The following is a 243,793-nucleotide window of genomic DNA, read 5'->3' on the forward strand; positions in this document are numbered from 1 at the left end:
GTGGTGGTGTATTTGCCTGTAGTGCCTGGTATAGTAACAACAGTAGACACGTCGCTCACGATGTAAGTTGTTGCGAGTATTGTTTGCTTTGCAACTTCAGGAGTCATTACTGCATCGTCTCGTGGGAAATTGGGGTTGGCATTGTTGCGTTTCTTGTGGATGATCTTTGCTGTCCCATCTGAGTTTGGCATTTCTATCAGGGCCCAGATGACCAGTCCCATGACAGCCAAGAGAAAGGCGATCTGGCCGATGATAAAGTACCATCTTAAAGCTGTAGGGCGATAAAAGGTCCTTTTCTTACCAGAAGGGAACTTCTCTGAGCTGATGTCCCATGATACATCGTCTGTGGCTTGGGGCTCGTAGCGCGCGTTGACACCATCCTGGTGGGAGTACATGGCGATGGTGACTCTGGAACCCGCCTTTGGGACACGTAAGGAGTGAATAGACTATTGTCGAGACATGGAGGAAATAAGCCACTATTTACTGCAGAAATCAATCGAGAATGGATGGGAAGACCAGGCGATATAGACTCCCACTTATTAACAAGGGCAGCCCAGCCTCAAGATATTATATGCATATCTAAAAACAGACCAACAACACCTAGCACAGCCCGGTAGGACTCAGTGACCCCCCCAATGATAATCGTTTACCGCTGCGAATATAAAACAGAGTGGCGCCCACCCAGGTATAGGGCTGAATCCCGTAGCAGGGGTCGATCCTCTCTGACCTTTACTATTGGCCTAGCCTGAGACAAAGCTGCGAAGCTAAGGATCGAGAACAAGGATGCGGCTGAGGTGAGCAGAGGTGCCAAGCCTAGAATATCCACCAACTGCCGGACGGACGCTCCTCAATTGGGAGCCTCCTTTCATTGTTCCATCTGTCGTGCCCATTGACACCATCTTCAATGTCACGAGTAAGACCATCAAGGAACTTGTTGTCGTCAGTGAGGCTGGTAGGGTCAATATACTCTAAGAATCGCTGTCAGGGTTGCGTTCATCATTCCCACATCATCATGGCCGTACAAGATCACTACCATGAAAATGGTCATGTGGAAGCCTAGGACTATCAGCACTTGGCTTTCTTCTTGATATAGCCGTGTTTTCTTGGCTTCCTCCGCATAGGAGATGCCCGCCTCTCTAACTTGTGTCTTTCACAAAGGAACGGTCAACTGCATCTTGAGCCAGGTGTATTCGTCTCTAGACTGTGCATAGCAATTTTCTATACCCATCACTCCATCGTAACCCGCCCATGATAGCGATCATCAATACTAGAGCCGTCACAACACTGGCCGTGCCATAAATCCATGCACTTCGCCGTCTCAGAGTGCTAAGTTCAGCAACCCACGTTGAAATGGTTGTCAAACATCCACAGAAACCATCTTCCATGCCTTCCAGCACCTGACAACCGATGACTCCGCCAACCGGCACGTGTGCAAGATCCCACGACATGCCTAGGATCACAGTACCAAATACATTGGCAGTGAATGTTCCCAGAGGGAACGTTTTCATCTTTCCATTGAGGTAGAGAGACAGATAGAAGCGTAGTAGACAACCCAATGGTCCAAAGATCAGCGCGAAAAGGGCTTGACCACGCCAAGCATTATGCGGTGGGAATATGGCGAGAAGTACTGCCCCAAGCCAGCAGCCCCAGCCAAGAAGCACGCCCAAAGGATCAAGCACCCGTCGACTCAACGAGAAGGGAATCGATGGCGTAACGCGCTCGAGGCCAATAGCCAGATGGGCACCTAGGAACAAACCAGAAAGCGATAACGATACAGTGGTGATGATGACGGCCAGCATTGCCATGAAGGAATAACCCCCATTGCGACTCGTCGGCGACTCTGACCACCCAGGCGTCTTCAGCTCATTGGACAAGGCCAAGAATACGTCTTTGATAAAACTCGAAAACGTCGTGAAACTTCCGCAGAAGCCCGTTGCCATCCCAATGTACAGAGGAATCGTCTTCTTGGTCGCAAGATGCGCTCGCTTTGCTGCGTCTAAGTCCACATCAATCTGCTGACTTGAACCAGATCCATTGGCTTCATCTTTTTGCTTTTGCTGGGCTCGCTTGATAGCTTCGTCATAGGTCGGAGTTCCCCACTCGTTGCGGAAGAGCTTGCGATCCTCCGCGAGAAATCCCATAACAATACTTCCACTAAAATTGGCCCATATCGTGTTGAAGATAACGGGAGTAGCGCTATAGCGCGTCAACGCAGTCAAGCCCAGACGCGCTAATACTCCAAGGATCGCAAATAGCACGAGATACGAATGCGTGTAAAGGCTTGTGAGCAGTTCTGACGTCTTCTTCTGCCCTGCCTCTTGTGGTATAGGCTCTGGTTCGAAGGGGGTATCAGAACGGACAAAGTTGGCGTGTCCTCGCGGTTGGCCTTGGGTAGGACATGGGGAGAGCTCTTGTAGCGGAGGAACAGGCTCTGTCTCATCGAGGTTGCTGTAATCTTGTGGAACGTCGTATGTACCGGAATCGTATCGCTCTGCCCGCGTTGCCGATTGAGCTGTTGTTTTGGTGGTTTCGCCAGGGGTCTCTCTTTGAATCGGTTGCTGGGTTATATCACCGAGCTCAGCATAGTCATTTGGCGCATTGTATACTCCAGAACTCGATTGTCGCTTCTGAGCGGCCGAATCGCCAGCCATGGTTTGATCGTCGCGTTATCGTTGAGGTATTCGAACATTCAGTCACTTGAAGTCAGAGATCGCAACGTGCTATGGCGACGCAGTTTGTGGTAACAAGACATTTTATTTGGATGGAAGAAGTTTTTGCTATTGTTAAATTACGATGTCTAAGGTTTGATGATATAGTTTGTGGCTAGATTCGTCGGATATGACGGCATTAATTAAAAGGAAAGAAACATCCCGAGCTCTGCCACATGGAAAGGATGAGTACTTATTGTGGAGGTGGAGGCGTTTGCTGTGGAGTCTCTTTGAATTGGGAGGAGAGCAGAGAGCAAGGGTTATATAAGAAAGAGATAACAAGGACAAGACAAGACACGGGTGATAGAGAAAACAGGACGATGGAATTTCATCTTAACCAATGAGATCCAATTGATGCCCGAGCAAGTATTTACTAACAACAAACATGAATATCTAACTAAATGTTGAGTCCTCACCGCGTTTCAATGTAGCTCCTATCACTGATAGCGGTGAGCTCCGTCTTATCTTATCGCACCCCGCCCTCCTCCGAGCATTCCCCTGTAGCTTAAGCTCTAACCCCGCCGACATACGCTACCGCCCGCCTCGACTATCATTGATTGTCCTTGTGATCTCTCTTGGAACGACGATTGGATCAGGTATCCAATCTCACGTAGTACCAACAAACTGATAAACAGGTACTGTACTGTACAGCTACCTAAGCACAGTTACAGGTACAGACAGGTACAGTGCTCAACGTGTCCCCAAGCAAAATACCTTGCTTTACACTGCCTGCCTGCTTGCTTGCTTGCTTGCTTGCTCTCGCTCGCTCACATACAAAACCCTCCTCCTCTCCTTTCTCTTTCTCTTTCTTTCTCTCTTCTCCTTCTTCTCTCTCCTTGGCTTCGTCCCAGCATCTCATCTCGTCTTGTGATGCTTCATCGTCTCCTCGTAGATTCTTTCCTTTTGTGAAATAATCCGTGCATTCGTGCTTGACTCATAATGTCTTCATTGCCTTCAAACGTCCATGTCTCTCAGCACCCGTGTCTACGGGCAAAGCTGAGCCAGCTTCGCTCAAAGACCAACAGTCCTAGAGACGTTAAATCACTGATTCATGAGATTTCTCTGATTGTCTCTTGTGAAGCTCTTGCTTCGTCTCTGGAAGCTACGGAAGGAACTCAGGTATGAAGCATAATGCCATGGGCACTCTCGGAGCTTCACTAACCACGATCAGGATGAGACGCCTTTGGGCTTCCAGTTCACTTCCACAACAGTCCAACCAAGTACCATGTGTCTGGTTCCCATTCTGCGATCAGGCCTTGGAATGGTAGACGGTTAGTTCAGTCGCTGCTTCGCTCATACCGTCTAAACTGACCTCTCCAGCCGTGCAAACCATGCTCCCTATCCCAGTTCCAGTTCATCATCTGGGAATGTACCGTGAGCCTTCAACTCTCGACCCAGTCGAGTACTACAACAACCTTCCCCAGCAAATCCCGGGTGACTCCTCCAGTAGCAGTGCTAGTAGTCTTGCTATCTTGGTCGATCCTGTTATTGCAACCGGTGGAACCTGTGCCGCCGCTATCCAGACGCTTCGTGAATGGGGTGCAAAGAGAATCATCGTCCTCGCTGTTATTGGAGCTGACGAGGGTGTTCAGAGAGTCGCTGCCGAGTGGCCCGAGGGATGCGAGGTTTGGATTGCAGCAGTGGACAAGGAGTTGACCAAGGATGGTATGCTGAAGCCTGGTCTGGGAGACGTTGGTGATAGGCTGTTCTTGACTATCGGCAAATGAGTGCACTTTACGGGCTTTTGGGCGTTGTATTCTCATTGCATTAACATATAGTTTAGATAGTATACACCATAAGTACCCCATGTTCCTCAAGGAATCATAAACTGCTCCTCGTCAAGCAATGTGCTCTCGTTCCAGCACTCATCGATCCATTTCCCTGTCACTAATCTTGGTTGCACGCGCCTTGAGCTCAGTTCCTTTCGTACCATATCAGCGGCCTCTCCCACTTGCATCGGGTCGTCGCCCTCGATCACCACATGCGTCACAGACAGATCATTGGTGTCATCTGTAACATTACCCCCGCCGTACTTGACTAGGTGCTTTAGCCTCGAAATCTTGTTGTCGCCAGCTTCCACGGCATGAAACAGCACCACGCAACGTCGGAAGGTAAAGCTCCGCAGTCGTCCCAAGTCTTTCCCGTGTTCCTCAAGCTGTTGGAGAAATTCATCCTTGTCAAATTGCGTGCCGTCCTCAATCTTAGGCATGTCGTGCATTAGCTCTCTGAGTTCTTCGAGGGAAAGATCCCGCGCGTAGCTGTCCCCAAACTGATCTGTGTTGTCTTCTGCCGCTTGATGTAATGCATCAGTAGCGTGAAACAAATGCGAAGGTTCAAATGGCAAAAGAAACGCCCCCAATTCCTGTTCAAGGCAATCTCTTATCCATTTGGGGCGGATAATGTCAACAGCCCCTCCTTTAATGAGGCTCGCCACCTTTACCACCTTCTTGTCGGCTATCAGAACCATGTTGGTCCCTGGTACGGCTCGTTGCAAGACTTTGCCACCATTCTCCTTGATGATGGTCTCAAGCTGGGACTTGGTCTTTTTATAAGGCCGGAGTGCCTCTGAAAGCACGCAGAAGTCTAGTCCATTGAAAAGGTTTGTCGTCTCTCCCCTAAACTCAGGTACAATCGCGTCTTCTCCAGCAATGATCAGCTCTCTCTTCACTCGCTTGGGGTTGCGCCGCTTCCTGTCCTCAACCGTCATCGCCTTCTCCTTTGACTCTTCATCAACTCGCTCCTTCAACTCCTGGAACTCTTCAAGGGAGAGGGCTGTGTCCCAGGTTCGGTCCAGGCGAAGTCTTCTGAATCGTGGGAATCTTAGTGTGAAGCCTCGGGCAAATTGATCTGAAGGTCCAACACTGGCTGCTTTAACAGAAACAACCACAGAGTCTTTAGGACGGATCCAGACATCTGGTCTCTCATACTGTTTAAGCTCTCCTCCTCCAAGTTCGATGTACTTGGAGGGTGGATTCTTCTGATCCCACTCAATCCACTTGCCTTCTGTTCGATGCCGAATTTCTGCATAGTCTTCTGCACGGAAACCGCCCCCGACCTTGAAGAAGCTGAAGCATTTCTCGGGGTTGGCGCCAGCTTGGATATGATTCTGCGTAACACGCAGTCCACATAGAAAGCTTGATAGCATGCCACCCCGTTTCCCTGAACCATAGTAGCCACCAATAATGACACAGTCGAGGGACTCACCAAACTCGGACATGTATTCAGGTTTGACCTTGAGCCAGTCATCATTTCGACTGTTGAGACGGTACATAGATCGCGGGTTCTTCAAAACAAGGCCCTCAGAAGCATTAGCGACAACCTCACGGAGAAGAGGCTCTATTGCGTCGGCACGCGTTGCCTTTTCATAACTGTGAATTTCAAGTCGGCGATGGACAGGCTTGATAGCCTTTTCCAAAGCTCGGTGTCGATCCCGCAGGGTATATTGTGTTAGAGGTTTGTTGTTCAGGTAAAGGATATCAAAGACGCGGAACAATGGCCGGTGGCCAGCTGAGTCTGTATCAGACTTATTCTTCTGTTCCGAAAGCGCAGCTGTTTTGAGGGTGCCAAAAGGCACTATCTTGTCGACGCCCATATCCCAGGTGATCATTTCGCCGTCTAGGATCAAGTTTTTTACTCCAGATGCAAATGCGTTTTTCAAATGTCGGGTTAGACTTGAGTTTTCGTCTTGAAGACCATCGCCGTAGAGATAGGTGTAATCTTTGGCCTTCCGTGACCAAAAACAGAACCTTTTGCCGCCTGGGTGGCTCTTGTCTTGGACCATATGGACTTGCATACGCTCACCGTCCAACTTTTCCTCAATCCAGAATTCGGGGTCTTCCTCGGTTGGCCGCAGAAGAGCGATCATTTTGTCAAATGATGAAGGCATCTGAAATTGTGCGAGCTGTGGCTGGAAACATTGCATCAAGGCAACACCAGTTTCCTCCTGCTCAAGGCGGGTTTCTGGGTCATGCAGCTCCCAGCAAACACGTCTTAGACTTGAGGACACACTAAATAGAGCATCTCCGTCTGGATGCCACAAGTCAAGGAAAGTCTTCTCCGTGGCCCCGACTTTCATCTGCTTGAGGACGATCCGAATGAGCCACATGAGCTCTTCTGAATTCATGCGATTGTAGAAAGTCTCAAAGACTCGCAGATTCTCTGCCTCTCCTGTTGAAGCAGCGAGTTTGTCAAGCTGCTCATTGACTTCTGCAATGGTCATATTCCCAACATCGGTGCGCATCGGCCGCTTCGAGATGACTTCAAAACATCGTCCTGCGAAGTCACCCGCCAGGCGCGACGCAGTTGTCTGACCTGGTAGCTTCCAATGCAACAGGTTGTAGCCATCTTCGGAATTTTTGTCGATTTTCATAAGCTTGACGAGTAACTTTCCAATTGTGTTTTCTTTGAGCCCATAAACTCCACGGTCACGGTCTTTGTCTGGCAGGATCAGGCGCAAAGCGGGATAGAAATCAGGGCCAACTTCTTTGCGCCATCGAGTGATGAAGCGCTCAATGATGTGCCGACGCTGCTCATGAGGAGAAAGCTTATTCACACCACGGAAGCCCTTTCTAGGGCCTGCACCAGTGGCATTCTGCTTCTTGTTCTCATTGAGGGGGTTGAAGACTTCTCGAAACAGTTCCGAGAAGATGAGCGTCTTTGAGTGATTCTTTGGCCGATTCGGAAACCTTGCGCAAGGTCAGTATGAGGATAGAATTCTTGAAGGATTATGAATTGCTCACTTTTCCTCGATCTCTTCGCGGGTCATGCCCACGATGCCATATTGGATCTCGTCTTCATGCTGTGCCTCATCAGTATGCGACATGATGTTTTGTTTACTCTAGGTAGCTGTAAGTTGGGGCGGTTGCAAGGTAGCGATGTATGGAGAAGGCAGTCTCGAAACTGCGACGATGATTATGAAGAAGAAGTGTGCAATAAATCATCCAAATGGGATGCGTTATGTTTTCTTTCAAACAAAGAGATGTGCCATTTTCTTTGTTCAACTGCTCAAGTCAGATTAACCTGGGCGTGAATGAGTTATGGCCTGGGCAGAAGCTCCAACTGGGGCAGAAGGTGGTTGCTGCCTGTAACTTCACTAGGCTACAGAGGCAATTGAGAGGCCCAAGCTTACCTACCCTGTAATCCTCGTTATGTCAGCACTTGAATCTGAATCTTCTCTCAGCATGATCACACCAGGTGAGACGGAACATTGAACTATGATTTACTACGCTCTGGTAACTCCAAACGCCTTTATTAATTGAATTGGAAAGGAGAGAACCCTCTGAAAGCTACCTCATGATAGTCGAGGGGGATGATGCTAGAAGTGGCACGGGGGTTTTGTGGTTTTAGAATGCGGTGTTGGCCCTTGTGCTGTGCAGTGACAAAAGACAGGACGTTGACCACCTCACAGAATGGTATTTATTGTTTGATGATAATTTCGGGAGGGAGCTATTGAGGGAAGTCCAATAAGAAGATAAGGTAATTAGTGAGTTTCTGTAATACTAGAAAGGTTCAATAATAAGCGTGTAAATCTCTTGTTATATTTATAAGTTTGGAAGCGTCTGACTTGAGTTTCAGAAGTTTACCTAACTTTCGTTTAGTTGTCTTCGTAAAAAGTGCTCTGTTGTTGTCCTTTCCATCAGATTTTGTATTTTGAAGCCAACTTGGGATCGTGACCTATTGATGCAGTGCTACTGGCTACTTTTTCCCGAACCATGCGTTTGTACATAAATTGTGCTGAAATGATTCGGTGGTCCTTGGGATCTCTGAAACCGTTGTATCTGCAGATTATTGTTTCGGGTCTCTTGGAGACTCATGATGAATAATTTCCATGATACACAAATGGATAAGATGAGGGCGTGTTCGACTCTTGATTTATTCTGTATTGTTCTATGCCGAGACGGAAAAATGTGGATAAGAAGCTTGTTATAAAAGCTTGGCCTTGGAGTATGAGACTGCTCATCGGCGATTGGCGTGAAGATTCATCGTGAAAGATCTCGGGACGTCATGAAGGACGATGGCATTCTTTGATGGACCAGGGACGGATAATCGGCTTCAGCCCATCGAAGTCTGGACCATTGGAACACACTAATAAAAGGTCGGGGTATTCGACAGTGGCTACGACATACGACTTGAATGGTTGCCCGGATCCAATGCTCCAGGCCATTGAGAAACAACCCCCTACTCCCCCTAAACAGACCACTGACATTGGTGCTGACGGGCTGAACTTCCCCTGCATCACAACGCCGCGGCGCATCCATGAGGAATCGAGCACCCTTGAATTTATTTTTATGCGAGTCTTAGGTAACTCGAACTGGACCTGATCCTTTTCATTCCATCTCTCTCAGCTGAGCTGATAGTATTTCTACAGCTTCAAAGGTTGCTTTTATTCTACGCGCTCGTTCGACTGGCTGCAATACATACTCTGCCTATTTCTCGGCTCTGCCTTTCGCAGGGCATCTTCCCGTTCATCCAATGTCAACATCACGAGACTTCGCTGTCCCAGCGGAGCACGATAATGCAATGCAGCCTCAGGACGATATAGAGCAAAGGAGTCGCCAAAGCCATTCTTCCAACACCAACGTATCTGAAGAGAAAGATCAGCATGTCCGCTACCACCTCACCCTCAACACGCAGAACCTCTCCCCGCCCAAGGCCGAGCCTATGCGGCCAGTGCGTTCCGACACAGAGGTCCATCGCGAAATGACATTTTCGCCCTCGATATTGCGACGCCGGATGACTCGCGCCCCAACGTTCAAGACGGTGGAGGATTATGATGAGTTCGACACTGCCTTTGGCGATCGTCCTGGTTGGCAGCCTGGCTCCGAGCCTGGCTATGACCCAAAGCTTCCCGATGGAGGCCATGCTTCGATGCCTGCACTTCAAGCACCCTGTGAGATTTCTGTAATCGACTTTTCGCAAGATAAAATGGTGAAGCGCCACTTCGATAATGTAAATTTCATCGACTTCCTTGACCAGCCAAAAGAAGAATGGGCCAAATGCCGGTGGATCAACGTCAATGGACTCAGTTGGGATGTTATTCAGGCAATTGGCAACAAGAAGGGTCTTCACAAGCTTGCCTTGGAGGACATGATGCAGATCAGGAACCGGACGAAGGCTGATTGGTATCCCAACCATGCTTTCATCGTCATGACCCTGCAGAAGCTTGTCCACCTGGTTGACGATGAAGATGATACAACCAGCACGAGCAGCACATACTCTAGCAAGACGCTCGGCGCTTTGAGAGGCTCAGTGAGGCAGCTTTGGAAGACTCGCAGAGCGGCCGACCCCGAGAAGGACTTTGAGACCTCGCTACGGCCACAAGACCCTATTACGGCAGACCTGCAAGAGACGGGCATGATAAGGACATTGCAGCGTTATCACGCCTCAGGAAATGAAGCACGCACAGAATTCATGGAGAGTCATTCATCCCTGACGCCATATCAAATGGCAGTGTCGGCAGAGCAGGTCTCTATATTTCTAACATCAGATAACACGGTCATCTCTTTCTTTGAGGTCTCGGCAGGAGATATTGAGCGGCCCATCGTCACCCGTCTGAGTACCCCAGGCACTATTCTTCGCGAGTCCAATGACGCATCATTATTATGCCAGGGCATTATCGACGCCATCATCGACCTCGCCATACCCTTGACGTCTATTTACACAGACATTATTGCCGATATTGAGCTAGATGTGCTCACATCGCCGAGTATCAGTCAAAGCAAAAAGCTATATATATGCATTAGTGAGATCAACAAAATGCTGAGCTTCCTCAACCCTATTGATAACTTGGTCAATGTGCTGAGGGATCACAAGACACACATGACCCATGACCAAGCCATGCAGGCACTGGAGAACCCTTCAACTGGTGTTATTGTCACTCCCATGACCCACACATACCTAGGCGATGTGCTCGATCACTGTATTATGATAACTGAAGCTCTACAACAGCTCAAGCAATCATCAGACAACCTCATCAACCTTATCTTCAACACCATATCAGCCCACCAGAATGAATCGATGAAGCAGCTTACCACTGTGACCATCATTTTCCTTCCTTTGACGTTCATAACAGGATTTTTTGGACAGAACTTTGCGGAAGAGGGCTTCCCCGAAATCCACCATGGTATTTGGTATTTGTAAGTATTCATTTCATCAAATGTTCAGGGGATACGAGAAACTTGGAACGTCTATCCCAAACGACGAAAAGACTTGAGATAAATATGGGGTAATCTAGTCTGCCCTGAGACTAGTTATTCTGGCACGTTGGTCAAAAATCGAAAGTTTTCTTGGGCTGGGCTGATTACAGCGCAATACTTCCGGAGTCATGCACAATACTGACAAGATTATAGCTGGGCCTGCGCCGTTCCGACTGTTGTAGCAACCATCTTGATTCTAATGAGAGAGATGATTTACAACTGGCTGGTGCGAGTCGTACAAAGAAGACACATCCTTACGCTTAGGAAAAAGAAGAAGAGGTCCAAGCAGCAAAAGATTAAGCTCAAGGTGTGACGGATACGCTGCGGGCAGGTAAAAATACTCAAGGTCTCGATTTTAAACGATCAAAAGGCTCATGGAAATCTAGCATAAGCTCAGGAAGCTTTGACTAGCTTGTTTTTGCCGCCATGTTATCAGGCCTGAGATGCTTTTCCTCCCCAAGGGCTGCTTATGAGGTTGAATGGCGGGAGCATTTGCATTAATGATACCCAAGAATTGGTAAAGGAGTGGGCGTGATTTATTGGTAAGTGGCATTGAATTCGAGTATAGCATTTATCAACATCTTGGCCAAACACACCAGCCCTTTACAGGTCTCAAACGCCTGAGACCAAAGCAAACTATAATGAAATTACCTAGATAAGTTTGAAGCATTAAACAACCTTGTGTTCTTGACTGGATTCTTAATAGTATTATGGATATTTAAATATCAAATTGGCTTGGACTTGGCGGATCTAGAATATACACCATCCACGTCTCCATCTTTACACTACATACGAGGATGTCAACGTCGTATCTCACATCCACAATATCCCCCTTTTCTTTCCAAGTCTGGCATCATCCCCTCCTTTTTAAAACGGTAACCCAAGGTACTCGGAGTTACCAGAGCGCAGCGGGTCAGACTTGAGCATTCTTTGACAGAAGGGGCAGGGCCAATCCAGTCAACTGTCTAAGAGTCCTTGGGGTGCACCAATACCCCTCAGAAGATGTTGTACAAAAGGGGGGAGGTCTAGTACCGGCTTTGCATGCGTAAGCCATCAGCTTTGATTCAAGCGTCCATCAGCAAGCGATGGCAGTGCCTGCAAGGCACATTATAGAGTCGTCTGAAATAATCGATAGACTGAGGGTACAGATATCAAAATACAACCAACTCCTGACAGCTTTGGCGGTTGTCATCCATTCCGTGCGCCGCACTCATAGAAATACATCCTTCACTTTCACCTCCAGCTTGAGCTAAACCTTCTAATTTGGCTTCATTTTATCGTACAAGCGCTCTCTCTCAACCTTGTCTGTTGCCCAGGTGGTAGAAACAAGGGTATCCAGGAACCACAATAGAAGGGCATTCAAACCACCATCGAGGGCAACAAAAGCCATGTGTCAAAATTATCCGTGTGTTGTGCCAGCCAGCAACACAACGATCGGGGAGAGTAAAGGGGAGCTCGTTCAGACCCTCTGCTGTCCAGGCATTTGGATCGTTGATTCGGTGGATTTCTTGGTATACTTGGGGGCAGGATGTTTCGAAAAGGAGCTCGCCATAACATCCGCAAAGATTTAGAAATAAAACGTAACCACACATGTGGGCTATTGAGATTTCGTTCTGGGGGCTTTGGTATCTTGTGCGCGCCCGTTGAGTAGCATGGGTGAGCCCAGAGAACGAGAAGCATAACGATAGTCCTGGTGGCTAAGCGTGAGGCAAATCGCGTGAGTCTCAGGACATATCATGGTCAGCATCTTTGGATTGTCGGTAGAGATGAAGAGTGGTAGTTTGTCGTTCGTGGTTCGGGCGCCAGCTGCGAACCTACTGATTGTTTAAACGGTTTGCGCTTCTGCTCCGTTTGAGGATCATTGTTAGTACCAGGCTCGTGTGTAGCAACTTGCCCCTAACGAACTGTTTGACAGCCGTTCACTTATGCCGAAAGCAACGTGTAGTTGGTTGCTCCGCCGCATGAATAGCGAGTCACAAACCCTTCTGTGGCACCAATCTGTCATTCTTGATCCGGCGAGATTGGATCTGACATGTCGGTTTGAAGTTGACTTTGGACCAAGAGATTCTCAGTTCTGTTGGCTGTTTAGTATGGCCACTCGGCCATTGACGAACGGCGGGAGGAAACATTATAGCATGAGGACGTCGTTTTCGAAGGAGGAGATGGAATACGATAGCCCTTAGCCTAAACTTGCTATGAATCCACAGTACAATGAAGTCGGGTGAAGTACATGCTCGGTTCAGGCTTATACCAGTCCAATAAGCTTGAAATTTGAGTTATCGTGTTGGACGGGTCGTCGCGAGCCGTCACCGCCTGTTGAAACAACGGTACGGAAGTCGGGTCTACTTATTTATTTAAAGATGTATCTGTTGAATGCCCAGGCGAAAACGAGGGTCATGGAAATGCGAGTAAGTTGGAGGTTTTATAGAGTAGAGTTTCTTTGATATAGAGTTCAACTCCCTAACCAGTATGTAGGTAAGCACACGTGAAGATGCATATTTGGAGACCATCCAGAAAAGAGCAAAGCCCCATGATCTCGATTACCTTAAAATTATGCTCGCGTGGTCAAGATACCATCTCACCATTGGTTATCTTCCCCAAAAACTGATTATCAGTGAGCAATAGGCCTTCATCCCGCTCCACCCACGTGAACCACTGATGTCACCCGGTCCACCGCCAATGGAACTGTAAGCCCCTGTAACAAGCTCTGAAGCTACCCCCGCATAGCTCCAACTCGTAGTGTCGCATAAGTTAATGGATGTCATAATCGCCCATCCAGCCATTTTGTGTTGTCTTGTTGCACCTTGCACAACCCGACACTCTCCCTTCTTCTTACGCGGCCAGATACCGTACAATGGTTTGTCTCTCCCCTTCTTCCCTTCTGCCTCAGTCCGAGACTTATCTTGTCGTCCCACGTCTTCTTTCCAGCTAACAATGTCTTCTCCTCAGGCCAACGAAAGCGATCCTCTCTTGTCCGGTGACGGTGACGGCCGCTCCGATGCTCAGGCCGATAAGGGAGCCCGGAACTCGCGACTCCGTGAACTCGGCCTCTTTGCCTGGGCTCTGATTGCCACTGCTGCCGTCATTGTTTTAGCTATTTGGACTCAGCATGAGCAACAAACCAAACATGATCACAACACGCCCGCCTCTAAGCGAAACCTCGTCTTCATGGTGTCAGACGGCATGGGCCCTGCACCTTTGTCCTTGACGCGTAGCTTCCGACAACACGTGGAAGAGCTTCCCTACGGCGATACCCTCACTCTCGATAAGCATTTCTGGGGCACGAGCCGGACTCGCTCCAGCAGTTCCCTGGTCACAGACAGTGCTGCTGGTGCAACAGCCTTCTCCTGTGGCAAGAAGACCTACAATGGTGCTATCTCTACACTCCCTAACCACGATCCTTGTGGAACCGTCCTAGAAGCTGCCAAGCGTGCTGGATATCATACTGGACTTGTTGTCACAACGAAGATTGAGGTATGTATGATCAGAGCGGAACTAAGTCACTACGAAACTAATCAATACTGCCCAGGATGCGACTCCAGCCTGCTTCAACTCCCACGTGGTCCTCCGCGAGATGGAAGACGAGATTGCTCTCCAACAGATCGGAGAAGGTGTCCTGGGCCGGACTGTTGATCTGATGCTTGGTGGTGGCCGCTGTAACTTCTTGCCCAACAGCACCGAGGGCAGCTGCCGAGCCGACGACACGGACGTGATCAAGATTGCAAAGGAAAAGCACAACTGGACCTACACCGACAGTCGCGCTGGCTTTGATGCTCTCAAGGGCGGCAACAACGTCAAGCTGCCTTTGCTCGGACTCTTTGCCCCAACTGACATCCCCTTTGAGATTGACCGCCGAAATCACAACGACGTCTACCCCTCGCTGAGCGAAATGGCCAAGACCGCTCTTCGCGCTCTTGAGAAGGCTACTGAAAAGAGTGACAAGGGCTTTTTCATCATGATCGAGGGCAGCCGAATTGACCATGCCGGTCATATCAATGATCCTGCAGCTCAGGTCCACGAGGTTCTTGAGTATGACAAGACATTCCAAGCTGTACTCGACTTCATCAAGGAGAGCAAGACTGAGACTGTTCTTGTCGCAACCAGTGACCATGAAACTGGTGGTCTTGCCACTGCGATTCAGGAACCTGGTCACCTCCCAGTCTACAACTGGTACCCCAAGGTACTTGCAAATGCTACTGCTTCAGCTGAGTGGCTTCACGCCAAGCTCAACGCACACCTCGCCTCTGATTCCAACATCAAGAAGAATAAGGAGAAGCTAAAGACGTACATCAACGAGGAACTCATCGTCGGCGGTCTTGGTATCTCCAACGCCTCTGATAAGGAGATCACCACCATTGCTGATCATCCTGAGAGCGCCCTTGTCCTCTTTTCAGCTCTCATCTCCCTGCGCGCTCACGTCGGTTGGAGTACACACGGCCACACTGCTGTCGACGTCAATATCTACAGTTCTGGTGGTCCCCGAACAGAGAACATCCGTGGTAATGTTGAGAATACCGATGTTGGTAAATATCTACGGGAGTATCTTGAAGTTGACGTTGACGCGATCACCTCGGAACTCAAGGAAAAGATGAGCAAGGTTAATCTTCAAGATGTTGGTATGGAGGCACTCGACGAAGTTTGGTCTCTTGGTAACAAGTACCATGCTATTGAGGTTTAATGAGCATACTGCATTTCTTAGAATGATTATACGACTTATACGAGTCTAACAAGAGGTGGGTAGGAAGATCTTGATCAAGATATGTAGAATGGTATATCCAACTTATAGTAGATTTACTTATTAGCCTGCCTATGATGCATTTGAACTTTTTGAGTTTTCGTACCAACGCAAGTACAGCAACTTATTAGCTGCTGTCTATTGAGACATCGCTCGATATATACCCCTTCAATTCACATGAAATCAGATAACCAGATTCATCGTGGTCATCCCAGCATGACGCTAGTGGTACCCGAGTCTAGATGCGTTGACCAGTTTCGTCTCCATACAGACCGGGAAAATAGGGTAAAATATCATGCCTATTCACGGGCAGTGACCGCTACAATGCTTGACTTCGATCAAAAGTCGAGCAGTCCATTATCTATACGTTAGTTACCAACAAAGACCACCGGCCGGACTCCTGGTTGTTAACTAAGTCAATGCTTTAAGCCAATATACTCCTCGCTTGTGACCGTCAACCCCCTTAACCAAACGCCTTTCCCCCTTGATGATCATGACCGGCTTGCAGAAGCCGAGCCAACATTGTATCGTACATACAGACGATCTAGAAAGTGCGAGTGACGGATCCCATTAGGCCTCGCCTTGGCAAAGGTATCGATAGCCTCCTGAACACCGAAATCGCACCGCTCAACGAGATAGCATACGATAAAGTATCCCGTGCGGTTGAAGCCGTAATGGCAGTGCACTCCAACAACACACTGCTCGGGATTTGTCCAGCCCTCGGCGGTAGCGCGCGCAGGCTGCCGATTTCGAAGGTCGTCAACTAACTTGATAAAATCTTTAACCTCACGATCCTCTGGGGGTATCTTCGAAACTGTGGGGAACTTATGATAATGGATTCCAGCTCGTTCTAAGCCGCGTGGGTCATAGTGAGGCTGGTCTTTAGAGATATCAATGATATCTTTGACGATAGAACCCCAATTTGAAATAAAATTCTGTGGAGAATGGACATCATCCACTTCACGAAGTGTCTTGAGTGCCCGGAAGATGGGTTTTCCAGTACGTCCAATCGGCTCGGATACTGGAGTAACAGACTTCCATTTATTGAGATTTTTGACGTCCCATTTTCCCTCACGGTTGAGGTATTGCAGTTGCCAGGCCAGGGAGAGTCTTCCAGTAACGTGTGTGGCCAGGAAATCAGAAATTAACCCGGCAACGGCACGAACTGAGCAAGGGGCGTATAGGACAGCGTGTGTTGCAGGTAGTGGCATAACAGTGGTCTTTACTACCTTCCTGGGATGGCTCGGTTGCGCAGGTAGTTCAGTCATAGTCTCGTTGGGGGTTGAGGGATCATTGGGGCTATTCTCTTCTGAACTGGGAACCACCGTAGACTTGGCCTTTGTGAAGTCATCGTCATTGATATCTTCAATAGCTTGTGGAATATGATCCTGCGGTCTTATAGAAGAGTTGACGGGGGCAGCAGCTTCGGCGATAGCCTCGTGTGTCTCTCCTGATGCCCCTGATTCTGGCAGAGTCTTGTCAGGATCCAATGCGTTAGCAATCTTTGTGGCTTCCTCAGGTGAAACAACAGTGTCCCCTTCAGCACCTATCAAGAAGACGGGGATATTTAATCCTGCCCAGACTTCTAGGGTCGGAAGACCGCCTTTAGGTTTGCCGTTATGATAGAGTGGTAGGGCGCCGTTGGCAATGCGTCTAAAGACTGGGGTTCGACTCTGTCTGTTAAAGCGATATTGAAGTTTTCGGGTAGCCTCGTCGGCATCCTTTCCAACGAAACGCCTGACGCTGGCACTGTTGTGTCCTCCCCGACCGTTCCATGCTCGCCACAGATCAAACATCCATTCCGGAGCCCAAAGTCCCATCCGAGCCCACCATGTTATTGATTCACCAGGAGGGCTTGACACAGGGCAGATAGCCACCAACCCTACGACGTACTCGGCTAACGAGGTTGTATGGTCGACTTGGGTGTTGGCCAACTTAGCAGCGAGACTTGTCCCCATGCTATGGCCGATCAGGACCACTCGTTGGCCTGCGTCCTTGTCTCGATAGTCCTCAATGACTGTTTCCAAAAGCTCTACCAAAGCATCCGTCGTGTAGGCTTCCCAATCAAGGACCGAGAAATCAGATCGGCCACAACCGGGGTAGTCAATTGCCATGCAAGTGGCCACATCGACCAGACTACTTAACAGAGGATGAAACTGGGCAACAGAACCGCCCAAGCCATGCAGAAATACCAATAGTGGTAATGGGGCAGGTTTTTGGGGTAGTTCGTCTGCCTTGACATGTTGTCGGTGGAAAACCCGGATTCCAGAGTATGTGAAACGACTTGTTGTATAGGACTTGAACTCTGAATGATCCTTCAGTAAAGTCGGGTCCGTGAGGTGAGGGTCAGTGGAGTCGATATCGTCCTGTTGGACGCTTGCTGCAGGAGAGTCCATAAGTGCGCCTGGGGGTTTTATACTCCAGGATATTGGCGGAGGTGTTATAAGTTTGTTGCGGATTTTCTATAATTTATAAGAAAGAAGGACTGAGTCGCAATTGGATTTGAGTTTAGTCGATTGTTTTAGTTGCATCAGAGATTGAAGCTGCTGTTGAGTCACCAACAAGGTATTGATTGGGATTACACGAGTAACACCAAGTTCGCGTGTTTCTCCGACCACCGCAGCTGTCTCATACAATCGGTATGAAATAAGTCAAATAGTGCAACGCCGCAAAGACTTGCAGTTTCATAGAGAAGCCCAGTTGACAACGAGAACTTGAACGATCAACAACCCAGGGCCCAGCCAAGCTTTTGAAGTTCTTGGACCCTAGGTATGTGCCCCACGCGAACCGCGGTCAGGGCGCGCCAAACAACAAAAATTGCGTGAAGTGTGACCTAATAATGTCAAAATTCGATGCTGAATTCGATGATCTTGAGTGTGGATATTGTGTAGCGTTGCTGGATTGACATTGATGATGAGAATAAAGATTTGGCTTTGAGTAATTGTCAAAGTTCAGGGAAGCAACCAATTACACAATTGCATCATACCTTGTGGGCGAATTAGATCTCCATTGGGGGAACCAATTATTTGTGCAGGACTGAGGCATGTTGTGCATGAAGCCTACCCTGAAGATGATGGAATTTCTGAGTAGAGTCTCGAAGTTATGCTCTCTCCTTTAATCGTAACTCTTTTTGGTTTGGCAAATGATTTAATCATGTTGGCTTCGAGTATGACATTTTCGTAATTGCCAACAATTTATGAGTTTGGTTCACGAACTACGTTATGAACTAATGCAAGTACTCCATGTTTGCAATTCTTGGCCATAGATAGTATGTAGACTTTGGCAATACAAGTCCCTGGCCTCGACTGTCAGAAAGATATACCACGGCACATAAAGAATGAATATAGAATTTGAAGACAGGGAGCTTTCCAAGTCCCATGCCAATCGCTTGGTATGGGCAAAATAGTCAGTTCGAGGACTCGACATTTCCCTGTTTAAGATAGCGAATACCTACATGCAGCATCTTCCCCTCACATCCATACTCTTACAATAAAAATACACCTTCGAAGTGCGGTCCTCGGTTCAGCTGTTCTCATTCCGCTCCAACGCCGTCCTTCCATCCAATGGGTATTAGAGCAGCTGCTACGTTCGAAACGCCTCGTTCTGTGGCCAACAAATTGAACTGCGCAGCTGCATTTCTCGTGTCCAGGATTTCAATTCGCATACCAAGTTCCGATATAAGTCGTCTCGTTTCGGGTGCCAATGGCATAATAGATGGGCCGACCCCGATGATAAGAAGATCTGTAACTCAATTAGCAAAGAGCATTCCCCTCAATGATGCAAAATATCACATGACGCAAGTAACGAGGATGAAAACATACCAGGTCGGGGCCACAGTAGATCAAATAGCGCAAATGCCTTTGGTGGTAGCTCAAACTGGCCCTTCTTGTTGACAAGATTCATTGAGCCTTTGGCCTCCCACGGACGCCAGTTGAATACCTCGCCGTCAATCAACAAAACGCCATTACCGCCTGTCACAGTAATACCACTGTTCAGTCCAAATCCATCATACATGCACACGTCGACCGAAGTTGAAGGCGCTGGGGTGTTGCCGAGCACGTCGAGCTCGGCAAAGTCGGTTGGGGGAGGCTGCGCTGGTGGCTGTTGGTCCTTTCTCCGGCTTGGAAGGGCGTGGAACAGTCGGCGGCTTGACGTAGAGGCTTGGGAACGAGGTGAGACTGTCGAGGTGGCGGCTCTAAAAACTGTAGTCGCGGATCTAGGTCGCTGCGTCTGGACGAGAGCTTGGCACACTGCTCGTTGTGCGCTGCAAGGCCGGATGAGACTTCGTGATGCCATGACAGAATGCCAATCGTGCCAATATCGTGGGTTTCAAGGTAGTTGCACGGTTGTGTTAGAGGGAAGGATTTCTTGTTTCGATGTAGGAACTGGAAGAGCTTGTCCAAGTAAGTGGGGGATAGATAATTTTAGCACGTCATGATTTCACCTCGCCTTATTCAGTCTACGAATTTGAGATGGCACAAATGGAGAATCCGTTCTAAGGACAAGGATTCAATGAAACACATATTGTCAACCTGTGGATGTAATTTGAACCAGTTGGTGCCATTAACTTTTATCTCACTTTCACGGTCATAATTTTTTGACACCTTCGCCACACCAACAATACTTCGTCACTCATGCATAATCCACGCCAGCTTGATGTTCTTTCTCATTCAAGTCACCAAGAGGATAGTAGCAGTCCTAAGACGGCGGACGGCCAACCATTTGGCACCGGCCCGATGTATCATGCAGTCCCTTTTTGCCTAATGAACACCAAAGCAATGAACCGAGTCCTCAGAGTTCCTTGCCTTTCCCACGCAAAGCCTAACCTAGCAATGGAGATTGCATTTATTTCTTCTTCTGGCTCTGCTCCTGCTCCTTGAGCACCTTCTTGACGATCTTCTGCTCCTCAATAAGGAAAGCTCGGACGATACGGTCGCGGACACAGTTGCCACATCGGGAACCACCGTAGGCGCGCTGGACGGTCTTCTTGGGCTTGGAGATCTGAGAGTACTCGCGGGGTCGGAGAGCGGGAATCTATACAAGAATTGAGTCAGTTCCGATATTCCATGGTAGTGGATAATCCTTTGCGACAGAGGGTTAAGACAAAAATGAGAAGCCGACTGGTCGGTTGGTTCATGCCAAATCTCGTTCCTCTCGTGAGATGTAAAGCCCTTGGCCTTGACATTGCAGCCCCTCACTATCTCGCATGCCAGCCAGTGCCCGTTTGCCATCCTCGTGTTGTCTCATCCCTCATATCGCACAAGATTCGCTTGTATTGGTCAACTTACGCCGATGAGCTTGGAGCCGCAGTCACCACACTTGGGAACGGTGCCGCGCTTCTTGATGTGCAGCACACGGAGCTCACCACCTGGGGTACGCACGGTGCGTGTGGTATTAGAGCTGGTATTCCAACTGGGAGCATGGTTAGTTCTTGATCGTATGGCCGTGTCGGAAGTATGAGGCTGTATGGCGAGAGCTGGTATCTCGACATATTTCGAGAGCGAAAAGACTCGACAGCTTCGTAGGGAAAAACTCACCCGTTACGGCGGCGGTAGGTGACTCTGTGGTTAACCATTGTAGCGGCTTGGTGATTTGACTGAGCTGCTCGGGTTAGTTGGTGTTGGACGTTGGTCGCGAGAGTAGGAGAGGAGATTTCGCAAAACACTCGAGTTGTTAATTCTGTGTGGGTGTGTAAAATTCGTGGTGGGACTAGCGTGCTTAGCACGTGACACAGCCACACTGTGGCTCAGCACTTCCCCAAGCCACGGGCTCCACTTGGATGTCAAAGAGATCTTCAGGTAAGGACGTAGCTAGGGGAGGAAAGAAAACTCGGGACCTTGATCCTAAATGACAAAAAAGATTTACGTAAATTATTATAATCTTAGCCTAAATTTAGGATATTCTTTGCTGAGTTTATTTTGACGCCTTATAACAACGCCTGATGTTTTCTGGCTCTCCAAGGGGTAGTTTCAATTAGTTGGTGGTAATCTGGAGATAAAGAGAAGCAACAAGTTTCATTTGTATCAGTTTCGCAGAAACAGAGCATATCTCTGTGCTTGCCGAGCGCCACCGAACAGTCTGAGTTAGGTGAAAGAATTCACTGTTATTTAATGAATAGACGATATGCTACAACAGAGGGACGCATCGAAAGAGTGCACCAGGCTTTGCTTTTTAGACTACCTAAAGAGACCTAAAACTCAGGATAGGTCGCAGATTTGACTCTCTGAAACATTCACCCTGATATCTCTCTTAACTTACTCTGAACAATATATGGGGGTGCCGGTTCTTGGAATTCCTCCTTGCCCAGACACGGCTCTTACCCACGGCCGATCTCGCGTCTAACTCAACTACTTGTATTTGGATGCATACAAATATTCTTTTGAAGTTTTACCAAATACAGAAACAGTGTCAATACCGAGATGTTGAGTCTTGACTGAACCTGGTGCCATATTCTCCTGACTATAAGTCACGATAGGACTCGATAAGTTATCAGCATGAAAGAATATCTTTATTCTAGTGAATGTTTAGAAATAAGATCAGTCGGTAGAAGATAAGGAAATCGTTCATATTCATCACTATTGGTTCAGAGTTCCCTCCCCGAGAACTTTGAATCTTAGATACCTACTCAAGCTATACATTAGTACCCTATGATTTGGAGATACAGAAGATTATAAGTTTTCGCAGTCCACGTTCTAGACACATCACATAGAGGGGTTAGTAAATAACATATAGACTAGACTAAGCTAGGCATAAAGATTGCAAAAGGTTCAATGCCATTGTCCAATTATGATCGATCTGCCTCCTCTGGTAGCTCGGTGTCGGCCTTCCGATGTGTCCTCCGCCGTCAATCGTGATGCAGTTAGCGAACCGAAAGTTAATATAAAGCTACGGAGCAGTCAGGAAGCCAATTCATAGCAGGGGTTACGTACTTTTATGGACCTCGCGGCCTTGGTTCAGATCTTAGGGTGTGTTGTCGAAGACGATCAATCTGCCCCTGCCCTCGAAGGAAGAAACAGTCTTATAGAAACTCAGGGGTTATCTCTCTCGTCCCCAAATTGTGTATATCAGGACAATTTAACTGTGATTGATCACAAACTCTGTAGGAGTGCCCCAAAACCTTGTTTCCTTTCATTGAGCTTCTGGTACCGATCAAAGACGCAACATCAGAATTCATGGTGTCAGGTATCACTAATGAGCGAGGCGGCAATGTTTGTATCTATGATCCATGCAATCGAGAGCAACTTTCAAGCACTTTGTTTTAAAATATCATGATATTGATGTGCCGTCTTCTAGTAGTGGAAAAAGTTCAAAGGCGTTTCCTGCACCACTTTTGCTCCTATCATTCATGTCCCGATGTAGTCAAACCGTCCATAAACGCCTATGCTGTATGTTCCATGTATCTCGCTATTCTTCATCCATTCTGAACCAGTCTGGGTGATCATAATATTCCCAAGTCTTGATACCCGTGGGCTCCTCTTCTTTTCTCTTCTTGGCCTGCGCAAAGATTTCACGACTTTTCTTATCACGCATCAAGTCGGTCACCTCTTTGATGTTTGCTTGCGCTTCATTCACTGAGTTCATGAAAGCTGCAAACATGACATCGGCTATGCATAGGTGATGGGTCAGCTCAGGATGTTTCAGACAATGAGTAGACTAGGGAGCCTACGTGAAGGTTGCTTTTGTACAAGCGGCTTGATCATCTTGGGGATGGTGTCGTTTAATTGCCGGACCTGAAACAAGAGCCTGATGAGCAAGTTTGCATCCCGTTTTCTCACGTAGAAAACGACGTTACCTTGATGTGCAGAAGCTTGAGGCGTTTCATGGCTTCCTCAAGGCGCGCTTCGTCCCAGCCATCCTGGCCGGCTGCATTCGGCGCCTGAGCCTGAGCCTGGTTTTGAACGGCAGGCTGCTGGTTCATGTTTGCGAATGGGGCAGGAAGACCGGTAAAAGATAGGATATCCAGGAGTTGATGGCGCTGAGGAAGCAACACGAGATCGCAGGTGGCCGAGCGAATGAGAGGCTTGCGTGGACAATGGGGAAAGGATCAGACGGGACTGGCAAAAGTGGACAGGGCTCTATTTTTATTCCGAGATGGATACAAAGGCCTAACAGAAATGGTCAGTGCTTGCACTGTAAACTTTGCTGATGCAGGGAAATATTCTAGAAGTACGAAATGGATTGGATGGATGCATACAATGGAAAGATTAACTGTGTCTTCGTCTTTGCCTTGCGCGACGTGGGGCAAGCGTTGTCAGTTGGGGAAGGGAAGAAGCTTTGACGTCTGCCAGTAGATTCCCGTTGGTGCAACCAAGTTCAATGAGACCGTAGGCACATGCAGTTGAGGGAACGAGTCTCGATCGAGCAAGGGACCAGGAACCAGGAACCAGGAACCGGTGACCCGTATTATGGGACTGCAACTATAGTAGCTGCGACTGAACTGAACTGAACTGAACTGAACTGAACCCGTCAGAGTAAGCCCGCACCGTGTCGATCGACGGAGGTGACATACCTCGAGTTCTTTGTCTACCTAGATGCAGTAATTGTCAGTGTATCGCGGGCATCAGGCAAAAGGGCCTACGAGAGAGACAAACACCTCAATGTCATGAAACAAGTCGAAGCCCGCAACTGCTGCGCCTACCCGTATCAACCGCCAACTCTAACGCTCCATTCAGCCCGTCCGTCACGTGCTTGGCATCCAAACAGCCTTAGGTGATGATGAAGCCTCAACAAGCCTGAGCTTCTTCACACCCCCTTCGAACCGTTTCCCCGTTTCCGCTTGGAGAACCTGATTTATATCAAGGCCCAGTGCCTCCGACAAACACAGCTCTTTCATCACAAGCCTGCAATCATTCTTGCTACTGACTTCACATACAGTCTCTATCTTCCATCGTCGCACCCGCTCAAGCTACACAAAGTCACCTTCTCAATCTCTCAGCACGTTGCTTGACCCCTCCACACCCTTCCTTACTTATCCACTCCGTTCATACTGTCAGGTACCTTACCTCTCCTTGCTCTGCGCGAAGCTACCTCCCCTGGCTTGTGCTTGACGTAGGTACAAAACGACGCTTCGCAGCATCCATCAGGTACGTAGACTGCACGCTGTCACCTACGGCCCCGCCTTTCTGCAGGTCTGGCCTGTGAATGGTCCGCCTGGCCCGGACCGGATCAACACTAAACCTTGTTAGGTCCATACCTGTATCACAGTTAGAACAGTGCGGGAAAGTTGAACCCAGCCTTTTGCATACCTGCCCTGTAAACTACCATCGCGACCAAAACCAACAGCAATCTCTCGTCCATTCGCGATCTCATTCAACGCCTCGCACCCGGTCCTTTTAAAGCACTCCGAAACCGTTCATTCTTGGGCAAACTTATTTGCCCACTCCGCCTTATCTAAACCGTTCCGTTGCAACCGCCACCCTGGCTCAATCACTCGTCATGCCGAATACACCACCTCCAGCGCTATTACCCCCACCAGAAGGTATATTTAGGACCTTCGAAGATTTGATGGCTTCCGTCCAGCGCGTTGCAAAGGATCAGGGATACGGAATTGTCAAGCTGCGCGCCTCAAACTACCGCGACGGAAAACCCACCCGTTATGATCTCGTTTGCGACCGCGGTGGTGTCAAGTACAACAGCACTGCCAAGAAGCGCAACCCTTCGACGCGCAAAATTGATTGTCCCTTCCGTGCCAAGGCTGTTTGTGAAGTTCAGCTCGGAAACCAATGGCGTTTTGCTATCCAAGAGGGACGTCACAACCACGAGCCACGAGCTCCCTCTGGCACGCCTGGTCAGGAGAACGCGCCGCTGGCTACATCGATCCGATCCTTCACTAATAAACTCGACCGCCTGAACCACGACATGGCCCAGGGTCTAATGCGCATTGAGCAGCGTCTCGATAACATCGAGAAGCGCATGGACAGTCTTGAAGCCCGAGCTGGAGGCGGCTACGAACCACGCTTCCAGGCTATTGAACAAAGACTCCAGGGGATGGAAGGTCCTCGCATGGATGGGATGGGTATGGACGATGTCGAAACACGTCTTCTAGCCTCGACGGTAATGTAGGAAACTGGCCAGATAGGTGCGGACGCGCGGCATCTCGCCATGGACGATCACCAGTGAGTATCAAGATACCTGGTGGATCTGTCGGGAAACATCAACGCCTACAACGGCGACGGAGTTCATATCAACAAAAGTGGTTCACAGCGAAGTGACTTGTGAAAGTCATGCGGTCGTTGGTGGTTCTCAAGGATTTTTGCTAATGACAAAGTACGAACTGTTCAGGGCGTTTAGGGAAAGGAGCCTACAAAGTTGAGGGCTATGTGAGATTACTACTACCCTTCATGGGGTTGCGCGCATGGGAATGATTCGTTTGTTCTGTTCTTTTCGACTGACTACCCTTCTGTCTCTATTTCTTGGTACGAGAGGACGGCTTTCTTATTGTGGAGATATAAAGTCTAGTGTGTACATTAACAAGTCGGCAATTAGCCGAGTGATGTTTGACAGATTATTATTCACAATCGTATCAACCATTGTCGACATGTTATTCTTTCTTTGCCGATTTTGCCCTGTGCCCCGACTTGATCTACAATTGATGTTGCTACCCGTCTCAAGCTTGGCCATGCTGCCATGCCTGTCTCGAAATGCTCACTGACCAGGGCCGCCGAGCTTGGGCCCTCTTTAACGCACGTTTCCATGTGGTATTCCCCTTGTGGACATGGCCTGACGCCTCGCACACTGTACAATGGGTACATGTCCTTGTTCATCGAGGCAAACAACGTTTTCTGGTAAACTCTAGATCACACCGGCCCCACGCCTTGATCAGATCTGTTTGCGAGGAGGATGATGATGTTGTTGCTTTTTATGGCACTTCTCCAGCACGATCTCACCTGGGCGGAGCACATCTTGATGAGGGTTGATTGTGGTGTTGGCCAAGAGGTGTTGGTCTAGTGCTGAGGCTTGAACGTGGTGACACAGGCACGAGAAGTATCAGATGCAGAGTGGAAGAATCAAGATCCAAGCAAGATCTAGGGCGGTCACGATCGCCTTTGCTCTATGAGGCTGGACTACATATCCCTCGGTCTGAGGTTTATTTTTGTATTCAACGATGAACGGTTTACTGGTTGAGGTTGGTGATTTTGTCATTGACTATTAACCTCAAGAACATAGTTTTCTTACCAACAATTGCTTGCTATTTTTCAACAGGTCGCGACAACATTTCAACTAAAATCATGGCAATCGTGCAGGCATCTCCACCAACAACAGATCCGAAGGATTGACAATGCAGTTGCATCTTAATCGAGTTAGTAGCATGATGCATCGACAATACAATCACCCTAATGAGAACTTCAGTTGAGTTTGAAGCCTCATGTCAAATGAGACCTCTGTTTCCAAGAGGCGTCCTTATTCGTCATCATGAAGCATTGGATGACAAGTCGGAGATTTCAGAAATGGCGCTTAAACACGGTAACTGATGGAAACATACATATGGTGCCATGGCACAAACGGCTGACGCTTGGTCGACGAGTGCCGCCTCAAACGCTGACAGACAACGGTTGAGCAAACAACACTAGATTCCAGGCGGTTATACCAGGCAAAGTAAGGCGCCTGACCGTCGGTTGATACTAACGGCTGGGAAAATTCAGGTCTGTCGGAAAAACTGCAGAATCCAAGCTGAAAAACAACTGTGTGACGGTTCTAAGGCATACATGCACGCGTAAAGGCCATCGGCAGCCTCCAGATGCCCGCCAAGTTATCAGTTCGAGTTGGCCAAAGTTAATCAAGGCAGATATGAAGGTATTCCCCTATTGACTGCGCATTTTCACGCCCGGAGATGCTCGGAGTTGCTGGTAACCGTGCATCTGTTGACACCCGTGTTACATCTTCGAGGAGATTACCCGTCGCACATAACAAAGCATTGTTATGTATGCAGATTTGTGAGATGCAGCGGCTGCATGCATTCTGCCGCGTGCATGACCAGATCCGTGGCGCCTGAATTTACATGGGCCGGCAGGCTGTGAGAGTGACAGATCCTAGTTTTTTGTCCACACAAGAACACAGCCGACATATCTTGTGTCACCTGGTGGCGCCGGTCGAGTCCTCATAGGAGTAAAGCCCCGGCGTTGGCGATAGAGATAGATGTTGATAACATCTTGAGTTTTTGTTTGTGATGAGCTTGGTCAGTGAGAGCAGCAACAGCATTATTCTCACATATACTTGGTGAATCTTATCAAGAATTTCGAACATTATTACACAGGCTTAAAGAGATGACCAGACAGGGGCTGGTATATGGTTGCTTTTGTCAACACGGGTCGAGTGCTGCACTCGGCCGTGTTGGGGCAGTTGGACTCAAAATCGAGCCCTGTTGACTTGCAACTCAGCTGTGTACCGCATTGTTTGCTGAGAAGTCTAGGGCCTGGGAAGTCCTGCAATTTGGGTTGCAAAACTTTCTGATCGACTCTGTACGAGGCCAGAAGGTGCTGGCAAACACCACAAAGAGATACGAGGACTTGCTGGAAGAGCAAACCATAAGAGTCCAAGACTGATATGTCCCTGTACCAATATGATTTTAATCGACCAATGACTATTTACTTAAACTACGTAGGTCTACATCATGAAAATATATAAACAGAGCTGAGTTACCATATAGTGGCCTGCAGCACTACCCGAGGTTGCATCAAATTCCCACGCCTCACTTGGAGGAGGTGCAAGTTCCGAAGCCATTCTGGCACCCATTGCCACAGTATGCGCTCGTCTTACCACTATATACGTTATTAGATAACAGGTAGTAATGGGATGGGCGAGAACTTACCAGTTTCCACTCTTGGAGCAGCAGTCTCCGTATGTAGAGCCCTTGCAAGTCTGGTGATACTTGTCACCGCAAAGACCATTGGCCGAGACAATGAGAGCACTTCCGGTAGTCCACTTATTGCACTTTCCAAACTCAGATTGACAACCGCCGTCACAGTATCCGGATGTTGAGCCGCTGTAGAAGAAATAGTTGGTCAGTGGTTTGTCTGCTAGGGCCTGGGGCTGAAGACTCACCAGAAGTTGTTGTAGGAGCAACAGTCTCCCCACTTGGATCCGGTGCACTTTGTGCCGCCATTCGTAGCACCGCATTTGCCATCCCTGGTAGTAGCAGTGGCCGCGGTGGTCGGAGAGGTAGCTGTTGAGCATATCAGTACTTGCTTTCTTGGGGCTTTTTGGGTCGAGGATAAAGCTCCGAAACAACCGAGTGATACCGCATGCTCAAAGAAACTCTGTGATACATCGGGCCATATCTAGATGGAGTGTATCGTGCAGGTGAAAATACTTACAAGGAGTGGCACTGTCTACAGACGCTGAGGTCGTGAAGTTAGGATCAGTGACATACCAGTTCTCACGGGCATCTCCCAGACACTCTCCAACAGGAACAGCTTTGTATCCTCTGTCCTTGATTGTCTTGATCATGAAAGCAGTAAGATTGTAGGCAGTTTGCTCCTGGACATCATGGCTCAGCTCGATGTAAGCATTGGCCTTGGCATTAGTAGAAACGCCTTGAGAGAAAGTGTTCTTGCTAGTCTGTATCTTATCAGGAGTGTTATTCTCAAAATCCTTGGTGTCGAGGTTCCAGTTGATAACATGGTAACCAAGCTTGGTCGCATAGTCAAGGCAGCCAGAGACTCGGTTGCAGGTTCCGTAAGGGGGGCGGAGGTACTTGGGGAAGAACCCGAAGATGTTGCGGAAGGCCATCTCGTTGTAGATGATCTGCTGCTGGCGGACCTCATCACTTGAGGCAGTGAGATCCTGGTGTGACCAGGTGTGCGAGGCGAGCTGATGGCCTTCGGAGTACATCCTGCGGAGAATCTTGGGCCAACCGGCAGTTTCATCATCGATCTGGCCCTTACCAAGATTGGTACCAGTAATGAAGAATGTAGCTTTGATGTTGTTCTGCTTGAGAACGTCCAAGACTTGGTCAGTGTATTTGTAAGGGCCGTCATCAAAGGTCAGGGCGAAAGTCCCAGGAGTAGTGCAGTTAGTGATATACACATCTATGTGTGGTCAGGCTGGTGGCTCATGTAGTGATGTTTCGATACCTACTATAAGGGGCTTTGCCATTGGTTGATCTGGGAATGTTTGCTGTGGTATCACCCTTGGGCTTCTTGCTGAACATGAGTTAGGTCAGGCGTCAACATATAGATCGGAGACAGACATACCTTCCATCACAGTTGCTGTTGCTATAGGCCATTTGGCATTGGGGTGAAGAGCAATAAGGTGAAGTGGTGCCACAGTAGCCAGCGGCAGAGCAACATTGTCCTTTGGGACAAGAGCCACTATCCTTTCCACAAGAGGCTCGCTTCTCGAGTCCTTCAGACTGAACTGAAGCATGCTCATGACGAGCAGCGATGTTGAACTCGGCTCCTTTGCGTCTGGCCATAAAGTCATGTGCAAGGACCATGTTGGGCAGAGCAGCCAGCGACAGGAGAGTGACAGACTTCATTGCGATGTGAAACACTAACAAATATCCAACGAATCCTTTTGTGCAGAAGAGATAGAGACTGAGGATCGACGCACAAGTGTACCAGAGCTCTTAGATATAAGTAAGTTACATCCATGACCAATCCTTCATTTCAGACTATTGGGCATTTTAGATCCTTGATGCTCGCCAGACATCTTCAGGACTACTACTCTCGATCCGACACACGGGCCTTGATGGCGAGACCGGCATTACGGATGTTTTCTTTTGTGGATAACAAAGAGAACCCATTGACGTCAAGTTCTTTTTTAGTCTTGTTAACTCCTATTTTCAGCTCCAACGACAATGACGAGGCGTTGTTGGCTTTGACGCTTCCTCCGGTAAAGACTCTCGGTGGGTCATGCCACGGTCAAAGAAAGGATCGACTATACCATTGCAGGTCGGCTATTGGAGAAAGTAGATATAGTACAATAACAAGAGTGAGCGAATTGGGTCACTCTGCGTCATGTGAGGATCCCAAACTTGGAATACCATACACCATCAACAGTTGATTGTGCCAAACTGAATTACCACCCTTGGAAATGTTTAGCTCATGGCCCCTTACATCTTACACCACCCCTTGCAGTAGCCGCGCTTTACCAGGAGAGGTACGGGATCGACACGTTGTTAGAGGAGCTTCTGGGCCGCCGCTCCCGATTCTAGCGTCGTGGTTCTAGCCTTTGAACTATGTAAATCTAAACGCCAGCCCAGTCTTTCAGGTGGTGGGTGGGGAGATGACGATCGCGCTTTAATGTATACAAGTTAGTCGACGACGTTGAAAGAGGCGGCTGGGGAAATTTACAGGGATGTCTTTTTTGGACTCAAGGCTCAAGCAATCGGTCGATAAATCTGAGGATATACACGTTGGTGTGCATATTACGCCATGTTACATACATCTCAATGCTATCTAACTAGTCATGCACCCGTACTTTAGGCTTGGTCAATATTAGGATTAACTAACCTTTAGAAGTTTTAAGTCTATCGTATTGTGGCTTTGGCGTCCAACTACTGCAAACTGTAACCGAACTACCGGAGTTGAGTAACTGGCGGCACGTAGACTACAGTCGGCCTCCGGACTGTTACTCCCGCTGCAGTCTCATCGACCTGACTATTTCCACTATTCAGCTGTGGTGAGTTCGAGCCACTGCTAGAGCCCTCTAGTCTTTGCTTTTCCTGAACCTGGTCTTCAGCTGTTTCAGCGATGACCTTCCTAGTCTTGCCCCAGCCAAAGCTATCCATGTTAAAAACAGCAAATACCATGACTGCAATGTTCAAAAATGGCCCGAGAACAACGAATATGAAAAGACCCAAAAGATACTGAAATCTTTCCAGCATCGACTGAGGGAGCCAGACCGCCATGATAACGTAGTAGATGAGTGGCACAATCATGATGCCTGCAAAGGCCATGATAATCCACCATGGCTGATGCATAAAAGCAACGATCATGCATCCGATAGAAGCAATTACAAAGACATTAAGACACCAAGTGAGCACATTAGAAAAGGCCAGGATTCGTTCCCACCATTGGCAGTGTCTTGCTGTCGTCAACAGCAAATCGTTGCTTGTAGCTCCAAGTGTCCAACGGCGTCGTTGGGACAAGAAAACACTCCAAGAATGGGGCACATCCGTGTATGCTCGAGCTCTCAGGGCCTGTCGAGTTTGCGCCTCTGGGAAGGTTGTGAGAAGCTGACAGATATGATTTCTGTCTTCAGAAGCAGTGGCTCGGATGCGTGTAATCATGCCATCAAGGGGTCTAGGGTAATACCCAAACAGCTCAACCAGGACCTTGTCACCACAAGTCATGTCGCAGATCTTTAGCAGCTGACAACATCCTGGCAGGCATGAGACTTTTTTGGTGGCAATGGATTGGTGCAGTCGTCTCAAGCCTTGAGCAATTGTGTACTCGGCATTCTGATAGATTGACCACAGATTCCAATTGCCGTCCTTGAAATCGACTGCAACGTAGCCACAAACGCCCACGGTATTTGGGTATTTTGATTCTTTGAGCAGCTCTGAAATGCAGACCTTGTCAAAAACGGTGTCTGCATCCATGCCGATCAAATGGTCCACTTGATTGACCTTGACCTCTTGTGTAAGCCAGTCGGTCATTGAGAGCAGAAATTGCGAAGAAAATATCGTCGTGGGGTTGGTGTTTCTAATGTTGAACTTGTACAAAAACGAGCGGATAACAATGAGGCTATCGCGTTTCCCCTGATTTTGCTCTTTGACAATGCAGTAGAATGGGACGCCCTTGTAGTAGCCCCACGAGATCTCGACATCCATGGCTTGACCATCCCAGGCTCTATAAGCTCTGGTGACCTTCTCACGGTGGAGTTGCTCGACGAAAATGTCTTCATTGAGGTACTGGGCTGTCGTTTTCTCCATTCCTGGCCCGCGGACACGCCCGTCGCAAATGACCATGATACCCCTCTTGTGGTTGTCAATGCCAACTTGATCAACCAGAGAATCAAGAGACTTGGTACATTCTTCCAGGGTTTCATTATAACAAGGCATGATCATGATGAGGTCTTCAAGGTGACCGGGCTCAATGATCTTCTCAGCAGAGATGAGATTCTTGAGAGTGAAACAGATGATGGAGGCGATCATTATACAATTGAGAACAAGGGGGAATGAGATGAATGGGATGTAGACATAGTAATAGCGAGGCCACCACCAAGAGGCAAAGATGAACATAAAACTTGATGATGTTAGAGTTGTCTTAAACTTGTCGAGGAGTGTTGAGACTTACTTGACAGAAATCAGAAACGCAGTCATGATGTGCTTTTGCCGAGTGACTTTCCTCTGACCATACTTCCTCAGGTACTCATCCAAGTTCTGAGACTCGGAATCAATCTCAACCCTGGGAGCAGAAGCGGTACTCTCTTTCAGAATTGAGTTTCGGGGAGAGGTTTGAGTGGCAGTGGCAGTGTAGTCGACGGCCTGGACCGAGGCATCTTCAACACTAGACACAGACCCGCTGTCCCGTCGTCGAGCTACCGGGTCGGGTAGCCTTGGGCCAGGAATTATGAGGTCTCTTTGGCGAGAAGACTCTCCGAGAGAAGGGCTGTTTGGCTTGGTGGGAGGGTTGGACGAGAACTGGGAGACAGATGTCTGGGCAAATGAAGACTTGTATGAGAGGGAGGAAGTGAACAGTGAGGGGTCAATGCTGTCATCAGACGACCTTGCGTCGTCCTGACTAGTTCTCTCCAGGATGTCTCCCAGAGATACATCATGGAAGTGCCCCTCGTTGTCTTTGTGAACATATTTGTTGTTTGACCCCTTGGTAAAGAACGAGGGGAGAGGGGGGTAGCTCTTTTCCTGCTGGGTTGGGCTTCTCCAGGAGGGACTCTGTTACACGTTAGCAAGGCCCTGCTAATTAGAGAGTTGACTTACAGTCCTCTTAGTAGTATCAGCTTCTGAAACATGAAAAGTCGCCATGTTGTTGGTAGTACAAACAGACAATGGCTCTTGGAACGGATGAAGGAGAAGTCAGAGCAGATAGCAAGGAGCAGACAACTTCTACATCAAGACATGAGTTATACTGAGACTTAGGCTTAACATAACCATCATTACTCGATCTTTCACCCCTATCACAAAAACACTCCTTTCTCTTCCTCGATCGAGCTCCATGTTGCCCGGTCTGCCAACTTCTCACCGTCAACTCTGACGCGATCATGAGCTCGGACATCTTCCACTGACGTCGATAAATCCACACTTGAATCAAAATTTTCTCTTCATGATCGCTCAAAAGAGATTGTTCTGTGTCTTGACCCCTATCACCAAGCCCAAATGGGGCTTCATCTTACACTGAGAGGGTTGTCCGAAGTTGATCGCGATGATGATCATGACCAGATTAGTAAATCCGCTACCAAGTAATTCGAAACGCAAACTAAAGAAAAGTAGTTTGCTAATTAGGCAAACGTTCCTTTACCGTCGAAGCTGGTGTTGGCTCTGATGCCACCAACGTCACGCCGTCAAGTGGAGAGCCTTTTTAGTTTCTCGCGGGCCAAGACGCAAGACTTGCTGCTCCGCCGATCGAGGAACCAGCTCGATCGGGTTGGCAAGGTTTTACAACGTCCGGTAGTTGAGAGAAACTTTTTAACGGTGCTCTGAAACCAGGTATTTGGGTTACCTGGAATGCGGTAAGTCTTCTAGTGAGGTTCCATGTTGGAATTGGGAATTATGAGGCTTTGCAAGTAAAGTCTTCTATAAGCCGCCACTCTTTATTGTAAAAATATTTTTCATTCAGGCTTTATTTAGAATAGCTAAGATATGTTTGTGTCACTGTGACAGCTTGTGTAAACACATCACCATCTACCAAGTCTCGTAGTGCCCACCACTTCACTCATTATCCATGCGCCTGCGGGATCGTTGGAGACAAACAAACACTCCTGAGCCCATTATCCAGCTCTATACAGCCCCAAACTTGTTTAGGAACTCCTGTTCAGGTCGCCTACTCACCTGAACTAGCTAGAACTTATCTTTAGGCCTTACATGTTGTGAAAGAGGGTGTGTTCCTCACCAGATAGAGACTCTCCGGCCGTGATTAGCATGTTGAAGTCTTGCCTAATACGGATGTTAATCTAGCTGCATGATACTATATTCAAGTTCCTGTTTCTTTCTTGTACCATGTAGACGTGAGTGGAACTTGACGTGAGTCGTGAATATTGACAGTCATGAGCCAAACGCCATGAAAAACTCGGTAAGACCACTGGCAGCCCAATCAAACAGTGTTTCTACAGGTCCTAGACTGAATTTATCTGCAATACCTCGTCGACATGCTCTCATGAGGCGTCTTCATGCTTAAATTTGTTGTTTATGGGTGGAGTTTTGGTGTTAAAGGGCCGGGTCAATGGCAAACAAGTTTCCCATGTGTCGATCTAGAGAAAACTATTCATCTTGTATGGCTTGCCTTTCTAGGGCTACTTAGTCAGTTTTAGAAGCATAGCTTTGACCTTGTACAGAAACGCCATGGGATTGTGATTACAAAATTCGGGCTCACCATATCCACGCCTACCGCGGAGAAAAGCTCCGAAATACAGCAAACATTAATGACATAATGATGAACAACCCGATCGATTAGATATAATAGGAGCTGGATATTACAAATAGCGTGGATCTAAGATCACTGATGTTGTCGTCGTAGCGATGTTTTGGAGTGTCGTCCAATGCTAGTTTCTTGTTCCATAGATACCTACCATATTGGACTATTGCTGTCCGAAAATAGATAGCGAAGAACGTTTCCGGCCTTCGAATTGAGCGCAATAAAGTGATCTTCCCGATGTTGAATTAACAACACATGATTGTTAACACACATCCCCTCGATTCGAGGTGCCTCAACACCACAAGGAGTGAACGGTGATACTAACAAAGGTTAACTAACAAACAGCAAACAGAGTGGATGCGACTAACCTGGTCACGCTCTAAAACATGCAGCAGAGCTTACAGCCACTGATGCGTCAACATGAGGAAACCGTCTAAAACACCATCTTTCCAACGTTTCCCAGAACTTCCGCTCGGGAGGCGTCAGAGTTAATCCAACATAACCTCGTGTTGCCCTTGCAGAAGTCCTGCCAAGACCAGCAGTGCCTGTCTTAGCTTCCGTCGTTTATCTCCTTAGGTGAGACACTTTACTAGATCGAGATGATCGGCTTCTCATGGGCTTTTCATGGAAAAGATCAACATCGACTGGAATGCGGAGCCAGGAGATTGAATCTAAATCCCGGACGATTGTGGTTAATGCTCGCGATTGGGTACCTTTAGTTCCTATGGATCAGCTTTGTGATTAGAAAATTGGCAGAAACAGTAGAGGTAGTTTGTTTCATGAGAGTGATGATCTCATCGTGGAAACACCGTTGAGAGAGGCGGCTGGCTTCGGTGTTGCTGTGAGAAAGTTGAGTGATCTTCAGGATCCAAGGCACAGGCTAGGGATCTTGAGCAATAGAGCTTGGAATATGTGAAGTACAATGGTTGAGGGCATATAACCAGATGCCTCTTCACAGGCTGTCGGTCAGTTACATTCATGCTTTGACTCATATCTCGTTTACTGTATTCTTCTTGTCTGTTCAACAATAATGGCCCAAGTGATGCCTCCAAAGCCAATGGCTGGTCTCCCTGCCTTGGCTGAGAAAAAGATACTTCCATTGACGCCCCTCGGAGGTTCTTCTCCTTGGCAACGTCTCGATAATAGCTTTACGTTTTATCCTGACAGCCCTCCCCTGAGCTCTCCATCATCAGATACAGATGATCTTGATCAGTCGCTCTGTCAGTCCGTTGAGGTCAGCCAGAATGATGAGCCAGTCATTGCAGTCATCGGTGTTGGCTATGTCGGCACACATCTTGTCAGCTCATTCTCCTCGAAATATCAAGTCATTGGGTTTGACGTTTCTGCAAAGAGAATCGAGGACCTTGGTATTGAGTATCAGGGGCAACAGAACGTGCGGTTCTCTCGGGAGTTACAAGACTTAAGAAGAGCTACGCACTTCTTGATATCAGTACCAACACTTCTCAGGCCTGACAAAACCATAGACTCGTCCTATCTTCGTGATGCGTTAAGGACTGTAGGTGAAGTGGCTCGTTCTGGGTCAACGGTCGTGATTGAAAGCTCTGTGGCGGTCGGTATGACCCGTCAACTACTCGGCCCGTTGGCTGCCAACCGCCAGTTCTTTGCCGGCATGTCTCCTGAGGTAAGTCTTCCTTCGTCCTTACATTCTGGTTTATATCCTAATGATTCGTAGCGAGTTGATCCGGGCCGCGTCGAACCTCCTGTTCAGTTCATCCCAAAAATCATCTCAGGCTTGGACGATATCACCCCTGGCTCCCTTGACGCTATAAACAGAGTCTATTCCACTATCTTCGAGACAGTTATTCCTGTTTCGAAGCCAGAGGTAGCTGAGATGATGAAACTTTATGAAAACTGCCAGAGAATGATCTGCATTGCCTACGCCAACGAAATGGCAGATGCATGTATCCCACACGGCATCAATCCATATGAAGTCTGCGAGGCAGCCTCTACAAAGCCATTCGGATATATGCCGTACTCCCCTGGTGTTGGCGTGGGAGGACACTGCATCCCAGTTAATCCCTTCTACCTTCTGTCAAACAGTCACTTCCCTTTGCTTGAGTGCGCTACACTTGCGATGCATGCTCGACCATCAAGACTAGCTGAGAGAATGCTCAAGAGACTGAGACAAAGAGTTTCAGGAAGAACACCTCGGATTCTTGTAGCGGGCATAGGCTTCAAAGCTGGCCAGTCACAGATCGACAACTCCCCAGGAGCAGATCTTGTCAAGAGTCTTGCTGTTTCGCGTGAAGTGGATGTATGTTGGGCAGATTCTTTGGTCAAGCAATCTGCACTACCTCAAGTACGTCGTCTCTTAGATGAAGACTGGAGAAAGGATGTCCTGGGAAAGTTCGATATTATTGTTGTGGCTTCCAGGCAGACGGACATGAGCTTTGATATCCTGGATGAGCTGGATGGAGTTGATATTGAGAGGTGGTGTCAATGATTCACAGTATGGCAACGCAGATATCCATAGATTGTCAATATGACCGTATTACATAAAACACACTGCATTACATTGCGTTGATGCGAAGCTGTTCTTGCTGATGGCTTGTGTAAGTGGCAACTGAATTCGTACTGGTCGACTCGCTGGCCACTTCTTGCCAATTCCGCTTCTTCTTTGGTGCCCGATGATCTCATATTTCCTTTCGTGACGACTATAAATAAGACAGGTTTTCTTTTTCGAGCTGTTCAGCTAACGCCTCTTCCAATAGATTATTGACTACCTTCTCTTAGGCCAACAAAAACAGACCAGGCCCAATCATCAACCACAGCCACTTGTGGGTCAACTAATGCCCGGGCTGAGTCTCTGTACAACATGAAACTATTGCTTATTGATACCTAAAACATTCTCTTCTAGGGCCTCTTCCTTTTGTTATTTCTTGATTTCTTCATTGCTATTTGCGTCTGTCCAAAATGTCGACCCAATACATCAACGCCGTCTACTATCCCTCGTGGCGCTGCTACAAAGAGCGTCCTCCCTCATGCCTAGACACTGCTTCAGTCACTCACATATTCTACGCCTTTGTAGGGTATGTTTCCAAAGAAAATGATTCTCTCAAGCTAACGCAAGCAGTGTTAACGAGGATGGCACACTTCGAGTACGTAGTCTCCCTCGAAACCCTGTAGTTATACTGTTGACTGACTTCATCTGTAGTCCATCGATGATTGGGCCGACAACAATAAAGCAGTCGATGGCGAAAAGGGCTGCCTCGCGGCACTTCGCAAATTGAAAGGCCAGCACCCTCATATAAAGACACTCGTCTCGATCGGTGGTGGCTCGAGCAGCAAGGAATTTCCTGCACTTGCAGCAAGCAGAGCAGCGAGGCAAACTTTTGCTCGTCAGATCAAGGAATTTTGTGACACCCATCATTTCGATGGAGTTGACAGTATGTTAATACTCAGTCGAAAGCTGCTTCAAGTCTAACCTGCAACAGTTGACTGGGAGCACCCTCAGACTCCAGAAGCTGGAAATAATTATGTTCTGTACCTGCAGGCCATCCGAGAGACCATGCCGGCTCCCAAATACCTGCTGACAAGTGCTCTTCCCACTGGCGAGTACTGCCTCAAGCATCTCAACTTATTGGTCGTAGCGCAACTGCTCGACTTCCTCAACCTCATGGGCTACGATTTCACGGGCGGCTGGACCGACGTCTGTGGCCATCACGCACAGCTCCTGCCTCCAAGCAACAACCTAAACGAGGTGTATCCCACCCTTCGCAAGTCATGCCAGCGCGGTGTCGACTACCTGACCTCGCAAGGTTTCCCCAGCCGTAAAATAATCCTCGGCATTCCAGTATATGCCAGATATTTTGGACAGGCTCGTGGACCAGGACATCCTTTCAAGGGCTCGGGCGAGATTGACTACTGCGATTTATCGGATGAATGGGTAGCAGGCGCAAAAGTGGATGAATCCGTTGCAGCGGCATCCTTTGTCGATACTAAAGGAGACAAAGGCTTTGTCTCTTTCGATGTTCCTAGCACAGTTTGCGTTAAGGCGAGGTATGCCAAGGCAATGGGCCTGGGCGGTCTGTTCTACTGGACCGGTGCTGGCGATCGAGCAAGCCATGAGAGTTTGGTCGCTGCGGGATGGAAGACACTTCATTCCAAGTAGCCGCTGGACTACAGGGGGTTGATTAATGAGTCACACAAGATACTACACATGAGGCTGTTTTAGGAGATGAGCATGGTCCAAGACTTACTTGTTAGTTTTATTTGTTTTTCACCTACCGTTACCTACCGTACCAGAGGGCGTATAGCAAAGTCCCTACCTTTATCCACCAACGTTTTACACTACCTAACGTAGATCCCACACGAGCCAAGCCATCCTATCCTTAAGGGAGGACATACCTATGAAATAAACTACCAGTTTTGGTGATTAAATCTGCCGTTCGCATGAAAAGACTCTGAAAAAGCAACATCAGTAACATCATGTTAGTGGTGGACTTACCTTGTGAATGGTATCATTTGAAAGCATCAGGATCCATGAACTGATCCCACAATGCGTCCATCTCCTCCTGGCTTGGCTCTTCCGCCTCTGCCGCTTTCGCTTTGTCTTTTTCCTCTTGCGCCGCCAGACGGTCTCGTTCTTCCTGTGCTCGACGTTCCTCGTGAATCTTGTTATACGAGTCAACTAGTTCTGCAAATTGGGGAATTTCAGTTTTCGGGATACTGTTCGTCTGGGTTTTCACCAGATCCTGTCTGTCTAGCATCAAGTCTGCTGGTTTCACAAAGACTCCGGGGGCATCAGAGGCAGATTCTTGAGTTCGCTGCTCAAAGTGTTGAGCCGGAGCCATCTGACCAGGTTGCACAGGCATTGTGAAAAATGGGATCTGCTGCTGCCCCAGTGGCTGATACTGAGGAGGCAATTGAAATCCATACTGAAAGGCTGGGTCCCAAGGGAAAGCGGGCATTGTTCGCTGCTGAGGGGCCGGGTTTTGACAATCTCTCATGTTTGAAGAAGCCAACTGGGGCGGGGAGGCACTTCGGCGACGATCACCAATATATTGAATAGAGGTTGGAAGAGGAGAAGCTGCTGGGACACTGCTGCGCCGAGGGCTTAGCAAGGCTACCACCCCTTCAGAGCCGGCCGGTGTTTCCTCATGACTCCCGAGATTAGAAAGATCATTGCCCAGGCTTCGTCTTCTATGCCGACGTGAGTTGTGGGGATCTATGGGCGCTGATTGTGCCAGCGGACCCGACTCATCGTCATGATCAACCTTGGGCTTTGCGATGGCACGGCGACGTCCAGGTCCATAAGTCGGACGAGATGCCTCTTCTCCAATAACAAAGTGCTGTAGGAGAAATTGGTTCTGGCTGAGTTGGCCACGGGTTGAGCGGCTCGAGCGGCGAAGACCCTGCTGCTCGTTGGTGGGAGTTTCAGTAGGAGTTTTAGCGGAAGAATCGGCCATTTTGACAAGTTATTTTCAGGTGTTGATTTTACTTGTTTGTGTGGTGCTGAGTGAGCAGTTGGGGATGATAAATGCTTCAATTGCTTCCAGTGGCTATTTATGTATGCCATGATTTCGTCTGCCACTGGACTGGAGATACACTGTTCTTCATATCTTCGGCAACCCACTGTGATGGACTTCAGGAACTATTCAGCGCTGAGAAACTGTGTTCTCGCAAAGGATGCATCAGCACCTCATAAGGGCATTAAATGAACAGATACTCATGCCGTGGCATCCTGTCGCACCGAGTAACAAAGCGCCTGTACTGTAAGGCTGATTAAGAATGGGAAGTGAACAGCAACCTAACAAGCGCTATGTCATGATTATTGATTGGCGAACAAGAAGCAATGAGGGGAATCTGGTCGTTGAGGACTCCATTCGCCGTCATTTTCTGGGAAACGAACAAGGTCGGGCGCGAAACCCATTTCCTTGTTGTCACAAGCGCTAGAACCGCTTTAACGCTTCACTTGCGTGATAGAAATCGAAGAGTGTTGACGCGTAGATATCGAAGGCTTCAGGGTGGGATTATCGTGGCTTTTCGGTGATGGTGTTTCACCTGGATAGAAGGAGGCAAGATTTACATGCATCAAGCTTGATTTTGGAACAACCATGTTGGGCCGTCCCTTTGAGGGAGGCAAAACTTAGGACCTTCTTTATCCCAAGTGCCGGAATATCTGATCTAAAAGTATCCTAAATCTACCCTAAATTTAACTCGGTTTACCTAAAATCTCCTCATGTCTGAGGATGGAGATGGTAAGTTTTCTCGCTCCCTAAGGCCTCTCCAGGCATTTAAAGATACGCTACCAGGGGAGACAATATTTGAATCAACACCTTGAGGCAAATGATTGATAGAAGATAACTTGCAAAATTCTTTATTTAATTTATTCAGCGTGTTCACGTTCATAAGTTCTTTTAGCCAGAACTAGAGTGATAAAGAATAAGTGCAAGGAGGGCAGCCTTTACCACATACATCATGTGTGGCGTGACCTTAACACCGCCACTAAGCCTACGTCACTGAGCGCCAAAAGATGTCACTGGTGAGGTATCGACTGTATCGTAGATCGAATTACAGACAGGCCTCTTCCACGGTCCCTGCCAAGGCAGCGATTGGACTGGGCTGAGATGTCGTATAAAGTTGATCTGCAACCCCCCAACACCTTATTTTTCCTCGTAAACAAGCTTCTTTCAACGACATCTCTTCAACTTCAACACACAAAGGTGAATACAAGCCTTTTCCTTCCGTCAACCGTACCTGAGCTAACAACATTCATCTAGACAACCTGCACTTTCAAACTTGCACAACAAACAAAAAAACAAAATCATGGGTCTTTTCTGGTCAAAGGGAGTCGGCGGTCGCCATTTCGGCACCAGTGTTCATGTTGACAAGCACGGCGTCCGACGGGGTCCTTGGCGATTCTCTCTTGGAAAGTTCAGCTGCTTCCGTCGCTAAGTACCTAAACTAGTCACTTGGCTGCACCTCAACAGTCTTCTGATGGAACAACAAACGTCTTGACGACACTGGAACGATGACACGACAGGAATGGGTTCTTAGGAGTTCTGGGTCGGATGGGGGATAGATATTAGATTGTCCCTCCTAATAAAACTTGACTTTGCACAAAATTGAACTTGACTGTGATGATGATGTATTTTCTGGGTGTTTGATCATCAACTACAGGGTAAGCTTAGTGGGGTTCCGGATCCACACATTCAACGCTCTACCAGCGTGAACGCGTGCCTGTCATTTCAAGTTAAAGACATTGACTTCACAACTGTATTCAAACATGACGAAAATACATTCATGAGCCATTTGAACAACTCGAGGCGTCATGGCGCTACTCAATTTCACCCTCAGTGAGGAAGGTGTTTCCGCTTTTCGCGACGCCCTCATTTGCCTGAACAAGTTCAGTGACGACGTTTCACTCGAGGCCCGCAAGGATTCAGTATGTTCAACATGTGCCAGAAGGCCTCCCATCTAGCCCAATACTCATATATCACTCTAGTTTATTCTCACTACTCTCAACACCTCAAAATCTGCTTATGCAAGTGTCAGATTTGCGACGACCAAGTTTTTCTCACGGTACCAGTACCAAGGAAGTCGCCAATTTCGTGACCGTTTTCACTGTACACTCTATATCCGAGTAAGCCCAATCCTCTCCTTCATTGTATAAATCTTGCTAACCACCTGAAGGCTTTAATCTCTTTATTCCGAAGCCGTACGGCGCCTGACTCACAAAGGGATGCAGAGAAGCAAACGCTCATCGACAGATGTGATGTTGCAATTGAAGATGGAGAGGGAGTTCAAAGTCGATTCATCGCACGTCTCATCTTTCGAAATGGACTGACATCTACACACCGTCTCCCATTCGAGGCCTCCGTACCAATCCACGCCAAGTTCAACAAACAAGATGCCCCCCACCACTGGACAATCTCTTCACGCACATTGCGGCAGCTCATGGATCACTTTGGCCCCGGTATCGAGTTTCTCGATATCAACACTGATGGGGATCATGTCAATTTTACTTGTTTCAGTGAGAAGACTGTGAGCGAGGATGGTGCTTATCTCTTGACAAAATGCTTGCCTATAAGCTGACATTGAATAGCGGTCTTGAAAAAGCCACTCCAAACGTCAATCGCTGTCGAGGCGGATGAATTCGACGAGATTGATGTGGAAGACAAGCTCCATATTGTCATATCCGTCAAAGACTTCCGCGCTATTATTCAACATGCTGGCATTACAGGAAACGATGTGTCAGCCCGATACTCAATTCCTACACAACCCATCCAGCTTTCATATGCTGGCGATGCCATGTCATGCGAATTCCTTGTCATGACTGTTGGCGAGCGCGGGACCAACACTGGCCAGAGGACTAAGAAAGGGCGCAAGAACGCAACTCAGAATACTGGTCCGCGTCTGGAAGCCACATCACGGCGGACGAGCATAGCTCCTCCAGAGTCACAACCAGCACCCGCGCCTGCCCCTCCTCCCCCATCATTGCCTCAGCCTAATCCAACACCACAGATGAGCGCTGCTAGAGCCAGCGCTTCGCGCGTAGGGGCGTTTGACCTTCGACCCTCTCAGAGACCGGCACCACCTGCGACTAACAGATCTGAGAGTCTATTCGTTGAGGATGAAGGCTGGGAGCCTATCAACTACGAGGATGAAGAGCTTGCAGAGGACAATGCTAAGCTGGGATGGGATCATAGCATAGATCCTGTAAGTTGCAAAAGCCCTTCCTTTGACCATGTACTGATTATAGTAGAACGCTTCTGATATAGACACGAGCCGCTTCTTGGAGAACCTTGCTCCTGTTGAACCCCAAGCCGAAATTCCCCACCCACCACCAACAGATGCTGAATCAACATACATTGAGCCAACACAAAAGTTGACAGAGGTTGAAAGTCTGGCCCTGTTCCCCGACTAAGGACAAGGAAATGGTATGAAGGACGAAAGATGTGGCATCTAGACGAGTATATTCACTCAGCTGTGATGAAAACCCAACTGGTAGCACACCCTGCCCCGACTTCTCCTATTTTAGAGCCCAGGGGAATGAATTTAGATGAAGCAATGACATTCCACCGGCCTTTGACATCGTTGTTATCAACTTGAGGTCCACAGTTGCCATGTTCACCCCATCCCCATGATAAAACATCGCCTGCGGTAGAGAGAGCTACAACATGTTCGCTGCCGATTGCAATCCTGCTCAGCTCGGGTAGACTAGGTGGAGGCAGTTGTCCGTGATCATCTCGTCCCCAGGCTTGTAGAGAACCGTCATTCCCCAGTACATAGATATCTCCCCAACTTGAACCCACGTCCCTCCACTCAGGACATGTCTTTGGTGCACCTGATTGAATATTCCATTTGTCTGAACCCAGAACCTTGATGTGTCCGCTTTGTGGGTCGCCGAATAGACATGTGAATTCTCTGCCACAGACAGCTCTTGTGATCTTGAAGTCGATGCCCTCAATCTTTCTAGGAGCATAAAGGACTTGACCTGGCTCGCCAGCTTGGGATTTTCTCGCATTACCCCAACCGTAAGCATCACCATTGTCAAGAACTGCAACGACATGTCCCATACAAGCAGCGACGTCCACAACTTCTGTTCCCGGAGGTGGGAATTCTCGAATTTGGGTTGCTGATGGTGTTCGAACGATGAGTTCTCCCAGACCTAGTTCGCCTTTCAATCCCGCCCCGAGACTAAAAACTCGAGTCTTCTTTCCATCTGCATCTTTAGCCACAAGGATAGAAGCCTCCCACGTTGCTGTGATCAAGGCAATCTCACCAACTGGAGATTCTCCATTCTTGGTAAGCTGAATCTCTCGAAACACGGCTGCATCTGGACCAGTGTTCAATCCACATGCACCAGGCGTGGGATCACCGCTCCAGTAAAGTTGGCCAGTTTTTGTGAGAAGTAACGTATGGTTCCCACCCGCTGCGACTCTTGTAATGGAGGAGGTTGGAAGGTCAGGATGGAAGAGGACCTGCTTCGGCACTGAAACGTCTTCTTTGTGGCCAATGCCCAACTGACCAGAGCCGTTTGAGCCTAACGCAAACACGACCTCCATTTTTTGAAAAAGAAGCGAAATTATGAACCGAATCAGTGCAAGTCACCAAAAGCTCCTCCTCTCGATCTTCTGCGTACTTCTCTTGATGCTGGAGTGGATAGCTTCATAGATCCACCTATCGCTATAACGCGAAACAGCGGTGGCTTACGTAACGCGCCTGAAATCTCCACCATAAAGAAGGTCGCGAACTTTTTTTTCACTCTGACTTTTTCTTCACTCTCAAACACACTCTTTTGAGCTTTCCGCACAAAGCTCTTTTAAAGCACAGTCGCTTGAGAGGATGTGATTCGTGTTTCCTGCTCTTGCTATCATCGCGCAGCAGATAATATGGCTTCACAATCGCAGCCCGTCCCCGAGGGGATGGAGAACTTCGTCGTCGGACTGATTGGTATGGGCGACATGGGCAAGATGTATGCCGAAAGACTGTCTGCCGCTGGCTGGAGGTAAGTCCTGGATCCATTGTGATTAGCACTTCCAGCTCCAGCTCCTTTTCTTCAAACGGTAAGCCAACCCTCCCTCAACACCCCCTCCCCTCCTCCTTTTCATGATGACTAGAGCGCATTTGGCTCGAGCATTGTTCAGGGACGCCTGGTGTCCGTTATGGCCATCAGAATCGGACCTGTGCTCTCAATGATGTAAACGCTTGCTACCTTAATTATCAACTGTCTGAATTTTCACCCCTTCTACCTCATTTTGTTAGTATTTCTACTTGACACAAAAGCTAACGACTACAAGAACAGATGCTCTCTCCCCCTGTGAATGCAACCCCGAACCGGATGCCGAGTGGCTAACGGCGGATCTACTTTAGAATCATGGCCTGCGACAGAGAAGAGAATCAGGAAAAGCTTCAGAAAGAATATGCTGGAAATGTACGGCTTAGTGATTCCTGCCTGCTCTGCCTTGCTCCAAGTCGCTGAAGCTATCGAATAGAAAAATATAGAAATTTGTCGAAATGGCCACTATGTTTCCCGCGCAAGCGACTACATCATCTACAGCGTCGAGGCCGCCGTCATTGACCGTGTAATTGCTCAGTATGGACCATGTACGCGCCCTCTCTTCGTATCCCCTGTGAATATTTCCCTCGAGCGTCTCTTCTCGAGGTTAAACAGTAGCCATCTAGACTGACTGTTGTGGCCAGCTACCAAGCTTGGTGCCATTGTTGGAGGTCAAACCTCTTGCAAGTCCCCCGAGATCGCTGCCTTCGAAGCTCACCTCCCGGCCGACGTCGATATTATCTCGTGCCACTCACTTCATGGCCCCAATGTTGACCCGACTAACCAACCCCTTGTGCTCATCCAACACCGCGCCCCAGACTCAGCTCTTCGAAAGGTTGAGACTGTCCTCAGCTGTCTCCGCTCAAAGTTTGTCCATCTCTCAGCCCGCGAGCACGACCGTATCACCGCCGATACTCAAGCAGTCACCCATGCAGCCTTCTTATCTATGGGTAAGGCGTGGCATGCTAACAAGCAATTTCCTTGGGAGCTGAGTCGATATGTTGGCGGTATTGAGAATGTCAAGGTCAATTTGATGTTGCGCATCTACAGTCAAAAGTGGCATGTATACGCTGGCCTTGCTATTCTCAACCCTGAAGCGAGTGAGCAGATCTCACAGTATGCACGAAGCGTCACCGATTTGTACAAACTCATGCTCGAAGGAAACCGTGAGGGCTTCAGAGAACGAGTCTACCGGGCACGCGACAAGGTATTCGGTCCATCCACGACCTGGGACACACGCCCCTTGCTCGAGCCGTCGATCTTGTCGTCCTTCTCGCTCGGTACGCCCACTGATGAGCCTCGACCCAACAACCATCTCTCGATTCTTGCAATGGTCGACTGCTGGGCGGCGCTCAACATTGTGCCATATGATCACATGCTCTGCAGCACTCCTCTCTTCCGTTTGCGCCTTGGTGTCACTGAATACCTGTTCCGCAACGAAGATGTCCTTGAGGCAGCCATTGAGACTGCAATTGAGGATAAGACGTACCGGAGTGACGATCTGGAGTTCACTTTTGCAGCCCGGGCCTGGGCTGAGTGTGTGAACCTGGGACATTTCGAGACATGGGAGAAGCGGTTCGTGAGTACTCAACAGTTCTTTGAACCACGGTTTGAGGAGGCCAAGGTGGTGGGTAATCAAATGATGAAGAAGATATTGGAGAATTCCAAGGATAATTAGTAGAGATGGACCAACCATAGGTTAATAAAAGAATCATACTCGCACAGAAGAAAATGTTCCAAGACTCTAGACAAAGCCTGACTCGACCAAGTATCAACCAGTCCGACAACCTCTCAAACGCCGCAAAACCCCAAACAAGTTTTAAGTGCACCACCAAGTCTTGTACCCTCAATGGTTTCCCAAGCACACTCTTTTCCTAACCATCATCCTTACACCTGAGTCATCACATCGGGAACTCTAGCCTCGATGCTCTCCTCTGTCATCGCAACACCATGGTCAGTCCCGAGTGACATAGGCGATGTTTCTTCGCTATTGCCTCCATTCTCGGCCCCTGGCGACGTGATATTGGATGCATCGCTGAGGGACGAGGTGGTTGTCGGGACAGTATTTTCACCACCACCAAAAAGGCTCCATGAGTATCCGTCCAGAGGAAGGATATTAGATGTACTAGACAAGAGTTGATCAGTTAGACGGCGACGTGCGGATCTCGGGCCAGGAGTAGTGGGACTGCGCCGTCTTGGTTAATAAGGCCGGCTTAAAACATCACTCTAAACACTTACCGAGGAATCCGTGTGGCACGCCCTCTCTGTCGTGGGTGCCGACCGTGGGTTTGATCATCCTCATGCTCGTCGGGTGTCCGGAAAGTAGCCAGCCATGGCCAAGGGTTTCCCAGTAAGTCAGGCGTCGAGGCAACAGCCTCTGCATCACCCTGGGCGGCATCGGCCAAGACCTTCTCCTCTTCGCGCATACGTTGCCTTTTTGCAGCAACGTTCTTAACAGTGGGCAACTGCCGTGCTCCTCTGAGTCCAGAGATTGTACCCCTAAGCCCGTTCCGAAAAGGTTGGTTCTGATTATGACTTGCGAGCATACGGGCGATCTGGTCGTCAAGCAGTGCCATCATTCGACGATTGCCGATTTGAGGCTAGATGCATTCGTCAACAATCTGCCATTGATGATCAGGGATCGAAACTCACTCTCGGGCGGTGCTCGTCAATATGTTTAACAATATCTTTGTCAATGACTGGCCTTCCGCCTAGAGACTCGAAACCAAAACCGGCAGCAGCTGTTGGAGTGATCTCGCCATCGGCGACTGCATTGAGACTCAAAAATGCCCGATCAACGCACACAGGACGGCACCTTTGGCAGATCTTGTAATGACAAAGGGTATCTTCATCAAGGGTCCGTTGTCCCTTATCACTGAATGAAGACTCAGACCCCAGGGGTGGAAGGAGGTTGCTAAACAGGGCCGAGGTGCTTTTTTGTCGTTCCTCCTTTGCAATGACGTCCTTTAACTACCACAAATATTAGTATACTTCGAGAGCTGCAGGTAAATAATGTTGCCTCACCTCCTCTCGCTGTCTTAGGATGGTTGCAATTTGATCTGGTCGGTAGGATGCCATCTGCTCGGGAGTGAGTTCTTGAAGAAAGCTAAGTTTGTCGCGTCGAGCTTCTGCGCTGCCTTTTCGAATAGCCATGTTCTTGCGAAAGCTGAAATCCAAGTAGTCCATGCATGGCTGCTCTCCAGTTAGTTATCAACGTCTACCAGATGTTTCTCTTCCATGGAAGGCCTCTCACCAGTCTCTCTTCAATTATCTTCTCATGATCCTGTGTACACTGGTAGAGCCACCCAAACTGACCGGGCTCATGACAAGAGGAACACTTAGAGTCCGCGTCGTAAATCCGGGTCATGGTGAGATGGGTGCATGTTGGTTTATAGGGTTGCTGATGCATCAGCCGTGGTGGTAGAAAGGCCATTGTCATGCTGGAAAGGCCAGAATCGGCGAACGTGCTCCGAAGGTGCATTCAATCAAATGCTTGAGCATACAGAGAAGGCGACAAGGTTCTGGGTAAAGGAGCTCGAGTCAAGTCGTAAGAGGCTGGTTGACTATAAGCGATGCCGTGTATAAAGTTGCTTCATGATATTGAAGAGGTTACCAGGAAGGGGGACGAGACGGGAGGGGCCCAAGGGAAAATTGCAATTCATGGAAAGGGAAGTTTGTTTTTGCCTGCAAGCTGAAGACGAGGAGGGAGGTTTGGCTCGTCGTCATGGCCGGCTGATATGCCATGAGATTGGGCAAGTGCGAGGCAAGTGGCAGCTGCCTGCCAACCGCCAAGGTAGCACCATCAAAGCAAACTCTTTTTTATACGTTTTCCAGACGAAGACATCAGTCTTCACCTTTTATGAGGTAGATCGTTGCTGAAGCGTGCTCTGATGATGTAGGTAGTCAAAGTTGGTTTGTAGCTGGTTCTGCTAGGCTTTCATCATATCGTCCTAACGGACATCAGTTTGCTTCGCTTCAAGGCTGTGATCTTTATTACTAAGTCACAGCTTCCTTAACATACCTAAGGTAAGTAGTATTGTTTTTCTTAAAGACGCAGTGAATTGTATTAACGAATTCGTTTGGGAACTACAAAGCCCTCAGGCATTAATCATCCCTTAGTTCGTTTGTGTCCAATAGCCAGGGAAGACGCCCACAGGATTGTCTAGCCTTGCGGACTATTGCAATCAGATTCAGGCTTGTATAGGCACCAACGTCATAATCAGTATTCGCTGTAGAAGTGAAACGGTCAACATTTCGAGGACTTTGGGGGAGCAGATGGGGCCCTTATGGGGACTTCTTGTTTATTTTCATGGTCTCATCCACATTTCACAACATGTTCACCCACGCCTCCATCAAAGTCCTCATCAGCTTCGAGTGGATCAGACACATATTCCATGTCACGTCCGACTCAAAAGAGATTTTGCTGCTCAAGCGGCTGATGCTAGATATCATTGTCGTTCAACGGCGCGTTTTTTATTCTCTAGCATGCCATGGAGCTATGTGCCAGAACCGCAAGTAACGCAAACCCCTTTCCGATGCATAACCGTAAAGCAGCCCAATAACCGATCCATTTCCTTTTAAACCTCGGTGGTAACCTTCGCCTTGGGGTTGGTGACCTTGACACCCAGTTGCTTGGCGCGGGCAATGATGTCAACTCGCTTCCTCGACGAGACGTTGTGGGCAATCCTGAAAGCATGGTTAGCTACAATTGGTCGAGTGATATAGGAGGGAGAGCGTACTCGGCAGCGTGGGTTCGGTTGTGCATAAGGAGAAGCTCGACATCGTTGACGTTGCTGACGAGGAAAGCCTTGTGGCCGGAGGGGGTCATGTAGCGGGTCTTCTTGTTGGAGCCATAGCCGATCTGAAGTCATGCACATTAGCACTAAGTTCCACGTCCCGCCTGGTGAAAAGTCCATGATTCTCATCAGGCCTCGCAAAGGTTCGACATACAGAGGGCATGGCAATGGTGCCGCGGAATCGTCGTCGGACACGGCTGTCGATACCCTTAGGTTTGCGCCAGCTGGGGTCGACACACTTGAAGCGATCACTCTGGTGACGCTCGAAGCGCTTCGTGCCTGCACACACAAGTCAGCATTTTGACTACCACTCGTTTCTCCTTCGTTCGCTCGTGTTGTCGCAAAGGAATGTCGAATTCACGTACGCTTCTTGACGATCTTGACGTGCTTAGCGGCAACCATTCTGTAATATGTTAATAAAGCGTCTTGGTTGATGGTAGATGTGGTTTGCTGACCTGACGACTGCACAGGGGACGGTTAGTAGAACGTTGAACTTCGGCTGTGAGTTGTTAGACGCACGAAAATTTGTCAAGGTGGGCAGTCCGGCTCACAATGCTCGTAGTGTTCACGTGCAGTGCCCTAACGAGGGTCGATGGATTTGGAGAAATGTGAGTTTGCCGTGGAAAAAAGACCGTGCAAATCTTACTCTGAAAAGGGCCAAGTCCGTTGATGTAATTTTGTCTACGACGTCTCAATTTTTCGAAGCCCTGGCTTTGTGCGTGGGTCTCCCTCTTATTGGCTAAGAAAAAGGCACGGTCCCACTCGGCACTAGCGCCTTTCACGAAAGAGACAGAATCTAAACTCCCACCGAAAGATCACCACGCTTTCAACCTCCGCCCGCCGCCCAACGACAACACCAAGACCAGCAATCATGTCTACTCAGTCAGTGCAGTGTTTTGGTAAAAAGAAGACCGCCACCGCCGTTGCTCACTGCAAGGTACGCGAAATGCCCAGCATAGGATGAGAGAATGATCCAGAAAAGCTGACATGACTTGAAATTTCCAGGCTGGCCGCGGTCTCATCAAGGTCAACGGACGACCTCTCTCCCTCGTCCAGCCCGAGATCTTGCGCTTCAAGGTACGAATCACGAATCCCTCGACCGTATAAGAAAGCACGTCGCTCAATCATCGAATTCGACATGACGATGCTCCCGGATGATGTTGTGTCTCGTTGGGAACCAAAGATTAACACTCTTGTCCTAGGTCTACGAGCCTCTCCTCGTTGTTGGCCTCGACAAGTTTGCCAACGTAGACGTCCGTGTGAGGGTGTCTGGAGGTGGCCATACGAGTCAAGTTGGTTTTGCCCTTATTTCGTCGATATAGACAATTTGCTGACTCTGTATCAGATCTATGCCATCCGACAGGCCATTGCCAAGTCCCTGATCGCCTACTACCAGAAGTTTGTCGATGAACACTCTAAGAACCTCCTCAAGCAGGCTCTTGTCCAGTTCGACCGAACCCTCCTCGTTGCCGACAACCGCCGATGCGAGCCCAAGAAGTTCGGTGGTAAGGGTGCCCGCTCTCGCTTCCAGAAGTCTTACCGTTAAACGGTTCAAGATGTTTGTCGGAATGGGGCAAAAGAGCGTCGAGCCGGAGCGTTGGTGCAGTGGAGGATACTATGGGCAGTGCGAAAAAGGGACTGGAGTCACAATTTCCCTGGTTTGGGAATGGGTTTCCCATTAGCATTTGCATGGTCTTGCTTTTGGCGGATTGTAAAGGATCTGGCAGGCAAATGAAATCTTCAAAGTTAACGACGCGGCCCGTGCTGCTACGCACTGTGATGTTAATGAATTGCCTCTTTGCTGGACTCACTCCGATACTCAGTTTCCCACTTTCACATGTGACGACCCGTTTTCAAAATTTCTCGGAGCATGCAAACATTGTTGCCGGGCTTATCTTCGTCGGGTCAAGATAATCCAGTAGTGGAAGTGCAACTCGCAAGCTCCGGAGTCAGATGAGTGTCACTTAGGTCGCAGTTGGACTGCTGGCCGTGGTACAAAGCCAATACCCTTCTTTCGTGCTATCATATTCAACTTTGGCCTGTTCAATGGGTTCAACGTATTAATAGAAGCTAATTGTTTCGCACTCCGTTGCCGTTGCGGGAACAAATACCAACTCCTAACTCCAGCTTTGTAAACTCAATCGTTTGATCAATCCAATTGCACTTCGATGGTGAGCTACTCCTTACACACCAGGTAACACATTATGCTCTGTTTCTTCCTTCGCGTCTGGAACCCACTTACTGTTGTTGGCTTTGCTAGTCTCCCCCGATGTTTGGAAGCACGAAGCATTCTTGTGAAATAGCATATCTAGTCGTTCCACGAGACAAGGTCGCGTTGCCGCCCAGACTCATCCAGGTCAACAATCTCTGGTGCCCACTCTCCACGCTCATCTTCGGCTGCGAGGTCAGCAACCTCCAGCTCGACTTCCTCGCCATCTTCCATCATGACTTTTCCTCGGCGTAGATAGTCTCCGCGAAGGTCCCAATCCAGTGTACCAGTCACAACAGCCTCAAGTCCTGCGAAAGTTGTAGCAACAGCCAATTGCTCAGATGTGGCATTGTTCCCCAAGCCTTGCAGAAATTCATCCAAGCGTCTTTTGTAGACAGTGAGTGAAAGTCGAAGATCTTTGGTTTGTGACTCTGCAGTATCAAGAATTGAACCTTCAAGCCAGGAGGCGCTGTACGTGAGCTGGGCCGTCAAGGTGCGAATGAATGCGTCTGCAAGAGACGGTAGACGGAGGGGGAGGAGATGAGCACGGAGAAAGATCCTCAGCAACATATGCCACCATTGCTGGATGCATGAATCGTTACCAAGGTGGACACCTACTACAAAAGAGAACTGGAATTCACCGATAACGTCGTCAGGGCTCAGATCGTTATCAGAAGTATCAACCTGCGACAATATATAAGGAGTTGCATCCGTGGCTCTTAAGGTCCGGTCGGCTCCGGTATTGTCTGTCGAGTATGTTTTGGTTCGTTGGCTAAAGGCGAAGTTGAGCTCGCGGGCCTTGAGCAAAGGGTTTGAGATTGAGTTGTCAAGTTCCATCTCACCAGCCATGAGTATCGACCCTTTGACACGATCGCCGGTATGTACCGTCCAGTTATCGTGATTCTGCCCCGTCACCCGATTGAGAAGACTCTCTGTGATCTTGCTAGTCAACTGCTCCCACATTTTGAGATTTTTGTGTGAGGTAGCCTGAGTAAGTTCACCGTCGGCGGCGTTTACTGCACTTGGATCTTGATAAGGGACAAGTTTTGAGTGAATAGTGTCGAGATTATCGGCTTGGATGCGGGCTTCAGCACGGGCTGAGTCACCCAGAACCTCATTGTATCGATCCCACTGCATAACATGGACAGTGTCGGCACTATTCGTGACAATCCAGAAACCACACCGGGCAGAAAGGCCTCCTGGGTGAGCAACCCAGAAGAAGTGAGCACCTGGTGGTATATCCCTGACGCCACCAAAGTGCTTAGCTGTGAATGATATTGAGTCGTAGCCAACCGTGAAGACGTCAGGCAAGTCCAATATGAGTACCACATCTCCGCCTCCCATGCTGTGTGTTAAGGATTCCCAGCTTGGGCTGTGGAAGGGGTTGGAAGAGCCATGTTGAGAGGTCTTGATCACAGCATTCTCACTCTGTCCCGAGGGAGGATCCAAGGGCGGAGGGCCATCATCATCTTGTTGCTCATGAGGTGTCTCGCTGACTTGATGAACATGAAGAGTGCCCAGAGGATGCGTCCCTAGTACTGACACGGACTTTGCAGAGCCACCGCCGAAGGATGCGCTTGAGTTCGATTTTGTCAAACCCTTAGGTCGTGACGGAATGGACGGGAGATCTCCCTCCATTTTATTTTGATAAGGCGGCAATGGGTTCTTTCTGGAGCCGGCGACGGAAGCTAATAATTTTGAAGATTCGGATAGTGTTGGTCCAATATTGGTATTGAGTTTCTGGGTATCTGAGTATCGATACAGTACGAGATATGATGGGATGTAAGGGTACAGTGCTGTGACTGATATTGTTGCTATACGACACAAAACAATGGTGGATGGCGGGGTAGCAAAAAAAAGCAGGCAGCCCACGTCAGTCAATGAATGAATACCTAGCAGAAACCTTATCAGATGTGTGTGATACAATGCTAGATATGCGTGGGTACTTTACCTGAACTCAGTGATACTTTAGGATACTTGCTCTTCTAAATTCAACAAAGGTTTCGGGTTTCCTTTGGCAATTTCTCTGCGTGATTGACTTCGCAATTCTCTTCGTATTCCAGGGCTTTCTTTGACCGCGTGGCACGGCCTACCTATGCACGACAGCACGTCATCAGAAAAAGGCACGAAAAGCTGAATGACGTTCTGAGACAACGAGATCAAGGAAATTGATATTTCAATGGAGATGGCACATTTATCGAATAAGGTACTTGTGACCCAAATTTACCGCTGAGGTAATGCATGATTTGGGTGTGATTTGGTGACTGATTGCCTGCTATTGCATTATCCCACTTTTTTCGTCAATACCTACTATGAGCATCACTTCGGCAAGACGAAAAAGAAATCATTTGACGATAAATGCCACTTTTTGGTATTAGGTTCATGCAGTACTTGAATATCTTCACAGTCAAAAAATACTTTGAAGCCTTCTCAGCAGCACTTTATCATGTGAAACTGTGAGTGTCATGCCACTTCCTTGAGTCTTGAAGTCATTGATATCTCAAACTTCAGCACTTGCTTGTGAGCCAAGACGAAAACACCCGGCCAAGTAATCGGTCCTACAATGGGGGTAGGTTGACGCATACCCTGAGCAAAAGCACGTTTGGATTTCTGGCTGCCTTGTGCTCGTCCCGAACCGCATTCCCGCAAGCCTCCAAATCCGACGTTTCAACGGTTATTTGGCCCACTGGTGTACTCACCTGATTATCTGCTGTACTGTCGATAATAAAACTGATGTATGAGACGCTGCACGGTCACTCAATCGCCATCTCCATAGTCTTATCCTTGAGTTACTAACCCCAGCAGTCCAGAATAGTCGAGGCTTTGTATGTGAAACAACATATGCTATATTCCCGATCATATAGCCGCCAAGAACTATCTTTTCAGCTGTCATCCCAAAACCTGATGGGTTGTTCCTCCACCGCACGCCCTGTTTCGACATCGCATCGCATCCTTCCTGGCTCCCTGCAACGTCACCACACATTAACCGCAACGAGGTAGAGCCCTACTATGGATCAATGCTAGAGCAAACACTGCCACTATCATGGATCCCGTAAGTGCCGGTCAAGGATGCTTTGCGTGCGTCCGTGTGCGGCGTAAGTTTGCTACCATGCAGAGCTTGTGCATAAACCCTGCTTCAGACTCGGGATGACCGATAGTCGTATTACTAGGTTTTGTCTACTGGAAGAAAGACCATAATTATTGAATATAGATTCCTTTAATAGGTAAGTATTCTCCTGTGATAGAGCATCATTTGAGCATAGAGTATACTGGTGGAACAATCTCTGGGTGGCCAGTGATGGCGATGAGAGTGAAATCGTCCCACATATATATACGATGAAACAGGACAGCAATTTATTCCAAGGTCACAATAAAGAGTATAAATGTCCCGGAAAATTAGACACTGTACTTGTGGTTATTAGTTAGTGGTTGGGCTGGCATATGCAGCCAACTTCAATATATAACCATGTAGTTCAATTTAACCGTGTGCTCTGTAACCTCAGCCTTATCTGTGACACGACAGCCAAATCAGCGTGTCATACCGTTGAACTTCAAGACAAACCGTCAAATGGTCAGGTATCACGTACCTGAATCCACCAAACTTCACACCCGTCTCAGACTCTCAATCCCCGCACCGTTGAGAAAGTATACGATAGATACGTATTCAACGGCCCAGCCATTGCCGTTCAGGCGTGTAAAGGCAAAACCTTGGTTTGACGTCCCGAGACACAGGAACTAACAAGACGAGCCTAGACTGAGTTCTACACCATGCGAAAAATTAGTTTCATGGGGTATGCATATACAGACACAAAACAATTCCAGGCCCCCAACAGCCCCAGAGCCATGGCCCATGTCTTGTCTCTCCTCTCCTCTTGTCTTGTGTTACCTGACAGTTCACTTTGCTGGGCTTGCAACCTTAGTAGGTACTAAACGATGAGCGGCTAAATTCTCCTAGCGCCGCGTCGCCGGCCCCTTGTTCATTCACAACGGCGTCAGTCACACTCACACACACTTACTTTGGGGTCCTTTGGCTGCACGCTACGCACGCACTTTTCTCGCCTTGTTTCGCTTCGCTTTGGCCTTGGTATAAGTTAGTTGGCTCGCTTTTTTGTTCTAGTTGGAATTTCCCCTTGCTAGGCTTTTCTTTTCGCACGCGATCCTGTACACGCCCCCTTGTTTAGTACTTTAGTCCCGTTTCTCGATGAGACGTTACAGCACCCACGGGTAGCTTATCTGCATTCAACGGCGGTGGTTTATAAGGCTGTGCGCATCGTGTCCAGATGCATCGCAGAATAGTGCTTCGTGAAGAGGACTGACTCATTCGCTCTCGCTCAATGGCATTTATTGAGTAATTCTCTCCTGACTCGAGTTACATTATAACCCTTGTCTATATCATGAAACTCTATCCAGCATTTGTATCCATATTGAATATGCGCAGTAGATGCATGGACCTCGAGCAGCGCCGTAGAATACAACTTCACCCATAACTTCTCACATTTCGTTCCCTTTCCTCACAAGGATCCCAGCTGTAGATCCTCTCGTGTATCTATCTAGTCCACTGGGCTGTCGGGGCCATCAACACCAACCGCATACGTACATACCTACGCATGCCTACGCATACGCATACGCACACGCCACACACTGGCCTCTCGCCAATCTATAGATCTGCTGGATATATCGCTTTTGGCCCCTCCACTTGGCGTTGCTTAAAGCCGAGAGACATGATCAGACCACTTCCATCCATTCTCCCTCCTTGTTAATAAGCTAACGTGCACTACACATGTACGTCAGGCGCTTCCATGTCTTGTGTTACCCGACCTTTCCCTTCTCTACCCTCTGCCTTGCCCATCACCACCATCACCCAATCTACAATCCTTGCCTTTGGGCTCTTTTGTTATTCACACCCTTGACTTGGACTTGGGACTATCCGCGTAGATTAGCGTCTGTAACACAGCAACACAACTCGACTAACCCCCATCTGCAGTATGTATTATGTGCAACACAACCCTACCACGGCACGCCACCCACGCTTAACCAGGTTTGAGCATCATTCCCATGTGTCTTGATCGGTTTTGCCTCTTTTGAAAAGAGATAGGGCTGACTTGTGACCCGATAGACCGGTTCACTAAGTCTTTGTCACATTCTGAAGTCGTTTTGAGGACTGAAGTATAAATATTTCATCATCACAAGTTTACTCCTTGTTCCGCATTTTACTCTTCCCAGACTCAAAATGACAATATCATTGTTCATGAAGCAAATTCGAGTTGAAGATCTTTTCAAAACTTGTGGCTTAAAGGTTGTACTCATTTCACAGAATGAAAGTTGCGCGCCTGTGGTCATCATATACTGTCGATGCATCTATTCGTACCCCCCTGATTGGCCCGTATGACAAGTTTAATAAGTAAGCGTCGTATAAAAAACATGTCTTCAATCACACCATTGTCCACACATATGCGAAAGCAAATGGCGGCCATGCCCTCCGGTGCCGCCAACAAATTGCAGCAATTGGGTTGCACAGGCCCCCCAAACATAACAGATCGTCGTAAATGCAAATAAACGCGCCAAACCTCCAGGACCACCTACCCCTGACCAGAACCTGACGATGATGAAAAGAATTTGGCAACTCCTTGACTCAAGATCTTCTTGAGGGCATATACGTATAACTCCAAGAAATGAAACCAATAAGAAAGGGTCCAATAGCTGAAAGGATATGCAGGAAACCCAATGAAGGTCCGGGGACCAGCCAATGGGCTATGCGAGTCGAAGTAGAGGAGTAATTACCGGGCCGAGAAAACGTTGATTCCGTTTCTTCCCCTCCAAATCGGCCATACTCTCTGAAGGTGACATCAGATCAGCCTAATGACATCTCAGAAGCACAGCAATGGTTCCAATATAATACAGCGGGTATCAATCTTCTTTCTGACTTTTGGTGAGTTTCCTCCTCTAGTACCTTGATCCTTGCTTGACCATCCGCCTTAGTGGCTTGGGGGTTGACCACCGTTTGCTAAGCCTGGTTAGTTCGTCCACTAAGTCACCCTCTACCTATGCGACATACATTGGTAAGGAATGCCCTGACTGGGCTGCGCGTAAGGCGAGTGAGGTTGATAATTCGGATATATATGGTTGTTATAATCGGGGAGAGGCTGCTGAGGAACACCAGAAGGTGGTGGCGGGTACTGGGCAGGCTGGTATCCGATGGGAGGCAGCTGAACTGTTCGACCAGGGTAGGATGAGGTAGGAGTGCCATCGGGACCTTGAGGATCGCCACCTCCATTCTGAGCGGCAGCGGCAGCCTGAGCCTGGCGTGCTCGCTCCTCATCGGCCTTTCGGTTGGCTTCCTCTTCCTTCTTCCTCTGCTTCCACTCCTTGCGAATCTCTTTGAATTCTATGATCATTTGTTAGGCACATCTGCTCGTCAAGAAACAAATCTGCGCAATCGTGAGCAGCTTACCTTCGGGTGTTCGCTTCTGTCCGTGAGACTGCATGGTAACGTGAGCGTTCAAGTGGTTCAGTGTACCATAGGCTTTTTCACAGCCATTCCATCCACACTTGTACATGCGCTCAATCTCCTCGTATCGTCGCCGAGGTCGTTTGTGCTGTTGCGCACCTGGAATGGGAACGAAGGAGTAAACCTGAGAAAGTTAGTAATGCTCATATCTCAAGCAGCAGGCAATTCATAAAGCTGAACCAAAATTGGAACAATCGACGCGTTTCTCACATCTTCAACGTGCGCGGATTGCACTCTCCTCAGTCCAGTTCACTCTTGAACGTGTCTGCAAAAGTCCTAACATACCTGGTTTGGTCGTGCTTGAGGTGGCGCCGAGGCCGGGTTTTGCGCGTAAACTGGATGGCCGGGAGTCAAAGGCGCACCACCGTGCTGAGGGTAACCAGCCCAGTCTGGTCGAGGTTGCGCATACATGCCGCCACCTGGGTGAGAGTAACTGTGTGTCATGTCTGGGTTAGGCGCGTAGGGGGAATGCTGCCCATACGAAGCGTAAGTTGGGCTCGGCGCGGCGATGGATGGATCTATAGGAACATCGTTGTCAGATTTGACCGGATGGGTCTGATGGCTACGCCCATCCTGCTGGGGCATTGACGGACTGTTCTGTTGTTGCGCCATACCTCCAGTGCTGGTGCTGCTGGCAGGATGGTATGAACGCTGGACGTGCTCTGGGAAAGATCCTGATCGGGCTGACTGAGGATAGACACCGTACTCGGAGGTAGGAGTGGCTGAGGTCGAATAGTTGACTTCCTGCTTGACAGGATATTGCGCAGCAGATGCGTGATCTGCCCTCGAACCTTCAGAATTGGTGTCGCCGAAGTTGCTTGGATAGGGCGAAGGCAAACCTGACTGCGAGTACTCCGTAGCACTTCGTTCCATAGAGTTGGGAGAGCTGAGGAGCGTGTCAAGGGTCGCCTCGGAACCAAGTTTCGCGATATTGGAGGCAGAATGCAACGATGCGTGGTTGTCAACAAAAGTATGAGGTTGCTGTGTTGGCACCAGAGACATGCTACAGCTCCACGGGGCTGATGATAAAGAAATGGCCGGCGAGGTTTTTAGCTCAGACCCGCGTCAAGTTGGTGTTTGCCAGTAGCAGGGGAAGAAGTGCAATATGGCTGAAGCGCTTGCAACCACTTGCGGCGGCGCGGCAGTATATGTTGTTGGCGGCGGCAGTAGTAGCGCCGTTTGCAAGACCGAAGGTTGGTTTATGGTTAAGTGTGTGATGCGAGCTCCTAGGCCGAGTCCTTGAGCGCGGATCTTGCTAGGGGAGGGGAGATAGAGATGGGGGAATGGAGCCTAGGGCAAGGATAGTTCGCTTTTCCTCGATCACAGAGAGGTCGGGCTAAGTCGCCCGTAGTTCTTGGGGAGCGACGCACTAATATAGTGCGATGTTGGAATCGGCCTGGTGCGGTGGCCCTGCCGAGAGTCCAGAAGCAAAGAGGGCCTAGCGTCTAAGAGGGTGTGCCAAAGTGTATCTTCCCACGATACACTGACTCTCGTCTTTCTGAGCGACTCAAGGCCTTGCAGGGGTGGGGGGGTGCTTCTATGCTATTACACGTACATCTACGCAAGAAGCCTTCTGTAATGACGGCGGAGAACTCGAAGAGCTGCGGGACCGAATTAATTTTGTGAGGTCCCAAGGCCAGAAATGAATGATGGAGTGTGATTGACAACGTACCCTCCTCAGCCTGGGGGCAAAAAAAAAATGTTGCTATCGATGGGACCAGCCGTCAAGAAGCGTAACGAACGTATGTATGAGTTGTATGTAGGTATGCGCGTCGAGGTTTGGATGACAGTCGAACTGGACTGGTCTGACTTGTTTGCTAGGCTGGAAGATGCCGAAGTGCAACGGGTCGACGCGAAACAGTCGGTAACGTACCGCACAGGAGGGACAGCGAGCGAGCGAGCAGAATGGGATGGGATGGTCTAGCCAACACACTCGAGCACAGCTTAACCCAGGGCAGTGGCAGTGGGATCCTGCGCTTATCGACCTTGGTGGATAGCGTGTGTTTGTTCGAATGAAAGGGGCGTGCGAGTTTTGCGTGCAATTTTTGTCGATTACTGTACAGTAGCAAAAGCACAGCAAATGAATCCCAAGTTGGGGTATTTCCGTCGTAGTGCGATTGAGGGTGGATGGCCTAGACTGGGCCAGCTAGACCAGAAGGGCTAGACTTGGCTCACAGGCAAGAAATCTGCTAGCTCAAGGTCGATCGCTCTGCCGAAGAGTCCCCACGTCGCCGGTGCCGGGAGCCGCTGACTCGTTGGGTTTTGAGCGAAAGCGGCGAGTAATTACGAGAAAGACTAAGCGTCTTTTCAGGGGAGACTTTATGGAAGGTTGAGGTAGAGCTCGAATTCGTATGGCGTGCGGAGAGGAATTTGCTGTCGAGTTTGGGGCTTTGGGTAGGTTAGAGAAAGGGAAGGGGGGGAAACACTTCCTGGAATTGTATTTTTTTTTTTTTTTTTTTTGGCTCTTCTCTTGACGAATTTGTAATATTAACCTTACCAATAATAAAAATCCAATTGAGAAATGCACCCCCGTGCTGGTGGAAAGAAGCAACGCATCAAACAGCATAGCATGCTGAGCCAGAGGAACGGGACATCCCTGTCCCCTGTCATGGTAGCTAATGTACCTTAGCTACTGACCTTACTGTGTGTGTCCTGGAATCTGCGCCTGTCCTGCTGGCTGGGAATGGGAGGTGGTCTTTGCTCTGCTCATCAATATGCCCCCCCTGTTTGGGTTCAATCACACACGCAGGATGATGACTTGCAAATTTAGTGATGGAGTGTGTGTAGAAGAGAATCGGCGAATTTGGTCATGATTGTTCTTCTTGCCCGTCTTCCATTGAATGGGTCCATTACACGCTTTGGTATTGATCATGCCTTGTCAGATTATCCAGGCTGAACGCGCTGTCTGCGACCGGAAAGCCACGACGTCTGGGAGACACGATTGTAACGCGAGCTCTGCCCTGCTGTTGAAGGCCATCACGAAGCCAGCATGATGGTGAGGTTGACCAGGGGGAGAGAACATGAATGACATGGGTAGCCACCGCGTGCCCTGCGCTCTGGTAACCAAGGTCCACTCAGAGGACAACCCCGTACAGGATCCAAGGGCCCAAAGGAATGTCCACCCTTGCCTACCCCCTCCATCATCCTTGGACGGAACTTCCTCCACTCGAATACTGTACGTACTGTGCAAAGGTACGCCGTAGATCTGCGGCCTTTTCCACTGACCCAATCAAGGTCGACGTGGCTGTGATTGAACCACAGAAAGAGGCGTCCAGGATGCTGGTGTTGAATGCAGCTCGGGGCTTGGCTAATTAAGTCCAAAGAGGGGTTAGCAATAAGTTACCGATAGGACAAGTGCCAATGGGCGAAAGAGGTCATCGATCAAAGAGAATCAATGGGGTTACCGGGCACGCGGATTGCCACGGCCGATGGAGGGAGAGATTGCAGAATCCTCTTGTGACCTCAACTGACTCGAGGTCAACACCGAGACTTTTACAAGCAATCAAGACAGAGTATTCGTATCGTACGCGTACGGGGCATGTGCCGTTGAGTCGAGGCCGAAGAACGTGGCGGCGATACCCCAATGGGTGTGATTGAGCCCAGCGTCGTGGTTCCCAGCACACACTAGTTACAGTCGAGCCCAAGCCAAGCTCAGGGATGGATCAGAAATATTCTCCGCGACACGGTTGTGTAACGACAATTTCGCTGCGCAACACACGCGATGCGATGATAGCGAGCTTGTTTGTGACGTGCCAACGTGGGATAGTTGGTCGATGTGGAATCGACAAGTCCCTGACGTGCAGGCCATCATCCTCTAGCAAATGTTTGGATGCCGGCGCCGTTGATCGGGCTAAGGTTTCCGTATCCGCCATTTTCGAGTTGGGTTCAGCTTCAGGGGATAGCGATAGTTAAGTGTAAGGTAGTGGCTCTGGTCCATAATGTTTAGTTCAGCCCTAGAATGCGTTTACTTGGTTTCTGGGACCGGTGGGCGCTATGATTTGGCTGGCGCGTTGGGGAAGGGATGAAACGGTATCAGAACAGCGCCGTCATCGCACAGTGGCTATCATCCAGTTGGCTTTATTCCAAGGTCGCGTTGGTCATTATTCCACTCGCTCTGTACCTCAGGTATAGTATGTCATGGCATTGTGGCTGATACTGTAACAGGCAGGGACAGGGAAAAGATGCGTCCTCGGCACCTTGTACGTATCAGAAACAGGTAAGGCGCGTGATAGATTGTCGGATTGGCCTACGGAGAGTTGGTCCAATTTGACTTGTAAGTTGTCGCTCCTCAGGAAGGACGAAGGTTGTGCTGAAAGGCAACACAAGATGAAAGAGAGTAACCGAGAAATTTGGCATCAGTCAGGCGGACGGACACGTCGCTAGATCACCTCTCACTCTTTTTATTTTTGACTGCATATGTGTAACTCAAAGCAACCGATAAGAAACTCCAAGGGCTCGCTCAGAACGCACTGAGTTTCCTTGTGCCCATATACCTACAGAGTACTGTACGTAGTGAACACTATTGTAGAGGCGCCAATCAGAATTCATAGACTGGCGGAGGATCTTTCAAAGAGAGTAATCCTTACTGGAAGCTAAATAAAAGGTGTAATTCTGTATTGTCAGTCCTTTTTTATCACTATATGATTCCGTCCATGGATTAAAGCAGCAGCAACTTTGGATCGAGAGCTGATCGGATCTTCTCTCTATCTTATGTGCTTAAGGTACTCCGTCATATAGGTACCTTAGGTAGTAGGTTAGCTCGGAAAATTGGAATTTCTTCGATTGGCTGTTAGTCTGCTAGAAATTCGAGTATATGACCTTTCCACAAAAGTTTTATATGCTACTTAGGGGCTGCCTGTTTGACACTAATGGAATCAAAATCGGAAGGAGAAGGAAGGTAGGGTAGGTACCTCCAGACGGGATCTCCAAAATCTCAACTGGGTTTCCTCTCCACACTCTCTACGACCACGACATCTAAGTTCCTGTTTTATCTCTTTAACAAATACTGATCAGGTATCCAAGCAAAAAAGATGCCATATATCTGCCTGTTTCAGCCTTGTCAGTTTTCAGATTGTTTCTCTGCTCACAGCCTTGCACAGTATTGCAAACAGGAGCCGCTTCTTGGCTTCGTTATTTGTGGGCGATCTAACCACACATTCTTGACATCCTGGCAGCTTTGGCACATTTCTAGTCGAATGATCTGTCCGAGAAAATCCAGGGTCTAGTTAAATAAGATCCTAAGCGACCCGAGCATCTGGGAGGAACTAAAAGGGCCTAAATGCCCCAAAGAGGCACAGTAGGCCTAGCTGGCTGGTGCCTCTCTAAGCCAATAAGTGGATTACCTTACTTCATTAGCCAGGTACTTCAGCTAACCTGCTAACAATTCATCCAAACAAAACTCCAAGTCTTAGGGAGCCAATACGACTCAAGGCTCAATGCCTCCGCAACCAAGAACAGCAGCAGGATTGTCACTTCTGCCGCACCACACCGTGATGCATCAATACGGTGTCTGACAACACATATGTATGCAGACGCTTCGTTCATTGGGCCAATGGCAGTCGAATATCGCCCAACCAAGCGACTGGGTCTGAGCCCCAACTCTTGCCCCAATCAAGCAGGGGAAGTTTTTCATGAAAGCTGCCGTGGTATCGTTGTCTATGGCCCTCCGTTGATCCAAGTTCTCATATCGTCGATATTGATAGCTATGAGACGGCTCAAGTTCCAATTCGCACAAATTGGCCTGCCACTATTTTGGACCGAATGGCACCATCACTGTTGCACAACCCAAATGGAAACATTTAAGAACGCTCCACGTGTTGACTTGGTTCTGTGTTTCCACTGAACCTACGAGACAGTCTCAACTGATGCTCACGTGGAGTATCCACTGATGCGCAACCCATGCTGATTCTAGCACTTGTGCTTGGGTGGCTGGGCCCCTGTGCGACTCTCACGAATTATAGCTCTTTCGCGACAGGAGGTAGAGGAGTCGTCCCACCACCGTTGGTCGGCGTTTTTATTGGGGGCTAGGTTTTGTAACGTCGAGGGTCTCTGGTTTCCATCTGAAGCACTGTGCCAGGAGGGACACCCACACCTTCACCATCAGGGCCGACGTCAACCTCAGCAAATTTGTCCGTGCGCCTGATATGCAAGCGGAACAGCTTCTCATTTCCTTCTTGGCATAGATGCATAAACACCTGAGCACGCTGTTTAGGCTGCTTCCTGATCACACCTGTTATTAGTCATTCATCTCTCAGGGGCCTTCACCCAAGGACTTGGCTAGAAGCTGATTATTCTACTGAGGCTCAGGGTCTATTGACTGCCAATTCCCCCAACATATCAAATCATCGTATCCGAGATCGCCGTGTGGGGGGACTGGAATGCCAATGGTGTGGTCGGGTCACTTGGGCGCCAGTTCACGCGCCCGCACATGGAGGGCAACCTAAGTGTGTCCTAACTCCCCTGTCGTGTAGTGACAGAATTGCTTCCTCAGCCCTGACTCGCTTTCCAACCGCGTTTTTGTCCGCAGTCCAGGACACAAGTCTCGTACTTGGTTAGGGTGATTTTTGGAGCCTTTAGTGTTTTTTCCCAAGTTGCGGGGAACTGGAGTTACTGGTAAACTTGCTGGTCTACGTCTGACTACCGGCATGAAGCAACGAAGTTCGTCTGTTCGCACCAGCAAATCATGATTTCAGGTGGGGTTCAGAGGCACATTCGTCTCTCAGTTTTGATGCTTCGTGAATGCAACCCCTCCTGGGTTCCCTTCCTGACCGCCTTCGATTAGATGCATTCATCCGAACGTCTAATTGTTACGCAGGGCGAGCTTGCAGACAAATATGATAAAGCAAGCATGCTGGTTTTCTTTTGCGACATTACCCTTGAACATGGGTCCACGCAAATGGGACAGAGGACCCCATTGATGCACACTTTGCCAGTTTCTGCAGGGGAGCAGTTGCCTAGACCGACAGCATGCTAGGGTTGAGTACCGCTGTACGAAGGCTGGCCAAGAAAGATATTCAAAGCTCGTCGCTCTCGTCAACTATGGCCCACATACGCATGTATTTCTTGGAAACATGCACAGTATCAAGGCGGTGAGTAACCCCTGTCATTGGTCTGCCCCGTTTGCACTATCACAAGACGCAACAGAAACAATTCAAGATCGAGCTTGAAGATTTCCATTGACCGACGAGTTTGAAAGAAGATTCAAACAGTCCAACGACGATACCAGCCCACTGGAAATCTTGCTGACTTAGTGGCTTCATACTAACTTAGAATGGGATAAGCCGTCGCCGACATCTTTGGATCGCAGGTGTGTGGATATCAACGGACGGTTTGCCAGCTTTGGTGTCCCCGCCCAGCACTGAAGTCAATCTGAATGGAAAATGAGTTTGTGTCAATCGAAAGACAAACTCATTCATCCCCGTTGGCTGAGCAGGCCCATGAATGAATCGATCAGTGTCGATGATGAGTCGCAGTCTTCAGCGAAGAGATTGCCCAGAAGGGGAAGCTCACATGCAACAATATATCCAAATACAAGGTTTCTTTCTGTTCCAGCCATATCCTGTTCATGGCTTTATCTGATATCACTCACGACAATTGGTCCTCTGAGCCTGAGATGGCGTGCATCGCCAACTGTGCACAGGACATTCTCAGATGGTAATTCAATGCCTAATTGTCACCCTTCCAGCTGCAGATACATCTTATCAGATGGGGCAGATGTTGGACAAGGGGCACAGAACCAGTTGCTTGATACACTTGGACTGCTCGCTAACAATTTACTGTAATGATCTAGTCCAAGGCCACCTTGACAAACGCGATTACGCACAATCCCTCATTTTTATTTTATTTTTCATGATTATGGACAGTTGGCGAATCACTGATACCATAAGATTGATCGTATTGCGGCCACAGTGCCCAAGTATCGCACAGATACCGATATCTCGGAAACAGAGCCAGCCGGGCTCTATCCACTATTGAATCAAGGGTAGGAAACAAGCAGCGAGACCTTTTACAGCCAGTCAGTAGCGCTGTTTTGAGGCCCCTAAGTTCCAGTGACCAAGTAGATCATTGACCACCCGGTCCTCACGAGATGGCGGATGTCACTTGCATATCCAGGAACGTGTGAGGCTACGGCAAGCCATCCAGTGTGACGGTGGACGGCAGTCTGCCTAGTCTACGTTGACGGTGTCTTTGATTCTCAGCAAATCTGGGCTAGTTAGAAGCCGGTCAACCACGATCTCAGCTTCCCGTAGTCCTGGGAATCTCCCGCACGCCGGCGGCTTGTCATGTGCAACATCAAACAAATTCCGGCAGCGGAACAGACAGCACCGGTCAACTTTGTTTGAACTGGCACCTTCGGGCTTCACGACTGTTCGCCGATGGTACGTCTGTACGAGGAAGACATTCTCGAGATGACCAGTCATGTTACTGATCTGCGGGCCAATCTCACTTCTTCTGGATGATTGATGAAGGCCCACCACACCGCGAGGACACTCAGATCTCGGTGGGCTGAGCGGCGCTAGCGATCTACAGAGCGGTGGGCATTCATAGAGCCCTTCAATTCAGCTCATTAGCGCGTATCGAATTGGGCCTGGTGCACAAGTGGAATTGAGACTTCTTCTCCGTAAATTGCCCTAGTGTGTTAGCACAGACCTGGAGGCTGGCGATTCAATATCGTTGGCCCACTATCAAAGCCTGGAAGATGTTCTGAATCCAGCTATTCAGAGATTTGACAGTTCCTTGCAATCGGTAGGGGCAGGAATCAGCAGAAAGGTGATTATCAGGGTTCTCTCTGTCATCTCTTAGGCGCAAAGCTGACTCGATGCTCGGCATGTCAACAAGTTGTCCCTTCTCATACGCCACGAAAGTTATGTGACTTCACATCATGAAACATGGACGGATGCGTTGCTGAAAGAAACGGCACACAGTTGATACTGCTCTCTAGGCTGGCAGAGCTGGTCTGGAGAATTTGTCGTATGCAGTCTCCCTAAAAACAGAAAGGCACCTAGTTTGCTGGAAACAGGCTTGTTGGGGTCCTTCGCACGTTCCTGGATATTGTTTCGCCCCTAACTACGATAGGTTGGCATTGGATTAACTCACAGCCCCTGCTAAGATCTGGTGCTGAAGATGCCCAGCCACGCGGCTAACAGAACTGACAGGCTATCGTGGTCCAGCCGCCTCCGATTACTCAACTTCGTCTAAAGACTGGAGGCTGGTGGTTAAGATTTCTCGTGCGGCTATTTAGTGAAATAACACGGCACGGGTCAGGCTGAACATATCCCCAACCTCACTGGCGGAGCGCTATGAACAAACGGACTTCCGAACCATGCTACATTAACAAGAGCCCATCCTGACACGGTTCCTTGCGATATTTGACATTCAAGGTTGAGACAGGTTCCGTGACAGGAAATGAGATTCGCTGCAAGAAAACGTGTTGCCGACGGCAGCGTCCATCCGGCAAGAGAATCCGCCACCGACGTAATTATCGAGCTCGCGATTCATTGCACGTTTCCAGCAATTCTGCCAGTCAGCCATGCGTGGAATATCGCGCTCGGAAAGACACAATGTTGAGAGGATAATGATGGGGTATGCTGAGCAAATACCATACGGCACTGTACAGTACTGTGAGTGTGAGATTGGATAGAGAAAGAGTTCGGTCCCAACAGCATGGGGCCTCGCTTTCAAAGTGTGGATCCTACCTCATACCTTGCACCCATGCATCGCAGCAACAGGGATACCCAGGAGGTCCTCTCTAGCGTCCCCGTGATGGTTCTCATCGGCAGGGCCAGGCAAAGTTGCCCTGGCTATCGCGGCTCGCACATGGACTTGGCGGTTGCTTTCTTTTCCGCCTTGTCGTTGTGTGCTGTTGCATCATCAAACGCCCAATTTGCTAACATTCGAAGATAATATGTACACCTTTCTGGGTCTGCGGACAGTGACGTAGCAAACTGCATTACCGTCGAGTCAATAAACTCTGCTAGATATGGGCGTGCGTCAACTAAAAGAGATCCAGTCGGGAGAACGGATATTTGGTCATTGACGGTGACATGCATGATGTTTCCCATGACTGTATGCTGAAGCAGGGCTATCTGAGGATTGTCAAAAAGAGGGAGGGGGTTTCACTCCCATGGGTCGATGATTGCCAGCGGAACTCTGAGCGGAAAGGGGAAGTCGTATGCGTCTACTCCGTACCACACAATAACGACAAGCAAACACACCGATAGATGTGTTTCTGTCCGGGGGGTTCGCCGCGGCAAGCGACAAAGAGGAAGTGTCAGATGTCACAATCTTGGAGTATCAAATCAAGCAAAATGTGACAGAATGATACGAATACAAACAAACATTATGCTATGCCGTGCATACCTGGGCTGGAGCTGAGCATACATAGAGTTGAGCGAGCACGGCACGACGCGATATTGACACTGATTGCGCAGTGGTCTGGGCTGAATCTTTAGCTACATAGAATCATCAATCATCAGTCCCTGTCGTGTCTGGAGAAAGCTTGGACGGGACCAGGACCAAGGGATAGACACGAGGGGGGGCCCGAGGCGCATTGCTCAATCAATATCGAGCACCAAGCCTCTGGGAAATGCCACGCCATAGGCATAAGGCGTGCTGCGAATGAATGGTATTGGTCCCGGAGCCACGCCGGACTCCAGGCTCTTGCCTTCATTCCTGGTGTGCATCTACATACGGGACGGGTGAGGAGGCACTTGGAATCAGACTCTCGCTCACTCACTCTATCCTGGGAGTCTGTCTCTTGGCCGATCCGCACACTCTCGCTCACTATTCAGCCTTTGGTTTGTGGGCCCCCTGCGCCTTGTCGCCCAGCCGTGGCTGTTGTTTCTCGCTATCCCTGCAGGTAGTGGAAACTGAACAGCTATTGAGCCTCTCCAACGGACCTCTTATCGTTTTTGTCCGTGTAGATTCTAAGTTAGGTGCTGGTGTTGGCAAAAGCATGCCCATACGTTTATTTCTCTTTTGCTATTCTCCCATAAGGCGTTGGGCTCGCATCCGTACGCCTACACCCGTCGCCGAATATTCTCGGTGGGATTTTTGAGCTCAAGCTAATGTCCCCATCATGGCAAACACGGTCCACCTGAGTTGCCTCAATCACTGCCGGAGAGGCTGACATGCGTGCAAATGACTTCGGGCATCATGGACAAGTTGGGGGAATGGATCCGAAACTTGGTGTCGTGTCTGAGAGTCAGTAGAAGAGCAGAAGTCAAGTCGGGCTGTTCTGGAACTTTACAAAGGTTTGGGGCGTTTCCCATTAGAAGGCGGCGAAACCGTCTTGGTCAGCCATGACTGACTCGGTCTGGTACGCCGCGTCGTGTGTCGTGTCGTGTCGTGTCGTGTCGTGCCATGCCATGTCATAACTATCGCGCCGACAGACTATCCCAGATGCCGCTATTGTTTCCGTCTTGCCCATCGAGGCAGTGACATTCAATCTCGAGATTCCATGTGCGTCACTGGAGAATTTCAATCGAGATTACATAGCATGGTTCTCAGGATGGGCCCGCGTCTATCCGCACCACATCACCATCAGCCTTGATATTAAACCTGAGTAGTGCCCAACTCCTGGTCAGGGGCAAGGCGCGGGTCTATTGATGTTGATCTCCATGGTTACTACTCATTCGCTACCCTGTAGTGAGTTATGAGAGCGTATTTTTCTTATACTCCTCATCGATCGAGTGCTACGGTCGTCAGTTTGAAGGGCTGCCCTATTCACTTGATGGTGAGCGCAACCTGACAAATTGCTGCAGCATTCTCTCTCAATTTGGGCTACGTATATACATGAATGTGCTATATGGTTTTGCCATTCGTGAGAATTTGGTATGTGGTTGGCATGTCATAGTCGGCAACATAGCGATAAAGGGGAATCTTGAGATATTGGGTTGGGCACAAATGCTTTCTGCATATCAGTAAACACAGAGCAAATCTTAGCCCAAAGACAGATCATGTCTTGCATATTGTTGATAATGATCAACCAGACGCTATTCCTTGATGTGGCATACACATCCGGCGCTATGGGCGGATCACGACCGGCTGTTGGTGTTGAAAAGCTTGTCTCACCAAGCACTCCAAGCTACTGAAGCTATTCAATTTCAGGGCTTCCCCAAGTCTTGGCTAAGACAGAAGAGCCGGCTACCATCTCCTGATGATCGGTCGACTGCTCAACGAAACACGCACGCCGCTAGGTTTCCGTTCATGATGTTGTTGTGGCCGGTCAGATCTTACGTGGACGGACGCACCGGCGATAAGTCTTCGCCGGAAGCAACCAATCCGATGACTTACCCAGATCCAGGAGCAGATCTAGCCTGGCAGCAGCTTGAAATGGAAATCAATCAAATCCGGCTCACCAAGATATGATGTCAGGGCTTGAATGGCTTGACCGAAAGGAACTCGTCAAGAACCTATGAAAGACGGACAACCAGACGTCAGTTCAAATCTTGAGCCCATGGCCGACAGTCACGGAGAAGAGCGGAGAAGAGGAGGTAAATCAAAGACGAGCCAGAAGCTGATCAATTAGTAGGTATGCAACCAAGGCTCTCTTTGCTGTACCACCATCCGCAGAAGAGTCCTGCTTATCAAACACATGCTCAGCAATGACACTAGCAGACTAGATCGATACACCAATTAATGCTACGTCCATGTTCCTGCGGCAGGATCATTCAGCGCCATAACACGAAATGAGTTTTTCATGTCGCTATGCAATTTGTAACAAGGCACAGCCAGTGCCAGGTCCAGACAGAAGGCGGCTTGAAAACGGATGATCCTGACCGTCCAGAATGGCCGCTTAGAGAGTATCACATAGCAATAAATTAATGATATAGAACCTAGAAAGAACGCATTTAGAGACCTGGGTGCTGGGTTGACTGGGTCAACAGGGCATAACGGGGAGTGTTCACGAATCTTGCTCATGGCGCTTTTGCACAAGAAGAACTCAATAATTATTACGTGAGATTGACGACGACGGAATTGCTTTCATTCTTTAATGCCAATAATTAGGGTCTTATCATCAAGCGTACGTTGAGGAGTAGGTATATCTATCTGTAAAGGGGTGATGGATCAATGCCAGAGTAAAGTGGGATGATATGCCGCAATGTCGACGATTGAGTCAAAGCATCAGGGAAGAAGTTTGAATAGCCGTGCCGTATTGCTACAGAGTTCATGAGTTATCGCGAAGCTCTGGAAAGACAGTCGTACAGACACTTTGATGGCTCAAAGTGTTGAAGGGCTGACACCAACGCGTAAGCGAGTCCGCACAGATGGGCATGTGCACACAAGCCAAGGTGACAGTCAACTAACTCGACAAAGCATTCAATGTCCAGCTCTCTATCAATGCTGCCAGCTTCTCGAGGAACCAAGGAATCCTGCTGGCGTACAAATGTCCGCAAGAGGATAGTCACGGTCCCAAAGCACAAGGCAGTCATCCTCACTACCTTCAGACAACAAGACACAGACCTCAAAGAGCATTAAGAATGATCTTTGACACTGAAAATACAACCGATTTCGACTAGAACTTGTGTCTCGTTCTGGCCATCGCAATCATCGTACTTATGAGACCCCGAGTTTGGATAGACATAGAAACCAACTCCTACGTATGACTAGCGGGGGGACTGCAAGGACACACGGGCCGGGGAGCAACCGACATCGTCAGAAGACAAATCAAGAAGCAGATCATGATATACGTGGAAGATGTATGTGGCAGTAACCTTGGAATTTTCCTCTCTAATACTTCCATGTGGCCAATATTTTTATGTAGGCGCCTAGTCGCAAGACAACATAACATGCATTCAAATATACTATCAACATAAAGTGAGTCGTGTTAATTGAGTGAACTACAATTGTCTATTGGACATACAGCTCGACTCTTGACAACATTGCCATCGACCTCCAGAACGCGAGGCCTCCAATAAAGGCGGGATATTTCCCCTTATCTCCACCTGTGAGCGTTTTCCATACCGCTCGACACGATATCATCATCCCAATCTAAAGCCATTATTTCGAATAACATAAAACAGAAAGCGAGAAAATGCCACATAAAGTGCGTGACCAAATCGATCCGCAATCAAACCAGAAATCCAGACTCGCATGACGAGTCAAGTCTAATCGAATCACCTATCTCTAACAAACAAACGCCTTGGGTGTCATATACTTTTGGGAATCCGAGGAGCCGTGATGTGAGGCCACCTGATCCGTATCATGAGAGGGTAATAGCCCAATATGAATAAACCTCTTACCATCGACGGTTACGGTTGCCGATGGGCTGGTTGTTGGCGTTGGCTTGAGGTCCAGTCAGCTCGATAGGTATCTAGCTGCTTCAGCGTCGGCGATACCCACCTCTACCACCGCCGCGACCACGTCCCCATCCACCGTAGCCGCGACCACCACCGCCACCATATCGAGTCATCTCAGCGAGGCGAGGGTCAATCTGCTGCTTGGCCTCCTGGAGAACATTGACAAGATCACGGGCCTGCTTCTGGTCTGAGAAGATCGTTAGTATGTACGAAGACGATAAAGCTGAAGGATACTCACTATCAGTAGTGAAGAGCGTGATAGCGGTACCGTTGGCACCGGCACGGCCGGTACGACCAATTCTGTGAATGTAGTCCTCCGAGTTGTTGGGGTAGTCGTAGTTCAACACATGAGTGATGTTGCGCACATCTTTAGCAAGAATGGTTAGCAGGCGAAGCAGGGGTTTGTATAGCAACGTTCCAGCACGGAAGATGAAGGTGAATGGCTAAGCATATTGGCAGGCCATCTGTACTTCACTCCTAGCGGAGATGGGGCAATAGAAAGTGCGTCAAAATGCCATCCTGGAGTATGCGGGTCACTGGGTCCTGGGAACAAGAGAACCTTGGCCAGCAGCTTGATCAAAGGCAATAATATGCCAACTCCACACTCGTACCACGGGAGCGAGAACGGTACAAGAGTGAACACACGTGAGTATAGCAAAGTAAAGGCTACACAACGGATCAAGACCCCGTTGGTTGAGAACCAATTGGACACGATAATTATCAGGCAGATTCGCACAGTCAAGAGAGCCCCTAAACACGAGAGTAAAGTACAGCAAGTGCTGTCGCTGGAAGTTGCCATGAGGGAAGGGGGATGATGATACATACCGATACCACGCGAGGCCACGTCAGTAGCCACCATGATGGGCGACTTTCCGGTCTTGAACTGGTCAAGCACCCAATCACGCTCGTTCTGCTGCTTGTCACCGTGAATGGCTAGCATATATTAGTAGCTGTTCTGTAATAGTATTGTGCGAGGGTGGATTAGACTTACAGAGCGCGGGCCATCCATCCTGGCGGAGGAATCGAGTGATCTCGTCAGCAATTCGCTTTGTGCCGACAAAGATGAGGATCTTGTTCTCCTTGTTCTCCATAACCTTCTCAAGGTGCTTGATCATGCGGTCACGCTTCTCCATGTCTGTGACAACCTCGACGATCTGTGTGATGCGGTGGTTGGCAGCAAGTTCCATGGAACCAATGTTCACCTGGATGAAATCCTGAAGGAAGTCGGAAGCCAGCGCGCGGACTTCCTTGGGCCAAGTAGCGGACCACATCAGAGTCTGTCGGTCAGGTCGAATCTGGCCAATAATCTTGCGAATCTGGGGCTCGAAACCCATGTCAAGCATGCGATCAGCCTCGTCGAGAACGAGGTAAGTGACACGACGCAAGTTAGTCTTACCAGCCTCAAGCATGTCAATCAAGCGGCCAGGAGTGGCAATGCAGACCTCGACTCCTCGAGAGAGATCGCGAATCTGAGGACCCTTAGGGACACCACCGTAAACACAAGTGTTTCGGATGCGAGAAGATCGGCCGAACTTCTTCATCTCTTCTTGAATCTGAACAGCAAGCTCACGAGTAGGGGCAAGGACGAGGACGATAGGGCCGTCGCCGGGAGCAAGGAGAGGCTGGGCGTTGATGTGGACAATGGAGGGGAGACAATACGTAAGAGTCTTTCCGGAGCCTGTCTCGGCAATACCAACGACATCGCGACCGGAAAGGGCCATGGGCCAGCCCTGAGACTGAATGGCAGTAGGTGCAGGAAAGCCCTGGGCCTTGACCTCATCCATAACATATCTGGGGAAGCCAGCCTCATCGAAAGTCTCGACGGGTCTGGGAACATCCTTGCCAGCGATGGTCATCTGGTGCTTGCGGCGGAAGGCTTCCACATCAGCGTCAGATCGGCTTGAGACATCGGGGTGTTCCTTGTAGAAAGACTTCTCGAACTTGGGGAGGGTGTTGACATCTAGACGAACGTTAGTATGCGAAAACAACGACATGACGAGTGAAACACGTACCCCACTCCTGGTTCTTGAGGCCAGCGCCGAGGGCACCCATACGGTCACCGCCGGCACCTCCTCCATAGCCGCCTCCGAAACCTCCTCCGCCGAAACCACCGCCACCTCCGCCGCTGTAACCATTTCCGTTACCGTATCCGTTACCTCGTCTGTGTTTTGTGTTAGCAAAATACGATAGAATGTTAGGTTAGAAACGCATGTGTTGATGGTTGGGCGCGTTGTCGTTGGGGAAGCGACCGCGCCTCTAGGCTGAAACCACCAAATCTGCGCTCAAACCACAAAGAAAAGTCGACTCACCCTCCGTAGCCACCGCCGCCATAACCATTGCGGTCGCCACCTCGGTCACCACCACGGTCGCCGCGATCACGGCCATAACCACCACCGCCGTAGCCACCTCCTCCGCGGCCACCGCCGCCGCTGTATCCGCCGTCGTAGCCAGACATTATTTCAGGTGAAGAGAGATAAGACGGAGCCGTTTGGAATAGACCCGTCTAGGAAGGGGAAAGGGGAAGTATTAGAATAAAGAGAGACGTGGGATGCGCTATATAATATCTCGAAGTTACGAGATTAGCCTTCTGTTTGATGAAGAAGGAGTGCGCGCCCGAAGGATGAGATGATGAATGGGAAAGGGAGAGATGAATGGAGGATGTGTGAAGTTTTAAGAGAACCAGCTCGGACGCGCTGACCATGTAATTTTTTTTTTTTTTGCTTTCGCCGCTAGGCAAGTCCGCCTGGGAGACCCACATAATATCTTTAGGCGACAGTGTGATTGGACTCGGATGGTCCACTGAAAATGAACCCTTGAGATGCCGCCACCTTAGTCAGGAACCTTGTGGGCTCTTACCCTATACTTTAACTTTTTCTTCAATCTCTTATCGTAGGACTTCACATAACAGCAATCATTTTAGGCACCTGGTGTTAGATCTTCTTGCATTATTTATCTATCCGTAGCGCTTTACTGGTTTATAGGGCAAAATACAGAAATGAGTGTCGTGTCTATTAATTGCGTAACGCTGGCAAGTATTGTTAACCGTGCACTTCCTAAAAGCCCGTGTATAATTCTTCAAGTGCACGGATAGCAAAGCAGTTTCAAAGCCTAGTAAACATATCAGGAACAGCCAAAAACACCTACGTCGAAGAGATGGCTGTATGTATGTGGTGGTAGAGCTAACATGAAATAACTGCATCAACCATGATAGCGCGAAATAGCCAGTCGCATATTGAATAAATTGGTGGTAATTTATTCCTCTCAGTATCTACCTACTCATCCATTTGCTCCTTTTTCCACTTCGCATCCAGGGCCTCTTCTAAAGCACCCCTGAACGCACCGACAAAGCCCCAGCAATCTAAGAAAGTGTTATACAGCGGTGCGGGCGCTACTCTAATCACATTAGGTCTGCGCTCGTCAACCAGAACACTCCTCCTCTCAAGACCAGCCATAACCTCATCAAGCAATCCATCGGCCAGGAGAATGCTCACCTGCGCCCCACGACGCTCTTGCTCACTGGGCGTGATGATATTCCAGTACGCACCCATGTCCTGCGGCAGTTTCTGGAGCTCAGAGACGAGATAAGCCGTCAATCTAGTGCTCTTTTCCCGCAGAGGAGCTATACCACCGGCTAGCTCGAATACCTCGAGGGAAGCACAAAGGGATGTTATGTCGAGGACGGAAGGATTGCTGAGTTGAAACCCTGCTGCGCCAGGAACAGGAACGAAACCAGGTCTCATTGCGAATCGGTTCTTCTTGTCGTTTCCCCACCAGCCGGCGAGTCTCACGTTGTGCGATCCATCGTCACCAACCTGCGTGTGACGCTCGTGAACAAACAGACCTCCAATACAGCCTGGTCCGCCATTCAAGTACTTATATGTACACCAAGCAGCTGCGTCAACGTTCCAGTCGTGCAACGAGAGAGGCACGTTGCCCGCAGCATGAGCGAGATCCCAAATGACGAATATACCACGCTCGCGAGCAAAACTAGTTAGATGTGGAATATCGAGGAGCTGGCCCGAGTAGTATTGAATACCTGGAAGGAGAAGCACTGCAGTAGTGGAGGCGTGCTTCTCGATAATGGACTCCACATATTCGTTAGAGAGAATATCCTCGTTATTTGGAGGCTCAATGGTAATTATTGAGTCTTCAGGACGGAGTCCGTGATGCCGTATCTGTGTCTCAACAGCATACTAAGCATTTATGTTAGCGCCTCAGTTGCCAGGTGCTGGATTGAACCACTGACATGATCACTTGGAAACGCTTTGCTCTCTAGTATGATTTTATGCCGCCCCTTCACATCAGGCTTGTAGAATGCCGCCATCAATAAGTGAAGATTGGCCGTGAGAGTCTGCATGATAGCCACTTCGCTGACCTTGCCGCCCACAATTGGCGCAATCATCTCGGCCGCGCGAGCATCAACGTCTAGCCATGTTGGCAGAGGAGAGTCATCAAGGGGCTTGAAGTGACCCTGCACACCCTGTGTGCGCCATGTCGCGAGGTATTGCTGTATGCGATCTAAAGTGCGTTTGGGCTGAAGACCGAGAGAGTTGCCTACAAGGTAAATCGCTCTATCATTGGCATCTGCAAGAGTTAGACCAACACCAAGGATACGCTAGATATGAGAGAAATGCACTAACCCGTGCTGTCACTGGTTGGGAGAGTTTTGCGAGCCACATCAGCTTTGGAGGGGACGTTGAACTCGTCGCGAGTGTGTCTGAGAGCATCATTGGAGTCCAGCTCAATGGCGTGGTCCCTGCCAGAATGCTTGGAGGAGTCACCCATGGCCAAGAGCACAGACAGGCCAGGTTATATCGTGCAATGAGTTGCCCACCTTGGGTCTAGGGAATGAGCAATTCTCTTCCCCACGTTACGTTCCCTGAGTAAAGTAGGTAGCTTACAGATATGACAAGCTCCGCATATCGGCTTGACGAGGGGAGCTTCTGCCCCGCAGTCAAACTTGGGAGCTCCCGACTTATGGCCGGGACCATTTGGAGATTCAAGATTTGATATCCACATGAAGAGCATGAGGCCAGGCCAGACAGGGCATCTAAACTGCATATGATGCAGAATCTTCATGTGAAAGGTAGACCCACGAACCAAGACATCGATGCATCGATGTGCTCTACCACCTTGTCCGGTGTCACGAGAACCCCCTTTTTGATCATACTATGATATGTACACTACGAGATAGCAATTCGAAGAGAGCACCCACAGGCAAAGGCCAGACCCGCGTGTTTGTTCACGATATGAAGTTTAGTTGATTCTTTTTTCCCCATCCTCCACAAGTCTCCCTGCTTTTCGCTTTTCTGCGCACTCTAGCTATGTCATACAAGGGGCCTGCCTCTCCCATCTATATCCGTGAACAAAGAAAAAATTACAGAACCAAAAAAGAAGAAAAGAAAGACCAAAGCGAGGTTTACAAAATGAAGCATCCCATCCCAAGCCCGATTCTAATCAGACATCTATTAGTCCGGCCCAGTTAATGCACAATGCTCCAAGTACACCCTCCCAAGAACAGATCGTCGTACGATGCAGTCCGCGGACAACATAAAGTCCTCAGCTATCGCATCTCATATCAGGGTATCGAACCTTGTTGCATAAAAGGTTTTGTTGGATCGAGGGTTTACTCGCGAGAGACGTCACGGCCGAAGGCCTTGGACTTGAGCCAGTCAACAGCGACCAACACACGGTTTCGGGCTAGAGAAATCCAGTTAGCACGATTATTATGTCAATAATAGTTTGTGATGAACTTACTGCTGAAGCACATAGAGAGGTAGGCGCTTCGCCAGAACAGGTAGGTCAAGCCGCCACCACTGGCAATGTTACCGTTGAACCAAGGAACATCAGCAACAGCCTTCTCGCTACCAATGTAGGCCAAGCTACCCTGGTGGGAGTATCGGAAGGGCTTGACGTCCTTGATTCGGCGAAGCTGCTTCTCAAGGCTCTCAATCTCAGCGGCGACCTCAGCAGAGTTACCCTGCTTGAGGTTCAAGCTGCTGCTGAGCTCCTTGATGCGAGCCTCCTGAGAGTCAGTCTTGGCCATGTTGTTGAACAGGCGGGCCAGGAAAGAACCCTCCTGGGAAGCGACCTGAGCTGTAGGGGCGTAGCCAGCAACGGCGCAGTCACCGACGGCCCAGATATCGCGGGTGCCCTGGACAACAAGGTACTCGTTGACAGCAAGACCACGGCGAGAATCCTTTTGGGCGGGAACCTTGCCCATGAGGTCACGGACAATGGGGCGAACAGCGTTTCCGGTTGCCCAGACAAGCAGACCGTAAGGAATACGGAGAGTTTGCTTGCTGCCATCGGGACCAGCGCACTCAGCCTCAACAAAGTCCTCTGTCACCCTCTTGACCATGGTCTTGAGCTTGATGTCAATGTTCTCCTCGCGCAGGGTGTTCTCGGTGTACTCAATCAGCTGCTTGGAGAAAGAAGGGAGAACGTTGGGAAGGGCCTCAATAAGAGTGACCTTGAAACGCTGGCTGATTTCGGGGATCAGCTTCTTGATGTCGTCCTCGAAGAAATCACGGAGCTCTCCAGCAAACTCGACACCAGTAGGGCCACCACCAACGACGACCATGTGCATGAGACGGTCGATCTCTTCTTGGGACTGACCCTTGAAAGAAGCGCGCTCAACACAGTCCATAATCTTCTTGCGGATCAGCTGGGCATCACCAATCTCCTTGAGAAAGCAACTGTTCTCGCGGACACCGGGAATACCGAAAGTGGCATTCTCAGCACCGACACCAATGACGAGCATGTCGTAGGGGATCTCAGTCTGAGAGTGAGGGCCCTTGCCCTCGGTGTTGTCCTTGATCTTGACAACCTTGCGGTCAGGGTCAACAGAGGAAGCCTCAGCTTCGTAGTACTTGACGGCACCCTTCTTGTGGCGGAGGATAGTGCGGACAGGCTCCATAATGGAGCGGTGCTCAATGAGACCTGTTGTACATGAAGGCAGGAGGGGAGTGAAGAGGAAGTAGTTGCGAGGAGAGACGACGATGACATTGTAGTTCTCGGTGTCGAGGTTCTTCAGGAGACCAACAGAGCCCCAACCAGATCCTAAGGAAGAGTATTGCGTCAGTAACTTGGCATGGTATATAGGAGGAGCGCCTGCGCGCCGAATTACTCACCCAAAACGACAAGAGTCTTCTTGGAAGGGTCAGGCTGGTACTGCTCTTGAGGGTGACGGTCGTCATAGATAACGTAACATGTGTAACCAACGAGAGCACCAAGAGAGAGGTATGTGAATCTCCATGTCCATCGGAGGGTTCGTCGAATCTTGCCAGGCTTGGGCTTGGGCTTGGGGGCCTCGTCAGCATAGGCTCTTCGGAAGGCAATGCGGCCAGAGTTGTTGAGTTTCATGGCGATAGAAGGTCGAGCAGAGGTTCTGGAGGCAGTAGAAAGGGCGCGAGTCGCAATGCGACTGCTGGGGGCCAACTGGCCGACCCGGGAGAGGGCCGTCATGGCTCGCGCGGAGGAAGCCATTGGGAGGATCTGGTAGAGAGGAGCTCAATTGAGAGCGATTGGAGGGAGAAGGAGGGAAAAGAAGAGGAAAGAAAGAAAGAAAGAATAGAGGACACAGACTGAGAGTCTCTGGACCAGATGAGGGCGTCGCGAGCGGATGGGGCTGGTGACGGACGGAGGTGAGTCGAAGGAGAATCAGTCACAACCCACGAAAGAGGGCGAGAGAATTTAGGTAGTGTATGTACAAGAACTGGACCTTATTAGGTGCGGTACGTAACTTAGCGTCTAGACAGTGAGTGAGCGAGTGAAAAGAGAGACCCTCATCGGCTGGCCGGACACAAGGTAACTAGGGTGTAAGAAAAGATGATGGCATAGTTCTATTCGGTAGTGTTTGGTTTCTTTTTTGCTCCCATCGCGTCCTGTCCTGTCCTGTCCCCCTCGAGATAAGACATCCCGTCTTCCATTTTCTTGCTTGTGTTTAAGGCTCCACTAAAAAGTTCAGGTTCCCTGCCCGTGCCTTCAAGGCTTCAAGCTTAGCGGAGCGGGTCGGCGTGGGCTTCCGTCCTCAGCTAAAAGCTACGGGTGCTGCACGGCCCTGAATGACGCCCACTGAACGAATGAATAGAAGAGATCATCTTTGATTTGGGCTGCCAAATGATGGATTTTGGAGTTGACAACTCGTGGTTACAAGAAGAGTCACGGCTTTCCTTCTGACATCTTCTCGTATTACAACTTTTCTCCCGTTTTGGCTTGTGATTATCACTTATCACTTCTCGTCTCCAAATTCAGACTCCAATAACCCAATCCAATGGACCGGACCGGGTTCAACCCCGATCCGCAGCTTTGGTTCAGATAAAAGTTGCAGTGCAGTTAAAATTGGGGTTGATTGCTCATTCCAACACCTAAAACTTTTGTCAACCTTTGCCCTCTACCTCTAGCCTTTCGCCTTCTGGCCCTTGGCGTGTCCGGCCCAGCGAAACTCCACTAACTTACCGAGCAAACCCCCTGTATACAATCCTATTTTTTCCCTAATATCATGACGACTGCTGGCGACCACGTCAGGGTGAAGGAGGCGGGTTTCCTCCTCCACTGCTCGTGATAACTCGGTCTGATGCTATCAGAGTAACCTGCATAATTCTGTCACACCATCATTACCACTACATACCACTCCTCGAGGAGCAAGAAAACACCAGACCTTTAAATAAGGTATCAAAATAAACTCAGCAAAAGATATCCTAAATTTATATAAGGTTACCTAAGTCTTTTTGTCATCTAGGATCAAGGTCCCGAGTTTTCTTTCCTCCCCTAGCCACTGTCGTCTATCTTTGTTCTGCTGCGTGGTCAACTCGACATAAATCTCGGTGTCTCTCCGTTTCCGGCCGTCCGGGTTGCTTTCAGCAGAGAAATGTGACATTGGCATTCATTGTGGACTGCTCGATCCTTGAAGCCTTATGGTGAGTGATAGAGCGCATGAACAGCAAACAGCCTTGTCATGAAAGACTGATAGACATATTACGTATACTGTTACTTTATCTCGGCATCCGGAATACGGGAACACCAAGTATCCAATATCTTGCTTTTTATGTCCCCTGTTTTGATTCCCTGAGGCAGTCCACGCTGCAATGTCCATTCTTTGTGTGCCAATCAAATGCGGTTATTCCCTGGATCTCAAGCCTGCAGATGGAAAAACCCCGACCCTGAAGGATAGGTAGGAGCCTGTCATCCGTCGGTGAAAACCCGGTTTCTCGCGCTCTCATTTCTGATTCTGAGCTCAGTGTTAGGAGATACCGCGGTGTATCGGTGAGGCTTTTAACCGTTGGCGCGGATTAGTCCACCATTGGATACAGAGCGAACGATATTAACCGTAAGAACTCCAAAGTGCTCATGCAGTAGAGATACATAGGTAGTTGAGGGCGGTTAATTTTAGGTGCCTGTAGGAAAATAAGATGCGCGATTTGGTCTCGTTTGGGAAGCTCCTAGCGCATTCACATGTCGCTGACAGCCTCTCACTTACAAGATACGCGGTATTGCCCAAATAGGTGTTACTGGTAATTGTGAACGACGAGCGAATGGTAGATTTGCCGCTGTAATCGGGTCGCAATTCATGACAGACGGTATTGCCTTATATCTCTCATCCCGCCCTTCTGAGTAATTGCTCGATGTCTTGCTTACCATTTGCTGGTTGCTGATCAAATTTGGTGGCTTGGGTTTTCGATGTCTAACTCGTCTCGTTTTGCGTGGGGTGATGACTTGTATCAAAACACCATCGAAATATTTCTCACTCACCCAACCTTATCATGTGAAATCTAGATGAAATATGTAGTCCCCAGATCTTGACGTGATTCTCGTACTATACCCCGGAATCAGATAAACATTGGGGGGTCGTAGTGCATCCCTGACAGCCAGTCCATCTCGGAGCCGCAGTCACATCTTGTCAACCTTACATCCGTAGAAGCGCACACAACTCATATCTCACCATGAACCTCAATCCGAACCCTTAAACAGAGCTCACTCCCCTTTTCTGTCTAGTGGCCGCCGTGCTCGCTCCCTTGGACCGGGTGGATCTCATCGTGGAGCCTCAAGAAGAGAAAACGTTCATGTCCGCAAGCGCGCTAATGACGGATCCGCGCTTCTTCAGTGCGTTCTGTTCATGATGGTGAACATGGACATGGGCGAGGTATGTGATTGGAGCGCGTTTTCAAGGGGTCGTCGGTGAGCGAGCACGGTGAGGCAGCTGAAGACTGCGTCTATTTCAACTTCAAATGACATTTAGTTTGTGCGTATCTGGGATGTGGTGATGGGGGCAAGATCTTGCTAGCCCTCTATGGGGACGGCCACTCGGTGAATTCCCCGACACTGATGAATGCGATTGGATGTTTAGTATTATCAAGAGCGTCTTCGTTCATGACGGGGCATGTGACGGATTTCCTTTCTGGGTCATCCTGCCAGTTGCAAGTTTATTGTGTTGTTTGATGATAAAACACTTCTTCTTCACGAAACGCTTGTGACGACATGTCTAGTGGTCATGATGGCTGGAGCAGCAATGGATAATTGCCTGTATCCACTACAGATGGAATCTGGAACTGACGCAAAAGCTTTTTCAAGGGTCCATCAAATGATGACTTTATCCACAAATGATTTAACATCAAACATCCACTCTGAGTCTTTGATATCGGACCGTCTTGCATGCGCCATGAATCGCGGACTTTGGTGGCGGGAACCGGCATTCGATGTGCAAACCCCAGATGAGGCTGATGGAAACGATAGCCGGAAAGGCAAGCCGATATCATGAGACTCAATGTGTCGAAGGTTGAAGATTCCGAAGCAAAACGAGCTTCAGATTGTTGAGGGTGTCTCGAGTTCGGGCATCTGAAGCAGCATAGCCAACCACCTGTCGATCATTGGAACCATCAGACATGAACTTCATCTGATGATAGTATGAGCGTTAATTAGCATCATATCATTTATCCTCAACTGCATAACCCGTCAAAGAGGATTGAATCCTTTGTTAATAACCAATCTATCACAGAGAACCCAATTAATCAAGAACGAGCAGTGATAACCCTTGCATGACCAGTCTTCATCAATCTCTTGCGACAGGCTGAAACAGAAGCTTGACTTTGAGACGTGCAACCCCTGCCGCTAGAAACCTACAAGCTGAGGCCACCCATCACTAACACATATGCAGCCATTTCTGCACCGGCCCTGTTAGCGCATCAACGACGGGCTACCGTGCTTCCATCCTGAATCTTAAGTTCTTGGGTAAAGAAGCGACACCAAGCGTTTTCAAACGGCAGACAACGACTCTTGAACTGCCAGGTTCGGCTTAAATGTTTCGTGTTACTGCTCACATCGTGCCCCTGAACCCTGAGATCGCCTTGGCTGTGTAGATGGGGTTCACACTTTACCATCGTTTATGGCTGTCGGATCCTTGTCTTTATAATGTATCATATCGTATCGTATCGCATGGATAATGTAACTGTTGATCGTGTCTCATCCCACGGACCAGCTCCAGCTCTAACGTTAGAGGTTCCTCGCGCTTCACTTCCTCTCTCGTCCGTCCGTCCTCTCGTCTCTCTTCCTCCTCAATCAGCAGAAACTCCATTTCTCGCTTTTTGCATGTCATAAACCGCCAAGCCCTTATATTCTTTCCTTTGTCCTTCTCTTCCTTTGCTCTTGATCAAGGCTGGACCTTCGTTTGAATAACACCTTCTTTTATCTGATCAAGTCCGTGACTTGCATCATCAAAACACTCATTTCCTGATACCCAGACTATTCATCCAACGCCTTGGATATCCAAATCATATCATATCAAGGCGTACCAAGACATATCATGTTATAGAGACCCTTGGTTCATTAATACTTTTTGTTTATAATCAGCACAACTCAGAATACCTACTGCGACAATGGCGCCTTTTGATGAACCCCATCACATTCGGTGGCAGAGACAAGCAAAGAGGGCTTTTGGTGCGACTCTGCCGGATTGGACCATCGCCGATGACAGCGACGACTATGATGTTCACATTATGAAGAAGCGACCAACAAGGCCGAGAGTCAGACGAAGCAATGTTCCAACTTCACCCAGGGAGCCTGAGGTCATGATCAACATCCTAAGGGAGCCTTATGCCAAGCGAACTGATACTGTCGATCCTGCGACTGAGAAGCAGAAGCAGGACGCGAAGAAGGAAGAGAGTAGTGACAGTGAGAGTGAAGGTGACGACGCAGCCGACAGTGGAAGTGAGAGCGAGAGCGAAGATGAAGATGAAGAGCCCAAGAAGAGTAAAGAAGACCAAACCAGCAACGACGGCAACCTCAACATCAAATTGCCTGCATCATCAACAAACACGCCATCAGTCGACGCTCCATCAGCGGAGGGAAGTATGTCGGATTCTCCTTTGGTAAGTCAGATCCTTGACCCGCTCGCTCATCATGTACAAGTCGTTTCGGGTTGAGACATGTCAAATGCAATGCAATGTAAATTCGGTCTTGCTAACTCTTCTAAAGGTAGAAAGTGGTGATGGTGGCATTCACTCCAATGTTCACAAGATCCTGCTAGGCGTTGGATCTGTCGGTATGCTCTCCCTGTCCACCTCACCTATAACATTACAGACTGCTAACACGATATCAAGGCGGTTTTCTATTCCTACTTGGAATTGGGTTCCTCATCTGGAAGTTCTACTCAAGGAAGCAGACCCCAAAGAAGCCTGCTCCCATTGATGACATGAACTTCGATAAGCCCAGCCGCTTCGAGAACCTCGTTTCCAAGGTGCCTTTCCTCGGACCACGCTACGGTCACAAGGGCTGGTACACAATTGAAGATCCATCCTACTCCCCTCCGTCCTACTCTCCGCCTCTCGCTGAAAAGACACGGCCTCAGTCACCACTCTTCATGTCTAAGCAATCCGACAACTTCCTCACAGTGCCTAGCCTACCATTCGGCGTTTATCGTACGACTGGCGACAGAAGGACAGGGGTTACAAACTATGACATTGACGCTGTCAGCCCTACAAGCACAACCTTCGTCGAGAGCGCTGTTGAGGTCCAGGTCGTGGCTCGTCACGATCCCAAGGACTCTTTGAGCACACCTTACAAACCTCAGCAACACAAGCGAATCCCCTCTACCACACCATATGCCTACGATGTCGGACGACGTCAGACCGGTGTTAGCGAACTCTCCTCCATCTCCTCTGGCTTCGGTGACGGCGATATCGTCGTGACGCCTACCACTCAGACTGTCCAAAGTGTCCCATCGCGACCAGAGCCTTCACGACAACCCACATGGAAGTCTACCAACTCTGTTGGTCGCCGTGACACTGTATCTACAGTAGCTTCAGTCGATACACGGCCACGCTTCCGCTCAGTGAACTCATGGGTGAAGCAGCAGAATGGGCAATTGCGACGAGCTCAACGACAACAAGAGAACAGCCTTGATAGTGACGCCCCCCCGGTTCCTCCTCTGGCCCCCCCTCCTGAGCAGGACTTCAGATATATGTTGCAAGACGATGAGAGACCACGTCCAGTGGAGATGGTCTAGGATGGGTTCGGGAAACATGCATGATATATAGAGGCACCTTTGAAAGGAGTATGGCTGGACCAGGCGTCAGATACCTACATTGGATTTTGTGACATAAACAAAGAAACATATGGAGCCAAGTGTATACTCAATTCTATGTCTATTAATTGATTGATCTAGTCTGCTTCTCCGGTTTTTGTGTCTGTATGTTGACTTAGGTCTGCTGGGCAGGAAACATCTCCCAAAAGCCAATTTCCATCTAAATCGTGTTAGTCAAAGGTCACCACTACAGAGGACGATAATATACCTTGAGGGCATGGATAAATATCTGAACCAGCTCTTCAATTCGCGAAGGTGACTGCAGTTGAATATGCTTTTCGAGCAAGGCTGCATCTTGATTAATAGATAGATACTCGGCGAAACTGAGGGAGACTCACCAGAGCCCAACTTGACAGCATCAGTGTAATCCTCTTCATTGTAGTTCTTGATCCACGCCCAGTATGTGTTTCCCTCGCGGACGGTCTTCTCATGGTCATGAAGCATCTTAGCTGCGGCACCATAACCAAGAAGGCATGGAGCAAGAGCCATTTGAAGACCAAGCCAATCGCCGCTCTGACCAACATCAAGGACATAACGAGTGTATGCAGTGCAGGCTACAAAGAAAGTCAGGAAAAGATCACTGTACATGAACCTGCTTGAACTTGCCCTGTTTCTCGGGTGTGGCACGAATTTGCTCGATGGAGACGCCGAAGCTCTCACAGTATGAGGTATGAAGCTTCAGTTCATGCATGATATGCTGAACAATTTCTGTTGCCTATAGAGAAGTCACGAGATTGCGTATAGCATAGGGTCAAGTGAACATACTCGAGAAATATCTTCAATGTTTTGCGCCTTATAGGCAGCCAGGGCGTTGGCACGTGAAAAGTGAATCTGTAAATAATGATTAGCTTGGGATCATTGCATGTTTTGAAGGCGAACCAAGTATAGGTAATCCTGAATAATATAGCCCTTGAAGGTCTCGAGAGGTAGAGTTCCGTCACCCATAGCCATGACGAAGGGATGGTAAACAAACTCCTTCCAGACGTCGCGGACATCAGGGCGCTCGAGAAGCCACTCGATGAAGTAGCCGCTGTTCATCGAGTTAGTAAAACAAAAGATGGTAAAGCTTTCTGAACGTACGGAGAAAATGGGAGAGTATAGGTCGAGTGGAAGTGGTTAAGGGGACCATGCCCTTTACCAAGACCAGGCGCTGTTCGAATGGCAGCTTCAATGTATCGGCACGCTGATCGGACAGCCGTTGGTGTATCAAGACCCTTGGCCAAGTTTGATGCGATGGCCGCTAAGAAATCACTTAGTACCAGACCAGTTTTATTCAGCAAGTTTGTCACTTACACGCCAAGGAGCATCCCGTGCCATGGGTACTTGAGCTCGCCTGGTACGGGCTTTTGACTCTCACAACCTCACCATCACCACCAACAAGAACGTCCACAACAACACTCCTATCTTCCTCAGTCTCGGCCACAGTCAAGTCCTCCTTCAGGGGTCGGTGTCCGCCCTTGACGAGCACCCACTTAGGACCCAAGGCTTGGATTCGTTGAGCTACAGTCTCAAGGTCTTGCACACTGCGAACCTCGGGGGCTTCTTGACCATTTTGAGAAAGGATAAGAATAGCTTCAGGATATTTGGTGTGAGGACCGTAGTGTGCGGCAGAAGGTGTTTGCAGAGATGTTGGATGGCTTCATTGGGGAGGAGTGTTGCACCAGAAGTCGAAACCATGACCTCGAAGTTCATCGTTAGAAAGATTCAGAAAGAGATATAAAGTGAGAACATACTGGATCCACGACAAGCGAAGGGATGCTATGCTTAACCATGGTATTTGCAACCATCTCTATTGTCTCTGTAGAAGCAAGCATGCCTAACGAGGTGTTGGTCATTGTGCAACACGGCGAAATCGCTGACCAACTCACCAGTCTTGACGACATCGACACCGACATCTTCAACACAAGCATCGATCTGCTGAGATACAAAATCGGTGGGAATGACATGAATGCCCTTGACGCCTTGAGTGTTCTGCGCAGTCAGCGCCGTAGTGGCCGTCATAGCGTAGCAGCCATGAGCAGCAATGACTTTCTGATCCGCTTCGAGTCCACTAATGATTTTCTGTCAGCATATATTGCGATTGAACATTGAAGAAAAAAAGAAATCATGAAAACGCCTTCAAAAAGCTCCATCATGCCACTCTGAATATAAGGAAAACTATACTTACGCTCCGCCCGAACTGTCCGACCCCGCGATGACAAGCACTCGCCCTTGTACCATGATGAAGATTATCTTTAGGAGGGTTTGAAGAATGACCAATACGATGGATCTATCAGGAAAAGATGTATGATATAGGTGTCGTGAAGGAGCAACTTGGGCCTCGATCGGAACTGAGCTTGCTCTTAATCCCGCGTTCGGTTACTCATGGAAGCGGCGTTGGTTGGTATTGGCAGGCGATGTTAATGGCTCTGGTGGGGCCGAGTAATTCACCGTCATCATAATTACAAGTCGTACATAAGATACATACCTTACATTATCAGGTCATGATGTTACTTACCTACCTGACTTATCTGCTCCCTGAACCCTAAAAATTCACCGGCTAAAAGTAAATTCGGCATATTTACTGAACCGGTTCCTCGATATCATGAATCCTTGGCGTAGACTGATTTATAGTTTGGGTATATGATGATGCTACTCGTAGTCGAATCAACCGAGCAATCCTTTGATATCTTACTACAATATCCTCAACCTCACTTGGTCTCGTTCCAAGAAGCCCTCTCGGATAAAACCAGAAGCATCCCTTCTTCAATGTTTTGCCCAAAACTCCATGATCCAAAACCCAGACCAAACCAGACACCAATGCGCTCTACAGCAGCTACTCCTCACAAAGCTATATACAGCTCAAGACCCGCCTGCCACCCTTTGACGTGCCATCATGATTCTTGTGATTGGTATCGTGTAGTTGAAGCTTTCCAACGTCATGTTGCTTTTGGCTATGTAGTCATTTTATATCTTCGAAATATCATTGCCCATATCTCACCTCCTCAACCTGAGAGGAGCTGGCGTAAGATCTGGTGGCGGTGCCGGCGGCTCGCTGATGCTCCGTTGCCTCTCTGTCCTGTCATCCCCGGAGCTATTTTCGCCCTCGCCGCTTTCTTCTTCACTTTCCTCTTGGCTGTTATCGTCGCTACTGTCGTCATCTTCGTCATCCTCCTCCTCATCGAACACTATTTGCCGCATCACGTTCTTGTCAAACAAATCTATAACCATCCTTCTCACCCCTAACCGGTAGTGGTTCCATTCCATTGCGCTCATCACTTCCTTGAAGAACTGTGTACTTTTGAAGGCGCTTGGTTTGTGTGCCCGCAGCTTCTGGAGGTCAGTAAGCGCCTTCTTGTAGAGGACCATATTTCCTAGGTCCACGATGAGCTCCAGGACTCTTCTGTTAACATCCGCCTCGCTCAACATAGCAGGTATTTCTGCTGGCTCAAGAGGTGGTCGAGCGGCGCGAGGTGGTGGTGCCTCCTGGGCTGTCCGTTGACTTGACGGCAGGGTGATCGACGTTACCGTCTTTTGTTTCCACGCTGTCAGTGATAATAACCTTGATAGGTCATTGGGAATGCAGAATCCAAGCGAGGTACCCATTGGTGTTGTGTTGGCATCCCATCCATGCTCAGATAGGATCTCCAGGCCATGCGTAGAGCGAGAAATCAGACCAAGAACGAAGAATGCAGTGCCCCTTAGACTCATCACCTCATGCGTCTCGGCAATTCGAATGATATGCTCTACCACGTCGTTAGATTCCAAGAATGGTGCTCCGAGTTCCATGGACCCAACGTTGCCAACAGCCCAAAGGCAGCCCTTGACCTTCGTAAGTATTTCTGCATCTCCCTTATCCATGCCATGCTCACGAATCGTAGCTGCAAAATCCTCAAAGTGACCTTTATCACTTAGCAGCCTACATCCCTCTTGGGTACGGGTCAACTCCCGATAAAAGTGCGGTGGTACATGGTTATCATGGTAGTCCCCATCCATCTCACTGTCATCAAATAAACTCATGCGAGGATTGTGCTCGTCGGGATCAACGAGGAATGCTCTGGCCAAGCTTGCCTCTATGACCCTGACATATGTATCGTTCCGTCCCAAGAACCAGTCGTCCATTTCGTTACTGATGTAATCCAGTCCATCCAGATAATGGTATCCGATGGATGTTGATAAGAACCGTAAGAGCAGCGGTGCTCCGATTTCTCCTAGATGATCAAGGGCTGGCCGGCATTCAACAATATACTCCAGGTAGGTCTTGCGATTACAGGCTTTCTCCAAGATCTTTACAGCTGTAGCACAAACCTCAATCTCGGGATCGTAAAGCTGTGTTACCAGAAGCTGAATGGCCCATTTCGAGTCACTAACGCCACCCTGTCCGTTGGCTGATGGTACCGGCCGAATGGCGTATTTGCGAAGGGCATTCGTTGCATGAATTCGAATTTCCTTCGTACCGGCGGTTAAAGCTTTGGACAACAAGACTCGAGGATGGCCCTGGACGCTATAATCGAAGCTAGACAGAAGTAACTTGATGAGGTCGGGCCTCTGCTTCAAGTCCACGATGTGGTACATCATATTGAACATCCTCCAACGTTCCAGTAGTTGAAGACCTTTAGGATCGCCACTTAGAACACCAAGCATTGAGAAGTAGCCCGCGCAAAGTGTGTCAGTGACTCGATCTCTTGAGAACATTGGATACTGGGCTGTGAGGCCGCTAGTCTGGAGGAAGTGGTGTTAGTGATCGAGTTGAGGAAACTGTAATAGCATCAAGCCTTACCGGATCGCATTGTGCTAGACACTCAGCTATCTGTCTGAGCAACTTGCTGTCTGCCAAGAATTTGATTCCCTCGGGTGATTGAAGCAGAGAGTGCATCAGGGCACAACCAGCTCGGACATACTTCTGCGTGGCACGAGTGTTTTTGACATTGGCAAACCTGTATTTGAAAGGGCGATAGAAGCTGATGATTCTCTTCATGAACTTGGATGCTTTGATGGCCTCTTCAAGTCTCTTGCCGCTTTGTAGAGGACCGTCAATGATCTTGAGAATAGTCTCCCAGTTCCACTTAGCATAGTTCGAGCTGTTGAGGACATTACTATCAATCAACAGTTGCCGGAAAGTAGCATCGTCAAAAACCAGAGATTGGTGGGATTTGGGGGCCTCGTCAATCGCGGATATGTCATTCGAGTTGTGACCTGATGATAACGCCCCGGACAAGGCACCCGTAGGCGCACTTCTGTATAAAGTACGACTGACACTGCTGATCTGGTAAACGATCCCCGATGCGACCCAGTGATCATTGTTGCCAATGTTAGCAGCCGATGAGAAGAGTTCCGGCAGGAGGTGAAGCTCGGCGCTCCAGGATGGGGGTAGGAGGCGACTGGCAAGTTTCAGCACCTCGCTAATCAGCAGGGTCGTCTTGCGTTGGAGAGTTGGATTCTCGTCCCCTTGAGCAATCTTCAGGAGCACTGGGAGGAGACCTGCTCGAATGAGCACTGCCAGCAACAGAGCTGTATAGTGCTCGACGAAATTTTGCTCACCGCTGTCTTCTTCTGTGAACTGTAAGTGGCTCTTGTCCTTTTGGTTTGACTTCAGATTCGCAACTCGGCCGTACGTTGTCAATCTCCTTCCAGCAAGAAAAGAGGTTGCCCACGCTGGTGGTTTGATCCGTAGAAGTGAGAATATAAGATCAAGAATAGTCTCCCGAACCACATCACTTGGCAATAGCATGCTCGTGATCAAGGATCGAATTGTTCGAAGATCATACATGCAGAGAGTCATGAGCCCTGGCCATGACTTCAAAGCGGTCGCAATGGCTTTGGAGTTCTGTTTCATGATACTTTCGTTTGTCAGGAGGTGGTCGGTAAAGACAGTAAATAGCACCTCCAGGCCATATCCTGGCTGTATGTATTTCCGTTTTCGAGGCGAGTCGAGCAAGTATAAAAATGCAGAGGTCAAACTCTCGGGGGATTTGTAGACGCCTTCTGAAAGGGCCTCGGTCAATGGTCCCAAGCCACCAGATGCCACCAAAAGTGCTGGATCTTGCACTATGATTTCTGCTAATGTCTCGATGCAGATAGGTCTTAAACGGTCCAGATCTCCCTCGGCCGGCTGAGCATTTGCTCGTCGGTCTTCTCCATGCTCTGCAACTGCAACTATCGTGCGCACCACTGCTCGAGAAATCTCTTTCACTCCGCCTTTGACATCAAGAAATGCACGGACGAACTTGAGGGCCTGCTCGCGTTCAACATCCGCTTTGCGGTAGTTGTTGAGTGATCTGATCATGTCAGTAAAAAGAGCGCGGTCATAGTCGAGGCACATACCGTATCACCAGATAATCCGTGTTCAGACTTCGGATCTTCTTAAGTGATGCCACATCTGAAATAGCATATCTGGTCATTCGATAGCCAGCAGCCACGACTTCGCGACTCTCGCTTAGGAGCATTACCTGCATACGGAGCCCAAAGATTGACCAGACCAAGTCGTACTTAAGAGTTGGGTAACGTTTGAAGAGATCGACAAGCTGGTTCCCCCGTGAGACGTAGTACTCCGGCATCATGCCCTCAACCTCTAAGGCCTGGAGCAGTTCCGCAAGCGCAAACGTTGGGCTTTCTGTTGGTTCCTCATTGTCAGATTCTACGACAGATCGTGACACGCTCTGTGGCGAACGCAGTCCAATTGGTCTCCCGGATTCGATAACGTTGCTCTGGGTACGGTTTCGTTTTGGCGTCGCAGGTGGAATCTGTCGTGTATGCTGAGCATCTGAAATCTTTTGGCGCAAATCCTTGATACGCGAATTGCTGGCGTTAAGCTCCGCCTCAACCTTTTGTCGTTGCTCTTTGGTCTGCTTCGCTTTCTTAGAGTTCAGGGCCTCGAGCATATTCTCACTCCCCTCCTTGATCTTCATCTCACGGTTGAGTCTTTCTTTCAGATGTGCCAGAGCTTGCTCAGCTAGCGTGTCTGCGTCGTCCTCTTCCACCTTGTCCATGAAGCTGCTTGGGTATATTGACCCCGCTTCAGTCTTACTTCCAGCCCGACTACGCAACTCTGAACTGAAGCTGCCGGGAGCAACATTAAGACTGCTTCCCCTTGGCGCAAAAGATACGGCCGAAGCCGAGAGATTTCGGGCGTTGGCGCCATTGGGGGGTTGTAGACCCGAATCCCCTCGGTCGAAGCTCGTGCGACCGGATAACTGTTGAGGCAGGTTGTGTTGTGAAGGTTGGCTCGGAGGGGTCATGCCCTTCTGAGCTGCTGCAGAGGAGCTCAGCATATCAGCGGCGAACAGCCCACCGATTGGGACTGGGCCCAAAGGTGGTGGAAGAGCATTCGTCGATCAACGGGCGACTGAGGTGAAGAGTACGGAGGATGCGATCGCGGTCAAGGTTCGTATGCGTTACAGTGACTTCGATTGATAGGCGTGTATTCGTTCGCAGAATGGCGGTATAAAGTGATTGTCTAGATCTAATACTTAGAGCGATCGTGATGTTGTGTCGTATGTATAACTTGGCCCGCGTTTTCGGCGATCGCGCTGTCAGTGAAGCTGTAGTCTATCTGGACAGCGAAACTGAGTCAAGCTGGAGTTTCAAGAGAGCGGAGTTGTCGCCGTTGAAGGTACCTTAGCTTGCGTGGGTTCCAAGGCGACGGTGGGTGAGAAAGGAAGCAAATGATGTAGCCACAATATGGGGTTGAAGGACCAGTTTACCAACAGAAGCAATAACCAGATTGATGCCGTACAGAACCTGACCTTACGTAGATACCTAGGCCAATATCAGAACAAAACGATCGAGGTTCAAGGACCAGTTTGGCAGGGTTTCGAGAGACGAGAGGACAGGTGATTGGAGGATCGAGAACAGAGGTTGCTGGCTTGCGGGCAACCAGGGCCTAAAGTGGAGGCGGACAAGACCCAGCCAGATGGTGATGTATTCCATTTACAGACCTGCCCGGGGCACTCAAGTCAACCTTGTGCTCTGTAACCTGTACTGCAGCCTACAGTTGCGGGCGGCTTCACTACCGTTGGAAAGTTTTGGAATAGCTCCGTCTGGCACAGTAGCGTGCTGTAGATTAGATGCTCTGAGCTTAACGTGTTTTATTCCGGGGTTACGATGGAGTTACGAGAGCATCCCATGAAGCTGAGGAGCTGAACTGCTGCTGAGCAGCCGAGTAGCTGAGTTTGAGAATCAGTGCTAATAGCAATAGAGGATATATTGCAATCAACCTATTTGGCGCAAGGCAGCTGATTGTCGTTATATGCCTTCGTTCTCATAAGCGAGGAGTTTCCACCTCACCAAAGCATTTCAAGCTTGAGAAGTAATGGTTTCGCCATCTGCATTCTTGACCAGATTCACATGCCGGTACACACAAATTGGAAAACCCCATACTCCGAATATATTGGTGCTTCGTGAGGCCATCAACAAAAATGTGAAAGATGGGTATCCTACAGACTGCATGCCGGCGGCTTGCAACACTCCAAAACTCCAAAACTCAGCAGACCGGAAGACATGAGGATTGTCTCGATCACAAACACCAGAATCTGATAGGTACTCTTCCCGCATGATCTTGTACCTCATCTTTTCTGCAACCAGAACTCAAATTGTCTTCGTATCGCAGGAATCATGCGATATTGAGTCGCATTATAAGATAAGATAGACAAGTCGAGATAAGAGCTCCGATGGCCCCAGGCGGGCCCCGACATACGGGATCGAGGGCATCGGCGTCCTCCGGGGCCCGGCACCGACCCCCATCGCCCCATGGAAAAGCTTCAATTCGCTAACAATTGCAACATCGGATACTGAATTGTTCGGCCGTAGGCGCTTGATTTCTGATCGCCAACGTCCGTCTCCGTCCGTTGAGCCGCTTAGAGTAGCGTTGTTTGGTTGCTTTGTCTCTAATCACCTTAGCCGGAGCCGTCATTATCGCTGGGAAGGGGGGCTGACATCCCAACCATTCTGCATACTTGCTAATCTATATTTAAAAGCCTATTCCTCCCCTTTCCTCCTCTCAAATCATACCGTGCTTCATCTTGACTCTTGAAAACATTACCGTCGCTCATCTCTTGTCGCAATACACTGAACCTGAAGCCTCCTTATCTGGTCTTATCAGTTATCAATACACGTCTTCAGACTTATCACACAACAAGCATCTCACAATGCCTTACGTATCTGCTGCTCGCTATGGCAAGGACAATGTCCGTGTCTGCAAGGTTGATCGCGATGCCTCTACTGGCATCCAGACCGTCACTGAGATGACCGTCTGCTGTCTTCTCGAGGGAGAGATTGAGACCTCCTACACCAAGGCCGATAATAGTGTTGTCGTTGCCACCGACTCTATCAAGAACACCATCTACATCACCGCCAAGCAGAACCCTGTCAACCCTCCCGAGTTGTACGCCTCTATCCTCGGTAGCCACTTCATCGAGAAGTACAGCCACATCCATGTTGCCAATATCAACGTCAAGACTGTTCGCTGGCAGCGTCTGGAGGTTGACGGCAAGCCTCACCCCCACAGCTTTTTCAAGGATGGCGAGGAGACCCGAAATGTGGAGGTTCGCGTGAGCCGACAGGAGGGCATCCAGATCAAGAGCTCTCTTGTTGGCTTGACTGTACTCAAGAGCACCGGTTCTGCTTTCCACGGCTTTGTTCGCGATGAGTACACAACTCTTCCCGAGACTTGGGATCGCATCTTCTCAACCGATGTTGATGCTACGTGGAAGTGGAAGAAGTTTGACTCACTAAACGCTGTCAAGGCCTTTGCTCCCAAATTCGACAGTGCTCGAGAGGCGGCACGCAACACCACTCTCAAGATCTTCGCCGAGGACGACAGTGCGAGTGTGCAAGCCACTATGTACAAGATGTCTACCCAGATCCTCGGGCTTGTGCCTGAGATTGCGACAGTCACCTACGCACTGCCTAACAAGCATTACTTCGAGATTGGTAAGCCTAGACACGCTTCCCCAAGTACACTATTGATACTGACCTCTTGTCTAGACCTGAGCTGGCACAAGGGACTTAAGAACACAGGCAAGGATGCTGAGGTTTACGCACCCCAATCTGGACCCAATGGTCTTATCAAGTGCGAGGTATCCCGTGACAACTTGCAATCAAAGCTATGAGGGGCGTTGAGAGTGGTTGTATTCTGCGGCGATAGATGTCAAGATGGAACGTTATAATGAACCCAGGATAAAGATTGATACCAAGCGATGGACTTAGATTCTAGCACTAGATATGATTTGAGTAATTACCTTAATTTTGCTACCTTTCTGCTTTTTCTGATTGTAACGTGTTGCGACCTATACTGTGGTATCACTTCACTGATGCCTTTTTACGATTGGTATCCATGTGTGAGCTGTCGGGGCATAATCAAGGTAAATATCACTGGCAGAGCGTAAATCAGACCCAGCGTTTTTGCACAGCAGATGAAATGTACATCGGGCACATCATATCATGAAAAACGTTGATAATTGCTTGGTGCTAGTTCGTAATATGCCAAGATATTGGTACAAATAGTACAAGGACTCTCACAGCCCATCCGCATACTGCGTAGTTTCTACCGCACAGCTCCCTCGCCCCATATTCACTACCGTACTTCTTATAATCGTTTCTTATCGCCATTTCGGACTCTTTCAGTGGCCTTCTCCCAACCCTCAGCTCCCACTGGTATACCAGCAAAACGTATCAAGTTATCCTTGTACGGATGAGCGTCGCCCTCAAACGCCTTAAGTCTTGCCAATCGCTTGTCTCGTAGTCGGTTCTTGGGCAACATGCCACGCACAGCCTTGCGCAGAACCTCACTGCCTCCGTGCGCCTCCATGAGTGCGTCCATTGTGACGGTCTTAAGGCTACCAGGTCGTGTCGTGTGTCGGTAGTAAGGCTTTTGCCACTTCTTGCGGCCGGTTGTGTGAAGAGCGGCGCAGTTGGTCACGACAACGTAGTCACCGCAGTCGGTTGAGGGGTCGAAAATCGGCTTGTGCTTGCCCATGAGAAGAACAGCGATGCGAGATGCGAGACGGCCGAGTGAAGGTGGTGTAACTCCGGGCTGAGTAGAGAGTGTGGCATGAGGGGCGGAGGCAGATACACCGTGCCATACTCGAGAGTAGGCCAGTTTTGTCTATTTGATATTGGTTAGACAAGAGAAAGACTTGAAAATGTTCATCTTATCAGCTCACCAGGCCGACGACTTGCGACATGTTGGGGGCTTTGAGAGATCAATCTCTCACAAGGTACCTCCAATTGGTTTGATCAGCCGCAAAACTGGAATAGGAGGGGTCAAATCGTCGTGTATCTTGGTTTTGCTGTATCACGAGATCTACCAACACCGAATCGCTCAACCAGAAAGTTTGGATCCAGATGCCAAGGATTAATTGCTGACTCAGGGAGAAGAACAGTCACGTGCCAATAGCTTAAATCCCGAAGCCACTGCCTGACCCGCTTCCGGGGTGCGGAAGTGTGCGACAACGGCCGGACCCCGATGTTATCACTCGATTGTGGATTTCAAAGCAGCGAACAAAACCCGCCCACGTCGTGCTACAACCTTGTTTTCTAAGCAAATGCCTCTCAAGTTTACACCTGCAAGAGTATTTACAACTGCTTCTCTCTTTACAATAGCTGGTTATTCAGCATATCAATATCGAATCTCACGTATCAGCTCTAACACCACGCCCCCCACTTGTTAGTTCTCCAACTTCTATGCGATTCTCTTACACTGGAAGTATGAAACTAACCGATCAACGCAGCATCTAACAAGATGACGGCCGATAACTCGTTTGAGGTGCGCACAAAATTCTGAGCTATGAGTCATGGCTGAGAAAAGGGGACGAGGAGAGTTGTTGAGATCTTTTCCCAGTATTCATGAACTAATGAAACGTCTCGAAAACAGACCCTCTTTGCTGTTCCGCTGTCATGTGACGGTTGTGTCAAGGCGGTTTCAGACTCTCTGTACAAGCTCGGCGGTATCAGTAATGTGGAAGGCAACTTGAAGGACCAGTTGATTTCTGTCAAGGGCACCGGTAAGGCGAGCTAACTCACCGAGCCGTGTACAAGCTAACGGTGCCGAACTTCCAGCTCCCCCATCAGCTATCGTAGAAGCTATCCAAGCCACCGGAAGAGATGCCATATTGCGTGGAACGGGGGCCTCAAACAGTATGTGCAGAGCAGTTGCTCACCCTCCTGTGATACAATCACACTGCCATTGGAATGCCGGCTCCTCAAATCTTGGCTCTACAACTTGGTACGATGGATCACTAACCTCGAAATCTGACAGGTGCCGCTGTGAGTATTCTCGAAACATTTGAAGATCCTGTGGACGGTTTCTACGAAGAGCCCAGCAGAGATGTAAGGGGGCTAGCAAGAATGGTACAAGTTAGTTCAGGACGGACATTGGTTGACTTGACTATCCGCGGCGTTTCGCCCGGAACTTACAAAGCTTCAATTCGCGCATACGGTGACTTGAAGAACGGTGCAACCTCAACGGGTCCTGTCTGGACAGGAGAAGACAAGAAGCCTCGGGGTGACCTTGGTACTATTGAGGTCGGTGAGGACGGACGGGGCGCTGCCTTCATAGACCATGGTTTCCAAATCTGGGAGGTTATTGGGCACGCCATGGTCCTGACAAGGCAGGAAGAGAAGGACGAACCACTGAAGAACGATAAGGACACCGTCGTCGGCATTATCGCACGAAGCGCTGGCATGTGGGATAACGATAAGACGGTGTGCTCATGCACAGGCAAGACGCTTTGGGAGGAACGAAAGGACGAGGTCCAGAAGGGAATGCTATGATAACGAGGCATATACCAAATCCAAGTCGGCAAACAAGCCTTAACATTATCGCTGAACAGTGACAAGAAGAGTATTATTTCTGATTTATGGCATGATGCACACCCTTCGTTGGAGGCTTGTCGTCCCTTCGACTGTTTCTCCGCAAATTTGAACCAGAGCCCATGCAAACCGAGTTGGGTCGAAGGGTGACAAGTGGAAGATCTGTAACGCATCGACGATGCTGCGGCGAGATGTGGTGCGATATCTGACCTGGGGACAAGATCGAACATGGGTCTTTTCCATGATCATGGTTCGATATCATTCCAAAGAGGCAATATCTCTCGTATTTAGCTGTGCCTCACGGAAAAACTGATTCTCGTAATCGTTCTCTTTGAAGAAATTCGGAACTATATCCTGCGGTTACATATCCTCGTGATAAAAGCTGGTAAACGGCTGATGGAAGTTTGAGACTAAGGCATAGACGGCAAGTAGAATCTGAGATCCAGGGCTTCAATGCATTGGCAGTAAGACCTTGCTGGGATGAAGATGAAACCCCGGAGATCAGCCACATAATTATGCGAGACAATGGTGTAAGTGACAGCTGTAACATGTTCCATTGGCATCTCCTCCTTGACGTCAGTCACGATAGGCTAGCGCTGCCAAGGTGAGCTTCGGAGTAGATCGACTGTTTCGATGACTACAAAGAGAAAAGAATATTCAGGTGAGTGAAGGATGAGACGAAAGGACAGGGACGATACCTGCTCGTGTGTATGAGAGAGACGGGAGGAAATACAAGGCTGAGGGTTAGCTCAAACCTTCGCATCAGGATAGTAGATAAACTCAAGATCTGATGTACGATGAGAAACAGGGCGAAATGAAGGAACTAGAAACTGTTCAAAGTTGAATCTGGAACTTAGATACAATACTAACTAACCTTGATGGGTACATGATCGACTATTGCCGTTGAATCCGCTCGTACTGTGAGACAGACAGATACACAGGTCAGTGGTATACGATTATTCAACTTGAACCATTTTCATGATAACAAGGTATGTTGGAGTAATGCTGGCTCTCTTATCAAGATTGACCAATGGCTCTGGCTCGCTTGTTAAGCGATGTCAACAGATATTTAACTTTATTAGCTTTTTATATCAAGTAGATATCTCAATATACGTGAAAGTGTCTAATGTATACTATCGATTTTAAGCTCACCAAATAGTGTCCGGTGTGAGATTGTCTCAGATATCTCGTGCCTGAACTTCATGACGTCTAGAAACTTTCTGCTACGTCCCCGGGTCTCGGGCTGTAACCAACTGGCACCCCTGGCTTGGCTCCATGGGGCTCCGGATCACCATATGCCGAAAGGTTCAATGCAACATGCACTGCCGCAGTCGTCGTAAGGCCTCCCACATAAAGGGAGTACATCTATATAGTTGTTGGCCCGGTAAGGAGGTCAGACGGGGTCAGAACGTCAGGAGAAAAACTCCCAACACAATCAGGCTTGAGAGACTGGATGAAGAGCCCGGACTGGTGGTACGCTATGGATACTCGGTACTATATCGTACACAGCCAGATGCGTGTTGAGTGGGCGCATTAGCGTCGAGGGCTGGCGGCAATAGAAGCAAGGGATAGGCTGGGGATTCTCCAAGATGAAGATGTGGTAAAAAATCATGAGAGCAAGCATCATCATCTGTCGTTTTGTTCAAGTCATGAAAGTTGTTCCTGTACTCCGTAGGTTGGTGCCGGTTTCTTCCTAAACTCCGTTTGCCAAGATCGCTTGAGAGTCTCTCCCTGGTGGCCGCCCGGGTTGGATCTCGGCTCTTTGCTAACGAGAGTACAGTACAACGACTCTCGTTTTCACTCACCGTAGATCCCCACTGGTCCTCGCATCTTGGCAGCTTGGGCTGGACAGGAAGGCCAGTACCACTTGCAACGCTCATTTCGATCTCGTGCCTTCGGGACCGAAGCCTGAATAGAACAAAAACGTTACGATCGAGTCTAGTAACAGTAAGTTATGTTAGTCTGCTGTATGTTCCATTCCTTTTGGCCTATGCTGCAGGGTCCATCACTCTAAACTGCCCACATCAGGGCGCTTAAACCCAGATTAGGATTGATCGAGAGGATGGAACGCACGTCATTCGACACCAGCAGCTTGGACGCATAAACCCATCCCATCCCATCAGCCACGGCGGTCGACCAGGGTATGACTTGTTGGCGTTGTCCGCTATGTAAGTTCGACTGAAGATTTCCCATCATGGGAGAGAGGGGAGAATTGGAGTAGGCGCCGAGGGGTGGGTCCTTCAGGCAAGACCCTGGTGCAGTGGCCAATGAGAAGATGCGCCTGAGAGTGACCAGCACCTGTGACAGTCGCTGCAGCAGGTGCATAAAGTGACCCCTTTGTCTAAGCAAACCCTGGCAGAACCCCAAATCTTTCATCACAGTTCGCATAGAACCTTTCGATTACTTTGAGGCCATCTGACGACGCTGCTGAATGCAGTGGTTCGATCTAACATGAGAGCTAGTTTCATGAGTGTAGGATACACCAATTTAGCTCTCATCTATGTGAGGAAAAGAAAGACATCACATCTAGGTAGTTCATCACATCACAAGTGACGGTTATGCATTCAGTCTTAGTCTACACCGTCAAACAGCCAACTTTTCTTTTTCGAATTCCCCGATATGCATCCATTAGTTATGCCAGTGGAGAAGAGCAACAAGATGAGGATTTTAGGTTGCCAGCTCAAACCCGGCCCGGTAAGAGTGTTGGTAAACCTCTTACATGTGGCTAGCGGTCGATCAGACGTTGCCCATACACCGAGAGGAGTAATGCATTTCAGATCTCAGATGCAGTCGGAAACATTGCTGTAGCAGAGTGCAAGAGGAAAAGAAAAACGTGCGAACCCTTGTTGCACATCCCCCTGGCCCGCTGCTGAACAGACCTCGGGGGGGATAAAACCTCTTGATGTTGAATTCAGGGTGCCAGAATAAACTGGTCTAAAGCTCTACTAAGATATACTATACACTTACCTGAGTCTTTTTATCGCTTAGGATAAAGGCTCTAAGTTTTCTTGCCTCCCCTTGGCAGAGACTACAGAGTGTGGTTGTAGAGAGTCAGGTCCCGTGCAGGCCGTGTGACAACCATCATCGACCAATTCCCATCGTCTCTAGGCGCTGGGTCTAGTTGCACCAGCCACTCATCGGTTGTTGTGCCGTATGTCATCTCAAGCACTGCTGCAATCGATCACTTCCATCACCACGCCATTGACTCTTGGCTCGCAATAATCTCTTGTTCGATCTAGAAATAGGCCATGGAATTGGCAGTTTTGTTCCTCACAAAAGTTTTGATTCCATGCCATGTGTTTGCATTGCAGCTGAGCCGGAGGGAAACATCCCACTTACATGAACGATTTCTTGGCCTACCTATTCTCTCAAGCTGGATATAATAATGACTACTCGGCCTCTCGATTTGTCGTTCACCGATCAGTATCTCGATCGTCTTCTCTTTGTTGTATCGTGATAACTGTTGCATACAATACCCGTCCGTACAATAGCTTGTTGTTCTATACGCGTTTAGGTCTCGAGTCAATTCCAACACTCAACTCTGAGCCTTTCAACCACTTCTCAACCAACCTCAGCAACCAACAACGCTTGAGGCTATAAAAAGAATACTCCAAGAGCAGACAGAATCGGCATACGATCCAACCTAATCTCCCATCGATTATCTATATCACCAAACAAACCAATCCCCTCATCGTCTAGTCACCAAGCACATCTTGACTTTCCTCTTTCTCTCTCGAGGTAGCGCCACTGGCTTGGTCGCCAAGACATCGAGACTTGCAGTGCGCCAATTGCTTGCTTCAGGCTCCTTTCGCACTCCAGCACCGGACTATCCCTGCAAAGCCAACCCCCTGTCCCCTAGCTTCAGTGAGGTGTCCGCCAGGCCCGTACTTGGCATACCCCTGTACCCCCGTACCGTGCCTAGCGTACCTGCCCCCCCGCCGCCATTCGACCCGACCGCACCGCACCTTCCTTACCTCTGGTCACAGGTGCTGCCCGCCGAATAATAAGTTGGGACAGCCCTCATACATTAAGCGCCCATTCTGAGCCCCTCAACTCTCCCTTGACTCTTGAATTTCTGCTATTTACCACCAATATCCCCCTATACTGTTTTCTATTCCCGATCATACCGCTCTTACATATCTATCTACCTATCCTTCTAAATTCGAATCTGCCGTGGTACTTTGCCCTGCAACGACAATCATGTCGTTGAAACAGGTACACTCTACTGCCATGTCTTTCAAATCAGTCCACTAACCCAATTCCCCTCTACAGGAAATCGAGACTTGGGTGGCAGCCCTGGGTCGCTACGATAACAATGAATTCGAAGAGGCTCTCAACGAGTTTGGAAAAATTGGTGACACTAGCAAGATCCTCTTCAACATGGGCGTGATCCATGCCACACTCGGCGAGCACGAGAAAGCTGTATGCAAACATCTGCAGACTATACAATTTAACAATACTAATTGCTTGCCTACCAGGTTGAGAGCTACCAACGAGCCATTCGACTTGACCAATACCTCGCCGTGGCCTACTTTCAGCAAGGCGTCTCAAATTTCCTTCTCGGCGACTTCGAAGAAGCCCTTGCCAACTTCAACGACACACTTCTTTACCTCCGTGGCAATGCCATGATCGATTACGCTCAGCTCGGTCTTCTATTCAAACTCTACTCCTGCGAGGTGCTTTTCAACCGAGGTCTTTGCTACATCTACTTGCAGCAGATGGAGGCTGGTATGCAGGATTTCTCGTATGCTGTGAAGGAGAAGGTGGTCGAAGATCACAATGTCATTGATGACGCTATCAGAGAACAGGCCGAGGTTTGTAATCTCATAACATTTACCCTGACTGCTCATCTAACTTGATTAGGGTTATACTGTCTTCTCAATTCCTGTCGGAGTTGTCTACAGACCCAACGAAGCCAAAGTTCGAAACCTCAAGACAAAAGATTATCTTGGCAAGGCCAGACTTGTGGCAGCTTCAGATCGTGCCAATGCCTTTACTGGATTTGCAGGTTCTGAAATCAAGAACGTAAGCGGTTCTCAAAATTCTTATGCTGAAATTTCCCTGACTAATAGCATTTAGGCTGGTAAGCTAGAGGTCAAGGATGACCGGCCTGCCGACAACATTTCCTTCGCCGCTACAAATCTCGTCAAACCTGGTCTTTCGTCTCGGAGACAACAATCAGAGCCTCCGAACAACCGAAATGTATTTCCGCCAACACCCCCACCCGAGAACGAGCGCCCATCTCGTGCTGCTTCTGTTCGCGGTGGGAAGCCTCAGTTGGCTAAACTCAACATACAGCAGGCCGAGCCAAACCGCCGGTATGAGAAGGCAACTTCTCCACCAGATAGCCGTTCTCGGCCCATGCCCGCTAGATCAGCATCTGCTGCTAGTTCTAGAATGATGCAGAGGGAGCCTCAACCTCTCCAGCTAAGACCCCGGCAGATCCCAGAGGAGACAGGGTCACCGGAGGATGTCTATGCTATGTACCAGGGAGGCGATCCTTACCGAAACTCAAGAGGGTCTACCGGCAGTCGACGCCAGAGACAACCACAGTATTCTGAAGAGGAAGACGGATCCGATTATGAGGGCACCATCAACGAGAACGACTTCGAGATGATCGGTCAACGCCGAGGCCCAGGCTCTGTTTCAGGTCAACGTGGTAGCCGACGACCAGAGATCACAAAGATCCGTGTCAAGGTCCATGCCGATGAAGTCAAACTCATCATGATCGCTCCTGATATCAAATACGAAACGCTAGCCGACAAGGTTCGCGATAAGTTTAATATTAGGCGACGATTTAAGATTAAGGTTAAGGACGAAGACATGCCCAATGGGGACATGATTACAGTGGGCGACCAGGATGACCTGGAGATGGTGATTGATAGTGTCAAGGAGGAAGCAAAGAAACAACGAGCAGAAACTGGCAAGATGGAGGTATGTGGACTTTCCCCTCCTTATGGTGCTGAACCCATCACTAACATGATCGCAGATTTGGATCTTTCAACTTTAGACATATACCCTGACAGCGCGCATTTGCATTTTGGATATTTACGAACTTCTATCTATCACGAAGCAGTGGCTTGTGAGTTGACCAAGAAATCTCCAGAAAAGACCCTTTTCTGTTCTTGGATTTTTACCATTATCTTAATCTTGTACTTTTCAAACCATGTCAAAATAGTCAGCATATTAAGGGTTTTAAGTTAGATGGCAGGCAGGCAGGTAGCCGGAGTCAGGGGTATTTGATTTCTACCTATCTAATCACTCATACGGAGGGAATCAGAGAAAAGAACAGGGCGAGGCCCAAGGGTTCGCATTTAACCTCAATCATGACGTTATGACAACACCAAATTTGATAGTCCATCGTGAACATCGTTGGTCGTGAATACGGGTTGGTAGTAATTACCCCAGCCATGCTAGTCATTGAATTTGCGCATAATTTTACAGCTACTCATACAGCACATGTCTAATTTTTTCCAAAGCCCTGCCCTCAATAGGTATTCAATACCGTAGGCGACCAACCAACTGGGCAACTTTCCATATCTCTACCGAATGCTTTCGACTTCTGAAGCCAACAGACCTCTGTTTTCTATCCAGTACTGACGGAGAGTTGGCCACTAGATTCTAGTTCACGGAGCAAAGAAGCCACGAGATTGGCACGGTATCGCCACTCATCTTGACCCAACACATCAAACAGAATGCGGGACGACTTGCCAACGGCCTGTGAATCACCGATTGCAATTAGGCGAAGAATAGCATGTAGGTCGGGAGCCTGGTCTGAAGGGATGCTCTCAAATAAGCGGTCAACGGCCGTTTCCCAGTTTTCATTTCCTTGCACGGTCTTGTTGACCATTTCAAGCAAGTCGAGGCGCGGAGTCTCGCTGACGATGGCCGCTCGGTAAATATCAGTAGGAGGGCGCCAAAAGAAGTACGGTAGCAAACGGGCCAAGTTAGCCACAGAGGAATATCGTACTGTTTCTTGAAAGATGATCTTGGAAGTATATGACTGAGAAGATTCAGACGAAAGCATGGCTGGAACAGGAGATAACGGGGCGGGCCAGTCGAGAGCGGTGCCTGTGAGTTGGATGGGCTTGTAGTCATCAGAAATGGACTGGGAGGAGGCGGTTATGGCATGAACTTCGTTGACAAGGGGAGTCACTAGGTAATCTCTTATGAGCTCCTGTTCGCGAGATGTGTGGTAGGTAGAAGGTGTTTTCGTAAGGAGATTTCGATACTCGTGCTGGAAGAAGTCGAGCTTAGTTGGATTGAGTTTGATACCGCCTCGGGTGAACTTGTAAGTCAACTGATCCATAATTAGCACACTTGTCATGCAGTCCTGGCAGCCTACAGCAGCTTTCAGAAACAGCTTACATTCTCGGCGACATCACTGAGAGTTCTCGGTGTCTTCGCATCTCTCTTCGTAGATGCACCTAGGTTGGCAAGCCACGCCTGCAAAGCCATAGGAAAGACGTTCTGGTCCATATAAGTAGACAGGTCAACGCTACTATCGCGCTTGCTAAGCTTAGATCCGTTGTTACTAACGAGGAGGCCCAGGTGAGCAAAGGTCGGGGACTCCCAGCCGAAAGCTTCATAGAGGGCCAGATGCTTGGGTGTCGAGATGAGCCATTCCTATGCAGATGTAAGTGAATGTCGCAAAATCCCAAACCATGAGGGTACTTACTTCACCACGGATGACATGTGTAATTTTCATCAAATGGTCATCAACTACATTGGCAAGATGGTACGTAGGATACCCATCCCTTTTCATGAGAACAAAGTCTTCCTCGGGCTCCTTCTTCTGGAAAGGCCCGTAGATAGCATCCTTGAACTTTGGCGTACCGAAGCGGGTAGAGTCAAGCCGAACGATATGAGCTTCACCCCTGGCGGCTCGCTCATCGGACTCAGAGCGCGGCAGAGTACGACATGTGCCAGGGTAGGCTGTAGACTTGCCAGCTTCGTGAAGAGCTCGTTTCTGGGCTTCGAGGACTGTCTGATCACAAAAGCAACGATAGGCAGAACCATTTTCGAGCAAGGTTTGCGTGTGTTCTTTATATGTCTCTAGACGTTCCGACTAGTTATTGTATCAGCATAAGGTGAGGGTGACAAAGTCAAGAGGAGCTTACTTGTCGATAGGGGCCATATGGACCTCCTTTGTCAGGACCTTCACTCCATTCAAGCCCAGCCCATTCGAGATCTTTGAAGATTCTTTCTTCAGCATCAGGCACCAACCGATTCTTTTATAATCAGCATGAGTTTGCAAACCAAAGCCTTAGAAATTGGAAGACTTACTTGATCAGTATCTTCAATTCTAATAATGAAATCACCGCCTGCTGTGGCTTTGGCCACCAAATTGTTGAATAAGGCGGTCCTCAAAGAGCCGAGGTGCAGATATCCAGTAGGTGACGGCGCAAAACGTGTACGGATTGGCTTGTTGGCTGATTGTCCAAGGATATATCGCTGATTTGCTTCTCCCTCTTTGACCTTGGTATCCTTGTTCCCAACATTCTGATCACGCTTTTTTAGAGCCGCAAGTCTTGATGGCTTTTTAACGGATCGATCATGTCTTCCCCTTTGTTCATTGAGTTCTTCTGAAGGACTATGAGAAGCCTTCTTCGCTATATCAGAATTTTGATCATGTTGACGACCAACAGAGCTTGTGAAATTGCGACGAGCAAGGAGAGGTATTGGATGATATAGAACGAGGTATTGCATAAAGTTTCTTGAAAGCCTCGTTGGGTGGCTTAACAAGGGCCTCATGTTGAAAAGTGCTTCTCATGACAAGCTAACCAACAAGTGTGAGTGAGTAAACCAGTCTCATGAGATTATGAAATTGTGGCGGTGCATGGCGAAACAGAGCATTGCGCCACACTATGGCGGCTTGTGTCGTCTCATGGAAATCGTCGCCTGCGATAAGAGTCAAAATTTCTTATCAGTAGACATGAGACCCTGAAGTTTGAATGGCGTCGTTAACTTAGACGATGGAGGGGCAGATATCAAGAGACAGAGAAAACTGTTTGCTTGATGTATCGAGGATGCCATGAATTCAAAACTGGATATGATATAGACTACAGAGGCCATTTTACTTGTATCAAGCAAATAGAACAGGATTTGCTATCGGAATTGGGATGCTAGGCGTCAACGAACATGACGCAGTCAAAGTCAAGAGCAAATATTGAGACGACTTGTATGATAAGAACGGGTTCTGCATTTAATTTTCTTGTTATGCATTTAAGAGTCATGACATCAGAAAACGTCAAGTCGAGAGGGTATTGTCAGGACTCCCTTGACTAAGGTTACTTCTACTGTTTGACTGTTTGACTGACTGACTGACTGACTTGACTTGACTTATCTTTTCTCTTTTCTTCTTTCCCTTACGTACCCCGCGCTCCAAATCCGCGCCAAAAGATTTTCTACGGGCCCCTGCTCTTGCACTCAGCCAACAGAGTTGATCGACGGAGCGGACCAATTCTTCATCCTGCATTACATTACAGTACAGTACAGCATAAGTACTGTAGCCTATTTTGCTGTGCCAACCTTGCTTCATCTCCGATTTCCAAGATGGATGAGAACCCTTTCAACGCGGGCGCTCCTGGCGCCGAGGAGGTCGATCTCTATGGTACGTACAAAAACACAAGTTTATTATTCCGGCCACTCGTTATCGCCAAATTTGTGGTGGTTGATAAGCAAAGCCTGCCTGGCTAACTCGACTGCTAGAACTTCTCGAGATCGACAGAACTGCCACACCAGATCAGATCAAGAAGGCTTACCGCAAGGTATGTGATCGCGGTTACACGGATCGTGCAGCGCTTTCTTACAAATTCGAATTAGGCCGCCCTGAGGTACCACCCAGACAAGGTCGCCGAAGAGCATCGAGAAGAATCCGAAGCCAAGTTCAAGGAAGTCACGCAAGCCTACGAAATTCTCAGCGATGAGCAGAAGCGCGAGCTCTACGATGTTCACGGAATGGCCGCCTTCGACAAGTCCCGAGGCGGTCCTGGCGGTCCTGAGGTCGACCTCAACGATATCCTCTCCCAGATGTTTGGCTTTGGCATGGGCCCTGGAGGCCCTGGAGGTCCTGGAGGTCCCGGCGGCGCTCGCCGACCCAGACGTGGTCCTGATGAGGAGCAAGAGTACAAGGTGACGCTTGAGGAGCTTTACCGTGGCAAGACTGTCAAGTTTGCTGCCAACAAGCAGGTACTTTGCGGCCAGTGCAAGGGCTCTGGCGGCAAAGAGAAGGCCAAGTCTTCTTCCTGCGAGCGCTGCAAGGGTAATGGTATTGTTGAGGCCTTCCGCCAGATAGGGCCTGGTATGATGCGCCGTGAGACTGTTATTTGCGATCACTGCCAGGGTGCTGGTCAGGTCTTCAAAGAGAAGGACCGATGCAAGAAGTGCAAAGGCAAGCGAACAACACAGGAGAAGAAGGTTCTCGAGATTTACATCCCCAGAGGCTCCATGCAGGGCGAGCGTATTGTCCTGGAGGGTGAAGCCGACCAGTACCCCGACCAAACGCCTGGCGATATCGTCTTCACACTTGTGGAAGAACCCCATGATGTCTTTACTCGTATCGGACATGATCTGTCTGCTGAACTGACTGTATCACTTGGAGAGGCTCTATCAGGTTTCTCACGAACAGTATTCAAGCACCTCGATGGACGTGGCATTCACATCGAACGACCTCAAGGCAAGATCCTGCGACCAGGTGACTGCCTCAAGGTTCCCGGCGAGGGCATGCCTATGAAGCGTGGCGAGACGAAGGGTGACCTCTACCTGATTGTCAAGGTGGAGTTTCCTGAGGATGGTTGGCTGAAGAGCGAATCGGAGTATCACACATTGCAAAAGATGCTGCCTCCTCCCCCTGCTAACATTGAAGCCGAGGAAGTTGATGAGGTCGAGTATGAGGACGATGCTGACATCGAGAAGGTAAGCATATTTGGTCGTGACTGGACTTGAAGCCAGCAGCTAACTTGGTAATAGATGGGTGAGAACTCGGGCGATGGCCGATTCGGTGGTGACTGGGAGGATGACGAGGATGATATGGGTGACGGCCAAGCTCAGTGCCAGACCCAGTAATCGGTGATATTTCCGCATTGACGAAGATGGAATATTCTTAGAGACGTGAAGTTTCTGCTCTGGATTAATGAAGTGATGAATACCTCACGATCAGGGGCATTTTCGCTGCCATGGCGATGGCGATGGCGATGCGGGAGCTAGGGTAACAGGTTTATCAGTATCAGGGCCAAATTCAGAGGCCTCCAGGATGATATCAAAAGGAGAGACGACTGAAGACTTGTTCGTTTTGGAAAGGAAAATCCAAAATGGTATCATATCATGACAGACCATACACACCAAACCACACCACTCTTGGGTTCAAAGAAGGAACAGGTCTCGGTCTCGAAGGCCGGGAGATTCCGTTGCAGGAGATACATGATAGATAGACTCGTGCATAAACATATTGTAGAGGCTTGAACCATGAGGTTCTGTAATCAATTGCTGGGATGTTGTGCAAGTGAGCGAGAACAAAGGGGAGCGAGTTGAAGTGTGAGGTGGGAAATTGCATCGTAGAGGTACTTCACAGTGGACCCACCACCTCTTTGGGCTGCTTTAGTCGAATCAACTTACACCAAACAACTCCAAAGTTGATCACTTCCTTTACGTTGACAAGTAGATGAGCGCCAATTTGCAGAGGGGCTGATTCTGATGACACTCTTTGACCCTTGTGGGCATGCTCTGTCTGCAACTAAAGCATCCGATATGCTACTACACGCTCAATCAACAGCCAACTGATGGGTAAGAGCAACGAGTTCTCCCCTATCTTCCACTGCCCAACTGCTTGACGTGTCTCTAGAGAAGTATCTTACGTAGAGTCTTCGGACTTGAATACGGTTTATATATATATATATATAGGTACTTAAAACCATGCATATCAAGGGATCTGTCTCACAATCGCATCTTTCTAGACCCACCCCCGCCATTTGACGTAATCCCAAACCTCCAACACCAACACCAACACCAACCTTACCTTACCTTACTCCTCCGACAAATCTCATCCCCAACTTCCACAATGTCACGCAAAGGCGTTGGCCTTGCGGCCTTTGACCGCTCACGCCTCACATCAGCACAGTTCGCATCTCATGGCTCCTCCCTGCGCGCCAACAACGCCCAAGCTCTCGAAACACAGCTCGCCGTGTTTCGCTCCCTCCTCCAGCAGTTCGCAAACACACACGCTCGCGATATCCGCTCCGATCCCGCTTTTCGCGCCCAATTTGCTCGCATGTGCGCTGCCATCGGTGTAGATCCACTAGCGAGCAGCAATAGCAACGGTAGCTCGGATGGAAGCTCCATTTGGGCCCAGTTACTCGGAAAGACGGTCAACGATTTCTACTTTGAGCTCGCTGTAAGGATTGTCGAGGTTTGCGGCGCCACACGCGCGGAGAATGGAGGTCTTATCGGTCTGGCGGAGCTGAGAGAGCGGGTCGCCGCAGGACGTATGGATGGCGCTGATCCCATTGCCGATGATGATGTCCGGCGCGCTGTACAGACGCTTGCTCCGCTAGGCGGCGCGTATGCTGTGGTGCGTGTAGGTCGAAAGGAATATGTGCGGAGCGTACCCCGTGAACTCAACGATGATCAGGTCTCGGTCGTTGAGGCGGCGCAAGTCCTGGGTTATGTGAGTGTCAGCATGCTGAGGGATAACCTGGGCTGGGATAAGGCACGCGCCCGAACTGTGATAGACGATCTCGTTGCCGGCGGCATGCTATGGGTTGACAAGCAGACAAAGGGCGAGTGGGAGTATTGGAGTCCTGGGTTTATGGCTGAGGCTGCTACTCCGGATCAGGGCGACTGAAGCACCCCGAGGAATCGACTTCTCCCTTTTGGGGAGTATCTCGAAACGCAGCAGGCTATACGACTATGGTGGCAAGGTAGAAGTCCCGACCGCGGATCTCATAAGACAAAGCGAGAGTGCTTGAAACTCATGAGGCGCCTGCCTTGTTTTGGTCCCCCATGTAGCCAGGCTGCCAGACTTATACATCGAGCCTCCATCACTTACCTCGCATGCCATGGCGAGTTGACCAGTCAAGGGACACTTCGCATCCGCATATAGTCCCGGCACGAAAGTGAGAAGCTACCATCAAGAATTATCAGCCATGATGTCATACGGGAGTTGTGAAGAACTCTTCAGAAATGATAGGCCCCAAGGCCTTTCGCCCAAAAACTTAAGACACATGTCACTCACGCATCAGAGTTATTATTCACATATCCTCAAATTAGGCTCTAACAGGCCAACCAGGTAACTCTACTATAGAAGGTGTATAGAAAAGATAAAATACTAGTTCATTTCATTAACCAGCAACTCGCACATACAAACATACACATCTTAACACTTCCCCTCCACATTGCCCTTATCCTTAACCAGAAATTCTCTTGTAGATACATGTTCAACAGCCTGAGTTCAGGACGGGCACCAGTCCAACTCACCCCCTCATCTCGGGTATATACTTGTCAAGCGACACGACCCATCCGAGCATGGGTTTCAACATCATCCACCCATCGCCAAGAAGTCAATGTTGATCGACTCCTTCGTCACTAGGTTTCCCTCCTCTTAAGATGCTGTAGCCGTTCCTAATGCCATCTCCTACCTGTCCCCATTGGCGTGGCTGAGCTCGGATCGGCGCTTGAGATGGAGTCGCTTAGTAGGGAGGGTTGGGGCCACCCATGCCAGGAGGAGGGTAGTCGTCGGGGCGGCCTGGTCGCATATCACCAGCGTTGGATCGACGGTCGTCACCGAAGTGCTTCTTACGGAGAGCTGCGAGACGCTTCTTCTTGGTGATGGTGTTGATGTAGGTGCCGATGATGAAGGACACGATGTTGAAGAAGGGGACCCAGAGCTGGTCAGGGAGGAACTTCTGAGCAAAAGCCAGGCAGATAGGCGAGGTGATCCACGAGACCCGCATCACCTTCCAGAAGCCGACTTTGACGGTGGCACGAACCTGATGGTAGGTGCGAGCGCCGGCGATGAGAGCCATAGCAACGAGGTAGACGCTGTTCTGGATAGGAGCGATCTAGGGGTTGTGTGTTAGCGACTGATTATACAAAACTGGGTCCTTCAAATCTCGCTCAAGTTACGTTCCCAAGTTTTCTCCGAACATGAGCGTACTTCAATCGTCTCACTTGCAACTTGATCGTACAGGTTTGTTCTGTCAAACCATCGATCTCTGCCTCCACATGCGCACGAGTTGGAAAATCAAGGAATGTTGCTTATAACTTACAATGAGGTTGCTGACAAGAATCTGCAGAATCTTGGCGCGCAGGCTGGTACGGCCCTTGAAAGCCTTCTGGAGCGCCCAGATGAGGAAATGACCTAGAGGAGCGCTGATGAGAGCACCATATGCGGCCATCTTGGGAACACGAGCAGTGAAGTAGTTGCCATGCTTGTTGCGGTCCTTGGCGAGCCATGAAGCGACTAGCTCCTGTGTACCAGCAAGAGTACCAGCGGTAAGCATCTTGGTGCGTAGAGGATTGTCCTCAAGCTCTTTGATGTAAGCCTATCAGGTCGTCAGTCATGGTCAATGTTGTTACCCTCTAGGATCTTGCAGAGCCATAGCACCATAGCTTGGGAGAGTAGCTTATGCGCATTGTAGCTTCCGGCATCCTGAGCAGGTAGGATCGGGTCTCCAACATACCGCCAGATAACCCTTGGTACCAGCGTTCTTCATACCACCAGTCAAAGCTGTACCGATGACAGCAGAGACGGGGTGGTGGCCCTTTGTGCCGGGAATCTTGCCAGCCTCAGCCTGGTCAAGCATGTCGCCCATCTTTTCAGTGGCATCGTGGACCTTTTCCGACACCTTGGTGACGGTTTCACTCTTGAAGTCAACCATGCTTGCTATTATTCGGCTATATGGCGGTGATGGTGAAGGGTATGATTAAGTAAAAATCGCGTTCCAGTTGGAGGTCGAGATAAGAATGTTATTTTGATCCGACTCGGGGTAAATTGCTCCAGATTGAATGATGCCCTTGATCTATGCTCACGGCGCGCTATGTCCTTCGTCGTCGTCGTGATCGTCCTCGTCGGATGTTATCGTCAAAGTCAACACGGCCGCGACGGCGTCATCAACGGGTCGAGTCAAGGGTCAGACGCGCAAGAGAGACTTTGATGAAAGCGTCAGTGAGGATGTCCAAGATAAACAGGTGGGGTCTAACGATCGCGGATCGTTATTGACATGGGGATGAGGGAATGTGCGCGCTCAACTCAACAACAGTAGCTGGACATGACAATGGATGACAGGAGAGAGGACTTGACAAGATGATGAGAGAATATTGAAAGGCAAGGATTGAGGTGGGTCAGAGCCAATTGAGGTCCTCGTGAGGTATCTAGCCAATGGCTTTGTTTACTCAAGCAACAAGACCAAGACCAAGACCAAGACCAGAGAGGTTGATGGAAGGGCTGCAAGTCGATGATGACGGGTGATGGATGCTGTTGTTGTTGACGTGGAGATCTAGGCTATCCCGGTCCAGGGTAATCGGAACAGAGAGGAAAGAAAATAAACTTACAAGCGCCGGTGCCGAAGGATGATGATGGTGGTGATGATGATAAGTTGAAGATGGTGAGATGGGGGAGACAGACGTGGAAGTGAGTGGAGCGTAGCGGTTGGGTTGGTGTTGGTGTTGGTGTTGATTTGTTTGTCTCAGGCCTTGGGTGCTAAGGATGGATGGAGGTGACCGATCTGTGGGGGGGGGGGGGGGGGCTTGGGGGGAGGGAGACTGGGAGCTGGGTAGTGGGAGGAGTGCGTGCGTGCGTGCTGAACCGGGCTGGAGTGGACTTTGACTGGGAGATGAGGTTGATGGGCGAGAGAGAGAAGTCAAGTCAAGCTCAGCTCACTCCAGACGCTTGAGCTGCAGCAAGACAGGGGCAACGTCCAAAGACGGTGGCTGGGAGATGTAGAGTTCATGTACCGTTGCGGCATGGGGCAAAGCTAAAAAATACTCAATCGATACATTCAATCTGCCCAGTCCACAATGCCTCGGCCCGCTGTAAATAATAACAATCGGGCCAACCAAAGCTCTCAAAACAAAACAGTGTTTACCCCTGGTAAAATGGGTGCCTCCATTCGGCAGCTTCAGCTACCGCGGCTCCAGCTCCCAAATTGGCGAGCTTGCGTGCTGACATCCACTCAGAATCCACCAGCTTCCTCTTATGTACAGCAACCCACTCGATGGAGCTCCCCAGGCATGGATTGATGAATTGAATGGACATTCAGCCACAACCTAAGTATCCGCCCGTATTCTTTTCTTCCTCTCCCACTGCCACTCTTCGGCTGTTCGCCAGACCTCGGTCTCCTTCAATGTTCTCTGTTCACAAAACATGAGTGAACAGCGTCATGTACTATCAGCACCCCTATTCTCACTCGCTTGTTCTGCACGACACCACATGAAACTACCGACCTGGCCTAACCTCCTTAGCCTCTTCGGTAATCATGCCCGGGACGTGTTGAAAAAAGAGTGGCTGGGTCAATCACTTTGCATACAGAGAGGCATACAGGGATCCCTTCACGTGAAAATGGCTCCTCCGACATCCGGAATCTTCTCGCTATAAATGATGTATGTGTATATATGTATGCAAATACTTTTTATCGACAGAGGCGTCCTCTGTAAACTAGGTCCCAAGGATATGTCAAAATGCCCAAAGCACGGCCCGAGGATTCGATTCATGCCAATCCTCGCTCAATCAAAAGCCGTGCCCTTCAAACGCCTATACCTAACACAACGGACTGTCTTCATGGACGTGTCCAGAACTAGCGATCCATATTCCCCTAGATAGTCAAGTCGTTCAACGAACCAAGAAAGAGATCTCCTTTTCATACAGAGCTAAGCCTCTGGCCCAGCTGATAAAGCCAACGATGTACTCGAAACGCCCTCGTGCCTCGATATGCTACTTCATACTGAGCCGCGAAGCCGTTGCTTTCTAGCCAACCAGTCCCCGAGCATATTGTCAAGTTGCTATAGCTGCGTTAGTATTGTTGCGCGATAATATATGCCCAACGAGGCGATGATGAAAATACTCACAGTGGTAATCTCCGCTAGCTTCGCGTTCTGCTCTCTAAACATACCACTAACCACCGGGTGGTCTTTGCTAACAGGTTCCACGTCTGTCTTGTCGTACACGACCATGAGAAGGTCTCGAACGTGCTCACCATCGTCAAAGAAGGCACGAAGCTTCTCGTCATCCCAGCCAGGTTCTTTGGCACTTTTCGTTGAACTACTATCCTTAGGTGTCTCGTCACCAGGCATGAGCTCTGGCGACGGTACATCGGAGGACGAGCGACCTTCCTGGGAGGACGTGTCGATCTCCAGTGCTGGTGGTCGTGTTCCGTTGACAGGTGACACCTGCACCGGTGATTCTGACAGACGATCCTTCTGGCCTTGGCCTGCCGCTGTGGATGCGTTCGGCTTGGCGGTAGCATCGAAGCTATCAGGGAACGCTCCTGGCAGTTGTGGTCGTAGTCCGCCCTCGGGCTTCTTCTCGACGGGTTGCTCTGGTGTGGTTCGGTTCGTAGGCTGAGACACATCATCCTCATCGGAGCTTGACAGTTCATCCAGATCCATCAATGGACGAGGCTTGACTGTCTTGGTTGCCCTGGGCTCGCCTCCTGTGCTTGCGCTGCGGCCCAACGCCCTCGCCAATGCCTTCGTATCGTCGTGTTGTGCAGCGGCTGAGGAGGAACGTACCTTGGCCGGATCCCCACCACTTTGTGAATTTGATGGCACTTCATGTGTCTCCTGTGTCTCGGGATTGACGATCCGCATCGACGCTGGTGGCACGTTGGACACATCGTTGACCCGAGACTCAGCCAGATAAGCTGCGAGTTCCATTGTCGACGAGGTCTCCCCAGCCTTGCCAGGAGATGCTTCAGTTCGGGGAAGCTGCTTCTGAAGTTTGCTAGTACTCCGTTGTGGTTGTCTGTCAGGCGATGCGACCTCTTCAATTGACTCGCTGTCCCGAGGCTCCGATACGATATCCATAGAGCGCTTGCCAAAAGATTCGTCATCATCGTCAACCGACTTCTTTCTGTCCTTTCTGGAAAAGAAACTTCGGATGGCGCTCGGCTTCTTTTCCTTCTCTTTCCGAGACTTATCTTGGTGCTTCTTCTTCTCCTTGTCAGACATGAGCTCCTTGTCCAGCTTATCAAGACTTCCTCGGGACTTGATATCCTTGGTAGTTGAGTCCTGGGAAGGCCGAGGTTGATTGTCGTCTCGTAGTAAATTAGGCGTGAGGGTGATCTTCTTGGTCTCAACTGTCTCATCTCTGAAGAAAGAGTCGGTGTTTCTGACAGTACCATTGCGGGATCTGCTGGGGCCTTCCTGCTTGTTGTCGAATAGTATTTCCTCACTGCTTCTCGTCTCATCTTCCTCTTGCACAGTGTCGACCTTTGACGGCTCTATAGCCATTTTAACTTCTTTATTTGAACGGGGCTTAAGAGGCTCAACCCTGGCGCCCTCTTCTGATGAATCATCTTCTATGATCGATATTGTTGAAGCTGGATCTCGAGTATCTTTCTTTTGTTCTTGTTGCTGATCTTGCTTGGCTGTACTGGTCGAGCCGGCGAATAAGTCGTCCAAGTCCTCTTCGTCGGACGAATAATCGTCGATTTCAGTGTAGTCATGGTACGTTGGGGAAGTGAATGTGACCGTTTTGCGTCCAAATCTAATTGGCGATTTGAACGTCTGTTGCTTCTTCTCCGCCGTGTCCCCCAACATAGTTGCAGAGAGCTGCATTGGGTTTTTAGTAACAATTTTGAGGAAAGGGCTAAGTCAATTTACGTACATCGATATTCCTGTGTTTATTCAGACGTGCTAGACGTTCTGTTGGCGTCTCAATATGCTCTGCGGGTAGATATCCTGGTATTTCGTTAGTAACTAGGCTGTGCAAGTGGAAATCTTTGCACTTACCGATGCTGCTGTCTTTAACAACTCTGACTAGCCACCAGTAGCTATTGCTATCGTCTAGCAAAACCATAGTGTCACCTTTGGTTGCATTTGCTTGACCTTCAACGGTAGCTACGAAAGTATGAAGGGCGTAAACGAATTCGAAATCAATGTCCTCTATGTCTTGTAAGCACTCAACCGCCCAGCCGGAGTCAATGAAATTGTAGTCATCAGGAATGGATAGTGCAGAATCATCGTCTTCAAAAGATTCTTCGTAGGGAACAGTAAGCGCGGGATCGAAGTCGGGGGTTTCGTCGTCGTCCAAATCCGAATCGGATAGATCCATCATTGGATCACAGTCATAGAATATGTCCTGCTCTCTGTTATCGGCTACAGTTCCTTTTCCTCCAATACTCGATCCTTCAGCAGAAGGATGCTAGCCTTCATTACTGTTGGACATAACCTGTGGTTTCACTTCTTCAAACGTTTCGTGAAATTCGGCCGTCGAATTGGACGTTGTCCAGCTATCGTCGGCTTCTGGTTCGGTGTCGTTACTGTGCTCGTCGCGACCGTTATACTCACCATGAAGACGATGATTCCGGACTTTCGTGAGAAATGCTCGTGGAAGCTGCGCAATTGCGCATGGGCTGGGTACGCAGTAGGGGGGTTCGGGGATATGGCGAGCAAACCCTGGTGCCGCTTGAACCAGAGATACTGGGAGTACTACTCCTCTGCGAGGGTAGGGAAGAGACACGGCGTGGCCATGCCGCAGGGGCAGCGACGGGGTAGCACCCACCATCTTCAATCGAGGGCGAACTTGAGATCTTATCCATCATGTCGTCATCGAGGTCATCGTCGCCGTCGAGCTCGCCCTCATCCGAAGATGAGACGCCTCCATTCTGCGCAATTGCCAGTGCATCTTCTTGGTTCATATTGCTATTGTTGTCGTGTGCGCCCTGTGCGCGAGTATTGCCACTTGTAGAGTTTGCGACAAGTTCGTCTGCAAAGGAATCAATTTCGTCGAGGCTGTTGCGGTTATCGAGAGAAACCCTTGGAGAGCGTCGTTGTTCGTCTGCAATGTCGTGTGTGACCTCACGAATTGTCTCAGCTTGGTGGGGACCTAGGGAGTTGGCGTTGCCGCCCAAGCGTGGGCTTTTCGAGTGGTCCTGGGCCGATGGAGAGTGGTGATCTTGAAGATCGATAGTATCTGCGATCGGGGGAGAGGTTCGTTAACGTCAGTTTGTGGTGTCGTCAAAGGAAAGCTTGTGGACACAAGGAATGAGAAAGCAGAGGACTAAGTCGAATGGTTGGAATGTATCGTGACTTGCAGCGACCCCGGACAGCAACAGAAAGGTTCGAGCTTGGACAGTGACCGGGGGGCAAGGGTAGACGAAAGTACGATGAAACGTAAAGAAAAAGAAAGTAATAAAAAAAAAGAACGGGCAAGGGAGAAGTTGGCCGAAGGTCTACTTCAAGGGTTCCATGTGGTTGAATAGACGAAGTTTGCACATATGTATAAAGGGGCAGGGGAAAGAAAGTTGTACTGTCAGAGGGACCGACGAAACAACACGAGGATGAGGCTGCGCAAAAGGCGATGCACCCCAATCGCAAATCCCAAAGGCTGAGACTTAGGGTGACATTGCGTTGGCACCTCGTTCCAAGTGTAAAAGGCAGAACAGGACAGCTAAGGCAAAACACTAGGCACATACCAGCTCTGACGATCGATGGTCGTGTCATTTTGACGGGTAGAAACGACGAGCGAGGCCGTCAACAAGTCACTCTGGTCCAACTCTGTCCCCGAAGGCGCAAGGCACCAAAAGATGGGATATGCTTGACCCCTGGCGCCAGATATATTTCAAACTCGGGTGTTGGATGCTGACGGCTGGGGGCCGGGTTTTTTGTCGCCTGTCTACAGTACAGTATGTCGTTAGGTGAGAGGCTGGCGGTAGATCCTTGCGAGGATGTTCTCGTCCAACTCCCAGGTACCTGATTGCTTTGTTTGTTTGTTTGCGTGTTTGCTTGCTTGCTTCGGTCGCTGGGGGCGTTGTGATATCAGGATTTCGGTCGTGGTACTCGATTGGATTTGGTGTCGCTCAACGTGGTGAACAAGGTTGCGCCCGTAAAAGTCAATCGATCAACCAATATGCCCAGTGGCCAGCCACGGGCTTGTCCAACATGAAGCTGATTTTGCGCAAGTGAGCGGGAATGGATCTGGGTGTCGAAAAACTGGAGAGAACGAGCGACGATCTTTGTTCCGTGTCTGTGGGAAAAGGATGGCGTAGCAGCTGTAGGTAGGTCGTAATAATAATAATAAAGTGAACTGGCCTGGCCTGGCCCAAGTTTCGTTTCCTGGCGGGACCTTGGCCGGGCGCCAAAAAAGACTGACTCCACTGCCGCAGTGAAACTACCACTGATACTGTCACTGTCAGGCACCTCTATTGGTGTAGTTACTGACTGATTCAAGAGGAACAGATCTAACGTTTTCTGCCCTAACAATAGGTTGGATCCCTCCAGAACCTTTTAGCAGATTTTCATGTCTCCTATTTCTAACCACGTAGTCCAGATGCCAAAGCCCCTAATGCACTCTGCCTATCGCAAACGGGGTAATGTTAGTGCGGAGGAAGACGAGCCCTTTGAATGGAGCGTCACCCGTTTCAGATAACTCGCCCATCCAGGTTGAAAGCAGCTCGATAATCGAGTGCAAAAAGATCTACTGCACGGAAACAAAAGTGGAGGCTACGGTTCAAATGGCCGGTCTATTAGGCCATTTTTAGGGCCATCCTGCCATCCTAGGCGGGAGAGAACGATAAATGTAAGCAAAAGAAAAGAAGAGTGCGTGATGAGACGACGATACTGATAGCAGGGGTCTCTTTTTTTCCACTCCATGACTCTCCCTACTCCGTTTGAGGGCGGGCTGAACCAGTCAGAGTAAAGTACCATGATGCGAGCTGCAATATTGATTGAGGTGTGAGCTTAAAAGAGTCATGCAGCGCACTGTAGAAAAATGATTGCTTACCAATTGACAATGTTTTTGCTTTATTTATCAACTGCATACCTTAATCTACTGTTCGTAGCCTCTTCTTGTGGTGGCATCTTACCTCGCGCCGATTCCGCGACAAGACGGGATGGAGCGCGTTTCCCATTAAAACCCCTGAATGATTAGCGTTTCCAAGAAACCGTAAACTTTGGCTCTAACGCAACCGGGGAATCGTTCAGGGCCACCCGCGTCTCGGCGGGGCCTTTGAAACGCTGAAACGTCCACAGGCCAAATGGGTCTTGCTCAGGGGAAATTGTGTTCATTGGTTGTGAGTAAATAAATGTTCCTGTCTCTTATCCAGCTTCAATCCACTTTATGAAAATAAGACAGTCAGTCCTTCCTTCAATTGACTTTTCAACGTCACTGAAGTTATGTAAGTAAATGTCACGATGCACCCGAGTTCGCCAATTTGATGCTTATTCGATTGCCAAGCCACCACTCTCTGTGGCGATCACTGTTACCCTCAGTGGCCTCAAAGTCACCTCTGCAGTCTATTGTCTGTAACCTCACATGTCCAAGTCAACCACACCAAGAGGCATGCAGTGCAATTACCCAGCATGCCATTGGATTACACCAAAACACCGTCTTGCAGAAGAAATAACCATTCGTCTCTCGTCATGTGCTTCTCTACCAACTCAGCCATCTATACAAACGATCAGCCATACAGCCGTCGCCACGATAAACTCATTGTACATATGAGGAGGCCATGATACGACCTCATGCATATATGCATGCAAGTTGTTGTCCCGCCAATGAACTGCCAACATGAAATCAAGCTGTCTATACATGACACGTGACAATGCCATGCATCTCATGTACCAGGTACCTTGTCTAATGTGTTCTATTTCTATCACACCCAGCACGACTGATAGATCACTTCGAGCAATCAGATCTCCAAGTCGCTCTGTAATTATCCTGAGACAATCATGTCTCCCAAAGTCTTTCTCCAGAGTGTAACAGCAGAAGCAACGAGAAACAACACAAGTTTCACTTGATAAACTCACCAAGTGAAATCACTCATAGGGGAAACAAAATATGAAATTCAAAATCTTGATTAATATCGACTAAATAAACATAGTCTTTTCTGACTTTTCTTTAACCTTGACCCATTCATTAGGCCCATGCCAGGGCCGTCCCAAATATGGCAAAACACACCGTGACAATGCTCATCTCTCATCAGAGAAAACAAATAATGCTATGCTTGTAAACAAATCAAATCATACGCTTCAACACCGTTCCATGCAATCAACTTTTTAGTTGGCGATCTGAGCCATACGCTTAGACATACTGTTGCAATAGTTAGCATATGTTCTGGTATTGTGGTATACGGGTTAAACTTACAAGTCGTAGAAGGCAAACTGGCTGGGGCTGCTGCCGAACTCGTACACGAATCGACTGGCAAGGTAGGAACCGAAGATGCTTCGGAGGTAGGAGTCGGGGATGCGAGCGATCAAGGTGTCGAGACCAATCTTCTCGAGAAGAAGACGGGGCAGAGCATCTTGAAGGACAGATCGGCGGATCTTCTCGTTGTCCCAGAGGTCGGAGTGCTGGAGCTTCTCATCGAGATCGGTAATGGCAACGGACAGCTTGTCAGAGAGGATAGATCGGGGAGTTCCGGTCTGTTCGTGCTCGCGCCAGATAGCCTCAAACTCGAGGCGGGCGTTCTCCTGAATCTTGAGCTGAACCTGCTTAACGTAGTCCTGGTAGAACTGAGGAGCCTCGCCCTGGGCGTTGTGGCACATGTTCTCAACGAAGCCCTCGTCGTCGAAAGACAGAGAAGCAAGAACCTCAAGGGAGGACGATGTCACACCACCCTTGTTGGCAGAGGCATCCTTGTACAGAATGCAGCCAGCAGCCTCAAGGCGAAGCTTAGCCTCCTGGGTAATGAAAAGGTTGGCGCCCTCAACGAGGTAAGGGATGATGCACTTGCCATCCTTGATGAGACGGTTGACCGAGATGAGGTCAATGGAGGCGGGACGACCACCACAAGGAACGAAGCAGTCGACACTGCCAGTGTCACGGAGATGGAAGGTGTTACGGAACGATGTGCCGTTGTTGATAACCTCACCATTGGGGAGAGTGATGTTAACATCGTCGCACAGGACTCGGTAACCCTCGGGAGACAGCTTGGAAACATCGTACTCGATGATCATCTTGCGGCCGTTAGCAAGGCGCAGAAGCTCGTCACGGTCGAGACCGTTGGGGTCAGCAAGAACTCCAGAGCCATCGACGATGGCAGTATACTTCTCGTTGCCGAGCTTGATCTCGTTGCTGCCCAGGTCACCATCAGGGCCACCAGTCTGCATCTTGCGGATAGTAGAGGGGTCAAGCTCGAGCTTTCGGTAGATACCCTTGACATACTCACGAACAGACAGAGTGGTCATGCCGTAGGTGTCGTGAGGAATACCACCAAGCTTGGGAGACTTGCCAGTGAAGAAGGACTTCCACCAGGGGGCGCCACGGGATCGAGCGTGCTCAGTAGCCCAATCGACCAGCTCAGCGGTGTTCTCATCAGGGCCCATGAAGATGATCTCCTCCTTGCCGTAGAGGTCGACAATAGGGTTCTTGATACCAGGGGTCTCGGCGGGCAGAAGAAGATCAAGGATACTATCGATGTACTTCTCGAAAGCCTCACGGGCACGGTTCTGCTGCTTAGGGTCCAACAGAATAACACCCTTTGAGCCACCCTCGGGAATGTCCTTGTTCTTGCGCTGCTGTGTGCTGGCAAGGCCGTAGTTCTCATCAAAGATGCTGCGGGCGTTGATGCCATACGCCTCCTTGTTGCGAGACTTGACGATTCGGATACCACCACGAGAGATATCCTTAAATCGGAGGTGGAAACCTCGGGACTCAGAGCTGATGACGAGGAACATGCCGTAGAGGGGCTTGGGGTACTCGACCTCGGGGAGGAAGGATGGGTCAAGACGGAAGCTCAGGGCGACCTTGGTAGGAGTGAAGTAGTTGGTCTTGAGTATGGCGTTGTTGAACACACGGAATGCAGTGAGAACCATCTCATCGTGCTCGTTGTTGACGTTCTTGGAGATCTTGTCCTTGAGAGCGTCATCGGAGAGAACCTCAACGGACAAGCTGGAGGAGACAACCTTCACGGGGTCCTCCTGGTCCTTAACAAGGTGGATGTTGGCGAAAGAAGCGTAAAGAGCACGAACGAGACCGGGGTAGTTCTGAATAATCTCATAGATGTACTCAGGGGTAAAGGTCTCGGAACGGAGACGGCGCTTCAGGTTAGAAAGGAGTGCCTGCTGAGCGTTGTTCTTAACATCCAGAAGCTCAGCAAGCGTAGAGTACTCTGGTCCCAATCGGTTCAGGAAGTGCTGAACGAAGACCCAGGCGGAGTGGGCGTAGACGGATTCCTGAAGACTGAGCTGTCCATCGAGGAAAAGATTGTGGAACTTGTTGTGGGGGAGGCAGTAGAGGAGAGAGACCTCCTTGGAGATCTGGTCAATGGACTCCTCAAGAGAAGGGAACTGTCCACTGGTCTCGACGGTGTCAGAGGCAGGTCGGAGGTAGACACTCATGACGGTGATACCGTTAGAGAATTGCTCGAGGTACTTTCGAGATGAGGTGACGCCATAGTAGTGGTAAAGGTCACTGAGGGCAGAGAAGAGACCTTGGGCAGTGCGAGAGCGGAAGGCAACGACCATTCGCTTCTCATCAGTGTTCTCAATATCGAAAACCTCGATGACGGGACCAGCTCGGTTAACGGCGAGCTCAATGATGTCCTGGTAAATTTGCTTGGTGTTGTCAGTGGCCTTGCGGAGGAAACCGTTATCAGCAATGAGCTCGAGGTTTGTCTCCTTGGGGTTGGTCTCCTCAGGAGGAGTGGCAAACTGGCACTGATAGACGAAGTAACATCGGAGAGTGGCCTTGGAACTGGGGCTCACGACAGCGGGAGATCGGAATGTCTCAACGCGGTACTTGCTGGAGCCGGGGTGATCAATGTACTTGGCCTCAAGGCGTTCCTCATAGCGAGGACCGGCAGTGTTGGTCTTGCCAGCAACGCTGGTATCAATGTAGATGGCATGGTCGTTGGCCTCCATGTCCAGTCGGATCTCTTCCTGCTTGTCCTCGCGAGCGAAGGAAGCGACCTTAGCGGCATACAGAGAGGTGATGTGGCTGGAGATGACATCGGGGGTCTCAAGCTCGAAGTAGACATCATCGATGCCAAGCTTCTCGTAAAACCACTCGATCTGCTCATCAATTTGGGGCTCAGGGACGAAGCCTGCAGCTGAGATGATAGACTTGACAGTCTTCTTCTGCTCGGGCTTGCCAGTGAACTCGGGGGCAATGTAGCCAACGGTGGCAGATCGCAGAATGCGGTGGCCATTGCCGCCGTTGCCATTTTGCAGAGGAACGGAGAAGTGAGTAGGCTGGGGAGAAGGACCACGGCTGGCCTCGGTGGCCTTGACGTTAGCCACGGGGTTGGCGGATATGGCAGTCATGTTGGATTCCTGATATGGATCTGTGTAATCAGGGAAAGTCTGCGAGGGCAGCATGTTAGTGGGCGATTCTGTTATAGACGCCATCTTGGCGAAATGCCTAGATGTAGAGTGAAGTTTGGTGGTGTAAACGCAAGACGAGAAAACGAAAGAATAGAAAACAGTGAATGGATGAATGGGATGGAGACGAGATGAGCCAGCTGCGAGTATCTTATATAGTCAAGACAATTCGGCTCAAGCAAACAAGGAAGCCTGAAGATAACAGTTCTCCTGTCGTCACCGCTGTAGCCAGCTCAACCAGAGTTTCGGTCAGGGCTCGTGACTCAATGCGAACTAAGGATGGCTGCTGACCCAGAGGCTGCCCTGCGCCCGTGAAGGCCAAACTCAATGATCTAGTGATCATTGGTATTGAGCCCATCCCGGGAGGCTCATTCCAGGTCCTGTCCGGGGCGTCCATGCTCGCACTCAATGAACGCCACTAGATCGGGGACCTGAAAATGCACTGCAGATGCTGGGGCAGGGCCTGGGGCTGTTTGCAGCACCGCATGCGAACCGCTCAGCTCGCTGGGACGCTTATCTCTGATACGGAGCACCAGAATCCCGGTGTAAGCCGCCCGGGCCGGCTCTCGTATTCTCGCCATTGGGTAGTGGAAATCAGGGGGAAGCCAATCAACGGGGCCATGGGTTCGCGATAAGGGCAAAATGACGAAGGGGTAGTGGGCAGTGCTGTAGTCAGATAAGACTTATCCGCTACTTACCGGCTAGAGTTTGTGACGATCAATTCGTTTCGTCACTGAAAATAGATAATTTCTAGGTCGGTAATGCCGAGCTTATAGCGGGGCCTTCTAAAAGAAGATGACGAGAGGAAGTTATTCAGAAGAATAACAACAAGATTGCCGTAAAAGGGTCGGGTTCTCAGATGAGAGGAGGGTTGGTTAGAGTTCTGACAGCAGGTTAGTACGGATATCTGTCATACACTGCCAACCTGAGCAGGCGCTTGTTTAACTCGGGGTGCACGAACTCAGCGCAGCCATCCGTCAGCCCTGTCGTAAATAGAAACTGAAGACGGTATGTCTAGAACAAGAGATAACAAAAGCTCTCTTGATACGTCGAGGTTGGTTTGAGATGACGAGGTTCAAAGCTCAAGCCAGGACAGGGGAATATGGTCTCTAAATAAAGACAAGGAGGAGTGATAAGGGGTTCAAGGTAGAACAGAAGAAGGCTTCTTTTTGTGAGGAGAAGCAAATGCAAAATGCAATAGGTAAACAAAAAGTTTGAGGTCAAGTGACTTATCTCTCCAACTTTCGAAGCCAGAAGATTTGGGACTGGCGATGGAAGCTTTATATACTGTCCGTGTCTAAGTGTCTCTCAACGACGACCCAGAGGTCTACGATGGTACAAAGTACCTCCCAGTCTTTGCAATGGGGTACGTACCAGCATGAATGTCTCCATTGACTCCAAACATGTCGACATACTGCCTTCTCTTACACCGTCTCGCCTGTAGGTACCGAGTAAAAGTTGTCACGCTGCCATAAAAAAACCACATCCCTTGCCAGGTCCTGGTCTTCCGCTCACCTTGACCACACACCCCCTTCCAGCTTGTGGGGCAGACCCTGCTGGGAGTTTGCTGGGCATGAGGCCCGGCGGGTGTTTATTTTGGGGTACGTGTTTGTTTTTTTGCCTTTCATTTGCACCGGGCAGACCGGAGAAAAAGTGCAGTGGACAGCAATAGGCACAGCGAATGACCCCCGCCACAACTCTCCTAAGGTACTGTACAGCGGCTTACTCACAGCACAGGACATGCAGCACATTCACAGAGCCTATGATTTGCCTGGGCAGTCACTTGGTTCGATTTCCTCATATTTCACTTGGCAACCAACAAAATAGAAACTTGGCATACACAAGAAGAGATAGAACCTAGCATTCAGACAATAAATATCACCGGCCCGGTCGTCCTGAGGCCTCTCCTCTCCTCTCCAATTGGTACCTGCTCGCTACTGTACTGTACCACTACCACCCCTCCTGAAGCGGAGCCCAGCCCAGCCCAGCTAAGCCCGCCAGAAGAGTCGAGAAGAAAGAATTTTGGCTGCAGCAACGCCCCCGATCGTGATCATGACCTCACGGAGTACAGTGCAGTACCTATGAGAAAAAGTCCCATTCAATTACCCAATAGTGCCTCTGGTCTAAACCTCAAGGGGAAGCCTTGTTTGGAACCTGACTTTCTCTCGCCTGGACCAGCGCCTGGTTCCTGAAGAGTCTGTACTTGTAGCGTGTAGGTGAGGGAGCCGTGGGGAAGAGGCCCGGTTATTCGAGGCTCTGCAGTTTTTGCATAGAATCCCGCCTTCTCCAGATTTTCGTTGTTTGACATCACTAGTGCAAATTTGTTGCCAATGGGAGAGTTGTTTGCTAGACTTCAACTCTTCTGCCAGTTTACGTCGACATCTTGTAACAACTTCACATACCACACATTCTCGCATAATGGATACCAGCATTTATTCTGAAATCCAATGGCTTGAAGAGTTTTCAGAGACTAGCTGGGTCAGGACAAACGCTCTATTTGACAGGTTGGTCACTGTAAGTCGACATAAAGAGCCTCCAGCTCCATTTACAGACTTTGATAACGTAAGTCTACATAACTATCCATGCGCTATGCATGAAAACGGCACCATGCACTTAGCTTCTTTCGCTCACCAAAACGGTGTGGAGGATGGTGCGATTCAACTCAATTCACTCACCACTCACCTTGGCTTGCCCTGCGGGTTCATCTCTGCGAGTCATCGTCAATGGCAACTTCGTGACATGCAGATCCGACCTTGAATTCCGGTTTTTCAATGTTTGCTCTCTCTGTTTTGGGTTTCAGAGGATTATTACAACGTTGAACTACGGCATCTCACAAGATGCCGGTCAACATGCACGTTGCCCTGACTGGTCGTAATAACTGCTTGAAATGATGTTGCCATGATGTACTTCAAGCTGTGCCGGGCCGTATTAACATAAACCTTACAGTTCTGGCATGCGAAACAGCCAGGCCAACAATAATGATGATTCGTACGAAAACTGGATCGCCTGCATCTGACTAGTTCCACGTCTTTGACATGGACTTCCAGTGATATCTATTTGGAGCATGTTTGATAAATGTCATGTAGTTTCGAGCAACGTCGTCTTCAATGGGCCCATGTATCAACAATTGTGTCAGCCCATGGTTTACGTGGTGTAAGGTAATGCTGGGATTTCGCATCAGCCAAGAAACTATATGCTTTGGTTGGTCCTGAGCCTGCCAACGAGCGACGAATAGTTCACATCCATGACACCTTGCTCAATTGATATCGTTCTAAGCCATCCAAATCTTGACAAGCCAAGAATCCGCCTCAAAGGGTACGGTACCTGAACCGAATTCCTACACGACTCACTACCCCAGACGGGAAGCTGGCGCTGAACGCTGACCGCAGCAGCAAATACCAGGCGAGCTAGCTGAAATGCTCTCGTACCCCAGACAATAGAACCCAAATCTGGCTCACCTGACTTAAAGAAAGCAAAGCCAGTGCTCACCGAACTTTCCAGACCTTGGCCATTCTAAGGGGGGCGATCACGGGGCCGGGACTAGTCTCGATTTCCACATAGTAGGGGAGGTAATTTCATCTCGGGGGATATCCATTCCCCAGATCCAGTGACAGTCAGGATCATGAAGTATAAAAAAAATGTGTTGGCAAGGTGATACTTCCCACCCTTCTTCTTCTCCAAGACACAAGCAAGGAGACAAGGGAGCAAGGGAGAGCACAGCACACCGGTAGGCTCTGACCTGTCGCTATTGAAGGAGCCGGACCACGACAAGGTTCCTCCGGCCGTCGCGGGGCCGTTGGATCGGTACTTACGTACAGGTACCTTCTCCGGGGTACCATCAATGACACAATGGTTGAGGTCGAGGGGTCGTTGAGGAGCACTTGACTGCAGCACGAGGGGCTTCTATTGCGAAACGAAGGGCAAGTCTGGCATAAGACGGGAGCTGCACAACATATCATGGCTTTCTTGAATGATAGTGTTTAGACAAGATTGGTCTTGAGCTGCCTTGTTGTCATCAACAACACTACTCTTCAATGATTCATCTGACCTGGAACTGGAGCTCTAATTCTCCAATACCCCAGACTCCAGACTCTGGACAATCCCCCTCAATGTTTTGAGTTTTTCCCCCTCTTCTTCTCTCCATATGTTACGCAAAAAGAACACGAAAATACGTCCCTGTCCCACAAGCAACGGAGTCCGGCACCCACTCTCACACTCAAAGCTCCGGGGCAAGCAAAGGCCCCCGGACTCGCCCGGAGAGCCCCACACGGCCGAGGTCCGGCAGCACCGAGAAGGCCTTTTAAACTTGGATCTGGATTTCTATTACCCCCAGGTTTTGCCCATGGCTCCAGTCTTCCCCAGTCTGAGCCTGATCTGGATCTGGGCACAAGGACAAGAAAGAAAGAAAAAACTTCATAGCTTTCCCCACGACCCGCTTCCATCTCATCTCCCGTCATTTCCATTACCCCCGTTTTACTTGATCTTGCAGCTTTCGTGACAGCCACCGTTTCCCTTTGTTGCACTGCACGGCGCAGCCAGTCAATTTTACACCAACCAGCCAACCCCTAGGGGAAATGGTATCCATTGCATTACCTATTAATTTTTCTTGTACGGAACCGTAGCGAGTTGCGTGCTTGCCCTGTGGCCCCGAGAGCCGTTCCCGCCTAAGCTTTTTGCTTTTACTTCGCCGCTGTCTCGTGGCCTCTTTGGTTTGTCATGGGCGTCTTTGGTTAGCAAACCTTCCCTGTATTCTTACTGCACCCCGCATCCGGCGCTTGGAGGCGGACGCTGTTAACGCGTCACGAGGTGGGCAGAAAAACTTCCATAGATCGAACTTCTTTTTAGGGGGTGTGGCTAGGGCTGCCTGTTGGACCTGGCTGGCTGAGTGAAGCGCGCTCCCTTGACGACGATGTTGTTTTGGCCACGATACTCGGAGCTGAGTGCTTCCTGGCTTCTATTTCCAGAATGTCAGCCTGGGCGGTTGAGAGTTGTCACGCCCACATTGCGCGTGACCTTCAAGCTTCCAATTGCTGTTTCATTGGTCAATTGCACTGTCAGTTGATTGTGCCTGTGCTTTATTGTGGCTTGTAATAAAACGATACGTAGTTTATATACCCTGAGCTCTCAAAATCTGGGGAAGGTCGAGAAAAGGATCTTGGATCAAGAACTTCGCTGGATTTTCGGATCATGCCTTTACCAGGTTGAAATACGGTATGTGTAGTCTTTTGCTGTCCATGTATCTGAAAGTTGAGCCATTGGCTTACAACACCCAAGTCGCCTATCATCACATCCTGGTTACCTTCTCGTAATGATGAATACTCGAATCTCTGACGTGCTGTTCCACCATCGAAACCGTTCTCTCATCATCTCTAACGGGGGTCTCTGTCTCCAATCTGGACAAGACGGTGCACTCCAATGCCCCGTCCATGAATATCACGCCTCCACCATGAACCGCTTGTTGAGACGACGGTGACGGTGCGTCACGAAGTTGTCCTTCGTTACGAATGCATCTTGAATATGTCTCCACCCAGCTGCCCTTTCAAGGCACCGTATGAGCGTCACGCTGGATGTGTGAATATGTAGAACCGTACGTACCGTACCGTAGTGTTACCCACTTATTTGTCTCGAGCTTCGATTTGGCTTGGGCTTGTCGTAGAAGTTTCTATTTTTGTTCTTGCTACAGGTACCTGGGTTCATCACATCATCGACTGAATAGAAGCCGTCTTTTCCGGTCTTGTTTCAGAGAGACTACTCTGTATGCTCCTCGTGTTCATGATCATCTGCATATTTGTTTATTCGAATGACGGCAATGAAAAGTTCTTTTGAGCCAGATGATGAATTGTATAGAAAGTTAAATACGCACTGTTGTCATAATAAGCTGGCACATGGTTGGTTTACTTGAGTGACGGACCAATCAGCTCAACTCTCAACTAGCCAAACCTGGGGACAAACTGGCAAGCTTCGGCATAATATCAAAGAGGAATGTCACGATGCCAGTTCTGTTTCCTCATTGAGGACATTTGCTTGTCTACAAAGGACGTCAATTATCACTTCGTTCGGCGGTAGGTATTCTGCAAGTACCTTCGATACCTTGCTGGTGTCTGAATGGCCATTTTTAAGGTGCCACCAAGTGGAATGTTGGGGAAGAGTTTTCCTCGACCACGGCAGCTAGTGGCTGAGCGAGGGGCCCCCAGAACGCCTAGACACTGAGATTCCTTGAGGTGTCACAGGTGGTGAGCAATCAACTCCACCATCGAGGCCATGCGCTGCCCTGTTTGTGGGTATTGTTCTATCCATACCCGGCCGAACGTGCTGCCGGCCCCCGGAGATCCTCAGGTACCATCCTCGTACCTTAGTCTAGGTACTTGAGCCGCTTGCAGTGCCCGCTATCTAGTAGGTACATAGGTATCTGATCGGCTACCGACGCTATAACCAGATGGATTCGACCCAATGTAACCCATGCTTCTTTGGTACACCGTCCGGGGATCAGGGTCGCCCGTGCATGATCACGATAGCTTCATTGACCCTTCCTTTGACGAGTGACGGCCCGCCATGGAGATTAGAGCCCATACCTGGCGTCTTGCGGTGAGGGGGAAACAGTTAGCTTAAACGAACCGGAGCTCCAAATCACTACCCGGACGACGCAGTCACAAAGAACGGAGCTCTCTCACCAACAAACAGGGCCGGGGGAGCTTTCCCTGACAGTGTTGACGAATGTATTTTGTGGTACCTTGCCAATAGCCATGGCAAGGAGCTGTCACCGTATCCCGGCATCATATCACATCCATTCTTTCTACATACTCTTTAAATTCGCATCGCGGGGCAGCCCCTCCTAGCAGGTACACGCAAACCAACGGCACAGACACGTGTTGATTGCAAATGTGACCTTGTGCCTTTTTTATATTCGAGGTTTATGACGAGTCTTTACGTTCAAAGCTGGGAAGAATTGTCAGAAATTAGTTGCTCGTCAACCTAGTCCTGCCGTGTATGGTTGAGTTATGTAGGTATTCTGGTATTGTAGCCAAGTACATGGTGTAAATAAAGGCCAGTTTAGGGTGTCTCTCACACGCTATCAAGACCTCCCGTCAAGTTCCCCAGACAGCCCAGGCTAGGGGAGAGAAAAAAACACAGGACCTCGATCCTAAATGATAAAAAGACTTAGGGTAATATAGCCTAAGTTTAGGATGACCTTTGCTAAGTTTATTTTGACACCCTACAGTAAGGTTTGCTGTTTTCTTGCCCCCCCGAGGGCCAGGGTCCCGATTACTTACCCAAATGGCTCACCTTGACACCGTGCCGGCGGCCCAAGCGTCTCCTATACCTTACCTCGTGCATCGTATGCTAGGTTGTACGTACCATTGCTACCATGTTGCTTCTTCCATTTTGAGTCCAGAAAGAACTGTTCCTGAGCTTCTGAAGCTTAGCGAATGTCTGAGTAGAGATTGCCCAATCGGTGGTTTCGTCCCCTGTCTATCCACTCCTTCGCAAGGCATCATGTCCTCGACAAGTCCACAAGTTACACCAACAGCATCATACGGCATATTTCGGTATCGTAGACGAGATTTTCTATGAATCACGAGGCTCGTGCCTGTATAACTATTCTCCCATTCAATGCTTCGTAATCTAAAACCCTTGTGCGAATTGCATCGGATATGTTTACCGCTCATCACGGCAATTGGGTCTATATTTGTCGAATATACGTAATCTCCTTGCATCTCGATACAGTGAAACGGGCTGAAAAGGTCACGATGCCAGATGTTTAATTGCCAATGGCTTCTCGTCAAATATTGACGAGCTCCATTAAAGGTCATGTGTTGTACCCCTTGGAGCAGGGGAATAAACAAATTACGTACTAGTCTCGTTGCTTACAGGATACCAAAATCAACGTCTCAAAGCGATCAAGAAGCTAGGTCAAACTTGAACACTCCGACAACTCAACAAGACAGATTCCAAACATCCACTCCCGACTTTTCCGGTCGTTCCTCTTCCTTCCTGCGTCTCGCAATACGTCTATGACTCTCCTTCTTACTTTCTCTGCTTTTCCTAATTACTTTTATCTACGAGACGAGAAACAACAAGTATAGACTCAAGCTCTATACCTAACGAGTAAAATCGAGGCACTGTGTATGGCCTTCTAGCCAAAGCTACGTTCGGTCTTAAAGAAGCTGTTCGTAAGTTTCCCTCGGTTTCTTTTCGAGACTCTTCCCAAATGAGCAAACACATCGGTTCATGATGATGCTTGTTCTGCAAATCATGGCCGCGAAGTCGCAGGTGTATGGTTAATCAGCTTTGCATATTACGTGCCAACCTGTATCTCTTGGGCATGTCATCTTTTCTGAGGAGGTAAGGCAATATGAGCTTCTCGAGTTGTCTCTTTATTACACAACGTGGTATTGCTTGCACGCGTTCTATGCCAGGCACAGGCTGGTTCCATCAGAGGCGGGCATGTTCTTGCCGCAGTAAGGCAGCATGTATGTGTCAAGATCCTTTTGGAAGACCAAAACGCCAGCTCTGCATATATGAATCTTGACCAAGAAGGCACATTACATCGTGGAAGGCTCACACGGCTTCGGCAGAATATTGCCGTAATCATAGTGGACACCATGAAATTTTTGAGTGTGACATTCATACCGCCAATATAGTCATCAACATTGAATCGTCGGAATAGGTTGCGGCAGGATCATTACCGTGTTCGAGACGACGATGGGTGTCGACGGGTAAGCCAAGACTGGAGTTATTCGAGCACGCTGAGGGAGTAAATGACCGCCCACCACTCGATTTGCAGCACTCTGTTCTGAAGCGCACCTCTATGTAGAATGGACGTGACATGATGAGATACGGGGAATGAGACCAATACTCCTTATTATCTTAGAACTCTCCTGCATAACACTCACAATATGTTCCTGACCATGGCCTAGAATGTTTTCAACCATATGTCATGGGAATAACTTCATACAATGTGTCTGCATTAGAAATGATGATGGTTCCATTTTGCATTCTCAAAGCTCCTCCTGTACTTGCAGTAAGAGGCTCGATGGCGGTTGTCTATGGAGGGTGCACGTGACGATAGTCGCTGGTGACGGAACTCATCGGCTAAACCAGGGTGTCGTAAGTGGAGCACTCAAGCAGCTTCCAAAGAAAAATTACTCCCATGACATCGTGACGCCCAACGTCAACGCCAACTCATCAACCAGTCACCGAGAGAACATATTTTCTTATCGGGCGGAGATTTGTCGACATTGCTTATCTCACCAGATTCTGCCACCAATTCCGATACATTCATAAGCCTTGTGATTTGGGCTGCGACTATTCGGCAATTCCCCTTCCACCAAAAGCTCTTCAACAGCTCTTAATACCTTGAACAATCGACTACTCGATACACAACACCTTCAGCTACTCAAGATGGTTACTCTTACCGAGGTTGAGGACGAGCACTTCCAGCACCCTCAGGCTGGTCCCGATGTTGAGGAGGACGATGACGACTACTCCGATACTGGTAATTAACAACCCCGCGCCTTTAATCGCGATATTGTGCATGCTAACAACGCCCGCAGACTCCGAGATTTCCAACGAGTCCGACTACGATCCTTCAGAAGAGACTCTCGCTGAGCGACTATACGCCCTGCGCGACATCGTTCCCCCAACTACTCGCTCATGGATCTCCGGCAAGGCCAACACCATCGGTAACGCTGCCTGGAGCGTTCTCTCTTTCAGTGGCAAGGGCGCTTGGGTACTCACCACCTCTGCCCTGTTCTTTGGTGTTCCTTTCGCCTTGTCTTTCGCCGAGGATCAACAGCTCACTGCTATGGAGCAAGAGTACAACATGCGACAAAGCGGCAGTGAACTTTTGACCGCTGGCTCCGAACAGAGTACCGCTGACCAGGTTGGCGCCGCCCTCGATGGCAAGCCTGCCCAACCCTCTCTGTAAACAAATAAGTTGGAGTCACGCAATCAAAAAAAACCTTGACCTTACGTTTCTGGGTATGAGGATATCTTAGACAGTGCCTTTTGTTGCTAAGGCGTAGTCATTATTGGGCCGGAAAATGCGGCTTTCCATGTGTACAATAATTGTTTACGGCGTATATGGCCGATGAAGACCTATGATGGATACAACTGGGTTTGACCGGGAGGAACGAGAAGCGCAACGCATCCACGGCGCATGGTTACCGGTGTAAAGTATAAGATGGGGTTGTTAATGGCTGCGATCTCATCTCCAGGAAAGGCAGTTTCACATGTATTTTGTCACATTAGAGCTGTATCATTGACGACTTATGTGTGAGCGTTGTGTAAACCACAGCTTGTTCTGCCATGGTATCGTGCATTGCTTCAGACAATAACAATGAATGGGGAAGTCATGGAATGTGATGAAATTGAAAAGAAGCTTCGAGTCGCATCAGCTCGTTTGACCAAGCGTAAAGCGTAATACTCTTGATGATTGTGATGACATATATAATCTCCATCAAGTTCAGGGTAGGTATTCTTGGCACTAACTTGCATGGAATGGATATATCAGTATCAACTCTCTCAATTGCACCCTGGCAGACTAATTAGAGACTCTGCATATTCTCAGCCAACGCTGAATACCTAAGTAGCTGATACGTAAAACAAACAAACGAAGCCATGGACTTCGTTCGATTGCCGAAGATAGAGGTTGTTTAAGCCCCATGTTCCACGCTTTTGATATTGACGACTGACGATGTGCAAGCTTCACGCCCATCTGACTGGGAGCATCTCACGCCGCGCTCTCCATGAGGTATGGTTACGTAAAAAGGAGACAGGCGACACTGATTTAGAAGATCCCCTGATCGTCATGCCTGAGGGGAAACATGATTACAACCTGCAAACGTTAGTCTTGCCTCCAACGATTGGCAGTAACAGGACTAGACACAAGCTGACTACCATTGGCAGGTTCTTCCCTCTTTTCAGCAGTTACATATATAACCTTATCACGGATGAGGAATCTGTTCGATATACTACAAATTCTGTGTTAACCGACTTTCTCGATGATGGCGTCTGCTATCTCGAGCTTCGAACAACACCACGCGCCACGACTCAACTCTCAGCAGAGCAGTACATCTCAACTCTTCTTGATACGATCTCGTCTTTTGAGTCTCAGAATTCCCAGCTGCACACTCGCTTGATCCTCGCTGTTGATCGACGACACACCCCCGAGCAGGCTGCTTCCACCCTTGAGCTTGCTCTGAGATACCGTGAGCAGGGAGTCGTTGGCTTAGATCTCTGCGGTGATCCAACGGCGAGGCCAACAGGCGAGATAAGTGCCTTCACACCTGTGTTCTTAGAGGCAAGAAGGAAGGGCCTGGGGATCACGGTTCACTTTGCCGAAGCTGAGGCGAGTGGGTCAAAAGAGGAGTTAAACACGCTGCTCTCTTGGGAACCGGGCAGGCTTGGACATGTGATCTGGGAGGACGAAGAGACCAAGAAGGAGATCGCAAAGAGAGGGCTGTGTCTTGAATTATGCCTGAGCTGCAATGTTAGAGCCGGCATGGTGTTAGGCGGCTTCGAAGGCCACCACTTTGGGCACTGGAGAGGTGTCAACGGCCCCAAGATCTCACTCAGCGTAAGTTACTGCACTTGTGTTCGTCAAGGAGAGAAAAAAAAAGCTGAAAATGATCACAGACTGATGATGTGGGCGTGTTCGGAAGCCTTTTATCTAACGAATATAGACTCGTCGCGGAACATTTTGGCCTTGACCGCCAGGCTATATGTGAGCTTGCGAGACAGCCGATTGACGGGATATTTGGAGGCGAACGGGAGAAAGAACGGTTGAGAGATATCATGTGGACACAGTGAGCTTGACAGCTGATATCGCTATTGAATGAAGGTATCGTCTTGTAGTACCTGAAGCTTGCATACTATCGTTGCCATAGGTTGTCAGAAGACTTTGAGACCCTGGCAGAGAAAATAAAGGTGGTCGCATGGTCTGCTATGTCTATCTCAAAGGATAGACATAAGTTATCCAAGCTTATCCTCAACTTGTTCAAGAATTTTCATCACTTTGGACAGTTATTATGACAACGCTAGGAGGCCAATGGACGTGGTATCAATATCGACGTTATCATTTAGGCATAAGCTATTAGAAAAGTGTCTCTCTAGTGAAGTTGTGTTTACTAGCAAGGCGTATTGCATCGCCCAAGAACAGCTATCGAGCGGTTGAAGCATCAATAGTCAATTCATACTGCTATGACTCGCTAACAAGGTATGAGGAGAGAAGTTGATATCAAAGCCAAATCAGGAGCATCTCGTGTTCTTCCATCGCATTACATATGGAACGACCCTGCCCAAACGCCGTACTTTTCTGGTTGTCGTCTCAAGTTAAAACGTTAACGTTAACCTCCCCGGTAAACATACAAATTTCCGCAGCCTCATCATCAATGCATGCCAACTGGCGGAGTCTCGAGGTCAACACCTTCGACCCTAGCGCGCTCATCATCGCTCTGGCGGATGAGGTCGAGGAAATAACGAGAGGCGCGCTCACTCTCGCCCTTAACCTTGATAGTCTCCTCTCGCTTTGCGCTCAAGTCCTTAAGACTTTGGTCAAGGCCGACCCGGAGGTTGTCAGCGGGAATGCGGAGGACCTTGCGAACGGAAGAGGAGATTCGAGAGGAGTTGGAGTGAACATAATCCAACTCCGCAAGCTGAGTCGAGATCTTTGTAGCAAGGCGAGGAGGCAGGGAGTTGGGAATCTGCTGCAGAACATAGGCAGAGGCAGCAACAGCTATTGACAATTAGTGACTTGGCATTCTTGGAATTCCCATGGTTTACTTACCAGCCACGAGAATGCCAGGAATGATGAGCTGGCGTAAGTTCTCATTGCTCAAGATGCGAGTTGCTGTGATAGCCTGGTCCATCCACGTGTTCATACCAATCATCCGGGGTACAACGGCGCCGGCAACTGTAAGGGCCATACCAGTGCCAGCAAACTTTTCCTGTCGCTGTAACAAGGTAGTCCAGTCGACAAAGTCAATCAGTTCTGTGGGAATTTCGACCTGACGAGCAAGAGCATCTCGCTTGCGTCGGAACATAACATCGGGTCGGAATTGGAGGTTCTGGAACTCATCACCAACGTGCAGGATACCCAGCTGCTTGATAGCATTGACGCCATACACTGTCTTTCTGCGAGCATACTCTTCACAGTTCGAAACAGAATCTGCGATGCGAGACAGCATAGCTTCCTTGAGGTCCTCTGCATATTGGAAGGCGTTCCAGATACCGGGGTAAGGTACATCGTAGTGGCTGCTTCCAGAATGGAGAATGGCCGAGTTAAGGGTATTTCGAGTGTAGTCGTAGACGTCCTTGCATGTTTCCTCAACGTTGGCATCAACTGACTCGCTTACTTCGGTCTTTGCCCTTCGACTGGATTCCAACTGAGGTTCAAGCTGCTTCAACTCCTGGGTCACTCGCTCCAGTTCCGATTGAGCAACTTCCTGATTGACATTTGCAAGAGTGTTGACATCATTCAAGATGTTGAGCAGATATGTTCGAGCAGGTGCCAGCTTCGATCGTGCACGCTTCTCAAGCACGAATCTTCGCAGCGATTGCTCCAGAGCCTCGAAGTCTCGCACCTTATCAAGATCCTTACCCTTACCCTTGTCATCACCATCACCAGGATCACCACTACCTCCACTTGAACTGCCGCTGCCGCCAGGGCCGCCAGGAGGCGAGGGGCCGACAGGGATGGCGTTGCTAGACACGAAATGCACAAGCTCGGAGGACTCCTTGTGGGTTCGGGGACTGAGACCGGCAACCTGGTCAAGAACCATCTTCTCACATCGCTTTTTGTCTCGGATCACATCGAATCCGTTAACAACGATAAAGATGTAGGCCTTCTCAGCAGCAGCAGCCCAAATGAACTCCTTGGCAGACTGTGTAAAGTGATTGGCAGCGGAAACTACAAACACAACCACATCGATCTCTTCCTGTCGGGCAAAGATGGCAGTCGTTTTGGTTGTATCGGAGTTAAGACCAGGAGCGTCGATCAAGGCAATATCCACCACGCCATTGTTCAGTAGAGATTCGTCAATGCTTCGGCTATCCTTGACGTAAATCTTGCACTGAGTGTAGGTCTCGTTGTCGATGACAATGTTTTCGAGTTCCTTTAGTGAGAAAACATCGTAGGTCGACTCATCGTTTCGGTCGTAGGGCACGTTCTTATGCACTGCATGCACCTCTTCCACACCAGAGTTCTCTCTAGCATCAAGCACCTCACAAAAGATAGCAGTACAAGGCTGCTGATCCTCAGGAAGAACCTTTCGACGGAGGAGAGCATTGCAGAAAGTTGACTTGCCAGCATTGAGGTCGCCTGTGATAAGAACCTTACTTGCAGTATCCTCAATTCGTTCGCGGAGAGCTAGTAGATGTTTGATGCTGGAACTAATTTTGCCGTCGAGAAGTGATGCGATGGAGCTCTTTTCCAATGAATGCACGAGCTCAGTCTGGTGGAGAGCACCGAGCTTAAGGTCGAGCTTCAAGATAGAGAACTCTTGAGCAATTTGTGGTGAAACGAGTCGGGGCTCGGGCGTGGATCGAACTTCAGCGGCTCGACTCGATTCGGCGGTTCCGTCTTCGACCGTCGTCATGGCACGTCTTAAACCAGGGTTTCGGAAAGAGGACGAGCCTTTGCCTTCCGTACCCGTGTGGGCATGGGCAAAGGCGGGCCGTGAGGAGTGTTCGGAGGAGTCGCGGCGAGCTCGTTGAACGGAAGGATAATGTGCGGGCCAGGAAGCATTCATTTCTTGTAAATTTTGAAGCAGTTCGAGCACCTTGTTGATGGAACGGCCGAGGGTAGCACGATGAGCATTATACCACATCTGATGCACAGCACCCGACGCAGGCCGGTCGTGATGCATTGCCATATCCCATGCTGCGGCGGAACTCATGGAACGGTCATCGCCAGCTATACTTCCACCATAGCCTGAGTCCACGTCAAGCATGCTCTGGAGACGGGCAGCATGTTCAGATGTCATACCATTTCCGACAGTCATGTATTGGACCCGAGAAGAGGACGAGTTTGTGGGTGGCGGAGAAGAGTGATTGCTGGTGGGCGCGTCCGAAGGTCCATGATCGTTATCACCATCAGAATCGGGTTCCTGGTGCAGTCGGGCCTTGCCCTTTCCGTTACTGCTGAAATAATCTTGGCTCATGTTGAATCGGTTCGTAGCAGTTCGAGCGGCATATTTTGGATGAGAAGCGAGGGGAAGAAAATATCCTTGGAACCGTGACGCCGATGTAATTATAGCGGTCGGTTGGAGAGGCGAATAAGAATCATTGACAAGTCAGTCGAACGACCCATTTCTGCATGATTTTTGCTACGTACCGATTCCCGATTTGATTGGCGAAATCTGGAGACTTTGGGCGCTTGGACCAAGCGGGCTCTTATCGTGCCGTATCGTCTCGTGCAAGCAATGGAAGCGGTCTTTCAAGGTTGGCCCAGTCCGATTACGTAGTGTCGGGACATCCGTAGCGCGACAAGGCCAGCGACTCTTACCACGCATCTGGATCAAGGCTTGATCTTTTTCTCGCTGCCTTGCGCATTTCTGCCGCCTACTTATTTACTATTCGCAAGGACTTCTCCCCCTAGAACAACTCTGCGACCTCGCTTTACCAAGACCTACCCTCTTTCATCCGTCAACCACCACTACCCCCGCACATCATGAATGTAAGAACAGCGGTGTCGTGCGACAATGCGGCGAGCCCATGATGGCTAATTCACTCACGATATAGATCCTCGAATGGGCGTTCGGAAAGCGCATGACGCCCGCGGAGCGTCTACGTAAGAACCAGCGCATGCTAGATAAGGCCATCCGCGAACTTGATCAGATGCGCGTCAAGCTGGAGAAGCAAGAAAAGACCCTTATTCAACAAATCAAAACGAGCGCCAAGAATGGACAGATGGGAGCTTGCAAGATTCAGGCCAAGGATCTGGTCCGCACGAGGCGATACGTCGAGAAGTTTTACAGCATGCGCAGTCAATTACAAAAGATTTCGCTTCGCCTTCAGGTAACTGCATACATTGGATACTAGCGTAGACCAGAGGCTGACCAGATGCGACACAGACATACAGAACGAACGAACAAATGATGCAGGCTATGAAGGGCGCTACCATGGCACTGGGAAGCATGAATAAATCGATGAATCTTCCCCAGCTTCAACGAATCGCCATGGAGTTTGAACGCGAAAATGATATCATGGACCAACGACAAGAGATGATGGACGATGCCATTGATGATGCCATGGATGTGGGAATCGAAGAAGAAGGTGACGAGGTGGTAGAGCAAGTCTTGGAAGAGATTGGTGTGGACTTTAACCAGGCGGTAAGTCATAAAGGTGATGGTATGCAAGCCTCGTCACTAATACAACCACAGCTCGGTGAAACACCTACTGCTCTGGGAACTGCAGCGGTACCTGAGGGTAAGATCGCTCAGGCGGTTGGTGGCGGAGGCGGCGGCGGCGGTGGTGGTGATCCTGTCGACGACGACCTTCAGGCAAGACTGGATAGCTTGCGAAAATAGACAAGCTGGCAGGGGTTCCTTGAAGCCTGAGGAGCTTTGTTTCAATGATCACCGCCATCTCAGTTTAAAGGAGGGTACGCTACCATTGTTTGGACCCTTAGGCTACAGAAGATGGTCATATGTCCGATGTCATGATCTATCTTTGGCCATAGGAAGAAGGAAGGGAGCTTCATGGTACTATGTTTGTTCCGGTGCATTGGTGTCTGGAGAATTGTCTTACATACCATCAGCTTTGCAGGTGTTTCTGTGCTTTATAGAAAACAGTACTCGCTGCTTGTCAGGTCTGTTGAAAACGTGGGCGACACTTGACCAACTTGTCAGTCGATTTCCGTCTACTTCAGTTTATGTTGATATACTCGCACATATAAACATCCTCAATCTGGATGATGGGTAAAGTAGAAGCTATTAGGTTACACAAAGCGGTGCCTTTTGCAAAAACGGCAACCTATCTGGGCATGGCTTTGACGGCAGCCCCAGAGCTCCACGTGTACAGCCGGCAACGGCTATGGGAAAAGAATCTGGTCGCATGAGAACGGATTTGATCGTAGGGTAAATTAACTCCGAGCCTGTTAGCTTCATCTGACTGACGAGAGAGCAATTATGGGATTGTTTAGATGCTAGTTCCGGATGTCTCGGGTCGAGGATGGCTTCCTTCGCACCGACTTACTGTTGGAAACACATATCAAACGTGTCAATAACTAACACGCAAAATCAGGGTCCAGTTAATATGCGCTTCCCAGAGCTGATTCATTGCTAAGATCGACACCTCCATTTCTATTGAAACCCAAAGCCGAGAATCGCAAATTTGCCCAAGATCCATTTGTCTGCACAGCGCTAAACAGTGCGGCCGTGAACCAGTAAACGTCACTAGCCCGTGGATACGTCAGTGGCCAACAGCCAGACATAGCGCACAATCAGATCTTGAGGCACCTCCAGCTTAAGCGCAGCTCCCCGGCCCCACTGACCCTCACCAATCCGTCCCCGTTACACCAGCTGCAGTGCGTCAGGTAGCTGCGCCCTCCACTCCATCCATTCACCTCTGGTTCTTGGTAGTACTTTATTAGCCCAGCTAATTCATCCAACGAAACGTCCTAAAGCAACCTTGTCAACTCTTCATCAACTACGACACGACTTTCTGTAGACTCGCTGGCTTGTATTAAGCCTTTACTTGATCCGCTTACTTCGCAGCTGCAGAGCGTCCCTCTCTGTCTTCTGAGCATTTTCAAGTTCAACTCTCCAGTGTTGAAATAGTCTTTACACATTCAGCGCCAGGTACGTTCGTTTACTGCTCCCCTCAACGTACTGAACTGCACTGCACTGCTTTATTGGAAGAACTATCAGGTTACTTCGATACATGTGCTCCCTCTTTTCTTAGCCCCAGCCGCATTATGGTCCTGTTTATTGGGCTCGTGGATTATCAGATCTATATGATTACCTATTCCCCGCCAGCGCAGCCGCTTCCCTTGTGGCGTCTACGTCACGGTTCTTGATTTACGATGCGCTCAGCATCATGCCTCTGCCTCATCATACCCAAGTGTCGACACGGCTCAATGGTGTTGCATCGAGTTTAAGTACGGCTCTGTCCCCGCCGTCTGATAGTTCCAATGGTGTGCACTGTGGCGATCTCCAACAACTATCACTGGGGGGACAACAGAAGTCATACTTATCAGTCAGCGCGCTTAGCTACATCATCAACGTTTTCCTTACTACCTGCACGCACTCATTTCTCTATTCCTATCCTCCTTTATTTATCATCCTTGGCGACATAGAATGATGTTCTCGATTCATCCTCTCTAACTCTTACAGGTCCGTCTTGCGCCGACGAATTAAACACGCCAAGCTGGTCTCGACCAGCACCCCGCCCCCTACCCTTACCACGACGGTATACTTCCACAGCTACCCGCAACGTTCGCGTGTAGCGATTCCGCAAAGTCTTACTCCGACGACGATAGAACCGATACCAAGCTCCAGCCTTCCACAGCATCAACAGTGCTGACATTCCCTCTCTGCGCAACGCCACCTAGTATTCTTGTCCCTAACACAAGCTGGCGAGCAACAAGCGTCGCAGTCTCTCCTCGACTGGAGGAAGTCTGCTGAATAGAATGTTTGGCGGCAGTTCCAACAACTCAGCGGGCAACAAATCCGAGAGCGATTCAAAATCCGATAAATCCCCTTCTCCTGAACCTGGCCCAGGCCCCAGCGCTCCGGCTCCAATTAAGACGACCGATCAGGCTGCAAGCGGTGAGAAGCGTAGTGGAAATGGCAGTCCTCCTACTCGACAAGATACCGGTGGATCGACCGACAAGAAACGCAGAAGCAGCAGCGTCAGTAGTCGGGCTAGCAGTCTTCTGGCTTCCGCCAAAAACTCGCTCAACTTCTCCCAGAGCAGTCGCAGCGGGGGCTCTGAAGTGAGCTCCCAGACACCTCTCCAGAAGCTTGGCAAACAGGATCCCGCTCTTGCAGTCCCCCAGGGTCAACATAATAACTCTGCTGGAGAATCCATGCCGGGTCCCAAGTCTACGTTCCGCGTTGGTGTTTGGGAAGATAGGAACAAGAAATGCCGTCGCACTATGGAAGACACCCATGCCTTTCTTTATAATTTTGTGCAGACTCCAGCCTTAAATGATGTGTCTTTAAAGGACAAGCCTGAAGGTGAGGATCGGGAATCTGTTTCCTCCGACATGGTTGAGTCAGACAATGGTTATTTTGCTATTTTTGACGGACATGCTGGTACATTTGCAGCCGACTGGTGTGGCAAAAAGCTGCACCTTATTCTGGAAGATATCATACGCAAAAACCCCAATGCTCTGATTCCTGAAGTCCTAGACCAGGCCTTCACGGCCGCTGATGCACAGTTGGAAAAGCTACCCCTAAAGAACAGTGGTTGCACTGCAGCTGTTGCAGTCTTACGCTGGGAGGATCGAGCGTCGAATGACCGATCAGCCATCAAGTCCGCTAGGCCGGAAGAGCCTGTTGAAATGGACAAGGCAAAAGATGGAGCTTCCAATGACGAGGCAACCAAAGCTACAAATTCAAAAGGAAAGGGTAGCGGACGACAAAGGGTACTGTACACAGCAAATGTTGGTGATGCCCGTATCATTCTTTGCCGAGGTGGAAAGGCTCTGAGACTTTCTTACGACCACAAGGGCAGTGACGAAGTCGAGGGTAAAAGGATCGCCGCTGCTGGAGGCCTGATTCTCAATAACCGCGTCAACGGTGTTCTGGCTGTAACCCGGGCTCTTGGTGATGCCTACATGAAGAAGCTTGTCACGGGCCACCCCTATACCACGGAGACGGTCATTCAGGCCGAGAGCGACGAGTTTATTATCATTGCTTGCGATGGAGTAAGTCAAGCCTCAGATGCAACTGGAAACCATGAGATGCTAACAACCACAGATTTGGGACGTATGTAGTGACCAGGAAGCTGTTGATCTCGTGCGCAATGTTGAGGATCCCATATCGGCCTCAAAGCAGCTTGTTGACTATGCACTAAACCGCTTCAGCACTGACAACCTGTCTTGCATGGTCGTCCGACTGGATCAGAACAAGGAGGCTGCAGTGGAGGTGGAAGGTGCAGCGTCCCAGGTCAGTGAGGCAGACAAGATCGTCAGCGAGACTAGACAAAAGATTGCAGACGGTAGCACGCCCGCCGTCGGTGTATCAGCGACTAGCAACGCGCCCCAATCCGAACCCCCTATAGCTGTTCAGGGAGGGAGTTTTGTGCCAACTTCACTGGATGAAGTGGTTACAGAGGAGCCTCCTCATGTTGCAGATCCAAAATCGGATGAGGTTCCTATATTGAATAAGGCCGCTGTTGAAGAGGCCCGCAAGGATAAGCCAGCCGCAAACAAGCCGGCTGAAGAGAAGCCCGCTGGGCAGGCATAATTCAAACACACTGGGTAGATATGAGGCACTATGGGCATACCTCAAACTACTTACTTGGTCTCAGAGCAAGAACTTCACCATTCAGTGAGAACGGGTTAAGGAGCTAGCGGGTTGTTCGTCTCTCCACCTGGACCATTCCCCATCTCCTTGGACCAGGGCTTGCAAAGTGCGGTGATATGATGTGTATGCAAGGTGCTGTGATGGGATTCATGTCTTGAGTGGGTTTACACAGAGCTGAAAGGAGCTTGATCAGCCTCGAGTTGTTTCTATAGGTTAGCTGAGGAGCGCCCTTGTACATGCGAAAGGAGGGGTGACACTGCCGATGCAGCACAATGGTGTATTGATAATAACATGATTACGACTTGGAACAAGAGTCGATCTTTCGAGTTCATTCTTTGTATCTGATACTTGTTGCTAGGTCGTATATGCAATGGCATCTACTGTTTTAAGCCAACTATGCCTCTCTATATCCGTATTGTAACGTTGATGTACAATCTTGTCAGGCCTGTACAGCCGAAGCGGCTCATGTTGAATGCTTTGATTAGAGTAAGTAGGTATGGATCCCAGTAACTCATTTGTTCTAGGATGCTTCGACTGAGCTTCCATCCTTCTAGTCAAGGGATAGGGATAGACTGGTACGGATACTGAATCGCTAGTTTCGCGTCAAGCTCCATTCTATTGACAACAAGTGATTGGCAATTACAGCGTCACCCACTAGACTATGTTGCAGACAGTCGTAATTGGGACTGACCAAACAATCTCCTGCAGACTCATAATATCGTTCAGCGTAGACGACCCCGTCGCAGGATGTCGCGTGCCAACGGTTGTATTCTGACTCTGACGTATGTTGACAAGGCGACGGGTTCTGCTTCCAAACGTTCCGGAGTCGGTAAACCCGACGCCAAAAATGTGTTAACCTTGTGAACTTTAGATTGGGGGTGGAGAAGCCGGGGCTGGATGGGAGGTTGCTTTGTTGCTGGAGTGGCTTTGGAGGCTTTTTGATGGTGGCTTTGATCTACCAGAATTGGAACTTAGGATCAAACTTAGATTGATTTTGATAGAGAACGAGTATTGAACTCTGCGAGTCATGATGATCTCTTTTCGTGTCTGGCTGGTTTGCATCATAACTACCTTATGTCTTTATTTTTTGGTAAGGTACTATGTGCACTTCCTACGAGGCGACAAGAGAGATGAGGCTTAGTCGTCATCTCGTCTAGTTGTCGTCGTTTCGTTTCATGACACACACCTCTTTTCGTCTATGTACAAGTTACTTTGCGGTGCTGTTTATTGTCTCGTCAAAATTTCTTGGTTCTGTCCTGCAGCCAACCCTAAGTTGTCGTTCAGTAGCACTGTATCGCCTTGTGCTCGCAACTTTGTGTGATGGCCTCCACTGCTACGTTGGGCATAGTAGTTCTGGATTGGGTTGGCTGTCTTGGTATACCCGATCCCTGACGGGAACCCAAGACGCTACCTATTCATCATTCATTCCAGTGCGAGACTCCCTTTTTGGCTGGCGCGCAATTTGCACTCTAATGATGGCCAACGTTGGAGTAATCGATTGACATTTTATTTATGCCATGATTGGGACGACCCATCAAGCGTTGGCGTGCCAGAATCTTTCCCTTTTCCTTTCTTTTGGAGTGGTGCCATGCTTTTCTTCTTCTTCTGTTTGAGTATATGTCTCGGCCCATGGCATGAAAAAGCACCTGTTGTGCGTTACCCGATCTTATTTGCTGCTGATGAGTTTAATAACTTTACCTACTCGATTGATCGACGCCTCAACCTGGGGGGACTTGCAACGGTCCTGTTCAGAAAACGTATTTTTGGAAGAAACAAAGCCAAAGTTGAAGAAGGAAACTTTCGTTCTCTCTAATGAATATCAGATAAACCTGGCTGGCATACACACAAAAGACCAACAAGTAAACAACGCAAAGACGCAGCAGACCAACCCAACACAATTCTACTCATTGGGTTCATGGTTATTTATCATCTTATTAGATATACCGAGATCCATGTCAACTGGACAGCCTTGCCCCTGAAATCTGGTGCTGCCCGCCCCTTGACCCGCAGGTGCTAAGGTAGAGGAACCCACCCGCCAAACCTCATCCAGTCGCCAGGCATCTCGACTCGAAACGACCCCGAATTATACTGGAGTGGACTAGCTCTACTACCCTCTCGACTGATTTGGTAGACTCCCCCGTCTTTCCGGAGAGCTTCATTTCTAGTTGTTCTCTTTCTTTCCCTTTCGCCTTTGCCTTTTCGACCTCGTCCTCGAATCTCGTCCTTTCGAATCTCGACCGACCTGGAGCATCTTTGCTCGACCCATTTGCAGCTGCTTTTGTGCTTCTGCTTGCCTTTCCTTTCGCTCCTTTCTATTAATTAATTTTTCGACCTTGCGAGTCGGCGGCGTCAATTTAGCCTTTCCAGCTCCCGCTCTTTTTTTCCCGCTTTGTCTCTCTTTGATCTACTTGTAACGGAGACACCATGTCGTTGAATGGCTTGGACGATCCAAAGGTTCAGGAAGCCCACGAGGCCGCTGTCGCTGAACCGGGAGGATGGTAGGTCTAACAATCATTCTATATGCTGGAAATGAACCGTAGCTAAATATTCAGGTTCCTCCTCAAGTATGCGAGTCGCGATGAAGTCGAATTGTTAGGTCGCGGCTGCGGCGGCGTTGTCGAAGTGCGCAACAATGTCGCTGGATACGACGAGACGAGTCCTCTCTACGGTTTCTTGAGATATCGAAGAAGGAACGTGGTAATTAAGTATCTGCCTGAAGATTGCTCTCGTCTTATCCAAGGTCCGTACTCATTTTCCTCCCCCCCCCCCCCAGCCTAGATCCGTTCGCGGCTTGATACACTGACACGTTTTCGATATATAGCGAGAGTAGCTGTTCACTTCAACGCCGTCTGCGACCGATTCTCACCCTACGATACCATTTTCGAAATCACCGAAGCCAAGGAACTTAAGGATACAAAACTATCGGCCGCATGCTCCCTGCATGCCGCTTCAGGGTCAAATTCATCATCTTCAAGCTCGTTACGCCGAAGACGATTAATGGAGATTGCAGAGGAGGAGGAAGAGGAGCAGCAACAACGCGCCACAAAACGCCAATCAGTTGCCGAGGACGACGAAGACGGAGACATTCGACCTAAGACAGCCAAGACAAGTCATGACACTGTCTTGCCTACGGAGACTGTCACGCTAAACTCAGAACTTGCCGCATCTCCAGAGCATAGCAAATTCACTGACGCTTCAACATCTGAGGTACCCAACTTCGTTGGCGCTGATGACAGGCCCATTTCTCCTCCTCAATCAGAAGCACAGCCGCGAATGTCATCGCAATCAGGCCGACCCGATTTGTATTCCTATTCATCATACAACTACGGAAAGCCTAAAGTGAAACTTGGACCGCGCCCCTCGCTTGATACAAACGGAAGACCACGCACTGCTGGCGCATATCGCCCAGTTTCTCAGATGCCTTCCGGCTTTAAGTTGTTTGGTAAGGGCTCTAAAAAAGAGAAGAATAGGGACGGACCCGCCACGGCTGAGGATACTTCTGTCGAGGACAAAGACATAGCGACTGAACAGGACGGACTACAGATTGTGCATACAGAACTCACGCGCCCCGCAACAAGCTCTGGAGTATCTATCCCTGGCTCTCCTGTTTTGCCTATGCCCCCACCCGCCAAACCGACCATTTCACCGGAAAAGGCGAGGTTAATGAAGGCTATGAAGCTCCGAGAGAAGAAGAAGGCAAATATGGCAGCTGAGGCGGCAGATGCTCCGCCACCTCCTCTTGAACCCCCCGGATCTAGCGATGGCGATTCATCTACAGACCGAGTAGATGATCATGAAACTCAACTCGAAACGGAATCCGACCACCCATCCATCTCAAATGCCGACTCAGGCATTGGATTGGATGCGTCTTCAGCGTCCATGAATAATGATCAAGCTTCCGATCTTGCTCAGACCGATTCTCATCCTGATAGCCCAGTCATTGCATCTTCCGAACCGGAGATATCTACCAAGGCATCTTCACTTTCCGAATCAACTGACGAAACCCTGCACCCAAAGAACGAAGATGAACATGACCTGGACAAAAACGAGGAAGTTGACAATGTCGAAGCCTCTAGTACACGAAGAAGTGAAGAAATTGCTACTGCTGAAGAGTTGACGCCGGTGATTGACTCCCTTCCAAGTAAAGATGAGGAGAAGATTGAGGATACAACGCCAGAGCCTTTACCAGAGACTGATACCAATATTTCAGCTCTTGAAACAGCAGTCTCTACTGCTAACAGCCAGCCCACAACGGACCATGCTCCTGACGCATTGGAGACAACTGAGGTTTCGGCCAACATCAGCAAAGTGGACGAGCCGCTATCCCCTACCATTGACACATCCAAGATCCTCAAGTCGAAGTTCTCGACTCAGGACCTGAAGACGGAACCAAGTCCAGCATCTAATTCCCCTAACCGAAGTGCCCGCGAGAATAGCCCTATCATCGTAACAGAAAAGGATGGGGAGGAAAATAACGAAGAGCTGCCTGAAACAAAGCAGCAAAAGCGCAAGACCAATATCGAGCCTATCAAAACGGACTTTGCCGAAGACAAGGAACGTCTGTCTGACGATGAGGACTTGATGGAAGAGCTGCATAGCGCGACACTTCATGAGGCGAAACCGATGACTGTTGCTAAGAGCCCTGTCACTCCAGTTTTTCCCAGCCCAACGAAGGGCGAACGATCTCCGACCATCGTCCGCACCGTCTCGAATCCTGTCCACGGCAAGCTTCTTGCCCCTGGCGACGTGACCACAAGCTCAGCGCGATCTGTGAGCTCAGGAGCTGCTTACTTGCACAAGGTCGCCCAGCAGCCTAATGGACCCAGCCTGACTAGGAAATCTACTGTGGGATCAAGCATCTCGCAACGAATCAAGGCTCTTGAAAAACTCTCAGCACACACTGGTGAGAGCACTCTCAGTCCCACACCTACTGCCTCAAGCCGAGAGAGACCATCTTCGGCATTCTTCTCTGTGCGAAGGAGTCGTGAACCCACTCGATCCCCATCCATTGCGGATCGAGCTAGCTCTTTTAACCGCCAAAACCTGCGAACACCACCTTCACGATCTGGTTCTCGAGACGAGTCACCTGATAGAGCTAGAAAATCTCACAGGGAGCGCTCGAACTCGGTGGCCAGTCGTTTGTCCAGGTTTGAAGCACATGCGCAAGAGAATGGCGGCTCGCCTGAGTCGATCTCGGTCACTGCTAGAATAGTGCGAGATCCGAGCCAGAACGCAGCCAAATCACTTGAACCGCCAAAGGATCCATCGGAGTTCAACCCAGTAGAACTTAAGGAGTCTCCTCTCTTGGTGGACCACCAGAAGGCCTCACCAGTATGGACCCCTGCAGCGCTTGAACTTTCTAAGGAGACCATTCTTGAGCGTCGTATGTCTAAGGAAGGCCGTCGATCGGAGTCGAAGAATCGGGATAAAGAAGACCACTCTCGACGGTCTTCTCTAAGTGTCGTGAAGGACTTCATTAACGATCGCCGCAAGTCTCTTACCTCGCCATCGTCTGATGCAGGTGGTGCCAAGGGCTCACAGTCTCCTACCCGCCCTCCATCAACTCACCAGGGCAAGCGGCTTTCAATCAGCAGCCGACGGTCATCCATCAGCCGCGACAGGGACAACGTGCTTTCCCCCACTGCTACTACTGAGAGCTCAGCCTCTGGTGATGAAAAGTCAAGCAGTGAGAAGAAGAAGTCAAGGGCTGGTCGATTCATGCGTCGTCTATCATCCCTTTCCAGTTCACGTGGTAAGACCACGCCCCCTACTATCCTTTCGCCAACTGTGCACGAGGAGATGGCGGAGCCTGTTCGACCTGCGACTACTGCCGGGCCCCCCTCCATCGTGTCCTACATGGGTGATGTCAATGTGCAGTTCCCTGACAACCTTCTCTGGAAGCGCCGTAACATGTGTCTGGACTCTCAGGGTTTCCTCATTTTGAGCGCTCTCCCGGCTCAGAGCAGCCGCACCGCTCAAGGCACGAAGCGCTACCACATGAGTGACTTCCGATCTCCCTACATCCCTGATGTCGAGGTCCAGGAGTTGCCCAACAGCGTTGTCCTAGACTTGGTTGACGGCAGTAGCGTGCAACTGGCGTGCATGGACCGTTCCGGACAAATGGGTATTCTTGACAGTAAGTGTCGCCGATTTGCGAGGGTTATAACATATGCTAACGACTGAAACAGTCCTTCAAGAGGCCCACGCCAGACACGCTACCTCATTCAGTCTGTGATTTGATGTCCAGATCCCTGCCGCAGCGTCTGAGACGAGTCTACGGTACCATCAAACGCGAGCCACTTACTGGCCCCCATTCGTCCATTTTCTCTGTTACATATAGATGGTTATCATCTTGCCGCCCACCACAAACTGTCTTCCACGTCTCGCGATACGTTAACGGCCTTACGACACCCCACCCATCTACCTACCTACATCTTGGCTTCAGAGTGTATACTACCGGCTTGAGTGTCTGATTAACCGCCAGATGTTTCTTTCTACACTTTATGTTGAGGACTCTCACATTCCTCGGCGTTCCTACCAGACTTTGTATATTCCCTTTTAAACACGCTCAACTCTAGAGCTTTTCACATAATTTTCTATTTGTGTTCTCTTCACATGTTCAACTATGTAACTACGCATGATACCACACACTTTCCCCTTTCATCGAGTAGCCCCAACGGCTTTCTTTCTCTTTTTTTTTGTACCCATTTCTATTCCACACATACGAGCCTTGTTTGTCTTCTTCTTCTTCTTCTTCTTGGCACCTGTTCGCTATTTACACCCGCACAGTCTGTCGGTTCTCCTCGTCACGCGAGGATATTCATCAATGCAAAAGGGAGGGGAAGTGGGAGGTTTGGATAGGCGGTGGAGGCTATTCTGATTTTATTAGGGACGGGGAGGAAGTGGTTAGTTCAAAATGGATCAGACCAGTGTAGAAAGAAACATGAGCTATTTCAAGTCCCATCATTGCCCGGCCATGCAAAGCAGCGGCTTGCTTCATTCAAGACGTATCTCAATCACAGGCTAAATCATCACAATGAGAGTTGTCTGGTCTTTCGAAAGAAGTCTATTGGATCTTTTTAACTTTTTGTGCTCCTTTTCTGTTTCGTAAGACTGTCAAAAATGCAATAACCCCGATCATTGCAATCCTCAACTTCAATCACAAGCCCATCGCATGTATCTTTTGGTCTGTCGCCCAACATGCAAAATTCCTCGTTAAATTTTCGTCATTTGTTTCCTGATTTCCGCCGCTCTGCATGGAAATTTCGTACTCTTACTATTGTGAAGTATGTTGCCACAAAGCCACAACAACCCTTGCCTTTGGCTGATACTGTGGATTTCCTAATCTCTGCTACGTCGTTGAAGACTTCAATCTTCCATAGATATACTCCCGACATCAAAAAAGTGTACTAGAAGTTGGTTTAGTGAGAGAAGGGCCTCTGGCCAGTCAACTTGCAACTAGTAATACGAGAAGGTATAAGCATAGAGAACCTCTTAGCACACGAGGGTGAGGTAAGGCTTGGCCTAACTAGGCGTGGCTTGTTGGTGGACCAGAAGACGGATCCAGTCCGGGGAATTGAGAGGGATCCATGGCCATGTACTCAAGAAGATCGAGACCACCAACGTTGACACCCTCAGGCCCCATGGCAACGGAGGGATTCTCCACGTTTTGGAAGAAAGCTGGGCCAGGAGGCAGATACCACATCTCGTTGCCTTGGTGGTTCCAGTCTTCAAAGAGGCTGACATCCATATTGGCAACCGCATTGTCCACCACTGTAGGTGTGGATGGACCCATCGAGCCCTGCCCAGGATAGGGGAAGTTCTGGGCCGATAGATCAAATGGAGTCGCTGAAATATTGTTGGCCTCGTGAGTAGGAGCCTGAGCTGGCGCTGAATTGGGGTCGTCAGTATTGATATCAACACCCCTTTGCATAGGATGCTTACCGTTTCCGCTGAGCCCATCTCGGAGTCTCTGAGCATGACCACCGACCCAGTTGGCATTACCGTCGCCATTCGCAGCAACACTATCACCATTTTGGGTCTGGCCATCTGGAACGGGACTTTGTCCCCTGCCAGAAGCCTGCTGCATGGTGGGAGCCTGGATGAATCGGTTGCGGAGGCGGCTCGTCAGAGACTCAAGAAGGTCTGCAAAACGGATTCCCAGATGGACGTCGTCCACGACGCAGTTTCTCAGCGCCTCAACAGTTGCGTCCATCAATTCGATGCTCATTCTGACGTCTGATCTTGGGGCACCGAGAGCAAAGGTCTTGAGCAGGAACATGGCACCACTAATGATACGGAAATATGTTCGTACGGGAGCATGCTTGAGATAGTCGCCAGGCAGAAGACCCTCGACAACTGTGCGAAGAAGGTTTCGACTTCCCTCAACCACTTCACGGATATACTCCTGGTCATGGGCAGTGAAACCACCAAGCTGACCCAGTGGAAGCTTCCCATAATTGATCATAGTCTGAGGCGACAACTGTGGGTGACCATTCACAGCTGATGCTCCATGGTGTCCAGAGTTGGCTGTCGCCCCAGCTTGGTTGGTGCAGCGTTCGACAACGGCTTGAAGCGAAAGAGAGTTGATATAGATGCGCACATATTGATACTCGATCGTCAGAATGTGTCTGATAAACTCGGGCAGACGGAACAGCTCGAATTCTCTCCACCAATCGCGGAGAAGAGGCTCAAACTCCTTGAGGATGCTTATGTACTTTCCATTCTGGATGATTTGTGTGGTATACTTCCGTGAACGGAAAATCTTTTCGTTGCCCATCTCCATAGCATTGCTGATGCCGGCCCAGCAATGAATGATTTGGTCATCCAGTTCTAGATCAGGGACATAGTTGAAGTGGTTAGACAACGAAGAAGGGTTCGTCCCAGGAGTTGTTCCATCCACTGACGTAGGTCGGAATCGAGCCAGAGCAGGATCGCTTCTCCTGAGATGAGCTGGAGCCATGTTGGTCCAGCCGAGCCTACCTGCCAGTTGCGTGGTATAGATAAGCAAGAGACGTTTAATTCGGAAAGCTCTCTGCCGGTACGATTCTTCTTGATACTCGGGACGAGTAATAGCGTCGTCTCTCAGTAGCTCATCGATATCATCAAAGACACCCAGCTCATATGCCAGTCCATTTGCAGTGCTGAGCAACATCCAGCACATTCGGTCACTTCTCCACGCGGGCTCGAGCCAGCTCTCAATCCTCTTGCCGCCAAAACCAGTGCCCAAAGTCTTACTTGGGTCCTCATCGGCAGCTGTGATAGCTTGGAAGCTGGCTTCCATAGGAAGAACTAGTTCATCGGTGGCCTCGGTGGGCGGGAAGTGCAGGGCGCGAGGGTGCCACTCGGTCAGAATCATTAACGACTCAATCGTTCCCAGGGTTCGCAAACTGCCCTTGCGGAGTCCGCGCCAAGGTGCCGTACTGCTCGTCTGAGACTCGTCAAAAATGGCACTGGTGCTTGGTGGCACGCAAAAGCCACCGCCAAAGGCTTCCTGTCCCCACAAGCATCGCTCGATCATCCCCCGTAAATACATCCATAGTTGCTCATGGATTGCGTGCGATCGGCAATGACCACCGGTACCGGGCATTTGACGGTATCGCGAGGCAATCGTCAGCAGCGTAACGGTCAAAATAGGCTCTTCGTAAAGTAAAGTGACATGAGATGCAGGGTTGCTGAACGTGGGCGGCGATATAGGTGTCAGGGGAGACAAATATTTGTAATAACTATTAGAAGAATTAGCATATTAATTCTGACAGACGTTGAAAGTAGTCTTACTAGTCAATGTATTCGATCGCTTCCAGGGCTGTGAACCAACCAGCACGAACAAAACGGAAGCGTTGCCATGCCTTGATAGCTTCAGCATACCCGGGCTGCGAGCTAAGCTCGGGCCGTGAAAGCTCAGGATCGATGGGCTGTTCCGTCTTTGGTGGTTTGGAAGTCGATCTGGGGACATAACCATAAGGGCCAGTATCCTCAGGTGGGGGTCGAGGGGGCGCAGGATGAGCAGATGAAGTGCTTTCTCTGCGTTCACGGTCAACAGCGGGACTGTCGGAAGTTAGCATTGAGCCTGGAATTGATTGAGGCTCAAGCAGTTGCAGATCATACCTGTCCGTTGCAGCTTTATACAACAGGTCCAGTGCATCCTGGGGACCAAATACGCCTCGCCGCATCACCGTTTGAGCTTCGATGTTCTCAAGAGTCTGGTTGGCATCACCTTCCGCCCCCCACTCATCCCTCCCGCGACCAGCCCTGTTACCATCAGGACGACGGAGCGGCTGGGACTGTCCTCGGGAACCTCCCGGGGTCAAGGGAACATTGCTGTAGGATCTGCGTTCGATGAATGGCGGAGGGCTCGCATTTCTATTAGTTCGCTTGCGACCATTTCTCGTGATGTAATCGTCCTGATCACTTCCATCGTCATCAGTCTTGCGCTTGCGACGAGTAGCACTGAAATAGCAATCTTTGCTCTCGCGGCGACAGCGCACACATGGAGGATCGTGGGGGTTGTCGACACTGCCAAGATCGCATCGCACTTTGCGCCGCCGACAAGGGATACAAGCTTGATATACGCGCTTGTGTTGAGGTGCTTGGTTTGCGTTTCCGCCAGGCGTCTGCTGTGCTGAACCTTGTGCGTTACTGATCGATGCGGCGGGACTCGAATCTGAGGCCCCGGAAGCCGGTTGATACGGGGCCATCATCAATGGCTGACAGGAATTTGGATGAGGTCTCGTTGATGTCCCTTGGCGATTGGGATGCCGAGCTGAAAAGGTGGTGGTGCTGGGGCTCGATAAGACGCCCAGCGCAGGCGTCGACGACGACGTCGCCGTGCTTGAGGCAGGCAGGTCAGCTCAAAAGCGGGCGAGGCTCGGATTGACAGGCGATAAATAAAAAGACAAGGCTGATGGAATATGATGTCGCGGTTCGGTTTGCGGCGGTTCGGCGAGGGAAGACAAGAAAGCGTGGGCCGAAGAGAAGCGAACGGGGGGGGGATTGACGACCTTTTTGGAGTTCTTCTAGGCCGCTGGGTTCGGTGAGTAGCTTGTATATGTTAGTCTAAGAACATGACCCAGGACGCCGGACACAAGGGTTTTGATTCGAGTGCCCTGTGCGTAGGTTACCTTACCTTAGGTAGGTGGTAGTATTGTCCAACCAGGTACGTACCCTTATAGATAAAGACTTGATAGTGGACCTCAATGCGGGGGATGATCACTTGAAGCCAGAGACAAAGCAATCTCGGCCGGGAGAGGGAGAGGGAGAGGCCAGTGCAGAGCCAGTTCAATGGAGTCTGCAGCCTCAATTGGCCAGGGCAAAATGTGCTCAGCTAACAGAGACCTGGGGTAAAAGCTTTTCTCATTCCCTGCTTGAGGGGAAAGGAGACGTACGTTGAGAGTGTACCTGAATAGTAGGTACCTATGCGTACTGTCCCCAGCGAATCCAATGAGACAGACTGTGATGGCTGTTCTGGGGGTGAAACAAAGATGTCGGTAAAGCTGGAACAGATGTGATAGGCTCAGAGGCTACCACGGAAGGTCACGAGCGCTGTCGTTATTTTCTCTGTCATCTCTGTCCAACGACTAGTCAGCATTAAGATATTGATTGATGTTAGAAATCAACATGGACATTGGAGGGTCAAAAGACTTGGGACTCTAGGTCGGGATGTAAAAATAAACTGACCAGAGAGCCTACCTTAGTACCTTACCTACTGAACACTGAACTTACTAAGACAAGTAACTCTCATAGTAAATCTGCCAAAGTAATTTTATTACTTGGGGTTAAAGTCTTACGTTTTCTGCCATCCTCAGGAGGCGTAGTACACACTAATTGTCAGGTGATGGATTGTCAATGTGATACCTTACGTATTGGAAATCAAGAGTAACTTTCTTCGACTTAGGAGATGACACAGTACACAGCATAGCCATTCCAATCGAGATCAGTCCAGTTTCGTTTATGTTAGCTAGTCCATGTGCCAAGGAGGTTTGCAGGAATGGCGTTCAGTCTTCTGCCTCCCATCTTCACCGTATTACAACGATCACCTGCCTATTCCACTACAAGTTCCCAGCCCGTTGAACATAGCAGCATCGCCCACAACATCGTCAGAATTTTCAATGACATGGTAGGAAAAAAGTCTAGAAAAATAGAACAAAAGACCCCGGCCGGTCAAAAGTTCACGTTATCCCGAGACAGGCAAGTCGATAACCAAGACCAAGCCTTATTGGCCCACCCGGGATTTGATATCGTTTTCCTGCAAAACCGCTGCAGGCGATCGAGAAACCAGGGCCCAGGATCCAATCTCGTGCAGCCCTCGCAGGAGCAAAAGAGCAACTCCCTGGGCCTAGCAGCTAACTTCCATCATGATCTTCCTCTAGGTAAACTTTGTATGTCTAGGGGCTTGTTTGGCATTGACAGCTGACCATGATCTCTTTCAAGCCCTCTTTCTTTCTTTCTTCTCTTCATTTCGAAGCATCTAAATATCTTTATGGTTCCCAAAGATCCCAATTCTCTAGAAGCTAAGGTATTAAATACATAATCTCGAACTTCAATATGTATCAGCACTTATCTAAAGCCCCCCTTCCACACCTCCTATATCTCCCACACAACCAATCATGAATCTGAGGCGCACGTCACGTTGACGACGCCTCCATCTTGACATTTTTACATAGCATAACGCGTCGGTCTATCAAAACCATCTCTCACTCGTCTCGTAAGAATTATCTAGAACAAGAAGGACATAATCGATCCCTGCAACGACAACACCAACAATGGACGTGCAGCCTCGGGGTGCGTTATCCCTGCCTCTTATTGTGGATTGTTTTACGTCTTGGCTTTTTTCACGATGGTCGAAATCCTCCTAACAACAAACCCCGCAGAGACGAATACTACCCCTGCTTTCTTTCCATTCGTCAATGGCAGCTATCAACAACCGCCATGTCTTACCCACACGCTTCTCACTCACATATGTACAGTATGTATGTGTAGTGACTTGGTCTGTAACAGCACAATCTTGCATATAAATACCCTTCTCTGTTAGATTTCCGGGCCGGAGCCGGAGCCGGGAAACTACATGACCCCCTAACTCCGCACGGGGGAGCTCAAGAATGTGGCTTACAAAACGCCCAACCTGCAGCAGCTGTTCTGCTATCTCAGCAAACGACGCCCTATTGCTTGCCATCGTGTAAACCACCAAAAGAACCCCTGCTGCGATGCGTACGTAACAAGAACGCACTCAAGCGGAGAATTACTCCTCGCTTACTTATCTCTGTCCTCCACCGTGTCCATCTTTCCGTCACTGCCGGGAAACCTGTGCAAACAGATCCCCGCTCACTCTTGAGCCAATGTGTCACTGCTACTCAAGTCCCATAAGTGCCGATGCGGCTCACCAAGTCATCAACTCGAGTTGCGTCTCAGCCGGACCGGTAGTTGGGACTTTTGAGGGGTGTTGATTTGGAGATGATCTGAAGGGGGGTGATGATGGTGTGTTCCAATAGAAGTGGCATGTCGATGCGCAGCTGGTTGTTTAATATTAACACCAAGGACCTAAGGATCCAGAGCCATAGACTGACTACCTTGAATACTCGCAGCCAGGACCTTGGCTCTTCGTTGTCTGAACCCAGCGTTTAAAGAACGGCAGATGCTATCGCACCATATTCCTGAAGCAATCGTCGATTTACAACGAGATACGCCTGGAAGGCATCAGAGGTCGTTGCCTCATGCTCCAACCTACTTGTTGTTCTTTGGCATCCGCCAGTTCGTGACCAGGTTTCAACATCCATGCAGCGATTTGCATCGAGACGCACATCCTCGGGTGTCCAGTCCGGGCAACATCCGTAACGACACGGCCCCCCGTTACATCCTCCGCCCACGAGAAAACGGCAAGATTCAATGACCGACCCGATTGAAATGATCGATCCGGTCCGCTGAGCTGACCGGTTGAGGCCGAGCCAAGCCTCGATATTATTGGCCGGTTCTCCCTCAATGTTCATCACCCGGGCCCGAAATCCGACGTCCATCCATCAACGAGGTTGTTACAGCATCCTGTCACATCATTATATCTGGGAGGTGATCAAGACAACAGGATAGCATATGATACATAACTTTCAATGAGGTGATACCGTAGGTGATTACTCCGTTGGAACACATGGTTAAAGAAAAAAAAGGTCAGCTACATCTTTTTGGTTCCCTTTCCCTTTCTGGTCCATCCCCTCCGTGCTCATTAACTCGTCATTTTCCTAAATCCAGATGCTTCAGCAACTCTCAAGCACAAACTATAGACCGATTTGTCGACGGAATAGCATTAGAAGTATTAACAATCGGATACGGCTGCATGGTGACATCTAGCCGACAAGGCCCTTCTTGGACTATTGCCAAATCGACATGGTCAGTAACCACGAAACGCTCAGCAACGACCGCCAGGATAACTTACAAGGTGTTCCCAAAGCTTTGACGTCAAGCCATCCGGCATAGTGTAGAGATCAATCGAGAACTCTCCGGCTTTAACCAAGTCATCCACTATTAGCCCACCATACACATCAATTTCATGGAAAAGACAAGGGTGGATATGATATCAAAACGTAAAGGAAAGGGCAAGGGTGCGAATGGTGATACAAACTTGATGGGAGAACTCACCTTCGACATCACTTCTTATGTACGTGTCTGGTCCCTTGTTTTCGTTGATAATCTGAATCACGCGCAGCAGATCCTCCTCCTCGAGCTTCTCCAGGGACTCTGCAATCTTCTCATAGTCGTACTTCTGGGAGCTCTTCTTGGTCGCGAGTCCCTTCTTCTTGGGCCTGTGGTCTTCATCGGTGGGAAGGGGACCCGTTTCACGCAACCGCTCCTGTAAGTTCTGTGAAGGGTTTTTGAAGACCACAGTGTGCGTCTGCTCATATCGTTCCTGCTGGAAGTTGAGATCATGAATGATGGGCGCTAGCTTGGTCTTCTCCGTGGTGTAACAGTCGATGCTAATCTCGAACTCGCCCCAGCCCTCGTTCTTACACGTGAAAGGTGCTTTCTGGAAACCTGGTAGCGGCGCAAAGTTGTTAATCATCATGCTTTGCTTCGCAATATCAGGGATTCGTCTCAAACATACTCTGAATGGGATTATCAAAGGTAGGGTGTAGATTATAGACGACTTTGGTGAAGACGTCTGCGGGGCGCTCGTTGCCATCTTCATCTAGCAAGAAGACCTTCAAGCTCCATTCTCGCATGGGGAACGCCTCTACGGGTGACGGCTTGTCGCTAGTAAAACACGATCGTCAGTACCTGAAAGCAGGTTGCTCGAATCGCTTCTGAAGCAGCTCTTGATCGAGAAGGTACGCGATTCAAGGAAAGCAGACGGGACGTCGGAAAAGATTGGCGCAAACCTACATGATTTGTTGCTCAGTGACAACTTTGATTTTTCGCTCCAACAAGTTAGCCTTGGTTCTAAGTGTCACTCTGACGGGTGCTGCTCGTGAGCGGCGCGGAGCCATGATGATGAGTTGTTGGAGGTGTAGTGCTCAAGTGTTTGGAGATGTGGAAGCTAGGTAGGCAATAAAAGTCACACGGTAACACAAAACCTCAAATAGCTGAAGTGAATTAGAGAGGCGCTGGCGCACAGTGTAGACCTGAAATGAGAATAGAGAAGAAACACAAAGGCGTGGTAAGGTACGTGACACAAACCGCCGGTGGATAATGAGAATGAGGCTGCAACAACGCGCATCAAGCGGGCTCCCAGAAGTGCAACAGCACAGAAGCAAACATCAAGGCGAGACCACTGAGTGCCTCAACGGACACTACAGCTGCCAAATAGAAAGCATCATGGGCGTCCATGGCCGGTGAGGTGATCTGTCTTTGGCTGTCCGACCTCAACGCGCGACGCTTGTCACCGTTTGTCACTGACACGGACACTGGCTAGCACTGGCAAATGCAGATGCAGATGCAGACAGATACGAACAGACCGCGACCAATCTTTGCAGAGCCTCACGGCGCGACACACTTGACCGTGAAGCGAAACAAAGCCAGGCATGACACAACCGTGGACTTTTCAAGCACCCAAAGACAGACAAGAAAAGAGGCTGCGACTACAGCAAGAGGCGAAAACGGCGAAGCAATAACATGAACGAATACAGCAGCCCAAGGGGGCCAAAACGATCCGAATACACGTCGAGGAGCAGGGCAATGCGACTCGGGGAGAGGATAGGATTGGATTGGATTGGATTGGATTGGATCGGATTTTCAAACTCACCTCGACCAACATCTTTTCTCCGGGTCAATAAACAGCAATTGGAAGTAACCAAACGTGGAGGGCAAATTTGGAAGATAAGGTAAAGACGGGAACAGCCAAGAAGATGGACGTGGATACACAGGGACACACAAGTGATGAGGAAAGGATGTGATGCGTCGGGTCGGGTTACAAAGACGACCAGAGGCAAGGTACAGCAGTTGAAAATGAATTGAATGGATGGGACTGGAAACGAAACGGCGGCGGAAAACGGAGACACGCCAGCCTGTACCGGCCAAAGACAGCCCAGGAGACAGTTGGTTGCTGGTTGCTGGTTGGACGGGGCAGCAGGGCGAGAAATGGCTGCCCGTACGGATATGGGCCCCGGGGCAGGCGCAGTCAAGTCTAGCTGGTACCTCAATCTAACAAAGAGCTGAGGCAGGTGGTGAAACTGACGATTAACAAGGCAGACGACACGATATTGCTGAAATGGACTCTGTACCAAGGGCATACAATTTAAGGAAAGAAAGAGGAAAAAGAAGTTCGCAAGGAGAGGCCCTAGAAGCAACAAGCAGATCTATCATTATGCCTACCTAGACAGACTCGACGCGAGCGATCAAGACGTGAATTGTTTTTGTCTCCTGTCAGGCTGCCTTGCGCTTATAGGGGAAGGGTTCCAGGTTCCAGGGCACAGGACACACTGAATCGCTTGCTCCACAAGTTACCGCTCTTGACTCCCTAGCCTCTGGGAGCAAGAAAACACCGGACCTTGATCCTAAATGACAAAAAGACTTTGGTAAATTTGCATAAATTTGTGATATCTTTTGCTGAGTTTGTTTTGACACCTCATATCAAGATCCGGTGTTTTCTTTCTCCCTGAGGGTTAGGTACCTGCATTTCACTGGCCAATGACGTGAATATCCCAACGGGAACAGATACGATAGAAGAGGACTTCGAATTCAGGGCTCTATTCTGGACTGCCAACTCTGCTTGTAGACTGTGTACTCTACCAGTAGGGGTATCTCGACAGTGGCATGTAAGTTCTTCCATGACATCCAACGAACAAAGGACAAAGGACAACACGGTTGGCCTCCAGACTCAAGGTACGCACATCATCACGGGGAGCTCTACCATGATCCAACATACACTCAAACTGCACTGTTCTTCATCATAATCAACTCGAGTCCTCATCACCCACGAGACTAGAGCAAACATGATGCCAAGACACACCAGCCACAGCTCCATTGTCGACATCAGCCACATCGACCGCCCACAACTCATCAAATTCGAGTCACAAACAATTACTTTATATAGTAATAAACAAGATGTCTATGGAATTTTTTTTCTTTTACTTCTTTCAACAGGGTGCTATGTGATATGATGTTCCTATGATGCTAACTATCCATCCGTCCATCCATCCACCAATCCGCCCTGGGGCTGAACCGAGGCCATTCACCTCAAAAATAATAATAAGTCCTTTCCGTCCTAGGAACCTCTATCTATCCATATCAAAAACAGACTCGGGATTTGGTGTTGTGGCGTGGGTGAAGTGTGCGCGTATATATGACTGGCCAAGCGTCCTCAGCAGTATAAGGAGCTTGCTTGCTGTTGTGGCATGCTGTATGGGAGTGTTGGAGTGGACTTGCTTCTGTAAACCGTAGAGCTACGAACGAGTGGGAGCCTGGCGACATACAGATCCATCTCCGAAGGGGCAGGGGAAGGGGAGGGGTCGTATGAGATAGGCTGCTTAGGAAGCGGGAGCCTCGGCCTCCTGAGCCTTGTTGAAGATCTCCTCGTTCTCCTTCTGAGCCTTCATGAAGGAGTCCTTGAAGTTGTTGGCGTCTACAAATAAATTAGCGATTGTCTTTACTCGGAGTTCGTTGACCGGTGGAACATACTCTCAGCGTTGGCAAATCGGATGGCCAGAGTAACGGCCTCGGGCTCACCCTCGCTGACATCGGCAGCAGCGTTCCACACCCAGCTTCGGTCGGAGCCAACGTTGGGGGAGAGCTTCATCTCGGGGACGATGTAGTGGTTGGCGCAGACCTTGAGGGTCTTGTCGCGACGCATGACCAGTCGGGTCTTGCCGTTCTCCTTGTGCTTGAGCAGACGAACGTCGCCAGTGCCACGCTCCTTCCACTCGCTGCTCTCCTTGACGAACTTGAAAAGCTTAGCGCGCATTTTGAAGGTCTGCTCCTCGGCCTCCTCGTTGGTCTTGGTGTCAACCTTCTCGGTCAGCTTGATGACGGGCTCGAAGTGGACATCCTCGGACTCGGGAGCCTCCTCCTATTTAAGTATTCCTGTTAGCCTCATACGTTTCGCAAGGATACGGTTCCAGCACGCCGCTTCTGAGACATGTGAACGTACCTCGTCGCCCTTAGCAGCCTCAGCAGCCTCTCGCTGGGCCTTGGCACTGCCAGAGTTATCACCGCGCTCCTCCTCCTCCTTCTTCTCCTTCTTAGCACCACCACCGAACATGGAGAAGACGGAGGAAGATGTGACGGGCTTCTCAGCCTCAGCGGGCTTGGTCTCCTCGGGCTTGGTCTCCTCGGGCTTGGTCTCCTCGACCTTGGGCTCGGTGGGCTCGGAAGCAGACATCTTGATAGTTTGCGTGTTCGGTTGAGAATGTAAACTCAAAGTTCTGTTGCCCCTCAGACGTCAGCAACTTTTTTTGCGTATCCAGGATCCCAGTCCCGCAGGCATGCTTTTACCCCTCCTCAGGTAAGGAGGGGCTCAGGACCTTTATTGCCCCAAGCGTCTCATGGGGAGGGAGAAAGTAACAAAAGCCGGACAGAGGAAAGCGTGCGATCAGACTTACCAGATAAGCGAAATGTAATTAGGAAGATGCTTCCGGAAACGCAAGGGACGGTGTTGAAAGTTTATGCTGTGGTGTTGATGGATGTATGGAAAGTAGATGGTGGAAGTGGGTTGCGGTCAAGGTCTGGTGATTTGTTTTCACTTGGGCTTAGTTACCTTAGGTTGTCTGTCCGTCAGGCTGCCGTCCCGCCGCCCTAAGGTACTGTAGAAAAAAACTGAACTGCCCCTCCTTTTCCCCTGGGCTGTTGTGCCCTCCACTACTACTCCGTGCTGATGCTGCAAGAACTTCCATCTGCGGCCCTTGTGATTGGGGACCGCTTTGAGCTCTGACGAAGTACCTCCAAGGTCATTATTAGCTGCAGAGATACCTGCTAGGTCTTCAAGCAAGCAACGGATCGGGCAGGGATTGCAAGATTGCCTGTGGAGTAACTCTTTGGGTGGGGCTTAAAGTGCAGGATTTTGGATGCTCGTTATGAACCACGGCAATACTCAAACAAGATGTTGTGAATATTAGAGGTTCAGAATATGAGGGCATGTTAAGTATAAAGTATTATATGCGTGTTGCCTTCGAACAGAGTCCCCGCCTCTGTTCGAATCTGTATCAGAAAGCTACACTGTTGCAACAGATATCTAGTTCTGAAGCCATTCAACAATTCCACGATGTTTTTGTTTGTTTAGCTCCGTTGCCAGGAGACTGACTCCAGTGCTCATTTCCACTGATAGGTGATACGATTCATGAGTTGAGATGAAGTAAATTAATTTATTTACTTGACTATAGTTGGCTTCCTTTTTGTTCTGATCTTACAAGCAACTCACCAGGCCAACAACGAATCACTTTCCGCCCAAATATAAGACACTCAAAGCTGTTGAAAGGGGTCCGTCGATACCGTTGACTATCATAAAAATAAAAGCGAGGAAAGAGCAACCATAATAGAAAAAAGACGTCTACAGATGGTATGAGACCCATGAACTCCAAATCCACCACCGGCCCAGATAAACCCATACCTCAGCATTGCCAAAATAAGTCCATCCTTGACATATAAGTCCTCGTCCATGATAATGATGAGGGGGAATAACATGGCAAGAAAGAAATGAAAAACCTTGCGCCATAACACACAAACCAGGGTCCTTTTTCTTCCACTATACCCTCTGTCCCTCTCCTGTGTCTCGACGGTTCTTTACGGGCCAAGCACGGAAGAATTGCTCAAAACCAGACGTCTTACTGATCTTGTTGGTTGTCTTTCGAAGCTTCCTGTCGTTTGCAAGTTTCTTGGCCATGAACTTCTTGGCCGCACATTGGTAGCGAGTATACTCTTTCTCTCCTGCGGTGTACTTGATCCACCAGAGCCTAGCTTGGATCTGAGCATTCAACAACTCCAACTTTGCCTGTTGTTGCATCGCTTGCGTGTCAGGCATGTACAGCTTGACGTCGCCCACAACAGCCTCCAGTTGCCTCGAGATGCCCTCTGTCGCAATCTTGGCACGGTCTCTGATATCGGTCTTGATCCAGCTCAAAGATCGGTGGGCCTTGTGGAATCTGTGTTCCAAGCTCTTGAAGACGCTGTCAGATGTATTCATGAAGTTGTCAGAGGCTGTTCCCAAAGAGCGTTTGGCTTCCTCAAGACACCGCTCTGCCTCTTGAGCAGCAGCGGGGACAAGTTCTGGGAAGTATTGTGCAAAGGCCCAGGTCGAGTCCAAAGCCTCTGAGATGATACCCTTCTGGAATGTGATATGAAGGACCTTGTGAACCTTGGGTCGACAAGTAGTGAAAATGTCAATCTTGATTGTTCCATGGGCTTCCTCCTTGGGAATCTTGAGAAGAATGCCTTCGTCGACAGATGAGGTACCAAATCCAACGGATTGGTCGCCTCGTTTGGCGTCGAACTTGAGACAGTCACGATCAAGCCATAGTTTCTTAGCACTTCGAGGCATGTGGATTAAAAAGCCACCTCGCTGTCTGGTGACAGTCACCTCGGGCTTCTTGGCACCCCAGAGCCACTCATCGGGTCGGAGATTCTCAAGAGGGACAAGACCTGTAGGTCCCGCTGATGTTGAAAGAACCGCCAATGTTGGCAATGAAGTATAGCTTGAAGTCAACAGAGTGGGGTGAGTTGTGACAGCGGAGGTGGCTACGGGTATGTGGGGTACTACTTCTTTCGATAGTGGAGTGTAGCAGGTGCGGATCAACGACATCAAGACAATGGCGAGGACCGCAGGGAGGATAGATTTGGCGAATTTGGTCATTGCCTCCCGGGGACGGATCGTATGGGGCTGAACTTCATTCAACCATTTGTTGAATCGCGCTCGCTGGCTCTCTGCCTGCTCTTGGACATCATTAGGAGACGGCTTCTGGCTGTCTTCAGTCATGCTAGCGTCGGGACTAGGGATCGATGGGGTTTTGAGACTTTGTTGAGTATACTCAAGAGAGCTTCGATATCGAGCTTCATCCTCCGACTCGGACTCAGGCTCAGCTTTGGTATCAGGCTCAGGCTCGGGCTCGGGCTCGGGCTCTTCTTCTGCCTCTATTTCAGCCTCTACCTCAGGAAGCGGGCCATTCTTGACGACTGAGGCCCAGCTTTGCTCTGCTTGTGGAATCTCGTTTATGTCCATAGATTCAGACACAGACATAACAAGTGGCTCTTGTACGGATTGTAAAGCGGGAGGTTCGTTCTCATCGGCAAGAGATTCGTCATCGTACGTCTGCTCAGTGCCGGCTAGGCTATGGACGTCTTCGGGGTAGTGCACGTCGAGGGAGCCGACAGACTCGCTGATAGACTCGGTGTAGTTTCCATCCTGAGACTCGGTATCGGTGCCCGAAATTAGTTCATAAGTGGACTCGGACAAGCCAGTGTCCTCAGTGGTGGTGGTGATACGCATGATGTCTGGATTACTGGACGATATCCAGTTGGCGAGATGCCGATTGCCTTGGGGGCGAGGAAACCGTAGAGTGGGTTCGGAAGTAGACAAGGAACTTCGGTTCGATGATATTGTGCTCGGAGCAGGCGTCGCCGGCGTTGTCGGACGGGAGAAGGGGCTCGAGGTTCGACGCTGGGCAGCTGGTGTAAGCGAAAACGTCGAGGATGATGGCGTAGGGGACTGGCGAGTCGATCGGTGTTCAGTATCACGGTGGACGGCAGAGGGAGTGGATGGAGTATCAGGATCCTGCTGTTCCATAACGATGCGAAGATACAGTAAAATCAGGTTCTATCCCATCAGAAGCTTCATAGCAAGAAGCAACCTGCGAAGGATAATACGATGAGGCGTCAGGTGAAGTCGGATTGCGAGGGGCAAGTGAGAGTGAGGTGGGAGGATAAGGTGAGGGGTGAGCGGAAGGCCGGATAATGGGGAAGGGGGGTCTGCGTAGGACTGTGATGGCGGGGGGAAGCCTGGAGGAATATTGTGGAAGAATAGAGGTGAATAGATTCTTGTTTTGTGTTTGTGGAAAGACTGAGTTTAGGAGAGAAAAGAAGAGAACTAACAGGCGAAGTCGGAGTCACAAAAATGTGGCCTCAACGCAGTCTGGAAGTATCGTTGTTCCAGGTTGCTCCGGGTCCGTGAGGTCCAATGTTGGCGAAGGCGTATAGACTGAGCTTGGCCTGCTTCGCTGCCTGGGGCTGTCTGTCTATGGCCAAAGAGCAAGGCAGCCAAAAAGAGGTGGAGATTTGGCTATTGTGTGCACTTTACGTGGCAGAGGTTGGTCAAATAGGAAGCCAGCGTGTTGCTGAGGTCAAAAACTCAAATCCAAAGGTTCCTGTTGTGTTGTGTTGTTGCGATGAAATGTGTCGCTGGGGTGCTGACTATGAATGATGATGGCGCACAGTCTGGGGTTCGGGTTGTGAGGATAAGCTCGGGCTTCGAAGCTGATAAGATCTCACTGTATGTCCCTTTGCTGGTGTCAGAAGAATGGGGTCTTTTCGTAGTGGCTGGGCAGCTCAAAGGGTCAAGAGCAGGTGGTGTTGATGGACAGGAGAAATTAGAGAAGAAGAAGACGAAAAGGATGGATGGATGAGGCAGACGAGATAGATATTCACTCCCTCACTCAAGCTGCAGGTAGCCCAGCTGTGGATTGCTTTGAGCTTGAGCTTGAGCTTACATGACAGATGCTTTAGATTATGGCGCTGTCCTGAACCTAAAATACGTACTATCCTTCTCATGGGCTTCTATAAGCTTCAGCTCCAGCCCTTCATTTCTTTGTACAGGAGTAATGAAGCAATTTGAATCATCTATTCACCACCTCTCAAGGTCGTTGTGATGTGTTTGATGTCTTTCCCGTCCTCGTTGTCGTCACTTAAACTGGGGTCCCTGCTAGCACCAAAGAGGATCCATGCATTTCACGCCCATTTAGATAGGGAGCCTGCTCCAGGGAGGGTTTGCCCAAGTCAACATTGGATGGGAAGTTTCAAGCTTTTTGTTAACTTTCAAGACTGCAAAAGTGAAAACATTTCGTCGAGTCACATATCTTGTACCACTCGTTTATTGAACCTTCTCTGCCCTGTTTGTTTCTCGCTTCCTGGTAACACATCTGTTGATGTTCAGTTTCCTATATCCCCAAGGTAACCTAACTCAACTTACCTATGGGCTTATCGCTTTGCATGCACTATCGAACCCTGCAACCCCCACCATGAACCGTCGTGACCTCTTAGCGCAACTGCGGGGTATGATACTTCTGTTTCGGGCTGAAATAGCCCACTCATTAGACCCCGTGAGCAAACCTCCCGTCTCATCTGTTGTGCTGTCAGGTCAGTCTCGAGATAGACTTAACCGCCGAACCCGATTTCTTTTCTTCTACATCGGTACTACTAGCTATTTAAGCGCGAGATAAGACTCGTAGAAGAGTCATCTCACAAGCTTGTTAATCGCACCATTCTCGCCGCTATGGTTCATGTTGTTCAGCTATGTTACTTTTACGATGCCCAAAACCAACAATAGCTACTAGGTAGCCAACAAACGCCATAAGGTGCAGCCCCATGTCGGAATATTATTCTCATACGTATACGATATTGGTAGCATGACGTAAGATGCATTTGGTTGGACCAATCGTCCTATTGTAACCCTTTTTGCAGGAAGAATGGCACCCCTGGTTGGATAATCTGCTCACGCAAGCGTCACAACACCAGATCGCATATATATCAGCTTTATCCAACGGCACCGTCTCCGTGAGGATAGACAGATGAAGAATAGGGATCAGAACCCATCGTTTGTATAAGCTAACGTCTTGATTTAGGATCTTGATAAGGGGCTGCTATTCCCATCCCGTAACTGTTCCCGGCTTACCATGCTTCCATATATCATCCAATCCTAGGCACACCAGACCAAAAGAGTGGCCTCACTAATAGCAGCATTTCGAAATTCAAGACAGGTGGTATGAATGGTATATTTTATGGGAATTCAATCGCTTTCTCCCATAACGATTAACCTATCCCAAGTACCCCAATGTCTGCATGTCCACATAAAGGTAGGAGGGTATCTCTATCTGCATTGCAAAAGTCCAAATTCTATCCAGAAGCTCCAATATCATTGCATTATGCTCGTCCACTCTTCTCTCAGCTAAGTGAGCTAGGTCCAGTATTCTAGCTCTTCCTCCGGCTGCATTCATACTCCAAGGAACGTGATGCCACTAAAACATAAGAAATTTTAAGCGTGTCTTCCTCTCTGAAGAACTCAACGCCATGGTTGGGTATCGTAATCAAAGACATGAACTTAGAGTTATGCCCATGGGAATAGTATAATGATTGTGTGTCGTAGACGTGGCCGCATTAAGGTGGTAAAAGGTATAATAAAGATGACATGACCCAGCACATTATAGAATAGTGTGTTGTTGTAGTAGTTGCTTTAACGATGAGGTGCCAAAGGTCTCATCGTCAGGGATCATCTCGATCAGACCTGTCAAGTTGGCGAACAGGTCACCTTGGTTTCGATATCCGAGCATAGCGGGCACGGCAGCGTTGTCAAATTCGATCTCTTCATAGTGGACCTTGACGAAGTGAACCTCGGGGTTGGTCTTGACAATGGGCATGAGTGCTGACTCGATAGTAGCAGAGACCTCACACTGGACGAGTTAGCATGATGTTGGTTAAAGGAACGGTGGGTCAAAGCATACCTCATGATCATACACAAACACGACAACAGTTGTTTCCCTTCCAACCTTCTCAATGGCGTCGAGGTAGCCAAGAGCATCGACCTCATCTAGTCGGCCATAGATGCGTACACTGGGACTTGTTCGTCGATTTCTAACAGATCGGCTGGCCTCGCTCTCAAGCTCACGTCGTCGGCTCTCGCGCCACTCAGCAAGGAAAGCCTCCTCGTCGGCATCACTTGCGCTCTTCGCATCGTCATCGCTGCTCTCGGTATCGCTCTTGACGGGAGTGGGAGCTTCAATGCCGAAGATGCTGTTGCGGGCAGTGCGGACTCGGTGTCGCCACTTGTTCTTGCGGGCAGCCTCGTAGTTTCTCGCATCGGCAATGACTCCCTTGACGCCAGTAGCGCGGCCGCTGTCGAAAGAGACAGGAGGGAGCTTGATCTCAGAGGCGCCAGCGCCGGTGAGGCGATCGACAGTAGGCATGCGCATTGCGTTATCGATCTGGGCGTTACGGAAAACGTCTTCTTCGGAAAGATCTTGGTGGTTCTTAAGATCGGGGTCGTCACGGTCCTCGGGGTGGAGGGTTTCGCGATATGTGTTCTTGGCGACCAGGTCGTTGAACTCTTCTTGAGCGGCAGTTGACATGACGGGCAGACTTGGGGGGGGAGAGGGGGAGGTTTAATATGTATGTGTCTCGCAACAAAGTGTAGAGGTGAAGATGGTCAATGCCAGAGCAGCGTCCAGGGCCGAACTTGGAAACACAAGTGCAGTATCGTTCTGGAAGATGTGGAGAAGGGGGGTTAAGGCACACAAAGGCGAAATCCGAGTTAGAGAAGACCACGCAAACAGGAGTTTATCGATACAGACAAGGATATGGCCAGGAACAGGGCGGTGAGATGAGCGAAAAGCTTGGATCCAAGGGTCAAAAGGTGACGAGGCAATCCAAGTCTAAGTGGATGGGATCCCCTTTTTCCGAGCTTGGTTTGTTTCAGAATTCGAGTCTTTGGTGAAGGAGGCATGCAATCGACAAGAAACAATAGAGGAACGCGGTCGAGCCACCTGATGATCTGTCCTGGAAACGGTCAGAGGGCGCAAGACTCGGGCGGAGTAGGGATTGAGCGCTCGTTGCAGGGCGCCGAAATAGAAACGCCTTCACTCAATTCGAATGGATATGGAAATGAGTATGACATTTCGGGCAGTTGGTGGATCGCGCACCAATCAGATTGTGGAATAGTAAGCTGAGGATGGTGATGCTAATGCCAACCATAACCTTAAGACATGCCTTAAAGCAGCCTTTCGAATTATATTAATGCAGATCTCTCGATAGCCACCTCCTCGATCAAGATAGACTCGGTAGAGCACATTCCCCAATAGGTTCTCTGACCGCCCATCAAGATTTCCTTTCATCATTGGGTCTTGAAGTCTTCTGATGCGACGACAACAAGACACAATGGGCGCAGAATGGCTCTTCAAATGCAAGCCACGCGCGTAGTCAGGGGTGGGATAGCTCCAGATTAAGCAAGGATCCAGGGTTCACAACGGTTTTTTCTTCACTTAGAGCAAAAGGCTACGTCTGTGTTATTAATCGGCATGACCGGATATAGATGCTACGGATGGATGGCAAATGGTCAATTGATGTTGCATTCCGTTCCGGGACGGGTCACCTGGCCCGAGAAGTCAAGAAGTTGCTGAAATGAGATTTGATGCGGCAAGGTCGCACCAGTGAGTGCCAGCAGCCAGATGGGCTGTTCAGTCCCGTTCAGGGGCAAATACATACGATCAAAGGTAGCGTACCAGTTTATGGCATGTGGGAGAGGAATGCGATCTACTGGTAAATCAAGACATGGAGAGACCGTTCATGGTTGGATCACCAGATCATGATCGGATTAAAACTTGACCTCGTCTGACCTGAGCTTTAAATGCATCAAACAAAGCGCCCAAGGCAACGGAACGACCACATCCACACTCACACTCACACTCACACTCACATCAAGTTCTGCGACAATCCAAAAACGGACTCGGCAATGCCACGGGTTCCTGACATGAAGTGACAGGCATCAATGGCCAATCAGTCGTCAATCTCCAGTCAATCATAGGCAGAGACGGTGATCCACTCTGCCAGGTACGACATGGGTTTCATCTCCAGGCTGAACAAATGCCAACATCAATGATAACTCGGAGAATTCCTTGTATCTGTACATTCATCATAACATCGTTCGCAAGCCATATCAAAATCAAGACAAGCTCGTCACGAGTTTCTGCCTCTAAGAGACCCGTGCACTGCCTCTGTTATTACTCACTCCCCAACGTCGTAGCATAAGCATGACCTGGCTTCTTCATCTCCAGGTCCAATTGAGGCTATAGGGCCGCTAGCGTATTCCGCAGTTGTTTCACGATCTCGTTTCAAGCCAGGACATGGATCCAATTGGATACGGTCAAGGAAATAGCAGAAGCCGAGGGTGGCGGCACGCGACTCTTGCTTCGGTCGTCTATTCGACATGGTTGAGTATGACGACTACGATCGTGGCGTCAACACGGAACGTCAAGGCAGGCGGTGACAACGCCTAGAACGCTTGGACTTGAAAATGACGGCGGTCACGCTCTTTGTTGCTTCAGTTTTGAATCGCAACCTGAAGATGAATGAATGCATTGTTGTTTCGTTCGTGTTGCCAAAACAATGCAAAGAGTCAAGCAGCCAACACCAGTGAATACGCGCCTGATATCTTCCGCCAAGGCATTGTTTACATCTTGAAGTGACTTTTGAATCTCGAAAGCCATTCATGCCTCGATCTTTGATAGTATGGATCTTGTGCTTGGACGCGTTGGTTTGATAACTCAGATCGGACAACCTCACCGACCCAGACCAAGTCACTGTTGTAAAATGAGCAAAAATATCGGCAAAGGTAACTTTCTCTCAGCTACTGGTGGTCTTCTAGCGTGTTTCCAATCCTTCTGATGCACATCATCGCAAGCAATGACCATACCACTCTTATTTCCCCAGACCCAGCCTTGTCCATAGCATCATGGCATGGCCAAGGCTGACTGACTCATGCGAGGCACAATCAATAGCAGTTTGCTGTCAGAACCTTATGCTACCGCCATTCATAGTATAGTTCGGCATTGGCCGCAGCTGTCGCGAGAACTTCAAATGTCATAAATTACAAGGTGTTGCTGGCGGGGTCCTTTACATGGTCAAAGCCGTTGGATAATCTATGCTTCGGCTTCCCCGAAGCCTTCTAGAACGACAACCGTCACTTAGGGCCTTGTTTCTAATTGCACTTTGATCAATAGGTTTTAGCATTGATCAGTTCCTGGCACATTGGATGTCACAACTGTTATGCCTCGAACTCCAACCGTTCAACTTCAATATACTGTTAGCCTCACCCACACCGCCAACAAGCCATAGCATAGTGTCGAATGCGTTCATGGCATGGCTTCTTCCAAGTTCCAACAGTGTATCACAGCGACCACGAGAACCCTCGGGCCATTGTCAGACACGGGCTTTGTGATACCATCCTTTGACAACACATCACGTCTATATCCCGTGACGCATCGTCCTACGCGAGGCATCTATCTTGGTTCTCGTGTTCTCTTCCTGGTTTTGAGTACGCCATGGTTGATTTCATCGTCTACTTGATGTTGGTTCTGCTTTCGTCAAGTATTGTGCTAGGATGGTGCCAGTTCTACTTGACTATCATAACTGGTGACAGAGGAGCAGGTGGCTCTTTCATTGCCATGGATTTCTTCAGACTGGCTATGCTATCGTATCAATCCCCGCAAGTTTGCTCAGTCCTGCTTCTTCGTGTTCTTCGGTAGCCCAGGCATACATAACGAGATTTGTGAAAGTCCATGTCTCTCCAACTTGGTTCTGGTATCTGAGGATAGCATCATCTTTCCACATGCGGGAACCATTTTCAAGGTTTTCCCTTGGCCTCTATGACTTTCCCAGCTTTAGATCTAAAACGGTGGAAGCACTGATAGTCAACGAGTGCGCGCCGTCCTTCCAGTTGTCTCACCCCTCACCAAGCTGGATAGTCAAGGCACTCAGAGACGGTACCACCATGACCAGAACCATCCTCTGTTCTATAAGTATTCTTTAACCTAATTCCCCGAGACGGACTCAACATGTGTTACCGCTTACCTGGACGAGCACCAAACAGCATTCGTTAGTAACAATGTGCCTATGACAGACAATGAGCACCTCGTTGTATCATTCAGCCAACACCTTGTGGAGTTCATTTAACGGGAGTCATCATCTGATATCACAAACTCACAGATCCTCAGTCCCGTATGATCATCAGAAGCATGTAGATAAAGCTCTCGTGCCTTATATCATAAACTTATTCCCACACATTATGTCTAGCCTCCGGACAAGACAAACGGGATAAATGTGGAACGTCTATTGACGGGAAACTTTATTAGAATGTCTATTTCGTCCCTTCTACAGCGCCCACGTATCATCTATAGTAGCCGCATTACTTAACACGCACGTCTGACAGCAAGTACACTATACAACTGGTGACACTTGTCTCCCTCGTTGGCGATCTTGTTCCACTAGGCTCTCCTTGCCAAAGCTTACCCATTGGTCATAACTGCCGGAAGCAACATTAATCAGATATCAAGAGCGATACCAAACAGGTGTGACAACCATATGTCATCGCCCGAGCTTGCCATAACCCCCTGGGCACCCTTTGCCATCGCGGATTCGATAAACGTTGTATTTGGGTGTTCCTTACTCGTCGAGACAAGTGGTCCAGTCGGAGTTTTCAAACTCGCGCTCAGTGCCGACTCAGGCCTCAAGTTGACACAGTAACGGAAACGTTGGCAAAGATTTGCAATGGCAGGAGAAAGGCGTATAGTTTTGAAACATCATGATGTATTATCTCGAGGTCTGAAATTTTTGCTCGGTATAGCCGTCAACTCCCGTGGATTCCCCTCATATAAAATCGTCCCCCACGGCATTGCAGATCTTGGCTCCTTGAATTATTCGTTTTGCAGTAGAAACGGCCCGGAACCGAAAAGACATGTGCCGTTGAGTCGATACGCATACATAGGGCAACTGAACAGAGGAAACCCATCCAATAATACAACCACCCATTACTAACAGCCCGCGTTGTGTCAGAAAAGGGGAAACTATGGTGCAGAGAATTTTGCAGGTGCGAGAAAAAACAGGAAACGGGGAAAACAATAAATAGGGAATAATGAAAAGGAGGTATCGCATCAGCCAGTGTATTTTCTTCCCCAAATCCACCACGAAAAATCGAGTCCGGCTGGGGAAAGTCGTCGGTAGGGGTATGTGTTAAAAGGTGAGGTGCGGTTCGTCACGTCGTCCTGCATTCGCTAGTAGTCGCGATCAAGGTAGGCGTCCTTGGATTTCGGATTCGATGGGCAATATAATCGTTCGAACACAGATGGTATAGTCGCCGCGGCACGTTCTGGCATTTATATATCCAGACAAAAGGTTCATAGTCGCAAGGAACAATTAGTATGCCCAGATTTTAAGCTAGCGTTGTTAGTCATTTTGCTCTTGGTAGCTGATCTTGTCGTTGACTGAAACTTACCAGAGAATCCCATGATCCAGTGCACAAGCTTGTGCCATCGTTGCTTACACCCAAGCAGCTGACACGGTTCTCGTGGCCAACAAGAGAGCCAACCTTCTCGCCTCGAGTAATGTCCCAAACCTAATGGTTGTGTTAGCTCACGGGTTCCAGAGAAGACGAGCTTGTAATGACAAGCACAGATATGCCTTACCTTGCACTCAAAGTCATCGTAACCAGCGAAAAGAAGACGACCCGATACAGATGTAGCCACCGAGGTGATACCACAGAGAATAGACTCGGACTAACAATTCCGTTAGTCGAAGTTAAAGAAACAATTTGCAGAAGTCTACACTTACTCCGTAGAGGTTAAGTTCGCGATCGGCGCGGATATCGAAGAGACGGCAAGTAGCGTCATCAGATCCGGTCACGAAAGAGTGTCCGTCGGGGAAGAATTGGATGGCGTTAATATCGGACTCATGGCCAGCAAAGGTCTGGACAGCCTTTCCAGCGCGAATATCCCAAAGCTTGGCGAAGGCATCACAAGCACCAGAGATGAAGGTGTTTTGATTGGTAGGGTTAAGGCTGATACTCATCACATCACCAAGATGGTCAGCAAACTCAGTAACCTTCTGACCCGTCTCAATATCCCACTTCATACAGGTCATGTCACCAGAGGATGTTAGGATGCTGCGATCATTGATGAATCGACAGCAGGAAAGATAGCCGGCGTGACCAGAAAGCTCACGAGCAACACGGGTAGGGCCATCGCGTTGCTGGTTCAAGTTGTAAATGGAGCAAATGTTGTCGAGACCACCGCAAGCCACGAAGTTACCACTGGGAGCATAGGCGCAAGTCATAACCCAGGAGGAGCGTAGGGGAATGGCGTGGACCTTGTTGGTGGTGTAGGCGTCCCAAATAATGAGCTTGCCATCTTGAGAAGCAGAAACCAGGTGCCTCCTATCGGTCGACCAGTGCATAGCGTAAATCTTAGCCAGGTGACCCTTCAGTGTTCGCTTGGCTTTCATAAGTTGGTTCTTGGGAATAGGCTCATGAGCCTGTTGTGCGACAGCGCGAACTAAACAATTGAGGAGCAGGTCAGCATTGATTCATAGTTTAAAACGTCATGTTGACAAGACGCGTGTCGATAAATATCATTGTTGACAGTCATCGTTGTTTCGTTTCCCAGAGGAATTCGGAGCGGCTAGGCAATCGGGAAGCACGTACGAGTTGTGTCGGCGAGATCATCCTTCTTCCTCTTAATTCGGTCCTTCAGAGTTTCGGCTTCGCGACGAGCCTGCTGAATTCGCGACTGCATAGCCTCGGGGGAGACATCACTGTTGCCTTGGGAGTTCATCGTGATCGACCAGTCAACTTTTGTTGTCGGATGGTTTTACGCGAGACGTGAGGTGAGATTGGACGATTCCCGAGGATCAAGGGGCGGTGTCGAGAGATGAATCGAGGAGAGCGGCGACGATACCCAGGTTCAAGTCGAGCTCAGGTCGAGCAGCAGAAAAGAGCGACTTTCGAGGTGAGAAATTGACGATGGGCGAAAACAGGAGCTCGGCCGGCTGAGGTTGGTGGATGGATTGAAATGGGCGAAATGCAATGCAAATGCAAGTGGAGAGGGAAAAGGCCGGAGGAGAGAGAGGAGCTGGAGGAGAGAGGAGTGAGGAGGATTCTTAGTGGTAGGGGCCTTTAGGGGGGGAGGGAATGTGAGCTACAGACCCGACTGCAGATGGGACTACCTGCAAGTAGGTACATACAGTACAAGCAGGTCCGGGCAGGGGGGCGTGTGCTTCCATTTGAGTGGGTAATCCCAACCAGAGTGAGAGTGGACGAGTGGGCGCGGGCTCGACTTGGCCAGTGGCAGCGGCAGCGGCAGCAGCAGCGGCAACAATAACATAATGTCCGCAGACAGATTAATGACCTAGGTACTTTTAGCAAGCTTCAATTAGTAAGGTAAATCGAACGTGCCTTATAATAAGGCACGGTTCGGTACGGATACAGATTACGGCAGAATGCGACCTTGAGGTATGTACTAACTAGTTAACTGCTAGAGTCAGCACCAAATAACCACTGAAGTGCTGTAGGCTGAAGGATGGCCCTCCACTGGGGCAGTATCAGTATCCAGCTTGCTCCTCGTCTTGTTCTCAAGGTAGAGAAAGACATATGTATATATTCGATCACAACTAAGTTGGCTCAATCGTAACCGTCATCATCTTCGCTGCCCGTAATCCAATTCTTGACTATAGAGTTTCCCAGCTGACCACAACACCAGTAGCTTTTCAGTATGTCTTAGTCGACTCCAGTTCATCCGTTTTCAGGTACACAAGATTCTGGGGATTTATCCACCAAACATGAAGTACCCCCAACCTACCCAAAAAAAAAAAAAAAGCCCCGCCATCAATTTACAGTGGACGCCTTCTGCTGCACGAACCTGCAGCTAGAAAGAACCCTGCGGCCGTCGCCGTCGCCCCGACCCTTTTTGTCCACTCCATCCAACCCGACCTCCCTCTCCAGCTCAAGCTCAATTCATCCACTCACCCAAACACCATCAACTTTATGTACCGCACCACAACTTCCACTATCTACATCATCACGTTAACCAAATATTCCAATTAATCGACCTCGAATATACTCCCATAAGAATTGCTCAGAGGGAGACCTTGCCATTGCAATACTTCTACCTATCCACACAACAATGAGACTCAATGGTCGTTTCCGTTGCCCTACAAGTTGCAAGCACAACGACAATTCGAGAGAAACCAGCCCCTGACCTCGTCCTAGCCATCGCCAACTGAGCCCACCCAAGCTTCCAGCAGAAGCTCACCCCGTCCACTGAGCGGCCGAGACAGGTCGTCCTGGCAGCGAACAGGGCTAGAGCCTCGCCCCAGAGCGGAGGGTCTTAACCCGAGCTGGGTAGGTGGAGGACTCGAAGGCGCACCACCCAAGCCAGATTACTACTCAGATTGCGCCCACTGCATGCGTCCGCCTGCTAAAACTGCATCCACCAGAGCCACTGAGGTGATCTCCCGCCAAATTTGACCATCTTCAAAAACTCAATGTTATCCGCCCAAGCAACGAGGGCCAGCAGTCACTTATGTTACTGACAAAAACAGACTGTACAATCTCTATAAGATACTCGGGTAAACTTGGACTCCAGGTCTGTTTCTCGTCCCCAAACCCTCAGCAACAGCCCTGGCTCGCTGTCAATCTCTCCACTAATGGACGATTTCTTGGTTTCTGGAACTGCACCCTTCAGGGGAAGCAGCTCGTGTCTGTTTTCATTTACATGGATGATGAGCAAACCACAGTTCATCTTGAGCATTTACTAGCTGCTGGTAGCTTGGGCCCAGCCAAGACAAACACAGGGCCCGCGCTCCTTGTTGCCATCCAAGAGATGATCTTTCGCTTCGCTTCATAAGCTAGATAGAAGCAGAAGCTAGTCCAAGAGTACCAACTCCGCCCATGACCATTTCCAACCCTGTCATGAGCTGGTTTCTGACCGGCCTTGTCGACTCCACCAAGATAATTTAAATCCTCGTTTGCTCTCAGGCTCTGTCCCAAAGGACCTCCCCATACTCCGTAAAGGAGTCTCTTGGCCTCCGTTGCTGGGGCTATAGTAAGTCCTTGCAGCGCACCTTTTATCTTACACACACACGGCTATCACGATTCACGATCCCACGTAGCTGGAATGGGGAGAAACGATTTTGCCCTGTTGGTTTTTGCTAGGTGGCCAATGCCCTTCCCCCATGAATGCTTCAAATCTTCGAATTGCCTTCCATTTCCTCACAGGGCTCTCAGATATGTAAGTTGAGACCAGAATTCTGATATACATATGTCAGGTGAGTCCCCAATTGTTGAAGATTTTTGGCGACGATCTCATTTGAGACAACATTGAGACAATACACATTAGGACCCAAACTTCATCAACTTGAAGGAAATGGTTCCATGCTATCTTAACGGCTTGTGCACTTCTCATGTTGCTGTGTCTTCTCTATTCTGCAAATAGATTCCAGTCATCGCTATATTTCACCCAACTTGGAGCAATTTGTGTCGTGTTCGTCAGAGGAGGGATCTGTTAATTCAATATCAGGCCAGCATGGATCAAACAATGCTGCAAGCAAACCGGGGAACCGATGGATCCGGAGCACCATGTGGGCCCGAGCCTCTAGTCGAGCTCCGATGAACCCTGGCTTCTTGCAGAACACAGAGCAGGCCTGTCAAGCAGTGAACTGAAATTCGGACCCTGTTTGTATCAAAACTGTTGGTGTCACTTTTCGTCGCGTCCTGGTTGTCGATCAACCTTCTACTGAAGACGCTCAGATAAAAGAATGTCGCCGTTCACAGACAGTATTTATGTCTGGCGCTACTCAGGATCGAACCGGTGATAGAACTACTCCTCTTATCCTGTGACACCAACGCCCACCCGCTCCTATATCCGTCGACTGCCATTCTGTGGCTCAAACTGGAGGTAGATGCAGGCAGCCGGCATCTGTCCAACATTCAAGTCCTAACACGGAGTTTACGCTCTTTCTTGTACATATCTCAGCCAAGTGTGCATGGGCGGTACCGTACCTGCAGCAAAACAAACACATTTTCGATTGGTACTTTATGTATAGCGTAAGCCCATTATAAAATATGTCGGAGCAAATGCGGATGCCAAAGTTTCACATACAATCCTATATGGCATACGCATATACGGCAAGGCGTCCAGACTCCAGTGCAACCAGATTCTGGGTTTATTCTCGAACGGCAGTTGCTCACCATCACAGTGACATCCTGTTTCTTATTACCGGAAATGCCTCTGGCGAAGCACGGTGTACTCGTGCCTTGTTCTGTCACTATTCGTCAAGCATATTGGCACATCACCTCATGTAGCCTGTGGCTTGAGGATTTACATGGCTCTTGTCTACAGACATAGTTTTTGCTGCTTAGCCTGCGCCTGCTTGATCAGTGACGACTCCAGAATGTTGCAGCGGTCAGTGCAAAATATTAACGGCTTCGAGAGGCTCCAGCGTAATTTGCTGCGACCCAGAGATATCCACCTGCGTCCGTTACCGCGCTTGACAAGCCCCTGCAAGCCTGCATCTATAAAGTGAGGTCAACCCCCCATCCCTGACCCATTCCTAGTCCGGCCAAGGATAAGGTGCCCCTTGATCAACTTTGCTCAGGGGTTTATTCGTTATTTAACTTTGGGATCTCTGTATCGAATGGGTCTGGTCCATCGATTTGCAGCAGTATTCTTCCGGTTAACATCCAGGCCCCATGTCTGCTGTGGTTAACATCATCACTAGCAATTTCGGCTCCATATCCACGTACGGCCCAAAGCAAGGGGGTCTTGTTATGAGGTGCTGCCAGATGTCAGGCCAAGATTCGCAAAGACAGGCAACACCAATAATAAGTGAAGTCTTATATACCTGCTCCCTTCATCCATTTAGCCATCCCATTCGCGTCATTACAACCAGCCACTGTCGTAGGTCTTACCCAAGGTGGTTTGTCTTGACTCCTACTCTATCATCCTATACTCGGCCATGAGTCGAGTAGTTATCTGGAGCCAGCCGGCTTGGCATCCCTTACTATGAACAGCTACGGAGTAGGAGTACTCATCGGCAGGACATCTCTTACCGAAGCCACATTTGACGAGTTGGAGAGCTTTGAGCGTTGACCTCCGTATCCTCCTCGGTGCACGACTCATGTCATACCTCCGCTTATTTCCTATTCAGACTCTCGTGTAGCCATGGGTGGTGATTTTGATTGTCAGAAATAGGCTCCGTTCTCTATGCAACGTACCTATGCTTTGTAGTTTTCTATGTATGGATTGTAGTGTTGCTTTCAATGAAACAGCAACTATAACTGTATGTATCAATAGAATGTCTGTGATATGACGTGGTCAAGTGGGATGTGTTGTTTTGCTCTCACAGTCGCCAATTCTTTCTGTTGAGCTGGAGATATGGCAGCCATGACTCAAGAACCATGAACCCTGCACCAACACCTCAACTGGGTGAATATGTATGTGCTTTGACGCAGCCATATGTGCAACACAACACCAGTTGTGATTCTATTTACCTAATACACTTGATTGGATCAATAAGGAGCTGAGGTTGAGTTAGCAGGTGTAGTCTTGATAACTGACGGACAGCAGATTTGGTATGAGGTACATGGCTCATCAGCAGCACGGGCTAATGGAGGCACTACCCTATACCAACATATACTATCCCATGATTAAGCAATAAGACTTGACTTACATGACGGGGAATCTTGTCGAGAGAATATGCATCATTTATTGTATTTTTCTCAGATGCACTTATGGTGGACTGTAATATCTTCGTACCTCGGAAATACAGCTTTTGCTCATTTGTGTTGTTGAATGCTATACGCACTGAGATAAACAAATGGTCATAGTTATTAACGTTTGAACCAATGCCAACATACACCAAGAATACAGGCAACGGGTGTATGGACCATTTATCCGATTACTTGCAGCGCTCGGAGACTCAGAGTCCATGAAATTATGGCACTTGATAAATGCTTACCTCTAGTAACCTGGACGCCACGAACCTGCAGCATCTTGCATATATGGCTGTGTATGTAATACGAACAACCATGCAATGCAACAAATGGCACAGCAGCGTAAGCTGACTCACATATCTGGCCATGTCTCGGACTTGAGAACGAGCTGAGCATATGAAAAAGAGGCTCGGCCCCCAAAGACAAACGCATTTTCTTGAGTCGTCTCCATCGCTGTCATACAATAGTCGTGAACCGGCCAGAGGACGTTGATAATGGAGACTCTTGATGTGGCGATTGTTGGAGCGGGTAAGAAAATGGCATTCATGTCGACTGAGATATTAAAAGATTTGAAAAAAAGATAGCAAGCTTACATATATCACCAGGTTGGGCTGGGCTGGCTGCGGCCAAGACTCGCCATCAGTTACACCCTGAAGAATCTCTGGCGGTCTTCGACTCAGCTGCTACGCTTGGTGGCACTTGGGCGAAACATCGCCTCTATACGGGCCTGAAAACCAACAACATGTTGGGTACTTACCAGTATCCTGATTTCCCCATGGACACGGAAACCTTTGGTGTCAAGCCAGGTCAGCACATTCCTGGCCAGATAGTACACAGATACCTGGAGACCTATGCTCGACACTTTGATATATATGACAAGATCCGGTTTGAGCACAAAGTCGAGACAGCAGAGCACCATGAAAACGGCGGTTGGGTTCTAACGGTAAGGGACATCAAAGTCGGTGACGATATCAAAATCAGGGCCAGAAGACTGGTTCTCGCGACAGGCCTCACTTCAGAACCCTTTCTACCAATCTTCCAAGGCCAGGAAGACTTCAGGGCTCCCATCTTTCATGGAAAAGACCTACGCAACAATGAGGATACCTACGGAACGGCCAAATCAGTGACAGTATTCGGCGGTACAAAGTCAGCCTGGGATATGGTATATTTATATGCCACCAAAGGTATTCAAGTGAACTGGGTTATTCGAGGTTAGTGATATCGAAAGGGCATGGCGAGGTGACTCTACTGACTTTCCAGAATCTGGCCATGGCCCTGCTTGGAATGCTCCTCCTTATGTCACACCTCTCAAGAAGTGGCTCGAGAAACTCGCCCATATAAGAATGTTAACGTGGTTCAGTCCGTGCAGTTGGGGTGCAGCAGATGGTTACGTGAAGACTCGCAACTTCTACCACGGAACATTCATTGGAAGAGCCATTGTCGATAAGTTCTGGAGTATCCTTGGCAACGACGTTATCACGCTCAACAAATACGACTCTCACCCGGAGACGGCCAAGCTTAAGCCCTGGTCCAATGCCATGTTTGTGGCGACGAGTATAGGGATTCTCAACTACGAGAAGGACTTTTTCGAGGTTGTCAAGGAAGGGTTGGTCAAGATACATATTGCTGATATCGAACGGTTGAGTGAGCAAAAGGTGCACTTGTCCGACGGCACGGCATTACATACAGATGTGCTGTGCTGTGCAACGGGTTGGAAACATGTTCCTCCTATCAAATTCCTCCCAGAAGGGATTACTGAGGATATTGGGATGCCTCATACGCCGTCACCAAATTTGTTCCCTTATGCATCGCTCCTGGATCAAGTTGATAAGGAGATCTTCGACAAGTTCCCTCGTCTCAAAGACCAGCCCATACAGAAGGTGCAAAATAGCAAGTATCATACACTGCTAGAGGACAAAGGTCTCTCTAGCAATGACGATGTCACGCCATCGACAGAGCTGACCCCGTATACGCTATATCACTTCATCGTCCCGCCGTCAAGTCAGTTCCTCAAGACCCGAGACATTGCCTTCGTGGGAATGCTAGTCAACTTCAGCAACCCCATAGTTTGCCATGTCCAGTCGCTCTGGATGAACGCCTTCTTCGACGATATGATTCCATCTCTCCCTCGAAACCCTTCACCAGAATTTGTATCTCGATTCCAACACGAGGCAGTGCTTCATAGTCGATTCGGAAAATGGAGATACCCAGGTGGTTTTGGGCACAGCTTTCCAGACTTTGTGTTTGATGCTGTTCCGTATCTGGACCTGCTGCTCAAGGACCTAGGTTTACCGATATATAGAAAGAATGGTGCATTTGCTGAGATGACGGATCCATATGGGCCAGAGGATTATACGACAGTCGTGGACGAGTGGAAGGCAAAGCACCTTGAGCCAGAAGCTCCATGGTATCAATGGATACACGCGCTCGCCTATTGAAGGATGCCACAACCACACTAGAATAGTATAGCTCCTGTGACGATAGCGATGGTCGATTTGAGTGTGTAGAACTCTTTCTGTAATTGGAATTCATTGCTTAATTGTGCTGACTCCTTGATGCTTCTCATGATTAGGCAGCAGCACGTTCTTAGTAAGTCACTCACTTGACTTACATGGCTAAGGCAAGGTTGAGTCGTACATTTTCTCATCATAGAAAGTCCAACTTCTTCCTCAATATCTTTAGTTGATATTCTACAGGAAATCAAAGCCTTGAGAGAAAACATGCCTGACACTATTGATTTGACTGGCTCATCACCACCTATGCCACGTCATACAAGAAGTTCAACTCGTGCACTCTCTTCAACCACGACATCCTCAAGAAAGGATCAGACAACAGACACTTCGTCTCACAAACCAAAGATAGAAACTATATCATCTTTATCTAGCCTTGGCCTCTCAGAAGAACACTACTATGCCCTCATCTCTAAACGCAAATGGCTGAACTCTCACACCATCCCTATTCCCCCAGATGCCTTCCGAACTTTCATCTCAAGCCCAAAGGGATATCATACACTAGACGCAACATTTGTCTTTGCTCAGTCAGAGGCTGGGACTGCAGTCTGCATCTCGCCCGATGGCATCCTCCTCACCTGTGCACACTGCGTTGCAGAAGAGCCCTCTGAGCTCACAGCTAATACGTCGTTCGTCCTCTTATCATCAACTGGGAATGTTGTTACTGCGAAAGTGGTAGCTTGGGATCCAATACGCGATCTCGCTTTACTTCAGATCGACAAAACCGAGCTTTTTCGCCGGCCGTTTCCCTTTGCCCGTATCGCAACCTCGCCTCCCAAGTTCAACACTAAACTGCTATGCATCGGTCATCCGGGCTCCGAAGACCTCGAGGCTGAACGCAGTGGTGTAAAGACAGAGTATGACACACTCGTTCTCACCGAAGGGACTTTCCGTGGCCTAGATAAGGATCAAGATCCGCAGGATAACAGTGAGATCGGCGTTCTTAAGCATAGCTGCTGGACGTACTGGGGACATAGCGGTGCAGGATTGTTTGATCGGGAAACGGGGGCATTGGTAGGCGTACATTCGAGCTGGGATGACGAGACATGCATGAGGAGGGGAGTGCCATTGGAAGCGGTGGTTGCCTTTGTTCAAGAGGTTGAAGCGAGCAAGAGGGAAGAGTTTACAGAGGAATGGCGATGGTATGTGTGGAGGGAGCCAGAGCCCACCAACTAAGCCCAGGGCTTGATATTAGAATAAGAATTGCGCTTGGAAGAGGTGCCATGAAAGAAAGACATGCTCGTTGTCTATCAACTTCAACTGTAACTTCAAAAAGATTACTCTTGGTACTCCACACAAGAGTCTGTCTGTTGTCACAAAACTCTAACATCATGTCCAACTCTCATCAACCGCCAGCATATGCTCTTATGCAAGGCCATGTCCCCAAGATCCGACTCTCAAAGATTCTGGCTCCTTTAGCCCTAACACTGTTTGTACATTGACCTGACCTGACCCGATCCAACCCGTGCTTCTCGCCCATCATTACCAAACCTTTCCTCCATGTTCTGTTCTGTTCTGTACCGTGCTGTGCTGTGCTGCTGCTGCGCTGAAATTAAGATGCAACCCCCAAAAATAGAACGACGAGATGAACATTCCCGCTGCTTGTTGCAGAATAAGACCCAACGTTAGTCGACTTTTCAAACGCCGTAACCCGCAATGTCCCCATGATGAATTTGATGAAAAACAAATGCTGCATGCGCATGGATGCCCGTGGCTTGACCGTTCACTTCCACAGCAACGTACGTCCTGCCTCAATGAGCAAGCACCCCTTTGACAAAAGCAAATATGTAGCTTCGAGTGGAACCAGCCGAGGAACCGAGTTGCTCTAAGCTCTCCTCTCCCTCCGGTCGGAAATCTTCAGTTGCCCAGCCCAGCCCAGCCCTGCAACTCTCTAAACCCTGGTCTTCAAACAAGCCTCCCCTCTTAGTGTCCGAATCTGTCAATAATGTGATTCAGCCCAAGACAAACGCGGGAAGGCCAGAGCAGTGTCTGGCGTTCTGCCCCATAATAGCCCATGGCTGGTGTTTCAGGTTCACCACCTCAGCTCAGAAACGCTGACCCACTGAAACAAACATCACCAAACGTCATGCAGACACCTCTTCAGGTTTGACTTTGCCGACTCTTGCCTTGTCCCACTTCCAAGAAACGCATCTAGACCTTGGTCCAGCATCGTACGGCCTTGTAGGTGGTGGTTTGTGCCGACCCTGCATGTCTGACGTACAGTATGCGTCTCGTGCTCATCACTCGAATGGACTCGGGTTTCGGTAGGCGCCGTCCGATGCTCTGTGTTTGGATCGTTGGGAAAATCCACCACGACGCACCGATTCTGAGTAGAGTTTAGATGATTCCTCCGGGGGGATCGTAGCCTGTCGGAGCCCCTCTTGAGGTGCTGCCCAGCCCTGCGCTTCCTGGCTCTCCATCTAAAGGTGCTGTTGTTGTCTTTCGTAGCATAAACATGGGTTTCTTGCCTTCCTTGTCTAGTTGCTTAAACAGAATCAATGGCTTCTCCTCAAGACCCAGACAACGTTCCTGATCGCCGTACACAATATAGAGAGCATATTGGTCCCATGGAGCGTTGATCTGGTACTTTTTTAGTGCAGCAGGAAGAACCTTGTAGCAAGGATCTTCCATACTGACGCGGAAAGACTTGAAGATCTCGACTGAAGCATTGCTCTGACTGGGTGTATCAGGTACAGGGGTTTCTCGTCGGCGGGGCGGCCCTTGCGGTGCCTTTTCGCGGGAGGCATAGACTGCGTTGGCGTGACCTTCGTCGTTGAAGGTGGTTCGTGTGGAGGGTGTCGGTGCTTCACTGCGGTAGGATCGAGAGGCGAGGGTCGTAGCGGACATGTGGGTCTGAGGAGATGTCGGGGAGGGTATGTTGGGTGAGGGATACGAAGGGGAGGACGAGCCCTGGCCACCTCCGTTCATAGCTGCAAGATGGGAAGACGATAGGACAGCTCGCTCTGCAGCACTTGCGGGGTCCAGCGCAGTCTCCGCTATTGACCTTTCGTGTGTAGATTGAGTGGGTGATGCATTCTTTGGTGTAGCTCCGATAAGAATCTTGCGGGTAGAATATTGTCGCTTGACTGAGCTTCCAGATTGACTCGAGCCTGGGGGTGGTGTTGGTGCGGGGGGCGATATGGTTGTTTCGTAGCCGTAGGCCTGCTGGCTGTTACCACTCAGGTTGGGCAATGGTTGCTGCGCATCCTTGACCAAGCGCAAGGCCGGGAGCATATCCTCTCGCAATCGTCTGAAATCTTCTGTCATTCGTCGCAGATCCTGTTCGAGTAGGTTCATGCGTTCATCGCGGAGACGGAATTGTTCGACGAGATGTTTGATGTCCTTGATAGTTGCGGTAGCATATTGCGCCTCGGCGTCGGCGGCTACAGGGGTTACAGGTTAGAATCAGGCCAGTCCACCCAAGAGGGAAACAGGAGGCAACGTACATAGGGGTAGGTAGTGGTCGCTCTCAATAGGGACATCTTGAGCCTTTTTGACATCATATACGCTTTTGAGGATCGTTAGACGATGTCCCACGCTAGCAATGCCCATGCTCTTGAGATCGTCATGTTGTAACGCTACCAGGGCCTCACCAACAATCTCGTTTTCTGCAGGTAATCAAAAGTTAGCTATCCCAACAATCTCTCCAATGTCTGCGGCACCATCCGTCAAGGACATGAGATGGCATGCTTTGGGTCAAGACGCACCTATAAAGCGATCGGCGTACTGTTGAAGACCAATGGTGCCAATGAAATCAGCACATTCCTCAACGGTCCATTCGGTGATGATGGTTTCTGGAAGACGGTCGGCGCTGCTGCGGTGGCCGTATGTAGTAGGAGTATGCTCTGCGGAGGTCGACAGCTCGGAGTCTATGGGGGAATGCTCAGAGTTGGTGATAGGAGAGTGGTCGCCCATGCTTCGCTCGTATTCGTCGTCGGCGTCGGACTCGGCGTAAGCTGTGCCACCATCGAAGCTCATCATCCTGAAGACTATGAAAGGACAGTCGCCAACAACGGAGGCGGGGGCTGAGACCGAAGACTAATTCGGGCGACCGTGGTGGTGGTGGTGATGCCGCAAACAGACAGATGCGCTTGGTTGGGCACCGTCAGATAGAAAGAGAGAAGACAAGCGTTGGCGAAGGACAGTCGGTCGAATGCTTCTAAGTCTTTCATTCAAATCGTGATCGGAACGTCATAGAAAGAGAAGCAATGCTCAGGAGTAGGAGGTGGCAGACGCGAGGGTCGAGGAAGTGGGCGCAGCCTGGAGGACGATTGGATTGGATTGGAGTGGATTGAATGCAAGAACAAATCGAGTGGACGAATAGACTAGAAGATAGAATGGGCTGAGGAAAGGCAATGTCGAAGTGGGAAAAGAGCCGACCCCAAGAGAATAAGTAGACCCAAGCCGAGACGCCTCGAGGAGGACAAATACCGTAGAAACGTTAATAGAAAAGAGCCTAGAAGATAAAAAGAGTCGGAGGTAGCCAGAGGAGGAGAAGGCGGCTGGTGGTGGTGATGATGACGGGGTGTTTGTGTCTTGGTCTAAGGTCTTGTCTTGTCTTGTCTTGCTCGGTCTTGGTCCTAGTCCTGGCCCAGTCCCAGTCCCAGTCCAGGTCTTGCTTGTGCTCTCGCTCGCTCGTGGAAGCGCTTGGGGGTGGAAAGGGAAGAGGAGGTCCTCCACTCCGAGTCACCCACGGCCTATTGAAATGGCAGCTGTCTCAAGGTACCCAGTACCTGAGCTAGCAGGCCGTGGGAAGCCCTTACGAGCCCTATACGGATGTACTCCGTACCTATCTCATGACTTGGCCGTTCGCTTGGTGGACCTCACGGTCGGCCTGGGAGGGATTTTGAATACTGGTCCTCCACTGAGAACACGGCTTGACTCCCGTCCCGCTCCACTGACAGCATCCCCCGGTAGGTACCCTGGCCAGGGCCCCTCACCACTAAATAAGTATCAAGCCTGGCTGCCGCTGCTGCAGCCCGTTAACCAGCCCAACCATTGCATTATTCGACCCTCCCATGCCGGACTTGAATCAGCCATTGGGTGGTTTCTATACCTTTTTAGTAAACAAACAGTCCAAAGTCAATGCCATTCTTGGATGACCTCTCTGTCTTGAGTTGCAGTGCGCGTTTAGGAAAGTCTTGGGCGTTGACACAAAACATAATCTAAACCCTGGCAAGTCGCCCATTGAAATGTATTGAGGTCCTGGTCCACTCAATTAACCTCAGTTTGTCTCTCCTTCAAACACCATTGGACCTTCAACAACAGGGAAACCATTCAATATGGATGCTTACGGATGGGATGGCTAGGAGGCTCACTCAAGCCACATCTCGAGTGACAGTCCGAGGTATTCTAAGGAAACATCGTGCGTTTGAGACCAAACCTCCAACATTCCCGTTTGACCGTTAGGGAATTGGCCTTGCAATGATGCTATAGAACCCTTGGAGATTAGCAAACTTCCGAGGCAAGGTATTTGATAACGAATAAAGCTTTCATAAAAGTTGAGAGAACATGCCATGGCTAGGTACCCATGAGTATATGCAACTGTTTATCAATGTTCACCGAGGTATGCGAATTGAGATCTTCATGCATACGTTTCTTTTATTAGTTGAAGCAAATCTATGCTGCTTCAGATCTATATTTGTCGACTAACAATTACTCTATATGCTTGACTCATCCAACCCTTGAGACTTAGGTTGGTAGAATGAGTCTTGCTCATGATCCCATTCCCAACATGGCCCATTACCTCAACACGCCTTCAACTCCATTATTCCGTCCCAAAAAAAAAAAAAGGACCCCCCTCTCTTGCATGGGAATTTGGGGGCAAAAGGGCAACAGCCGTAGGGCTAGCCGCCGAGAAGAACAGGGCATTAAACGTCGTGCAACGTCGCGTTCCTTCACAGGATGTATCTATGAAAAGCGTCAAACACCACTCAGACAACCTCCAAGTACATGAGTGATTATAAAGATGTATCAAACACCAGAAACAAATTTTCATTAAAAGGCCGAGATATTAGCGTAGGGGAATCTTTGAATCCTGGACACCGTGTTGTACAACGTCTTCCAGGTTCCAACGGGGGGCCTGAAGGGGGATCCTGTTTTCCTTTCTCCATTCCTTTTCGTTCTTGGGGTCGACACCCTCGGGAAGATGTTCCAGTCCGCCTGCCACACCGGTCGAGAACTTGATCTGCAGGATGTCACCGACTTCGTCGCAGGCAGCCAACAGACGGTCAAGATCCTCCTTGTTGTGGGCAGCAGAAACACAGAAACGGGCGCGAGAGCTGATGAGTGGGGTCGCAGGATATCCAACAACGACGACGGAGATTTTTCGTCGAAGCATCTCGTGACTGAACGCAGGGAGCTTGGCGGGGTGGTAGAGCATGACAGGAATGATAGGAGAGTCATCGTGGCCATAGACAATAAGGCCAAGACGCTTAAGTCCGAGACGAAGGTAACGAGAGTTGAAGGCAATGCGCTGAAGACGCTCCTCACCTTGACCAGGGCACAGCTCGCCAGTAATGAGTTTCAGGGAAGCCAAAATTTGCATAAGCACACAAGGGGCAGGAGTTTCACCATACTGAGTAGCAGCGTTGGAGCTCTTGAGCTTGTCGATGATATGTTTCTCGGCTGCGATGTAACCACCGTTGGCACCAAAAGATTTTGTCAGAGTTCCCATAAGAATATCAACTTCGGAGGGGTCAATGCCAAAGTAGTCGCAAACACCACGACCGCGGGGGCCAAGAGCACCGACAGAGTGAGCCTCGTCAACGAAGAGATAGAACTTGTACTTGTTCTTCAGAGCAAGAATACCGGGGAGATCACACATGGTACCCTCCATAGAGTAGAGACCTTCGACGACGACTAGAATCTTCTTCCAGGGACGGTGGGTGCGGGGTTGACCTTGGGAAATAGCTTCCCGAACAACACGTTCCAGATCGGCCATATCATTGTGCTTGAAGCTCTGAATAACGGCACCAGAAAGACGAGCACCGACACGAATGGAGGCGTGATTGAGTTCATCGGAAATGATCAGACAACCCTTGGAGACAAGGGCGGGGAAAGAGCTCGAGTTTGTGACATAACCCATGGAGAAAACCATAGAAGCGGGCTTGCCAACAAATTCGGCAACCTCACGCTCGACTTCAAGAGCAAGATCGGAAGTACCAGCAGCACCACGGGGGCTGCAGAAACTGATTCCATATTGCTTGACGCACGCCTCCACAGCGTCGGCACAAGGACCTTCAGACTGGGCAAAACCAAGATAGTTGTACGAACTCATGTTGAGAGTCTCAGTGTAGGTGCCGGTATATTGATAGGTGCGATTGAAGTCGTCGGACTTGCGGTCCATCAGTGTGATGAAGCGTCCAGGGACGCCAGTGGTGGGGCGAGCGAAACAATCGTCCAGGCGCATCTTGAGACGTCGGACATAGAAATTGTCGAAATCGCTGTTGAGAGCTGCATAACCGTTGCTGGCTTTAAGGGCACGATAGTGCTTGGGGTTGCCGAAACGCTTGCCAAAGAAGTCGCGAATATGACCAAGAACGATCAGGATCAGGTAGCTGATGTAAGTGGTGAGAATGAAATAGTAAGGAGGCTCATCTTCGACAGGGGCCTGAAGAGGCTCTCCATGAGACTGGCTAGTGTATCGATGACTTGAGTGGAGGAGAGGGCCAAACTGAGCATCGGCACGCTTCTGACGGTCGATCTCCTCGACCGACTTAGGCTGGAAGAGAGTGGTCGTTGAAGCATCGATGCTGTTGGGATCGCCAGGGCTCGCGGTTGAGAGAGAGATGGTAGGCAGACCGGGAGAAGGAGAGAACCCAGTAGCAGCAGCTTGATTCTGCTGCACAGCGGCAAGGGCTTGCTGGGCGCCAGTGGACTTGGGGCTACTGGAGAAGAAGTTGGTGATACGGTTGCCTTTTGAGGTAGAGGGGCGCCTCTCGCCCGACTTGACGGGTTGAGACATGGAGGGTGAGGATGAGAAAGGATTAAGCCGACGGGGCATGTCTCCTGACACAGGTGCGTTGGATTGTTGAAGGCGCGAACGTAAGGGAAGCTAAATCGCGAATAGTCGAAGGAGGGTAGAGCGCCCAATGTAATTACGAGGACAGAAGGTCGAGAGTCTGGGAACCAGGAGCGAGTGTCAGTGGATGTGCGAAACCTAACAATCGATTCGAGACAATTCGCCGTAAAGCATATTCTGCCGATAGGAGGTTTGTTGTGATGAACCCAATTGCTTTTCAGGGCGAATGAGGATATGCGAAGCAGGAAAGACAACAAGACCAACGTGCACCGCGATCGAGAACAAGCTGCAACACAAGCAATGGAGGCAAAGATGTTGAGCTGGGGCTGATACACGGTACAACAGATGTTGATGAGGAAGAATTATGAAATTGATAAAGAGAGGTGACGATTGGGTTTAAAGTTGAATTGGAGTGCTGTGCAGCACTGCGCGTAGTGGTGCGTGGTCCAGGAGGCACAGGGGGGCGCAGGAGGTGGCGTCGAATCAAACTTGGAAAGTGAAGATCCGCTCACTGCAAATTGCCTGTGGGCCCCTTGAACTCGAGCAGCGGGGCCAGCCGTGGTCCAGCCAAGAATCGCTTAAGAAACACCAGGCGGATGATGGGACGAACCGATAAATGATTGATGATGATTGATATCAAGAGAGAATGATATCGACTCTCAGTAATGTAAAAGATCACTTACCCAGTCACTACTCATCAACAGAGCAATCGCTATGCTGCTGTTCCAATTTCAATTACCGAGACAAGCGTTGCCGTTCCAAGGAAGATAGATCGATCCAAGCTCAAATCGATCAGGCCGCAACGCAAGGGCACCAGTCGTCAATGACTTGATTCGGCGGTCAAGCAGGATCGATACTGCTCACGAGTACAGATCGAGAACAATAGAGCGAATTGATGCTCGCGAGGTAATTAATCAGCCTTAGGTTTAGCTGATAGACGAAGGGTTGCTTGTTGGAATAAATAGTATTAGTCGGCGGCTTCTCTCGATCACTCGGCCGAAGCCTGTCTGTCAGTGGACGGCGAAGCACAACAACGACCTAACCAGCAGCAGGAATGATAATGAGAAGAGAAGAGAGAGCTGACGGATGCAGGGAACAACTGGTTATTATTCGACTTGACCTTCAGTACACCACGAGAACAGAAGCAGGAAGAAAACTGAACTGCGGAGTCAGCGGGACAACGGGAAGTGCATTGAAAAACAATGAAAAGTCCAGGTTTTCCGCTCCACGGGAAACAGCGGGTACCAGCACCAACTACGGAGCACCTAGTACTGGGTACCTGAGTTCGAGGTGATGGTTCTAAGCGACGGGGGATACCAGTTACTTGACGGAGTGTAATCAGAGCCGAGAACAAGTTTAAACTTGCATTTGTCGACATGTACCTGAGCTGCTGACTGTGTCACTGCATGCGATGTACGATGTACGAGAAACGCACACAGAACAGTCTCCATAGCACAGCACAGCACAGCACAAGCACCGCGGAATGGGCCGGACACAAGGGTAATAGGGAATTCAAGGGGTCAGCCGGCGGGGACTTGCATTGTATTGCCTTCTCTTCTCGTCTCGTCTCGTCGTTCGCCTTTTCGTTTCCAGGCCTCGCTTCCTTGACAGGCGTTGATAACAAGGGAGTTCAAGGCTCGAGAGTTCAAAAGCGAGGCGTGTATTCTCTATGACGACGCCGTGTTCCCTTCCAAGGCTGACCATGCCTGTTCAAACTGAGCTCCTGACCTCGAATCCTACCCAGAGGCAAACACAAAACGATCAGAACATATCTCTGGCTGCCTCTCCTTAATCGAAGTCCCTGTAGAAAGGATCCAATGGTTTTGTTTTCAAGACGAACCCCTGGGCTCCGAGGTCTCCGGCCTGCGAATGGGAAGACACGGGAGACTTTAAGAGAAAACGCCACTTTTTTCCCTTCTAGCTCGGCTCGCACCAAATTTCTGTCGTTTGCCTCCTGTAGCGAATGAAAGACTCTCAAAAGCCTGAAGGGTGCCACAAGGGAACAAGAAAACTTCTGACGGTGGATTTAGGTGTCAGAAATATAGAGTCCAAGGTCTACTCAAGCTACACGTGAACTTGATTAAGTATTTTTTATCATTTGTGATAGAGGTCCTAAGTTTTCTTGCCTCTCCTTGGGTGCCGCGGCTCACCACCATCAGATCTTGCTGGTCTTACATAGCATTGGTCCTGATGAAACCCAAAGGAAGTTGGATGTCATCATCCAGGGGCATGCTGTGCCCAAGCTCTCAAAATCTCCGCCGCACCCGGCGACGATGATGGCATTATTCTTCAAGCTCCCTCGTTTAGGAAGAGTCTCGTGGCATATCAAGTCTTTGGACGGCTTCTAACTTTCGGACCGGTCGCCTCGATAGTCAATTTGTATCTGTTCGTGAATCCTGTATATGGAGTTCCGCCTGGGCTAGGATTTCTCCCCCAGAACAAGCTACTGCAGCCGAGTGCACACACTTACAGCCAACGATGCTGTGCTTAGCTGTGTATGTACGGATGACATGAGTCTCAATGGATTGCATTACTTCTTAGTTAGCGCTTGTTGTTACACACCGACATCAATGGCCAGACTCCAAATAAAAGATACTGCAAAGCCCTGCATACCATCCATCTAACAAAGATGAACAAGATCCTCCAATGCCCAAAGACCTTCACCGCCAGCTGTTTTTCACCCCAAAACTGCAACTAATGCACACGGTCCGTGAGGATCATTTCGTGATATTCGGATTGACTTGTCGCAGTCTTGAGTTGAGGAGGCTCGAGATAACAAGAAACCATCTCCCATCTTATCATGGTCTGCTGCCTTCTTGTCGACTCCCCATTGAGCTTCACCCATGCTACGCGAAGTCAATATTCTTGAAACAGAAGCTGAACATACTATCGAGGCCTGATCATCTCGGATTCAAGGCGGTTCGGGACGATCGACCATGCCGAGTTTTCCCTACCTACAAGCTATTACATACAGTCCGGCAGCTAAGCTTAGACCGTACCGAGGCAACCAAGAATGCACTAATCTCGCCAAACTGCCATACAACGTGATTCTGATTCAGCTTTGCCTTGTGCTTTGACAATCACGTTATGTTGAGTATTGGTTATTTGTTTTTGAGTCACCGTTGATTCTTCTTCTGAAGATCCCTCAATCTACTCTCCTTTTATTTGAAGTGATGCCATCTCGTTTAGTTGGACATGACAGTGGTCATTTACGAATAAAAGTGACAGCTCACAGCTCATGACATACTAGTTTCGCAAGTCTCCTGAGCAACTACAATATCATTCAAGTTATCAAAGCCCATCAATAGTTGTCATGATGGAAAACCCTTGGATCCTCGTCAGCTTGAGACAAGCCACACTTCATGACCTCAGCCTCCCCCACCACAGCCACTTCGGGGCAAGAGACGGGACTCGATGGCGGGGAGCCGAGAACGGGAGGGGACGGCTTTCAGCGGTTGGGCCATTAGAGAAAGATTCCGAGCTGTGCTGGAAACACGGAATCCCAAGTCCGTAGCGTTGGGATAAGAATACAGTCTTCTCAACAATTAAACAGCATCTCTCTTGCTTCATCTTGGCTTCCATAAACCACTCAATCTCTCCCTTGGCTGTGTCTGTTGCTTCTTACACGCCATCGTCTCATTGGCATCTCAACTCCTCGGAATCGTCACCAATTCCCAACAATCGTCTTTCCGAGGACTTGATTGACCTTTCAGTCTCCCTCATTCTTCGTTCCAATGCCCGTCATGTCGATTGACAAACTTACACCTTCTGCTGCGGCACCTCCTTCTGAAGATAATGTCCTCTGGAGGCATTCGGATCCAAAGTCCACTCACATGTGGAAATTTCTTGAGCACGTGAACAAGAAGCATGGTTTAAGTCTCGATGGTTACCCAGCACTATACAAGTGGTCGATCGATGAAGTTGCTCAGTTCTGGGAGGAAGTTTGGCATTTTGCTGGGGTTACAGCATCAAAGCCCTTTGAAGAGGTATGAAGCCAAGTGAGAGGCTCACCTGAAAACTCAAGATGAGCTCAACAACTTCAGAACTCAACTAAACACCTCTGCAGGTCCTTCCTAAAAATGCTCCTATGTACCCCCGACCAGACTTCTTCTCGGGCTCACGTCTTAACTTCGCCGAGAACCTCCTCTTTCCCGCAACCTCTCCACTTCCCGAGCCCACTGCTCCAGCCGTTATCACTATTACCGAGTTGCCAAACTCCACAGTGACTACTTCATGGGCTGAGTTGCGTGAGGCAGTCCGTCGTTGTTCTAATGCCCTGCGTGCAGCTGGTCTTAAGCCCAATGATGTTGTTGCGGGCTTCGTCTCAAATCATGTTGAAGCGCTGGTTGCTATGCTTGCTGCCGCCTCAGTCGGTGCCATTTGGACTGGTATAAGTCCTGATAACGGTGTTTCTGCTGTCCTGGACCGTCTGAGCCAGATTGCTCCCAAGGTGCTATTTGCCGATAACGGCACTGTCTACAACGGCAAGGAGTGGTCTAGTGTAGCAAAGACGACTGAGATTGTGGCTGCGTTGAAGGACAAGGGGCTTGAGAGAGTAGTTGTGATTAACAACATCAGCTCTGGTGGACTTGGTCTTGAGGAGCTTGAGAAGCATGGCGTGTTGGCTGTTGATTACGCCAAGATGCTCGAGTCTGCTTCTAAAGACCCCCTGAAGTTCGAGCAGCTTCCTCCAGCTCATCCCCTCTATGTTCTCTACTCCAGTGGTACAACTGGCCTCCCCAAGGCCATTGTTCATACAGCTTTAGGTACACTTCTGCAGCACAAGAAGGAGCATCTCCTTCATTGCTCACTCGATTCCTCATCTCGAATGCTCTACTATACGACTACCTCCTGGATGATGTGGCACTGGAGCATCGGAGCTCTTGCCGTTGGCTCTACTATCATTGTCTACTCTGGCTCTCCTTTCCGCCCCCATGGTCATCTCTCACTCCCACGTCTCCTCTCTGACCTCAAGGTCACTCATTTCGGTACCTCAGCCGCCTATCTGACTGCACTGGAGGCCAACAACGTTTACCCTGTCCGTGACGAGTCGATTGATCTCTCAAACCTGCAGGCTATCTACTCCACTGCTTCACCCCTCCCCCATCGACCTTCAAGTTTGTCTATGAAGCCTTCCCCAAGCATATCAACCTTGGCTCGATTACCGGTGGAACAGACATTATCTCACTATTCGGAGCGCCTTGCCCACTGCTCCCTGTTCGTGTTGGTGAGATCCAGTGCGCTGGTCTTGGTATGGCTATCCGTGCTGTTGATTCCGTCACGGGCGAACCCATCAAGGCCGACGAGCCAGGTGATCTTGTCTGCATCAAGCCTTTCCTTTGCCAGCCCCTGACCTTTTTCGGTCCTAGCGGCGAGGCCAAGTATCAATCGGCTTATTTTGAGAGGTTCGAAAACATCTGCGGCGTTGAGGGAGCAGTATGGCACCATGGAGATTTCGTCAAGATTCCTGACCCTGCAACTGGCAGCCTTGTCATGCTTGGACGATCAGACGGTGTGCTGAAGCCATCAGGGGTGAGGTTCGGCTCAGCCGAGATCTACAACATTCTCACACGCTTCTTCGCATCTGAAGTCGAGGATGCAGTTTGCATTGGACGTAGACGGGAGACAGACTCAGACGAGACTGTATGTCTCTTTGTGGTGATGGTACCTGGACATGAATTCAGCGATGACCTGCGCCTAAGGATCAAGTCCAAGATCAAGTCTGAGTTGAGCCCTCGACATGTACCTGGCGTCGTGGAGGAGTGTGGAGGCGGCGTCCCCAAGACTGGCAATGGAAAGAAGTAAGTCTGCCCCTTAATACTATCCGTAGGATGTGCGATGCTAACATTCAATGCAGGATTGAGGTCGCAGTGAAACAGATCCTTTCTGGTATGAATGTCAAGACCAATGCCAGTGTTGCAAACCCTGAATCACTAGATTGGTTTAAGAAGTGGGCGGAAACTCACTAGAGAAGTCCAAATAGTTTGGGGGAATTATATCTTCGGCCGGAACTAGATAAAACATTGTCTAAGGGATATAGGAAGGCTACTAGGTTAGATACGATGGCGTCGATGACGAAGTGACTCCCTGATTTCTGGTTTCACAAGTATACCTCCTCATTGCTCAATCTCTTGCACAAGTGCCGCACGTTCCAAGAGTCCTTCTGTCATGGGGACTCAATATCACTGCTGCCTGGCTCAAATTAACAAGATGAAACTTCCTGTAGGTTGATATGAGTGAAAGAACCAATCGGTGCTCAACAATATGTGCACATTGCTGGACAGTCTAATGAATATTGCAGTATCTAAGCGCAGCGACAGAATGGAGTTGACAAGAAATCATTTCTTATTACTAATACTATTCCCAGGTCTGTGGTATATCCCCCATGCATTGCGCGCACATTTCCCTTAAAACTCCTCCCATGACACATAAAGACACTACGTAGTTTCTTCTGACCTCAGGTTCAAAAGTGCACGCTTCGCTTCTTCTGAACCTTCTTTCGCTTCTCTTCGTCCTTTCGACTGCTGAAGAAGCCACTGACACTTGCTGCTGCTGGTCCAGCGTAGGGACCCTGCAGCAGGCCACCCAAACCATGACGTTTCTTTCCGTTCTCGCTGGGGCCTGGCTGAGGTTGCGAAGGAGGAGGAGCAAAGCTTGGCTGAGGAGTGCCATACGGTGTTGGCCCAACACTGTTGGGTCTTTGAGGCAGGTTGTTTGGGGGGTTCAATGCGCCTGACGCAAACTGTGGTCTTGGAGGTAAGGGCGGTGATGGGTGACCCGGACTCGTGGGACTCTGGAAGTCTTGCCCAGCCATGCCGTATTCTCGACGGAGTCTTTCTGTTTCTTGTTCGACCGCGGCATCTCTCTTCCGGCGCTCTTGTTCCTCAGTCTCAAGCATCTTCTGGATTCTCTTGCGTTCTTCTTCCTCTTGCGCTTCACGTTCACGTCTTTTGCGTTCTTCCTCTGCGACCATTGCTTGCAAGCGTCGTGTTTCTGCCTCGACCTCAGCTTCTCGCTGGGCTTGGTTGCTTGACTGTTGTGGGGATGCTTGTGCTCGAGGAGGTGACGATGGACGGTTGTTATTGAGAGCACCCGCCATTGTTGGGCCTGCCGAAGAACTTGCTGCTGGGCGAGAGTTCTGGCGACGCCGGCCATTAGATGAGGTTTGTAGGTGGAAAGGGTCCTGGCTAGGGTTCAGATACAAATCCTTGATTGTCTCAGCGCTCATGAGAAGAGCAATCTCAAGACCCCTTCTGTCCTCGATCTCAACGCGGGCCATGTTGGGTTCATAAATGGTTAAAGTCGAGTCATGCTTGGCGCGGAAAAATGCTACCGTAATATCAGGTTCCTTGCTCTTTTTTCCACCCACATTTCGTCCTGTCATATAGCATGTCATGTCCTTACTCAGACGGCCATCACGTTTCCAGCGAAACACAACTTTGGGAACCAACTCGGCCAGAGACGGACGATCCTCCTGGTCAATCTGGCTAGCACTGGGTAGCTTAAAGGATCTCTCGGGAAGCTCAAACTCCCAAGCACCCGTCTTTCCCCAACTTCCTGGTTGTTGCTTGACGGGTATAGCTTGATCGGGGTTGTACAATGAAACCGCAAAAGTATCTGGGATGATAGGTGTCTTGGGCGGCGGGTTTCCGTTTTGCGCGCGGATTTCGGCTGCAGACAAAGTAGGCGCTACCCAGTCAGGTTTAACATCGACCTCTGCGTATATCACAGAAGTGTTCTGAGAGTCGAATATGCCGAGCGCATATTGACCATTGGCTTCGGAAGGCGACGGTCGCTTGATGAGGTACTCGGGCGCGGGATCTGATCCGTTGTGTGTGAAGTAGAGAATGTTATTGAGTGGATTCTCTGAAGAGGTCTTGAAGCGATATGTCGGGAGGTTTTCGTCAAGCATCTTGCCAACTGTATTGGTTGTCTAGAGCTCAATGCGATTGTTGACTTGGTGTCGCAGAGCTAATTCGTGGGATGACGTCGTAACCCGTCGGGTGTAACACAAGAAGTATAAGAGGGTGTAAGTCGTAAGAAGTGAGTCGCCTGTGGTTCAGGAATGGCTTAAGTGAGAGTTTGAGGAAGAGAGATAGTTATACGAAGTTGCAAGGAAAAATCCGATAGACAAGACAATTGCGCGGCAGGCTGAGACTTGGAGGCGGGGCTGCCTTGAAGCAGCTACAGCTTGTGACTGATCGGGAAGGGTCACAAGGACTTTAAAGACTTGGCTGATGAATGGGTAAGGTAGAAAGACAATCAGATAACAAATAATAAGCTTATATCTAAGGGAATGAGTTATTCTCGATTAGCACAGAGACAAAGAACATTCCCGTACTTGACTTATTTATCTAAGGTACTTACTTATGTTACTTGCTAATCGAAACTACGAGTGCTCGGTCTCGCATTAGTGACGTACCAAATCCGCCCAACGCCACAACCGATACTCAAAGAGGCTGTGCAGATTCTCTACCTTATTAGTGTCGCTCAAGTGTTACTATTCTAGTCCTGCTCCCTGTCGCATTCATGTGTCGGATTGCGACTGTCCGAGGACTGGCCTCAGAGATCCGGCTTCCAATGGCGACTCTACCAATGGGTGAAAGTGAGAGTATTAAGCATGTTCATCCATCTTTAAACGCGCGTCCAATGAGAAGCAGCTCGTTTGAGCCTCGTCCTTTGCGTCAGCTTTGGACCTGATATTCCATTCCGTTGCGTATGCAGTATCACATTATCAAATATACAGGGTATGATTTGTCATTGTAGAGAACCGATACTCCCTATTCTCCTCTCTTTGTCTAGCAGACTGCGAAAGCGCCTTGAGATGCCTAGAATTCCAGATGCTAGTCCACGCCGGCGGTGGTGTAGCCTTTAAACAGTCCCAAATGCATACATCGTCCCTGAACGCCTTGTATCCAATGCAAATTCAATGCCATGTCCTTTTTGATGCGCCTTCTTCTGAAATTCATGTCATAGTCCACCTTTAATGATGTAAGTATGTTCGGACTCCTCCTCTCCGCTCGATTGCAAAGGTCCCCTGGTTATGCGTAGCTATCGTCGCGCTCCGCCAGCTACCTCATGCCAGACCAACAGCACGAAATCTGAACTAGGCCTGACAGGGGTAATTGCAGTACCTATGTGCAAGGCCCGCGGCCAGACAACACTTTCATCTGGCCTATTGATTGCATTGTGAATGAACCCGTGCGTGCTGGGCGATGTGATCGAAGCTGATGGTTCGCAGCTCTGTGCATAGTCTTCTTTCGCTTATTCGTGTATTCGTATCGTGTCATATCGATCTTGCAAGTTGTCTTCAATCAATGTCGTTTTTCGAAAGCTGTCGCGAGTGAAACGGTCACCGCCTTACTTTCCGTTAAAGCGTCAACTTGCCGACGCCAAACCCTCCCCATATCCATGATCTGGCTGTAGTCAGCGCTATGCAGGAGGAGGCACACGGCTTGCTGCATTTTCCTCTTCGTCTGCTGCGGGGGGTCCCCGGCGCCTTCGTTGTCTTCGACGCTGGTTTTGGAGTCGGGGTCGACAGCATGGGTACCAACAGCAAACGAAGCATGCGACAACCAGGCCAATGGCGAGACCGATCAGAAAGCCACGCATGATTTTCTCCCCATTGGAGCCTCCCTTGGCGATGCTCATGAACTTATCACGGAACAGGTCATCTGCAAATGAATCTGAGGGATATACATTTCCCGTGGTGCCCGAAGACGAAGACTGATCGCTCTCTGGCGATGAGGAATGGTCGCCGCGGGGCATAAGAGCCAATAGTGGTGAGATGGGCATGATGCCGAGATCGGGATCTCACAAGGCCAATATGGGAGTAAGCAAGTGAATTGCACGAGAATTAAGCTTAAAATTCTCTTGATATGCTTGGCCGATCGCAGAAATGAGAGTAAGTTGTGGCACCTGAGAAATCGAGGAAGTGGCAGTTGTCGCTCATATGTCCGGGTGATCCGAAAGTTGAACCGGAGCGGCAGCTACGGAGGAACGGCGTTGGGGGATCGACGATAGACAACCGGAACAGTATTTTTGTTGGAGTATTGCTGAGAAATGAGATAAAGTAGAGGCCAAGGACCAGATAACAGATCGAATAAGATGCCGAGAAGAGGATCGCAGTAGTTGGTGAATCGAGTCGTCAGAGATGAATATTGTCAAACCGCCAACACCTCAATGTGATGCAAGGTGGAGATGAAGATGAAAGCAACGACAGTGATCAGCAGCTTCGCAAGGTGTATTCGCTAACATGAGCAAAAGATCGCACACATTCCGCGGGACGAAAAGAGTTCGAAGCAAAGAGATCGGTGTTTGATTTGACTCCGGCAGAATCAACTTGTAACAAAGCCAAGATTTAGAAAATCTGGAGGTTGAAGAAAAGTCGTGGAGACTTTCGGTGCGTGCTTGTGCCTGGGGGTTGGGATTGAGGAAACAGCAGCTTCAGCGTCCGCTAAAACGCTCAAACAATCGGCATCGGCATGGCCCCGTCTTTCTCCAAAGAATCCAGGCAATCCACGCAGGGAACAGACAATATCCCTGGCAATTTGAGTGGAAAGCGCAAGGAGTAGGGGACTTCCCGTCCGGGGTGCACCTTCCGTTTGGGCTTTGGGGTGAGTCTGTGGTTTGTTCACTTCCACTTGCAATGCAATGGGCTTCTCCCTCAGGGTGCTGTTCTCCCTTCCATGGCCCTGACTCTGACTCCCTTTCAGGTCTCTCCTCAATTTACTCTGTCTTACATGCCCTAAGTTAGTTATTCTGTCCTCTGTTTTCTCTACTGCCCAGTCCATCCTCTTCACTTCTTATCAGGACGAGCGCCAAGACGTTGCGGGTTCAAACAGCCCATTCTTTTCAATGCTCAAAATCCACAAGAGCGTCAGTGCCAAGAGATGATTAGCAGACTGCGTTTTCAGCCCCAATATGTGACCGGCCGTGAATACTTACCTATGTGTATCCAAAAGACAACCGATCATATGATGTTCCTGATCAAGCCCAAAGAAGTCTCTTCACAACTGGTGCCATCATGAATTACACAAGCCTTTCTCATTGGAGACATCGGTTTCCTTATCCTTGTCTTGCCAAAGGTTAACCTTCTAACCCCAGTCACTTTCACTGCGGACCCCAACACGTCATGCCAATAGCGGACTCCCAGTCGCTGCTGGTTGGCCGGCCCGGCTTTCAACGCTCCCCCGCAGGCCCGAAACCGCGGGGTGGCTGATAAAGTCGGGGGAGATATCCCGCAGTCTAGGGAAAATGACTCGGCCGCATAAATAATATCCGACCTTGTCCATCTTTGACATTGGAGAATCTTGGGGTCTTGAGGCATCAGTCGCAGATTTATGGACATCGTCTCTTTCCAATTGGGCACACCAAAACGATCCATGCAAGAGACCAGTCTCGACACGTCGGTTAAATGTACTTGGCTCTCTGATTGTCGAGAAGCTTATCTTATGCTTATTTCTCGACACCCGAATTCGGATGTACGATCCGTCCTCGCCGCAAGACTCTGGCATGGTCTGAGGGAAATGGGAACGCAGGAGAGTTGATATATATAAGCTAGCCTCCATCCCAAACGACTAGAGACTTTACTAAAAATTTTTTTTTTTTTTTGGCACTTCAGCTAGAGGTCATAGTTTTCTTGCTCCTTGAGGATAAGTTGTCTTCCCATTGTGAGGAACTTAATTAATATCATCCATGGCCCCCATCACCGGCAATTCTTTTTACTGCTTTAGGGCACACCTTTCCATTTAACATCCATTCGATAACTGATGTTAAGAGAACCGAGACTTCTCAAACACAGATTGAGACTATGGTAGCGAAGCAGAATTTGGTGCATCCATTCACATATTGAACCCGTGCGAAAGAGCTGTCTAATCACGCAAACCGGAGCGTACGTAGCCATCAATCCAAATCATGATGAAAGTGCTCTTCATTTCTCCTAATGAGAAGCTCTGAAACCTCGTTGTGAGTACACGTTCCTGAACCCCGATATACACAAAACGACCACCTGCCGACGTCCAACATTAACTGTTGTACCATTCAAGGTTTGATGGATGGGAGTGTCGCTGTGATTCTGTCTTGCTGATGAAACCCTCTGACAGTCTTCTACTGGCGTTGTCTCCTTGCCGTAAAAATGAACGGGCCGGGAGTATAACGTGCTGAAGCTAAGTAGAAGGCTGTCTGCAAACAGCACCAGAATATAAAACAGGATCTTTCTTCAATGCTGAGGATGAACGAATAGAAGCCAAGTGCTTGTACGGCCAGAAGCAAAAGCCTGCGTCCCAAGTAGTGTTTAGGCTGTGGACAAGGCGTTGTCGTGCAACTGGGCTTTCAGTGTGAACATGGTTGCTTCTTGACCTTTTGTCAGGCCGTTTCTCTGATGCAGCATCCGGTCGGCGATTTCTTTGTGGCTCGTGTCCTCGTCTGGAGTGTAGCACTCAATCGGGCTCTCGTGTGTTCTCACAGGTTTCATGTCACGAAGAGCGATTGACATGACATTTCGCCGCTTGTGCGTTGTAGCTGGGCGTACATAGGCGAGATCACCGGAAAACATTTTGACTTGATGGGAAATCCTAGGATATCGCAAATGGGATGAGCATATGAGATGTAGTTCATTAATGTAGGAGAGGGGAAATGGCGTCCAGCTGAGGAGCTGACCTATTGTCAACTGCTTTGGGATATGGTGTCTATAGAGACTCGACACTGGGGCCACCAAACATCAATATCGCCGCCTTGATTCTTTGTTGGCAAGATTTTTGAATAGATAAGACGCGGTTAGACTATACTGTATTTCATTGAATCTCTCAGTGTTCCCTGCGAATCCCGCTTACTAGCCTCTCAAGCTGCTTGCTGTATCGTTCTACCCGCTTGGATCGCCTCTCACGCTGAGTCAATATTGACCAGGACCTGTCCTAACATGTACATATGCCTCTGATTCGTTTTGGTTGAAGGGAGAAATGCTTGGTCTTGAAGTGAAGGCATTCTCTAGGTAGGACTCTGCGGCTAGAATATCCCTTTCAGTAGATCCCCTGTCGATCAGACCTAGCAAGGAATTATTATTGACAGACGGACGGGACAAGGGCAATGTTTCCCGAGTCCGTCCTCAACGTACGATCACAACCAATGTTTGAGTTACATTCGCGTCCCTCCAGATCCTTTATGCTACGGACAATTTAAACCCGCCATATGTCCACAGACCAAGTAACAAAAAGCGATGCACCGAAATCTGAAGCAACGGAGCTTCCATGCTTGGACACATCCGTCCAAGCGCGCATCCTTTTTAAGGTGCACGTCACAACTGAATTGGAACATTGCAATCAATCGGAGAAACAGTCTAGCCTAATAAAACCAAACACTTGCCCCATCAACAATGCCCGTTTTATTGTAGAACCTAGAATGTAGATCCTGACAATGGCGAGTAACCAGGATCTCGTCCCACACTGGACGGGCAGAGCAGGGCAGGATGCTTGACTTTATAAATAGATAAACTCCTGCCTCTGTTCATTCCTGCTTGGGCTACGGAAGCGTCATCCTCCAACATCGTTAAAATGCGCTTCTCGTCTATCTCGACGGTTCTTCTAGGACTCATCGGATCGGTCAGTGCTTTCGGCGGTATTGCTCCTGATAGTAGACAGTTTAGAACCTTGGAGCGCCATGGCCTTACTGTCTTCAAACATGCCGCTACCGGTTCGAAGCTTGAGTATGTGACCAATTCAGGAATCTGCGAGACGACACCTGGTGTTGGCCAATACTCTGGATACTTGTCTGTTGGTAAGATGATCCTACTTGATGCCCTAAGGCCCCTTCTCATAAAATTGATATAGGGAAAAACCATAGCATGTGGTTCTGGTTCTTCGAAGCTCGTCACAATGCTGAGAAGGCTCCCCTCGCTATCTGGCTCAACGGCGGTCCTGGATGTTCCTCAATGATAGGCCTCTTCACGGAACATGGGCCTTGTCACTTTGTCAATAACGACACTGAGCCATCCCTCAACCCTCATTCCTGGAACGAGTACGCGAACATGCTCTACATCGATCAGCCAATCGGTACTGGCTTCAGTGTTGGAACCGAAGATGTCAACTCTACAGCACAAGCTGCCCCTTACATCTGGAAATTTATGCAAGTCTTCTTGGACCGGTTTCCCAAATACAAATCCAGAGAATTTGGTCTCTTTACACAGTCCTACGGTGGACACTATGGCCCCGAATTCGCCGACTACTTCCTCAAGAAGAATGACCAAATCGAGAAGGGTGATGCTGAAGGCCACAAGGTCGATATGGTAGCGCTGGGCATCAACAACGGCTGGATCGATCCGAAGCGGCAGTTCAAATCCTACGCAACATATGCCAACCGCAACCCCTACAAACAGATTCTTAACAACAAACTCTTCACTCGTTTCATCGACGCTTACAATAAGTATTGTTTACCCGTCATCAACAACTGCACCCAGCTCGAGGGTCAAGATGATGAATGCGCGGAGGCTGATGATGCGTGCAACACCCAAATGTACACCAACCTCGAGATTGCAGGCAGAACCGACTTCAACGTTTACGATGTGCGTATCGGCAGGGATGATGTTGACCCGCCGGAGACGTTTCTTGAATATCTCACGCGGGCTGAGGTTATGGATGCGATTGGAGCCAACACCCGTTTCGCCGAGTGCAGTGACACAGTTTATGCAAACATGGCAACGACGGGAGATGGTCAGTGCCGCTGCGACGGCGAGGTTGAGGATTAATGCTGACATGGGACAGGTGCGCGTTCATACGTCGGGCCTTTGGCAGACGTTGTGAAGCGTGGCATTAACACGCTTCTGTGGGCTGGAGATACTGGTAAGTGGGAAGTTGGTGACACAAGTAGGACAGAAACTGATTTACATCTCACAGATTGGATCTGCAACTGGGAGGGCGTCCTATGGGCATCTTATGCGCTCGAGTGGCCTGGCCAGAAGAAGTTCGTAGCAGCGCCTTTCAGCAATTACACGATCAACGGCACAGCCCATGGCCGATATAAGACGGTAGAGAATCTGTCCTTCCTCAAGGTTTGGGAGGCGGGACATTCAGTGCCATATTATCGTGAGTACCTCTGACATCACCCCAGAATACCGGCTGACAAAAGAACAGAACCTGAGACTGCACTGCAAGTGTTCAAGCAGGTTATGCAGAAGAAGCCGATCAAGGGAACCTAATGAGATAAGAGCTCCAATGATGTTTTTCTTTTCAGGGCGTTTAGGTAGACGGAACCCTAGAACCACCAGGTCATGGTATTCGTAATGCATAACATCATTTCAATATTTCATGCCCGCACCACCAGACCCTAACCATTGAGCATTTTGCATTCTAGACATCCTGCCTGGTTTTCTTATATTCATGTTTGCATGCAGGTAAGATACAAAAGTAAATCGTACGCCAAGGTCTTACAGACAAATAGTGAATATGTAGGATACGTCCCAAACTCCCCGTGCCATGCGGTTCCTTTGCTTTTCGTTTTCGTCACTGTGGCTTAACCTTTTCAAGACGTAGATCGTTGATGACCATATACCGGCTGAGGGTGATCCAGCCATAGCGGAACCAAACCATCTGGCTTCTGTGCGCTTGTGTCATGGCGCTCCAAGCAGTGCCATAGGCACCGCGACCAACGAGCTGGTTCATGAACACCAGACTTTCGGGTCGCTCCTTATCCTGATCCTTGACACCAATGGATGAGAGTAGCGTGGGAATAAAGTCCATGAAGGCGGAGTACTTGCGCACAATGCCTACGGTGGAAAGGGTATATAGATCGACCGGGCTCGGCCACTCGGACGCGGTGGTAAGGGCCTGGATGAAGGATCTGGCACCCAGGTAGAGAGAGATATGGTTGGGATGAGAAGACACGCCATTGCTGTCAAATGTAACGAGGATGTCAATGTTGGCAGTGGGCTTCAGATTGTTCTTACGCTCCTGGCCAAACTTGGGCGCAAACGTGCTTCCTAGCAGACGAGCAATCAGGTTCTTGTCCCACATTCTCGTCATGGAGTCGGGGAAGTCGGTGCTATAAGTGAGGTATCAGCCAGGTTCTTGGGCTGTAAGTGCCAGATAGTGACCAAGGTATTCAACATACGGGTTGTCGACCACAAAAACATCGTCCTCGCTCTGCAGTCCCAGCGCCAGGCCGCTCTTGACTAGCTCCTTCTTGCGAACTTCTCCTAATCCGTCGGCATCTCCTATAACACGCCAAAGTCTACATCAGCCAAAACTGCTTTCAACCAATTTGTGTAGTCGCATCACGATGCGACTGCGAAGCACGGGTCGCTGCAGTCGGCTCATACCAGTGCTTAGGCATAGAATCTTGACGTGGTTTCCGTTCTCGGGTCGTGTGAGGGCGAGGACGGTCGGGGAGAAGAACATGGCTTCGTCGTCGGGGTGCGCAATCAAGAGACAAACCCGCTTGTTCTTGATGGTCGATTGGGCAGAGCTGGCAGTGAACATGTAGATGCCTGGCACCACAACGGCGAGGCCGGCGAAGATGTGAAGAACGTTCATATCTGCGGTCGCTTCGAATACGGTGGTACGGTTCCTTTTGCGACAAGATTGCTGGAGAACTGCGATTGGGGCTATTGGGTACCGGATGGATGTGGATGATGATCGCTACAGCAGCGCAAGGTCTATATGAGCTGTGAGCAGAGACTAGAAGCTACAACAAGGTCAATTGAGTTGTTAAGAGCAAAGACTTGGCTCCTATCAGAAGCTGGCCGTGACCTGGGTCATAAACGAATTGTGATGGCTGAGACAAAAGTGGCACGAGACGCGAGAAATAACAAATGAAACTTGGTCATGGAGGGGCAGGAGCTCACGAGGGTCGCAGATGCCAATCGCTAAGGCAACCCCCCATAGACCTGAGCCTAACGGTTCACCGCCTCACTAGACTGTCCCGATGCCTTAGCTGAAGCTCAGGGAGCCCCTCAATTTACAGAAGGTTGGTAAGTGGCGTTGAGCACGGCAGGGCCCGAAGCTTCCATTCCGGTGTCATGAGCTAAGCCTATTGGGGCAACCTGTTGACGTTGACGTTAACCTCAGCTGAACCTCAACTTTGAACTTTACTCAAATTTGCCCAAGAGCTTTATCTTACGACACAACCACCATCAACTGCCGACCATGGCTCGTCAACGAAAGGAAAAGTCTGTTAAGGACATTAAACTTCAGCAGCCAGATCGATCTGGTCCCACCAAGGAAACACTCGTCGATTTCGCAAAGGGACGTGACCTCTTCGCAGAAGCTGATCGAAGACAACGTGAGCTCAACGGCGAAGGTCCCCTCTTGTCCCCTCGAACAGAACGTATCTTTGAGACAATACTATGGACTGGAGTAATTGCCACCGTACATTTTACATTTGATGTCCTAGTACAGCGACAATATGCGATGGAAGTTGATTGGTTCGCTATTGTCCAAAGGACTTTTACAGCTTGGCTTTGTAAGATATCTGGGATCTGTACCAATTTTTCTACTAACATGATGTTCCTTTAGTGTTCATCGGCCTCTTTTACGTCTTGCACCCGCATTACTCCCATAAGTCCTTCTTCCCGCTTGTTCCTCAACACTACCAAGAGACTGTCCGTCAAGCCATATTCTTTGTCGCGAGCACCGTAGGCGGCTGCTACCTCATTCACATCAGCAACAACTACGGATACATAGCAGTCATGAAACAAGCTCCTCCTGTAGGCTGCTTGTGGGTATGGGCGGTCGTCGAGATGGACATCCTTTGGGCGTTTCCGAGTTTATGCATTGCAGTGGCATATGCCTACAAGAATGGATACGGTTTCCGATAAACAAAGTCTATTCTTCTGTGGACGTCTTGGGATTACTCGCATCTCCTGACTCAGATGTTGTGGCGGAACCACCAACCTCAGCCAAATTGGTCGACTCGCTGCTCTTGACTCCGAGATCTGTCAAGGTCCCGGCTCTCGAAAGGCCGGATCGATCACGATGTGTCAGCCGGCTGACCAGGTCTTCTAATCGATGAATCCTATCTCTCTGACTCTCAACTAAAGACTCGAGTTTACGGGAGCTCTCATCCATCTTCATCTCGCGCCACTTCGTCCTAGATTCCAGATCTCGTAATCGAGATGAGATCATGCTCATTTGCATGAATTGCACTCTCGCTGTCAGACCTTCTCGCTGTCTCACTAGCTCCAAAGCTTTCGTCCTCACTGGCAGCCATGCCATGGCCACTGTTGTACGCCCGTTCCAGTTCCTTGGCATGAGTGTCCATGACTGCCCTTGGTCGCCAACACTCGCCTTTGCCTCCGTCTCAGCGACAATATCGAGAAGACGCTGCTCCAGATTCAATAGATCTTCCATCACAAAGTTGTACATCTGATATTCGGGTTGCTGTGTATGGAAACCTTCATGTTGTGCATTTATGGCTGCTACGAGATCCGCCAGCCAAGTGGATTCGGTTTTGTACCACGACAAAGATGTTTTGACGCGGAAATACTCATCGTCGCTATTTCGGAGGAATGTCAGGCGAGCATAGAATGCTGCAGCAATTGCAACGACAAAGGTCAGCATGCCCGCGACGTTGGCGCTTATCGAGAGGGGTGAGTCTTGCTGGCCATCACTGGAGTCCATTGTCTCACAGGTCAGGCGGAAAGTTGAGTGAGGGTATCAAAATTCTGGTACATGTTGCGGAGAAAAGAATTCCAGCAAGCACATCTTAAAACACCCTTCAGTCAAGTACATGGAGTATTGAGTAAAGCCTAGAGATCCAGTCAAGCTGAGAGCTGGAAACCCCTAAGCAAGTCATTCACGTGAGATGGCACGTGATATTGAACGAGAGTCATTGTTGTAATTACGAACTTCATACAGCAACGTAATGGTGAATACGGAGAACATCTGAGAGGAATTAGGCTCAACAGAAGTAGACATGAGTAAATCGTGGTTTCATGTATCTAGGTCAGAATATGACATAATTCCTATATAATGCGTTATGTGATGCACCATGCAATCAACACCTCCATATCATCAGTAGTATCATACTGGATATCATTATCTACGCGAAAAAGAAATTGCAAACAAACCCGCTCTAAATGGAATCATCCACTACCTCGGAGCTCTTCCCCTGCTGGGCCGTGTCGAATCAGCAAATGTGATACCTCGTCGACCAGGCGGCACTCTCTCGGTGCCCTCGTCATCACTGTCATCACCTCCATTGCCTACTCCCAGAGCAGCCTCTCTTCTCCTCCTCTCAGCGGGTGTCTCGCCAGTCTCTTCCTCTCGTTCATCATCCCCCTGAGCTGATAGAACGGCGAGACGGCGCTTGCGCTCAACAGCTGTCTCGCCCTGCTCTTCGGACGGCTTGGGTGGGCTCGAGGGGCCTGCATGCCGGGAGGGAGATGCAGCTGGAGCCTCCGTTACCTTCGCCTTCCCGCTAGAGTGATGCTCAGCAGCCTTGGCAGCCTTGATTGCAGTCTCGGGTGGCAGGTCCTGTTTGGCAACCTTCTTGACGGCTTGCGAGGCAGATGATTGCTCTACAACCTCCCTCCTTGTTCGTGAATCCAGCTTCTGTACTTCACGGATAAAGTCCTCCTTAGTCATGCGTTGACCAACACCGCCAATTGTGAATCGAATGGCCTTGTCATCAGCTTCTTGGTTCTCCGCAATAGACTTCTTCCTAGTCTGTTCATTTGAGCTGTTGCCTCCGAATACGCCTCCAAAATTGGCCCAGCCAGGTTTGGCTGCTGACTTCTCGCCGGGTGTGGTACTAGGACCAGCTTCTGAGTTCTCACCCTTGGTCGTGGGCAGCTCATAGGTTTTAACGACTTCACCATCCTCGTCTTCAACAATAATCTATGTTTTGTTAGTTAATCCCTTGACGTAATCCTAGGAGTGCGCTTACCGTGTTTCCAAATTGGTAGGCTCTGGCAGGTTCATGTCGTCGATCTTGGCCCTTTTCCTTGCGCTTTTCCAATTCCGTGTTGTAGACTTCACCCACCCTCTTCTTGAAACCAGAGATAGTCCATAGCTTGTCGTGGCCAGGCTTGACGGCTGTGATGGGCACATGGTCTTCGTCTTGTCTGTGAGATTCGGGAGCGGGTTCGACATCAAGAACATCCCCATCTTTGTTCTCAAATATCAAATCATGGCCCTCCTCATATACATTCACAGGCTTGGGGGGTGTCTTCTGGCCGCTACTGCCGGCAGGGCTATCTTCTACCTTCTCAATCTTGTCGGTATCCTTCTCCTTAGAGCTATCATCAGCCGCCAAAGTGGATTCGGTGTTGCCTTGTGAGGGTGATTCCTCTTGCTCGTACTGTTCTGTAGGGGACAAAGGCGTAGATGATTGTCGCTGAGGGAAGATTGCAGACTGAGCAATCGGTCCTCCGGGGCCACTGTCATCCCAGTTCTTATGCTTGCGCTTTCGCGACACAACCGATGACGAGCGGCTGCCACCCTGGTCTCGCTGTCTGCGCAAAAGATGACTATAAGGCCCGTTGGGAGGAACCAGAGCATCGGGGGGGAGCTGGGGTCCCTTCTCTTCATCGATGGACGCCTCAGAGAAGGACCTAGCTTGGGATCTGGATTGAGAAGAGATTCGGGGTAGTCGGTTCATCCAAGATGGTCCATCTTCGGGAGCAGCTGTGTAAGACATGGTCAAACTCAAGGTGTTAATACGCTTTCCAAGGGTGAAGACGGCAATTGAGGAGCCATGGACAAGAATCGACGTGACTACCATGAAGCACACTATCGGCCACACGAGATATATGAGCTCATAATGATCAGTATTCTCGGGTGGCATCTCCGCCAAGGGTACCGGCTCGCCATGTTCCAGTTCAGCTCGTGCCAAGATCGCGACGAAGATGGCGCCCACGCCGATTGGGCCGAAATGGCCAGCGAACAACGCCTCACGCCATGTTTTGACGTCCGGTATAAACGGTTTGAGGGCGAGCATGATAGGAATCCGGCGGAAGAAAAGGACAAAAACAGCGATGACCACAAGACGCCAAGCCATCATGCCAAATCGGCCATCGTTGAACTGCGACCATGGGATGATGGTTCCAAAGTAGACGAAATAAGTCAAGTTAAGCAAAAGATCGATAACGTTGGAAACATGAGACTCTTCAGTCTTCTCGCCGAACCAACCGTCATTGGAGAAACCAACTCCTGCTGCGAAACCGACGAGCAAATCGTCCATGCCCAGGATACTACCAGAGCCGGCGCACCAGAGCGCAACAACGAAGTAGAAAACCAGGAAACTCTCTCGATCGATGAGATCGCGTTTTTCGGCGAATTTAATACCATGGCGAGCGATATAACCAATGGCAAATCCATAGATGGCGCCGAAGATGCACTCGTAGAGAAGAACATACACAACGAAATGGAAGCTTACATCTTCTGCATCTCGCTTGTACTGAATAAGGTACAAAGACAGATAAATGAAGGGGAATGCCATTCCGTCGTTGCATCCAGACTCGGCGGACAGCAAATCTCGAAGATGCTTAGGGACTCGCTTTGCAAACTTGCCCTTTCCTACCACAGATGATGCCAGGACAGGATCAGTAGCAGTAACACAAGCAGCCACAACAAGACTATCGAGCCAATCCAATGCAGGGATCATCCAGAAGATGAACAGACTGACAATGAGCCAGCCGAAGGTCATTACTGGAACCAAAAGAAAGACAACAGACTTCCAATGGCGCTCCATGTAGAACTTGGGCAATTCGACACCGACGGCGAAACATTGGACAACAAGAACAATTCGTGAGAACTCGACGGTAACGATATCGGTCGAACCCCATTCCTGGGGATTGATCAAATTGGCTGCATGAGGACCGAAGATTACGCCACAAAGGGTAGCGACTGTGGCTTCACCAATATACATGCGCTCCTTGATAAAGGATGAGCAGAGCATGAAAAGGGAAGTGAAGCCGCCGAGGATAATGTACACCAAGTGCGGCTTGGTGATGTCAAGGTGACTCCACGCCATGTTGGGCTATAGGAATAAGGATACAAGAGGTTCGATCGTTCGATTGGCCTTGACGGCGCTCGATACTTGTAGTGTCGCGATCTCGGAAGCGATCAAAGCAACGTTATCGCAAGGGGGAGGAAATCGGGCGGCGACGCCGCGATCAATTGTTGTTGGCAACTCGTATGCGAGAGAAGCGCAACGTCCACGAGATGGAGTAGGTAGTAAAAGAGCGGCGAGATGGGAAGACCGTCAACAGGAACAGTTGGCCTAATGTCAATTGTTGTCTTGGGAAGGAAGAAAAAGAATTTCTCAACGGCCACCCGAGATCAACACGCAAGAGCGAACCGTTTGATCCCCGTCAATCGGCGCCGGGCTCAAAAATGGCACAGGCCTTGAACAGTGTCGTCACAGGGCAACAATGCCTGTAAAGCCAGGATGGTACGCCACTCGGCGCCACAAAGGTCTAGGCGTGATAAGACTTATCGATGTGAATCTGGAGAGTAGATAAGGTATTCTCAACAGAGTACAGCCACGAAGAACGACGACAGAAGTTCAAAATCTCTAACGGCTTTCACTGGACTTTCTTTTGACCTGATCGGCTGGAGATTTGTGTCTCCGGAGGGGGGGTCTTCTAGCGCAAAAATCGAGGTTCATTGACGAGCAAGGGGATCGTCACCATCGACAGCCATCCATCCATCTCGCGACGCAACACACACAGCCAGTGAACCACAAGGTCATGGTCAAGGAACAGGGGGCCCCAGTCGGATCAAGTACCGCCAAGAGCCTCTCAGTGGGGGCTCGCGGGGCCATTTGATGCGCCGCTGCTTTTATCCAGAATCTTCACGACACCCAAGCCGGACAAGACGGCAATGTATTTACCAAGACTCAAGAGGTCTGTCATGTTGTTCTATTCAATATTTCGAACCTGATATTGTAAAGCAAGCACCAAGATATACTTATATAGGCTCAGCCAAGTTTTGACGCTTCGAATCGAGACTCAAATATAGTCTCACGACAATGGCCCAGATCACATCTCAATAAGCCCTATCTTGGTCCGTACTCGTCAGCTTGCCCTGTCCTCCATGCATCTTCCTTGTCCAACGCCATGACTTTATTTTCAATAACACTGGTTTGGTTCCACTTCTCGCCTCAACATCTTTCTCTACATAGTACTCCGTAATACACTTTCCTTATGCTCACCCACACTTACGATACGCACTTGTCTTGTATCAAATTTCGATGAGAATGGCATCCAAAGCCTAACGATGCCTAATCAATAGTCTCACAAAAGCAACCAGGCCGTATGATATGATATGGGACCAACGAACGAGATATGCCGCTAGCCGTTGATTGCTTGAATAGCCTCCAGGTGTCCGCTCGAGACGATAAAAGTAGCGTTCGCATACCATATCCCGGCAGTTCCGTACAGGAGATAGAACCTTGTCCTTCGGTCTCCAACACGAATTGGCATGTCTCCATCCGAAGAAAAATGAACACAAAGAACAAGATTGCGGGCAATGGATATGACCACCTAAAGACCCTCTAGCCAATAACTGTAGTTCTTGGCACTGTAGCATTCCCTCAATGACGACTTTGCAGCGCCAACCTCGGTTTTATCATCTCGAGTCATTTGTTCATCGTCTCGAGTGATAGACTGATCCGCAACACGATCATCGTCACAGATGAACATTAACGTCGAGCTGCATCGTCACCCCACGAAACCGTGCTCATTCAAGGCGCGTCTCTCGCTGCAAACGGCGGCCGAAAGGGAAACGACCCGGCTCTTGTTTCCTCTCTTGATTTGTGCATCTGTTCCACTAAAATTCGTGCGAATCCCAGTCCCCGGGCTCTGTTGTTTTTGGCACATGGTTTGAGGGTCTGTCAAATCAAGGTTAAATTTTACCGCTCTGGCGGCAGACAACCTTATTTCCCTGTCGAGCTGCGAGATCGATTTTATGCTTATTATTTGTCACGAAACGCCTGAGCTGCCAATGGCTGATAAACGTGGCGTTGAAAACGGCCTAGTGAGGGTTCTTGGGGGTCTAGATCAGGAGCATTTGGCCCAGGCCCTTCAACTTCTACAGGCAGAATCACTCGGGCAAGACTCCATCCAGTGTCACTGTAAATCCACAAGATCAAATTGAACCCATCGCAATCGCCTTGGTTTGTTGACGTCAGTGAGAACGATAGAAAGCACGCTACCCTGTTTCCAGCAAAGCTTCAGGCTCTTTTCACCTTGAATCTGGGTTTCTTAACTCCACAGCAATAACCACAAGGTTAATACACCGCTCATTCTAAAAAGAGATCTACCAACCTCCTGTACGACCTGTGAAGGCATCATGTCTCACGCACACAACTTCTTGCACGTTTTTGAAGAGCGCACCAAACTTGAAGAAACGTTAGTTGACGTTGCATTTTGCAAGTCTTGGATATCTCTTGGAGATCTGATGGACCCTAGATTTTGGTGCAGCCAAGAAGCCCAGAGATGCACCCCAGGCTCGCGAGTCACTCGGCGCCAAGGGCCAAGCTCTCATGTGAAGTCGCCAAGAGGTAAAAACGCACCAGGTGGTGCAAATCCACAAGAACATGATTTTACGATAGCTTCACTTTTATCGCGATGGAGTAAATGCATATTCCGTGCTGCAGGGTTTTGTGAACACGAAGAACTGGCGCCACGCGAATGTGTTACTCGATCACATTGCAACCATGCGATATCCTTCACCGCAAACCACTGAGTATCGTGTGCCACCTTTCTCAAATCACATGCATCCAAGGCCGGCCTTGACGAAGTCAATCTTGAAGGGTATTCTGTTATTGTCTGGCTATCTAAATGCATAACGACGTGAGCTTCTCTCACTTCCGTTGGCTTCTATCTCAAGTTGTTACACAAATTTACCAACTCCCTCGGTCAAACAAGTACAGTGATCCTTAAGCCCTCAAAATTGAATGAACTACAAGCTAACTCTCTCTAGTTGACAACCATGTACATGATAGCAGACATGGCCAAAGAAGCACACATGAACCCAAAGCTGGGGCCATGAACAGAACCACCAGCCGTTGTGGGCGTAGGAGTTGGCTCCTTGCTAGCTGACGCCGCTGTGTGGCTAGCAGCACTCGGCTTTGTCACAGAGGTCATCATGCTAGGAGGAGCAGGCATGGGAAGAGAGCCAGTTGGCTGGTCTGTGTCAATTGCAAGAACAGTGCTCTTGGTGGCAAGGTCCTCGTCCACTGACGACAGGGGTGGTCCATCTAGACTACCGTTTGACTTGTCGTCTAAAGAACTGTGGCCAGTCTCAATTAAGACATTCTTCAAAACCTTGGTAGAAGAAGCAGAGGTCGTTGTTGTGGCTGGGGGCTGAGTCTTCTCAGGCTCGGGCTCCTGTTTGGGTTGAGTCTGAGGTGCAGACTCGGGTTCCGATTGAGGCTCATCAACATCTCGACAGAGAACAGCAACAAGATTGCCCTTTTGACCGCGGCTTAGAAGTGATTCTGAACTGGCTGAGACGTCACCACATGATGCTTGGATGAAGCCCTGGGCTTGTTGAACTGAGTACTTGCAAGCAGCACTGCATGCCTTGCCGTCGGTGAAGTCTTTGGGGGTGCATTGGGAGAGTGGTGTATCGTAGGCTTGAACACAGGTCTCTGGGAATGACTTGTCACTGATAGACTCAAAGTCTGACAGTTTGAGGGATCCTGCTGAGGCGGAACCAGCCATGAGAAGGAAAGACAGCTGGAGCCATCGTCTTGTAGATTGTCCAGTCATTGTGAAAAAAGTATATTGTCTTGTGTTTAACAACAAGAGCTGTAGTTTTTCGGAAAAGAAATGCTTCGACGATAAAAGTATCGAGAGTATACGTTCAATTATATGATTGAATGATTGTGGCTTGGCTCAAGCACGAAGCATTGATATCATTCGATCAATAAACTGGCAACTCAGTTGAAACGCGCTAGAGTGCTGACAACCAGGCTGACGGGACCAACACGCTGAAGGAGTTGGTCTCGAACGACGAATCGAAGCTGATCGTGGGCAGTGAATGTTTATGCGTTGTGTTTTAGTGAAACTACCCTTGGGAATATCGTTTCAGCGGCAAGATTGAGTATAAGCCTCGAACAGATGGGATGTTTGAGGATGATCAAATAAATTAGTTGTTTGTAAGAGACGGATCGATTTTTAATGCTTCTGAATGAAAGGAATTTGATCGGCGTTTTGTGATGAAGTGTTTGTGGAAACGGGAAATGAAGGTGTCGTAGGTGATGGTTGTCTCGATGTTGAGATGCGCGACAAGTGAATTAATGAGGGTGTAATGCAGGCGATGATGATGTTCGATGAAACGATAAAGAGTGCGCTCGAAGAAGTAAAAGTAGTAACGATGAAAAAGAGTCCAAGTATTGTTTGTGTCTTGATGGAGTCAAGCGTCGAGTGTACAGCACGGCACAGTCTTGCAAGTGTAAGGCGAGGGAGCACAGCTTTCCTCTGGTTTCACAACTGAAACGAGTGTTGACAAATGTTTGCTCTTCTGTCGAAAATGGGAGCAAAGGAAGGAATACCGAAAATGGGGAGAAGGGCGAATATTTGATTAAAAAAATGAAGGGAATGCACAAAATATCGGGCGGATAGTATGGGGAAAGGGTTGAGGAAAAGGATGGAGAGAGACAGGACGATCAGGGAGAGGCACTATGGACTACTATGGAGCATCTTTTTACAGAAGGGGATATCTAATGCACATCACTAGCTCAGAGTCTGGTCAAGAGGGCGCATCACAATACAAAAGCACCGACTTGTCGTGAGAAGAGGGCCAAGCCATTGGATGGGCTCCGCAATGATCATCAGGGGTGCCTCTTGTCAAAGTCTGAGCCTGACGTCACACGAGCCATGAGATGTTGAAGTCGCTGTGTTTGCTCTTGAAACGACAAGACTTACAACGGGTAGAGTACAGCATTCCTTGTGCCATCTGAACGGCGTGTTTGCCCTCGTATTCTTCTTCGAGCCCTCGGTCTAGACGAGACTGGATGAATCCACAGAGAGAGAGAAGGAGAGAGACTTTGTTCGAGAGACAGTTCACACGGCCAGACTTGTTTCAGAACCGTTTGTTTCGGTTTCATTCGTGCCGACGCACAGACGAATCAAAGCCTCGAGCGGGGATGCCAAGATGATGAGAAAAAAAGGAAGAGAGAGGCTGCTCGAGTCAGGATTGCTTCTAGTCTAGTGCGCATGGAAGGTTCTTTGACTATCGCTATAGCTGAAGCCTTTTATCGATAATATCTGCTCGAATATTATCGAATAGTCCTGCTGAGGAGGCATTATCGAGTCCTTATCCCAATACTTGGACCCTTGCTGAATCCCTGCAGTAGCCTTCGCCCCCAGAAATTGCATCCTTTGGCGGATCGAAAAGTGGAAATGCCGTCCCAACGGCGACATGGTACAATCAGAATGTGGCGCTGTAAACTTCCGGCAAGGTACTCTTTTTGACCATCTCAGGTCAGCTTACGAGCAAAATACGAGAATATTTACATCCAACAGAGAAATCTGAGCATTCGTAGTTTGTTTGTGCTTGTTTCAGAGTCCTCGGAAGCCGTTCGGCAGTCATAGATCAACGCTTAGATCAGCTCTCTCTAACCCGTTTGCTCACAAGATCGACTGCACTATTCCGCCAAGGGCACGACCCTTTGAATCAAGCCGCCCATTTGAGTAAAGACACGACATATCAGGCAATGCGCTCCCTTTCTGCCTCGGCAAATCAAGGGGGAGTTTATTCCGGCTTGGTCCAGGGGGACTTTTTCCCTTTTCTTCTCTTTCTCGAGACTTGTGATATCGCTATAACGGCTTTCGAGGCTTCTGGTCTTGATGAATACCCTAGCTCAGCCACTTGGACGCGAGTTCCAGGGGTTGTTTGCTGCCACTACCTAACACACATGTTGCCAGTTACGGGTAGCACCAGAACTCCAAAAGAATGTTAGCCAATGGGGACGTTGGATAGCATCGTCCCTTCAAGCCCCATTCGCGATGTAGACCTGATACTTCTGGGCGGGTTCACAAACTTCATCGTTTGCGAACTAGTTGAGGACAACGGCTTTGTCTGTTCATGCTTCGAAGCCTGTCACTTGCCCCCCTCAGAGTGCGCCTCTTGAACTTTCTTGGACAATTGGACTCCTTTTGGACGAGCCGATTTGTCTTGCTGGTCATTTGACAGTGACAGGGGTGTGAGGGACTCGAGTTTCTACCCTCGGGACGATGCTACCAAATCACGGCTTCGACGTCATTGACGTGTGATATGACAAGGTGCTTCCAATATTCATTCATGAGACAGAACTTATACAGTGGGATCATCTCATATTTCACCCTGTCATCTCCCAGATCCGCCAAGCTGGCTCGGAACTGGAGTCTAATCTCGCCAAAGAGAGATCGACACTTCACTTTCGTCACCGCGATGAGAGGGAGAAGGGACTCAGAAAAACTGCCCCTCAAAACTCAAGGTTTGGGTTGAGTTCATACCTCACTGGAAAATGAAAGCACTTCGCTTCGCAATATTGGCTGAGCGGCACTTTACGTCGTGATGTTAGGAATGGAATGTTATGAAGCAGTAAGTTCAGGTCAATAAGTAGGCGCAGCAGGAGACTCGAGTAATATATTTAATATTGAAGGGTCGTTTCCATGTCAAAGCGCTGTTGGTGATATCTCTGTGCGTCTGCAGCGCGCTTTGAAGTTTGGACTGTTGGCTGGCAGACTTTTCAGGTAAGGATCAAGCACGAGAGCTCTGGGATGCATCTGGGTTATGGCCATGCAATAGTCAAATAGATAAGACTTTTTTAATGATATAATTCGCATCTCGGCCATTTGACTGTTATTACCTGTCGATTTGGCATATCGTTACAAACTGTGCACGCGGTTACTGTTCTAAACACTTACAGCACTTCACAGAATACTGGTACTGCAGACCTTGACTGATTGGCCGTTTGCCATCGGTTGTGGCAAACGTCCTGTGAGAAGCCGTCGCGAGTCAACACAATGACATGATCCACGATTATCGCGGGAACCCCGGCACGCAATTGTGGATGTAATGACACAATAGGTCTGTATAACCGCAGCCCAACTCCAACTCCAACTCAAACGCAGACTTTTCATCATCATTTATTATTCGCAAGTTCAAGGACTTTACTCACCAACACCAGAACCTTTCCAGATCAACTTAGGAGGGTGAAATATTTCTCTTACCCTGAAGCCTCGACGAAAATGTTTCTTATTTCGCATGTCTATATGCTAGAGTTACAGAAATTATTTGTAAGAACAGGATCGATAGCTCAGTGGTAGAGCGAGGGATTGCAGATCCCTAGGCCGCGTGTTCGAACCACGCTCGATCCTCTCTTTTGCCGACTCAACGACCCCACGACTTGGCGTCGTGTCCCTTTTTGTGCCTCAACGCCACGTCTGCATCTAAGACATATATGCACAACCAACATCGTCAGAAACAGCAACAAGTCAGGGATCGATAGCTCAGCGGTAGAGCGAGGGATTGCAGATCCCTAGGTCGCGTGTTCGATCCACGCTCGGTCCTGACCTTTTGTCATCTGTTGGTGATGACTTGATCTTTTTGCTTTAGCCGATGACTCTGCTTCAGACGCTCACGACGTGCATGTTCGCCAAGAATCGCCTCAATTTCATCGTGTAGCCAGTTATTAGTATGGTACGGCGACCTGTAGATAATTGGACTTCTCACCGGTATCTTTTGCTATCGACCAGCCAGATACCGAGGACTTCTCTCCTTGCGGTGCATTTTACACAATCACTAATCACTTTGCCACTCTACTGTTCTGATTATCTTACTATATTGATATTTCCTAACCTCAGGTACCATAGAATGATTACTACTAGCCCGAGAATTATATGTTAATTCCTTTAATTGGCATGTAGTGTAAGATATAGAGGCTCCTCTAGTCTACAAGATATTGACAAGATCACTTGAAATTTGATGAACATTCACACCAAAATCTGAAGGGGTAGTCTGTAATCCATGTTAGTTCCCACCCATTTCGTAAAGAGACATGCAAAACCTCTTACCTGAAGGTACAGAATACCGTCCTCAATGACAGTCTCATTGTAGGACTTCTTAGTCTTGTCTACAACCCGAACATGAACAGCATGCTTGTCCATGGCCTCGAGGAGTCCCTCCTGAAGCATATCATCCTCACCGAACTTGTCATACTCAAGCTGCGAGACAAAGCCTTCAAGATAGGAGAAATGAGATCTTCCAAAGTTTTCCTCCCACCCGCTATCCGCACTAGCCTTGCCCTTGAGCTTTTCAAAGTTGGCTTCAAAGTTAGGGACGATGGTGATTTCTTGACCGAGAATCTTGTTCAGCTTCTCTTGAATCTGCTGAACGTTGGGATCATAGTCGCTCCTGATAGAGGCTCTGGCAACAAAGCTCATGGGTCGAACAGTTGAAGGAGCCTCATTCAGGGCCTTGGTGATGTTGTTGCTTTCAGCAGCATGGTTGGTGTTGGTACCCAAGTTGCCCTGGGTGAAGAGGATGATAAGTTCGCCCTCGGGACCAACCTTGGTTCCACAGTAAGAGACAGTGTTCTTCTCATCAAAGTCCATGGTCAGGACATGGCCGGAGCAGATCTCGTTGATTTCATCCCTAGTCCCATCTCCATTTCGTTCAATGAAGTACTTCAACTGATCTTCAACGCCCTCAACGTAGCTAAACAGAAGAGGCAACAGTTAGTAAGTTACTACGACGACCACTTGATCCACTAAGAAATGGTTCTTGCGGATAACCACCAAGGTGGACGGCTTCAAAGGGAAACGAACTTGACAATGAGATCACCCATGGAGGTGTGGCCCCAAGAACCTTCTTCGGCATAAGGATAGAGGGCTTTGGGATCAATGTTGATAGTCCATGGCTGACCAAGAATCTCTGAGAGCTTCTTTTCGTGGTCCTCCTTGGTGTTCTCCCAGCTGTCTCGGACTGCAGTCTTGTCAGTGATACCATCACGGCTGGTGTATGGAAGATACTTACTGTTCTTGCGGACAGCAAGGGGCAGTTTCTCAGCAGGTGGAAGTCGAGACATGATGACAGAAGAAGGGGATCTTTGTTGTAAGTTGGTAGACTGTTTGAGAGAGTTGTTGATACTCAGATCAGAGTCTTGCGGTGCGAGACTGGTTTTTATGCTTTTTTCTGGCATCTGAACTCCTGACGACCTGCCATATCAGCCTAGTCTCAGAGTCTCAACCGGCAACTGAGGTGCCGGTATTGTCTGAAGCTAGACTGTGTATACAGTAGTCAAGTTGCAAGCGTGTAACACTTGACAACGCCAACATTTGCCATGACAAGGCTTCAATCCAGCCTGTGGCCAATAGCACGTGCTGGAGTCAAGGGCAAATATGCATTTCGCAGAGTTGACCAAGTTGCCCATAGCCACATGGCGTTTTCCCCATGCCGAGAGCTGCCTAGAATGAGGACCCTGCGTGTAGCTGCCTAAGCCCTATTGGAAGGCTGCAGATAGGAATGCTGGGGAGAAGTTGCGGTGATGGTTGGTTTTTAATCTGCCTTACAACGCCAAAACGCCCAGCTGAAAACATAGCGCTTCTTAGCGTGTGAAACCCCGACCAGCGTGAAGCCGCATTCCCCTGGCAGAAAGAGGAGTATCAACTTCAGGGGTTCATTTTTACCCGACGGCGGGTAAATAATAATGGAGAGATGAGTTCATCATCTCTCGCTTTATCGTGGATCTTCCTCATCTCAAGACTGAACTCTCCATCGCATATCGTAGCATCAACCATGTCTCTGTAGGTTGACCTCCGCAGCGCTTATCTCTCATTGGCTGGTTTACTGATTCACGCAACTATCAGCCCACTTAAGGCCAAAGTCTCCATCCGCGATAATTGGGAAAAGCCCGAATGTCGTGTTCAAGAGTCCATGAAAAAGCTGAAAGACGTGCTCGGACTTGATGTTTACTGTGAGCCGCAATGGCAGATTCTTGTGTCCGAGCTAGAGAGCTTTTGGGAAGATAAGGGCGAGCTGGTTTCTTCAGTGGCATCCTTCGTCCATGTTTGGTTTGAAGCACTCACCGAGTTGCTTGATGATGAGGCTCATGAGGCTTGGACGGACACTGTACTTACGAACATCAGAGAAGTGACTTCGAGGTTGAACTTGACGGTCGAGGTATGTTGCTCACTCTCGTCGGGGGTTCAGAGCTGGCTGACGTGGTATATTGCAGGTATCAGAGAATCAACGACCTTCAACCAAGTGGTCTGATGCACAACTGGGATTCGTTCTGTATATCTCCAAAGATCTAACTCATCAGCCATCTCAATATTTCGGTCTCTTTAAGGAACAGCTTCTTGAATGCTTCGAAGAAAATCGGACGCCCAAGACGTTGCCCATCCACTCCACCACGGGCGATGAATGGGCAGATGTTGGAGCAGAAGATCGGGAAGAAGAGCCTGCGAAACCTTCTAAAACAGACTACAAATCACCAACTGTTGATTTTCTTCCGGACCCCAACACTATGCCGAAGCCTAGTGCACTTTTCCAGCAAGCTCCCTATCACCTCTTCGTTTATACCTCGGCATCGAACAGGAGCCACAAGATTGAAATTGAATGTAGCCACAGCCAAACTTTGGAAGTTTTGGCCGAGTACTTGAAAAGGTGGACAAAGACTAATGTTAATCGTGTAGATAAGGTCAGTATCTCTTGTGTCTATAGTATTTTGACGCATATATCTAACACATCCTAGCCTCCTGCGGTGGAGATCACACTCAACCACGCCGCCTCTGGCTTTGGACTCGAGTGTGATAAACTCACGCTGCATTGTGAGAATAGATATGGACCTGTCTACAACATATCTGCTACTGCAATTTTGAATTTGGTTGAGGGAGTGTTTGGGTATGAAAGAGTCTATGGCGATTCCACTTCATGGCACTACCGAAGGGACACACCGTTCAAGAAGCGATGAAGGATGAGCTATCGATCAGCCATGTGTCTTCAGGCAGCCACGTGTGTTTAGACAACCATATGTTTTTAGTTTTAGCATATAACGATCATAGAGTCGAATAGCAAAAAGAAAAACATACAACACCGAGGATTCGCTGGTCGTCACCGACCCAACTACTAATTCAGCACTTATCAGTTTATCGAACGGAGAGCGGACGGGATCCCGAGTTGTCTGATAGCTATGGTCGTATGTGCTTTGCTTTGCCGTTGCTGGACACTATAAGGAAAAGGGTACTTGGCCGCGACACATGACTTGATCAAGGGGCTACCCACTCGGCTCCGACAACGAAATACACAAACGGCATAACTAAACGATCGTTGCTAGACTAATAAAGCTGCTTCTCTAAGTCGAGTGGAGTTCCTATCTATAAACTGACTGTGTTCAGAACGAACTGTGACAGAGAGTTGCTTCAGATGCCAAGTACGAATACGAATGCGAACAACCCTCAAACGTATTCGGCATCACTATAACCTTCCTTTGCGGTGAAAAGAGGGATAACATCTCCAGAAACATATAAAAAACCCACTTCAGGGATGATTCAGGCTTACGATCGGACAAGAGCCATTGGTCGACGTTGAGATCGCGAATCCTTCTGCGTATCAGGATGTGATAGCCGAGAGTACGGATAAGCTCCAAGGCTTTGACTTATGGCGAAGCTTGGCTTGCGTTAATGAGATATCTGAAGCCAGTCCGGGCTGAGAGATAGGAACCACAATGGAGCTGGCAGTATTGTTTTCCTCGAAGGGATCTGGCTCTCCTTTTGTTCATATAAACTCCCCAAGTCCCTCAACTTTACAACTCATCCAACAAACCGCAGCCATCTCTTCTCTTTCCAGATGTTTCCACTCCTCTACTACCCTCTATGGGCCTTTGTTTCCTGTCTGGTTATCATCACTGTCAACGTCTTATACCAGAAGCTCCCTCGAAATGCCAACGAACCTCCATTAGTGTTCCACTGGTTCCCGTTCTTTGGTAATGCTGTTGCTTATGGACTCGACCCTTATGGCTTCTTTATGAAATGCCGAGAAAAGGTTGAACCTAAATCATCCTTTCGATTTCTTTCTTCAACTGACTTCTTTTCTAGCACGGCGATGTCTTCACCTTTATCCTCTTCGGCCGAAAAGTCGTTGCCTGTCTTGGTGTTGATGGCAATGACTTTGTTCTCAACAGTCGACTTCAAGACGCAAACGCCGAAGAAATATATGGTCCATTGACAACGCCTGTCTTTGGTAGCGATGTCGTATACGATTGCCCAAACTCGAAGCTCATGGAGCAAAAGAAGTTTGTCAAGTTTGGTCTTACCCAGAAGGCTCTTGAGTCCCATGTTCAGTTGATTGAACGAGAAGTGCTGGAGTACATCCAAGCTGTACCGTCGTTTTCTGGAATGTCTGGCACAGTTGATGTATCCAAAGCAATGGCTGAGATCACCATCTTCACTGCTGCCCGGTCTCTGCAAGGCGAGGAAGTTCGACGGAAGCTTACCGCCGAGTTTGCCGATCTGTATCATGACCTCGATCAAGGCTTTACCCCTGTGAATTTCCTGTTCCCTTGGCTCCCGTTGCCTCGTAATCGACGCCGAGACGCTGCCCACGCAAAGATGCGAGAAACATACATGGACATTATCAACGAACGAAGAAAAGGCGGAGGAGACTTGGAGAAAGGAACTGACATGATCGCCAACCTGATGAATTGCGAGTACAAAAACGGGCAGGCGATTCCAGACAAAGAGATCGCCCACATGATGATCACTCTTCTCATGGCCGGACAACACTCTTCGTCGTCTGCTAGTTCTTGGATCATACTTCATCTGGCTTCATCCCCTGACATTGCTGAGGAACTCTACCTAGAGCAACTCATCAACTTGGGTGCTGGTGGCGTTCTCCCACCTCTCCGATACTCAGACCTCGACAAGCTTCCACTTCTCCAGAATGTCGTCAAAGAAACACTCCGTGTTCATTCTTCCATTCACTCCATCATGCGAAAGGTTAAGAGACCTATGCAAGCACTCGGATCCCCTTACACCATCACCACAGACAAGGTCCTCCTCGCTGCGCCGATTGTCACAGCGTTGAGTGAAGAATACTTCACAGATGCCCAGAGGTGGAATCCTCATCGATGGGACAACAAGCCCCAGGAGGAGGCTATGACGGACGAGATGATTGACTACGGCTACGGTGCTGTATCTAAAGGAACCAAGAGCCCATATTTACCCTTTGGCGCTGGTCGACATCGATGTATCGGAGAGAAGTTTACTTATGTTAACTTGGGCGTTATTGTCGCGACCCTGGTGCGCAACTTCAGACTGTCGACTCTTGATGGCAAGCCTGGTGTCCCGGCAACTGACTACACTTCTCTCTTCTCAAGACCAGCCCAGCCTGCGTACATAAAATGGCAACGCAGGAAGGCTTGAATATGTTGCAATGGGGGGAGGCGAGCAGTTGTTCGCATGAATAAGCGAGTTCAATAGACAGCTTCGGTGAGTGCATCACATATCGATAGCATATCCGAAAAGGACAACATGATAGTAGCTACTGTTTCTATTGTAGAAGTTGATTCAAAAAGAGGAGCATGCGCGCGGCTTCGTTTTCATGTTCTTCAATGAATCTTCACCCTTTAGGTATCACCTTGCAACCATGGTATATAAAAAAGATGCCCTATTTGCACAATTCCATCTCTACTGTTGCGAACCGCCTTGTCCGTTGGCACCGCCGGCACCGGCACCGGGACCACCAGCACCTCCGAAGGGGTTGCCACCGCCGCCCATCATGTTTCGGGCCCTGAAGATTGAGTTAGTGACTATGGAAGTGACGTGGGCCAAATTGGTAACTTACATCTCTCCGATCTGAGGGTCGGACATGAGGCTGTTCAGGTCAGGCATACCTCCACCAGTCGAGTAGCGATCGGCCATCTCGCGTAGACGGGGGTTGCTCATAAGGTTGTTCATAAGGTCAGGGTTGCTCATGAGCTTCTGAGCCATGTTTGCGAACATTGGGTTGCTCATGATGCTACCGAGATCGGGCATACCACCGCCCTGGCCTCCGGCACCACCACCGCCGAACATGCTGGCAAGGTTACCAAGATCGGGCATGCCACCGGCACCGAGATCACCACCGGCGCTAGGAGAAGCACGGGGAAGAGAGTCCTCCTCAGCCTCCATCTCTTGAACACGGCGCTTGGCCGTCTCGTAGCCCTTCTTCATAGCGTCAGAGCCACCGTTACCCTCATGCTGGATACCGCGGTCGTAGGCCTCCATAGCACCACGAGCATCGCCTAGGGCGAAGCGAGCAAGACCAAGTCGGGACCAGGCCTTAGTATAAGCGGGGTCGATGGCTACGGCAGCCTCGGCGTCAGATCGGGCAGAAGCGTGGTCCTTGTTGGCCGAGTGGGCAGCGGCACGGTTGGAGAGGTAGACAGCGTTGTTGGCGTTGATAGCCAGAGCCTGGGTGTAGAAGTCGATGGCAGCGCGGTAGTCCTTCTGGGCCATGGCAGCATTTCCCTTTGACTTCAGGGCCTCAGCCTCCTTCTTCTGCTCATCGGTGAGCTCGACGGGTGCAGGTGTAGGAGCAGCAGCGGCGGGCTTGTCGGCGCGGGCCTTCTCGAAGACAGAGTAGATCTGGAGGAGGTTCTGAGATCCGATGGCGGCTTGGACAGCGGAGGTATCGGAGGGATCGACCTTGAAGGATTCGGCGATACAGTTGATAGCCACATCGATGGAGTCCTTATCGTCGGCGGTGAGAGTGCCGTCATTTGTCGAAGCGGAAAGGAAATCGCAGATAGCGAGCGCCAGGCGCTGCTTGGAGTTGTGAGTAGACGCCTGCATGAGAGTATTAGCCACATGTCAAAAGAGTCATGACGAGGATGCAGTGCAGCCGTGGTTGATTTGATACTGCGGGGGATTGAGCTGACCATAGCGAATGGAGAGAACCTGAAGGACAGGTGAGAAGGGAGGTGGAATATAAATGGATGGAGGGCAGAAGATACAAGTCTAATAGAAAAGATCCAATTGAAACAAGAAGAGGATATGATTCGGTGAGACAAGAGGTCAAAGTACAGTAGATCTCAGAAGTGCAGGCAAAAAAGGGCCCCGCGGTTGAGGCGTGGAGTTTGGGCTGGAAGGTTCCACGTGGGGCCTGGGAGCAGCCGAATCTGTGCTGTAGCTGCGGGGGAACGACACCCGACAGTCAATCTTAGTAGTATAAATAAAGTCTCGTATGCCTGAGATCCATGATATTCGTAGCCAAATTTATACTTTGACTTTAAATGCCCGCCGGAATAGCACTTCATACAACAGAGTTTCAGTTCAAGGGCTGTCGTTCGTCGTAGTACATTGGCCAATGAAAGCATCATCAATATATAAAACTTCCTGCTAATTCAAATGTGTCTGAGGCTCCAAGAGTTGAATGGTTTATTCTGGTGTATCTCTGTAGTATCTCGCCGTAGCAATGCCCCTTCACTCCCGAAGCAAAAGCCCCTGGCCTGGCTATACAAATCCATAACGCCGGTCAATGCAATCATTATAACAGCGTCCGTCCGCCCATCTCTCCAGAGCGGGCATTACCCATCTCGGGCTTCTCATTTCCCGGCTCGTCGTCGGGCTCTGTCAACGTTCTTGACCTTCCTATTGCCTATAGCAGCTACCTTGCGGTACTTGGTATACAGTCTAAGAAAATCCTTGAGCACGACGTAGAGGCATCCGCCAACGAGACTTCGCCCCCATTGTTGCTGGAGCAGTCCCGGACGCATAGTGCTTCCGCGTGGGAAAGAAGATGCAGCAGTCCATTGCTTAGGGAGGGCTAGGCGTAAAAGCTCGCCCATGGCAAACGACACACCAGGAAGGATCAGTGCGCTTACTATGGCATTAGATACTCCAGATAGAATCGTCCCTAGACCGGGTCGGCGGGCGGGCGGCGCTTGGGGAGCTTCATGTTGGTTTTGTTGAGCAGCTTCATCCCCATTTCCTGCATCAGGTACAACGGCTGGGACGGCAACCGCATCATGGGCTGGTTCTTCGGGAATACGGGCTGGGTTATGAGGCCCGTCTGCTGCCCCTTGATCCTCCTCACCTGTCGGACGCGGCACAGGTGCATCATCGACAGGTCCCTGTGGAGCCATTTCGTTTTGTCCTGCTGGCCTAACATCAAAGCCTTCCTGGTCATCTCTATCGACCTCCTCGATGACCAATTCGATAACAACTCCTCCGCCCTGCTCACCATCCGCGTCCTGGCCGCCGGCGCCAGCATCATCTTGGCCGTCCTCATCGATGTCATCGCCTTCGAGAGCTTCAATGAGCCCATTGAGAAAACCCACAACACCGCCCTCTCCGTTCCGTTGTTCGGGTTGTCGCTCATTGGCAGGAGGCTGATCTCGTCGGGGTTCGACTGGGGGAAGCCCCATGATCTGCCTATTAAGGTTGACTTCATAGGGGAAGACAAATTCGCGCCAAAGGTTGAGGTAGGCAGACCGCACGTACGGAAACACTGCCATCGCGAGTTGGGGTGATGGAGGCCAGGTCAGGAAAGTATCGTCATGCATGACTTGATAGACGCCATACTAGTGGTTTGTTAGTAGTTGCCAATATTTGCTAGAACCCTAACTTACCAGTGAAGCCGTAGAGAGAAAGATCTTATTCCCAAACCAAGGCATAAGCTGTCCGACCAGCAGAGCCGGTCCCACGTTGGTTAAAACCAGTGCATTGCCTAGTCTTTCACCCCCAGACATCAAAATCCGTGATGCCTCCCCGTGAACCCAGATCTCATGACCAAGGACATAGTCGACTAGAGCCTCACGGCCTGAGAAAGCCCACATAGCGAATGCGCCGTACATCTGAAGACTGAACTGCACTCCGAGTGTGACAGATGAGAGCAACATGAAAGGACTCGCGCGAGTGAACTTTTTTGCGACGGCATCCGTCATAACGACGATAGGATCCCATAGTCCTTCCAACTGAATACGATCCTTACATACTGGGCACTGGAGTGGTTTGTTGGAGCGTTCACAATCCGTTACCCATGAAAGCATGCAGTCTTGGTGGGCTTCGAGAGTGCATCCGCAGGGATCGACCCATGATCCCGGGGGATCTGAGGGATCTTCGTCAGTCAAACAGATGAAGCATCGTCGGGGCGCATCGGCCGGTTTCGATGGAGGGAGAGCGGCTATGCCGGGTGTATCTTGAGTTTCTGACGGCATGGCTGAATAGCAACCTCGGGTCGCGTGCCGATCGGGTAGAACGGTGGTTGTAGAAGTGAAAGCGGTTTCGATAAGAATAGGTTCTATTGCATTTTATGGCCCGTGTATTGAGAAAGTAAAGTCTGTTCTAGGAATGAATGAGGGAACAAAAGAAAGCTTTGTCTTGTGCTGATGATGTTTGAAAGTGGCACGGCAGTGGACGCGGCGGGCTGACCTACCTAGGTAGCTGGAGTGGAGCCTGACATCACCAATAACTAAACTCCCGCTTGCCTCGGAGTCATGGATGCTTGGAGACTGGGCGATCTCGGAAATAACCAATCAACGCAAGAGTCTCTTTTCACAACTCATACTCATTGCAATTAGATAGCAGTGCCGAGTAATTTCCTCTAACAAAATAAACCTCTGAGCATATTTTCCAGATGTGCCGTACAGTTGAGCCGATCGATCAGCTAAGGTCACAGGGAAAGGGAGACAAAACCATCAATACTCTCATCTTATGGGAAACAACCTCGAGATTACGGGAGGATTATTGAAGTTAGATATACTACAAGGCAAATGGGAGATTGTGCTCATGTTAGAATACCAGGGGATAGACATGGGTTAATGACAAAATTCCTCATATCTCGAGGATACCATGCCTTGCAAACGACCAGTCCTGGTGAACGCCAATCGAACCCTCGTTGAACGGTTATGCATGATATCAGCTTGGTCAGGTCTCCAACCTGATAGCTCGTATATCATTCTGGTACAATGCAAAAATGTCAGCACTTACTCACTGATAGTCCTGTAGCAGCACTCGTTATGCTTGTTATCAACAGCACTTCATGCATCCCTAGGTGTTTGGGAGCGACAACGTTCAGCGTGGCACACTCTCGTCTGTTTGGATGGACGCCATGTTGACAAAAGATCTTATCTGACTCACTTAGAACTCATAACGGGGTCCAGGGTTGTTGGTGTACCAAAACAGATAATAACACGCAGTTTGTGGACATGGTAGACGTGAACAACTCGCAGGCTGTAACTTGGCTGTCATAGAGAGCTTTACCCAACACCCCTGCCATCATTAACCTTCTTAATTTCCGAGTTCCTGGACCTTCAATGGGAGCTAGTGATGTCTAACAAATCGGCAGAAACGAATATTGAGTTCGTGGAGAAACACCGTGGCGCACTTTAACATTCACCCTTGTGACAGCATCCACTGTACCAACAGAGTATCTCGAGGCCTATCTACTGTGAGCAGAGGATACTTATCAGGTAACCATAGTATTAATCCATATGTTGTGTTGTACGATATTCCAAGATGCCGATGTCATCCTTCGATGCGGCAGTATGAGCAAGTTTCGGCCTCAGGAAAGCGCAAGGTTGTGAACCGGGCTTTCGACCCAAAAACAACACAGCCTGTCCACTGATTGTCACCGTATTACTCGTAATGCACCTTGAACACCGGTTGAAGCCCATTTAAAGAGTGCTCCCCGCCTCTCTCGATGTTTGAGGAGTGGTGTCGCAAGAACTCGCAACCATGGCGCCTACGCACAAGACACCATTCGCACTGATCCTCACAGAGTTGGCCATTTCGACCACGGCAGTGACTCTATTTGGTCTCATGTATCCAGTAGAATTCAGATCACGACTATGGGAGAGCGGTGGCGAACAAGGATGGAACTCCAACCCTAACAAGCGGATCTACTATTACGCCAACCATCAGGAGCCACCTGAAGTGCCTCTGATTTGGAGCCAAAGGTACGATATCCAACATCCTGATATTAATGTGTGTTGATAGGGAATATACTGATATTGGGCGTCTCCAGACTCTACACCTCGAACCTCGCGATCGCCATCCTTGGGTTGGTCGTCTTCTTCGCCCGCACCGCCATGTCACATCTTCGATACCTCCCCCGCTGCGTAAATAACATCTACGATGCGATCCTTCTGGGGCTCTGGGCAGTGAGCATTGCAGGTCAAACGTCGAGCGACTTTACCGACCCTGAACACCCAAGTCCACATCCTTGGTACCTAACCAGAGGGTGTTCTGCGGCGTGGAACAAAACCCAAGGGTATTGCCAAATTGCACAAGCGAGCTTTGCCATGTCAGTCATAGCTGCGATACTATATGGTGCGAGGTTGATACGAGAGGCTATGTTGACAGCATACGAGAGAGGGCAGCGTCACCAGTCCAAGTGGTCTGTCCGGGATGTTCAAGAGGTGGAATCAATAGCGGGTGTATATTTGGATGAAGGAGGGGAATCCGAGGCCGAGTTAACAACAAAGGAGGATTGGCAGAGTATGGCTTTGAGCCCAGTTCTAGCATTCTTCCCGTCTTCGGACAACCGTTGGTAGCTGGTGGCTGTTTCCAACTGGGCCAGCAGAACTATCTTTAAGTTTAAGATAATACATTCACAATACAAGCATGATACATCATCGTCAAGAGTTCAGACTGCAATTTGTGATCGTCATTTAGTTCTGAGACTTGCACTTTAGTGCCGACAAGAAGCAATGAGTGGATCCATCGTTAACCACCATCCGAGTTCCCATTCCCCATGTCTCATCCATCAGGGTTCCCGTCGAAGGCGTTGAAGAATAGTTTATTTGTGCTTGATTGGCATACGTTAGTCCTCGGACCGTTGAGATATGCACCAGACCAGGGAGAACTTACAGGGCAGCCGGCGCAGGTGCAGCTAGAGCCGCAGCCACAAGAGCCAGAAGAAGCGCATCCACAGCCAGACATGATGACGGTTGTTTTGAAGGTTGGTGTTGAAGATTGTGTGTATGTTTGTTTGTTTGTGAGTTTGTGATGTGAAGTTAAGATGTGGAGAGTTGATTGAGGAGAAAGAAAATAGTGGGCGGATAAGAGGGGAGGTTCTTTTAAAAGACGGCAGGCCGAGGGCCAGGCTGATTCACTGACGGCGAGCAAGAAAGGACCTGAAGGAGTCACGGCGGGTCAAAATCAGTGGTTCGCGCAGTTTCACACCAACCTGAGATTCCCTTTGGCCGCCTAAAACGACTCCTCAATGGCTCGATTTCTCAAGCTTGACCATTCTCATCGGCAGATCTTCCCAACTGAGTGTAACTAAGGTACTTGGTGCACCTCGCTAGGAGGCGTCGAATGACGTGGGGAGTCAGGATCATGGTACTTGATGATTGGTGCAGTCTAATGTTTCCTTTCCTTTCCTACGTCGGAAGATCAATGGGATGGAATTCACCGAGTTCCGATGGAGAAGTGCGCTTCTAGATCATTAGCGACTCAGTGTTATAGTCTAAGTTGTTCGTTGCTTGTAAAAACCACGTCTTGGGATAAGTTCAGTTCATGAGTGCCTAGCCTCAGTCAAGTTCACAGACCTCAACTCACATTAAGTGCCTCCTCGGCTCTATTATAAACGATCAGTCCTTACATAGATCCATCTATATTCAATTTCCTGACTATTATACTCCAACATACCACACATTTTTGCTCTTTTCCTCGCACCGTCTATTACCTGTATCTTAGACCTAGGCTGTCCCAGGTCGGCGGGGTATGGAGGGGTAACTGTCTCAGGGTCCAAACTGATGTCTGAATGTCTGATATTCGCCTCAGTTACACAAATCCAAGATATTGTATCATTATCCTGCGCATTCTTGCTCAAGATTTGATCCTTGTAAACGCAAGATCGACTATCATTTGAAGATATTGGTACCTGCTCATTTCGATGCCACCAGGTGCGAATAAGAAACGACAGCTCGTATCACGGCTGTAAGCATTTCTCACGTAACCGGCCAGCAAATGCAATATTAGCTCAATATCTCTTTGATCCTTGAACGTGCTGAAGTTGCCCGACCCTCATAGAGATGTAGCACGACAGGGTAGGCAAATTTAGGACGTTTGTCCTAACCTAGTGATGAAAAGACTTGGGTAACTTAGCACAAGTTTAGGATACCTTCTGCTGGGTTTATTTTGATACCTTGTATCAAGGTCCGATGTTTTCTTGTTTCCTGAGGCTTATAACCCTCCCTATCCAACGCCATGCGCCTTTGATTATCCAATCATTCTTTCTTTTCCCGACTCACTTCCTCGCGAACCTCTCTCACTACATTCATGAATTGGCTCGCACCAAGAGCCGTCAAAATATGCCACCAGCCGTGGAACTCGAGAAGCCAAGCCCAGGGCAGTCCAATGCGCTGTCGAAAGTTCCTTAACTCAGCGCAGAATTCAAGATCGAGGTTCCAAATGAAATATCCAAACAGGCAGGTGAACGTGGCAGTCCATACTCGGATAGACCAATCGCGTACATTCTCTTCGGAAAATGCTGGCTTGGCCCAGTGGAATAGATAGCGAACACGCACGCCGATGACGATGAGCGAAACCCAGAAGCCAATGACCTGATAAATAATCTTGGCAGATCTGACATAGAATACCGAGAAGGAAATGAAGAAAATTGCCAGGACGATCGAGATGTAGCGAATATTCTGAGGGGACTGTCGTAAGATGACGAGGGAACGAAGCATCGACCAAGACAGCAACAGCATTGACAGTTCATCGACAAATTCCAACGTCTGGCGAAGAGTCGCATGGAAGAGAAATGAGCCAAAGCCAAGGACCAAGAGCGAGAAAGACATAAAGTCCCATTTCGGGTCAAGCAGTCCACGGCTGCGACTACGCGAGCCATACATGGACCGAAGAGCCAAGTAAACTACAGGCCAGAAAGGTCAGCTGTGGCCAAGGATCCGGATCTTGCAGCCTGACACAAGAACTTACCGTACGTAACGTTTGTCAAGGCATTGATGAATTCGGCCAAGTAGAATGTCACAGCATAATCTTCCTCACAAAAGCTGCAATCATCAAGTCAGTGAACCATTCATACAATTGGCAGCTAGGGTGACGTCGTACTTGGCCCTGCTAGTAGGGGGACTCCAGGCACCATCCAACGAGTGAGGATCGCCGTCGAAACGAAGGTTATGGTGTCCCATCTTGGCTATATCTCGTCGGAAAATATTAAAGACTAAGGTTAGTTCTCCTCGTTGATTTCTTCTTCTTTGCTTTGGTCGTCGAGGCGTGAAGGAATGAAGTTGCCAGTGGTCGTTGGCTCGGGGATAATCACGTGGCAGCATTCCCTGCTCTTTCTCATCGGCGACCCGCGGCTCATGATGAATCACTGACGAAGAAAAAAAGCCTGTATTTATTATTTCCTGGTTTTCTATGAAAGCGGCCAATAACTACTGTTTCAACGGATCATGAGCAGTCTATCGTGCTGCCATTTTTCGCACAGAACCCGCTTTCTCGTTAAGGACTGAACAGGCAGACAAGATGGGCAGACAGTGGGTGATAGAGGGGCGACTAGATTCAAGACAGCCTCGGTTACTCGCGTCCTCTCATGATCTCTCTCGTCCCTTGTAATTCCTCCCAAGAATTGTTGGCCATTGCGTGTTCTCGCTCGGGACCTTCTGTTTTCGATCCGTGCATATCCCCTTATGAATTGGCCACGTGGTGGTTGTAGAAGAATGACTGGTAACCAGTCAGATTTATGATCTTTTGATAAGTATTTTTTTTCTAAACTTACCATCAACACAGCTTTTGAGAGCTCAAAATTCTTCCAGGTCCTGAAGCATCTTCACTTCTCAGTGACCCTTCACGACTCCGGTGTCCGGGACATAGATGGGTCGTGGGAGCTGTCCAGCCAAGGCGTACTACACCTCACGATGGGCAAACTGCACGGCCTCCACGGTGAAGAGAGTGGCATCAAACCTCTCGACTCCCTTGTCCTCCGTCTTTCGCTCCCTTGCCACGTATTTTCGCGTTCGCAGGCAAACCGACATTGCCCAAAGGTCATCGCGCTTGGCCTTGGTAGCAATCAGAGGAGCCATCCAGTCGAGGTAAGCCGTGATACCAGAGCCGATGGCATCGGGGACGCGTATGATTCGTATGAGCCCGACGACGTGGTGATGAAGGCGTGGCGACTGCTTCAAGGTGGCCTGGCTGTAGATCCAAGGCTGGTACAGTCCTGGCGGTCCTTTGTACATCTCGGGAGGGGTGAAGCGGAAGCTGTACCACGTCCCATCACCAAGCTCGCGGTGCCAGTAAATTCCCCATTCGAACTTCTCGGAGCCTACAACATGTTGTGGGGTCCCCTCCAAGCCTTCGAGATGTACAATCCCGATATTGCTTGAGTCGACGTCGTAGATATGAGCAATGGTATGAGGTGGCACCTCGGGAACGGAAATAGTCATGTACAGCGTGAAGGGCTGTAGCTGTTGGATTGGGTAACTCATCTTGGGGCCTTCTCTCGTTTCGCCTCTGGTGTAGGAACCGCCGACGATTTGTTGAAGTGAAGTCCCTATGGATGCTCAGGCGTGTTTACAGGGTAGGCAAACGAACTCGTGATGGAAATGATAGAATGCTGCTGGAGTTCGTAGAGCGCAGGCTCAGATTGTTTGGGCACTGGCTGTCAGCTGTCCGTAAATGGTTTGCAAACAAATGGCCAAACAACTGGTCATGGTCATGACCATACCCGCCTAGCATCATCGTTTGCATCCGTCTGTAGCGTAAATTCGTTGGATGGTGTGACTTGAAGGAATTGAGTTGATATGATACCCTGGACTTTGGCTGCTTCAAAATTCTACGATCTTGTATCGTAGTATTTCGGAGTTTTGATCGTATCATGAGTTCTCGTGCCTGGAGACGACCCCGGGCATCGGCATGATGAGCTCTTTGGTCTAAGCAACATCCATGAGACGAGCTATTATAACGGACCGACCATTTAACAACCGCGCCTATCTCTGCGCAAAGAGAACCGCCAACCCCACAGCAGAGCCACTCCGTCGCGCAACTTAGCCGTTACGGTGCTCGCTAAAGCGCCGAGAACTTGACCACACGATCAATTGCGCTACACGTTCTGGGGAAGCTCTTATGCTGTACGCCGATAGGTGGGGATATATTCGGGGGTTGTTGAGGGGTCGAAAAGAGCATGCCAAAGTGTTTAATGAGAATTTTCAGCTCAGACTGTCCTTAGACACAAGTTTTTGACCCATTTGAGGATCACAGAGTCTTTCATATATAAAGTGCACGACCTTTGCGACAACTCCAATAGCAAAACTACAGAAACTCAATTGCAGCAGTAGAAATCTACGTCATATCATCAATCAACAGCTGGTCCACGATCCCCCGAGGGGCAATAGCGGGGCATTTAGAAACCTTGCAACGACAGCTTCTCACGCGATAAAGCTTGCGACGAATACAAAAGCTCGTAATTGTCGCTTCTGAAGCAAGGACGCCAATCACAAAGATATACCGTATCATATACCTTCATCATGACCGGTACCGTGCCCGTTGCCAACGCCTTGAGCGACATCTATCCTGCTGCAGCGCTCGCTGAGCAGGGTCCACGATGGAATAACCTTCTCAGCAAGTTTGAGTCTACCTACGGACATGCTGCTTCTTTCGTCGCTCGCTCCCCTGGAAGAGTTAACATTATTGGGGAGCACATCGACTACTCTCTCTATTCGGTGCTGCCCATGGCCATTACTGCCGACACCCTTCTCGCCGTTTCCGCTACACCCGCCGCCCAAGACGTCAAGTCCTTTCGCATCCGCATCGCCAACGTTGAGGATGACAAGTTTGAGGCCGCTGACTTTGAGGTCCCCTTTGAGGGGGATGTTTCGATCGACGCGACCAAGCTGGAGTGGACCAACTACTTCAAGAGTGGTCTAAGGGGTGTGCTGGACCTGTTGAGGAAGAAGTATGGAAAGGATTTCAAACCATGCAGCATGAATTTGCTTATGGATGGCACTGTACCTGTTGGTGGAGGACTTAGCTCGAGTGCTGCTGTGGTCAGCACGAGTTCACTAGCTATCATGTTGGCCAATGGTGAGAAGACGGTGGACAAGACTGAGCTGACTGAGCTTGCCATCGTGAACGAGCGTGCGGTAGGAGTTAACTCGGGAGGGTATGTAACATTGACCTTCAACAACGATCGCAATCTCACTAATAACGACCCAACAGTATGGATCAAGCTGCCTCTGTCTTCTCTGAGAAGGGTGCCGCGACCTTCGTTTCATTCAGCCCAAGCCTCAAGGCTAAGCCAGTTCACTTCCCTCCCACAAATCCCGAAATCACATTCGTTATCGTGCAGTCCTTTGTCACATCAAACAAGCAGGTCACAGGCCCCATCCACTACAACCTTCGTGTAGTTGAGTGTAGCATCGCTGCATCCTACCTCAACGCGGTTCTGAATCCACCCGGCACACAACTTCCCGAGGATGCGGGACCCCTGGGCGTCAGTCTCGGAGGTTTCCATGAAACTTTCTTCTACCACCAGAACGGCTCAGATTACTCCGCTGCCAAGACCCTGACCAAGGAGGAGGAGCTAGAGAAATTGATCGAGATCACCGAGAAGACCCTGACACAGGAGGAGGGATACACACGGGAGGAGGTAGCCAAGGTTCTGAACATCACGGTCGAGGATCTCGAGAAGCGTTTCATGTCCAAGCTCCCAGTACGTGCCGAGCGCTTCAAGCTCCGCCAGCGAGCTCTGCATGTGTTCAGGGAGGCACACCGAGTTCTTCGTTTCATGAAGCTGCTCGAGAACCCTGTCCACACAGGCGCTACCGACACAACCAAGTTCAACAAAGAACTTGGTTCGCTGCTGAACGAAACCCAAGTATCATGCCGGGATTTGTACGAGTGCAGCTGTCCCGAGCTTGACGAGATCTGTGCTATTTCCCTTCGGGAAGGATCTTACGGAGCCCGTGTGACCGGTGCCGGTTGGGGAGGTTGCAGTGTGCACATGGTGCCGGCGGATAAGGTCGAGGCTGTGACACAGGCCCTGGAGCGGGAGTATTTCTCCAAGAAGAACTTGACGGAGGAACAGAAGAAGGGGGCCGTTATGGTGAGCCGGCCGGCAACCGGAAGTGCCATCTACTATGTCAAGGACGGCGTGAAGCCTTAAGGTGTAATCTTAATACGGATAAATATGTGTAGCATATAATATGTATAAGCATATTAACAGTAAATAGTGCATCGAGGAACAAAAAGCATAAAGTGAACGGCAGCAAAGGTCCGGCTGATCATACACATGGTCAAGGGTTCAAGAGAATTTTGCAAAATGTTGAAATTGAATGTCACTTGGGGGCCTTTTGGGCATATATCCCACCTGAGGCCCGAGAGCTTGGTCAGTCCTTGTACGAGCAGATCACCGATGTGACGCGTCGTTCTGGCCTGGGCTCTTGAGCAATTATTATCCGTAAGTGGGAGTATTACCCTATTCGAGGGACTTATGTGAGGCCCCGAATATGCTGGGCAAGCCTACAGGGCAAGGCAAGGGAGAGAAAGAGTGCGATGTCACGCTTTGAATTGCCGGACGCGATCACACGCAAATGCCGAGATGACAACGAAACCTTAAAGGGATGAAGCATACATACAATTGCGCTTCCGGAATGCACGGCTTGCGGTGACAAGAGGGCACTGTTGGACGGAAGAGGACAAGCTAAATTTCCGGTCAGGGGTGGTCTGTTTTTAGGTGTCTAGAAAGATGAAGAGTGACGGCGTGGTTGTGGCGTTGAGGTTTAGGGACAGTATTTAGAGTTTCCTCTAATTATTGAGAGGGTGACAACTTGGACGTTGCAGAATCAGACCTGACATGGGTACTTAGAACTCAGAGAGCCTTGGGAAAATCAAGATCGACAGGGTCGCTTCGAGTCTACGGTTCTGGATACGAGCGAGAACATTGATGCCATCGTGATCCTTGCTTCTTGGTACCCGATTCCCCGGGTCGATGATTTTTTTTTATTTTTTTTGGGTGCAACAAAAATTAATTCATGCAGGCCTGGGACTGTTTGTTATTACTGTTGAAGCCCAGCGCAACGGCCACGGAAGCAGGCCGAAAGATGTGAGAGAACGAGCAAGGGTTGTGAGGATCTGGACAATCATATCTTCCGATGTGTCAGCACTTCCAGTCATACAATCCCAGTCTAGCTTCTTTAATGGGGGTAATTAAGCCGAAAGAGTTGGAATCTGGGGGCGGAGAGCTGGAATAAATTGAGGCGGACGAATCAGAAACATGATCCTGGATGTAGTGAGGGCAAACGTGGGAGGACTGAAATTCCAAAGAAGAAGAACCTGGTTCCTGGACAATTTGTTATTGTCTAATGAAGCCTCTGGGACCCATTTCAAGCTTTTAGACTTTTGTGCGTGAGAATAATGCAAGGGGAATGGCATAATTGACTGGAAAATGTGGTGTTTGTGGCGGTTTCTATTTGATATAGATGGATGGATGGCTTGGCTTATCTGAGGATTTGGAGTTGTCGTGATTAATGGCCCGACAGGATGCTGACTGGCTGAATACCGAAACTATTACTGGTTACACGGCTTTGACCAGGGTGTTGATAATCGCCGTTCCTGGGCACCTTAAAG

At 49.3% G+C, this 243,793-nt stretch overlaps 75 protein-coding genes and 1 non-coding gene, besides 2 other annotated features; 29 read left to right on the forward strand and 47 right to left on the reverse strand.

The window, feature by feature from the left end:
- FFUJ_09602 (uncharacterized protein) overlaps positions 1 to 395 on the reverse strand; it is a gene marked incomplete at both ends in the record, with an annotated part of 2,973 nt that extends 2,578 nt beyond the window's left edge. Inside the window, one exon of the mRNA XM_023568477.1 lies at positions 1 to 395. This exon is cut by the window's left edge and continues 1,919 nt beyond it. Coding sequence (XP_023435671.1) covers positions 1 to 395 — 395 coding nt within the window.
- Positions 396 to 1,196: 801 nt separating this feature from the next.
- Positions 1,197 to 2,651, reverse strand: FFUJ_09601 (related to chromosome condensation protein (CrcB); the record flags this gene model as incomplete). Its single annotated transcript, XM_023568478.1, has 1 exon — positions 1,197 to 2,651. One exon carries the CDS (start codon positions 2,649 to 2,651, stop codon positions 1,197 to 1,199), a length of 1,455 nt encoding a protein of 484 aa, XP_023435672.1.
- A 996-nt stretch (positions 2,652 to 3,647) lies between these two features.
- On the forward strand, positions 3,648 to 4,435 carry FFUJ_09600 (related to uracil phosphoribosyltransferase; the record flags this gene model as incomplete). XM_023568479.1 has 3 exons in its annotated part: positions 3,648 to 3,827; positions 3,880 to 3,979; positions 4,029 to 4,435. 3 exons carry the CDS (start codon positions 3,648 to 3,650, stop codon positions 4,433 to 4,435), a joined length of 687 nt encoding a protein of 228 aa, XP_023435673.1.
- Positions 4,436 to 4,521: 86 nt separating this feature from the next.
- FFUJ_09599 (probable DNA ligase) lies at positions 4,522 to 7,530 on the reverse strand (the record flags this gene model as incomplete). XM_023568480.1 has 2 exons in its annotated part: positions 4,522 to 7,393; positions 7,448 to 7,530. The coding sequence occupies 2 exons, from the start codon at positions 7,528 to 7,530 to the stop codon at positions 4,522 to 4,524; spliced, it is 2,955 nt and encodes a 984-aa protein (XP_023435674.1).
- A 1,649-nt stretch (positions 7,531 to 9,179) lies between these two features.
- Positions 9,180 to 11,216, forward strand: FFUJ_09598 (CorA-like magnesium transporter family protein; the record flags this gene model as incomplete). XM_023568481.1 has 2 exons in its annotated part: positions 9,180 to 10,843; positions 11,057 to 11,216. 2 exons carry the CDS (start codon positions 9,180 to 9,182, stop codon positions 11,214 to 11,216), a joined length of 1,824 nt encoding a protein of 607 aa, XP_023435675.1.
- A 2,621-nt stretch (positions 11,217 to 13,837) lies between these two features.
- FFUJ_09597 (probable PHO8-repressible alkaline phosphatase vacuolar) lies at positions 13,838 to 15,581 on the forward strand (the record flags this gene model as incomplete). XM_023568482.1 has 2 exons in its annotated part: positions 13,838 to 14,377; positions 14,433 to 15,581. 2 exons carry the CDS (start codon positions 13,838 to 13,840, stop codon positions 15,579 to 15,581), a joined length of 1,689 nt encoding a protein of 562 aa, XP_023435676.1.
- A 548-nt stretch (positions 15,582 to 16,129) lies between these two features.
- On the reverse strand, positions 16,130 to 18,034 carry FFUJ_09596 (related to peroxisomal serine-active lipase; the record flags this gene model as incomplete). Its single annotated transcript, XM_023568483.1, has 1 exon — positions 16,130 to 18,034. One exon carries the CDS (start codon positions 18,032 to 18,034, stop codon positions 16,130 to 16,132), a length of 1,905 nt encoding a protein of 634 aa, XP_023435677.1.
- Positions 18,035 to 19,170: 1,136 nt separating this feature from the next.
- Positions 19,171 to 19,934, reverse strand: FFUJ_09595 (uncharacterized protein; the record flags this gene model as incomplete). XM_023568484.1 has 2 exons in its annotated part: positions 19,171 to 19,379; positions 19,460 to 19,934. 2 exons carry the CDS (start codon positions 19,932 to 19,934, stop codon positions 19,171 to 19,173), a joined length of 684 nt encoding a protein of 227 aa, XP_023435678.1.
- Positions 19,935 to 20,483: 549 nt separating this feature from the next.
- Positions 20,484 to 21,213, reverse strand: FFUJ_09594 (probable RPL34B-ribosomal protein L34.e; the record flags this gene model as incomplete). XM_023568486.1 has 3 exons in its annotated part: positions 20,484 to 20,672; positions 20,927 to 21,050; positions 21,176 to 21,213. 3 exons carry the CDS (start codon positions 21,211 to 21,213, stop codon positions 20,484 to 20,486), a joined length of 351 nt encoding a protein of 116 aa, XP_023436160.1.
- Positions 21,214 to 23,042: 1,829 nt separating this feature from the next.
- Positions 23,043 to 23,556, reverse strand: FFUJ_09593 (uncharacterized protein; the record flags this gene model as incomplete). XM_023568487.1 has 3 exons in its annotated part: positions 23,043 to 23,242; positions 23,305 to 23,368; positions 23,431 to 23,556. 3 exons carry the CDS (start codon positions 23,554 to 23,556, stop codon positions 23,043 to 23,045), a joined length of 390 nt encoding a protein of 129 aa, XP_023435679.1.
- Positions 23,557 to 25,073: 1,517 nt separating this feature from the next.
- FFUJ_09592 (uncharacterized protein) lies at positions 25,074 to 25,700 on the forward strand (the record flags this gene model as incomplete). Its single annotated transcript, XM_023568488.1, has 1 exon — positions 25,074 to 25,700. The coding sequence occupies one exon, from the start codon at positions 25,074 to 25,076 to the stop codon at positions 25,698 to 25,700; it is 627 nt and encodes a 208-aa protein (XP_023435680.1).
- Positions 25,701 to 28,326: 2,626 nt separating this feature from the next.
- FFUJ_09591 (probable chitin binding protein) lies at positions 28,327 to 30,114 on the reverse strand (the record flags this gene model as incomplete). XM_023568489.1 has 6 exons in its annotated part: positions 28,327 to 28,396; positions 28,447 to 28,620; positions 28,680 to 28,800; positions 28,952 to 29,584; positions 29,715 to 29,779; positions 29,831 to 30,114. The coding sequence occupies 6 exons, from the start codon at positions 30,112 to 30,114 to the stop codon at positions 28,327 to 28,329; spliced, it is 1,347 nt and encodes a 448-aa protein (XP_023435681.1).
- Positions 30,115 to 31,155: 1,041 nt separating this feature from the next.
- Positions 31,156 to 33,567, reverse strand: FFUJ_09590 (related to chitin synthase; the record flags this gene model as incomplete). XM_023568490.1 has 3 exons in its annotated part: positions 31,156 to 32,827; positions 32,879 to 33,477; positions 33,523 to 33,567. The coding sequence occupies 3 exons, from the start codon at positions 33,565 to 33,567 to the stop codon at positions 31,156 to 31,158; spliced, it is 2,316 nt and encodes a 771-aa protein (XP_023435682.1).
- A 2,636-nt stretch (positions 33,568 to 36,203) lies between these two features.
- On the forward strand, positions 36,204 to 37,637 carry FFUJ_09589 (related to Vi polysaccharide biosynthesis protein vipA/tviB; the record flags this gene model as incomplete). XM_023568491.1 has 3 exons in its annotated part: positions 36,204 to 36,288; positions 36,367 to 36,815; positions 36,867 to 37,637. 3 exons carry the CDS (start codon positions 36,204 to 36,206, stop codon positions 37,635 to 37,637), a joined length of 1,305 nt encoding a protein of 434 aa, XP_023435683.1.
- A 470-nt stretch (positions 37,638 to 38,107) lies between these two features.
- FFUJ_09588 (related to chitinase) lies at positions 38,108 to 39,305 on the forward strand (the record flags this gene model as incomplete). XM_023568492.1 has 4 exons in its annotated part: positions 38,108 to 38,223; positions 38,268 to 38,292; positions 38,349 to 38,580; positions 38,629 to 39,305. 4 exons carry the CDS (start codon positions 38,108 to 38,110, stop codon positions 39,303 to 39,305), a joined length of 1,050 nt encoding a protein of 349 aa, XP_023435684.1.
- A 349-nt stretch (positions 39,306 to 39,654) lies between these two features.
- FFUJ_09587 (uncharacterized protein) lies at positions 39,655 to 40,602 on the reverse strand (the record flags this gene model as incomplete). The annotated part of the gene is made up of 1 exon (XM_023568493.1): positions 39,655 to 40,602. One exon carries the CDS (start codon positions 40,600 to 40,602, stop codon positions 39,655 to 39,657), a length of 948 nt encoding a protein of 315 aa, XP_023435685.1.
- Positions 40,603 to 42,467: 1,865 nt separating this feature from the next.
- On the forward strand, positions 42,468 to 44,063 carry FFUJ_09586 (related to rad9 protein; the record flags this gene model as incomplete). XM_023568494.1 has 5 exons in its annotated part: positions 42,468 to 42,581; positions 42,642 to 42,779; positions 42,830 to 43,193; positions 43,242 to 43,855; positions 43,902 to 44,063. 5 exons carry the CDS (start codon positions 42,468 to 42,470, stop codon positions 44,061 to 44,063), a joined length of 1,392 nt encoding a protein of 463 aa, XP_023435686.1.
- Positions 44,064 to 44,115: 52 nt separating this feature from the next.
- Positions 44,116 to 45,204, reverse strand: FFUJ_09585 (related to alpha-tubulin suppressor; the record flags this gene model as incomplete). Its single annotated transcript, XM_023568495.1, has 1 exon — positions 44,116 to 45,204. The coding sequence occupies one exon, from the start codon at positions 45,202 to 45,204 to the stop codon at positions 44,116 to 44,118; it is 1,089 nt and encodes a 362-aa protein (XP_023435687.1).
- Positions 45,205 to 45,531: 327 nt separating this feature from the next.
- Positions 45,532 to 47,376, forward strand: FFUJ_09584 (probable prephenate dehydrogenase (NADP); the record flags this gene model as incomplete). XM_023568497.1 has 4 exons in its annotated part: positions 45,532 to 45,647; positions 46,013 to 46,073; positions 46,135 to 46,246; positions 46,343 to 47,376. The coding sequence occupies 4 exons, from the start codon at positions 45,532 to 45,534 to the stop codon at positions 47,374 to 47,376; spliced, it is 1,323 nt and encodes a 440-aa protein (XP_023435688.1).
- Positions 47,377 to 47,585: 209 nt separating this feature from the next.
- Positions 47,586 to 49,065, reverse strand: FFUJ_09583 (uncharacterized protein; the record flags this gene model as incomplete). XM_023568498.1 has 5 exons in its annotated part: positions 47,586 to 47,883; positions 47,937 to 48,298; positions 48,351 to 48,668; positions 48,723 to 48,890; positions 48,952 to 49,065. 5 exons carry the CDS (start codon positions 49,063 to 49,065, stop codon positions 47,586 to 47,588), a joined length of 1,260 nt encoding a protein of 419 aa, XP_023435689.1.
- Positions 49,066 to 50,275: 1,210 nt separating this feature from the next.
- FFUJ_09582 (probable 60S ribosomal protein L32) lies at positions 50,276 to 50,896 on the reverse strand (the record flags this gene model as incomplete). XM_023568499.1 has 4 exons in its annotated part: positions 50,276 to 50,384; positions 50,438 to 50,559; positions 50,649 to 50,773; positions 50,860 to 50,896. The coding sequence occupies 4 exons, from the start codon at positions 50,894 to 50,896 to the stop codon at positions 50,276 to 50,278; spliced, it is 393 nt and encodes a 130-aa protein (XP_023435690.1).
- A 469-nt stretch (positions 50,897 to 51,365) lies between these two features.
- FFUJ_09581 (probable RPS16B-ribosomal protein S16.e) lies at positions 51,366 to 52,040 on the forward strand (the record flags this gene model as incomplete). XM_023568500.1 has 4 exons in its annotated part: positions 51,366 to 51,431; positions 51,500 to 51,571; positions 51,697 to 51,786; positions 51,840 to 52,040. 4 exons carry the CDS (start codon positions 51,366 to 51,368, stop codon positions 52,038 to 52,040), a joined length of 429 nt encoding a protein of 142 aa, XP_023435691.1.
- Positions 52,041 to 52,802: 762 nt separating this feature from the next.
- Positions 52,803 to 54,341, reverse strand: FFUJ_09580 (uncharacterized protein; the record flags this gene model as incomplete). The annotated part of the gene is made up of 1 exon (XM_023568501.1): positions 52,803 to 54,341. The coding sequence occupies one exon, from the start codon at positions 54,339 to 54,341 to the stop codon at positions 52,803 to 52,805; it is 1,539 nt and encodes a 512-aa protein (XP_023435692.1).
- A 4,337-nt stretch (positions 54,342 to 58,678) lies between these two features.
- FFUJ_09579 (related to putative transcriptional regulator) lies at positions 58,679 to 60,213 on the reverse strand (the record flags this gene model as incomplete). XM_023568502.1 has 4 exons in its annotated part: positions 58,679 to 58,707; positions 58,759 to 59,088; positions 59,155 to 59,335; positions 59,497 to 60,213. The coding sequence occupies 4 exons, from the start codon at positions 60,211 to 60,213 to the stop codon at positions 58,679 to 58,681; spliced, it is 1,257 nt and encodes a 418-aa protein (XP_023435693.1).
- An 8,373-nt stretch (positions 60,214 to 68,586) lies between these two features.
- Positions 68,587 to 69,260, reverse strand: FFUJ_09578 (uncharacterized protein; the record flags this gene model as incomplete). XM_023568503.1 has 3 exons in its annotated part: positions 68,587 to 68,829; positions 68,914 to 69,070; positions 69,124 to 69,260. The coding sequence occupies 3 exons, from the start codon at positions 69,258 to 69,260 to the stop codon at positions 68,587 to 68,589; spliced, it is 537 nt and encodes a 178-aa protein (XP_023435694.1).
- Positions 69,261 to 73,450: 4,190 nt separating this feature from the next.
- FFUJ_09577 (probable RNA helicase dbp2 (DEAD box protein)) lies at positions 73,451 to 75,966 on the reverse strand (the record flags this gene model as incomplete). XM_023568504.1 has 7 exons in its annotated part: positions 73,451 to 73,497; positions 73,555 to 73,698; positions 73,750 to 73,878; positions 74,337 to 74,444; positions 74,503 to 75,471; positions 75,524 to 75,672; positions 75,821 to 75,966. The coding sequence occupies 7 exons, from the start codon at positions 75,964 to 75,966 to the stop codon at positions 73,451 to 73,453; spliced, it is 1,692 nt and encodes a 563-aa protein (XP_023435695.1).
- Positions 75,967 to 76,783: 817 nt separating this feature from the next.
- On the reverse strand, positions 76,784 to 78,296 carry FFUJ_09576 (related to kynureninase; the record flags this gene model as incomplete). XM_023568505.1 has 3 exons in its annotated part: positions 76,784 to 77,704; positions 77,758 to 78,095; positions 78,152 to 78,296. 3 exons carry the CDS (start codon positions 78,294 to 78,296, stop codon positions 76,784 to 76,786), a joined length of 1,404 nt encoding a protein of 467 aa, XP_023435696.1.
- Positions 78,297 to 79,137: 841 nt separating this feature from the next.
- On the reverse strand, positions 79,138 to 80,999 carry FFUJ_09575 (probable NDE1-mitochondrial cytosolically directed NADH dehydrogenase; the record flags this gene model as incomplete). XM_023568506.1 has 3 exons in its annotated part: positions 79,138 to 79,211; positions 79,269 to 80,573; positions 80,645 to 80,999. 3 exons carry the CDS (start codon positions 80,997 to 80,999, stop codon positions 79,138 to 79,140), a joined length of 1,734 nt encoding a protein of 577 aa, XP_023435697.1.
- Positions 81,000 to 85,384: 4,385 nt separating this feature from the next.
- Positions 85,385 to 87,012, forward strand: FFUJ_09574 (uncharacterized protein; the record flags this gene model as incomplete). XM_023568508.1 has 3 exons in its annotated part: positions 85,385 to 85,876; positions 85,983 to 86,049; positions 86,108 to 87,012. 3 exons carry the CDS (start codon positions 85,385 to 85,387, stop codon positions 87,010 to 87,012), a joined length of 1,464 nt encoding a protein of 487 aa, XP_023435698.1.
- Positions 87,013 to 87,205: 193 nt separating this feature from the next.
- Positions 87,206 to 89,310, reverse strand: FFUJ_09573 (probable thiamin biosynthesis protein thi-4; the record flags this gene model as incomplete). XM_023568509.1 has 12 exons in its annotated part: positions 87,206 to 87,250; positions 87,299 to 87,378; positions 87,429 to 87,603; positions 87,677 to 87,805; positions 87,856 to 87,921; positions 87,970 to 88,120; positions 88,171 to 88,330; positions 88,384 to 88,561; positions 88,615 to 88,770; positions 88,824 to 88,906; positions 88,959 to 89,140; positions 89,258 to 89,310. 12 exons carry the CDS (start codon positions 89,308 to 89,310, stop codon positions 87,206 to 87,208), a joined length of 1,458 nt encoding a protein of 485 aa, XP_023436199.1.
- A 756-nt stretch (positions 89,311 to 90,066) lies between these two features.
- On the reverse strand, positions 90,067 to 94,340 carry FFUJ_09572 (related to sexual differentiation and meiosis protein ste20; the record flags this gene model as incomplete). XM_023568510.1 has 3 exons in its annotated part: positions 90,067 to 91,791; positions 91,850 to 93,347; positions 93,394 to 94,340. 3 exons carry the CDS (start codon positions 94,338 to 94,340, stop codon positions 90,067 to 90,069), a joined length of 4,170 nt encoding a protein of 1,389 aa, XP_023435699.1.
- A 1,875-nt stretch (positions 94,341 to 96,215) lies between these two features.
- On the forward strand, positions 96,216 to 97,178 carry FFUJ_09571 (probable urate oxidase (uricase); the record flags this gene model as incomplete). XM_023568511.1 has 2 exons in its annotated part: positions 96,216 to 96,999; positions 97,054 to 97,178. The coding sequence occupies 2 exons, from the start codon at positions 96,216 to 96,218 to the stop codon at positions 97,176 to 97,178; spliced, it is 909 nt and encodes a 302-aa protein (XP_023435700.1).
- A 476-nt stretch (positions 97,179 to 97,654) lies between these two features.
- On the reverse strand, positions 97,655 to 98,252 carry FFUJ_09570 (probable ribosomal protein L23, mitochondrial; the record flags this gene model as incomplete). XM_023568512.1 has 2 exons in its annotated part: positions 97,655 to 98,173; positions 98,232 to 98,252. The coding sequence occupies 2 exons, from the start codon at positions 98,250 to 98,252 to the stop codon at positions 97,655 to 97,657; spliced, it is 540 nt and encodes a 179-aa protein (XP_023435701.1).
- A 557-nt stretch (positions 98,253 to 98,809) lies between these two features.
- Positions 98,810 to 99,840, forward strand: FFUJ_09569 (probable LYS7-copper chaperone for superoxide dismutase Sod1p; the record flags this gene model as incomplete). XM_023568513.1 has 4 exons in its annotated part: positions 98,810 to 98,833; positions 98,942 to 99,071; positions 99,127 to 99,204; positions 99,326 to 99,840. The coding sequence occupies 4 exons, from the start codon at positions 98,810 to 98,812 to the stop codon at positions 99,838 to 99,840; spliced, it is 747 nt and encodes a 248-aa protein (XP_023435702.1).
- Positions 99,841 to 104,079: 4,239 nt separating this feature from the next.
- FFUJ_09568 (related to NADPH oxidase cytosolic protein p67phox) lies at positions 104,080 to 105,889 on the forward strand (the record flags this gene model as incomplete). XM_023568514.1 has 6 exons in its annotated part: positions 104,080 to 104,094; positions 104,152 to 104,301; positions 104,358 to 104,693; positions 104,743 to 104,904; positions 104,959 to 105,813; positions 105,869 to 105,889. The coding sequence occupies 6 exons, from the start codon at positions 104,080 to 104,082 to the stop codon at positions 105,887 to 105,889; spliced, it is 1,539 nt and encodes a 512-aa protein (XP_023436200.1).
- A 576-nt stretch (positions 105,890 to 106,465) lies between these two features.
- FFUJ_09567 (uncharacterized protein) lies at positions 106,466 to 108,633 on the reverse strand (the record flags this gene model as incomplete). XM_023568515.1 has 5 exons in its annotated part: positions 106,466 to 107,179; positions 107,248 to 107,505; positions 107,558 to 107,947; positions 108,000 to 108,110; positions 108,166 to 108,633. 5 exons carry the CDS (start codon positions 108,631 to 108,633, stop codon positions 106,466 to 106,468), a joined length of 1,941 nt encoding a protein of 646 aa, XP_023435703.1.
- An 801-nt stretch (positions 108,634 to 109,434) lies between these two features.
- Positions 109,435 to 110,946, forward strand: FFUJ_09566 (DnaJ subfamily A member 2-like protein; the record flags this gene model as incomplete). XM_023568516.1 has 4 exons in its annotated part: positions 109,435 to 109,492; positions 109,591 to 109,649; positions 109,705 to 110,796; positions 110,851 to 110,946. The coding sequence occupies 4 exons, from the start codon at positions 109,435 to 109,437 to the stop codon at positions 110,944 to 110,946; spliced, it is 1,305 nt and encodes a 434-aa protein (XP_023435704.1).
- A 991-nt stretch (positions 110,947 to 111,937) lies between these two features.
- Positions 111,938 to 112,720, forward strand: FFUJ_09565 (related to SNF8 protein, involved in glucose derepression; the record flags this gene model as incomplete). The annotated part of the gene is made up of 1 exon (XM_023568517.1): positions 111,938 to 112,720. The coding sequence occupies one exon, from the start codon at positions 111,938 to 111,940 to the stop codon at positions 112,718 to 112,720; it is 783 nt and encodes a 260-aa protein (XP_023435705.1).
- Positions 112,721 to 113,564: 844 nt separating this feature from the next.
- FFUJ_09564 (related to membrane protein, peroxisomal) lies at positions 113,565 to 114,755 on the reverse strand (the record flags this gene model as incomplete). XM_023568519.1 has 3 exons in its annotated part: positions 113,565 to 113,936; positions 114,144 to 114,419; positions 114,558 to 114,755. The coding sequence occupies 3 exons, from the start codon at positions 114,753 to 114,755 to the stop codon at positions 113,565 to 113,567; spliced, it is 846 nt and encodes a 281-aa protein (XP_023435706.1).
- Positions 114,756 to 116,811: 2,056 nt separating this feature from the next.
- Positions 116,812 to 120,537, reverse strand: FFUJ_09563 (related to ATP dependent RNA helicase; the record flags this gene model as incomplete). XM_023568520.1 has 6 exons in its annotated part: positions 116,812 to 116,874; positions 116,941 to 118,644; positions 118,700 to 118,773; positions 118,825 to 119,213; positions 119,383 to 120,007; positions 120,510 to 120,537. The coding sequence occupies 6 exons, from the start codon at positions 120,535 to 120,537 to the stop codon at positions 116,812 to 116,814; spliced, it is 2,883 nt and encodes a 960-aa protein (XP_023436201.1).
- Positions 120,538 to 123,090: 2,553 nt separating this feature from the next.
- Positions 123,091 to 126,381, reverse strand: FFUJ_09562 (probable glutamate dehydrogenase, NAD(+)-specific; the record flags this gene model as incomplete). XM_023568521.1 has 2 exons in its annotated part: positions 123,091 to 123,124; positions 123,179 to 126,381. 2 exons carry the CDS (start codon positions 126,379 to 126,381, stop codon positions 123,091 to 123,093), a joined length of 3,237 nt encoding a protein of 1,078 aa, XP_023435707.1.
- A 9,375-nt stretch (positions 126,382 to 135,756) lies between these two features.
- On the forward strand, positions 135,757 to 136,282 carry FFUJ_09561 (probable mitochondrial receptor complex chain MOM22; the record flags this gene model as incomplete). XM_023568522.1 has 2 exons in its annotated part: positions 135,757 to 135,850; positions 135,909 to 136,282. The coding sequence occupies 2 exons, from the start codon at positions 135,757 to 135,759 to the stop codon at positions 136,280 to 136,282; spliced, it is 468 nt and encodes a 155-aa protein (XP_023435708.1).
- A 768-nt stretch (positions 136,283 to 137,050) lies between these two features.
- On the forward strand, positions 137,051 to 138,165 carry FFUJ_09560 (related to adenosine deaminase; the record flags this gene model as incomplete). XM_023568523.1 has 3 exons in its annotated part: positions 137,051 to 137,199; positions 137,263 to 137,932; positions 137,992 to 138,165. The coding sequence occupies 3 exons, from the start codon at positions 137,051 to 137,053 to the stop codon at positions 138,163 to 138,165; spliced, it is 993 nt and encodes a 330-aa protein (XP_023435709.1).
- A 578-nt stretch (positions 138,166 to 138,743) lies between these two features.
- On the reverse strand, positions 138,744 to 141,515 carry FFUJ_09559 (related to GTP-binding protein FZO1, required for biogenesis of mitochondria; the record flags this gene model as incomplete). XM_023568524.1 has 2 exons in its annotated part: positions 138,744 to 139,090; positions 139,142 to 141,515. The coding sequence occupies 2 exons, from the start codon at positions 141,513 to 141,515 to the stop codon at positions 138,744 to 138,746; spliced, it is 2,721 nt and encodes a 906-aa protein (XP_023435710.1).
- A 509-nt stretch (positions 141,516 to 142,024) lies between these two features.
- FFUJ_09558 (probable class E vacuolar-protein sorting and endocytosis factor) lies at positions 142,025 to 142,883 on the forward strand (the record flags this gene model as incomplete). XM_023568525.1 has 4 exons in its annotated part: positions 142,025 to 142,030; positions 142,096 to 142,371; positions 142,428 to 142,685; positions 142,737 to 142,883. 4 exons carry the CDS (start codon positions 142,025 to 142,027, stop codon positions 142,881 to 142,883), a joined length of 687 nt encoding a protein of 228 aa, XP_023436202.1.
- A 2,102-nt stretch (positions 142,884 to 144,985) lies between these two features.
- On the forward strand, positions 144,986 to 146,768 carry FFUJ_09557 (related to phosphoprotein phosphatase 2C; the record flags this gene model as incomplete). XM_023568526.1 has 2 exons in its annotated part: positions 144,986 to 146,227; positions 146,280 to 146,768. 2 exons carry the CDS (start codon positions 144,986 to 144,988, stop codon positions 146,766 to 146,768), a joined length of 1,731 nt encoding a protein of 576 aa, XP_023435711.1.
- Positions 146,769 to 149,252: 2,484 nt separating this feature from the next.
- Positions 149,253 to 153,063, forward strand: FFUJ_09556 (uncharacterized protein; the record flags this gene model as incomplete). XM_023568527.1 has 4 exons in its annotated part: positions 149,253 to 149,326; positions 149,381 to 149,568; positions 149,650 to 152,964; positions 153,017 to 153,063. The coding sequence occupies 4 exons, from the start codon at positions 149,253 to 149,255 to the stop codon at positions 153,061 to 153,063; spliced, it is 3,624 nt and encodes a 1,207-aa protein (XP_023435712.1).
- A 1,293-nt stretch (positions 153,064 to 154,356) lies between these two features.
- FFUJ_09555 (related to ARO80-positive transcription regulator of ARO9 and ARO10) lies at positions 154,357 to 157,525 on the reverse strand (the record flags this gene model as incomplete). XM_023568528.1 has 5 exons in its annotated part: positions 154,357 to 154,718; positions 154,773 to 156,553; positions 156,606 to 156,875; positions 156,936 to 157,044; positions 157,087 to 157,525. The coding sequence occupies 5 exons, from the start codon at positions 157,523 to 157,525 to the stop codon at positions 154,357 to 154,359; spliced, it is 2,961 nt and encodes a 986-aa protein (XP_023435713.1).
- A 3,636-nt stretch (positions 157,526 to 161,161) lies between these two features.
- FFUJ_09554 (related to transcription initiation factor IIF 30K chain) lies at positions 161,162 to 162,298 on the reverse strand (the record flags this gene model as incomplete). XM_023568531.1 has 5 exons in its annotated part: positions 161,162 to 161,185; positions 161,251 to 161,318; positions 161,454 to 161,846; positions 161,917 to 162,065; positions 162,195 to 162,298. 5 exons carry the CDS (start codon positions 162,296 to 162,298, stop codon positions 161,162 to 161,164), a joined length of 738 nt encoding a protein of 245 aa, XP_023435714.1.
- Positions 162,299 to 164,776: 2,478 nt separating this feature from the next.
- Positions 164,777 to 165,627, reverse strand: FFUJ_09553 (probable spi1-GTP-binding protein; the record flags this gene model as incomplete). XM_023568532.1 has 3 exons in its annotated part: positions 164,777 to 164,871; positions 164,928 to 165,315; positions 165,397 to 165,627. The coding sequence occupies 3 exons, from the start codon at positions 165,625 to 165,627 to the stop codon at positions 164,777 to 164,779; spliced, it is 714 nt and encodes a 237-aa protein (XP_023435715.1).
- A 1,359-nt stretch (positions 165,628 to 166,986) lies between these two features.
- Positions 166,987 to 169,020, reverse strand: FFUJ_09552 (uncharacterized protein; the record flags this gene model as incomplete). Its single annotated transcript, XM_023568533.1, has 1 exon — positions 166,987 to 169,020. One exon carries the CDS (start codon positions 169,018 to 169,020, stop codon positions 166,987 to 166,989), a length of 2,034 nt encoding a protein of 677 aa, XP_023435716.1.
- A 2,626-nt stretch (positions 169,021 to 171,646) lies between these two features.
- FFUJ_09551 (probable phosducin) lies at positions 171,647 to 172,570 on the reverse strand (the record flags this gene model as incomplete). XM_023568534.1 has 2 exons in its annotated part: positions 171,647 to 171,895; positions 171,947 to 172,570. 2 exons carry the CDS (start codon positions 172,568 to 172,570, stop codon positions 171,647 to 171,649), a joined length of 873 nt encoding a protein of 290 aa, XP_023435717.1.
- Positions 172,571 to 177,407: 4,837 nt separating this feature from the next.
- FFUJ_09550 (probable guanine nucleotide-binding protein beta subunit) lies at positions 177,408 to 178,819 on the reverse strand (the record flags this gene model as incomplete). XM_023568535.1 has 5 exons in its annotated part: positions 177,408 to 177,428; positions 177,487 to 177,606; positions 177,677 to 177,766; positions 177,822 to 178,540; positions 178,690 to 178,819. 5 exons carry the CDS (start codon positions 178,817 to 178,819, stop codon positions 177,408 to 177,410), a joined length of 1,080 nt encoding a protein of 359 aa, XP_023435718.1.
- Positions 178,820 to 184,250: 5,431 nt separating this feature from the next.
- FFUJ_09549 (related to dimethylaniline monooxygenase) lies at positions 184,251 to 186,194 on the forward strand (the record flags this gene model as incomplete). XM_023568536.1 has 3 exons in its annotated part: positions 184,251 to 184,284; positions 184,362 to 184,967; positions 185,017 to 186,194. 3 exons carry the CDS (start codon positions 184,251 to 184,253, stop codon positions 186,192 to 186,194), a joined length of 1,818 nt encoding a protein of 605 aa, XP_023435719.1.
- A 282-nt stretch (positions 186,195 to 186,476) lies between these two features.
- FFUJ_09548 (uncharacterized protein) lies at positions 186,477 to 187,442 on the forward strand (the record flags this gene model as incomplete). The annotated part of the gene is made up of 1 exon (XM_023568537.1): positions 186,477 to 187,442. One exon carries the CDS (start codon positions 186,477 to 186,479, stop codon positions 187,440 to 187,442), a length of 966 nt encoding a protein of 321 aa, XP_023435720.1.
- A 1,161-nt stretch (positions 187,443 to 188,603) lies between these two features.
- FFUJ_09547 (related to MAP kinase pathway-interacting Ubc2) lies at positions 188,604 to 190,247 on the reverse strand (the record flags this gene model as incomplete). XM_023568538.1 has 3 exons in its annotated part: positions 188,604 to 189,649; positions 189,713 to 189,874; positions 189,974 to 190,247. The coding sequence occupies 3 exons, from the start codon at positions 190,245 to 190,247 to the stop codon at positions 188,604 to 188,606; spliced, it is 1,482 nt and encodes a 493-aa protein (XP_023435721.1).
- A 2,032-nt stretch (positions 190,248 to 192,279) lies between these two features.
- FFUJ_09546 (probable LCB2-serine C-palmitoyltransferase subunit) lies at positions 192,280 to 194,232 on the reverse strand (the record flags this gene model as incomplete). The annotated part of the gene is made up of 1 exon (XM_023568539.1): positions 192,280 to 194,232. One exon carries the CDS (start codon positions 194,230 to 194,232, stop codon positions 192,280 to 192,282), a length of 1,953 nt encoding a protein of 650 aa, XP_023435722.1.
- A 3,800-nt stretch (positions 194,233 to 198,032) lies between these two features.
- On the forward strand, positions 198,033 to 200,258 carry FFUJ_09545 (related to acetoacetyl-CoA synthetase; the record flags this gene model as incomplete). XM_023568540.1 has 4 exons in its annotated part: positions 198,033 to 198,275; positions 198,356 to 199,406; positions 199,466 to 200,090; positions 200,147 to 200,258. 4 exons carry the CDS (start codon positions 198,033 to 198,035, stop codon positions 200,256 to 200,258), a joined length of 2,031 nt encoding a protein of 676 aa, XP_023435723.1.
- A 494-nt stretch (positions 200,259 to 200,752) lies between these two features.
- On the reverse strand, positions 200,753 to 202,201 carry FFUJ_09544 (uncharacterized protein; the record flags this gene model as incomplete). The annotated part of the gene is made up of 1 exon (XM_023568542.1): positions 200,753 to 202,201. One exon carries the CDS (start codon positions 202,199 to 202,201, stop codon positions 200,753 to 200,755), a length of 1,449 nt encoding a protein of 482 aa, XP_023435724.1.
- Positions 202,202 to 203,721: 1,520 nt separating this feature from the next.
- FFUJ_09543 (uncharacterized protein) lies at positions 203,722 to 204,084 on the reverse strand (the record flags this gene model as incomplete). Its single annotated transcript, XM_023568543.1, has 1 exon — positions 203,722 to 204,084. The coding sequence occupies one exon, from the start codon at positions 204,082 to 204,084 to the stop codon at positions 203,722 to 203,724; it is 363 nt and encodes a 120-aa protein (XP_023435725.1).
- A 3,755-nt stretch (positions 204,085 to 207,839) lies between these two features.
- FFUJ_09542 (related to PRC1-carboxypeptidase y, serine-type protease) lies at positions 207,840 to 209,479 on the forward strand (the record flags this gene model as incomplete). XM_023568544.1 has 5 exons in its annotated part: positions 207,840 to 208,062; positions 208,116 to 208,994; positions 209,046 to 209,123; positions 209,178 to 209,366; positions 209,415 to 209,479. 5 exons carry the CDS (start codon positions 207,840 to 207,842, stop codon positions 209,477 to 209,479), a joined length of 1,434 nt encoding a protein of 477 aa, XP_023435726.1.
- A 304-nt stretch (positions 209,480 to 209,783) lies between these two features.
- FFUJ_09541 (related to GPI12-N-acetylglucosaminyl phosphatidylinositol deacetylase) lies at positions 209,784 to 210,812 on the reverse strand (the record flags this gene model as incomplete). XM_023568545.1 has 3 exons in its annotated part: positions 209,784 to 210,321; positions 210,391 to 210,493; positions 210,599 to 210,812. The coding sequence occupies 3 exons, from the start codon at positions 210,810 to 210,812 to the stop codon at positions 209,784 to 209,786; spliced, it is 855 nt and encodes a 284-aa protein (XP_023435727.1).
- A 612-nt stretch (positions 210,813 to 211,424) lies between these two features.
- On the forward strand, positions 211,425 to 211,970 carry FFUJ_09540 (uncharacterized protein; the record flags this gene model as incomplete). XM_023568546.1 has 3 exons in its annotated part: positions 211,425 to 211,740; positions 211,794 to 211,912; positions 211,962 to 211,970. 3 exons carry the CDS (start codon positions 211,425 to 211,427, stop codon positions 211,968 to 211,970), a joined length of 444 nt encoding a protein of 147 aa, XP_023436203.1.
- A 132-nt stretch (positions 211,971 to 212,102) lies between these two features.
- FFUJ_09539 (uncharacterized protein) lies at positions 212,103 to 212,897 on the reverse strand (the record flags this gene model as incomplete). Its single annotated transcript, XM_023568547.1, has 1 exon — positions 212,103 to 212,897. The coding sequence occupies one exon, from the start codon at positions 212,895 to 212,897 to the stop codon at positions 212,103 to 212,105; it is 795 nt and encodes a 264-aa protein (XP_023435728.1).
- Positions 212,898 to 213,368: 471 nt separating this feature from the next.
- Positions 213,369 to 216,252, reverse strand: FFUJ_09538 (related to Na+/H+ antiporter CNH1; the record flags this gene model as incomplete). XM_023568548.1 has 2 exons in its annotated part: positions 213,369 to 214,115; positions 214,165 to 216,252. 2 exons carry the CDS (start codon positions 216,250 to 216,252, stop codon positions 213,369 to 213,371), a joined length of 2,835 nt encoding a protein of 944 aa, XP_023435729.1.
- Positions 216,253 to 219,202: 2,950 nt separating this feature from the next.
- On the reverse strand, positions 219,203 to 219,997 carry FFUJ_09537 (uncharacterized protein; the record flags this gene model as incomplete). Its single annotated transcript, XM_023568549.1, has 1 exon — positions 219,203 to 219,997. One exon carries the CDS (start codon positions 219,995 to 219,997, stop codon positions 219,203 to 219,205), a length of 795 nt encoding a protein of 264 aa, XP_023435730.1.
- Positions 219,998 to 223,522: 3,525 nt separating this feature from the next.
- Positions 223,523 to 223,594, forward strand: a tRNA (tRNA-Cys).
- Positions 223,595 to 223,715: 121 nt separating this feature from the next.
- Positions 223,716 to 223,787, forward strand: a tRNA (tRNA-Cys).
- A 381-nt stretch (positions 223,788 to 224,168) lies between these two features.
- On the reverse strand, positions 224,169 to 225,303 carry FFUJ_09536 (uncharacterized protein; the record flags this gene model as incomplete). XM_023568550.1 has 4 exons in its annotated part: positions 224,169 to 224,234; positions 224,291 to 224,933; positions 225,044 to 225,200; positions 225,252 to 225,303. The coding sequence occupies 4 exons, from the start codon at positions 225,301 to 225,303 to the stop codon at positions 224,169 to 224,171; spliced, it is 918 nt and encodes a 305-aa protein (XP_023435731.1).
- Positions 225,304 to 226,013: 710 nt separating this feature from the next.
- Positions 226,014 to 227,190, forward strand: FFUJ_09535 (uncharacterized protein; the record flags this gene model as incomplete). XM_023568551.1 has 4 exons in its annotated part: positions 226,014 to 226,021; positions 226,085 to 226,397; positions 226,453 to 226,917; positions 226,972 to 227,190. The coding sequence occupies 4 exons, from the start codon at positions 226,014 to 226,016 to the stop codon at positions 227,188 to 227,190; spliced, it is 1,005 nt and encodes a 334-aa protein (XP_023436237.1).
- A 111-nt stretch (positions 227,191 to 227,301) lies between these two features.
- On the reverse strand, positions 227,302 to 227,417 carry FFUJ_scaffold11.rrna2. Its single transcript, XR_002792845.1, has one exon. It is a non-coding gene; the product is annotated as a ribosomal RNA (ribosomal RNA).
- A 648-nt stretch (positions 227,418 to 228,065) lies between these two features.
- FFUJ_09534 (probable cytochrome P450 51 (eburicol 14 alpha-demethylase)) lies at positions 228,066 to 229,639 on the forward strand (the record flags this gene model as incomplete). XM_023568553.1 has 2 exons in its annotated part: positions 228,066 to 228,260; positions 228,314 to 229,639. The coding sequence occupies 2 exons, from the start codon at positions 228,066 to 228,068 to the stop codon at positions 229,637 to 229,639; spliced, it is 1,521 nt and encodes a 506-aa protein (XP_023435732.1).
- A 264-nt stretch (positions 229,640 to 229,903) lies between these two features.
- FFUJ_09533 (related to protein phosphatases) lies at positions 229,904 to 231,049 on the reverse strand (the record flags this gene model as incomplete). XM_023568554.1 has 2 exons in its annotated part: positions 229,904 to 230,006; positions 230,061 to 231,049. 2 exons carry the CDS (start codon positions 231,047 to 231,049, stop codon positions 229,904 to 229,906), a joined length of 1,092 nt encoding a protein of 363 aa, XP_023435733.1.
- A 752-nt stretch (positions 231,050 to 231,801) lies between these two features.
- FFUJ_09532 (uncharacterized protein) lies at positions 231,802 to 233,415 on the reverse strand (the record flags this gene model as incomplete). XM_023568555.1 has 2 exons in its annotated part: positions 231,802 to 232,779; positions 232,828 to 233,415. The coding sequence occupies 2 exons, from the start codon at positions 233,413 to 233,415 to the stop codon at positions 231,802 to 231,804; spliced, it is 1,566 nt and encodes a 521-aa protein (XP_023435734.1).
- A 1,519-nt stretch (positions 233,416 to 234,934) lies between these two features.
- FFUJ_09531 (uncharacterized protein) lies at positions 234,935 to 235,752 on the forward strand (the record flags this gene model as incomplete). XM_023568556.1 has 2 exons in its annotated part: positions 234,935 to 235,155; positions 235,224 to 235,752. The coding sequence occupies 2 exons, from the start codon at positions 234,935 to 234,937 to the stop codon at positions 235,750 to 235,752; spliced, it is 750 nt and encodes a 249-aa protein (XP_023435735.1).
- A 1,680-nt stretch (positions 235,753 to 237,432) lies between these two features.
- Positions 237,433 to 238,356, reverse strand: FFUJ_09530 (related to YPC1-Alkaline Ceramidase; the record flags this gene model as incomplete). XM_023568557.1 has 3 exons in its annotated part: positions 237,433 to 238,079; positions 238,145 to 238,218; positions 238,277 to 238,356. The coding sequence occupies 3 exons, from the start codon at positions 238,354 to 238,356 to the stop codon at positions 237,433 to 237,435; spliced, it is 801 nt and encodes a 266-aa protein (XP_023435736.1).
- Positions 238,357 to 239,073: 717 nt separating this feature from the next.
- FFUJ_09529 (uncharacterized protein) lies at positions 239,074 to 239,655 on the reverse strand (the record flags this gene model as incomplete). The annotated part of the gene is made up of 1 exon (XM_023568558.1): positions 239,074 to 239,655. The coding sequence occupies one exon, from the start codon at positions 239,653 to 239,655 to the stop codon at positions 239,074 to 239,076; it is 582 nt and encodes a 193-aa protein (XP_023435737.1).
- A 1,038-nt stretch (positions 239,656 to 240,693) lies between these two features.
- FFUJ_09528 (related to galactokinase) lies at positions 240,694 to 242,330 on the forward strand (the record flags this gene model as incomplete). XM_023568559.1 has 2 exons in its annotated part: positions 240,694 to 241,328; positions 241,385 to 242,330. 2 exons carry the CDS (start codon positions 240,694 to 240,696, stop codon positions 242,328 to 242,330), a joined length of 1,581 nt encoding a protein of 526 aa, XP_023435738.1.
- Between the last annotated feature and the right edge of the window lie 1,463 nt (positions 242,331 to 243,793).

The sequence above is a fragment of the Fusarium fujikuroi genome, chromosome FFUJ_chr09 (assembly GCF_900079805.1).
Source record: "Fusarium fujikuroi IMI 58289 draft genome, chromosome FFUJ_chr09".
Lineage (NCBI taxonomy): Eukaryota > Fungi > Ascomycota > Sordariomycetes > Hypocreales > Nectriaceae > Fusarium > Fusarium fujikuroi.